At 38.5% G+C, this 288358-nt stretch overlaps 1 protein-coding gene across 1 annotated transcript; it reads left to right on the top strand.

The window, feature by feature from the left end:
• The first annotated feature begins 102361 nt into the window (after nt 1-102361).
• Nucleotides 102362-237417, top strand: LOC136858271 (nuclear protein AMMECR1). Its single transcript, XM_067137679.2, has 4 exons — nt 102362-102567; nt 110809-110919; nt 194354-194559; nt 233061-237417. Exons 1-4 carry the CDS (start codon nt 102362-102364, stop codon nt 233225-233227), a joined length of 690 nt encoding a protein of 229 aa, XP_066993780.2. The 3' UTR covers nt 233228-237417.
• The last annotated feature ends 50941 nt before the right edge of the window (nt 237418-288358 follow it).

Genomic DNA, 288358 nt, shown 5'->3' with positions numbered 1-288358 from the left:
AACCATCAACTTCAACGATTCAAAGACGACTGAGATCCGCAAAATTGAATGGGCGCATTGCGAGACAGGAGCCACATGTTTCAAAAGCTAATGTTCGGAAAAGGTTGGCCTTCGCCCGGAGAAATGAACACAAACCCAATATTTGATGGAGGAACATCCTTTGGTCCGATGAATCCAAGTATAATAGGTTTTCCTCAGACGGAAAAGTCTATGTGCGCCACCCACCAAACCACGAATTTAATCCCAAGTACACTTTAAAAACTGTGAAATACGGTGGCGGAAGTGTTACGGTATGGGGATGTTTTTCATGGTATGGCCTTGGTCCAATACACCGTATCAACGGCATAATGAACGCAGAAATGTACAACGACATCTTAGCAAATGTGATGCTGCCTTATGCTGAAGAGGAAATGCCGCTGAAATGGAAATTTCAGCACGATAACGATCCAAAGCATACTGCAAGGATCATAAGGCAGTTTTTTCAATATCACCATATCGAAGTATTAGAGTGGCCACCTCAATCCCCTGACGCATCATCCATCGAGAACTTATGGGAGATCGTAGACAAGAGAATTGACCGCTCAAAAGCTACGTCTTTAGATAAACTTTGGGAAGAAATCCAGAGAGCCTTGTATGCGATCAGCAGCGACGAATGCAGGCGTTTAGTCGACTCTATGGGTAAGAGGTGCAGGGAAATCCTCAAAAATAAGGGTTACACCACGAAGTACTAATGCACTCCTATGCAAAAAGACTGTTCCTGTAAATTTCATAAGACTTAGATCAAGTACAAAATATTTGTGTCAAGTGGCTCTATTTTTTTGACCCTGTGGTCTGGTATTATTTTGAATATTATTGATTAGTTTCAGTTGTGTTATCTATATAACTGACTGTGGTACAACGTGACTCTGTTGTAATGGTTCCTGTACAACGTAAAATTTTGTTTCCATCATAGTACAAACATGTCTAGTAATAAATTTGCACTTTATTCTAAACCTTTGCCAGGTGGCTCTATTATTTTGACCACCACTGTATATTACACTAAGCACTACGTATATTGCAAACTTTATTAAAGACTGGAAGGTGCTGCAGGAACCATCATTGGCAGACCACCAGCACATGCAATTTGCAATAGATGCAAGACTATGTAGGATTGAGATGTACAGAGACTCGAAAAGAACTAACTGGTACAGATACAGATACAGAGAAGTTCTAGGGAAGGCTGTCCAAAAAATTCCAACTAACGTGAGAGGACAGAAAGAATTGGAGGAGGTATTGAAACCATTAGAAGAGGCCATTATAGACTCATTCCATGAAAACTGTTCTTTCAAAGAAAAGAAAAGCACCAAAAAAGTAAGGCGGTGGAACAACAAACTAGCCAAAATGAAAAAAGAGTTTAGGGTAGTGTATAGAATATCATCTAGAAATAGTATGTGGGACATATATCATAGGAAACTCACTGAGTATAACCTAGAGATACGGATAGCAAAAAGAAAATCTTGGAGACTGTTTTGTGAGAAAGTGGAATCACACACTGAAACAGCAAGGCTCCAGAAGGTCCTGAAAGCAACCCATATAAATCAAGTGGGGACACTGGAGAAACCAGATGGGTAACTTACTCAGGGGGGAGGGACACACTGGAGATATTAATGGCGTGTCACTTTCCTGAGTCTGAGGAGATGACAGGTGAAGAAACGGTTGGAACAGAGGTCGGAGCTCGAAGAGCAGACTGGAACTGTGCCAACAGAATAATAAAACATAACCATGTAAAATGGGCAATCGACACGTTTCATCCTATAAAGGCTCCGGGGCCAGATGAGATACTTCCGATACTCCTACAGGAAGGACGGGAGATACTCGTCAATGCCCTGACGGACCTCTTCAGAACTAGTCTAGCATTACGGTACGTGCTGAAATCATGGTCTGAAGCTAAAGCACTATTCATACCTAAGCCTGGAAGGGCAAATTATGCCCAAGCCAAAGCATACAGACCATTATGTTTAACCGCCTTCATGCTGAAAGCAATGGAGTTAATTCTGTATCAATATATCAGAAGAACGGTGCAACTGAACTCAACATTACGTGAAAATCAGTTCGCATATAGACCTGGCAGATCCACTGAAGTAGCACACCACCAGTTGGTTTGTAAACACCAGTTGGTTTGTAAACTAGAGGAAAGCCTAGAATATAAAGAAATTGCACTGGCGGCATTTCTAGATATAGAAGGAGCCTTCAGTAATACAACCTATGACTCTATGATCAAGGCATTGGGAAAGAGCAAGGTGAGTAAAACCGTCGTCAAGTGGATTAAATCCATGTTAGACGGAAGGAAGATAAAAGCAACCCTGTTTGAAGAAACGCTGATGGTTAGTGCCACCCAAGGTTTTGCTCAGGGAAGAGTTCTTTCTCCTCTGCTGTGGAACCTCTTGGTGAACAAAATCATAGCTATGCTCAACGAACAAGGTTTTCATACACAAGGATACGCAGATGACCTAGTGATTGTGGCACGAGGTAAGGTGATGAGTGTCATCCAAGACCTCATGCAAAGATCACTTAACCTTGTGGGGAACTGGTGTCGGGAAGAACAACTATCAGTCAACCCGAACAAGATAACTCTGGTCCTTTTACAAGAAGGAGAAAATTAGAGGGAAAGAGATCACTGAAGCTCTTTGGGCAAGATATGTATATGGAGGAACAGGCACTGCACCTAGGTGTAGTGTCAGATAAAATTCTAACCTGGAATCCACATATAGAAAGGAACATAACCCGGGCCAAGAACTTGCTGTATGCATGTAAAAGAGCCGTCGGGAAGACATGGGGCCTAAGACCATCAATGGTAATGTGGATATATACAATGATCATTATACCGTTGATGGCCTATGCTGCAATCATCTGGTGGCAGAAAGTAAGCCAAGGATTGGATAGCCTACAGAGAATGGCATGCATAGCCATAACTGGGGCTATGAGAGCTACGCCAACAGAAGCCTTGAATACTTTACTAGACCTCCCATCACTATGCAGTTTTATAAAAGGATAGGCTAGAATGAGTTCATATAGATTGACACAATCAGTGCTGGAATGCACAAAGATCCAATATAGGACACTGTAAAATTAACATAGTAATAACAGAGGAAGTTCTACGCATGCCTTCTGATCATATGATAAAGTAAAAACTTTGAAAAACCGTTTCAGACTCAGATAATAAAAAAGAAGAAGACTGGGATATCAACAAGCGGAATACTGAAAAAGAATAGTGTGGTGGACTGGTGGCTCAAAGACTGGGGATGGCACAGGAGGAGGGATCAACGAGGAAAGACCTGAGAGATCAATCCAGATGAGCCTGGGCAAACACACTACAGTCTTTCAAGTGGAAGTGATAGCTATCACTACATGTCTTGAAGAAAATCTGAAAATGAACTATAGGAATGAGAACATTTTCATTTTTACGGACAGCCAAGCGGCCATTAAGGCACTAGAAGCAGTCCGGATAATATCCAGAATTGTCTGGTATTGCCATTCACTTCTCCTGAAGCTCTCAAAGTACAACATTGTCAAAATAATATGGGTACCAGGGCATGCAGGTATAGAAGGAAATGAAAAGGCAGATAAACGGGCCAGCAAAGGGGCAGAAACACATTCTGTAGGCCGATAGCCTGTATGCGGGATTTCCTATGGATAAGCCCGACACTACATAGGAAAATGGGTACAAAAAAAAAAATGGAGGACTGGAAACATTCTCCAGGATGCAGGCTTGCAAAGGAACTGATAAAAGGACCAAACAAGAAGCATACTAAAGAACTGTTGAAACTTAGCAGATAAAATATAAGATGGGTAGTAGGACTGTTGACAGGACACTGCCATCTGAAAAAACACCTACATAGAATTGGAGTAATAAGAGAAAACATATGTAGGAAATACAATGAAGCAGAGGAATCAGCTGAACACATACTTTTCGAATGTGAGGCGCTGGGTAGAATCAGACTCCCCGCTCTAGGACTACCAGGTGAAGAGAGATAAAAAAAATCCAAGAAGACCCAATAAGAACAACCTGCAGCTTTGTGAAGGGAGCATGCATATCTAGGTGGGAATGAAGGAAAAACATGGCAGCAAAAGATCTTAGATGTCGACGCTAATTAGGAACTAATATTTAGAGGCCATATGAAGAAAAGAATAAGAAGAAGAGGAATATGTACATTATATACGCAATATTAATAACTCAATAAAGACTGCGAAATTGTTTGGAATATACTTCGATGTAATGAAATGAAATGAAATGAAATGTCGTATGGCTTTTAGTGCCGGGATATCCCAGGACGGGTTCGGCTCGCCAGGTGCAGGTCTTCCTATTTGACTCCCGTAGGCGACCTGCGCGTCATGATGATGATGATGATGATGATGATGATGATGATGATGATGAAATGATGACGAAGACAACACATACACCCAGCCCCCGTGCCGTTGGAATTAACCAATTAAGGTTACAATCCCCGACCCGGCCGGGAATCGAACCCGGAACCCTCTGATCCGAAGGCCAGTACGCTGATCGTTCATCCAACGAGTCGGACTACTTCAATGATACGGTAGAAATAGCACTTCTTATCCTCCGTTCACAATATATGCATAACCAGGGCGAACCGAACATTCCTTACGATCGCCTGCAAATCCCTTCATTTTCACGCCAATCGATAGTGGCATTAATGTCTGGGTTCGATAAATGTTCGCTGCCGGTCTCGAGACTGTCGGGCAAGAAGAATTTCCATCCCTACTTTTGACACCTTAGCGGAAGAGTGAAATGTATGTCGTTTGACACATTTTTCTTCCAGGACCTTTCATTATGTTATTATTATTTTTGTAACTTTTACAATATACCGTCAATACAGAGTTAAGTTTATAACCTGTTATTTTTGTAATGTCTGTCCTTTAACATATTTCTCATCCCGAGCCATTCATTGTTGTATCATTTATTTTCTCTTCTTCACTTTTTAGTATCTTTGATTTCAGTTCTTCTCAGTTATATAAACAATCACCTAAAATTAAACAAAACCTATTTATTCAATATTTATTCAAGTATAATTTTACGTTAACAAGGCTAAAAATTAGATTATTCAAGGAGTTAGATATTTTTCCCAACCTCAATCACATTTTCTGCGCAAAAATTTGACATTCGGTACATTACGATATTTAATAACGAAATATCTTCAAGTATATATTTTTCTAATCAGTGCCATGCTTAGTGACGGAGAGGAATATATGCATATCAAGAGCTGAGTAAACAGGAGTCTCATGACAAATAAAATGCCCCATAACGTGTTTACATGAATATGTAAATATTTTCGTAACGATAAACAAAACTTCCTCTGGTCAAGATCTCAACTGAAAGGTTTGCACTTCCTCTAACTTAGCCTCTATCCCGGACCACGTGTGAGCTAGGTGATAAAATATATTGGAAGTTGTAATTTCACAGGCATACTGTAGCCTATATTAAACCAAATATTAACGTTGCATTCACAGTATTTAAATTTAAGTATTATAATGTAGGGCCACTCCCGTGTTGCATGGATAACTTATCCGCTCCTTACTCGGAAGTTCTGGGATCGATTCTCGGTTCATGCAATTATTTTAATGCTGGGCTAAGGGCTGGAAAGAGATGGAGCGTGAAACTGTCTGGTATAAAAGGCAGTGGATCCGATCAAAGAGTTAACCAATAACAAGGGGATTTAATTTCGATTCCGCTGAACAGTTCTTCACTGAAATGAGACAAACTCCATGAGCAAAGGACATGCTGAACTGAACAACTGCTACTTTTAGTAAGAATAATATTATAACAGAGACTTTTTGAATCTGCCCTCTTCCACACACGTCTAAATCACAGAGAATACATTACCAGTATAGACTTCATAAGTAAGAGATTTCTGAAGCATTTTTACCGAATTTTACGTTACGTATCTTGATTGGCCTCCATGATATCCAGAGTATTTAGTAAAATAAATAATATGTTTAATTTCATTAAATTCCTTTTTCTTTAGCTGGAACATTTAGTGGAAATATTTCACGTGTTTCAGTTTCTACGCAGACTACCAGACAGTTACCTTCCCTGGCGTACGTAGGAGGTTTTGTGGTAAAGAAGGTCGTAGCTGAAGTATCCTGTGCTATTTGCAAAGGCAACTGCCATTCTGCTCTCGTGCATCTCATTTTTAAGTGCAAGAAGATTTCCATATTCCATTACCCAACCTCTAAGTTTATGGCACTTTTGTGTGTAATGTAGACGTCCATAGAACGTTCTGCCTCTAATTACCAAACACATACAAGAGAAAGAACTTGGAGAAATAATATTACCACCTGCTTTGAAAGTTAGTAACTTCCTCGTGCGCACTGCAAGTGAAATGCATTCCGCTTTACCCAGCTAACTGAACTGCTCGAATTTCACTCCAGTTATTTTGAGACGAACAGCTTCAGCAATAACGGAAGTGTTCGAGAAACAGGAGTACTTAAATAGCAAACCCCTAAGCCGCCAAGTTCTGCGTTTGTGACGTTGCTGCTTTGAGTAAAGATATGCTAAAGCTAGTGTTCAGGGGGCCTCTATCAGTGCCAAACGAAGAAATTACAAATACTTCCTATAACAAACCAGCAGGCACATTGCCGATGCTTAAAAGTCATGGCAGGCCGTGCTCTATATCAGCCCTGCGGAGAGGTTTGGAATCGAACCCAGGCTTTCGGCACGCAATCTAGTAATTACAAATACATATATAATACGCACAAAAAGTGCAGAGCTACATAATGCTACCTTGTGAGTTAGATGTTTCAGAATTCGATTAACGATCTGTCTCGTTTAACACGTCTTCTTTCTTGAAAGGGGTAGCAAGTGCACGGTTTGATTTTTACTTGTTCGGGTTATACACCTTGCTGGATCTCTCAAGATTCAAGATGCTGGCAAAATGTTCCTCCCGGGTAGTCATATCTATTTTCGCCGTTGTTTGAAGTATTCTCGGACGTAGTGCTACAAAAGGGTCTGATTCTGCTTATCTTACAATTTTAGCAGCATCTGATTCAATGTAATCGTTCCGTTCCTGTTTTAGGAGAGCTTTGTATTTCTTCCTGACAGTGCCATATATCGTTAGGCCTGCTACTGTATGTTATTACTTGTCTTTGCTTTATGCAGGGCTTTTAGGACCCGCTTCTTCTCTTTATATCGTTTGGAATCAAACCATTCCTTAGCTTTCCGTTTTGTTTTGGAAATGGTTGCAGTTTTAATTATCTCCTCTAGAATTTCAGCAATAAAATTTAGATTGCATTCTCTTATACAATCTTCCAATATTTCTGTTTTCCTTGCTTGTAGATCAGCATTACACTATCCATTTTTCGTGATGGTTTTGCAGCTTTTCAGGGCATTTCTCGACGAGTGGATGTGCCAGAGTGAGGAATACTATGACGGGGCAGTGTTTCTTAAGGGCTGATTCAGCTGCAGAACAACATACGCTCTAGGTTGTAAAATAAATTCCAGGATCCTTAAAGAAAATTAAATCTGTTGTGCTACTGCCATTGAACGCAAACTATGTTCGATTTTTCTAACTTGTTGGTGAGTGTAAAACTTTCTTCACTCCATGATCGATGAAGTCTATTCTGCTATTGATATCTTTCACTACGGCTATGTTATCTGGACTCTCTTGTACAAGTAATGTCATGATATCCATTATTAAATCTTCTATTGGGTACAAAGTTTCAAAGTAAAATCCTACTAAGGTAACGCCTTCGACGTTGAGCACTAGCGTGTTTTTATCCTGGTGCATACCCGTTATTTTTCCCATTGATGGCTTGTAGTAGCATTGGACGTCCTCTTGGTCCTTGCATAGCCAGTAAATATAAGGAGTAGAATCGTCGTACCTCCCATCGGGTGTGTAGAGAAGGATGAAAATTCAAAGGAACTGCATTTATTAAACAATTAAGAATAGTAAGTGTCTTCTCAATTACAAAATAAACCCTGTTTTACTGAAATTGAAAATTAATTATCCTTGAAAATAGCAAAACTAAATAATTTCCTAAACATATTAATCTTCAGGGAAGTATTTCCTTAAGGAAACGCTGCCATCAAGTTACACCATATCATCAATCCTCCATAAAACCACTGTCATTTTCATCTTCTGAAATATTTTCCTTATCTTGCACAGTATTTGACAGAAGGAGGGTTTTGTATAAGTGGAGTGTTGAAAGTTTTTTCCCATGTAGGACTAAAGTGGAGCTGAAGTAGCTTCCTTACATCGCCTCTCTTGGGCTGCTTCAGTGGCACACCAGATGTAATAATAGCTGTCTGAATATCTCTATCATTTCTCCCTGGGTGAAAAACATCCCTATATACACCAGTATAAGTGTTGTAGGATACCTTGCCACGTGCAAGCACCGAAGACAGCAAATATTCCAACAGATTAATTACTGTAGCAGTAAAGATGCCGAATATTGATTGATTGCACTAGAATACTATTATAATTACAGATACTCCAAATACAATAAAAATGTTGATTTCGTACCCGGTTTCTCATTTTACATCCCTTTCATTCATTAGACAATATAATTTACCTTCCAAACTAACCTTAATATTTTCTGCCTTCAAAAATGTAAACAAAAGTTCACACACTCTTGGAATGAACAAGGAAATAGACGAGGCCGATATACGCGTCAAAAATTCTAATGATTTGTAGCTATCTCAAGTAGCCAAAAATCTCAGAGTCACTGCCAGTTGTAACTCAGAACTAATACAACATCTTAACTGATTACTTTCTTTCGAAATGTGAGGAGCAACCTGAAAAGAATAAATTAGGCCTGCTAGTAATATTCCAGTATTTAGTATACTGGCATTATAAAAGTCGTTTCGTCCACTTAACAAATGATGCAACATTTCAAATGTACTAAAATTCATTTTTAGGAAGTTTCTATAACCATCTCCTCCCTCGTTTAGTAAATCAACTAGTAAATTTTCCTGTATTCCAAACACGAATCTTTTCTGTAGGGTTTCTTTAACCCAAACGCTTCTGACATTTTCGCTTCATTTTGTTGTCTTGAAATGTAAAGCCGACTTTAGACTTCAAAGACTTCGTGTCTTAACGATCATGGCCACCAGGATTATGAACGGTTACATTTATACATTCCTTAAACCAATCTACGTTTTGAAAGTTCACAAGCGTCGTCGCCAATGTTTCCATGGACTCGCAAAAAGAAAACGGCTGCGAATCCCAAACTCGACTGTCGCTGAAATTAATTTTCGTAGATGCCTAGTTGACAAAGCGATGTACATTATTCAAATTTAGAGAAACAAGCTCGCATAAATTAGTGGTAATTTTCAAACAACAAGATTATCAACACTTTGTTTGTTTTTTCTAGTGGTTTAATGTCAATGAACTCGGATACGTTTTCTTTGATGATGTCATAGGGAAGGTGAGGAAGCGGCCATGGCCTTAATTAAGATACAATCCCAGCATTCGTCTGGGAGAAAAAGGTGAAAAATTAGCTACGAGCGAGTAGCTTTTAGCTTGCATTCGGAAGATAGTGGGTTCGAAACCCCACTGTCGGCAGCCTTGAATGTTTTCCGTATTTTCCTATTTTCACGTCAGGCAAGCACTGGGGACTGAACCTTAATTAAGACTACGGTTGATTTCTTCCCATTCCCATATCTGTTCTATCGCATCGTCGACAACATAAGAACATTTTAAACAATGCGACGTGAAACAAATTAAAATTAAGATATGATAAAACTTGGTAAAACATCTTCAGGTTTGCCGATAGTGGGGTTCGAATCTACCATCTCCTGAATTCAAGCTTAGGCTGCATCTACATGGTTCGCACCGCGTAACCCCTTGGCACTACAGCCCTGAAGGGTCTTGGCCTACCAGGCCAGACTGCAATTCTAAAGGAGTAGATATAACTATTAAGGCTTAAAAATGTTCTGTCTTTATTTATAGCTTTGAAGGCTATTAGTTTCGTTAACTTGAAGCCTTAAAGCATAAAATAGATGACGGATGTAAAAGGTAACCCTAATGTTGAAAAGGAAAAAGAGTTTAACCCTTCGAGGAATGAAAATATCTGTGAAGTGATAGAAGAAGCTGTGAAAGACGTCTAATACCGTCTAATACCTCTTAATACCGCTATGGCTGAAGGAAGAAAAGTTGGCCCGTTGAGGACATATTATAAACTAGCAAGATACCCGTGCTTCGCTACGGTATTATACTGAAATTTATAATTGAATGCTTATTGTTTTAGATATATAATCCGCCGAAATTCGCGATCTGACTCGTTTTCTGCGAGAATCCTCCAAAATTCCCGATCTGACTCGTTTTCTATTATTTTACAGCACGTTTCCTCCCATTTTTCAATATTCCTTTCCAGCAATCGATTTCGTACTTCCCGGGCTAGGCTCAGGCATTCCTCCTGGTCAGTTGGGTCCGTAAATCTTTGCCATCTTTTCCTTTAATCATTTTTAATATGGATAAAATCCTTCAGGAGATCCGGCGTGGTGTCATATTGGGTGATTTGGCGGCACTGAACCCGCGGTCGGACTGCATTCTTAGTCATTACCCGTCCAGGAGCCGTTGCCAGCGCGGTCCGCACATTTGACGACGGTCCGGAACATTATTATTATTATTATTATTATTATTATTATTATTATTATTATTATTATTATTATTATTATTATTATTATTATTATTATTATGTGTTGCTGGAATGGCTGATGACAGGGAAAACCGGAGTATCCGGAGAAAAACCTGTCCCGCCTCCGTTTTGTCCAGCACGAATGTCACATGGAGTGACCGGGATTTGAACCACGGAACCCAGCTTTGAGAGGCCGGCGCGGTGCCGCCTGAGCAACGGAGGATCCTTATAAGTACATTATGAACAGTAAAATCAATTGGTCTCACCTCCTTCTACACCCCACCGCCGTTAAGTTTATTTACCGCCACCCCCCCCCCAAAAAAAATTAAAAGAAGGCTTGTTTCTTTATGTTTAAGGGAGATTCCAAACACCAATGTTCACGTCTATTACCTTCAGTTTTGAGATATAAGTATCCCCATAAAAGTAATTTACTTTTTTCACTTCATTTCACACTACTCCCCCCCCCCCCCTAAGTGAACTTTCCCGAAAAAAATACTTGTTTCTTTAATAGTAAAGGATCTTCTAAATACCAATCATCACGACTCTAACTTCTTCAGTTTTTGATTTATGTGTCCTCATGAAAGGAATTCAACTCCTTTACACTCCCGCCCTCCAAGATGGTTTCCCGCCCAAAACGCGTTTTTCTTTGTTTTTAAAGGAGATCCAAATACGAATTTTCACATCTGTAATAACTTTAGTTTTTATTAGATGTATGTATTCTCATACAATTAAGCCAATTAATTTTCAATTCTTTCACCCCCCCCCCCCCCGCTTCATTGGATTTTAAGAGAATACGTGTATTTTTACTTTTAAAGCAGATTGAAAATATCAAATTTCACGTCTGTAAAATCTTCATTTTTGATATATCAGTAGCCTAATTAAAATAATTCAACACCATTTTCAGTCACTTTTACCCCCCCCCCCTCAACCCAGGTGATATTTCCGAAAACTAAAAATACACGTTTCTTTATGTTTAATAGAGATAAAAAATACCATTTTTCACTTCTGTAACATGTTAAGTTTTTTAGATATACTGTAAAAATTCTCATTTCAAAATTTCACCCCTTTTGAGTTCCCCTTAAGTGGAGTTTCCAAAAACAAATCACCTATGTTTCTTCACATTTACAGGAGATTCCAAACACCCACTTGTACGTCTGTAACATTTTACGTTTCCAAGATATTCTGTAGATACAGTCTTTCAGAAATTCACCCCAATTTGTCACTCCTGTTTAACCGCCATTAACTGGATTTTCCGAAAACAAAATATACGTGTTTCTTTATTTTAAAGGAGATTCTAAATACCAATTTTCACATCTATAACCTTTAAAAGTTTTGAGAGATAGATACACTCATTTTAAAATATTACCCCCTTTTCACCCCCTCCCTTAATTGGATTTTCCAAAAACAAAAAAAAAATACGTGTTTCTTTATTTTTAAAGGAGATCCCAAACACCGATTTTCAGGTCTGTAATATCTTCAGTTTCTGAGATATAAGTAGCCTCATTAAAGGCATTCAACCCTTTTTCCACCCCTTTTCACTCCTCCTATTGCGATTTTCCGAAAACAAAATAATACGTGTTTCTTTATTTTTAGTGAAGATTCTAAATACCAGTTTTTACATCTGCAAACTTTAAAAGATTGGAGATAGAGATTCACTCATTTTAAAAATTCACCCCCTTTTCACCCTCCCATTAATTGGATTTTCCAAAAACAAAAAAAATACGTGTTTCTTTATTTTTAAAAGATCAAAAGTACCAATTTTCAGGTCTGTAATATCTTCAGTTTCTGAGATATAAGTACCTGTATCCTGATTGAAGGCATTCAACCCATTTTTCCCCATTTTCACCCTTTTTCACCCCTCCTATTGGGGTTTTCAGAAAACAAAAAAATACGTGTATCCTTATTTTAAAAGAAGATTCTAAATACCAATTTTTACATCTGTAAACGTTTAAAGTTTTGAGATATAGATACACTCTTTTTAAAATTTCACCCCCCTTTTCACCCCCTTAGCGACGGAATATCAAAAAATCCTCTCTTAGCGAGCACCTACATCTTAATATGAATATATCCCCAAAATTTCATTTCTTTATGTCCAGTAGTTTTGGCTCGGCGATGATGAATCAGTCAGTCAGTCAGTCAGTCAGTCAGTCAGTCAGTCAGTCAGTCAGTCAGTCAGTCAGTCAATCAGTCAGTCAGTCAGTCAGTCAGTCAGTCAGTCAGTCAGTCAGGACAAGTTATTTTATATATATAGATGTAGAAAGAAGCCTGGCACAAGTAAATAAAAGCAAAACCAGGCTCTACTGATAGCCACGCATTTTTCACAATTTATGCACTCCTCAGGCTTGTATATCATTGTAAGTTGTGTATCTCTGCATAAAAATTCTCACGGGGCCCCAAACGGGAATGATGGAGAGGAATATAAAAACCAAACTAAACGCTATGGCGCTACCAGGACCATACAGCAAGGGCTGGCCCACTTCTGCCTGGTATGTGTCGCTTCCCTGAAGAGGGAAGGAAGCGGCCGTGGCCTTAAGTTAGGTACCATCCCGGCATTCGCCTGGAGGAGAAGTGGGAAACCACGGAAAACCACTTCCAGGATGGCTGAGGTGGGAATCGAACCCACCTCTACTCAGTTGACCTCCCGAGGCTGAGTGGACCCCGTTCCAGCCCTCGTACCACTTTTCAAATTTCGTGGCAGAGCCGGGAATCGAACCCGGGCATCCGGGGGTGGCAGCTAATCACGCTAACCACTACACCACAGAGGCGGACAATAATAATAATAATAATAATAATAATAATAATAATAATAATAATAATAATAATAATAATGGTGCATGGCATCTGTGTAGGGTTGGTGGTCCCATAATGAGGATAAAATGAATGGCGAAGACGTCATAAATACCCAATCCCCAAGCCAGGGGAATTAACTGTATGAAGGAGTTTATTTTGAAAATTGATCCGGGGCCATAGGACCAAAGGCAAGTATTGTATCCATTTAGCCACAAAGCCGGACTTTAATTTGCTAAACCTTCGGCTACCATCTCCACTGATCAGGGGTTGAGTATTGGCAGCAGCAGAGGCCAGGGCAGTAGCTTGTGAAGCAGATTTCACAACACAAGGCTTCTCCGTTGGATATTGGCTGCAGCTTAAAACGCTGAAGGCTTGACGTTCAGTAAACCTACCATCGAAAAGGGTAACCTAAGTCTACTGGTAGCCCACGTCTTGATCCCAGCATAAGCCATTGATCAATCAATCAATCAATCAATCAATCAACTGATCGATCTCCTGGGTGGGTGCAGTAGAATCTCCAGTCTGTCAATCAATCAATCAATCAATCAATCAACACGGATCTGCATTTAGAGTAGTCGTCCAGGTGGCACATTCCCTAGTCTTTTCTTCAATAATTGCAAAGAATTTGGAAATATATTGAACTTATCTCTGGGTAAATTATTCCAATCCCTAACTCCTCTTCCTATAAACGAATATTTGCCCCAATATCCCCTTGAATTACAACTTTATCTTCATACTTCTTTCCTACTTTTAAAGCACCACTCAAGCCTATTCGTCTACTTATATCATTCCACGCGAACTCACCACTGACAGCTCGAAACATACGACATAGTAGAGCATCTCGCCTCCTTACTCCCAAGTCTTCCCAGCCCAAAGTTTGTAACATTTTCGTAACACTACACCTTTATCGGAAAACACCCAGAACAAATCGTGTTGCTTTCCTTTGAATTTTTTCCAGTTCACGTATCAAGTAGTTCTGGTGAGGATCCCATGCCAGAGACTTATACGCCCTCTCCTTCGCATCCTTACTACACCCCCTAAATACCCTCATAACCGTGTGGAAAAAACTATAACCTTTCTTGACAACCTCCTTAATATGATTTCCGTAATATACCTGGCCCTGTACTATTCCTTAGTATCTAGTCAAACAATCAGTAGTAACAACGTTAATATTACGGGGAATTACCTCCACATGACCAGAGATGAATGCTAGTCGAGATGTGATGCTCGCCATGTCAGTTATTTCTCCTCGACCAGACGTAAAGTTTATGGGAGAGCTTTAATATACTTTAACTTGCCTTGTGGGTGGGGGCAGTAGAATAACACCCACGATATCTCCCGCCTGTCGTAAGAGGCGACAAAAAGGGGCTCCAGGGACTCTCAACTTGGGAGCTGGGTTGGCGACCACGGGGTCTTTAGCTGATCCCTGGCATTGCTTGTGCCACGCTCCTCACTTTCATCTGTCCTACCCCACCTCAGTTGATCAACTCTTGTTCATTTCAGACCCCGGCGGTACAGTATTAGGTCACGAGGCCAAGAGAGTCTTTCATGTTCATGCCCGTAGTGAACTTCGTCTTTCTTTGGCCGATACCTACCTTCATTTTTCTAATTATCGGATCCCCTTTAATCACCCCCTCCCCTTCTGATTAGTGTTATCGGAGGATGATTACCCAGTTGTACGTCCTCTTAAAACAATATTCAGCACCACCACCAGCGCTGTGAAAACAGTGCGGCACCACATTCTCTGTGCAGTCCGTCCTTAATGTTATAAGTGGTGGCTGCAATAATATCGTAATTTGAAGGGGGTATGCGAAGTAGCTCCTTTGGGAAAAGCTTTCGCATTACTGGCCATCCGCATGGTCATTTGCAAGACTATTTTTTATTTATTTATTCTCTCTCGACCGCGCGTTAAAATTTCTTTTTTTATTATTTTATTTTATTATCGTCTCCATTTTCTACCTTGAAAGCCTTGCAGGCGGCCATGGACCGGGGGTGACAGTGGCTCTTGAGCGGCAGTGGTCTAGCGCTGGGGATGTCTTGGTATGACCGCGACAGGGTAACCAGTGCCGAAAGGAGATATGGGATTGCCTGGTGGGTTTAGGGAGGTTTCTCATAACTTCTCCTTTACGGAGGGGTGGAAGTAGCTGGCAGAAGACTAGCCTTTGCACCTCAAGTTATTCTGTACTCTTGTACTAGGCTATGTTCCTGCGTTAGTACTCGCTTGTCGGTCATTTGTCCAAACAGGTAGGTCACCACGGGCTGTGAGGCGGGGCGGAGCCTCACGGCACCCCCCCCCCCCCAAAGACACATACTAACAGAGCTCTATACTCTTTATCTCACATAGAAAAAGCCTGGCTCCATGGTTAAATGGTTAGCGTGCTGGCCTTTGGTCACAGGGGTCTCGAGTTCGATTCCCGGCAGGATCGGGAATTTTAACCATAATTGGTTAATTTCGCTGGCACAGGGGCTGGGTGTATGTGTCGTCTTCCTCATAATTTCATCCTCATAACGTCGCGCAGGTCGCCTACGGGAGTCAAATCAAAAGACCTGCATCTGGCGAGCCGAACTTGTCCTCGGACACTCCCGGCACTGAAAGCCATACGTCATTCTTTTTACCTAGGAAAAGGCAAACCTTGTCGAGCTGGGCTGAGCGATGACCAGGCCTCCAGTGATTTCCATCTCTTCGGATAGTTGATGAAGCACGAGGATGGACGTCATCACGCGGCTTCAGAAACTGTAAGCAGATTTATGTCTTAACCAACATCGATGTCTTGATGTAGAAGAAGAACTTGGATAAGAATAGTGAGTACGTTGAATAACAATGTGCACTACTATGTATTCTTTTATCTGCCTGTAAAATAAAGTTTCTCCGCGCAAGATCTTGTTTCCTTATATTTTTAAAGGTACATAGTACTTATAACACATGGTGCCCGTCATCGTTGAAGGGTCTGCCTTACAAAGGCTGCACCACTCTTAGTAATAAGTAATAAGCCATACAAAATACACCCTGGGGTGTACAAAATTCCCTGTACTTGCGGCAAGGTATACATTGGCCAAACATTCCGGTTCCATTGGCACTCGTTTCAAGGAACACCAACGTAATATTCGTCTCAACCAGCCAGACAAATCAGCAATAGCTGAGCACGCCCTATGTCGCGTCCCAAGATGTTCGACTACTACTAACATGTTGTCATTCCTTCCTTGAAGGGGAGGTGAGCCTCTCAGACGGTGACGCCTTCTCTCAGACCAGGAGATGCTTGGAGAAAGGGTGGGCGTTCGTAGCCTATACTAGGAACTGTCTCGGCATTCACCTTAGTGCCGGAGAATGGAAAACCACGCAAAACAATTTTCAAGACAACCGAAGGTGAGGACCAGCCCCTCTCCGTCTCCCGAATTCAGAGGCGTAGAGCCGTGGCCATCACTCATCTGCTCGGTTGGCCGGTCAGAGTGCAGAGCTGTTGGACCACGAATCAGCCGTGACCACTTGTAGACCCAGACTCACCCTGCATCCGCCGACCCGATGTTCGAGCTCTTGCCCACACTAAACACTACAGGTCTGCGATTCTACGGGAAGCTCTGGAAATACGTATTTCATCAGGGACACTCTTTGTCACTTAAGTAATACGTGATTGCCAGCCATTAAGGATTTATATAGGTGTCTTTTCACTATTATTATTTCTTTCCGATTTTTCCAAATTCGTATTCTCCTCATCACGAGATGGTTCGCCCTGAGCAGAGGGAGCCATCTAGTGGCGAACGAGAGTACCACTTACTATAGACAACGGTAACCTTCATTCATTTTTAGAGGTCTTACTCGTGAACAGACGAGATTATCTTTTGAAGACGCAGAGCAAAGTTTTCTGTGAAAAAAAAAGCCCTAAAGCCTATTATCGTATCTACATACAAACTATTATTATCTATGTAATGTCATCATCATCATCATTCATTATGCAAAATTTGAATCATCAGTATACTGTATTTCAAGGAAATTGTGTGTTTGGTGGTTACTTACACTAATGCCTGTACACTTCATGTACATCGTCCTTTAATTGGTCAGTTTCATTTGTAAATGGACTGAAGAAATGCAGTTTATCAAGTTTCTATAGACTCAAGGGGAAGTATAATTGGGCAACCATCCTAAGCAAAATTTGAAAAGTTCCAACAATGCTTGGAATGAATGTATCATCCAAAGAAATACAAGCACCATAAAGGGCTTGAAAATGAAAGACTTCCTAGGCCTCGGAAACCTAACACCGTCGGAACAGAAAAAGAGCAACAGTTGACCAAGGGAGGTCGGATAAGAAATGTGAAAGCGAGTAGCCTGACACAAATAACTGGAAGCAAATTCAGGCTCAAAAATGCTACAAAAATGAAAGCCTCTGGGACCCCTTTTAGTCACTTTTTACGACAGGCCAGAGATACTGTGAGTGTATTCTACCGGCCCCATCTATAGTGGGAAAGTAGCATTATTATTTCTGTTTTATTACTAAATTCATTAGTCAGCCCGTAACCATACTTAGGTCTATTTTTACGGCTGAATATCCTTCCTTAACGCCAACGCTGTGTGGTGGGACGTCATCAGTATTACGTGTTTCTGTGGTGGATGGTAGTGTGATGTGTTTGGTGTGTATGAGGTGTATGAAGATAATAATAATAATAATAATAATAATAATAATAATAATAATAATAATAATAATAATAATAATAATAATAATAATAATAATAATAATACCAGCGGTTCCCCGGCTATTTAAATTGCGTGCCTTCTCTATGCTCATCTATGCCAACGGACTTGAACTTATAAACTTCCAAAGAATTTCGTCTTCTACAGTCAGATGGCTCTAACATCGATTTGCTAGATCACTCTCACGAATCAAAAACAAACCTAGAACTTAGGACATTTCATTTTTGTTATAGGTAACTTTTTTCTGAAGACTGTTGTTTTAATGTACCGAAGTAGTCAACACTTCAGCTTGTTTCTCCTCTTCTGTAATCTAAATATCAGATGCTTGTAAATATGTTCTCTAGCCGATCAAAACCGGGGTTGTGTATAGGAATCGAGCCTATCAGCAAAGTATGGTTCAATTTAATCGGGATGCTTCCCCTTACAGAACTACATAAGGGCACTTTAGGGCCGTCTTGTCTGAACTGCTCCAGTGCCTAGGAGTGTGACTTGACGGAGGCCTAGGAGGCAGGGGCGCAGCCTGCTTGAAGAATATCCAGCGATACAAGCTAATGGCAGAATTTTCCTAAACATGTGACAGCGCCTGCGGGTAGTTTGAGGGGAAGGTTTTAGCCATTTCCTTTTAATATAATTTCGTAAACTGGTGGTTTAAATGTAGGATTTTCGGCGAAGTCTGAGGACTCTGTTTCTTTTCCTTACCGGGAAATATGTAATGTAAGGGAAAGAAGAGAGGTGACCCTCTGCCGTCTCCCATTCAACCTTGCAAATGGGTGACTAAAGTTTTCAAACTCTAAATGTTGTAAATCTCGTCTTGGCTTTAAAGGTTCCTCCGTTAGTCACACTCTTGTAGTATGGGATTAACCTTTGTATCTTTGGGCCGTAAGCCCACCTAGGTTTTTAGTAATTTCTGTAAGGAGTGTTGGAGTTTCCGCCCGTGTGGTGTAGTGCTTAGTATAAATTAGCTGGGTTCGATTCCCGGCTCTGCCACGAAATTTGAAAAGTAGTACGAGGGCTGGAACGGGGTCCACTCAGCCTCGGGAGGTCAAGTGAGTAGAGGTGGGTTCGATTCCCACCTCAGCCATACTGGAAGTGGTTTTCCGTGGTTTCCCACTTCTACTCAAGGAAAATGCAGGGATGGTACCTAAGTTAAGGCCACGGTCGCTTCCTTACCTCTTCCTTATCTATCCCTTCCAATATTCCCATCCCTCCACAAGGCCCCTGTTCAGCATAGCAGGTGAGACCGCCTCGGCGAGATACTGGTCATCCTCCCCAGTTGTATACCCGACCCAGAGTCTGAAGCTCCAGGACACTACCCTTGAGACGGTAGAGGTGGGATCCCTCGCTGAATCCGGGGGGAATAACCGACCCTGGAGGATAAGCAGATAAAGAAGAAGTGTTGGAGTTTCGCCTCCTTGCCTTTTGTTAATGGTCGGTTATGTGCAACCGTTTCTCTTTTCTCTTTTACTCTTAAGGTCATGTAGCATGGGTAATTATGCCCCTGTTTACCCTGTATTATCCATAAGGCAACTGTTCTTCGTTTCAGCTCAAAACGCTTAAAAAGCTTGTCATTCACTAAACCAACCATCGCAAAGGGGTAACCTAAGTCTAGTGGTAGCCCACATTTTGGAATTAGCATACGCCACTGCTGTACACTCAGCCTCTGTGAAATCGGAATAAACCAATAATGGTTAAAATTCCCGACCCTGCCGGGAATCGAACTCGGGAACCCTGCGGCAAAGGCCAGCACGCTAACCATCTAGCTATGGAGCCGGACTGCAGAATTAATCAAATATGTGTTCTGTGTTGATATTTCGAGTTACTTCCACAGTGCCCCGCAGCCTCCTAAATCAGGAACAGTGGCTAAAACTTCAATTCCTGAAGAGTCTACAGCGGTGATGATCTTGAAAAGTAATGATCGATCCTAGTCTTATCGAATCAAAATACATAGGCTGTTTCCACTGAGCGCAGTCCTCTGATTAGTGCTACCTGAACTTTCGAATTGGGACCAATAATTTAATCCATTCCAACGTCATGAACGACCTTGCTCTTTTTGTACATTTCATCAGAGTTCAGAACACAAAGTTTATCTGCCGTGAGTAAATTTTCACTGCATTTTGACAACAGCTTTAGTACATTATCAAGAATACCAGGACAAGTAAACTTCGCGCACCACCTACTTAAAGTTGTTGATGAGGGCAAAGGCAATCCGAGCTTATCGTTCCAGAAGTCGTAGGCTTTAGAAGATAAGGCCTTTATCATTACTGACTAAGAAATGTCTTCGCTTGTCCATCGAGTAATTTTCCCTCCACGTACCAGAGACCACTTCTGCATAGGTGTGAACAGTCGGGTGAGCCAGTTCGGTAAACGAGAGTTTTCTTCGTTTTCGCATTGAACGACGCATGGTTACCAGTACAACTGTACTTCCGAATGCGTTTGGAATTATTCCGATTTTCATCAATAATTATTTTACATAATAAAGTTGCCTATTTCTTTTTTTGTCCACTAACTACTTTTTACGGTTTTCTGAGTCACCGACGTGCCGGAATTTAGTCCCACAGGAGATCTTTTGCATGCCAGTACATCTGCCGACACGAGGCTGACATATTTGAGCACCTTCAAATACCGCTGGACTAAACCAGGATCGAACTTGCGAAGTTGGGGTCAGAAGGCCTGTGCCTCGACCGTCCGAGCCACTCAGCCCGGCTTATCAGTTTACAATGTTTCCTTGTTCTTTCGAAACATTACTTTTGTTTTCAAAGCATGAATGGTTTATTTTAAAGATTCATTTTCTTTGAGTAATTGGTCGTAATGAAAGCAGTGAACATAGCCCTCATTCACTTCGTGAGTGGAGATATCCGTAAACGTTTCTTCTATTTCTGTGCGTGGTTTCTTTGGGTTTATATTTTCCAGTATTTCTAAGCCAGCTAAACGAGTTTTCCTTACTTTAAGTTGCAAAGCCGAATTTGAATTTTATCCTGTTGTTCCGCATTACCTCGTAGTCTCAGAGATGGGATAGCACATGACTTCAGTATTTTCCTTACAGGTAATCCTAACAAACTACTTTTCAAGCCATCTTCACAATCAGAGGTAAAAATGTTCGTTGCATATATATGCAACGATATAAGTGGTGCTTTTGACAATACATGGTGGCCGAAAATTTTGTCCCAGTTAAAGGAGAAACGATACCCATAAAAGTCAACTGATTAAGTCTTACTTTTGTAAACGAAGAGTGAAGCTTTAGACTCGAACAGCAGTCTCCACAAAATATGTTTCCAAAGGCTGTACGCAAGGATCAACATGGTTTCTGAAATATTATTTATGACGACCTGTTCCAGTTAATTCTTCCAACGGGATGTATGTATGTATGTACACTGACTGACAGAGCAAATGCAACACCAAGAAGGAGTGGTCAGAACTTTATGCCAATTGCAGGGTAGACTGACGTCACTGAAGTAGGCTCATGATGTGAAATGCGCCGCTGTGCTGCGCACGTAGCGAACGATAAATGGGACACGGCGTTGGCGAATGGCCCACTTCGTACCGTGATTTCTCAGCCGACAGTCATTGTAGAACGTGTTGTCGTGTGCCACAGGACACGTGTATAGCTAAGAATGCCAGGCCGCCGTCAACGGAGGCATTTCCAGCAGACAGACGACTTTACGAGGGGTATGGTGATCGGGCTGAGAAGGGCAGGTTGGTCGCTTCGTCAAATCGCAGCCGATACCCATAGGGATGTGTCCACGGTGCAGCGCCTGTGGCGAAGATGGTTGGCGCAGGGACATGTGGCACGTGCGAGGGTCCAGGCGCAGCCCGAGTGACGTCAGCACGCGAGGATCGGCGCATCCGCCGCCAAGCGGTGGCAGCCCCGCACGCCACGTCAACCGCCATTCTTCAGCATGTGCAAGACACCCTGGCTGTTCCAATATCGACCAGAACAATTTCCCGTCGATTGGTTGAAGGAGGCCTGCACTCCCGGCGGCCGCTCAGAAGACTACCATTGACTCCACAGCATAGACGTGCACGCCTGGCATAGTGCCGGGCTAGAGCGACTTGGCTGAGGGAATGGCGGAACGTCGTGTTCTCCGATGAGTCACGCTTCTGTTCTGTCAGTGATAGTCACCGCAGACGAGTGTGGCGTCGGCGTGGAGAAAGGTCAAATCCGGCAGTAACTGTGGAGCGCCCTACCGCTAGACAACGCGGCATCATGGTTTGGGGCGCTACTGCGTATGATTCCACGTCACCTCTAGTGCGTATTCAAGGCACGTTAAATGCCCACCGCTACGTGCAGCATGTGCTGCGGCCGGTGGCACTCCCGTACCTTCAGGGGCTGCCCAATGCTCTGTTTCAGCAGGATAATGCCCGCCCACACACTGCTCGCATCTCCCAACAGGCTCTACGAGGTGTACAGATGCTTCCGTGACCAGCGTACTCTCCGGATCTCTCACCAATCGAACACGTGTGGGATCTCATTGGACGCCGTTTGCAAACTCTGCCCCAGCCTCGTACGGACGACCAACTGTGGCAAATGGTTGACAGAGAATGGAGAACCATCCCTCAGGACACCATCCGCACTCTTATTGACTCTGTACCTCGACGTGTTTCTGCGTGCATCGCCGCTCGCGGTGGTCCTACATCCTACTGAGTCGATGCCGTGCGCATTGTGTAACCTGCATATCGGTTTGAAATAAATATCAATTATTCATCCGTGCCGTCTCTGTTTTTTCCCCAACTTTCATCCCTTTCGAACCACTCCTCCTTGGTGTTGCATTGTCACTGTCAGTCAGTGTATGTATGTATGTATGTATGTATGTATGTATGTATGTATGTATGTATGTATGTGTGTATGTATGTATGTATGTTTCAACTATGACCCTAAAATACTTTGTAAAATAGGATTCATTTGAATTGGATAATAATAATAATAATAATAATAATAATAATAATAATAATAATAATAATAATAATAATAATAATAATCATCATCATCATCATCATCATCATCATAATCATAAGCGAAAGGCGAAAGATGAACAAATGCCAGAATGTAAAGTGAGGCTTATCGTGGTCCCTAGTTGGCCGATTAGCGAAGTTGAATGAATGAATAATAATAATAATAATAATAATAATAATAATAATAATAATAATAATAATAATAATAATATGCAGAGCCTCCGTGACTCAGGCGGCAGCGCGCCGGCCTCTCACCGATGGGTTCCGTGGTTCAAATCCCGGTCACACCATGTGAGATTTGTGCTGGACAAAGCGGAGGCGGGACAGGTTTTTCTCCGGGTACTCCGGTTTTCCCTGTCATATGTTATTCCAGCAGCACTCTCCAATATAATTTAATTTCACATACCATTAATTAATCATTGCCCCAGAGGAGTGTGACAGGCTTCGGCAGCCGGCACAATTCCTATCCTCGCCGCTAGATGGGGCTTCATTCATTTCATTCCTGACCCGGTCGAATGGCTGAGAACAGGCTGTGGATTTTCAATATTAATATGCATTTTTACAATTAACCGAGCTGGATTGTTTACATTTAGTCAACCAAAGTTTGCGAGTCACAGAATCCTTTGGGTACTTGAGATAAACCGGGTCAGTTCCCAGGTTTTTTTTTTTTTTTTTTTTTTTTCAGAATAATTTTTACATGTAGCTGCCGCACAAATCATTCTACCTCTCGGAACGAATTAATGACAGCAACACTTGTACGTGAAACTAAGTCACAGTTAATACTTCATAAATAACTACATAAAGATCCTCCGTGGCTTACGCGGCTGCGCGCCGGCCTCTCGCCGCTGGGTTTCGCGGTTCAAATCCCGGTCACTCCATGTGAGATTTGTGCTGGACAAAGCGGAGGCGGGACAGGTTTTTCTCCGGGTACTCCTGTTTCCCTGTCAGATTTCATTCCAGCAACACTCTCCAATATCATTTCATTTCACATGTCATTCATTAATCATTGCCCCAGAGGAGTGCGACAGGCTTCGGCAGCCGGCACAATTCCTATCCTCGCCGCTAGATGGGGGCTTCATTCATTCCATTCCTCACCCGGTCGAATGACTGGAAACAGGCTGTGGATTTTCAAATAACTACATGCATATACATTATAGACCGTTATGCCTTTTAGCGTTCAGTCTGTAAGCCTCCATGAATTTACTAAACGTTGCCACAATCCTCTATTTGCAACTAGTGCTGTGACCTCCTATCTTTAAATCGTTATAAACTGAATCTAACCATCGTCGTTTTGGTCTCCCTCCACTTCTTTTACCCTCCATAATAGAGTCCATTATTCTCCAATATGACCTTTCATTGACGTATAATTATATGTCAGGGAGTCATTGAAGGTCATAAGTTAAATAGATGCATGTGGACGGCATGGAAGTAAGATAAATTGTCGACGCACGGCAAATTTATATGTTCATAATATATGAGTCGACACAACTCGCAAATTTATGGTAGATCTTATGGACGAGAATCGGAAGATCAAGCTCAGAACCCCGTGGTATACAGCGGACCACATGAAAAACAGCTTAGTCACAAGGGGGTATCAATAAATAATTACGGTAACAACTGAAAAGAAGAAAGGCCAGACATCATATCTAGTCTTAGAGACGTTAAGGAGGCCATGGAGTGACTGGGAATTATATGCAGCTAACCATCTAACAGGCGTATGGTGTGACGTACTTCATGTGGAGAAGAATAAACAATAGTAGCGTGTGTTCCTTTGTGAATCTCTGTGATAACGAGTTCCTCAAATGTCAAAATCACATGTAATGAGGTTAAGATAGTGGCTCTCTGGTCCATGGAAAGCAACCTTGTTATTATTATTGTAAATAATGAAGTTAGAATTTTGTTTTTTATGGTCAATCTTTGAATAAGAAAAAAGATCGAGAAGCAAATAGTGAACACAGCTCTTGTATACGTATTTAAACACCCAAGATTGGTAAAGTTGAGGGCTAAGTAATATTTAACAAGATTAAATAGCTCTAAACGACGTTAATTTATACAGGCCAGTATTAATCTATGAAAGTGGACTTGTAAATCTGTATGAATTCGTTCTAATTGCTTCTGTACGAGTTTCAGGTTGAAGCCAAAGATGTTACATTTGTGAACCAGGAAAGCTATATGGAGAAAATGTTCGAGTAAACTGATAGGATCCTGGTGGATCCGTGCTCTGACGAAGTGGATGAGATGGCTGGGAAAATAACCTGACTACCAATACCCTTACGATGAAGTGAAGACCAGATGAGTAGACGAACCTTGACCTTTTTGCTTTACTAGTAACTGCTTATAGTGGACGTAGATTTTTTTTAATATCACACAGGTGATATAAAGTGAAATAACTTGAATATTCTAACGTGTTAACGGTGTTAGTTTAACGTTGTATTATACGTCTGCGTATGTTAGAATATCGTTCACCGTCGGAAAATATTTGAGTTAGGCGATCTTCCCTGCGTTGTTTCCGTATTATAGAATAACTGTGAAGTGAATGAGTGATCATGAATGTTACAGGTAAGTTTTAATGTACCAGTGTGTGAGATAACAGATGTGGTGATCCTTTGATATAAATAATTCCGCGGAGTGTTGTGATGTGTTTATTTAATCAGATTCAGTGTTGGTTGTATGAATAATAGTGAAGCCCTTCAATGACGTTTGCTCGTTTATTTAGGGAATGATGATTGTTTTCATTATGCGGGGTATATTGTGTAGCGTAAATATGTAGGTTCATCTAAGGGTATAGTTGACGGTATAATTAGTGAATGATTTACTGAATTGTGTATTGCGGTAATAGATTAATTCTTCGAGATGACCAGTAGGTTAGGATTGTGTTATTGAAAGGTATTTCCGCCGCGTATATTTGAGTATGATAAATGAGCGATTTATTTAGCATTGATCGAATGCGTACGAAGAGATTGGTTAGGCATACGAGCTGACATGAGTTAAGTTTAATATCACATAAATAGCGGAGTGTTTTGAGTGAACAAATAAGTAGGATCTTCAACAAGCTATTCGAACGTTAGTTGGATTTTGAGATTATTGACACCTATACTGTATATCAACACTTGTAGCATTGCTTGAGGTAGTAAGTTGGTGCTGTAGAGTTGTTTTTCAGCAGGTTGGAGAGATGCAGATGCAACGCAGACCTTCTGGCATTTGATCATTTCCTTGTATATGTCAGTAGTTAATACGTGATTTCAGGTGCAGCCATGCGATGCCGTATTGTTATGTATTTGGAATGTTTTTCGGTGTTTATCAAAGAGCCGTTAGGAAATTCAAGTTTTTATTTAGTTAGTTAGGTGGCTGTAATGAAGCAAAAGGAAAGGAAAAGGTAGAGCAGGGAGGACAGATTCGGCTAATAAATGTGAGTGAATGAACAAACAAGATGAAGGAAAAGAGACTTAAACTGCTGATTTCCATTATATTTCATAATTATTTAAATGAATCAAAGTGTTGTGCGATGATGAGATTTGAATTTAATGATTGACAATTTTCAAGAAGGACTTGATTTTCCAGTGCAGTGCGATTGATAATGCACGAGTATATTTGTTATTACGTTGCTTATGCAGTCGTCTGATTATAGTTAGTTAATTTTATTTTAATTAAAGTTATTATCCTTCCAATTTCTCATTGCAATTCTCATTTTATGCCTAATTTAAGTGAACTTAGTGTATTGGAACAGATGTTGGATCATTATCGGATTAACTGTTGATAGGATGTGACCGCTTTCTCTGCCATGCCCTGAGTGGAGGATCATGTAAACCACTGAATTCTAGCTGAGCACATTATGAAATTTATTAATATCTTCGAACCAGGCGTCCCACACGAACGGTCACACCAAGGTAACCTATACTCCTCCATTCGCCGCATTGTCCCCACCACCGAAGCCTGTTTTTGCGTACAGCTTCATCCATCGAGTATATTCCTAACTTAGCCTTTATCTCCTCATTCCGAGTACCCACCTGCCATTGTTCCCACCTGTGTATACCAGCAATCATTCTCGCTACTTCCATGTCTGTTACTTCTAACTTATGAATAACTAGCAGATGTACCTGTTCTTTGCTACGGAATTCTCAGAAAGACTGCCTTTGTAGTTTTATAAACTGAAGTCAACATAGGTCATTATAATGACGTCAGTAGGAATGTAGCGATTAAAAGCAATATTATCATATAAAATACTTGATCAAATGAAAAATCGCTCATTTTCTTACGTTTAACGAACAGTACTACAGTGCCTATCTAACAGGCCACCTTTCAGTGCTGGAATGACCAGACCGCAGACAGCCGCGAAGACACATCTGCCATTATTCCGTTAAATGTGTACACTGCTCATTCCAATCAGTGCCTCAGAGTAGGGATTGAATAGCTGGAATGCTATGATGAATCAGTGTGTTACGTGCCAGTAGTATCCGAAATTTTATGAACCAGAGGAATGGCATGCGAAAGAAGAGAGATCTAACTCCCCAGCTACTTCCCGCCAATATTCATGCAGGCTGTTATACTTGGTATGCAGCAGAAGACACAAAGCACATCACAACAAACAATGGTCAACGTCATGTTATTGTTGATCAGTTTTATGACCTTTCTATATTGTAGGCCTTCATATTAAAGTTTCTTCCGACTATGTGATATGCGGGCAATTTATAACATTATTTATAGCGTAGACTGTAGTTCCTTATTCCCCGACATTACATGCCGATTTGCATTAAAATCTCTTTACCCATTTTCTTGTGACTCGGCGCTGGTATGGACTTAGCAAAAAAATCCAAATGAATGAATATTTCTGTTATCATAGCCGGTACGGTAAGAATGTGTATGTATGTATGTTCAGTCGTCAGCCCTAAGGCTGGTTGGATCCTCAACAGCTCCGCCACCAGCTGTCATAGATGGCATAGGCATCACTGAAGAGACGTACTAGGGAAATGAGGAGTGAGGTAGTTTCCCGTTGCTTTCCTCGCCGAGCCTGAAGTTGCTATTACATATCAGTCTGCCAAGCCCACTGAAATGCATGCATCAACCGACTCTATGAGCAACATTTTCACACTCATAACAGGGACTGGCTGCATAAGGAATAGCATTACTAGCAGACAGAATACTCTCTGAAAACAGATCGATGTAAAAATAGTTCCGTCTGGGAGCTGACTTCTTTCTTACAGAATACGTTCATATTGTCAAAGCCAAGGATAAGACTGAGACAGGTCAATGAAAATAACAATTGCTCTAGCCTGTACCAGAAGACATAGTGCACTGTAAACACAAGGTATAAGACATAAATGATCGGAAATCTAATACTATATAACTTTAGTTATGCAGTATTTACCGACAGGACCAACAGTAACATAAATATTTGAGAATTAAATTTTAGGCCTTCCCCTAAACTACCATTTCACTCAGTGCGAATAAAATAATGTATAGCCTAGATTGTAGCGACTTATTCCCCGACTTCAAATACCGATTTTCATTAAATTATCTCCAGCCGCTTTCTCGTGATGCGCGTACATATAGACAGACAGACAGACAGAAATTACGGAAAATTAAAAAGTGCGCTTCCTTGTTACTATGGACACGAATGATACAGGAATACAATTCCTTTTAAATTCTGAGCATTGTACAGACAAAACTCTTAAAATATATACCATATATACTAGCTGATGTACCCGTGCTTCGCTACGGAATTCTACAATGAATACAAAATTCTACGTTACGTAGTGTATATGTTGTGAGCAAGATTGTATTAAATTACATAGCACTTAACGTTACCCTAGAAACGCGACGGGTCAGTCACCAAACATCTATTCTCATATGAAAACTGGGTTATGGAATTTTAATTGTAATGGTAGGCCCTCTTGCCTACCATCAGTCACAATCAGGTTGGAGAGTTTTCATTATAACGGCAGACATTCACTCTCCACCTGCCTCTTTACATCCTCCGTCTTAATAGTTTGCCAATTGAAATGAACATAGGTCATTACAATGACGTCAGTAGGAATGGCGCGATTAAAAGCAATGCTTTCATATGAAATACGCGATCAATTGAAAAACAACACATGTTCTCACTTTTAATGAGCCGTACTACGCTGCCGATCTAACAGTCCAAAGTTCCAGAGCTGGAATGACCAGCCCAGACAGCCGTGATCAGTGAACACACTTCGTCTTATTTCGGCCGGCTGGGGGTGTCGAATAGTGGAGACTCCCAGGGCAAAAACTATGCCCTTTTACTAATCTCTTTCCTAGGAGTACCCGATGAGTCGTGAAATCTCAGTTCACTACACGGGCGGTGGAGAAATCTATCAGATTGGAGGTAAATTTTTCCTCCAAGCCAGAGGAGAAATCCCCTCTTCACTGCTAGTTTGGAATAAAATGAATATAGAATTTAATTAAAGTGAAGAGGAAGAAGTTTTTCTTAAGAAACGGCTCTTTTCAGGGTTGAATTTTGAGTTTAGTGAATTGTGGTGCTACAATTTGGAACAGGCCTAAATTGTTATTCTAGACCAGGTCATACTACTATTACTACTACTAAGTGAGCCGCTGCCTTAAGTATGCACACTGCTCATTCAAACCAACGCGTCAGAGTAGGGATCGAATAGCGATTAAAAGCAATGCTTTCATATGAAATACTCGATCAATTGAAAAACCACACATTTTCTCACTTTTAACGAACAGTACTACGCTGCCGATCTAACAGTCCAAAGTTCCAGAGCTGGAATGACCAGCCCAGACAGCCGTGATCAGTGAACACACTTCGTCTCATTTCGGCCGGGTGGGGGTGTCGAATAGTGGAGACTCCCAGGGCAAAAACCACACCCTTTTACTAATATGTTTCCTAGGAGTACCTGATGAGTCGGAAAATCTCAGTTCACTACACTATGATGAACCAGTGTGTTACGTACCGGCAGTATCAGAAAATGTATGAACCAGAGGAATGGCATGCTAAAGAAGAAAGTTTTGCAACTCCCCAGCTATTTCCCGCCAATATTCAGTCAGGCTGTTATACTCGGTACGCATCAGTATACTAATCCTATCTGAATTGAGCTGCAGCATAAGAGACAAAGAACAACACAACAAACAATGGTCAATGTAATGTTATTGTTGATAACAATGTTATGCGCTTTCAATATTGTAGGCCTGCACATTTAGTTTTCTTCCGACTCTGAAATACCACTCTTATCATCGTCGCTACGGTATAACTGAATAAAACATAAATGGTAGGAAATTGTATTCTCTATAACTTTTGTTATGTAGTACTTTTCTACAGGACCAGGTATTTAAAAATTAAATTTTAGCCGCCTTCCCCTAAACTACAATTTCATCCAGGGTGAATAAAATTATTTACAACTTAGACTGTATTTTCTTATTCTCCGACTCTATATACCGACTTTCATTAAATTCTGTTAACCCATTTTCTCGTGGCTCGGCGTTGATATGGACTTAGCAACAAAAATACAAATTCATGAATATCTGTGTTATCAAAGCCGGTACGGTAACGACGTATGACATAAATGATCAGAAATTTAATTTTATATAACTTCCGTTATGCAGTATTTATCGATAGGACCACTAATAATATAAATATTTGAGAATAAAATTTCAGGCCTTCCCCTAAACTACCATTTCACTCAGCGTGAATAAAATTATTTATAGCATAGATTGTAGAGGCTCATCCCCCGACTTCACATACCGATTTTCATTAAATTCTCTTCAGCCGTTTTCTCGTGATGTGTGTACATACAGACAGACAGACAGACAGACAGACAGACAGACAGACAGACAGACAGACAGACAGACAGACAGAAATTACGGAAAAGTAAAAATTGCATTTCCTTGTTACTATGGACATGACCGATACAGAAATACCATTCTTTTCAAATTCTGAGCAATGTACAGACAAAACTCTTATTTTATATATATAGATATATATCCTGTGTCCACCCAGCTATCACTCCCGTAAAACAAAGTTGGTTAGTTTCGTCCGGGAGCTAACTTCTTTCTTACAGAATACTGTTGATCCCAACCGCGAGCTCACTACGTTAGCTTTACTGCACCTTGATTCAATCTCTCTCACTATACTATCATCCTGGGAGAACACACATCCCAAATAATTAATATTATCTACCTTTTCCAGCTTTTTATCACAAATCTGACATTCAGTTCTCTCGGATTTCTTACCTGCGGACATACATTTAGTCTAATCTACAAACAAGAGACTGATAAACAGAACAGAGGAAGTCGCAGCTAGCTACTATAGTGACTATATCAATATTAGTTAGTCAGTGTACTATCTGCTGTAAATGCTGGGACCGTAACTTGTCTGGCACTTGTCTACCTAGTGACGTCACAGCATCCGACTGGTAGCCACAAGACAGCAGTGCTCGCTTCAAAGAAACGGACTAGCCCTAATGGTCCTGTGGCGCTACAGCTCTGATGGCCCGTGGCCTACCAAGTGACCGATACTCAGACTGAAGGCCTACAGGTGACACGTGGTCAGCGCGATGAAATCATTTGGCCGTTATTCTTGTCTTTCTAGACGAGGGGCGCTATATCATCGTCAGATAGCTCCTCAAGAGTTCTCACGTAGGCTGAGTGACCTCGCACCAAGCCACAGATCCAGGTAAGAAATACCTGACTTGGCCGGGAATCGAACCTGGGGCCTCCGGGTAAGAGAGATGTTTGCTAATCCTATAATGTATTAGCTTAAAAGACAGTATTTTCCTCTTTTTAAATGCTCAGCAATTAGGTGGCACAATGTATATAAAAGCATGGCGCGAGTAATTGGAATCGATGTTAGTCTCAGTTTAGTCCCCGTGATCGTCACACATCGCTTTTTTCCTTTCGCTAAGAAGTATACAGTAACCATACAACAAGAGACATCTCTCATATCCATGTTCTTAGTGTGACCAGGAAACGATCGAAGCTGTTAGCTGCATGAAGTTCATCTCCTTTACTACAGATGACAGCAGAATGTTGGCTGGTTCTTACAATTCTCCAGTGGCACAGATTCCAGCCGCCAGAGTAATTTAATCGGGGGACTAATCTTCTCTCGACTCTCTTTTAAGAAGAATGGAGTTAGAGAAGAACGAGATGGTTACGTATTTCGAGACGTATAGATGAAAGCTTTAATTCAAATTTAGTTGGAATTTAATTAAGTTCAAAACCCACCGTCGGCAACCCTTAAGATGGTTTTCCGTAGTTTCCCACTTACACGCCAGACAAATAGCGGTCTAAACCTTAATTAAGATGGCGGTTGTTTCTTTTCAACTCCTAGGTCTCTCCTAACCTAACGTTGTAGACAATGTGTATTAGCGTAAAAGACTGTATTTTCTCTTTTCCCGATGCTCAACAATTAGGTGGCATGGTGTAGCCTATATTAAAAGCCAAAGACGTTGCGAAACAGTGGCAGTTGTATAGTTCGTTATGTAATGGTTCAAAATGAACTATATACCTATTCAAAGCCATGTTAGTTCTATAGCTCTAACATCCAGGTCGTTACAGACCTCTGAAAGGTTTTATAGTGTGTACAATTTAACTTGGTGTTTGATATCATTTAATAACATGTTATATGTGTATATATTTCACCCATCTGATCGAGTCTGATTGAAATAAAATATTGGTTTCAATAAAATATATTAAATGTGATTGCAGCCAGTACAGCAGATTTCAGTTCGAACTCAGCGCTAAAACTTCAAAGACCTCCGGAGTAGAGCTTTTAAGCCAGCCAAGTATCCAAATATCACGTTTGTTATGATCACAAAAGTATTATCTTTGAGAAGAAAGCATTCGACATCAGGTGCAACTGCGAGTGAAAGTTAGGACAATGAAGCAAACGTTGAAACATCCCCCAGGACGGTTGACAAAGAAGCGGGATTTAGACAGAGAAAGAAGATCAAAGCAGCCTACTCAACGCCCCTTATTTACCTTGGAATCATCCAGACAGAGGAAAGTCGAACACCTCTCAGCCAATGAAAGCTCGCCATTTTTCCAATTTTAAAACTAGCGAGCAGGAATATTCAGTTGATCTGTGATATGTGACCGAAATTAAACAAGCATTCGTGCGGCCCTAACATCAGGTTAAAATGTGACAATTTAGGAGCAAGTGGCAACGTTCATTGTGTAACGAGGAATTAATAGTTAGAAAGTGCGTAGTAGCAATGCATGGGTTGAAGGCTAACGCCGCACCTTGGCGAAGGATACGCGATATCAACAATTGCGCCAAGAAACATATCGCCAGCCTAGCCATCAAAGTCATTTAAAAATAGACGATCGATTTCTGAATCAAGACATATCAATCGAAGAGCAGTGATTATTTGAGTTACGCAAGACAAAAATGTGAAGTGATATGACTTTTGGTACGGAAAATGAATACTCTGAGTAGCTCAATCCACAACGTACAGTAGTATCCTTCCGCCATAAGTCGAGGGTGAAGTCGAGACAGGACTGCGTCCTGACCGGCAGTTGTACTCCGAGTTGTCACTCTGTTAAGACGTCAATAGTCAATAGTGAAATACCGTGGATTTAGAGACAGGACAAGGTCCAGTAGCTTTGACTTTGGTACAGCACTGTCTATTTTAAACCAATGATCTTAAGAATATAACGGAAGATTTCGAGTATGCTGAATCGGAGATTTTGTGGGAGGTACTGACACTTAAAGTTGTATTTCAGTATTCAGCTATGTTATCGTCTCGCACAATAAACTTTTCTCAGCAGACGGGACGTTTATGTCCAATACTAACCAGCCTGTAAAGGTAAAGAGTTTCTATTTCATTCATTTGAGAAAGAAACGAGGCGTGGAATGTCAGGCTAACAATCGTACAAGCTGTTTCCAACATTTGTCAATGGAACTGAAGTAAACCTGCAGGAGAAGAATTCCCAGAAGCGAGGGAAACGACCGGACACCCAACATAAACATTACGAGTCGACCAAGCAGTAGAAGCAAGCTAATTAGGACATTCAGACTCACAATTCTGGGAGGAACTTAAAGTAAGTCACCTGACCAAAAACAGCAACTCACAAAGAACATATTCGAGTTAACAACTTAAGAATTTGAAGGATATACGAGTGTAGATTTAAATGTGTTAAAAAATGTAGGTTTATAGTATCGTGTATCATAGGATGTGTTTAGAATTAAGGCTTCAAGACATGTGTAGCGAGTGCATTATCAATTCAATGAAGGTAATTTGTGGACACAGCAACATTATTGAAATGTCCAGCCTCCAGGTCAACATGTTTTAAGCAAGCAGGACGGAAGCCGACGGACCATGGGATGAACAAGATTGCAGCTTATGAGTAAATAATGTAAAATCTAAGATGTAGTTTACACTAAATGTACATTATCACCACGCGAGTTGTCGGTAGTAATGATCAATCAGTCCTTTATTTGTGTCATAGTTAGGAGCGCAGTCAATGTCTTTGTGTAGTAATGTTTCTCTATTCACCAACAATAATAGTATTAATAATCATCATCATATTAACAACACTCATTTAGAATTTAATATATAGGCCTGCATTTAAGTCTAAATAATGTGCCGTAAATGTTTAATTGACATGGTTGTAGAGATGAATAACGTTTGATTTGAAATTAAATAATAAATCTGATGCAGAGGGTTAAACCAAGTGAGTCGGGTCATAGAAATAATAATAATAATAATAATAATTATTATTATTATTAGAGACAATTTTTCCACATTAGTGTGTTCAAGGAGATCAACTAAGCGATGTAGATAGGCAACTGTAGCTAAGTGATGGTTATAATAATACTGGATCGCCGGTAACAGTCATGATTATACCGCGATTAAATATTGCATAATTTAAATAATAATGATAACTAGTCAGATGCTTAAAATAGTATGGAACAGTCCGAGAGGATGACGATTCATAATCCCACCAGAAGGACCGTATAACAGTAGAATACCTAATAAATATTTTATGGGGATTATCTTTGAAGACATATGCGGAAAAACCAATTTGGAGTTAGTAAATGTTATAAAAAGGAGGAGTCATTTAATCTGCTTATAGGTGCGGTATTGAGTGGCAAGGTTTAGTGAATGTAGAAGATGTCCAGACAAGTTGATTTACAGATACATTCTAATGAAGTCTTCTCGATGAAAATAAATTACAGAAGAGCGATGAATTTCTATGCCAGCGGATAAGTTGATGGAAGTAAAATATTAAATGAGAGAAGAAAGATGAACAAGCAAGAAAATAAAGTAAGTGCTCACCGACAAGTATAAAGACCATATGATCAAGGACAAAACCGATGCAACGCAACAGCACAGGTTAGTGTGATTGCACACCTAGTCCGACGATCGCGGTAACATTGTTGAGTTATTCCGAATATCCAATTGAGTGTACTAGGATATTTTGATAAGGAATGTTTGATGATAATAATGTAATTATGCAAATTCAGAGAACAACCATGAAACAAAATTCCTAATCATGGCAGTCGTTAAGTTCAGTGATAAGAACTCCATGGACACTGAAATTAACAAGCGTCGTAGAATCAAACATTTAAACAATGCGGTACTAGAGTGTTTATGTACAGACAAGTGTGTGAATGACCTGTATGTAAATAAAATACAGTAGTTTAGCATTAGAAATAGGATGTATTTTTATTTCAGCTGTGCTTTTGTATTTTTAGTAGCTAGTGTAGAAGATGTTTGACTGTGACTCTCAGTGTAATATAGTTTGTTCTTTTTGTGGGAAAGTTGTCCATATTACTTCATTTAGTGTTAGGAAAGAAGACAGCTCACGTAAAATTAGGTAAACAACTGCTTAGATTTATTTATGATACTCAAGCAGCAATAACCACAACAGTAAACGTGTTACTGAACAGGAACTTTATAATTAAATTTATAAGGTAGAATGATAGGGCCTATTTATGTCACTTAACAATGTCAATCATAGCTGTTCAGTTAACCGACGGATAAAATTAAAATATGAGACGAGTTGAAATCTACGCGCATTGGGTTTATTCAGTGAAGAGAGTGTTTAAACGAAAATGTTTAAATAATGTTTAATGTAATAAAAATCATAATAGGAGCAATGACTCCATCACCTTGAATGTTCTGAGGTATTATAGCACCCACATCATACCAAGTTACGTGGATTTAATTGACGAATTACTACAATTATTATTATCATTATGTTATCCATTTTGAAACTATGTTGGTTATCAATTCATGGCATGTGGAACACATCGAATGGGCAGTAATCGTCATGTTAGTGTAGAAACCGTGTATGTAAATCCATGTCTTGGCATGTAATTAAGTAGCGAAATAAGTAAAATTGTTAGTGAGTTATTACTTATTATGTAATTTTTATGGAGTTTAGTTTAGTTTAGAAGGTATCAGTACATTTGCATAATTGGATTATGTTGCTACACTGTCACTATAGATAACTATTTTCCAGTTTATTTTCTATTCCATATTTTGGTGAAGTAATGTTTAATTTCGTTAACAAAATTTATATAAGGAAACTGTCAGTCTGTGTCAGATCATTATTATTAGTAGAATAGCATGGCCCTCATCAATCTAATCTCTAAAACTTGCACTCAAGACGATGACGGACTGATCGCGCCTGAGGTGGGAGTCATTACGCGGTAAGTATTTCATTGAAGCCGAGGCAGGAACCACTACCTGATACCGCTAGCTCTACATCTTTGAAGGGTGCATATATTTATAGGGTTATTTGATCATTTCATATGGTAGGTAAATGTGAGCGAGAGCTGAAAAGAAAGCTTTCATACAGGTAGTATATTGCAACATACATGCTAAAATTTTAACGATTTACTTGAGCACTCACGACAACAGCAAGTGTTATTTACTCACCCCAGACGGAGGCCAGCTTATTCCTAGAATTTCAAGAGAGTAGCTAGTAAAGGCAAACGGTTATTACTTTGCCGCACGAAGCGGCAAAGCTCGACCTATTTAGAAGAAGCTACTAGAATGGATTTGATGGAGGGATTGATTGGTGTTGGAAAGGAAGAGTAAATTTCAATATGTTTGGAACATGGGGTATATCAACGGAGGAGTCCAGTAAGTTGATAAATACGAGAGAATAAGGCCCCTCTGTCTGAGTTTGCATTAGTATTTTGAGAGTCTTACTTGGTATTGTAACTTAGGTAGAGCCACATGCTATTAGATCAGTGGAGAGAGACTTACTTCTGAATTGCGGTAGCATTGACTTATTGCAGTACAGTGTCAGAGCTGTTATACATTTATTTCTTGTACTTTGTACATTAACTCATGGCGAGTTACTTCATTCGACAACTTGTAGTAATATTTTCCAGTCCGGAAAGGACCAGAGACTTATTGCGTCTCAATCAGGCTTAGATACATGTTTATATGTAGAGAAGAATATTTTTTATTTGGAAAAATCCGATCTTGGAATATTCTCCACTCTAAAGTACCCGTTGTGGTCTGTTTCAGGAGGACTGATATCTGCTTTATAGATCTTGGTGTAATAGAGAGTGGTAATATTAGAGAAGACGTCTTTCAACTCTGGATTGACGCACACAACAGGCAGGCCAATACTAAGATGACGAGATGAGCAGCCCACATGAAGGAAGGAAACAACCGCGGAACCAGCCCCTATCAAAAGGATGTACAAATGATTGAATCTACAATCAGTGAGCGTTTGATTAAATTGCAGCAAGCAATCGCAGAGTCAATTAAAGTTAATGAGTCACTTTTCAATCAGTAAGATTTCAGTTCTTGGTACATTACCAGCATTTCACTTTCACCTAAATAAATTGTATTTGCTTTTTAATTAATTCAGATTACATGAATTATCCTTGTTCCTCAAGATAGTAATTAATGGTTAGTGTCCTATCACCCTACCACTGGGATTATCTTGTCTCTCCTTTTAAATGTAAATTTTGACCTAGAGCCTTCAGTTTTGGTCTGGCGCCCGATCACCTTACAAGAGAGACCTAACATTAATTTTGGATGGGTAAACACGGAACTATTTTAATTAAAAGTAATAATATGAAGTATCAGAATCTATGTTATATAGTGTGGCGATATATGGGCACGTCACAATTAGTCAGGTCCTTCAAGGTAGGAATTGGTAATATGCATATTGTTGCTCGTCCGTGGTGCAAGAGCGGGATCACCACACAGCCATTATTCTAATAATTACAGCAGAGATAGTTTCTTCCTTTTTTATTTACATTTGGGACCTTGAGACTACATGTTAATTTCCTTCCTAAGCTTTCTGGTAGAGAAATATCGTCCGATAAATAATATTATGGTAGCGCATTTAGTTGAAAATAATTACGATTACAGTTGGTATAAATACATAAAGACTTTGAATTACCATCCCTATAACGTGATAAAAAGGAAATCGCACTATATTGAGAGCAGAAGAACGGCTGTTTGTGTAAAGTAAGTGATCAAACGATCTCCGTTTGAGTTCATGGTTGTAGCTTGTATGCTGGAAAGATCTGCGCATATTAAGGAGTGCCTGTATCATATAGTGCAATAGTTTTGGCAGTGACCTTGGCTGTCGATGATACTGCATTTGTTGACAACGCTCCAGCAGACCCGAGCGGGATGCAACGCAGTTAAAGTAAAGGTTGGGGGAAGTGGTCGATCAGTAGCTTAGGAACGTTTTTAGTGGAATGGATTTTCCGGGAAAATGACAAATACATGCACACAGTGAAAATATTTTGAGAATGGTACCCCAACTCATCTCTACCACATCGATATACTGTGCGAGGTTTAATAAATAAATTTCGTAGCTGTGGTGACGTATTGGATGCTCCGAAGAGCGGAAGATCACCAATTTTAACGGAATAGAAACTGCTGGATATTTCCATAAGCTCCTTAGAAGTCCGTCTAAATCCATGCTAAAATTGGCACAGCAGACTGGAGTATCCGTCGTCACAGCGCATAGAGCAGCAAGAAAGAAGCTAAATCTTTATCCATATACATTTTCTGTCGCTCGGGAGTAGAAGTTGGCGGAAGCAGAGAAGAGGATTTGTTTGTTTGTTAATCATCCTGGAAAGGAAGTGTTAGACAGAACATTTTTTTTACCGCTGAAGCTTGGTTTCATTACACTGGTTTCAAAAACAGTCAAAATATCTGACTCTGGATATCCGAAAATCCGCAAGCAATTAGTGAACACAACTTCGTTCTCAAAAGATTGGCGAGTGGATTGCAATCTCACGTTCATGAATTATTGAGAATATCTTCATAGGAACATGTACACGCTGCCTTTGCAGTGCAACGACCTTGAATTGGCATTCGCCGCTAAGCCGCCATACAACAAATCATTTAAATATTGTATCCTTATGAACGAGGAATTCATTCCACTTCGAGATTGGGAAAGCACAATGTCATCGATATCGTCGAAAACTCCCACACAACGTCAATCAATCATCTTTTGTCGGAAATCACCCAGAACAAATCGAGCTGCTTTTCTTTGGATTTGTTCCAGTTCTTGAATCAGGTAATCCTGGTGAGGGTCCCATACACTGGAACCATACTCTAGTTGGGGCCTTACCAGAGACTTATACCCACTCTCCTTTACATCCTTACTACAACCCCTAAACACCCTCATAACCATGTGCAGAGATCTGTACCCTTTATTTACAATCCCATTTATGTGATTACCCCAATGAAGATCTTTCCTTATATTAACACCTAGATGCTTACAATGATCCCCAAAAGGAACTTTCACCCCATCAGCGCAGCAATTAAAACTGAGAGGACTTTTCCTATTTGTGAAACTCACAACCTGACTTTTAACCCCGTTTATCAACATACCATTACCTGCTGTCCATCTCACAACATTTTCGAGGTCACGTTGCAGTTGCTCACAATCTTGTAACATTTATCACTCTATAGAGAATAATATCATCCGCAAAAAGCCTTACCTCCGATTCCACTCCTTTACTCATATCATTTATATATATAAGAAAACATAAAGGTCCGATAATACTGCCTTGAGGAATTCCCCTCTTAATTATTACAGGGTCAGATAAACCTTCACCTACTCTAATTCTCTGAGATCTATTTTCTAGAAATATAGCAACCTATTCAGTCACTCTTTTGTCTAGTCCAATTGCACTCAATTTTGCCAGAAGTCTCCCATGATCCACCCTATCAAATGCTTTAGACAGGTTAATCGCGATACAGTCCATTTGACCTCCAGAATCCAAGATATCTGCTATATCTTGCTGGAATTCTACAAGTTAAGCTTCAGTGGAATAAACTTTCCTAAAACCGAATTGCCTTCTATCGAACCAGTTATTAATTTCACAAACATGTCTAATATAATCAGAAAGAATGCCTTCCCAAAGCTTACATACAATGCATGTCAAACTTACTGGCCTGTAATTTTCAGCTTTATGTCTATCACTCTTTCCTTTATACACAGGGGCTACTATAGCAACTCTCCATTCATCTGGTATAGCTCCTCCGACCAAACAATAATCAAATAAGTACTTCAGATATTGTACTATATCCCAACCCATTGTCTTTCATATATCCCCAGAAATATGATCAATTCCAGCCGCTTTTCTAGTTTTAAAATTTTGTATCTAATTTTAAATCTCATTGTTATCATATGTTAATTGTATTACTTATTTGGCCTTAGTCTCCTCCTCTATCTCAACATCATCCTTGTAACCAACAATCTTTACATACTACTGACTGAATACTTCTGCCTTTTGAAGATCCTCACATACACACTCCCCTTGTTCATTAATTATTCCTGGAATGTCCTTCTTGGAACCTGTTTCTGCCTTAAAATACCTATACATAACCTTCCATTTTTCACTAAAATTTGTATGACTGCCAATTATGCTTGACATCATGTTATCCTTAGCTGCCTTCTTTGCTAGATTCAATTTTCTAGTAAGTTCCTTCAATTTCTCCTTACTTCAACAGCCATTTCTAACTCTATTTCTTTCCAGTCTGCACCTCCTTAGTCTCTTTATTTCTCTATATAATAAGGTGGGTCTTTACCATTCCTTACCACCCTTAAAGGTACAAACCTGTTTTCGCATTCCTCAACAATTTCTTTAAACCCATCCCAGAGTCTGTTTACATTTTTATTTACTGTTTTCCACCGATCATAGTTACTTTTTAGAAACTGCCTCATGCCTGCTTTATCAGCCATATGGTACTGCCTAACAGTCCTACTTTTAAGACCTTCCTTTCTATCACATTTATTTTGAACTACGACAAAAACAGCTTCATGATCACTAATACCATCTATTACTTCAGTTTCCTTATAGAGCTCATCTGGTTTTATCAGCACGACATCCAGGATATTTTTCCCTCTGGTTGGTTCCATCACTTTTTGAATCAGCTGTCCTTCCCATATTAACTTATTTGCCATTTGTTGGTCATGCTTCCTGTCGTTCGCATTTCCTTCCCAATTGACATATGGCAAATTCAGATCTCCCGCTACAATCACATTTCTTTCCATGTCGTTTCCCACATAGCTGACTATCCTTTCAAATAATTCCGAATCCGCGTCAGTGCTACCCTTTCCCGATCTGTACACTCCAAATATATCAAGTTGCCTATTATCTTTAGAAATGGGCCTTACACCTAGAATTTCATGTGTCTCATTTTTAACTTTTTCGTAGCTTACAAATTCTTCTTTCACCAGAATGAGTACTCCCCCCTTCCACCATTCCTATCCTATCTCTACGATACACACTCCAGTGCCTTGAGAAAATTTCTGCATCCATTATATCATTTCTCAGCCATGATTCAACTCCTATTACAATATCTGGTAAATATATAAATATTAAATTACTTAATTCTATTCCTTTCTTTACAATACTTCTACAGTTCAACACTAACAATTTTATGTCATCCCTACTTGATTTCCAGTTCCCTGTTCCCTTATCACCGCTCCCTAGGCCATCCCGTTTCCCTGAATGTACCTCCCTATTACCCTTCCAAACAAATTTCCTAACTTATACGTACCACTGCGGTTTAAATGAAGGCCATCCGAGCGCAGATCCCTATCTCCTACCCACCCATTAGGATCTAGAAATTTCACTCCCAGTTTCCCACATACCCACTCCATAGTCTCATTTAAATCCCCAATCACCCTCCAGTCAATATCCCTCCTACACAGTATTCCACTAATAACAATCTCCGCTTTCTTAAACTTCACCCGTGCTGCATTTACCAGATCCCACACATCTCCAACTATGTTGGTACTTATATCAGCTTGCCTTACGTTGTTGGTACCAACGTGAAACACTACCACCTTCTCCTTCCCCTCCTCCCTCTCTTCTACTTTCCTCAACATCTGCCTCAACCTAATTCCTGGATAACATTCTACCCTGGTTCCTTTTCCTCCACACACTTTCCCCACGTGTCTAACGATGGAATCCCCCATGACCAGACCACTCAACCCTATCCACCTCATTTGATCCCCTCCCCTCCTGGTCAGCCCTATCTTTCCTGATAGCTGCAGAAGCTACTTCCTCTCCTCCTCTTTCTCCTTCCCATGACCCTGTTCCACCTGTCTTTCCTATCCTCTACTTTACATTTCTCTTTCCTACCTTTTCCCTTCCTCCTACTTCCACACATCTCAGCAACAGTTCCCAGTCCCTCATCTTCCCTCTGTTTTTCTACCTGGAGTGACTCGTACCGATTTCGCACAGACACCTGTCCTGAATTCTGATCCTGAATAGAGCCCTTAGCCTGCAATCTCCTTCCCCTTAGAACATTAGACCACCTGTCTTCTACAACTCCCCCCTTTTCGTCCCCTCCCTCTTGTACACCTACTGTAACCTGTACATTGTTTGAGGGAGTCCTATCTTTCTTCTTGTCTTCTGTGAGAATCCTAATTATCTCCCTCAAACTTTCCAACTCCTCCCTCATACCCCTCAATGCATCGCTACACCCACAGTAAGTACATTCGCGCTCCTTAGCCATTCTTTACAGGGGGGAAAATTTTAAATTAAAAAATAAAGTAACTTATTTGCAAAAAAAATAAATGAACGGAGGGATATATTGTCTGGGATAGTACACAACAATAAGGTAATTAATATACGACTACACTACAATACTACTTAGTCGTGCTCTATTTTTTTTTATCCTACAACCCCTAACAGGTACAAACTGCTGTTAATTACTGAATATCGAAAGTAATACACAAGAACTACACAATTCCAAACTGCAATTAAGCCTATCCTAATTACAACAACAGTATTTTAGTAAGAGTTTCTACGGATACCTCTACTACACTAGTACTACACAAATATTTTACAATAACAAAATAAGCACACTAAATTCTAAGAGGATATTACTCGTATACTACTGTACAGTACACTACAGTAATTTTAAACTACTTTCAGACGTATCCTAATTACGATACCAGTACCGTACCGTATGTCACAACTATGCACAACAGAAATGAAATTTGCAAGAACTACTGTACTCAAAGATTACCAACGAAGCTAAATGCTTAGACAAATTATTATTTGTATTACGGTCTAATAGATACACACGAAAGATAACACACGAATATAGCAGGCAAGATACGGCACTATCTAAATGTACTGTAGGTATACTACAATGTATCTACACTACACTGCACTGCGTTTGGTTAAATGCTTAAGTATCGAATGGATTGCCGTACACGAAGAAAAACACGAATATAACGGGCAAGATAGTGTCTAATATATTATACCTTATCTTCACTACAATTCTACTGAAATGTGGTTATGTGATTATTACAGCTGGTGGATTACTATTATTTTCCCTTCTCCACGGGACGGAGAATAAAAGTGTCCTTAATTAGGCCTACTGAAAAATACAAGGTTGTCTACAATAATTTCTCAAATATATCTATCAAAAGTACTACTACTACTCCAGGGACTTGAACTGCAATTACTGGGATATATGAACTTTATTATTATTAGCTAACCGCTCATAAATACTGAAAGATCGAGGGAGCGAAATATAAATTACGGATACTTTAACTACCTACTCAGAAGTACAAATGAATGGAATACAAGGTCAGCTGATTTTTATTTATATTTACTTGACTACACTACACCCTTTGTTCACGACTGTAGCCAACAATGCAATATTTGAATATGAGGAGCGATAATAATCAATAACAATACAACGACTGTTAACTATTACCGTGTAATCTCTTTAACTTCTTTTTAAATAGAAGTTTACAGGCGTATCGTGTTTTTTAATGTAGTAAATTATTACCTTCGCGATAGTTTGAACGGATATCTGTACGAAATACCGGAGAAGTTGCTGCAGAAATTACGGTACTATTTCTTATGATAATCTGCCTTCGTAAGTATAACCAACGAACCTACAGATATTTACAAATATTTTTAAAGTTAATATTATTACCTAAAGTATTTCCTAAACCTAAATTCGAAACAAGGTACACCTAGCTAGCCTACGTAACCTAGAAAACGTAATTTACTGAAGAGCAACTGAATTACTTGTTACAAAATTTAAACGTCTGCTTTGCATACTCAGTACTGCTTGACCTCAGGAGAAGGTCGCAATATTTATCTTTGGGTGGTGTGAATATCATGTGCCTCTGAATTTGAAGATGATCTCAAGAAGACGAGTGATCATCGTCAGAGTTTACAAAGCGATCAAAACAGACTTTCACTAACATGAGCAGTTAATAAAGAATGAGTCGCTCCATTTATCGCCAAAGATCACTCCACATGAAACAAAAGCCAATTTCGTCGGTGTAGCAAACCATTCACGACGATCATAATTTTACAGTGTGGTTATCAATGTACGTTCTTTAGCAATCGCGACATATCTGCATGGCTTGCCGTACGGTATAAATTTGCTGTTATGCAGTATATATCGTATGGTTAAAGGGTACATTAACCTGCATAATCACTTACACTGCAATGAACAAAATTAACACTTGACTCTATCAGAACTCAATGTTCAGATGTGTCAACGTCCTCAGCGGGTACATGTTGAATGGTATAAGGGGTGTTACCACAGTTACAGGTACAAGATGGGCTTTCAGAATCCGCATCAGCTGTGATTAGTTTACACTCAGTTCTTTCTTGGTAAAGTGAAGCCAGGGGTTCTCTGCAAGGGTCAGAGGTTAATCATATTTGGTCAGGGTTCTATGCAGCTCATCCCTCATGCCAAGCTTGATCGATGCTGAACTGGGATTCAAGCAACGTTTTACTTAGCTTCCATGAGGAATTTCTCGATTTTAATCTCACTCGATAGTGCTCCGTATAGTCCTGGTGTATCGAAAGACATGGATTTTGCAGCCTTTTTTTCTATTCACTTTGCAGTGCTGATTGCTTTCGAAGATGAGGAAGATCGATGTTGGATAGAATAGGAAGCCAGCCCATTGATGTGGATTTGGTGGTGTCAGAACTCTCCTCATTGTATCGTTCAGATGGGTGTCAAACCTTTTCTTTTCGTGTGCACTCCCAAGCCCTACTGCGCTTTAATATTCTGCAATAGGATTAATTAAGGCAAGGGCTATTGTTCTCACTGTTGCATTTGATTTGCAGCCCGCACCACTAAGCTTGAGGGATGGGTGTTTGTAACGTCTTCAACATTAGAATTCATCTTAGGTAGGGTCCAATCTTCACAAACACGCGGGTCGCCTATACGGCGTTAACTCGAAAGAACTTCACCAGGCCTCTTCGGAGGCCACACGCCATTATTGTTATCACAAGGTTCAGTTCTTGCTCTACTTCTTTTTAACCACTACTTCTCACTTTTATCGGATACGGTTTCTAGATACAATGAGGAGAGTTCTGGCACCACTAAATCCACATCAATGAACTGGCTTCCTGTTCTATCCAACATCGATACGCTGATGGGATAGCTCTGATATTTCAGCCAAGCCATTTCAAACCAACTGAAGACAAGCTTATTTAAGATCTCCCTAAACTGAACAACTACTTCAATATCTGGTGGCGTAAACCTAACACAAATAAAATTGAGATCACAAGTAGGCTTCCCCAAGCACTGAGCAAAGATGGAAGTGATGAGAAAATTCAGAATCATTCCTCGTCCCCAGACTGTGTCATATGCTGATGTTAGTTCTTGGAACCCGCCCAAGGTCTTCCTTTTATCCTGAAAATCCTTCTTGATGCAACTGGTTAGTACCAGCTCTTGATCGTAATAGATTCAATTAGGTCTGAATCTTGCATGGTCTTCTGGTATGTGTTCGAAGACTGTAGCTAAAATTCTGTTGTACGTAGACCATTCTCTCTAACAGCTTTTAGATTTGTAATATATGTTTAGCAGCGCAGTTAGTCTGTAGTCCTCTGCACTGCTACCAATTGTTCCAGGCTTTAAAACAGGAGCTATGTTTGTTCTCTTTAAAAGAGTTGGCACTTTACAGGATATCAATGAAAAATCTGACAAAGCCGTCGTAGAATTCATGGACCACAAGGTTTCAGAAACTATGGGAATTATCCATCCAAACCTGCTTATTTCCCAGTCTTTGTTTCTTCCAAAGCAGCTGCACAATTTGCAATAGAAACCTCTTCCGAAATTTGAGAATTTGGTTCAACTTTCGATAGTCTGTTCTTCAGTTCAATTTTGGATTTTCCTCGCTTCTCCGTTGTTGGTGTCTACGAGCATCGTGGTTTTACTTTTCAGCACTTACTAGTACAGTATGGAGAGTTACCACCCAGTTTCCTTAAAAGTGAACATGCTTTTCTACTGGAATGTTGGAAGTTCATGCTAGCTTTCAGTGAATATGATCTCTCTTTTATGGCTCCATCTAAGCAGTGCAGTAATTCATCTGCAACCTCTGTGTATTGGTGAGTTGGTGCTCCGCATATTTATTCATCACATCTGTAGTTCCAGCCAGAAATAAATTGTTTTCGAAATCCCCTAGGGATGTGTTTCTTTGCTGTGAAACATGCAACTCCATCAGATCAGTTGCAATTTTCGATCTTTGCAGGGATCTATTCAGTATTATGTTCCATCTCTTTAGTGAAAACTTCCGAATAACAGGGATGTCAATATCAACTGGTCTATGCTGGTAACAAGGAAACCTGTTTAGTACCTACCTGGTGCAGTTTGAAGGTCTTCCTTGATGACCCTTTGAAACAAAGCAGAGATCCGAATTGTAATACTGATTCCATCTGCCTGAAACGAATCTTTCTCTTTGACATTATAAATTAGGAAGACGTCCTCAACCTCAACCCATTCTAACAACCTACAAGCATCTGTATTCTTGTCCCTGCAACAGCAAACGGTGCTCCTGCTGTTGAAATATCCGAGGACGACTGTTGGACGATTTATATTCTTGATGACTGCACTAAACAAGGTTGCAATGGATGTGTTTTTATATTTATTATTTCTAAGCAAGCGTTTTAATTCTGGACCTGAAGATGTTATCTGTGCAGATGCCAAGAGAATGTGGATGTTCGATGTCATTTTTGACGTACGTTGCCATCCCGTATCTTTTATGGAATGTAACCGCAGCAAGGCTGTAACCTGATAACTTCCATCAGATGAAAAGTTGACTTTGGTCTTCACAGAGTGTTTCACGAAGCAGAACTACGTCTACTTGATTGTCGTTAAGCGTTCTTACAAGGTAGTCGTTTTCGCTTTTATATTTGCTTTTACCCTCTATATTAAGCAGTGATACTCACGCAGTGTCCTAGGTTCTTTTTTTGGCTGGCTCTGAAAGGAGCCGTTTGCAAACGTAAACTAGCACCGTGGGCATTGTAGCATAGCTGCGGCTGAATAGTCTGTACATTAGGCTGCTGGACCAAAAGGCTCTGTTTGAGGATGTCTCAATAATTAGAGGATACATTTTAGTTCGCTATTGATTTAGATGGAATGTGAAACTGTTTGATATGAGAGGCAGCGGATGCGACCAACAGGACCGAGTAATACGACTCAGAAAGCCTGAACACTGACTACGAGACACTCGTATATCTGCAGGACGTCTGGGTAGGCAGCGGTCCTCATAGTACGCCAAGGCCCTTTAAAGGTCTGCACGTAGCAGGAGTTTGTATTATTACTATTTCTCAACGGTGTCCCAAAGAGTAGCGCGAATGCATTTATTTAGCAGATGAATTTGCTTTCTTCTCTTCTAACAATCTCTTCATCCTCTCGCTATGATTTTTCATCCGTTCTTCCGTCCATGCAGTGTTGATTCTCATTTTGGTTTCCTCAGCAAAATGATTCTTGTTCACCAACTTACTAAAGCTAGACCTGTTCCAAATAATTTAGTCTGTTATGTTGATTTCTTGAAGATCTTTTTCAACTTCGATTACCGCATTATTCTTGACCTTTAATGAGGAGTCATGATTAAATATCAATTTAGTATTGCACCCGCCCCCTACCCATATGGGTCTCCAGCGATATATCTACAGGGTCATAAACAGGGTTTTAATCTATTGGGCATAATATATAAATGTATCTTAGCGGCTTAAAGGGTAGGAGAATACGTGTTTCATCTAACTAAAAACAAATGAGAACATTATTTAAAATGTGTAAATAAAAGGCGTGTATTATACTCTTGATGATTATGAAACGTGATGAAAATAACAATGTTGAATACACATGAATAACTAGAAATTTCGCAGCTAACATGTTGAGAATCGTTTAAATGTGTTGAGAACGAGAGTAAGTACAACCATCATATCCTGTTTTCTATCATGATCTCGCATATATGTATAAACAGATAAACTCACTCAAACTATCCCCACTTACACTGGGGTGCCGTACAAATTACAAACAAGTCTGAGTGAATCCTAACCTAGATCTAACCCGTTACCCTACAAAATGGCTTACATCGTCCTAAATAAATAACGATTATCATAAAAAATGCCACGGGAGAGAAATCAACCCACGACTCTGGACACATAAGATAAATTGACTGTTGGGTCAGAACCAACGTCATTCCAGAACACAATCAATAAATATAACATAGAATACAACCAATGCGCAAAGAAAAGCAATATACTGAATACATCTGGTTGCCGTGGAAACAATCCGCTATTTGCGGATGCCAGTGAGATCCGAATTCTTTTCCTGCGACGATTGAAGATCGGGCTGAAATCCCTACTACTACCCTACTACTACTACTACTACTACTACTACTACTACTACTAATAATAATAATAATAATAATAATAATAATGTATTTCTAAAGGGGTGTACTGGCCTCTGTCGGCAATTAACTTAAGCTGAGATAGATGGGTGGTTTATATTCCACAATGAAATAATTCTAATACGTCGCAGTGTTACTCAATAAATGGGACACTACATCCTCGCCATGTGGGCCGAAACAAAAACAACAATATTCACCCCCTCCTAGAGAGAGAAAAAGAAGACATGTAAGTGGACCTCTTTCTCGTTTTCAGGGGGCGTTCCCAGCCACGTATTTCACAGTTCCTTGGAAAGTCTCTGCTCTTCTCTTAACAACTCGCCTCTTTAATCAAAAATGACCCTTTATCCTGCCGTTCACATAATTTAATTCGCTCATTCATTTCAGTGTGACAATACATAGATCATCAAATCACTTATCTCTTTTATACGGCCCTGAATACCTCGATTCACCATATGTATTTCGTATCCTCCACCCGAAGTCCCGGCTTCATTGCCTTCTATAATCATGGACTAACTCATTTCTCACCTGACTACATGGTTTTTTTTCCTTCAGGTCTCACAAAGCAAGGCAACTGGGTAACCCAAGAAGAACAAAATATACGATAGCAAACTACCATCTTGCTATTTGTTATTTAAAAGGGGCCTAACATCTAGGTCATCGGCCAGCATGATACCACTCCTACGTGATAATTCTTGACAAATACGGAATCAAATAGTATTACACAGACAAACACAAATGTGTGGTCACCTCTAAAATTCAAAGAATCAGGACCCTAGGTATTATTCAATGGAGGGCGTTGGTTCAGATCTCCGAAGATTCACTACAGCACTTCTTTCATCTGGGATGATTAATCTACATCAAATATAACTCGCATGCATGATAATACACCCGGTTGAGTACCAATCCTCTTAAATAAACATTCCCATGGAAACTAATGGCACTCACCATTTTACACGAAGTCAACTACGAAAATAGATCCAAGAAAATCTCCGAGAATAAAATAAAAGAATAAATTCCCAAAACAAATCTTTCCATATTTATAAAAATCTAAATCACTCAGACTTGATGCTAACTGAACACTGTACCCTTAATTTAGCACATTTACATTTTAAACAAAAGAAACCCCATAAATTATTATTTACAAATTAATGAATTTAAATGGAAATAGAAATTCCTTTACCATACGAGTCATGCTGATAAAAATGGATGTACTCAGCCTCACACCACATGACACCTTGGCTCACTCCCGGAAATCCATTGGTCGGTTTACTCCTCCATCGTCTCCACGTAGACTGCTATGGTGATCAGGTGCGAACTGAAACTCCTAGGTAGGTCAGTCGCGATACAGTCCATTTGATCTCCTGAATCCAGGATATCTGCTATACCTTGCTAGAATCCTACAACTTGATCTTCAGGTGCATAACCTTTCCTAAACCCGAACTGTCTTCTATCGAACCAGTTATTAATTTCGCAAACATGTCTAATATAATCAGACAGAATGCTTTCCCAAAGCTTACATGCATTGCATGTCAAAGCTGAATGGCCTGTAAATTTTAGCTTTATGTCTATCACCCTTTCCTTCATACACAGGGGCTACTATAGCAACTCTTCATTCATTTGGTACAGCTCCTTCATGCAAACAATAATCCATTAAGTACGTTCTTCATATACTGTACCATATCCCAACCCATTGTCTTTAGCACATCCCCCGAAACCTTATCAATTCCAGCTGCTTTTCTAGTTTTCAACTTTTGTATTTAACTTTAAATGTCATTGTTGTCATATGTAAACTTTAATACTTCTTTAGTATTAGTCACCTCCTCTATCTGGACATTATCCTTGTAACCAACAATCTTTACATACTGCTGACTGAATACTTCTGCATTTTGAAGATCCTCGCATACACACTTCCCTTGTCCATTAATGAATCCTGGAATGTCCTTCTTAGAACCGGTTTCTGCCTTAAAGTACCTATACATGCACTTCCTTTTGACTAAAATTTGTATGATGGCCAATTATGCTTGTCATCATATTATCCTTAGCCGACTTCTTTGCCAGATTCAATTTCCTAGTAAGTTCCTTCAATTTCTCCTTACTCCCGTAGCCATTTCTAACTCTATTTCTTTCCAACCTGCACCTCCTTCTTAGTCTCTGTACTTCTCTGGACCTTCACCACTCCTTACCACCTTTAAATATACAAACCTGTTTTCACATTCCTAAACAATTGCTTTAAACCCATCCCAGAGTCTGTTTACATTTTAATTACCACTTTCCACCGATCATAGTTACTTTTTAAAACCTCTCTCATGCCTGTTTTACTAGCCATGAAATTCTAGGTGTAGGCTCATCTCTAAAGTTAATAGGCAACTTGATGTATTTGGAGTGTCTAGGATAGTACACATTTTACTTCATCCTCCTCATCATCATCATAATTGTTTTTATTTGTTTATGCCAATTTTATATCCTTTTTAGCTGAAGATGTTCCATATTAGGAATGAAACATGTACTTTTTAATATTGTAATTAGATTGTAAGCTGGATTATGTTACATAAATACATAGACTAGCAATAAAAAATAAGTAATGGAAGGTGGGATCCTCCATTCAACCTAACCTTAGTTGAGGCGTTGCCAATACGGGACAAATATGAGATTTATAAGTTGCAATAATCTCCGCTTCCTTACACTTCATCTGTGTTGCATTTACCAGATCCCACACATCCAATTATGTTGGTACGTATACCTGCTTGACTTGGTACCAACGTGAAACACTACCACTTTCTCCTTTCCTTCGTCCTGCTCTTCTACTTTCCTCAACATCTGCCTTAACCTAATTCCTGGATAGCACTCTACCCTGGTTCCCTTTCCTCCACACACTTTCCCCACGTGTGTAACAATGGAATCCCCCATGACCAGAGCCTCAACCCTACCCACCTCATTTGATCCCCTCCCCTCCTGGTCAGCCCTACCTTTCCTCACTGCTGCAGAAGCTACTTCCTCCTCCCTTTTCTCCCACCCATGACCCTGTTCTACCTGTCTTTTCCTATCCTCTCTTCTACATTTCCCTTTCCTAACTTTTCCTTTCCTCCTACTTCCATACTTCTCAGCAACAGTTCCCTGTTGCTCATTTTCACTTTGTTCTACCTGCAGCGACTCGTACCAATATCTCACAAAAACCTGTCCTAAATTCTGATCCTCAATAGAGCCCGTAGCCTACAATCTCCTTCCCCTTAAAAAGTTAAACCATCTGTCTTCTACAATTTTCCCCTTTCCTTCCCATCCCCCTTTAACACCTACTGTATCCTGTACATTGTTTGAAGGTGGCCTACTTTCCTTCCTGTCCCCTGAGAAAATCCTAATTATCTCCCTCAAACTCTCCAACTCCTCCCTCATACTCCTAAATGCCTGGCCACACCCACAGTCCCTACATTTGCACTCCTTAGCCATTCTTTACTGAATAATGAAAATAAAAGAAAAAACAAAACAACTTATTCTGTGCAAATTAAAATGAAAGAAAAGAAATATTGTCTAGGATAGTACACAAAGATCACACGACAAAAAAGGTAATAACATAGGCTGCTATTACACTAAAATACTACAATACTATTTTTTTATCCTACACATTGAATTACTGAAAACCGAAAGGAATACACAAGAATTGTACAATTCTAAACTGCAGTTAAGTCTACCCTAATTACTACAACAGTATTCTAGTAAGAGAGTTACTACAGATATTATACTACACAAATATTTCACAGTAATAAAATAAGCACACAAATTTCTAATAAGATACTACAATACACTACCGGTACAATAATTTTAAACTACGTTCATACGTATCCTAATTACAACAGGTTATTACTAATGTAAAGTAGAAGTTCTCTCTTTGTTTGCTGCACGATTTAATCCAGACGTTTGGTTGATTTCCTCTAAGTATTTGAAATTATTTACCTGAGGGATTTTAACTGAGTTACAAGTGTTTGTCTTATCAAGGATGGCCTTCCATGTATCGGGTTTTCTCATGAAATTTGGAGTCCAGTATTATTATGCAGTGCAAGATGCAGCGCGGAATGTAATGTGGGTTACCTCGAATTAGAGAATTATAATTGGCATATGCAGTGTAAGGTATATTATTATTATTATTATTATTATTATTATTATTATTATTATTATTATTATTATTATTATTATTATTATTATTATTATTATTATTATTATTATTATTATTATTATACGACAAAACGTAAATAAGGTAAATAAAAGTGTTAGGGCGGCCGCATATATGCGATTTTTAACTGTTCGACAGTTTAGTCATATCTCAAAATTCCACAGCCTGAAATCAGAGTGCGCATACAACCAACACTACTCTAGATCGAAACAACAGTCATAAACCAGTCGAGGATGATTTATGATTATTCATTCGAACAACTATCGTGTCGAAGCGCTTTATCCATGGCTTTTCATCAGCGTACGCATACAATCGACACAACAATCGAGCAGAAACAACTGTCTATATAGTAGATTATCTATGATTACGATTGAATTTCACTATGGCGAGTATTATAACGGAGGTTACTGAAAACTTCATTGAAGATGTGGAGAAGAGGCCTGCTCTGCATATAAAATCTCTAAAGGTGTGTTGTTGTTTGTTTGTTTTTGTTTTTTTTTTTTTGTTTTTTTTTTTTACAATTTGCTTTACGTCTCACCGACACCGACAGGGATAGGTCTCACGACGACGATGGGATATGAAAGGCCTAGGAGTGGGAAGGAAGCGGCCGTGGCCTTAAAGAAGGTACAACCCCAGCATTTGCCTGGTGTGAAAATGGGAAACCATGGAAAACTATCTGCAGAGCTATGGTTCGAACCCACTATCTCCCAAATGTAAGCTCACAGCTGCGCGTCCCTAACCGTACGGCCAACTCGCCCGGTTAGTTAAGTACCATTATGTGTTTTAATTATCTTAATGTAACACTCAGCCTCTCTTGTCTGTAAACAGAATTCTTCCATTCAGTGTCCTGACGTGAATGTAGACCAATTAATAAGACAAGCTCATCGTAACTACTTCAATCATTCGAAATGAAATGGCGTATGGCTTTTAGTGCCGAGAGTGTCCAAGGACAAGTTCGACTCGCCAGATGCAGGTCTTTTGATTTGACGCCCGTAGTCGACCTGTGCGTCGTGATGAGGATGAAATGATGATGAAGACGATACATACACCCAGCCCCTCTGCCAGCGAAATTAACCAATTATGGTTAAAATACCCGACCCTCCCGAGAATCGAAGCCGGGACCCCTGTGACCAAAGGCCACCACGCTAACCATTCAGCCATGGAGCCGGACCATCTCGATAGCATATGAAAAAAATTCTGAGTACTGTTGCAGCTCCGAATGCAATGTATGAAATTTTCCTCTCCATAATCTGGTACTGAATAATGGATGAACAGAAAATTCTCCCTTTATTTTCTTTTTAACGTCAAGGTACATTAGTGGTGGTGGTGGTGGTGGTGGTGGTGGTGGTGGTGGTGGTGGTGGTTATTGTTTTAAGAGGAAGTACAACTATGCAACCACCCTCTATATAACACTAATCAGAGGGAAAAAATGGAAGGGGCCCAACTCTTCGAAAATGAAGATATAGGCCAAGAAAGACAAGGGCTACGAAGAGAGTGAAAATGAAAGACTCCCTAGGTCTCGAGTACGCTAATACCGTCGGGGTCGGAAAAGAGCAAGAGTTAACCAAGGGAGGTCAGATAGGATAGATGAAAAAGAGGAGCCTGGCACAAGTGGAAGCGATACCAGGACTCAGCTGAGGGCCCCGTAGTCACCAATCCACGCTCCCAAGTTAAGAGCCCCCAGGAACCCTTTTAGTCGCCTCTTACGGCAGGCAAAGGATACAGTGGATGTTATTCTACCGCCCCCACTTACTGGGGGAAGATATAGTAGTGCACATGCGAGAGCGTTTCTTGTTATTTGTTGTACGACGACTGCTACTCGATTGTCGTGTGTATGCGCACATCAACGACTACCCAGTTTAGTTGTAATAAAATGTGGAACGTGAACGACACGACTAAACTATTGAGTTGTATCAAGAATCGCTTGTATGCGGCCACCCTAACTGATCCCCTACGCTCACTTACGCGGGCGACTTAAAATGTTGCTCTCGCAGGAGGCTTTACCACCGCACATAATGGTGATAATCCCTACGTAAATCACGGCGATATGGCTCATAACAATGTGATAAATAGCACTTGATTATATTAGAGCTTCTACAAAAGACCTTCTATTTCAAGAATTAAAGCTAATGTATGACTATGAGCAGTGGTATTCTTCAAGCGTAAATTTAAATTAATTTATGGATTATAGCACTAGTTCTTCTTGCTAGGGGCTTTACGTCGCACCGACACAGATAGGTCTTATGGCGACGATGGGATAGGAAAGGCCTAGGAGTTGGAAGGAAGCGGCCGTGGCCTTAATTAAGGTACAGCCCCAGCATTTGCCTGGTGTGAAAATGGGAAACCACGGAAAACCATCTTCAGGGCTGCCGATAGTGGGATTCGAACCTACTATCTCCCGGATGCAAGCTCACAGCCACGCGCCTCTACGCGCACGGCCAACTCGCCCGGTATAGCACTAGTTAGTAAAGATGAAATCCAGCCATACACTCCCTCTGTATTGCTGTATAAAAGTACCTTTTTCAACACCTATTACATAACTCAACTCTATGACGATCTATGTCCAGAAGGCGAGTACCCTAATGTGAGATGATGATTTTTTGCTCCACAAGGAAATTCATTCCTCGCAGACTTCTCCTAGCATTCCCGTCTACGTCTGCAGAAATAAGACAAGATAACCAAATATTAAACTATCTCTTTGTACCATACCTCACTCTTGTCGTGGCTGAACAAAATTATTTCAATGGAACTCCAGAAATTCTGTATAGTGTACCCGCTCAAAGCCTGAGTCCCAACCAGCATTTATCTCAGGGAGTGTTACGGTCCGAATCTATCGCAACTCATAAACAATAAAAAAAATATTTTGAGATATAAGATCTCAAACTAAATGAAAGGGCGCCATCCAATCAGTACTACAGGGTTGAACGGGACACTCTAATCTTTAACTTTAAGGCTCATCATGAAACACACAAATATATATATATCCAGATCAAAGGGAAATTATGAAGGCTCCGTCCTAGGAATGGGGACGGATATTTAAACGGTCACCAAGGGTTTACTATTCTACAAGAACAAGAACCTGGAGCTGTTTCCTTGCAAATGCTAAAGGAGCATTTTATTTAAGTAAACAAATGAAATTTTACACACAATCAAAATCTGTTGACCCTTGATTTGCCGGTAATTTGGCAAATTATTCCTGAAAAATGATTACATAATATTTGTCACCTTTGACCACCCTTCCATTTGGGTGGTGGAACCGTTGATATCTGAAGGTATCAGATTTACCTTCGTTAACACCATGACAATATTTGATCATGGACCAATTACCTGTTGGCTAAGTAGGCGCGATCACATGGACCATGTTATCGCCTCCACTTTGATTGAGATGAGACCAACCCGGGAAACTACAAACTCTCCCCGGGTTCCTAACCAAGATATGCTAATCGTTAGTTGAAGGAATACGACAAAGGGACTCTAACCTAATGGTCCAGATGTAGGGATTTGCCTTCATTGTACACATATTAACTTAACTTATTATTTACAACCAATTGACATTATTACGTTAATTCGCCAGCTGACTTCCCTAGTATCATCCATCATCATCATCCGAAATAATAAGAAAAATAAATTTAAAAAATATTTTATTATTATTATTATTATTATTATTATTATTATTATTATTATTATTATTATTATTATTATTATTATTATTATTATTATTATTATTATTATTATTATTATTATTTGTGGAGATCATGATTATCGTAACCCGTAATCATCCTCGGACTAATATTTCAACTTTTCGCGATTTTTTTTATTTTCATCTGAAATAAATAAAAGTAGCTTCTTTGATTATTCTTCTTCTCCTTCTTCAAATATTCTAATAATTATTATTATTATTAGTTAAAATCTCAAATTTTTCATTTCAACTCCCAACATCATTATTATGTCCAAATTTAAAAAAAAAGTAAATTCTTCTTCAAAAAAAAAGTAGTTTTTTTATTATTTATTATTATTATTATTAATTTAAAAAATTTAATTTCGCCTGTTACACGGTAGTCCACTCTTAATGTTTAACGCATAACCCCTTTTACAATTCCGATTTATTTTGGCACTAATCAATCCAGATATGATTTACTTGGAATATTATTATTATTATTATTATTAATAGTATTATTATTCTTTCGAGAATCTTTATTTTTATTCCCCATCTTTATAATTTAGTCACATACGTTCTCTCCCAAACAGAAATCACCAAGATCCGAATTCACATCGGTCGGGACATACTAGTGTTCGAATCCGCAACCTTATTTTCGTACTGCCGTTAATTCATGGAGACCATATGCTCCTAAGACAATTCTCAAATCCCATAACACCTCGCAGTTGGGCAAATACCTCCAATCTCTGCAAGTGTTAAATTATTCCTTCCTTTTCCATTTTGAAGTCCATTTATCCATTGGAACTCTTCAAAACATTTTCACAAATTAACCCTCGGTGTGTGGACTCTATTCTGCCACTCAATACACCGGTATATAAATACAACCTCTATGTGGGCCTTAAGATCCATCTATTTTTTCATCAACATCAGTACAATTTACTTTCATTTCGGGCCGGATTTCTGTCCCACAAAACTCCAAATCTCAACTTTTGGCTCAAATCCCTCTGGATCTCAAACATAGCGTGACCATATTATAAAAGTGCCTATCTCGTTTCTACCAAATTTATTTATGATTATTATGGAGTCCAAAAACGTTAAATCAAAAATTAGTGTTAAAACCGGATTCACTGCACAAATTATAATTATTCACGGCACATGTGATCTCCACATTTAAATTACTTTAATTTGCAATCATTCTATCCAACTAAGCCCGTGCCTTTATTCTCAAAGATTATTATTAAACACGCCTTTACACATTACCAAATTTTAATGTATTACTTCGACACTTGTACATATTATTATTATTTTGTCCACTGGCGAACTTCGCGATATTTACAAACAAATCAATGGACTTCATTCCGTCCCACAACAATTTAAATCACTTGGCAATCCTACCTCTGGATTATCTTAACAACATGCCTTAATATCTATAAAAGTTCCGATAACGGAAAACACTTTGGAAACACTCCTAAATGAATATTTACATTATCTTTACGTGAAACGTGCTCCATATCATAGCAAACAACTCAAGCACTTGAATGAACAACTCAACCCTACTATACTCTATTTAATAATCAAAATTATGATGAGTGCTCGATCTAATCTACATATTAATTTGTCCCTTTGTCTATCTATCCTTGAATTTATACGAGCCGAAAACGGCTCGTTTCACAATCAAGTTACCATGATAAAATAATATGATTTCCTCCCCCTAACGATAGCAATCTACAAGTATGTTAAAAGGTACTCAACTCTGCCATTGTAGTCTGCTAAAACCGGACGAGAAGCCATAGCCCCTCCGGTTTTTAGCAATGCATTCCACTGGTATTCATGCCAGCTTGAAGAATTAATCCTTGACCCTTTTCAACTTTACACATTTTGAATAAAAACAAATAAATTAACTGTTGCACTTTGGAATAATTTCCACCCTAAATTCTATTCACAAATTTTACACTCTCGGCCTTGTATCTAGCCCACTTAATGTAGATATACATTCTTCATTCCTTTCCCGAACACTAGGAACATGGGATACCTCGGGCTTCCCTTTACAACGGCCCGTGCGCGCACTTGAATTTCCCGTCTCACGTTCGTGTAGCTGACCAGGTATCAGTTTAGAATGGACTGTTTACTAGGTGACATAAACACTCGTGACCGTTCTCATGTAACGCACTTCCTAATCGGTTGGTAGAACCTTACACTCCGTAAGTTATACTGTACTGAGTCCTGTCTATTTGAAACACTTCATACTAGTATACTGCTCAAGACTGTAATATGAGCCACATCACGTCATGAATCACTGTACTATGTCACAATATAATACTTCGAACCCTACCCCACGAGTAAGTACACACACGCACCTCTGGCGTAATCACGGCTCGAACACTTTGTCAGAAGTACTTACGCACCACTGGCGTGGTGACCGCTCGAACACAATATCAGAAGTACTTTTTAGTCCTTGTCTACGACCTCATATTTATACTTGTATCCCCTCTCTTCCGAGTTCAACGGAGGTCATCTTGGGGCGCACAGTCCCGATATCTTCATACGACCCTTTGCGGTTTGGCCCGTGGCTTTAATATATGATCCAATGATGTAATTATGTTCTCAAATGCTCTATACCAATTCTCAACTATTATCGTTCGCTGGTAATGGATATATTCGCGAATTTAGCTGCCGTATCCCGGCTCGGGGTTTCGCGCTCTTTTGTGGCTTCCTTTGACTTCAGCCAATCAGCAAATAGCGTCCATGAATTCTCAGAATTACACCATGCAATCTCCCGCAATTATTAACTTTATATGAGTTTTATGTATAGTAAGGCTCCTAAATTCCACTTTATTCTGAATCGATATTTCACTTCTTTCTATCGGTTTAATCCACGGAGTTAGCCTCGCTAGTGCTTCTTACAATACGAAGTTGTCGCCTTGCTTTGGTCAAGTGAATTTTTCCATTGGTCCACCTTAACCACGTGACCGGGAAGGCTCATATTTTTTTCTTCCATTGCCAACCCCGCTTTCAACTCCCGCTAGTTACATGGAGATACCCCTACGTCATTTCTCAGAAATTTGCACTCGGCTCTCTGCGCTGTTGCTACTACCAAGACTGCCCGGGGCTAGGAAAACTTTGGCAACAAGTTATCCTCTCTCTTTCCTCGTTGTTACAATTTCTGAGAAACCTAATTCTGTCACTCATTGTGTTTGTTAATCTCACTGGAGACAGCAGTCTGTGGTATGGTGAAACCTGCCCTCTCGGCCTGGCCTGTTCTTACTGTATGTACAGTAAGATACTATTTATTCTGACAATATATTCCTCAATAATTCATCATAATTACAATTGCATGACGCTTATCACACCCCCACCAGGGTGCAATAGTGAGTTTGCTTCCTGCAGGATGTAATGTGGCTTACCCAGAATTTTGAAAATTATAATTGGCATAAAGGTACACATATATGCAGTGTAAGATATGTCATTATTTAAATTTGCTTATACGTTTTGTTAAACCTCCCCTTCTTTTCTGAGTAATACAGAGGAAATAATAATAATAATAATTGTACCGGGCGGTACACCTCTACACCGTTTATTTAAAAGTTGCGCCAGTTGAAACTCCTCTTCTGGAGGAAGGTTGAACTTTATCTACTCTATTAATTCTCTACCTTCTCAGAAGATGTCACCACGTGGAAAATTTTGAGTTTTTGAACTGTGTCACTTTTGATGTGTTTTTGTTTCGCTTGAAGTAAGAAGTGTGAACTTTCTCTTCTAGAGGACACTACTGAAGATCAACAATAGTGCAACCTAGTGCGGAGTCAAAGAACTATTTTGTTGGAGAAATTTTTATTTCAAAAGTTTGTTTCTTGTTAAATTTCTTTCTGTTATGGTTTAAGTTGGCTGTATACCCCTCTTTTTCCCCTTGTTTTAGATTTATCCAATCCCGAATTTCTTTTAGTAATTTCTGACCAATCTGGTGTATCTTCCCCCAACTTGTATCTGTTGCGGGGTCCTATCCAATAAAAACATTGTGGGCGGGTGTTTTCTTTCCCCTAACGCCTAGAAACTTCCGCGAGAGTATTTAAACTGCTGATTTTTGGGTCTCTGAGCCACTTCTGTTCCATCTTTCAGTGTGTTAAGTACCTAGCAGGAGGCGGGAGGCGCCTCCTTCTTCGGCAGCGGTCAACAATAAGGTAATGGCCGATTAATAAATTATTTTTTTTCTTGCTCAGCAGTTTAACTCTCGGGGCGGGTGCGAAGCGTTCCACCATGTAACCTTTTCCTAAAATGTAACTAGTCTTTTCTTCTATTCTCTTGAAAAGTTACATACTGGGATAGAGAGTGCTAACCCTCTCGAGCTCCCACTCATAATGTTTTGAGGTGAACTTATTGTTTCTCAACCTATTCTTCGATAACGTAAAACAAATTGTTCTTTTCTAAGTCACCTCTGTAGTATGGGATTAGCCCTTGCATCAGTGGCCTAAGAGCCAAAGTAGGTTTTAAAATCCAAGTGTATTAGAAGTGCAAGTTCGCCTCCTCTCAAATTGTTTTAGAGGTCATTTAATTAACCTGCTTTTCATTTAATAGACCTCAGTAGATTGGGTATTTTACCCCTGGGTTTGTGTCCGTTGTGGACAACTTGAAGGTGGAGTTTGGTGTGGCCTGGGAGAGGCTTAAATTAAAGAGCGTGTGGCTCTTTTGGAAACGGAGTGTTGTGTGCCTCGAGGAGGCTTAACTGTGTAATTTGGAGCAAGTGCTCCAGGGTTTGATTGGGGTCTTCTGCCCCTTTGTTAAAATTTGTATATCGGAAAGTTGGGCTAGTTGCTCAAGAATTGTGAACTCAGGGCTCGAAGCCCAAACTCTGTAACCCCTGTAATTGTACATTTCAAATTGTGTTTCGGCTACTATGTACCTGTTCTTTGTTATTACTTAATATTGAAAAGAAAATATAACCTCGTTAAATTTTACATTAACTCTGATTCCGTAGTTTGAAACCCATTCACGCCCGCACCTTCTTTCATGCATAACTACCACAAAAACACGGTAACAAGTGGTAGCAGAGCGTGGTTGAATGGGTCTCAATTTAGCTCCTTTTGACGGCTAAACATTGTTTGTTCCGAACTCTAACTATTTTCCCAGTTGCTGGAATTTTTTGAGTTTTTCAAAATTGTTCTGTCACCATGCCCGGCCCTCGCGATGTTCTCCTTCTTAACTATTTGCGCAAGGAGGAGTTGATCTATGAATTAACTATCAGAAATGTGCAATCTGGAGGCACGGTTGCAATAGACACTAACAAGCTTAGAGAGTCCCTTGATTTGCCCATTTCCATCCCCAATTTGGGAGAGAAAGAAATTGACGACTCTCTTTCCACGATCACGGAGAATATTACTGGGCTAGCTTCTGTAGTTAGTTTTTTTGATGAAAATGATCCGTCTCCTAATCAAATTAAGCGTGTGCAAGGCAGGCTATATCATTTTTCGAATAGGGTTAACGATCTGTTGTCTCTAAAACTGAATGACGTTCAGAGGAAGGAAGCTAGTACGCTCCTGGAAAATATTTCTGAATTATCTAGTAAGGTCACTCAATTGTTAACTGGGGAAGTTCCTCCCAAATCTGATCAACCCACCATAGTGAATGCAGGTAGTGAGGAAGCGCCTCCCAAGGGAGAAGTTAATAGGATAACCGTTGCTGCTCAAACTATCCCTGCCCCATTGGACAACGAATCTGAACGTCGTGCATCATTGAGTAACATCCGTTCTGAATTGACTTCCTTGCCATTGAAACCTTTACCTACTATGTCACCCGGATTTAGTAGCTTGCCTCATCCATTGGCAATGTTGCTCAGATGTGATGAACCCGAGTGACTTAGGCCCATAATCAATCATGATTTGATCGGTAAAATAATATGATACATTTATTGAAATACAGAGGAGTGTATTTGAAAATATTTCGTTTAGGTAATGTCGAAATCAGAGCGAAGGAAGGACGACAGACTGGAGCCTGACGGATTAGCTCAACCCGACAACTTTTAGCTACTTCACAGCAGGGAATATCATTAGTTGGCGTACAAGGAAATACAGAGTCCACAAATAAGTCTTGGTCAGAAAGAGGAAGGGGGAGAATCATACAAAGAAAACTCACCACATGAGTAAGACCTTGGGATATTTTTGGTAGGACGGAAATTCCATGACCTCATGGAAAATTACAGCGGCTGAGTGTACGCTCGCTAGCCTAAGTTCGAGCAGGTGGAGATTTAAATCACGTGACCGCTTGCCGGCCAATAGTAAAAATTTGATGGGAGACTCAGTGATACCATCTTAAGGAATGATGGATGAGATATTTTCGTAACTACAAAAGTATTCAGTAATAAATTAATATGAGTACGCGGATGAATGTAATGAATTTATTAGGGGTCATGCATGGAAAAATAATCAATACTTATTGGCAAATTAAATAAATTGAAGGCTGGATTTCTTGGAAACCGGACAGCTTGAATCTCATTGGCTGAAAGGAGACCACGTTGTCAGGGACGCTTACGAAGGCGCGAAATGTGAGGAGCGAAATCCACCCATATCTCCTAAATCTGTGATCACCAGGAGTTCATATTTTATCCAGCAGATATGCTAGCGGAGTGGATTAATTTGATGTAAATTTTAACTTCCAATTCGGAGTGCAAGTACCGATATTAAAAATCCACCCCCTCCCTAAGGGGCATGACGTCAACAAATCCGCGGGAAAAAGGCTTCATCCATATATACGGAGCTGAATTGACGGTCGCCAGCCACTAGTCTTGAATCGTCGGAGCTGAATTGACGGTCGCCAGCCACTTGTCTTGAATCGTTGGAGCTGAATTGACGGTCGCCAGCCACTAGTCTTGAATCGTTGGAGCTGAATTGACGGTCGCCAGCACACGTGAATTGAATATCGGGAGCTGAACTGTTGGTCGCCGGTAACTTAGAATTCTACGGACGTACAGTCATTTAATGGCGCGAGCATCCGCCGGTGTTTGTAAAATGTGATCGCGCTCAAGCATCAGGAATTAGAAAATGTTAACGTAGGACAGTGTTTGTCCTTTGTGAATATCAGTGATGTCAAGTAATTATCCTGCAAGAGAGTAGTATAAAATATATCACCATAAGTACGTACATAATAGACTGTGTGACGAACAGTACTTTAAGGAAGTAGTAGCCTGTACTTAGCTATACCGAACCGATGTAATGAACACGTCAAGAATGCCGTATAAATCGGGCGTATCGCGGCGGGCGTAATAGTTGACACCACGTCGTACGTGTCCAGGTCCATTGTGCGGTAGGTGGACGAAGATTAAATAGTGTAAATATATTAAATTCTTGGGTCTAGGATAGAAATTTGTTGTATCCAAATTAAAGTATACAGTGTTAACGTAGTAAATGGTGAAGGTTTGTGGTAATCAAGATATGAGTGTAAAATAATAATAATGTGCCAGGAAATCTTTTGTGAAACTACGCCATCAAGGATGGAGGAGTAAAACGCAGAGAGGGGCTGGATGAAGCCTCTCGTCTGCAAAGCTGCAATGGAATACCGATAACTAAGATGAGTACTAAACTGTAAAATATATTTGGGAAATGTTATCGTGATGGGAAAAATGGGAATAATTTGGTCATACTTGGTTACCTTCTGTAACAAGATGGGTCGCTTAACGACCCCATCCTAAATTTGTAGCACGGACAGTAGTAAATCATAATAATGTAAATAATCGGGTCTTTTATGTATTCAGTTTGTTGGAGATGTAAATTTGTATATATAGTGTAGTACGTTAAGTCATGCATGCATTCATAGTTTCTTTGTAGTCGATAATTTTCTTTACATTTGATTTTGATTATGCTAGTTAAATAAGACCCGATATGTGCTTTTATGTTTTGTCATTTTAACGAGCCATTTAATGACATGGAAGGAAAATCCAGCTTCGCCATACCAAGTGTGTTTTGTTGAAATTAATATGGTCATATTTTCAAAGTGAAGTTGTTAAATTTGTGAGATGCGAATAATATAATATTTCCAAGTAAATCATATCTGGAGTGATTAGTGCCAGAATAAATTGAATTTGTAAAAGGGGTTATGCGTTAAACATATTACGAGGGGACTACCGAGTTACAGGCGAAAATATTATTTTTTTTATAATAATAATAATAAATAAATAATATAACTACTTTTTTTTGTGAAGATATATATTTTTTTTTAAATATGATTCGGGGATAATAATAATTTATGTGATCAAGTGTTGAGTTTATTGGGAATCATTTAATGACGGGAGGTCGTTTTAATTTGGAATTAAAGTGCGTGATAACTTAATTTGATCGATTAATAATATTCAAATGTAGATCGGTGTTAATAATCCGTACATGTTAATGAACGTGTGGTTTAAATTACGGTCCAATATTTTTTTACGTATAAATGTCGCGTTTTGAAGTTGCGATTCATTAGCCGGAACATGTAGTGCTAATATTACGAGACCATGATTGTCAAATTTTGGTAAATATAATTTCAAGATGTTACGATTATTTGTGGAGAATGAACTAAGGCATAGATCCAAATGAGATAGAAAATGTGAAAGAATTTGCAGTCAGATAATAAAAGGTCGTACGATGTCCGAAATGAATAAATAAGTCAGTTGATAATTCTGTGAGGAATAAATAAATGAATCGAGGAATATTGAGATAGAGAGAAAAATAAATTCCGTACGAGAGACACTTAGGATATTGATATGAGTGTAAAATGTACGGGCAGTGTCACAGAGAAATACTGAGTTACGCAGCGGGTAGAATTCGAACCCGTGACAGCATGTACGAAATAAATAGACTGCACAGTTATTCGTTGAGATACAACGGATCTAAGGATAATGAGAGTTCAGATTCCACAGAAATGGTCGTATATTGTATTCATTGTAATAACGAGTGAGGATAATCATGATGTCGTGATAATAATAATAATAAATATTGCAGATAAAGGATTGGACCGCCTTAATTAATTGAGCGTTGATAACGATGTTAAACGGGAATCTAATTGAGAATATGCAACCGATAATAATAATAATAATGTAAGGACGATGTTAAATCACCGCGGTCGGATTAATAATAATTGTCATAATAATAACTGTAATGAGGTCGTTGGTCGATCAGTGAATTAAATTGTAATTGCGACCGATATCTTAATATATAATTTGGCGGAAGTGACCGGTTCATTAATGATAATAACCTTTTTAAGTGACGTGAATAATAATAATATCTTGAGTCACCTATTCATTAATAATAATAATAACCACGAGGGGATATAATAATAATAATAACAGTAATAACCATTTGTGTTTGCATCCCGCATAATAATGATGATATTAATCAACGTGACAGTGCCAGGAACCGTTGAATAATAATAATAATAATAATAATAATAATAATAATAATAATAATAATAATAATAATAATAATAATAATAATTTCGAGGATGATAATTTTGTGGATTAAATTATTTGGTGACGATATCCCTCTATTCGTATGTTGAATAATGAGAGTGATAATATTAGAATCATTTGGTTGCCTCGTTTTTGTATGGTTTCGTATGGGACGATGTGACAGTCATACTTGCGTGTTTGTTTACTTCGCTCGCGATGCGAGGGGGGCCATGGCCACGGTATTTCCCACCGCTTCTCGTTATCTCATCTGTGTCAGTAGTCTACTGAGGCTAACTGGTGACAATTCAGATCACATGTAAATAAAATGTAAATGCTAATTCATTGGTATGGCATCAGCTGGATATCGTAAGATAGGGACTGTCCGTGGAATCCAGTTTTCGCACTTCACGAGAAACATTACCCAGTCCGAGTACCGGTCTCGGAAAAATGTACATAGCCGGAGTACATCATCTTAGTTAAATCGGGAAGCCGACCGTAACATGGGTTATGCTCGGGCTCCCGATAGAAGGAAGCTATATCCTTGAGTAACGGTTCGATTCAAATGGAATCGATCCGTAAATTATACCTCCAAAATGTCATTTTATTTCAGAAGCAACACAGCAAGATATTGATACCACTTGCGGTATGGCAAGTGATTTATATATGTAACATGTGTGTAAATTCAAATATTGTTGCCACGTGTATCAAAGTTTTATACGTCAAATGGCGTAATAAACCGCTCCTTCTGGCAAATTATTTCAAAGGAAACCACTCTCATAATCTTTTTATTGTAGTTAGATGATGCCCTTTTTAAAGTAACAGTCACTTCCTAGTCCTATCATGGAGTCCTTAAATTCAAGTTACAATCGAGCCTTCCCCCTTTTAATTTTAAGTTGCTCCGTTCATCCCCGTGTTCTATTATGCCGTTATATTTATATTTGATGATTTAAATAATGAACCGACACCCCTGAGATAAATGCTAGTCTGGGACTCGGGAGGTGGACGGGTGCAAAATGGCTGGCCCAAAGTGGGGCTTTAAGAACGGCAAAGTGTTGCTTTAAGAACGGCAGAGAGGCCAATTTTATTGCTAATCAATTTTTATATTTTTATACTTTTTTTCAAAATTTTATATTTTTAAATTTTTGATTTTTATTAATTGATGACCGCATCACGGTCAAGTGTGTGTTCACTTGTAACGTAGTATCATGCTAGAGTAAGGTTAGTTTCGAACGGAGCTAGATTTGACTAGTTTATTAATATAATCCATTGCTAATCTCTTCAAGTTTGGCAATGATTTAAAATTCAATAAGCTCGAAGATTTGATGTTTCTCTTTTTCCCATATGGAATTTAATATTATTTTGGTAATTCAGGACTCCATTTAAATGTCATTGGACATGAGATGAATATTATAAACAGTTGTTTAGGAAGGCTTGAAATGGTAAAAATATTACTGAGCACCAGTTCAAGTTGTTATTTAAAAAGAGGTTGAGATGGTATAAATTAAAATTAACGTATTTCAGGGCAGGAGATTTCCAACTTCATCGTTGTTTTTAATGTTGTTGTTGTTGTTATATTGGAGCGGTTTATTGTGAAATCTTAGGCGCAAGCCAGCATTCAAGTTGAATGACCGGCAAATGTAAACAAGTTTTATAGTCGAAATTTTTTTTTGTTAAATGAAAGTTAGTGTAGGGGTATAATGTCATAGGATAGGGCCTAGACCCAGTAGCGTATTCCTTCGTGTGCAGCAAGGCGAGAGGCCGATCGGCCCTTTTGCTTTCTCAAGAAAAGTTATAATGTCTGACGACGGTGGGGAGCAATCCCAGGACATATTGGTAGAAGGACAGGGAGAGGTGAAAGCTCTCACGTTAGAGGACTTAATGCAAGCGTTGGCTTTGAATAATGTTGCAATGGAACGTAGGTTCGATCAAGTACAGGCTAATAGTGTTTCATTAGAAAATAAAGTTGATCAAATGCAGGCCGATAATGTTTCAGCCAAACATGAACTTGCAGAACAAATGAAGGTTAATAGTGTTTCATTAGAAAACAAAATAGACCAAGTACAGGCTGCGTGCGAAGTTAATAAAACAGAACTCAAGGCACAAATAGATGCAGTTCAGGCCGCGAGCGTAGCGATGGGACAGGAACTTAGGGACAAATTAACTCAAGTCCAGGAAGCATGTCACTTCGCGAAGGATGAATTAAAGGTGCACATGGATGCGTACATTACCATCGTTAACGAAAAGGTTGACCGCGTTAGAGATGAGGCTCAAATGGAACGCGCAGAAATTAAGGAAAAATTGAACGCTAGTGTCAAGGAACTCGCCGCCCTGCGATTAACTGATAAAAAAGACATAGAATCACACATAGAGGAAATTCGGGATGAATGTCGGAAGGAGAATGACATCGTCCGGGGACAAGTAGAAGAAAAATGCGCGCAGATAGCTGGCACCTTGGACAAGCATGACAAGGGCATGAACGAGTTACGTGGGGAAGCCGCACGTACACTTGTCATCGTAGCAGGACTGAAAAACAAAGTCGAAGAACTAACTATAAATTTAGAAGACCGTAGCCAGAGAATAACCAAGTGCGAAGACGCAAACCTAGCGTTATTCCAGCGGACGGAAGACTTAATTGAACAGGGCCAATCATTTGCCGACACGGAAGTTCGCCTATTAGAACAATGCAAGGCGTATAATGGGCAAAATTCCGGCACAAAAGAAATAGCCAGTTGTAATCCCGACGGAATGGATGACATGCGAAAAGACTTGGAGATGTTGAAGGCTAGGTTGGAACCATCAGCGTCTAGCCAAGATTTTAACCTCCAATATCGCGAATACGAACCCCATGATAACCAGGGGATTCATAAGAAAGGAGGCCTATCCCATGCTGATACACACGGTTTCAAGTTTGAAAACAGAGATGGGTCGTCTACGTCATCAAGTGCTATCCCGACATCGGTGGTACACGTCATTAAGATGTCTGATGACAAGCCACCAAAGTTCGATGCCCGTGGGCATATCACCCCGAAAGGTTTCATCCGGGAAATCGCCGGTTATATAAGTGAGAATAAAATACCAGTAGAGCGACAACTGCGAACAGTCGAGAAATTCCTAGACGGAGCACCAGCTGTATGGTTCAGGGCTTTCTTGTATACTTTTGAAGATTTTGAAGGATTTCGGCGGGCTTTTCTCCAAAAGTTCTGGAGTATTCAGGAACAGCAGGAGTTAAGGCTGGAAGTATACTCCAGACGATATGCAACATCTTCACCAACGAAATTCTCTGATTACTTTGTGGCACAATTTCACAAGCTACGGGAGCTTGATAATCCAATGAGCGAAACAGAATTGATTAGCGCCATTGGAAAACAATTGCAAATTCGAGGTCCAACGAATGATGATAGCGTCAAATGTCCAGACAGCTGTCGATGCGGAGGCTTTATTACGTCAATTAGACCTCACAACGCATCATTCGAACCCAAGACAAATTAGGAGCAGGGACCAACAGGTGAATAATATCGAACGGACAATCGAACCGAAGACCACTAGTACGAAGAACCAGGGAACTAGTACTGATCCAGAACCTCGTCGAGCATATAATACGGAGTGGAAGCCGCGACAATGGACGAGACCAAGGAATTTTGCGGAAGGCAACCGGCAAACAAACCAAGGAAATTTTCGAGCCGACAGGGGATACCGTGGATGCCAGAGAAGTAATTACAGGCCGTATCCAGCTAGGAATCAAGGGAACCCGAGATATTACCAGGGAGGATCTCGTCAAGAGAAGGATGACAGATACCAAGAGTCTAGGCGGTACATAGAAGAGCTGAACAAGAGAAAATGGAAGGAGGCGATCCATGATCGGGGCCGTGATGAGGAAGCGACAGGAGCGGAGAGCTTGCAATTCCAAAGAGCAAGGAAAGGGGGCGGCGACTTGAACCCAAATGCACCGACGTTCGATTCGGGACAAGGAAACAAAGAGATGTGACTGGAAGCAGAGGATGAACGAGAGGAAGCAGATGACGAGCCGGAAGAAGATGATGTCGAAGAAGAGGATGAAGAAGATGACGGAAGGGAAGAAGAAGTCCAAGTAATCCATACACCAATTGAAGCAAGGCCATGTCCAGAGTGTGGAGAGATAGACAGAGACGTGCAGGAATTTGTCAATACGATCCATGAAATCGAAAGACAGAACGAGGAGTTAAGGGTCAGGAACCAGATGTTGAGAGACGAAATCAATAGCCGTCGCAGAACAGAGGATCCAATGTCAAATCATGATAGTGATGATAAGGACACATCATAAAAAAAAATCTCATGATGCCCACTAGATTTTTTTTTACCTGGGCAAGAGGAAGATGAACCCGAGTGACTTAGGCCCATAATCAATCATGATTTGATCGGTAAAATAATATGATACATTTATTGAAATACAGAGGAGTGTATTTGAAAATATTTCGTTTAGGTAATGTCGAAATCAGAGCGAAGGAAGGACGACAGACTGGAGCCTGACGGATTAGCTCAACCCGACAACTTTTAGCTACTTCACAGCAGGGAATATCATTAGTTGGCGTACAAGGAAATACAGAGTCCACAAATAAGTCTTGGTCAGAAAGAGGAAGGGGGAGAATCATACAAAGAAAACTCACCACATGAGTAAGACCTTGGGATATTTTTGGTAGGACGGAAATTCCATGACCTCATGGAAAATTACAGCGGCTGAGTGTACGCTCGCTAGCCTAAGTTCGAGCAGGTGGAGATTTAAATCACGTGACCGCTTGCCGGCCAATAGTAAAAATTTGATGGGAGACTCAGTGATACCATCTTAAGGAATGATGGATGAGATATTTTCGTAACTACAAAAGTATTCAGTAATAAATTAATATGAGTACGCGGATGAATGTAATGAATTTATTAGGGGTCATGCATGGAAAAATAATCAATACTTATTGGCAAATTAAATAAATTGAAGGCTGGATTTCTTGGAAACCGGACAGCTTGAATCTCATTGGCTGAAAGGAGACCACGTTGTCAGGGACGCTTACGAAGGCGCGAAATGTGAGGAGCGAAATCCACCCATATCTCCTAAATCTGTGATCACCAGGAGTTCATATTTTATCCAGCAGATATGCTAGCGGAGTGGATTAATTTGATGTAAATTTTAACTTCCAATTCGGAGTGCAAGTACCGATATTAAAAATCCACCCCCTCCCTAAGGGGCATGACGTCAACAAATCCGCGGGAAAAAGGCTTCATCCATATATACGGAGCTGAATTGACGGTCGCCAGCCACTAGTCTTGAATCGTCGGAGCTGAATTGACGGTCGCCAGCCACTTGTCTTGAATCGTTGGAGCTGAATTGACGGTCGCCAGCCACTAGTCTTGAATCGTTGGAGCTGAATTGACGGTCGCCAGCACACGTGAATTGAATATCGGGAGCTGAACTGTTGGTCGCCGGTAACTTAGAATTCTACGGACGTACAGTCATTTAATGGCGCGAGCATCCGCCGGTGTTTGTAAAATGTGATCGCGCTCAAGCATCAGGAATTAGAAAATGTTAACGTAGGACAGTGTTTGTCCTTTGTGAATATCAGTGATGTCAAGTAATTATCCTGCAAGAGAGTAGTATAAAATATATCACCATAAGTACGTACATAATAGACTGTGTGACGAACAGTACTTTAAGGAAGTAGTAGCCTGTACTTAGCTATACCGAACCGATGTAATGAACACGTCAAGAATGCCGTATAAATCGGGCGTATCGCGGCGGGCGTAATAGTTGACACCACGTCGTACGTGTCCAGGTCCATTGTGCGGTAGGTGGACGAAGATTAAATAGTGTAAATATATTAAATTCTTGGGTCTAGGATAGAAATTTGTTGTATCCAAATTAAAGTATACAGTGTTAACGTAGTAAATGGTGAAGGTTTGTGGTAATCAAGATATGAGTGTAAAATAATAATAATGTGCCAGGAAATCTTTTGTGAAACTACGCCATCAAGGATGGAGGAGTAAAACGCAGAGAGGGGCTGGATGAAGCCTCTCGTCTGCAAAGCTGCAATGGAATACCGATAACTAAGATGAGTACTAAACTGTAAAATATATTTGGGAAATGTTATCGTGATGGGAAAAATGGGAATAATTTGGTCATACTTGGTTACCTTCTGTAACAAGATGGGTCGCTTAACGACCCCATCCTAAATTTGTAGCACGGACAGTAGTAAATCATAATAATGTAAATAATCGGGTCTTTTATGTATTCAGTTTGTTGGAGATGTAAATTTGTATATATAGTGTAGTACGTTAAGTCATGCATGCATTCATAGTTTCTTTGTAGTCGATAATTTTCTTTACATTTGATTTTGATTATGCTAGTTAAATAAGACCCGATATGTGCTTTTATGTTTTGTCATTTTAACGAGCCATTTAATGACATGGAAGGAAAATCCAGCTTCGCCATACCAAGTGTGTTTTGTTGAAATTAATATGGTCATATTTTCAAAGTGAAGTTGTTAAATTTGTGAGATGCGAATAATATAATATTTCCAAGTAAATCATATCTGGAGTGATTAGTGCCAGAATAAATTGAATTTGTAAAAGGGGTTATGCGTTAAACATATTACGAGGGGACTACCGAGTTACAGGCGAAAATATTATTTTTTTTAATAATAATAATAATAAATAAATAATATAACTACTTTTTTTGTGAAGATATATATTTTTTTTTAAATATGATTCGGGGATAATAATAATTTATGTGATCAAGTGTTGAGTTTATTGGGAATCATTTAATGACGGGAGGTCGTTTTAATTTGGAATTAAAGTGCGTGATAACTTAATTTGATCGATTAATAATATTCAAATGTAGATCGGTGTTAATAATCCGTACATGTTAATGAACGTGTGGTTTAAATTACGGTCCAATATTTTTTTACGTATAAATGTCGCGTTTTGAAGTTGCGATTCATTAGCCGGAACATGTAGTGCTAATATTACGAGACCATGATTGTCAAATTTTGGTAAATATAATTTCAAGATGTTACGATTATTTGTGGAGAATGAACTAAGGCATAGATCCAAATGAGATAGAAAATGTGAAAGAATTTGCAGTCAGATAATAAAAGGTCGTACGATGTCCGAAATGAATAAATAAGTCAGTTGATAATTCTGTGAGGAATAAATAAATGAATCGAGGAATATTGAGATAGAGAGAAAAATAAATTCCGTACGAGAGACACTTAGGATATTGATATGAGTGTAAAATGTACGGGCAGTGTCACAGAGAAATACTGAGTTACGCAGCGGGTAGAATTCGAACCCGTGACAGCATGTACGAAATAAATAGACTGCACAGTTATTCGTTGAGATACAACGGATCTAAGGATAATGAGAGTTCAGATTCCACAGAAATGGTCGTATATTGTATTCATTGTAATAACGAGTGAGGATAATCATGATGTCGTGATAATAATAATAATAAATATTGCAGATAAAGGATTGGACCGCCTTAATTAATTGAGCGTTGATAACGATGTTAAACGGGAATCTAATTGAGAATATGCAACCGATAATAATAATAATAATGTAAGGACGATGTTAAATCACCGCGGTCGGATTAATAATAATTGTCATAATAATAACTGTAATGAGGTCGTTGGTCGATCAGTGAATTAAATTGTAATTGCGACCGATATCTTAATATATAATTTGGCGGAAGTGACCGGTTCATTAATGATAATAACCTTTTTAAGTGACGTGAATAATAATAATATCTTGAGTCACCTATTCATTAATAATAATAATAACCACGAGGGGATATAATAATAATAATAACAGTAATAACCATTTGTGTTTGCATCCCGCATAATAATGATGATATTAATCAACGTGACAGTGCCAGGAACCGTTGAATAATAATAATAATAATAATAATAATAATAATAATAATAATAATAATAATAATAATAATTTCGAGGATGATAATTTTGTGGATTAAATTATTTGGTGACGATATCCCTCTATTCGTATGTTGAATAATGAGAGTGATAATATTAGAATCATTTGGTTGCCTCGTTTTTGTACGGTTTCGTATGGGACGATGTGACAGTCATACTTGCGTGTTTGTTTACTTCGCTCGCGATGCGAGGGGGGCCATGGCCACGGTATTTCCCACCGCTTCTCGTTATCTCATCTGTGTCAGTAGTCTACTGAGGCTAACTGGTGACAATTCAGATCACATGTAAATAAAATGTAAATGCTAATTCATTGGTATGGCATCAGCTGGATATCGTAAGATAGGGACTGTCCGTGGAATCCAGTTTTCGCACTTCACGAGAAACATTACCCAGTCCGAGTACCGGTCTCGGAAAAATGTACATAGCCGGAGTACATCATCTTAGTTAAATCGGGAAGCCGACCGTAACATGGGTTATGCTCGGGCTCCCGATAGAAGGAAGCTATATCCTTGAGTAACGGTTCGATTCAAATGGAATCGATCCGTAAATTATACCTCCAAAATGTCATTTTATTTCAGAAGCAACACAGCAAGATATTGATACCACTTGCGGTATGGCAAGTGATTTATATATGTAACATGTGTGTAAATTCAAATATTGTTGCCACGTGTATCAAAGTTTTATACGTCAAATGGCGTAATAAACCGCTCCTTCTGGCAAATTATTTCAAAGGAAACCACTCTCATAATCTTTTTATTGTAGTTAGATGATGCCCTTTTTAAAGTAACAGTCACTTCCTAGTCCTATCATGGAGTCCTTAAATTCAAGTTACAATCGAGCCTTCCCCCTTTTAATTTTAAGTTGCTCCGTTCATCCCCGTGTTCTATTATGCCGTTATATTGATATTTGATGATTTAAATAATGAACCGACACCCCTGAGATAAATGCTAGTCTGGGACTCGGGAGGTGGACGGGTGCAGTATATCCAAGTTTTCTGTTAATACCACCAGTGACGTAATTTCATTTTTAAGATTTCTAGTGGAATTTCAGGATCATGCCCTTGTTTTTTCTCTGTCTCCATGTCAAATCTTGCAAATTATCTATCCGTATGCTATTGGTATTCTCTCCGACAAAATAGTAAGAGCCATAGCTGAACAGTCATCCATCGAAGATTTTCATGCACATCTACTTGCTAATTTTATTCCTGCCCGCGCAAGGTCATCTCTGATTCAGAAATACTATTATCGAGTACAGAGGTTGGATGAAAACTTGGCTGATTTCATACAAGACATTAAGTTTTATACCAGGGTGTTTGCTCTTCACTTCCCTGAGGACCAAATTGTACAAGCTATTGTGGAAGGCATTTCACCATCTTATAGGTCATACTTGTGTTTTGCGGCGTGCCCGTAAACTTTTTCTGAACTTGAAGCGTTGGCCGTCTCAGCGGAAGGAGTTAGATACGCCGATTCTTTGCGTGTAGCGAAAGAACCCCCGCCTTCCTTTAGTAACACTCGGCCTCCACCTCGCCGACCAGTCACACCCCGTAAATGTTATGCTTGCGGGTCGCCTGACCATCTTCGCAATAAATGTCCATTGGTCAAAAGTAGTAGGGCAAATAATGGAGCTGGTTCAGCACAAGGCTGTTTTAAATGTGGGGCCTTCTCACATATCGCCAAGAATTGTCCGAACTCAAATAGCACCCCCTCCTGCTCAACTTCTGGTGCAAATTCCATCTATGCCAATAATAAAAAGTGACTAGTGGCTTCGGTTGAGTCGACTAATCCATCTTCCCGAGACTCAGCCCCTAGTAAACAGATTGTAAATGCAGAGAACGATCAGCCTTCAAATTCATCTTTTGAATGCCCTAAAGAATGTCTTAGGATTGCGGCGGATACCCCCGCACCGGTTCCTTTTCTTAAGATTGAGTTAAATAACGAGCCTATAACAGCTCTCTTAGATTCAGGTAGTGTTTGTTCGATTATTGCGGCTGAATGGTATTCTAAATTGAAATCGGTTTGTAAACTTCCTGACTATGTCTCTTCTCCTGTTCAATACGTTTCGGCTAATTCATCTCCATTAGAAATTCTAGGTTCCTTACTGGTCAAAATTCGTGTTTTTAAGTTTACATGGAAAATTAAATTGTTTGTGGCCAAGCAATTGTCTTGCCCCATTATATTGGGAGCTGACTTTATTTCTCACACTGGTCTTGTGCTCGATCTCCAGTCTAGGTCGTGCATATTCAAATTTGCTTCTAATTGTAAAATCCCACTATTAAAGTGTAATTCTGTGTCATGTTCTTCTATTTCGCCTACCCAGGATGAGATGTTGTTAGACCTTAGACATCTACCTGAGGAGCAGGCTGATAGTATTCGCAAATTGTGTCAGTCGTTTCCCGAGGTGTTCTCTGATACTCTTGGTGTTACTGACCTGATCGAATACAAAATTGAGGTCACGGATTCGATTCCTGTCCGCTTTCCACCGTATAGGCTATCTCCACCTAAAATGAAGGCTCTGAAAGAAATTATCGATCAGATGTTGAAGGATGGTATTATTAGGCCCTCTAAGTCGGCGTATTCTTCGCCTATTTTTCTAGTTCCGAAACCCCAAGGAGGCTTCAGGCCTGTCATTGATTATAGGGCTCTCAATCGGAAGGTGGTGTTGCAATCTGTGCCCCTTCCTGACCTTCATTCTTGTTTTTCATGGTTTCGTAAGGCCAAGTTCTTTACTATCTTGGACTTAAATCAGGCCTATAATCAAATTCCCCTTGCCGAAGAGTCTAAACATCTTACAGCGTTTGCCACGGACTGGAATTTATATGAATACAACCGCGTGCCTTTCGGGCTCCCCGCGGGAGCAGCTGTACTCACTAGGCTACTAGATAGGGTCTTCTCCGACATCAAATTTGAGTACTTATATCACTACTTGGATGATGTCGTCGTATTTTCAGAGACTTTTGAAGAGCATCTAGATCATCTGCGAGAAGTTCTCGATCGCCTTCGTAAGGCTGGGTTAACTGTTAAGTTGTCCAAGGTTGCCTTCGCTAAGCCCTCTATGTCTTTCCTTGGGCATATTGTGTCACCTGATGGTGTAGCAGTCGATCATTCTAGAACACAGGCCATTCGTGATTTTAAACCTCCCAAGGACATTAAAGGTATCGCTAGGTTCATTGGTATGGTGAATTTCTTCAGGAAGTTTATTCCTAACTTCGCTAATAGAGCGGCGCCCTTAAACCTTCTTCGTAGGAAAGGCATCAAATTCGAGTGGGGACCTTCTCAACAAGCCGCTTTTGAAGATCTGAAATTAGCTCTCTGTAATGCCCCTGTCCTTGCTATGCCTGATTTCTCAAAGAAATTCATCGTCCAAACGGACGCGTCATCGTCAGCTGTAGCTGCAGTCCTTCTTCAAGAGACTGAACTAGGGAGGCGCCCCATCGCCTATGCATCTAGGACTTTGTCGGCTCAAGAAGCCAAGTACTCCATCTATGAGCTCGAAGGTTTGGCAGTCTTATTCGCCTTAGAGAAGTTCCGTCTCTATCTGGAACATGTTAAATTCGACCTGGAGACAGATAATCAAGCCTTAAGCTGGGTCTTAGGTAGGCCGCGTCGTACTGGTCGTATAGCCCGTTGGGCCATCCGTATTTCTGCCTTCCAATTCGATGTCAGGCATATCAGAGGTACTGAAAATGTTGTTGCTGATGGGCTCAGTCTTATGTTTTCAAACGACGTTGAGAACCATGAACCGGTCGACCGTTCATCACCTCCCGAGTCCACACTATTTGATGTTAGTGCCATTTTAACTGATGCCCCCATGCTCTTTAGGGATATCGAGAAATACCAACATGAAGATCCGACGCTGGCTCCGATAATGGAAACCCTTTCTTCTGGGGAACATGTTGTCCCTTATGTTCTGAGGAATGGTGTTCTATGTTGCCCATCGAGGCATGATAAGATGATGAAAGTTGTCGTTCCAGCTGTTCTTGTGCCTATGATCTTCAAGTATTATCATGAAACCCCATTAGGGGGGCATCTTGGAATCTTTAAAACTCGTGAAAAGATTCGTGAAATGTTCATCTGGAAAGGTATGGACGGTGAAATCCGTGAACTAGTAAAGGCTTGTAAATCCTGTTTGATTAGTAAACCAACCATGTCCACCAAGGTAGGCCTTTTGTCTTCGCATCAAGCATCGCGCCCCATGGAACGCCTGTATATTGATTATGTAGGACCCTTCCCCCAGTCGAAGGGAAATGCCAACAAATTCATCTTTGTATGTGTAGATGGTTTTACCAGATTTTCCTGGTTATTTCCGACTAAGCTGGCTACCGCTCAGTCCACCATTACCTGTCTAAATTCTATTTTTGCTTCTTTTGGTCCGTGCCAATATATTGTATCTGATAATGCTAAGGCGTTCACATCAAATCTTTTTCGTAAATTCTGTTTTGACTTGTCCATCTCTCATGTAACCACTTCTGCTTATTACCCTCAACCATCTCTGGCTGAACGGGTTAACCGTAATCTCAGGTCCGCACTTATTGCCTATCATCATGAAGATCATTCTAGGTGGGACACGTCCCTGCATTGGTTAGCTTTTGCTTTGAATTCGGCGGTTCATGAATCACACAAGTTTACTCCAGCTTCTTTGATGTTTAAGTTTGTTCCCAACACGCCGCTCTCTAACCTCTGGTCTCTGAGTGACATTCTGCCCGAGACAATAGATCCGGATAATATTAAAGATCTTTGGAAGAAGGCTAAAGCCAATCTTAAGGTATCTCATGAAAAGGTTAGGGAAAGGTATGATCGTGGACGGAGACCCACCCCTTTAAAGGTAGGTGACCAAGTAATGGTCAAAAATTTTGTTCCCGCGGGCAAGCTTGCCCCCAGATTTCAGGGGCCTTGTATCATTCTCGATTTTCTTACGCCGGTTACCTTATTGTTAAGTAATCCAGCCACCGAGAGGATATTTAGAGTTCACCTGTCCCAGGTGAAGCCGGTGTAATTTCTGTGTTAACTTGCTTTATATTATTTTGAAAGGATATGAAGGTTATATTTTTTTTGAGTTTCACTTTTAAGGCATTCTGCACTACCTATAATATTTCGTTTCAGATGTAAGCATTTTTGTAAAACCTGTCCCGACCCGTTAAACTGCCATTCTGTCCTTTCCACGGCCATTACCACGCTCCCGTCTCCTGCTCCACCTTACACTGTGGCTTCATAATATTTAATGCCATGGATATCTACACGCCGCTGGCCCCTCAACATTTCCATAATGCCTGTACCCTCAATGAAGACGATGGTCCAACACAATTCTGCCGCCTAGCTTTAATGTTTCAGTGCCCCCGCAGCCGCGCAGCGCCGTGCAGCAACTGGGGAGGGGGATGGGCCCCCTCCTCTCCAGCGAGGCCGACATGTGCACGGCGAGCCGGAGCTCTCCTCCCGGCCAAAGCGGATGTGCGGCGCACGACCTGCTACTGGCCCGCAGCCTGTATATGTTCACCGCGGGCGCGGCGTGTTTCAACACCTCTGCTCCCCTCATAGTGCGGGCGAGCGGTATCTCAGGGTACTTAAGGGGTCCGAGCGGCCTACTTTTGGACGCAAGCTGCAACGGCCGGTTCGGCCATCCAACTTCATCAACATCAACTACATGGACAGTTACTATAAGAGATAACTACACTTGGGAATTCAACAGCAATATTTGGTGGACATTGCAAATTTTTCCTTCACTTTTAAGTATTAAAAGCTTGTCTTCAGGAATTCAACTTCTATAAACATAAAGACTTTACTTCACCTGCAACAACAAAATTTTGGAACCGAATTAAGAAATTTCTCAAATACTTCCGCAAGTTATCTTAATCTCAACATCAAAACTTGGAACTTATTTTCAAACAAAAGTTTATGTTCTTCTGTGTTACCCCTTGGAGGAACTTTTGGGGGGGGAGGTCTGTACCGGGCGGTACACCTCTACACCGTTTATTTAAAAGTTGCGCCAGTTGAAACTCCTCTTCTGGAGGAAGGTTGAACTTTATCTACTCTATTAATTCTCTACCTTCTCAGAAGATGTCACCACGTGGAAAATTTTGAGTTTTTGAACTGTGTCACTTTTGATGTGTTTTTGTTTCGCTTGAAGTAAGAAGTGTGAACTTTCTCTTCTAGAGGACACTACTGAAGATCAACAATAGTGCAACCTAGTGCGGAGTCAAAGAACTATTTTGTTGGAGAAATTTTTATTTCAAAAGTTTGTTTCTTGTTAAATTTCTTTCTGTTATGGTTTAAGTTGGCTGTATACCCCTCTTTTTCCCCTTGTTTTAGATTTATCCAATCCCGAATTTCTTTTAGTAATTTCTGACCAATCTGGTGTATCTTCCCCCAACTTGTATCTGTTGCGGGGTCCTATCCAATAAAAACATTGTGGGCGGGTGTTTTCTTTCCCCTAACGCCTAGAAACTTCCGCGAGAGTATTTAAACTGCTGATTTTTGGGTCTCTGAGCCACTTCTGTTCCATCTTTCAGTGTGTTAAGTACCTAGCAGGAGGCGGGAGGCGCCTCCTTCTTCGGCAGCGGTCAACAATAAGGTAATGGCCGATTAATAAATTATTTTTTTTCTTGCTCAGCAGTTTAACTCTCGGGGCGGGTGCGAAGCGTTCCACCATGTAACCTTTTCCTAAAATGTAACTAGTCTTTTCTTCTATTCTCTTGAAAAGTTACATACTGGGATAGAGAGTGCTAACCCTCTCGAGCTCCCACTCATAATGTTTTGAGGTGAACTTATTGTTTCTCAACCTATTCTTCGATAACGTAAAACAAATTGTTCTTTTCTAAGTCACCTCTGTAGTATGGGATTAGCCCTTGCATCAGTGGCCTAAGAGCCAAAGTAGGTTTTAAAATCCAAGTGTATTAGAAGTGCAAGTTCGCCTCCTCTCAAATTGTTTTAGAGGTCATTTAATTAACCTGCTTTTCATTTAATAGACCTCAGTAGATTGGGTATTTTACCCCTGGGTTTGTGTCCGTTGTGGACAACTTGAAAGTGGAGTTTGGTGTGGCCTGGGAGAGGCTTAAATTAAAGAGCGTGTGGCTCTTTTGGAAACGGAGTGTTGTGTGCCTCGAGGAGGCTTAACTGTGTAATTTGGAGCAAGTGCTCCAGGGTTTGATTGGGGTCTTCTGCCCCTTTGTTAAAATTTGTATATCGGAAAGTTGGGCTAGTTGCTCAAGAATTGTGAACTCAGGGCTCGAAGCCCAAACTCTGTAACCCCTGTAATTGTACATTTCAAATTGTGTTTCGGCTACTATGTACCTGTTCTTTGTTATTACTTAATATTGAAAAGAAAATATAACCTCGTTAAATTTTACATTAACTCTGATTCCGTAGTTTGAAACCCATTCACGCCCGCACCTTCTTACACCTCTACCTACCGCTAAAACACGGTAACAAGAATAATAATAATAATAATAATAATAATAATAATAATAATAATAATAATAATAATAATAATGTCCGCCTCTGTGGTGTAGTGGTTAGCGTGATTAGCTGCCACCCCCGGAGGTCCGGGTTCGATTCCCGGCTCTGCCACGAAATTTGAAAAGTGGTACGAGGGCTGGAACGGGGTCCACTCAGCCTCGGGAGGTCAACTGAGTAGAGGTGGGTTCGATTCCCACCTCAGCCATCCTGGAAGTGGTTTTCCGTGGTTTCCCACTTCTCCTCCAGGCGAATGCCGGGATGGTACCTAACTTAAGGCCACGGCAGCTTCCTTCCCTCTTCCTTGTATATCCTTTCCAATCTTCCCATCCCTCCACAAGGCCCCTGTTCAGCATAGCAAGTTAGGCCGTCTGGGTGAGGTACTGGTCATACTCCCCAGTTGTATCCCCGACCAAGAGTCTGAAGCTCCAGGACACTGCCCTTGAGTCCGAGGGAAAAACCGAACCTGGAGGGTAAACAGATGATGGTGATGATGATGATAATAATAATAATAATAATAATAATAATAATAATAATAATAATAATAATAATAATAATAATAATAAATATGCTGCTAAACATGAGCTTCAAGAGCCAAGCAGACTAAAGAAAGTGTGGTACTCCAAATGAAACTGTTGGGAAAATACATTGTTATTGATATCGCCATATAACGTCTAGTATTCACAATGCGGCCAGTGTATAAATGCTATGGGCTTTACGTCGCACCGACACAGATAGGTCTTATGGCGACGATGGGATAGGAAAGGCCTAGGATTTGGAAGGAAGCGGCCGTGGCCTTAATTAAGGTACAGCCCCAGCATTTGCCTGGTGTGAAAATGGGAAACCACGGAAAACCATTTTCAGGGCTGCCGATAGTGGGATTCGGACCTACTATCTCTCGGATGCAAGCTCACAGCCGCGCGCCTCTACGCGCACGGCCAACTCGCCCGGTAGTGTATAAATGGATGCTGTAAATGGTATTAGGCATAACAACAACACTTGCTGGTTCGAAGAGGAAAACAATGGGAAATTACCTCTCTCTTCATCTTACTCAGTATGCCATCATAGCTTTCACTCAGATTTTTCCCGGTCATTCAATGTGAGATTTGTGCTGGACAAAGCGGACAGGTTTTTCTCCGAGTACTCCGGTTTTCCCTGTCATATTTCATTCCAGCAAAACTCTCCAATGTCATTTCATTTCATCTGTCGTTCATTAATGATTGCCCCAGAGGAGTGCGTCAGGCTTCGGCAGCCGGCACAATTACTATCCTCGCCACTAGTGGGGGCTTCATTCATTCCATTCCTGACCCGGTCGAACGACTGGAAACAGGCTGAGGATTTTCATTCATTCACTTATAACCACATATACGGTCAGATCAAAAGTTCCTGCAGTGCGCCAACAGATGGTAGCACAGCTAGGAGCTATTGTGGGAGTGGCGGTGGTGATAGTGGTGATTATTGTTTGTTTGTTTTTTTCTGCTATTTGCTTTACGTCGCACCGACACAGATAGGTCTTATGGCGACGATGGTATAGGAAAGGCCTAGGAATGGGAAGGAAGCGGCCGTGGCCTTAATTAAGATACAGCCCCAGCATTTGCCTGGTGTGAAAACGGGAAACCATGGAAAACCATCTTCAGAGCTGCCGACAGTGGGACTCGAACCCACTATCTCCCGGATGCAAGCTCACAGCTGCGTGCCCCTAACCGCATGGCCAACTCGTCCAGTGATTATTGTTTTAAGAGGAAGTACATCTGGGCAAACGTCTCTATTAAAACTGATCAGAGAGAAAAATTGGAAAGGGTCCGACACTTCGAAAAATGAAGGTATTGGCCAAAGAAAGACAAGGGCCATGAAGGGCGTGAACATGAAAGACTCCCTACGCGTCGGAAACCTAATAGTGGCCGTGGCCTTCATTAAGGTACAGCCCCAGCATTTGCCTGGTGTGAAAATGGGAAACCACGGAAAACCATCTTCAGGGCTGCCGACAGTGGGGTTCGAACCCACTATCTCCCGAATGCAAGCTCACACCTGCGCGACCCTAACCGCACGGCCACTTGCTCGGTAATTAGCATTTCTACAATGTGCGAACTATGATAAGGATTTCTATACAAGTTAGCAATGTCTATTTAGAACCAACTGAAAGGTGATATGTCATCAAAAATCCTAGCTCTGGTAATCACGGTGGTGAATTTAGATGCAATTTATAAGTAACTGTTAATTTTATAAATGCCGGCTACATGGTGTAGAAGTAGCGTGCCTGCCTCTTACCCGGAAGCCCCGGATTCGATTCCCGGCCAGGTCAGGAATTTTTACCTGAATCTGAGGGCTGGTTCAACGTGATTAGATTAGAACTGAGGAGCTATCTGATGGCGAGATAGCGGCGCTGGTGTATAGAGCCAAGGATAACTACCGTGAGGATTCGTCGTGCTGACCACACGTCACCTCGTAATCTGCAGGCCTTCGGACTGAGCAGCGATCACTTGGTAGACCAAGGCCCTTCAAGGGCTGTTGCGCCATAGGGTTTGTTTTTCTGGTTAATTTTATACATTGTAAGAGACATTTAGCCGACTTAGCGCCGTTTCCAGGGAACACCAAGGGGAGGTAGTCTCTTTGCGTTCCTCATAGATATATTTTTTCACTTTATGCAAGTTCGTCAAGTTTTGTATTTCTTAAGTGCTGATTCAAGATATTTGCATGGTTATGCCGTGATATTCCATTGTCACGTTTTCTCTTTAAGTATGATTCAGAATATTTATATATTTAAAATATTTACATGATTTACAAATCCTGTAATATTCCAGGGTAGCTTCACTGCAGATTCTGAGCGTAAGCAACACAAACTAGGAATGATCTTAATTTGCCATCAACTTCAAGTATTTTTAAGACCTTTGAAATACTCTCATCGATCTTCACTGCTGATTTCTTTCTTCTCTTCCCATCGATATTCAAAACTATCATGTCAAATTGGTGACCGTAGTACTCTGTGTCATCTCGAAGAGTCTTGATCAGCGAATATACATTCGGGTGCGCTCTCGAAATTAAACTGTTTATTCTTTGTTTCCAGCCTTCAGAAACGTTATTGGTCCGATGCCGCCTTCCACAACAGTTCCACATATTCCTTGGCATGTGCTCGTTATCCAGCCATTGATCGACGACACAGTCGTAAAACACCTGTAGATTCTGATTTTCAGGCGAGCTCTCCTGAATACATAGCCAAACATCATCAATCATTTCTAGGGAAATGTGCGCTAGTGCTGAACACATTCGAATATGAAGTCTAATTTCTTCATTTTCCCTGTACGCAGTAACAAGGCCACAATCTTGTACTTTCCTCCATAGACATTGATTAAAATGATAGTTGCAACCATAAATCTCAGCTTGAGGAAACAGCGTTTTAGCTGATTGGTCGATGGCGATTTCGAAGTCCATAATAAGTGTCACAGGGTTCCATCCTAGTACGTTGCTTTTAACAGCTTCGAACAAACGAGCATAATGTTTCCCGTTTCTTGTTTGGTAACAGCGCGTAGACAGCTGGTATCGTGTTAGCTTCTTCCCAAGAACTTCCAAGATCGGCGTGGATGTTAAGTAACTGCCCAAACTGCTTGCTTGAACTTTTGAAGCTCCCGTCGACAAAGAAGGAAGAGCAACTTGATAAAGCAGATTTTCCTTTCTCGCTGGCAAACACTAATATCCTGTCTTTAAGCCCCCTGTTGTCTTCAAGTAGGAATTTTCCACCGTCGTTCATTGATATGTGTCTTTCTTGTATTATTACACCTCCAGAATCGATCGGGTCTTTTGTAGGTCCCATTCTTTTCCGTCGGATGCGATGTAATGATTGTTTGGCACTTCTATGTGATGGCAGAGATGTCACAAGGTCATAGCCTCTATTGAAGAGCTGGCCTACTTCTTCGGTGTAAACTGTTGAAATCATACTGTCTGTTTCCCTTGCACGTTTTTTTTTTACTACACTTTTTTTACTTCATTCGCCGCGTCATCCGGAATGCAAACATGACTTGTCTCTCCTAAAACTGTATTATCTTTCGTTGTTATTCTTCCTTTACATTTACTTTTCTTGAAATATACGCACCGCCAATAAGTCATTTGATCTTCATTGGTATAGTCCACAATATACTGATGAAAATGAAAACCTACAACCTGTTTTCCAGTCATTGACCGGGTCAGTAATGTAATGAATGAAGCATATATAGGCTGTTAGTACGATGGGGTTGCCACTCCCAAAGTGATATATTAATGACTGATAGATGCTATGAAATGAGAATGGAGAGTGTTGCTGCAATGAAAGATGACAGGGAAAACCGGAGTACCCGGAGAAAAACCTGTCCCGCCTACGCTTTGTCCAGTACAAATCTCACATGGAGTCACAATATACTGATGTCCGTCGTAAATCAATAAAGTCGGTCTCAGTGAACTCCATAGCTGCAGAGCAATTATCACCAGTTCCACACGGAACACTAGTTGTCACACAGGTATCAACTGTAGCAATGAATTCCACTTACCGAGTGGGCCTTCCCCTCCCCTGTTTCTGGTTCTCCAACCCCCCTTGGACCTCCGTGCAGGTGTCACTGTTTGAAATAGCCATGCTTAGTAATTTCCGGGAATTTTTGGCTTTCCGTGCAAGTGTCAACACATTCCATCTCCGTGCAAGTGTCACTCCGTGCAAGTGTCACAACTTCTTTTCATTCTCACAAGAACAACTGAGAAGACAAGTGGGTTAAAATTCCACACTACGCCCAGGAGGTATTTATCCTTGTTTCCATTAGAATACCGGGATGGTACCTAACGTATAAGCTCCCGTTGTGGACACTGGAACAAGAGTGTCGGTCTCGGGGTATCAAGATCACGGGTTTAAACTCATGTACCCTGTTCACATTGTTTCCGACCACCTGTATAAACCTCTGAAACTGAATACCATCGGGGTCTGAAAAGAACAAAATATGACCCAGAAAGGTCAGATAGGAAAGGTGAAAGTGAGGTGTCTGGTATCAGGAAGTGGAAGCAAACTCAGTTAGGGGGTTCGTGGTCACCAACCAACACTCTCCTGGGTATCACATGGTAGCTGAGGCCATAGTTTATTATTATTATTATTATTATTATTATTATTATTATTATTATTATTATTATTATTATTATTATCTAACATACAGGCCACGACATGTTCCTTTATATAAATAAATGGTAGTGAAGTAACTTGCACATTCCGCGTGTGTACACAACAGGGGTCTACCTAATAAATTGCTATTTGCTTTACGTCGCACCGACACAGATATGTCTTATGGCGACAATGGGATAGGAAAGGCCTAGGAAGAGGATGGAAGCGGCCGTGGCCTTAATTAAGGTACAGCCCCGGCATTTGCCTGATGTGAAAATGGGAAACCACGGAAAACCATCTTCAGGGCTGCCGACAGTGGGGCTCGAACCCACTATCTCCCGATCACTGGATACTGGCCGCACTTAAGCGACTGCAGCTATCGAGCTCGGTCCTAATAAATTGATGATGATGCTTGTTGTTTTAAGGGGCCTAACATCGAAGGTCATCGGCCCACCTAATAAATTGACGTCTCGATACATAAAACGAGTGCTATTCTTAATTCCGCAGGAATAGTCCAACGATCATTTCAGATCATCTCTAAACTATATTTAAAAGCACACAGAACAATGTTTCACAACAGAGTAGTACTGGTTCAAATATTACGAAACACCTACTTCTCCTAAGATAAACAATTTGAATTTAAGCCTCGTCTCACCTCCTGCTTCTCACTGAACTTTACCAAAGCCTGGGAGGGTAAGTTTGGTTTATGTTACTCTAACTCCTCAGCACACACAGCCTGTTGTCAGCTACAAACTAAAGATACTTGGAGTAAGGTAACTTTGAAGCTCTCTCTTTAACACGTTATGCTTTTCTCTTTCATAGGACTTGATCAAACTTCTCGTAACTAGTTACCTGCGTGCCGTTAATACTGTGCACACACGGTAAGATGTCTGGTGAGCCTTCCTAATTTATGTACAAAAAAATTAAAATATCACAGTTTATTACGCATTATTCGTAAAGATGCCCTCAAATCATCCGAAGTTGGTTGAAAAGTATAGTCCTATTTATGTTAAATTATTTTGTATTTGAGTTAAAGGCAACAATAATGTGTTTATATTTATTGATGGTGGGGATTGCTTTTTATGGGGAGATGATCGCAGAAAATTTGGAAAAATGCATTTTTAAAATATATCGTCATACGAAAGGTGTATGCATTAGGAATATATTCTCAATAGGTCGTGCCTAACATAACATGATTAATGGGTTAAATAATCTAAATTTTGAGGTCTTGCAGGAGACACGCCCCTTTTCTGTGAAACGTTATTTCCTACTTTCAGTTTACGCATTTTGATAGGTGATCTATTATGTAGCAGTCTGAAGATGGCTGTAATGTTTGCTTCTTGGATAAGCGTGCTTCTGTCTGTGTAATATAAGTCAGTGGCTGTTTTGTTGGCTGTTCAACATATTTTTGGATGTTTGATGATCATTTCACTCGAAAATACTGACAAACTCTTCATTTAACTAAGATTCAGATAAGGGCTCCGTGGTTGCCAACCCCCGATCCCAAGTTAAGAGCCCCTGGGACCCCTTTCAGTCGCCTCTTACGACAGGCAGAGGATACGGTGGGTATTATTCTACTGCCCCCACCTACTAGGGGACTGAGCCGCGGTCTGTCGAAGGTTGAGAAGCGATGTTGCGTCGTTTGACTTGATTTGTTCCAGCCCATTATGGCGTCATCTCTTCCAGTAGGACGGCCTGATAATGTTCTTCTAGATTATAATCATACACCTGTTTTGATTTCTGCACCTTCAAGTCCAGTGAGTGGTATTGTCAACAAATCCGAATACAGAGAGAAAGAGGCGGGTGAAAGTAGTTGAAAATAATGGCCTTTATTTTGAACTAGCTCCACTGCTCGTCGCTGACGGGTTATTGAATATTTCCATGTCAGCGATGCTTGTCATTGATGAATTTGAAAATAATTATCCAAGTTCGTGATGGTGGTGGTGATTACTGTTTAAAAAGGAATTATAACTGGGCAAGCATCTTCTCTTAACACTAATTAGCAGGGAAAATGGAAGAGATCCTATCCCTCGAAGAATGACGGTATCGGAGAAAGAAAGGAAAAGACCACGAAGGGCGTAAGAATGAAAGACATCTTAGGCCTCGCAAACCCAACATCACTGGGACCGGAAAAGAACCAGAACTGATGAAGAGAGGTCATATAGGAAACGCAAAAGTTAGGAGTTGGGCACAAGTAAGTGGAAATCATGTCAGCTTTAGCTAGGGACCCAGTGGTCGCCAAGCCACTCTCCAAATATGAGAGCTCCCACTGCTCCCCACCTTTTGGGAGAAATCTAAGTTCCTCAGTATCTCATTCATCATAGCTCATACGATAAAAGTATATGAGACTAGCTGATGTACCCGTGCTTCGCTACGGGATTCTCAGAAAGACTGACTTTGTGGTTTTCCTAACCTGAAATCAACATAGGTCATTACAAAAACGTAAGTATGAATGTAGCGATTAAAAGCAATGCTATCATATAAAATACTCGATCAAATGGAAAGCCGCACGTTTTATCACTTTTAACGAACAGAGCTGCGGTTAGATTGCGGTGCCAAACTAATAGTCCAAAGTTCCAGAGCTGGGATGACCAGGCCGCAGATTGCCATGAACACTCATCTGCCATTATTCCGCTAAATATGCACACTGTTCATTCCAATCAGTGCCTCAGAGTAGGGATTGAATAGCCCGAATGCTATGATGATCCAGTGTGTTACGTACCAGTTGTATCAGAAAATTTATAAACCAGGGGAATGGCATGCTAAAGAAGAAAGTTATCTAACTCCCTAGCTACTTCCCATCAATATTCAGACAGGCTGTTACACTCTGTACGACTGGGCGAGTTTACCGTGTGGTTAGCGGTGCGCAGCTGTGAGCTTGCATCCGAGAGATAGTGGATTCGAACCCCATTGTCGGCAGCGCTGAACATGGTATTCCGTAGTTTCCCACTTTCACACCAGTCAAATGCTGGGCCTGTACCTTAATTAAGGCCTAAGGCACTCCTAGCCCTTTCCTATCCCATCGTCGCCATAAAACCTATCTATGTCGGTGTAACGTAAATCAAATAAAAATACTCTGTACGCAGCAGTAATCCTATCTACCGGAGATGAGGGGCAACAGAAGACACAAAGCACATCACGACAAACAATGGTCAATGTAATGTTATTGTTGATCAATGTTATGAGCTTTCTATATTGTAGGCCTTCACATTCAGTTTTCTTTCGACTCTGTGATTTGTAAACCATAAATTGTAGTTTCTTATTCTCCGACTTTACATACCGATTTTCATTAAATGCTGTTTACCTATTTTCTCGTTACTCGGCGCTGATATGGACTTAGTAACAAAAATTCAAATTCATGAATATCTTTGTGATCATAGCCAGTACGGTAACAATGTATAAGACATGAATAATAGGAAATTTGATGCTATATAACCTTAGTTATGTAGCATTCATCGATTACACCTCTAATAAGAAATATTTCAGAATTACATTTTAGGCCTTCCCCTAAATTACCATTTCACTCAGCGTGAATAAAATAATTTACAGCCTTGACTATAGCGACTTATTTCCTGACTTTGCATACCGATTTTCATCAAGATAGGACTACTAATAACAACAATATTTGGGAATTAAATTTTAGGCCTTCCACTAAACTACCATTTTTCTCAGCGTGAATACAATTATTGATAGCCTAGATTGTAGCAACTTATTCCCCAACTTTGCATACCCATTTTGTTTAAAATACGACCACTAATAACATAAATAGTTGAGAATTCAATTTTAGGCCTTCCCCTAAACTACCATTCACTCAGCGTGAGTAAAATGATTTATAGCCTAGATTGTAGAGGCTCATCCCCTGACTTCACATACCGATTTTAATTAGACCACTAATAACATTAATAGTTGAGAATTTTTTTAGGCCTTCCCCTAAACTACCATTTCACTCAGCGTGAGCAAAATGATTTATAGCCTAGATGGTAGAGGCTCATCCCCTGACTTCACATACCGATTTTCATTAAATTCTCTTCAACCGTTTTCTCGTGATGCGTGTACATACATACATACAGACAGACAGACAGACAGACAGACAGACAGACAGACAGACAGAAATTACGGAAAAGTAAAAAGTGCATTTTCTTGTTACTATGGACATGACCGATACAGAAATACCATTATTTTCAAATTCTGAGCAATGTACAGCCAAAACTCTTATTTTATATATATATATATAGATTTAAAAGTTATTAGAAATTGCACTTCTTACAACTTTTGTCATACAGATGTTAGATAGAACTGATATTTGCGGAGGTATTTGAACGATAGCTAAGACTGTAATTATTACTATTATCTCCACTATCATTCGTAGTGAAGAAAAACGCATGAAACATAAAAGATAGGAAATTATATGTTGCACAACTATATCGTACAAATGTCGATACAATTAATATTAACGGAGAATTTGCCATTTACTATTTTGGCTCCCCTAATATTGCTATGCCAAGGTATACTAATCAAATAATATATAGCCTAATATACAACATAACTTTCCTAGAATTTAAACACAAGTTTTGAGAAATTCTGTTAAAACATTTTTCCGAGATGTAACATACAAACAGAAAAGATAGAAAGACCAAAGTTAAACTTGCTTTTAACTTTCGCATACCTATTTCGCGACAAAATCAAAATATGAGGCAATATCCTGAAGCGTACAGAAATACAATTTTATTTTATAGATAATAATAATAAAATAAGAATAATAATAATTTAGTTATTGCACTTGATACATTTCATCTTAGATTCCATCATTCATCATCAGCCGTTTTGCTCATTGCTGAGCATCGAGACCTCATAACTCTTTATCATTTCTGCGTAGCAGCCTTGACGAGATGTCTCCATCCACAGCGGTTTTCAGCATTTCTTAACATGATCTGAAGAGGTAGGCCAGAGATCGCCTGCGCCTGATCTAACCATCTACTTGCTGTTCTTCCCCGTGGTATATACTGCCTTCAACTTTGCCTTGCAAAATGGTCTTTTCTAAGTTCTCTTCTGAAAATGTGGCGGGGGAACTGAAGGTAACATTCACGCACGCGGAAAGATAGACGTTTCTTGATGTTCAATTCGTTCAGAATGGAAACATTGGTTCTTCTTTCCGTCCAGGATATACGCAGCATTCTCCGTCAACACCACATCTCAAAAGCATCAATTTGACTTTTATCTCTAGCATTCACGATCCAGGTCTCACAGCAGTACAAACAGACTGAGAACACTAGTGATTCCACCAAGCGCATCTTCGTAGCTTTTAATATTGCCCGGTTCTGCCAGATCTTAGTAAGTTTAACCACTGCAGCATGACCTAGAACAATACGTCTTTTGATCTCTATTTCACAGCTTCCTGTGCTATTGATGTCTGATCCAAGGTATACAAATTGCTTTACTATCTCCAGGTCTTTTAGACATCCTGTAAGTTGGATATGACCTTGCCTATCCACTACCATTTGGTCTTTTTCATGTTTATCTCTAGACCATAGTGAAGGCTAATATTCTCACTCTTGTAAACAGGTCAGTGAGTTCCTCTTCACTTCCAGCTATAAGGGAGATGTCATCTGCAAATCGAAGGTTGCTAATTTTTCTGCCGCCAATCGAGATTCCACTATTCCAGCCATCGAAAGCTCTCTTCAAGACACACCCTGTTTAGATGTTGTAGAGTTGAGGTGATAATATGCAACCTTGCCTTACTCCACTTGTCACATTGAAAATGCCCAAGAGATCATCATCCACCTTTATGGTCGCTGCATGACTAAAATATAGTTAAAAATTCTAAGCAAGAATCAATCAACACAATGAAATATACCACTTAAATTGAATTGTTTGTAAAAAGATATCGAAAGGGCATGTTTCGACCTATGTTAAGCTCATCTTCAGCTTATGATACAAGATATAAGACATACACATTAAAAACAGTACGAACATATGAATAAAACTAACGAGAAAGACCTTTTCTTTACAATTGGCTTTACTTCGCATCGACACAGATAGGTCTTATGGCAACGATAGGATAGGAAACGGATAAAGGTGGGAAGGAAGCGGTCGTGGCCTTCATTAAGGTACAGCGTAGCATTTTCCTGATGGGAAATCACGGAAAACCCTGTTCAGGGCTGCCGACAGGGGGGGTTCGAACCCACTATCTTCCAAATGCAAGCTCCCAGTTGCGCGCCCCTAACCGTACGGCCAACTCGCTCGGTACGAGAAAGAAATAATTTTCCGGTATAAAGCTCAGTTTTATTACGTTTAAAATATTTAATATTGTTTTACAAATTTGCTGCTATTAATATTGGTGATGGTTTTACTAGAAATAACAGTCTAAAGTAGAATAAAAAGTGCTTGGCTGTAGGAGTATCGTTCGTATCAAAAGACTATTTACAATAGAAATGTCTAATGTGATCAATCGTCACTGTCGGAACAATGTGTGAAATTTAACTCCGTTTTTCTTCAATGAGGATTAAATAAGTTCAGCAGGCATCTGAAGGGAAAACAAAAATACCAAGTGTGAGAACGAGAAAATTGAAAAAGGGTGAATAAATAAAATGCCCGAGAATCGAGGTGGCAGTGAATGAATACAGACGTGTTATTGATGTGTGCTAGTTTTTATCTAAATAAACACACTTCAAGTCCTTTATCAACACAAATAGTGGACTAAATGTGAGTATTACGAATCAGTGTAAACTTCAAGGACTGGACTCCACATAATTTTATTCACTTAGAGTGAATATTATTTTCTGTTCTACGTGTAGAAAACCGTTATGATATCAATAACCAACAGTTGCACATCGTAATTCAGGGAGGCGTCAAAGCCTCCTACACTCAAAGAAATGGCTCCTTGGCAAGGAAATCAGTCTGTACGTAACCTTACCGACAGTTCTACCCATAATGTACCTAAGCAGTCTCAGATAAGTTATGCTTAGCACTGACTGGGGACTGCTCAGAGATAATATTCACTGAACTTTTCTCTTCCGATAAGAGTGGTTTTATAGTAAATGAAGATCCTACCAATGGACTTCAAAAGAACCTTAAGGAAATATTGGACAATTCTTTAACCATTTTAATACATACATACATCTTCATTATAAACAGTTGCCAATCAGCGTTGTCTGCAACCTCTGTGAATTTATTAACCACTGCCACAGTTCTATCTGTAACTAGTTCTGTGGCTTTAAATCGCTAGAAACTGGGTCTGACCATCGTCGTCTTGGTCTCTCTCTATTCCTCTTACCCACCATAACAGAAACCATTAGTTTCCTAGGTAACCTATGCTCCTCCATTCGCCTCATATGACCCACCACCGAAACCAGTTTATGCGTGCAGCTTTATCTATCGAGCTCATTCCTGACTTAGCCTTTATCTCCTCATTCCGAATACCCTCCTGCCATTGTTCCCACCTGTTTGTGTCAGCAATCATTCTCGCTGCTTTCATGGCTGTTACTTCTAACTTATGAATAAGATATCCTTAGTCAATCCAGCTTTTACTCCCATAAGGCAAAGTTGGTCTGAAAACAGACCGATGTAAAGATAGTTTCGTCCGGGAGCTGACTTCCGTCTTCAGAATACTGTTGATCGCAACTGCGAGCTCAGCTCACTGCCTTAGCTTTACTGTACCTTGATTCTATTTCACTTGCTTATACTACCATCCTGGGAGAACTTAAAATAAATGCTTGAACTGATCTCCCTGTTCCAACTTTGTATCCCCAATCCGACATTCAGTTCTCTTGGATTTCTTACCAACTGACATCAATTTAGTCTTTGAAAGACTGGTTTTCATACCGTACTCATTGTTTTCGGCACAATCTACCATTAAGAGCAAGTCGTCAGCACAGCCCAGATTGCTTACTAAATTATCGCCTAACTGAATCCCTCTCTGTCACTTAATACCTTTCAGCAGATGGTTCATGTAAACTGTGAACAACAAAGGTGAACGATTACAGCCTTGTCTAACCCCTGTAAATATCTTGAAGAACCAAGAACTCATTCTACCATCAATTATTCTCACTGCAGCCCAACTGTCAACATACACGTCTTTGATTTTAATAATCTACCCTGAAAGTTGAACCAGCGGAGTGATTGTAAACAGATTTTGTCGATGGAATGAAAATATATCTAGCGTAAGATCCGATCCTTTGTTATTGTTTTAAGAGGATAATATACAGCATGGCAACCATCTCTTCCTAACACTAACCGGAAAAGGAAAAGGTAGAGGTCTAATCCATCGAAGAATGAAATTTTCTAGGTGTGTGTGTGTGTGTGTGTGTGTGTGTGTGTGTGTGTGTGTGTGTGTGTGTGTGTGTGTGTGTGTGTGTGTGTGTGTGTGTGTGTGTGTGTGTGTGTGTGTGTCGGGGGAGGGGCAGAAGACAAGAACGAACTAAAGGAGAACGATAGGATACAAGGCGTTCGGGGTGATCATTGTTATTTTGAAAGGGAGTACAACGAGATAACTATCCTGTCTTAAATCTAATCAAAGGAACAAAATGGAAGATGTCCGACACTTTGAAGAATGAGAGCGTCGGTAGAAGAAAGGCAGAGCCACGGAGGGCGAGAACGTGAAAGACTCCTTCGGCCTCGCAAATCCAATACCATCGGGGTCGGAAGAGATCAAGAATTGATCGATGGAGGTCGGACAGGAAAGATGACCGCGAGGTGACTGACATTAAGTACCTAGGTAGAAACAATGCCATACTCAGTTAGGGTACCGTGGTAGCCAACCCACTTTCCTAAATTGAGATTCCCCCGCCCCTCTTTTAGTCGCCTCTTACGACAGGCAGGGGATACTGTGAATGTATTCTACCGCTCCCATTCACAGCGGCGTTCAGGAAATGTCGAACAAGAAAGCCGAAAGACAGCCTACTAAAGGCAAACACAATAAAAGTGAACTCGGGGCCTCATGATCTCATATCACCTGTGGTGGGCTTTTGAACGAATTGTTTGAAATTACTTGAACAAAAAGATACAGTAGGTATTTCGTAACAAGAAATCATGATGCAGGACAACTTATGATGGAAGCATGTATTCATCTTATCTCCATCAGACAGTGTAAGACCCTTGCTCTTTCACAGGCAGAATCTGCTTTAATAAGTAGAGACCTGTCTCCTAAACCTACGTACAGTACTAGAAATAAAATATAATGGCACACATGATGTGTCGAAGTTCCAGACAGTGGACAGTGTGCACGCGTAAGGTCGCAAAGCACTGTTCACACGTTGGCGCAGACCGCGAGACTGGTATTCGCTTAATTCGACCGTTGTCGTATATCATTTACATCCATAAACCGGTTACGCTCATAAATATCTGGATATTTTGGAGAATGCGTTGCTTCTTTTCGCCGCAGAACGTTATCCCCGGAGATTCGTTTTCCAGCAGGATAACTATCTGATGCACCAAGTCGAAGTTGTTCAGGCATGGTTTCGAACGACGCCTGTGATCACACTTTAGATTAGCCTGCGAAGTCACCAGACCTGAACGTCATAGAGGCCGTATAGAAGCGATGTTCTTGTTCTTACAAGTTGCTTTACGTCGCACCGACACAGATTGGTCTTATGGCGGCGTTGGGACAGGAAAGGGCTAGGAATGGGAAGGAAGCGACCGTGGTCTTAATTTAAAGTACAGCACCAGCATTTGCCTGGTGTGAAAAGTAGCGTCTCTTTTTTAGTAGCCTCTTACGATAGGGAAGGGATGCCGTGGATGTATTCTACCGTCCCGTTCGAAAAATGAAAGAATGAAGTTATCGGCAAAAGAAAGGGAAGGGTCGTGAAGAGCGTGAGAATCTAAGACTCCCTAGGTCTCGCAAACCTAATACCATCGGGGTCGGAAGAGAATACGAGTTGACCAAAGGAGGTCAGAAAGAAATATGATAGGGAAGATTCGGGTAAAAGCAAATGGAACCAATGCCAGACTCAGCTAGGGCGATGTGGTCGCCAACCAACTCTCCGATGTTGAGAGATACCGAAGCCCCCTTCGGGTGGCCTTTCACGGCAGGCAGGGCATACCGTGGATATCTACATTGAGTGTATACCAGACGATACAGAAATTGAAATTATGTGCATTCTATTGGCCTTCCTGACGCCAACCCTATGTGGAGGGATGCTCATATGGAGTGAGGGCATATGACGCTGTTGATGGTGATTCGTCCGTCGGATGGAGACGTTAAGCCTTGAGCAGACCCCTTGGTGCTATTCGACAGGAGCAGGCTATGTGCCGGCACCGGGTTCCACCCTCTCCCTACTATCATATATCACGTCATTCACTTCATCTCATTAACTCCTCTGATGAGGTTGACGTCAGGAAGGGCATCCGGTCATAAAAATCCGCCACGATAGATTCATCTCACCTCACACCCGACCCCGTAGGGAAACGGGACAAGGGTTGGACAAACACATATTTTGTCGTAAGGTAGTTAACAAAATTATGTAATGACCGAGCGAACTGCCCGTGCGGTTAGGGTCGTGTAGCTTTGAGCTTTCATTCAAGAGATGGTGGGTTCAAATGCCACCGTCGGTAGCAATGAAGATGGTTTCCCGTGGTTTCTTATTTTCACACCAGACAAATGCTGGCGCTGTACATTAAATAAGGCCAAGGCTGCTACCTCACCAGCCCTAGCCTTTTCCCATCCCTGCGTCGCCAAAAACCTTGGATGTGTTAGTGCGACATTAAACCACTGGCCAAAATAATAATAATAATAATAATAATAATAATAATAATAATAATAATAATAATAATAATAATAATAATAATAATAATAATAATAATAATAAGTGAGATAATGATCATTTTTTCTTTAAGATCAGAAGTTCTTTTCAGCTACTTTTAACATTTATCATCCAACCTATTCCCAATTCTTGAATACGAACCTTCCACGTTGAGTATGTGGGTTTACCGAGCTCGATAGCTGCAGTCGTTTAAGTGCGGCCAGTATCCAGTATTCGGGAGATAGTAGGTTCGAACCCCACTGTCGGCAGCCCTGAAGATGGTTATCCGTGGTTTCCCATTTTCACACCAGGCAAATGCTGGGGGCTGTACCTTAATCAAGGCCACGGCCGCTTCCTTCCCACTCCTAGTCCTTCACTGTCCCCTCGTCGCCATAAGACCTATCTGCGCCGGTGCGACGTAAAGTAACTAGCAAAAAAAAAAAAAAAGAGAGTATGTGAGTTTAGTAGTTAAGATTTTACGCCAAGTATAAGTTAATCCTCGAGAGCCTCCGTGGCTCCCGTGGCGGCAGCGCTCCGGCCTCCCGCCGCTGGGTTCCGTGGTTCATATTCCGGTCACTCCATGTGAGATTTGTGATGGACAAAGCGGAGGTGGGACAGGATTTTCTCCGGGTACTCCGGTTTTCCCTATCATCATTCATTCCAGCAACATCATTTCATCTCTCAGTCATTAATCATTGCCTCGAGGAGTGCGACAGGCTTCGACAGTCGGCACAATTCCCATCCTCGCCGCTAGCTGGGGGCTTCATTCATTCCAGTCGAATGACTGGGAGAAGGCTGTGTATTTTCATAAGCTAATCCTCCTTCAGACCAGAAATTGCAATATTTCCATTAGATCAAGAAGAAAGGAAAGGGTACTTCCCTATAACCTTTAATGAGTTGTGGTGGTATTTATTGTTTTTTGTTGTTGTTGTTTTTTTTTTGCTAGTTGCTTTACGTCGCACCGACACAGATAGGTCTTATGGCGACGATGGGACAGGAAAGTGCTAGGAGTGGGAAGGAAGCGGCCGTGGCCTTACTTAAGGTACAGCCCCAGCATTTGCCTGGTGTGAAAATGGGAAACCACGGAAAACCATCTTCAGGGCTGCCGACAGTGGGGTTCGAACCTACTATCTCCCGAATACTGGATACTGGCCGCACTTAAGTGACTGCAGCTATCGAGCTCGGTGTTTATTGTTTTAAGGGGAAGTACAGCTAGGTGACCGTTCCCTGTTAACTTGAATCAGAAATGAAAAGAGATCCGACCTTTCGAAGACTGAGGTATTGAGATTCAAAGATTGAGGGATGCCGTGGATGTATTCTACCGACCCCATCTAGAGGAGAGTAATGAAAGGGATAACCTTTTGAAGAATGGAGGTATCGGTAGAATAAAGTGAAGGCCAGGAAAGGAGTGAAATTGAAAGACACCCAGGTCTCGCAAACCTAAAGCCGCGTATACACTTGAGCATTCGCCCCGAATGGGCATGCGTTGCCGATGCGGGAGCGCACAAGCACGACTCGCATGCCAATCTGTTGAGCAAGTTTCCACTGTATTCGGACCTCGTGCGATCCGAGAACACCGTCTGTGTTTAGGTGTAGTATAGTATTTTGCCTGACCTGAGGCTACAATGGTGAATCGAAAATTGATCGTCGCCAGTTATTGTTATATGTATTTATTGGATGCCTTGAAAACAAAAAGGAGAAAGCGGTGGTGGCAAAGAAAACTGTATAAAGAGGGACGATCTTAAGGTATTGTAATAGAACTCGTCCTTGGAGTTCCACAGAACGGGATACTTGTGGTAGTACCCCAGGAGGATAAGAGAATTATCCTGGGACAATTCCATTTCAACTTGAAATTACTTTCACACTCTTCCTTCACTTCACTTGCACGAGCGAGATCGCGTATGCATAGGCGGAAGCAGTTGGCTCATACTCTTCGGGCTACCCCACTCGTCATCAACCGTCCACACTGAGCACGAACACAGCACGTGCTCACTTTGAGGTACCGACAACATTCGGATCGGGCTGAGGCAAGCGGATCCATTCGGTTCGCTCTGTACTCATCTGAGCAAAACTGGGCAAACGCATGCTCATTCGGGGCGAATGCTCAAGTGTATACGCGGCTTAATACCGTCGGGTTTGGAGAAAACAAGAGTTGACCATGCGAGGTAGGAAAGGGAACGTAATAGTGAGGAGGCTGGTATAATTATGTGGAAACAATGACAGTCTCAGCTAGGGATCCCGTGGGTTACCCATTCTAGTTGTCTGTTAGGACAGGCGAAAAAAAAAAAAAAAAAAGAGTTGACTAAGGGCGGTCGGACATAATAGATGGATGCGAGGAGCCTGGTACAAGTAAGTGGAAGCAATGCCAGGACTCGGCTAAGGGCCCCTTGGTCGTCAACCCATGCTCCCAACTTGAGAGCCCCTGGGGCACCTTTTCGTAACCTCTTACGACAGGCAGGTGATACCGCGGGTGTTATTCTACCACCCCCATCCACATGGGAAGAAATTCTTTAAGAAAACTAGACAAACAACTGATAAATCTGCCACCTGGGCGACTGCCCTAAATGCAGATCAGCGGTGATTGACTGATTGACAGACATTACATTGAATCTATAACTAGTCTAATTTGAAAACACTGTAATAAAAATATTGTCAAACCTTCAGATCACATGTGCTGTTTTCATTAATATAGCATGTATTCTGAAAATGTACAGTATATTGTCCTGCTTTTTGAAACTCCAGTCCTGCTTTGATTAATATCTTATTCTGGTGACCCTATCCTTACAACATTTCTCAGACCTGTTCTTGACAACTACCTACCAAGCAGTGGCGAATATAGAATATATTTGGGGGGGGGGGGGGCAAGATTGATGTAAGGTTAGATTAAGTAATTTTAAGAGGTCAGACGATTTCAAACACTTTAGAAAGGAAAACGGAAACATTGATTTGGGCTGATACATACATACATACATACATACATACATACATACAGTACACTAATGGTTACAAAACGAAGTCCAGGTTTCTTGTTACACTTGCAAACTTATCAAGAACTTCTTCATCACTAACTATAATGTCTCTGTGGATAGAGAGTAAAGCAAGCCCGTTAAGCCTACTTTCAGATGTGCTGTTCCTTAAGTAAGTCTTCAGTCTCCTTAGGCTAGAGAAAGTTCTTTCTACGGTTGCGATAGAAACAGGAAGAACGGGGAGTAATTTGAGAAGGGTATAAATGTTGGGGAAGAAAGTCTTGTCGCATTTTTCTAGAGAACTTACAGCCATTTTGGGAAGATTTGAAGGATTTTCCTGACTCCACTTTTCTTTCCACCACATAAACTCACTTTGCACAATCTCTTTATGTGACAGATTTCCTTCGTAGAAACTAAAAGCAGCCTCCAATGAACCAAAATCTGTTACGATACACAATTGTGGAAGGATGTTTTGTAAGGATGCAACTATTTCCTTGTGAGATTCAAATCATTCTTTTAGTGAGTTACAAAAATCGTCCAGGTATGGCACATAAACTGCTAACTGTTGGCTCGGAATCTCAACAACGATCGAAAATTCCCATCATTTTGGTCCGGTTCTTCAAGGCTTATACATTTTTTCGGGGGGGGGGGGGGCAGGCCCCCTGCCCCCCCCCCCCTTATATACGCCCCTGCTACCAAGCAAAGAAAGCTACTAATTATTGTGATTTATTGAAGGAATACAACAGCAAGCCTCTGAGCAGTAGTGTTGACATTATAGTATGTTGGGCATTCAGCCCAAAGGCTGGTTGAAACCAAATACAGTCTCTACTGTATTTGTTGAAACACAATAAAACAATTGGGCGAGTACGGTACTTTTTCATTTATTTCCTTTTTTTCTATCACGATAAAACATGCAAAATAAAACTCCATCATCTGTAGTGTATTTTAAGTTTGTTTTATAGATTTATATCTGATTTATACAGAACGTAAAGCTAATAAAACTGTTTTGTATTATAATATAAAATGAATGAATCTTCAATATAATATAGGGTCAGGACACGTGAACAGAAAGAATAGAACATTAATGCGATCCAAGCGCTCATTGACAAAACTACTTGGTTCGCCCTGAAATGTATCCGTTTGTCAAGGTCTTCTATTATCTTAAAGGATTTGGTTCAGCTAAACTTGAAACAAAAACTGGTGTCTTTGTGTCCCTGTTACTTACGGAAGTAATGCATGAAGTAGAGTTTACGTTATTTAGCTATGGCATAAGAGGAAATATCTCAGATAAAATGAAAGAGCAGAGCTTGAGAAAACAGAAAGCAATATCAGAAACAACCGAGCCCCGTTAATTTCACACATCTCGTAAGTTTTTAGTCGTTTGAATTAAGAGTGATATTAAAGGAAATCCATGTGCTCAACTACAGCTTCTAAAACTGTGTTGCCTAATTTGACGGTCTTAACTAAAGATGCCTTTGTAACAGCACATATTGTTAAGTGCATCGATGAACCTCATCACTGTGTGGAATCAATGATGCAAACTACATTTCTTTAGTCACGGCCGTGCTTTAATTAAATGTCACCTGGTATGCATTACTGTTCCTTGGATACCGATCAGCTGTGTGGCGGGGGCAAGCCATGAGCCATAACACGAAACAGCTGAACTTTCACTATTCCACTAGTGCCATCTATTGAGGAGTGGGAGTAAATGTCCCTTCGTACCTTCCATTGTTATTCCTGTGGATAAAGATGGCCGCTGGATGTTGTGGAACGAAGAAGCAGAAGCTGAACAATTCCACAAGTATAACGTGCAATGGGACCTCACTTATACCAAATGGAGTGCGAAATGGAATGGTCGCACATCCAGAAATGTGCTTCTTCTGTTTTGATGTGTTATACTGTCACCTGCATAGCTTGGAACCGCCAAAAACTCCAAACTTCTGCAACGATCCATAGTGAGTAGTTGTTTTCAATCTCGTATTTCATTGCGAGTGCGTGGTATGAATGCATTGATTTCATCGCAATTGAGCTTCAGAGAGAAGGTAGATGCCGTAAGAAAAAAAATATTGAAAATTTTATAGACCTGTTGTAAGTTATTATTCCTGTTTGGCACATCATTGTCCTGATGACTAAAATATGGCATTTTTTCCTTTTGGAAAGTGGGTCATTGAGGCTTTTCAAGGCTAAAACAAAATAGATTCCCTGATTTTCTGTTCTTGGTCTTGTATCTTATTTTACGTTACTATTCTTTGGGGCTATCGGTCGTGCCGTATAACGTTGGCTGAAAAATAAATAATTTTCTCCTTTTTAATTCAAAAGACTTTAAGTGAAAATTTCATAAATTCATGGAGCTAAATAAAATACCTTTAAAATAATTACTTTGTAGTGATTTGTGCTAATGAGTTTCGCATTTACTTCAATAGAAATTATATTCCTACATATTCAATATAGGGTGGTATAAGCTTCTGAGACAATAAATAAAGGATCCTCATTTTATCTCTGTAGAGATCCCAGTTAACTACAGTATATTATAATAAAGTTTTATTGCAGCCAATGGCCATATTCAAATTGTTCTGCTCTTTACTATATTCAAGTAAGGTCTTATCTCTTTTGCTACACTTATTGAAGTGGTATCGTTCACATATTTTCCCACATAATTTGCACACACATTCGTCGCTTGGTTCGTGATATATCTCTTTTACACATAGCTTATGATTAAATCCGTGTACAGCCAGCCTGTTGATAGCACTGCGCATGTTCTTATTTGGGCCCATCCAGTCTACTTGTCATAGCATCCGTCACGTAAAACTCCGGCCAGATTTCTTCTCTTTTGCTTAACCTCAGATTTATGTGAGCAATGGCTTGAGGTGTCGATGGTACAGAAAGATATCTAAGATCCTCGATAAGGAAAGACTCTGAGCTAACTCATAAGCTAGTCTAGATGGAGATGTCTTAGAAATACCTAATATTCTTCAGAAAGGTAGCTTTCACTTTTTCGAGGGTAGTTAGGTCTGATGTTGATAATTTGTCCCAGATTATATCTATGCCGTATGTCAGAATGGTTAGTATCTTTGCATGAAAAACATTGCCAAGCCTATTGATATTTTGGTTGGGTCTTGTATATCGTAAATTCTTCTTATTGGTGCTGCTTGTATATCGTAAATTCCTCTTATTGGTGCTGCTGCTCTTTCCCTCACGTGTATTTTGAACGAAGATCCTGACGTTTGTAGAGTGATGCCGAGATAGCAAAACTTATTTACTGTAGTCAAATCTACACCTGCAAATGAAATTCTGTCTGTCACTGCTATTCTTCCTCCTTTTCTGAAAACCATACAGACCGTCTTGTTCTTGTTAACCTGGAAGTCATTTGTTTCGGCCCATTCCTGTAATCTATCTACCGCGATCTGAAGGTCTTCTCTGTTTCTGGATCCTATTATCATGTCTTATCATGTCATCTGCATAGGCATACAGCACTGTCGATAGATTATCTGTTATTCTTGCCTTGTCTCTTGTAGCTACGTTAAAAAGCATAGGGCTAATGGGGTCTCCGTGTAACACACAGTTTGTTTGAGTGATGGGAGAAGAGAATGATACCCCATCATCTATTCTCACACTATTGTATGCTAGAAGATTATTTATTACAATCTTAAGTTCATTGTCTGCTCCAATCATACCGTCTAATTTTCCCATTAGCGTTGATCTGTTGAGCAAGTCTAACTACAGTATTATTAGGCTATACTACAGTATTATTATACCCCATAAGGATGGAGTTCTAATGGTATTATAATAATCTAATTCAGGTGTGAATTGACATAATTATACACTAATTAAAATTTTGTATGATCATAGTTGTTGGCAATTTAATGAGACTTCTTTTTCTGCTCTCCATCATTTTCTTTGTTTAGGCCCTACATTTAAGTAATACAAAGTATTTTATTGGGCATATAAACCAAACTCTATTATTGAGGTTATTTTATTGCTGAACACTAGGAAATTTATTTATCCAGGTTCTGTATTCCCGTAATGGACCTGTATGCTCTTGTTATTCTGCACCTTTGATCTCTCCTGTATGTTTAAACAGTTATTTCCAATGTAAACAAATTAATTTTGCATATTATGATAATGAAAGCTGTTTTGCACTTGTTCTTATCATAGACTAAAACTGGACCATCCAGGGCGAAGTATATGAGAAACCTGATGAAAGGAAATTGGTACTGTATCATGTAGAGAGCTTTTTCAATAACCTAAACCATCCTTAGAGCGTACAACTAATTTTAAGAGAAGTAGAGCACTCGCCCGGCTCCCTGAGCTGCGAGTCTGACTCCCGCCAAGCATTTTGCCATAATGTGGGCAGCGCTTGCCCGGCACCGAGTCATAGTGTGTTTTCGCACAAGATTTCTTGTACTTTATGAAGGAATTATGTTTATACACATGTTCAGGTGGCACTGAAGCAACACACTGAACACTAAATACATGAACACCTGACTAAACTGAACCTTATGCTGATAAAGCTCTCAGCAGACTGCAAAGGAGGGGAACTTTGGTGCCGAGAAGCACATCACGGCAAAGTGCTTGGCGGGAGACAACCTCTCAGCGCTGGCAACCGTGTGACTGACAATCCCCTGCATAGATAAGTATTTCTTGTCAAATACATAAACAATTATAATTTGAGTAGGGTTTATGTATGTTCTGATTATCACCATTTAAAATATAGGCTATTCACGTTTACAAACAAATGTATGCTTTTTGTAGAAGTGTATTGATATGAAGTGATTGCCTTTCATTGTTGGTGCTGATGGTACAGTCTGCTAGGTTTATTATTGGTGAGCTGTTATACATCCCAGCTGAAGATATTTGAAATGAATTATACTTTCTTTTATTTGTTAGCCCGCCTGGTGGCTATTATCGTTACGGTGTCAAGTGACTGTGGTCTGACACCGTGATTAGCCGAATCAAGGCCCATACGTGGAAAAAAGAAACTTCCACCGTCAGAATGTTGGTTGATAGGGTAGAGAGGTAGTGGTATACAATTTCGATCACTAGATTGTATACCAAAAGCCTGGATTCTGTTCCAAACTTCTCTGCATTGTTTATATGGAATGAGGGCATATGATTCTGTTGATTGTGATTTGTCCATCGGATGGGGATGTTAAGCCTTGAGTAGACCCTCTGCTGTAATTGAACTAGAGTAGGCTATATGCCGGCATCCTCTCCCTTCTTTCATATATTGCATCATAAATTTAATCCCATTAACTCCCCTGATGAGGTTGACATCAGGAAGGGTACCTGGTCGTCAAAACTTGCTGCAAAGATTCATCTCGCTTTATATCTGACCTTGTAGAGAAACAGGACAAGGGTTGAACATTATACACTGTACTATATTTGTTGGAGAATGTTTGCACCAAATTGGCGTACCTGCTGACCTTCCACTATTATGAGAACTGAAGACCACAGTGACTATTGGGTAAAATTTTAACCTACAAAATTGTGTGATGTCTGGAAGGGTAACTGGCCAGTCCATTACCAGAATCCAAATGAAAGCAGGGTGGCACCACCAATCTCAGCAATTTCTTGAACTAAAATACACAATAATGCTTACTGTTCGTATCATTGAATAGAGAATCAATAGGTAGTAAATTGTAGTTGGTTAGTTTTAATGACAGTTTGTATTTTATTACTTTGAATTTATAATCAATATTTTATTATCTGGAAAAGATAAAAAAAGCCTATTTATAAATTTATTTTTTAATAAATTGTAGGTTTTAGTCATTTCATTATGGTGTATGTGCATACACACATTATGCACCAGTTCGAAGCAGTTAATAATACTGATTTTTTATTTATTGCATCTTCTGGTATCCCAGTGCAGCTTTGACAGATTTTTCCCAATAGTGCAGTCTAATTCAACTCATCTTCTGGTTCCTGCCATTTTCTTTTGAGAACACAGCTGGCCACATTCAAAGGCAAGGTGCACAGAGGGTTAACTTCATTCTGTGAGCCTGTTTTTCAGACAGGAGCCAAATGAAAATGAAGGATCAGACAAAGAGGGGGATAAAGAGAGTGGACATATATCAGGAGATTATACAATTTCACTGTTTGTGTGGTGTGCAGTAACTGCAATTGAAAATGTTTATTCAATGAAGATGTGTTGCGAGACTATCATTACTGAAGATAATCATGATCAGTATTAAGTTGAAAAGTTGCTATGGTAGTTTTCCTTGATTTAGGCTACATTTCTTGATTTCCCAAGTGGATTGTATATTTTGCCATTGTTTGAGGAAGAGCATTGGTGTCTTGGTTGAATTTTTTTTCAGATTTTAGCTTGCAGTCTTTTGACATGACGGAGTTTGGAGGTGTTGCATGGTCTGATACATGGCACCTTTCTTTGCCATCCCCCTGTGGGTTGAGGGTGGTAGAAAACAACCACAGTATCCTCTGCCTGTCGTCAGGCTCTGAACTTGGTAGCATGGTTTAGTGACCATGGTTCCCTTATCTGAGTTTGGCATTGGTTCCTCTTACTTGTGCCAGGCTCCTTGCATTCATCTTTCCCATCTGACCTCACTTGGTCAACTCTTGTTTTCTTTTGACCCTACCAGTATTAGGTTTGTGAGGTCTAGAGAGTATTTTCATGCAGTTTGTACTGCTTCCCTTTCTTTTGCTGTTGCCTTCATTCTTCAAAAGATCAAGCCACTTCCTTTCTTCTTCTGATTAGTGTTAAAGAGACAATAGTTGCCCAGTTATATTTCCTCTTAAAACAATGATCACTACCATCTTTCTTTACCAGCAGGTCAGCTGTTTTATTTCCAATCAGTTCTACTTGAGAGGGTTCCCAATGGAACTGTCTTGCCTTGTTTTGTCTTGTTTGTTTCTTTTATTTTCTTTTTTTAATGCATAAAATGCAAATTTTGTTTCTATCAGTCAGTAGAAGTAAGAATTTTGGTGCTTATCTTGCTACCATAATTAAGTTGTCATTTGGTTTAATCTATAACTGTGAGGTTCATTCTGTCAAAACCAATTCAGGAGAAATAAAATGAGAAAATTTTGGAAAAAAAGAAAACATATAATTACAGTTTAATAACAGATGCCTTCTTTTTCAGGCAATGTTATTCGTCCTGAATTAATTTCAACAGATTGAAGAACCTCACAGTTATAGATCAATTAAGTCGAAAACCGAAAAGAAATGGTTTCCGTTATAACAAATTTCATTTGATCTCAAAAGTTACAGGTACCTAAGAACATTGAGAAAACTCCTTCCTTTTAATTTGTTAGATAGGAACAGTTAAATTTTGTCATGTCAGCAACTGTTGTATACCAGTGTGTCAGTAGAGAATAGCTAATATTTTTTATCTTACATTTCATTTATTCTCATCTAAATAGCATGATGGACGAGAGTGATTGCATTGTATTATAGTTCACACAGGTTTCTGTTTAGTACTGATTTGATAGGTTCTTTTTATCTGTGTAGGACTGATCATTGAAACATTTAGATTTCAAAGTTGAGAACTAGAACTTAACAGGGAAGATACAGTCTTACTTCATGCTTCAAGCTGTCTCCTTTTTTTAGTCACATTCTCAGAGTTGGTGAAATTTCCAGCAGTGAATTTTGATGACTTATTTTACGTCATACCGGCCTACCGAGGACCCGATGCTGCCTTTAGTTACTATCGGTTCGGGTCACTGGAGACGTGAAGAATATGACTTTGGTTAGTCCCTGCTATGAAATCCAAAACAATGCTGGAGCACTTGTGTGCATTATTGTTGAGGAGACATTCCGTTGTAATTACCTCTGTGACAGTTTTCTGATTCAAGAAGTGCGTGACCCAGAAATGACCCCGGAAGTAAATGTTAGTTTCTCGTTCACTGATCTGTTTTTATGGGAATATTATAGCCGTGTGTTAATTATTTTCATATTATGCTTAGTACCAGTAACAAAATAATATCACAAAAGACGAGGCTATACGTATTGTCATCATCAGATGCTGGAGAGAAATCACCGCCCCTGCCATCACTTTGTTTCAGATCATGAGCAATTCGTCTGGGGTCCAGTGCCGTCCTAAACCTCTTTCTTTTCTGTACCATCAGTGTCAGAATATGAAGGCACCATGCCTAAAAAAAAAAAAAAAAAAAAAAAAGTCTTGAACTTGCTTGTAAATATTACCTGCGGAAGTTAATGAACATATCAATAACTACCCCAATAAATAAAAATCTGAAAACTTATAACCGCTTACCTGAGAGCAATGTAGAAAAGAATAGGTTACACGAGATGTCAGAAGGGTGGTACTCCTCGTATTAAATAACAATCTGCCATCTGAAGGTAGCAACATTGTAGGCTTCATTCGCTGTAATCGTGCAAGTGATTCCCACATAAAAATATAGGTTAGACAACAATCTGAACAGAGGGTGACCCGAAGACCTATCTGTGCTGCTGCGACGTCAAGCAACTAACAAAAAAAAAACTAGTACAAGAAACTGTACCGGCCTTTATTAGGCTTTCTTCAGCCATAGAAATGAATAATCATTTGGTTTGCTCAGTTGGAAATACAAGCTCTTTAAAAGTGTTGTACAGAGGAGTGACACTGTACTTCTCCTGCTGGAATTCTCAGAGTTCTGTTTTTGAGAAATGTAGTCACCAATTCAGTCATTCTTTTGTCTAGTCCAGTTGCACTCATTTTTTACTGTGGTGTCCCTCGCCTAACTGTTCATTACATTAATTTCCTATAAAAGAATACAATGAGAAGGTTCCACCTTAGTCAATACACATTAGGTCTTAAAGCACTTTAAGAACTAGTACACAGGATTCGGGAGATAGTAGGTTCGAACCCCACTGTCGGCAGCCCTGAAAATGGTTTTCCGTGGTTTCCCGTTTTCACACCAGGCAAATGCTGCGGCTGTACCTTAATTAAGGCCACGACCGCTTCCTTCCCACTCCCAGACCTTTCCTGTCCCATAGTCGCCATAAGACCTATCTGTGCCAGTGTGACGTAAAGCAACTAACAAAAACAAAAAACAAAAAAAAGAACTAGTACAAGAATTGGTACATGTTCTGGCCTTTATTTGGCCTTCTTCAGCCATAGAAATAAATTACGATGATAAAACCAATATACAAATATCACTGATATTGCTTCCTTCCCACTCCTAGCCCTTTCCTGTCCCATCGTTGCCATAAGACATATCTGTGCCAGTGCGACGTAAAGCAACTAACAAAAAAAAACAAAAAAAACTAGTACAAGAATCGGTACATGTTCTGGCCTTTATTTGGCCTTCTTCAGCCACAGAAATAAATTACGATGTTAAAACCAATATACAAATATCACTGATATTACAACATAACACTGAAAAGAACTTTTATGAAAGGTAGTCATATTAAAGCTGGTCCCGCAGTGTAGGGGTAGCATGCCTGCCTCATACCGGGAGGCCCTGGGTTTGATTCCCGGCCAGATCAGGGATTTTTACCTGCATCTGAGGGCTGGTTCGAGGTCCACTCAGCCTACATGATTAGAATTGAGGAGCTGTCTGACGGTGAGATAGCGGCCCCGGTCTAGAAAGCCGAGATGGCTGAGAGGATCTGTCGTGCTGACCACATGACACCTCATAATCTGTAGGCCTTCGGACTGAGCAGTGGTCGCTTGGTAGGCCATGGGGTTTGGTTTTTTTTAGTCATATTCAAACTTTTGTTGTCTTCATTGTAAAAAGTTCCATTAAAAATAAGCAATCAGCCACATACAAAAATCATGAGAAGCACTCATTCATAAAAGTTTCATTCCTAAAAAGTTTTCATTCATATCCTGTCCTGACGAGGAGGAGTATGTAGTCATACTATATTGAATCTGTTAGATCAGAGAATTGTTCATTGGTATAGAAGTGCTTGAAGAACGCAATTAATGCAAAAAGAAAGATGTAGCCTAATTGATTAAAATACAATGTCAACACAGAACAAAGATTGGTTACGACAACTAATTAAGACCTTGGCTCCTTCCTTCCCACTCTTAGATCTTAACTATCCTATCGTTGCTACAAGACCCATCTGTGTCAGTGCAACGTAAAGCAAAATTGTAAAATATACTGTATATATCTTTCACTCCTTTTGAGTAACTACTTGGCTCGATGCTGTTGTATTGTATTTTATTGTTCAGATGTGTTAGATATGCATCATATTACTGCACATATATTAATTATACAAATTATTTATATTTCAGCCCCCTGTTCGTGACATGGAAGATTGGGAAGGATAGGCGGTTGCGAGGCTGTATAGGCACTTTTAATGCTATGAACCTCCACTGTGGATTGCGCGAGTATGCTGTTGCCAGGTGAGCAGAGCTCTTCAGCTGGTTTCCTTCTGGCCTTTGGGACACGACTCTGCTTTCCTTTTTTTTTTTTTTTTTTTTTATCCTATTAAAGCATGCCCAGTGTTTTCTACTGTGTACTGATTAACTAAGTTGCCTGTTTATTTTTTCTGTGCTTTGTGCTTGTTTAAATTTACATGATGAATTGCATACAGTTTTTCAGTGCTTTATGATGGTTATCGGGAACCTTTGAAAAAATTTGGAATAAGTTTATAAATAACTCTCTCTCTTCGATATGTGTGTGATCTATTGAAACTTTGTTGTCATGAAACAATGAAAATTTCCTATTGCTTTGGTAGTTTATATCAGGCTACACCTGTCCAAAAGCTTACACTAAAGAATGTCTCTTTGGTTAGGTTACTGACAAAATAAATGTTTGCTTGTTTAGAAATCAGGAAATCCATTGCAATGCCATTATATAATTTCTAACTTCAAAAAGAATTCATACTATTCATACTTGTGCTTTGTTCAGGTTGGAGCTCAAAAATAATTTTAATTACTTCCTTGATAGCGTGTGGCTAGTAATTCTGAAGGGTAATTAGAACTATTCATCTCGTAGGCCAATAACTTCAAAGTTAAGCTTCTTAAAACCATCATCATCTTCATCCGTATGTTCAATCTTGAGGTTCTTATGCTGAAGAAACTTACTTCAGCTAAATTAGTTGCACTAAATTACTCACCTACTCTTGGAAGTCCTGAACCTATTGAGTAAATCAACCAGGGCAGCACAGTGGGCGATAAGAATAAACAAGAGTATTTTGTGTATACTCAGCTTTTATGAGCACTTACTTGGCATGTAGGAATAAAGTTCTGTGACGTACCCACTCTGCCCACAGATGTGTGACAAAATTATGATGTGGCGGGTCACCTTAATGTTAATATAAATAAGTAATATATCCTTGTTTCTCCGTAAACAATATCCCATGGGCGCCAGCCTTCAAGCGTATGACTTGAAAACGATAGTTGATAATTATTAATAATAATAATACGTAATGAGACTCAAAAAACTCCCAGGGGTGGGGTGACGGAACACAAACCATTAAGTACACTAACTTGGAAGTTAAGGATCATTAATAATACTTGCAGAAAATACAAATTGAAACAGCTATTTATTAAGATGAAAAAGTGACGTAACGGCGTATTAACGAAATCTGAACTTATGGAAAAAAATGAAAAATTGAATGAAATAAACTGTTGCCCGAAGACTTGCAGTCATTTATGCCATTAGTTCACCATTTGTAGACTCTGTTATGTAGAAGCTGATGATTGATGGATCTCTCGTACAGGCAGCATCATCTCTTGTTGATTCCAGTCCTACTTCTGCTTTTGTGCATGGTACACTAGCTGTACTATGACTTTCCTGCCTTTAACACTTCCTACTGTACTCCTTACATAAAGTCATAACGAGTCCTAATTTTAATAGCAAAACCACCATGGGTTATGTTCATGGAGAGAATACACTTGTATTTTTCCGTATTACGGAACAGTAGCATAACTAAATTCATAACAAAAGCTCTCCTGCCCTATACTAGTCAAAACCGGTCTCCCATTGACTTTACCTCTCGTCATTGAGATAACAGGTCCCAATGAGAGTAAATTTTGAGTAGTGTACTGCTCAGATGCAAAGTGAACTAAGTTAAGATCTTCTCTGATGTGCAGACGTAGAATCGTCGTAAGAGTGTCTTCCAAGAGTACAAGTACAGGTGTGAATGTGAATCTCAGTTTGAGTGTGAATACAAGAGTCCTCTCCAGCTCTTGTCGCCGAGTATATAGCCGTCAAAATCTCCCTCCATCAACCAAATCACATGGTCCAGTAAGATTCAAGGTCTCATCCCTCCTCCTATGTATTGCTGTGAATCCATCATCTTGCTTCATTATGTCCATTAACATAGGCTGAACTTTCCCGTGGAAATGAAGCGTCAGGTAGCGAACTTTGAAAAGTAGGCGTTCATACGGTTTCAACTGTCTCTTCAGAAGGTGGAGAAGGTAAGGTCTCTCGTAAGCTTGATGATGTACATTTCCTGGTAATGGGCTGAAATTAGCCTGCTGACTCTGGTCACCTCACAACGGCTATTGGAAAATTTACTGGAAGCTATTAATACGACTGATGTTGAAATACTTTACACAATAAGTTGTTCGTTCAGAATAAGTTATAGCCGTGATACAAAGAAATGAAATGATGATGTGAAATGGATAATTAAAACCCTATATATATGTATAATATAAAAATGACCTACCAGTGATTAAATATATACATCTTATCAATTAATTATATAGTTCAATAATGTAATACATGCAGTGATGTCCCAAACATCACAGTTCTTGAGATTGTAATCTACTTTTTAGCCAGGTATTTACTCCTGTTATGGAAGTGGTATACACTCACATTGTGATATTAATAAAATATCTGCCCTACTGTTGGGTGACAATTGTAATATAAATACCATAGAATATGAATTAATGAATGGGTCGTACATTCTGAAAATGGTATTAGTTTTTGCACAACAGCTCTCCTTCTCATGTTATATTAGGTTATGAAATTAAGCCTACAGCATAGACAGCAGTACTTCATTAATATAACAAGTATTTTTGTGACAAAGTTTCTTAATTTTAAATTAGTTTTTATCCATTCCTTGTTCACTAATGACATCATTGAATTCAGTCTGACTGAAACCTTTCGAAGAAGAAGAAGAAGAAGAAGAAGAAGAAGAAGAAGAAGAAGAAGAAGAAGAAGAAGAAGAAGAAGAAGAAGAAGAAGAAGAAGAAGAAGAAGAAGAAGAAGAAGAAGAAGAAGAAGAAGAAGAAGAAGAAGAAGAAGAAGAAGAAGAAGAAGAAGAAGAAGAAGAAGAAGAAGAAGAAGAAGAAGAAGAAGAAGAAGAAGAAGAAGAAGAAGAAGAAGAAGAAGAAGAAGAAGAAGAAGAAGAAGAAGAAGAAGATCCTTTGATAATCACTATCATGTTGCCCATCACAAGCTTCTATCTCATTGTTCGATTCATCTGTTGCTTCACAAAGCTCAGGAAGGCTAGAGTAAGTTGGGCATGGTTACTCTTCTGAATATGCCCTAGGGCGTCTCGCAGAGGCTAAATCAGGATACTTTCACTGACTCCGCTTTTCCCCGTTTATTTACTATTATTTATTTACTAAACAAAGATAACAGTCATCAGTGTGGTTGCTCTATTCATGCCATACTGTCAGAATACCAAATTTCATGCTCATTGTTCTCTGCAGAAATTTTTGTCAGCCGGGTGGCAAGAATGAGTGGTGGGCGGGGAATACTACGTAAAACTTGAACATGAAAAGAATTTCAATTCATTTCCCTCAAGGCGTTAACAAAAATATCAGACAGGTAAACATTAACTGCAAAATTGAACTAGTTTAGTGTTATTATCACAAACAAGACATAACAGAGTATTTTGAACTTCTAGTGTTCTATTGCTCCTTCCGAATCATGTAACAGCGGACTTGGCCTACCACTCGGTTGCTGTGGACATGTGGACTGCCATACTGGTTTGTGACGTCATGCGGAATAGAGGGCTCACATGCGAATCCACGGTAATCCAGACCCCCGTTCGTGACTACGTAGTGGTCAAGCTGAACATTTGATCTCCGGTGCAATTCATGCAATTATGCTAATAATAAATTATAATTTAAATTAACAGTTTTACAGTATTTACATGTTAATTTGGAGCACACGACTCAGATATGTACCTATTAATATTATGAAATTAGCACATATCTAGGTTATATTAGCCGGGCGGTCTCTAAAAATGGCAGGGCGGTGGGCCCATTAAAAAGGTTGTAGGGAGAACACTGATGCTCTTCCTTTGCCCCTATGTCCACTGTCACAGGTGCTCTGTACACATATTGCGCTTGAAATGTGGCGCACATTACTTATCTTGGTCCCCCAGTTTCAGTTTGAAGTAAGCTAAATAGGCTCTTTCCACAAAGTCTGATAACTTGTCTGCACTGAGAGAACGCGCACTCCCCACAAATGTAACAATAAACATCAGGGTTGTTGATGAATTTTCTTCATTATGAAGCCATTTATATACAGTACATCTACAAAGAAATCAAACATTCCAGACAGGTAATTTACACATGCAGATGTACAATGTGTAGAAACAATAAACGAAAGTTGGTGAGAAATAAATTAATACTTTATCACAAAATTTACAATATCTAAAAAAAACAGAGCTGCTTGAACAGAATGGACAGCAGATTTGGAATCAGCAGCACAAATACCATATTTACGCATTTTAAAAAAAAATTGAGGCACAAAATTGGGGTGCGGATTTTATTTGCGTCAATGTTGGCATTTCTTTTTTTTCAAAATCAGCCTTCCTAAAGTTAGGGTGCAGGGATTATTCACGTAAATACGGTATAACTAGAATCAGTTTTAAAATTCCAGACACCATTGAGAAAACCATTTTTATTCCCCAGTGTAATTTTATAATTTGACAAAAAAAAAAAAAAAAAAAAAAAAAAGCAGGTGAATGGGTGCCAGAGGTCACAATAGGATGGATCCTTCATTTCAGATTATTAAGAACAAGAGCAGTAATAATAATTAAAAAGTATAAAAGATTCCACTTAGATAATGTTCATACAGCTGCAAAACTGGTACTCAGCTGATTAGGCCTCACCTAACCCCCTGAAAACGATTAACCCTTAGTCCCCCTTTTTTTATTCTACGAACACTCCTGCCTCTCCAGCTCCATTTAATAATCTGCTTGCAGAGGGATAAGAGATAGCACAAACATATGGACAGCATATTTATAAAAATCAAATAAAGCAAACACAAAATAACATACATTGTCATTATAGACCATTATGCCTTTCAGCGTTCAGTCTGCAAGCCTCTGTGAATTTACTAAACATTGCAATAATCCTCTATTTGCAACTAGTTTTGTGGCCTCATTTAGTTCTATAGCTCTTATCTTTAAATTGTTAGAAACTGAGTCTGACCATTGTCGTGTAGGTCTCCCTCTACGCTCTTACCCTCCACATGACCCTACCACCGAAGCTGGTTTATGCGTACAGCTTCATCCATCGAGTTCATTCCTAAATTAGCCTTTATCTCCTCATTCTGAATACCCTCCTGCCATTGTTCCCACCTGTTTGTACCAGTAATCATTCTTGCCACTTTCATGTCTGTTACTTCTAACTTATAAATAAGATATCCTGAGTCCACCCAGCGTTCGTTCCCGTAAAGTGAAGTTGGTCTGAAAACAGACCAATGTAAAGATATTTTCATCCGGGAACTTACTTCTTTCTTACAGAACACTGTTGATCTCAACCGTGAGCTCAATGCAGTATCTTTACTACACCTTGATTCAATCTCACTTACTATATTACCATCCTAGGCAAACACACATCCTAAATACTTAAAATTATCTAGCTGTTCCAGCTTTGTATCACCAATCTAACATTCAATTCTGTTGAATTTCTTACCTACTGACATCAATTTAGTCTTCGAAAGGCTAATTTTCATACCATACTCATTGCACCTATTTTCAAGTTGCAAGATATTAAACTGCAGGCTTCCGGCACAATCGGCCATTAAGACCAAGTCGCCAGCATAGGCCAGACTGCTTACTACATTTCCACCTAACTGAATCGCCCCCTGCCACTTTATACCTTTCAGCAGATGATCCAAGTAAACTATGAACAGCAAAGGTGAAGATTACAGCCTTGTCTAACACCTATAAGTACCATGAACCAAAAACTCATTCTGCCATCACGTCTCACTGCAGCCCAATTGTCAACATAAATGCCTTTGATTGATTTTAATAATCTACCTTTAATTCCATAGTCCCCCAATATGGCGAACATCTTTCCCCTCGGTGCCTTGTCATAGGCTTTCTCTAGATCTACGAAACATAAACACAACTGTCTATTCCTCTCGTAACATTTTTCAATTACCTGGCGCATACTGAAAATCGGATCCTGACAGCCCCTCTGTGGTCTGAAACCACGCTGGTTTTCATCCAACTTCCTCTCAACCAGTGATCGCACCCTCCCTTCCAAGATGCCAGTGAGTACTTTGCCTGGTATACTAATCCATGAGATACCTCGATAGTTGTTGCAATCCTTCTTGTTCCCTTGCTTAGAGATAGGTGCAATTACTGCTTTTGTCCAATCTGAAGGGACCTTACCATCACTCAATGCTAATCTTACTACTCTATGAAGCCATTTCATCCCTGCCTTCCCACTATACTTCACCATTTCAGGTCTAATTTCTCCTATTCTTGCTGCTTTATGGCAATGGAGTTTATTTACCATCCTTTCCACTTCGTCAAGAGTAATTTCACCAACATCATTTTCTTCCTCCCCTTGAGCTTGGTTGTTCGCGACACCACCAGGAAGATTTCCTTTTACGTTGAGAAGATGTTCAAAATATTCCCTCCACCTGTCCAGTGATTCCCTGGGATCTATTATGAGTTCACCTGAATTACCCAAAATAGAGTTCCTTCCCTTCCTAAGATTCTTTATTACTGTCCAGAAAGGTTTCCCTGCTGCTTGACCTAGGCTTTCCAGGTTATTACCAAAAGCTTACAGATGATGAAAAATTAAAATTTATTGAGTAAGTGGATGCTAAACCACACATGAAACGTGTGCAAATCGCCCAGATGGTGGAATTTCCATTGACAACTTTAAACATAACTGTAAGCGACGTGTATAGTTCGCATTTCTAAGAACTTTTTCTTCGAAGTTTTACTATGTTGGTGTTCTTAAAATGTATTATTTCTCTATTTATTTCATTAATTATATTGTAAACATTTGTTTCTGTTTTTATCATAATTATTTTTATGTTCAAACCTAACCTTAAATTTAATAGCGAAATTGTTTTTAATTTTTCAGCACGTTGCCTTTTTATTATGTTAATTTTTTTTGGTCCCCACAAAAACTTCCTAACCAGTTTTGGCTGTATAAGATAGCAACACACACAGTAAATATTTACAACTGCTGGAAGACTCCCTATATACATTCAATAATCCTAGGACAAAAAAAAAAAAACAGTGGAAATGACAGTGAGGATTGCACTACCATTTGTGGTGAGCCCAGTGACCAATTACAGTATTACAATACGTGTACAGTATGAGTTATTTTGCCCTTCATTGTTTTTGTGTATCAACATAAATTGTTGGCCCTCATCATCAACACAGGATATATCACTTTGATATTGTATCTCTTTTTTCACTAATACCAACACTTGGTTTCAGAGACACTTTTGCTTGCAAAAGCACATGCTGTTAGTCCATGCCTTGAAACCGGGCCATAGGCTACCGAAAGTTGCCATGAGATTTAGAAGACCAAGATCAGTACCTTAGCACAAGAGTTGTATAAGTATTAACAAGCAAACAACAACACTACTTCATTTGTCCATAATCAAACGTACACTGGTTAATGTTCACAGTCATGTTCAAGAGTAATCATAATGTTTGCTGGGTCATGTTCTCCCAAAGTATATCTAGACTATTCCTCCCCATCACCTTCTCAATATCTTCAAACTTCTGTCAGCCTGTCTGTTCAGTCAAGAGCACTATGGCAACATGTGGCTATATCCCTACCTCATCTGCCGAGGCCGACTTCAGGATGTGCATATGCCAGGCTGGACTATCTGCATGGCTCACAGAAGATTCTCTTGGATGTTTTTCCAAGCCTGGAAATAGCTGTGTGTTTCTCAACTGCCTGTACAAAACAAATTACTAATATATAACACCTTCCAACTTCAATTTTTTTTAACTTAATCCACCAATAAAATAATTTAAATAATAAAATGGTATAATAATAGTAGTAGTAGTAATTCCAGTGTGGGGATGTGATATGTACCATCACAACATATTGAACAGTCTGGGAGTAGATTCTCATTTGAATGAATAAAAGAGGCTCCCTTCTCGGATTGATTATATGCTCACTTTGTTTTGGGTATGGCTGATAGTTATCTCAGGCATGAGTGTGTACTGATATATAGCTGTTAAGAGTGAGATATTAAAAATGAATAGCGGAGTTTATTAATAATATGGTGCTTTATGGAGAGTTTTTCCCAAGATGCGTGAATATCATTATCATCATCATCATCATCTGCAGTTGCAGCTGTTGGCCGGGTCTGCTTATGCGTGAATATGTGAATTCTAAAATTTTTTAAAGTCTATACCATTAATCAAAATTGAATTTATTTGGACCAAAGAAACTGGAAACAAGAGGAGGTGCTATTAAGAACATAATTAAATCAAGAGCTGAAGACCAATGTGGCATTGTGGACTTGACATTCACTAAACAACTGGGTCTAAAAGTCTTGAGGTTATGTACCTCACCGTGGCTACAGTTTTATTGTGAATTAAATTTCATTAAACTTGATACAGAATTTGATATAAAAATAAGAGTTGCAGGTGAAGTACAATTTTCCAGCAAAATGACTGTGCTCATGTTGTGGTGATAAGCATGTGCTGTAACTGGAAAGATTATGAAAATATTAACTTAGGCTACATGTTTGCTCTTTACTTCACAGTTTTATTTTGCTCTCATTTTCATCTTTTTTATCTTTTTCTTTATTGTACATATGTTCCTGTAGTCTTCATGCACGTGGTTTGTAATTTGGTTTGAATTAGGTCTCATTATTCTCATTATTTCGTAAAGAATGGCTAAGGAGTGTAAGTGTAGAAACTGTGGGTGTGGCCAGGCATTAAGGAGTATGAGGGAGGAGTTGGAGAGATGGAGGGAGATAATTAGGGTTCTCTCAGAGGACAGGAATGAAAGTAGGATTCCCTAAAACAATGTACAGGATACAGTAGGTGTAAAAGAGGGATGGGAAGGAATGGAGGAAACTGTAGAAGACAGATGGTCTAATGTTTTAAGGAGAAGGAGATTGCAGGCTAAGGGCTCTATTCAGGATCAGAATTCAGGACAGGTGTCTGTGAGAAATCTGTACGAGTCACTGCATGTAGAACTACAAAGGGAAAATGAGCAACAGGGAACTGTTCCTGAGAAGTATGGAAGTAGGAGGAAAGGAAAAGGTAGTAGAGGGAAATGTAGAACAGAGGGTAGGAAATGAGTACCAACATAGTTGGGAATGTGTGGGATCTGGTAAATGCAGCAGGGGTGAAGTTTAAGGAAGCGTAGATTGTGAACAGGGGAATACTGTGTAGGAGGGATACTGACTAGAAGGTGATTGGGGATTTAAATGAGACTATGGAGTGGGTATGTGGGAAACTGGGAGTGAGATTTCTAGATCCTATCAGGTGGGTTGGAGGTAGGGATCTGTGCTGAGGTGGCCTTCACTTAAACCGCAGTGGTACATGTAAGTTAGCAAATTTGTTTAGAAGGGTTGTAGGGAGGTATATTCACAGAAACAGGGTGGCCTAGGGAGTGGTGATAGGGGAACAGGAAGTCAAGTGGGGGGGGGGGGGGGGCATAAAAATATTAGTGCTCAACTGTAGAAGTATTGTAAAGAAAGGAATAGAATTAAGTAATTTAATAGATATATACTTACGAGTGTGTATCGTAGAGATAGGAGAGGGAGTATTCATTCTGGTGAAAGAAGAATTTGTAAGCTACAAAAAACTTAGATGACAAACATGAAATTCTAGGTGTAACGCTCATCTCTAAAGATAATAGGCAACTTGATATCCTTGGAGTGTACAGACCGGTAAAGGGTAGCGCTGATGCTGATTTGGAATTGAACTATTTTAGTGTCATCTTGACAAGCAAGACAAAACAGAATATTTTGAATTTCTAGCGTTTTATTGCTCGTTCATAATCGTGTAACAATGGAGCTGTGGAGGAGTGCCATATGTTTTTGAGACATCAGGTGGGTTCACAACTTTATTTTCCAGCTTGTCGATACATTTGTTGCTTATGGCAACTTATTGGTTAAAAGTGGTACATGTTTTGTATATTATTAACATCTTCAGCCACATAGCACTGTTTAGATGAAAAATTCATATATTGTATGCTATTTTTAAGGACACTTTCTCTCAAATCATTGATACTTTTTCAATATATATGAATTTTTCATCTAAACAGTGTTATGTGGCTAAAGATGTTAATAATATACAAAACATGTACCATTTTTAACTAATAAGTTGCCATAAGCAACAAATGTATCAACAAGGTGGAAAATAAAAAAATACTTAGTTGTGTATCTGTTAAAGTGCAATACGGACCATGAAGTTGATTTTATGTAACATCAGGTGGAATAGAGTAGTCACATGTGATTCCATGCAAAACATTTAGAACCCGATGCAATTGTTGCAATTATGCTGACAATAATGATTTTTTATCATTTAAATAAACAGTTTTGCAGTATTCAAATTTTGATTTTGAACACCAAATGACTCAAATATGTATCAACATTATGTAACTAGCACATGTCTAGGTTATGTTAGCCAGGTGGTCCGTAAAAATAGCAGGGCATTGCACCCGTTGAAAAGGTCCTGGGAAGAACACTGGACAGACAGATAAAGTAGGTGTGCGCAGTAGAGAAGGAGAGTAAAAGGAAGACATAGACATACTTGTGCTAACTGCTCGAAGATAGCAGTACACAATGCATGTGACATTAGTTTGAATGTGATGTAGTGTGGCTTACAATTCATTCTTAACAGTAATGTAATTCCAGGTGTTTACTTTGATAGTAAAATTAATTGTTCCATAGACAATAACTTTCCCCCAGTAATTTGTAACTGCCTTGTTCTTTTTAAACCAAAACTTATATTACAATAATACTGTAAATTAAAAATCCAGTAACTCTTATCTTCTTAACATTCCTTTTAAAATGCGTAATGTTTTAAATGCTATCCATGTAGAGGTGCTAATTATTGTGAATTTCCTGTAATTATTATGGATTTCGCATCACTATTAAGGAGAAATTACAGTATTATGGAAAAGCGAAATGATCACTGAAAAGAATTCTACAAAGAATGGAACGTGTCAGTGGTGTTTGTTTCTATGCACACTAGATGGACAGCATATGTATTCGAACAACACTTCTATTTGCTACAGGAACTGGGATCTTATTCCTGAGTTTCTTAACGCTAACTTATATGTTTCTGTTATGAGCATGTTTAGAAACTGGTGCGCTCACCCATGTCAGTTTCAAGAAATAAGGTCCATGATGACCACAGGCGTTAGTTTGAAGAGTGATAGATGGCTTGATTGTTTGAGTTATGCTACGTTTATTTCAAGTTCTTTTTGCCATTGTAAGTGTTAGTGCAAAATATGTTTCAAGATTGTATTCCGGAGTATTATAAACATACTCGAGCATCACTCTTATGTACGATGTCCTCCTCTTAAAACCACCACCATCAAATTTATTGCAGGGAAAATACTGGGAAAACAGAATTGCTGTTAGTGACAGGCAACAAACCAAAGACCATATGACTATTGACCTACCAAACCAAACATTATGGTGCAACAACCCCTAAGTACTATGGCCTACCAAGCGACCGCTGCTCAGCCCTAAGGCCTACAGATTATGAAGTGTCATGTGGTCAGCACAGCGAATACTCTTGGCCTTTATGTTTTGCTTTCTGGACCAGGGCCACTATCTCACTGTCAGATAGCTCCTTAATTGTAATCATGTAGTTTGAGTGGACCTGAAACCAGCCCTCGGATTAAAGTAAAACTCCCTGACCTGGCCAGGAATCGAACTTGGGGCCTTCAGGTAAGAGGCAGGCATGCTACCCCTACACCGCGGGGCCAGCCTATCGATCAACCCCCTGAGTTAGATTAATCGTTTTTCTACTATTTTTCCATCAGTTCTGAAGTAATGTTTCTTACGCCCATGATTGGGAACCTTGTTCACAAGTATTCTCACAGTTTTATGATCCAGCCTTAAAATTGAGCAGAGGTCCATTATTTATATGTTGGCATAGATTTAGTACAGTAGAACGGGCAGCACCATACAGTTGGTAATTATGCTGATTTCAAATATTTTGTTAAGAAGGAAGCCATTTTTTTCCAGTGTCAGCACAGTTAATAGAACTTTTCGTCGAAACTCGAAATGCAACAGATAGAACACTATATAATATATCGGTGAAAATGGACAATTTAAGTCTTAATTATATGTTTCGTTCTACAAGAACATCATCAGACTTTATCAAAATCGCCCTTAATCATGCATATAATTATACAATACTGTTTATGTTGTATATGTAAATGATTGTGAATGATTGTAAATCGTTGTGGAATGATTTATATTATGAACAAGTGAGTTAAATTATGAATAGAAGTCTACTGTTAGCACTTTAGTATCTTTGACAATGATGTCACAAGTGTACAGCATTTATTAAACACATTAAATTCCCTACACAGTCCAATCACATTCACAATGGAACCAGCAACTAACAATAATATTGATTTTTTTAGACATCACATTCAGAAAAGATGACAATCTGTTTTACAAATTATATAGGAAACTCATTCGTACTACACACAATAGACAGTGAATCCAACCACCTGAATGCACACAGAGCAATATCCATACCAATGAACACAACAGATTTCAAAAACAAAATATAATTTAAAAAATTGCAAAGGAAAACAACCAGCCTCCCAGACATTTTGATTAATAAAGAAACAAACAAAACATACCTGAAAACACAAATGCATAGTCCTCAATTATGTGAACATGAACACATACCAAATACCTACTATTTTCAAAAAGCAGGGTCTGTAAATAGCCTTTAGAATGAACGGCACAATACAAAGACACGTCAGCAAATGCAACCTAAAAAAAAAAACCCTTTCTCGAAATCAGGAGTTTGTGGTCTAAAATGTCAGGAACTAAACTGCAATGCCATGTATATAGGCAAAACACAATTTTCACACCAAATACAAAGAACACAAAAGTGTAGTTAGGTACAACAGGCATTCGGCATTTGGAGAGCACATATGCGACAGCTCACACAGCTTGACTGACATCAAAATAGATATAAACCTTTTTCACGTCAAAAATAAAAGCAAATTGTTGAACATAAAAGCTTTTGAAATTCACATTGCGAAAGAGACCAACCAAACCAACCTCAATAATTACAAAGAAAATTCCTCTTCTTTGCACTACTAAATTAATTCAAATGTAAGTAAAATAGTAGTCCGCAGTATTTTCATTAGCTCTTCAGGAGTCCCACTGGGTGTTACTCTGATGCAAAGTAGGTCAGGTTATCCGTACTAGGCAGTGGCTCAAAACCATGACAATTTTGTAGATTACATTTTATCACTTAAAATAAAATCTCACAAGATACTCTTTAATTCTTTACTGCACTAATTGCATTCCATCCAAAGCTATTATCGTACATTACAATACATGGCAGGACAATTAAAGACAGTTAGGAGAGTGCCCTATGTCCCTGCAGAACAAAGAACATATCCTTTCCTTGTACCCCTCACTGAAAAGTGTTAGAAAACCACTAATAGAAGCAGTTAACATTGACTCAGCACCACAGATGCTGGTCAGAAAAATACAGAAACTTTCTCAAAGTTACTCAAGTGCTAACAGCAGACTCCTATTCAAAATTTATCTCACTTGTTTATAAAGAAGCAAATGATAAAACATTAAGAAAGTGTTAGAAATTAACATTGTAAAAGAAAAATCAATCAAACCAACCCCAATGATCACACATTAGAAAATTCCCCCTCTTCACACTACAAAATTTTTGAAAAACAGCAGCCCCCATTATATTTCATTTGCTCGTAAGAAATGCAGGCCTAAACCGGATTGGAGCTCCGGCATTTTCGTTCCACTGGCGGTTACTCTGATACAAATTACATTTGGAATATGAGTCAGGTTATATTTATTTGTACTAAATGGAATGAATTTAGTACAAGGCCCTCTTTAATTTATTACTACATATTTATTACACTTCCAAAGCAGTTACCATGTATCCATTCCAGCACACGGTAGAACAGTTAACGAGTCAAGAGAGTGCTCCCATGTCTCCTCAGAACAAAGAAGGCATTCCCTGCATCCCTCTTAGCCAAATAAGAAACTACAAATAGAAGCAACTAAACTGAACTCAGTTCAGTACTTAGAACTGCAGAGGCTAGTCAGATAAGCAGAGGAAACTTTCCCCATGTTAGTAAAGTAACAACGGACTTCTATTCATAGTTTAGCTCACTTGTTCATAATATCACCATTTCACAATCATTTACTGTCATTCACAGTTGTGTATACTATATTGTATATATTGTCATGTCTAGGGACACGAACCTGTGTTAAGTAGCATTACATAATAAAAGTAGTACATAGTATAGAGTGGTTCCTTTGGAAACTCAATCCGTGGGCCTGTGCTAACTAAGCAGTCATGTGTTGGGGTGAAAAGGAATGAAGTAAAAAAACAGAGTCATGTGAGGTCAGAAGTAAGTCACTACACACAATCTAAATAGTCATTCTCCAATGTTTGGAAATAGCAAGCAAAGGGATACTTTGAAGTGACCTATAACTTAAAGTAATGGGCCATCCCAGTCAAGTATTACGAGATGGAGAGTCATGTTTATGACGACAAGTATTAGAAAAGGGGAGTGAGGTTATGAAGATAAGTGTTAAGAGGCGGGTAGTCATGTTTATGAAAATGAGAGTAACTATACATGGGGGAGGTGATGGAGCCAATAGAGAGCCAGAAAAGCCTTAGCTGAGAGTAGGGGATATTTTCATATTAATTACTCATTTCTTTAAATACGAATGTAAATGAAGGAACAAGCGTCTTATTGCCGTAATCTTCACCTTGGGAGCTTTGCCTTCAGCTCATGTCAGGGAATCACTATTGATTCCAGAAGTGGTATTACTACTTAGAATATTTCTTAGTAGATGAAGTTTGGAGGGTGTTGTTAACACTTGGTATTAATCATCCATACTTTGATTCTCAACATAAAGCCCTAGTTCTTCTGGGTTTATCGTAGTTGGCAACTTAAAGCTTGAGAAATCTCCGTGAGACTCCATGATACTCTGTTTTTACATTGCTTTATCATTTCAGTGATACTCTAATGTTTTAAAGTCCTCTTGTATTTATTTGGAGTAGCTATTCTGAGGAAGGCTAGTTCCAGTATGTCACACCAAGTGACCGACTTCAATTGTACAGGTATATTCTTTGTATATCATCTGTTTAATATACGCACATATATAGGAAATCATATGAGCTTCAACTTGTAACAAACAGCTTACCTAATGCCTATAAATTACCATCTTCAATCCCATTATTACTGTTGGTAGCCATCAGATTATTCCACCCACCGCTCGGCGTTTCACCTGTTGACGGGTATACGACAATATGCATGGTTAAGGGTGATATGATAGATTCTGTGGACGTTCTTGCAGAGCGAAACATTACAATTAGGCGTCGATGACCTAGCTGGTAGGCCCTGTTAAACAAGCATCATCATGTTTTTATAGAATGAAACATGTCGTTCCACTTACAATTTTTTTTTTTTTTTTTTAACAAGTACTGTATGTTAGTGTTCTAAGTGTTACATTATTTTGTGTTTCAACAAACTGAAGAGCTTATAAAACTGTATGTTCGATCTAAAATGTGCTAAACTCGTAATAGAGCTTGACTACAAAGCTACAAATACTGAAGCCCTTTGGGTGAAGCAAAATGATTTAGTTGCATTTATGAATTCTTACAGTGACTTGATGCATACCATTGAGTGTAATTAACATGTGGCAATGGATTCTGTACTGGCTACTTTCAAAAATTAAGCACTAACAATTACTACTGAGTGACAGATAGTGAGAGGTAACATAACGTCATTGAAGAAATCATACCTCGTATGTCACAATCCATTATTTTCCATAAGACTGGTCACGCCTCCCAACCACCGTACTGTCGGAATGAATGTTTGCATGATGACCTTACTCCCTGCTACAGTATATTGTGTTTAAGGTTCCTTTACCCTTTCGCATAGGAAAATGAACACAATGAACATTGTTCTGATGGACTGTGTATCCATATGTGGCTGGGAGGGGTGAGGAGTTACGGAACATAATGTATAGGAAGAGTATTGTGCCTGATATTCAAGGTTTGGTTTCTTTACCGACGGTAATGTCTCCTAAAGGAAAGTAGTAATAGAGAATAGATGTATAAGGAATTCAACTAATTTAGATGAGATGGTTGTATATAAGGATATGGTACCAAAAAAGAGAGAGAGAAAGAGAGAATTTACTTCAGAAATAGGCCTTTAATTTCCTGTTTCATGTTGGATTATTTCATCATTGGAGCTGCCTTTTCACTTTACTTTTCTTATGTTGGCCAAGGTACTCAGGACATTACAGCCATCATTGAAACATGCAGTACTGTATATCCAGGTTCATTTCAAGTTTGCTGGGATGAGTAGCTCTGACAGTAGAATGCTGGTCTTCTGAGGTCAAGTTAGGGCCAGGTTCGATCTTGGCTCAATCCATTGGTATTTGAAGGTGCTCAAGTACATCAGCCTTGTGTGTGTAGTTTTACAGACTCGTAAAAGAACTTCAGTAGAACCTAATGTCTCCAAAAACTGTAAAAGTATTTAGTGGAATATATAAAACCAATGGCATTATTATTATTATTATTATTATTATTATTATTATTATTATTATTATTATTATTATTATTATTATTATTGTTGTTGTTGTTGTTATCAGTTCAAGTCTAGCCTCTCCTGTTTTCCTCTTTAATATTTAATTTGTTAATAAAGTGATCCTGTGATCTTGTTCTAGTGTACCATGAAAATATTATACTATATATTTTACTGAAACACCAATCAGTTATCATGAACTGAATTAAGTCTTCCATTGCTCTTAATATCAGACAACAAAGTCTTTGGGTTTCATATGTGTGATAGCCAAACAGGATCATCACTGTTTTCCTATCAGAGCAGCTGAGGTTTGCGTCCAGGCCAGTGTATATGTGACTGTTAAAATGAAAATATATGTTCCTATGGTTCGTATTCCATGTAAAACTGGAGCTCCAATAGCTACCATCTATCAGCAGTTGCATAAAACTATTTTTGATAGCTTTGGTTCCTAAGCATGAATTTTCAGATGTGATAGTCCAGTTACATCATCACTGGTGTGTCACCATGTGGATCATTGTTTAAATCCTGGTCAATACCTATGGAATTTTTGAAATGGAAAACCACATCCCTGTATTTCAGATTCCACATAAAACTGGAGATCCCATTGCTATGATCATGGTATGGTCAGTCATGTAAAACTGCAAGCGTGTTTACATTTTTGAATCCAAAAGAGAGTCACAGTATATGTCAAGTCACAGCCTACTTGAACAATTAGAAAATTTTATGAAAAGAGAAAAGTCTTGGACTTAGATGGTGTGTATGTGCAGATGTGAGTAAAAAGTGCTCTGCAATCCACCTGCCGAAACAGCAAGTTAAACTTCATCTGCTGACTGTGAGTGTGTTACAATTTACTGTTAAAAATATACTGTAAAGTGCCATGTTACAAAAGAGACCCTAAAGGCTGTCAGCACACCAGGCAAATGCTGGGGTTGTAGATTAATTAAGGGCACAGTCTCTTCCTTCCCATCTTTGTGTCGCCGAACCACTTGATGTGTTAAAACACTAGTAGAAAAAAGAAAAGCTGTCAACAACAGGGTTTTGGGGTTTGGAAAGCACATGTTGCAGTTCCAAGCTTGCTTGGATGAAGCTCTGACTGCTACTATCAACAGTGCTGCCAACCCAAAGGATATGCTGTCTGTCTTCAGTTCAGAGTACCAAGACTTCTGATCTCTGCAGAGCTAAATGATATCAAATTGAATTTTGTAAAAATTGAACACCGAATTTCTAGGCAAGAGGATCAGATCGATGAGGTATCCCAGTGTAGCAGGCAAAGCTGCCTCCTAATTCATAGTGAGTGAAAGCCCAGATGAGAATGTGTATGGAAAGACCCTGGCTACAATAAAAGACAGGCTCTGTATGGACAGTATAGTCTGATGCCACAGACTAGGATGCCAACGCAGATCTTCTACTGATGTTATAGCTGTTGGCTGTTGGTAACAGGCCTATCATTACAAAATTTTTAAAATATCACCATAGCAACCTAGTCTAGAGAGCTGAAAGGAACGAAGCTCTTCATCACCGAATCCTTGACCGCTACTAGAAAAGACATCCTCAGCAAAGTTAGATAATATTTTAACATGCAGAATACCTACACCTACAGTCGAGCCGCTGGCTGTCCGGCCCTGACGTTTCTCAGACAGTGTTGCCGATTTTGAACCATACGATATAAACAAACACACACACACCTAAAATATTTCACGTATACGTAGATCAGATTGTGTGTTAATGCGACGGAAATGCGTACGGAAAGGTGCGAATATTACCTCTAATATATTGAAAACCAACACTAGTGTAATCATAACAATAAAACGTTCCAATTAAAATTAAGTGCACTCAATAACAGCGTAAATATAACAAAACATTCCAGTCGAAGTTACCATTCCAAGAACAGCGTAAAGATAATAACAAAACACTGCAGTCGAAGTTAAGCACGGTCAGGGAATAGAATAACCGTAACTCAAAAACAGTAGGCTATAGACGTAATATAAAATAACATTAAAACCGAACTGTGTGAATAGTATCACCGTAATTTTAATAAGTCAGAATAAAAAACCCTGAAAATAGTATCAACGTGGCAATAAAAACGTCGCGTTTCACGGTTGTCCTACCTACTTTTAAAGCGTCACAAACTCGATCCACCACTTTTGTAACAGGAAGAAGAGGCACACCGTTATCACGCCCTTTATCAAAATATTCACGTAGCCGGTATATAAATTCACGGCTTTGGCTTTTATAACAACTGGGTTTTTTTCTTAATTGTTTCCGATGATCCACTGGCCATATCACAATAACAAAAACAAACGGCTTACACACACAGTGAATGTATGCACTTCATGCAGGCTAGTGAGCAACTGAGGTCACGTGTTTCTCTTCAAAGAAGTGGCATCACCGCACTAGCAGTACAAGAGAGTCATGGCGACATGAACGGTGATTGGTGCTTGCTGTAAAATCTTAAATCTGGCGCGCCAGTGACGTCAGGCATTGCAAACCGTGACGATTATTCTACCACTAGCAGAACTCTTAGTATTCTTTGTGGTAAAATACCTTTAATTAAAACAATAATATAAAATCGACAAGGGGTGTAGGTTTCAATGATTTAATATTAAAAACATACGGCACATTGTAAATTCATAACAGTGTTTTCAAGGTTATATGTATAGTTTCAAATCTCCGCAGGTTGGCAATACTCTTCTCTACTCTTATTTTTTCTTTTCATCACAATCTGTCAGGGCCGGACAGCCAGTGGCTGGACTGTAGGACAGTTGATTAATTGTACATACACCTGACTGCAAGAGAAATCATTTCTACACACCTACAGATCTGAATGCTCGAATCAGGCAGTGCAAGGCAAATAAATGTTAAGTCATTACTGAACTAGCAGTAAACAATTTTTTGTGTTTTAGGTTTAAGTGAGAAGCCTCCGTGGCTCAGGCGGCAGCTCGCTGGCCTCTCACCGCTGGATACCGTGGTTCAAATCCCAGTCACTCCATGTGAGATTTGTGCTGGACAAAGCTGAGGCAGGGCAGGTTTTTCTCCAGGTACTCTGGTTTTCCCTGTCATCTTTCATTCCAGCAACACTCTCCATTAAGGGCCCTTTCACACGAAGCGACTAGTGGCGGCCACCGGCTACGGCAACTTACACCAGAGCATTATTTTAAATGAGAGCTTTCATACGTGGCAACTGCAGTTGCGGGAGCTGGAAACAGTCACCTACAGACACTCACTCGCGCAGCTAGCGGCTGCCACTTGGAGTCGCCGCCACTCGAGGTAAAGCAGTATTTTAAATGAGAGCTTTCACACTGTGCCATTAGTTGCCGCTACTTCTCACTGTCCACTCCAGTTTGATCCAGTCCGTGTAATTTAGGAAGTCCTGAATAACGAGCATACTGCGTTCATTGTCAGATATGAGTGTAAACGTGGAAAGAAGTAGCCTTATTAGATTAACAGATGAACAAGTGAAATGGAAGACCTGATATATGGAGTTGAAAAATATTCCACGATTTGGAATGCTTCAGTTGATGAGTATGGAAAAGTGAACGAAGAAATGCATGGCATAGCATTATATTGAGGTTCTTCCCAAGTTTGATGACAAAACACCAACAGAGGGAAACGAGATAAGTAAGCGTTTTCCTTATATTTTACGTACCACCTTTTGTTATTTGTTACAAGAAAACTCAATTTAGCAAAACAATTCTGTAAATTACAGAGTATATTCAGAAAAGAGTATTTCATGCATTATTTGCTTCAGTTATTTTTACTGTAGTGAAAAGTTTCAATCATGCAGGAGATTTACATGGTAAGCAAGATAGCAATAGAATGAAAGATAAACGATTATCACTACTTAACTAATGTTATTAAAAAGATCCCATTGGCAAATAGAAAATTACTAAATGCATGTAAAGTACAATTGTGTTTTTGGTGTCCATCTATGATCTGTACAGTACTCTAGACACAATACTTATGTCTAAATACAATCCATTTGCCATGAAACTGCACCTTCCTCACTGATAAAGTAGTTGGCAAACTTGTCTCGTAAATTTCTGGCAAGCCTTGATGTAGGTCCTGAAGCAGAGCCCATTTTAAACAATCCATCTACTGTCAAAGTATTTTCGATTTGAACACCATACCTCTCTCGTACAAAATTATGCAAAACACAACACACTTTCACTATGTCCTCTGCTAGTGCGGTGTCAACATTCACTGGTCTATGGAAAATACGCCATTTGTTTGCAAGTATTCCAAAGGTACATTCAATGTACCTGCGTGCCGTTGAAAGTCTGTAATTAAAAGACGCGTTTCTTTACACTCAGAAAAGTGCCCGCATAATGGTCGCAGTATATGACGGAAAAGACCAAATCCCTCATCAGCTACAAATACAAAGGGCATTGACTCGTCAAATCCTGTGTACGACCTCTGTGGTGGAGGATGCACCTTCATTGCTCTTACCCTGCGTTTATTTACATTTTCTTTTGGATTAGCAAAGCAAGCAGAAGCAGTTCTTCACTCATAGATACCATTTTATAAATGGGGAGTGCCGGGCTGAGTGGCTCAGACGGTTAAGGCGCTGGCCTTCTAACCCCAACTTGGCAGGTTCGATCCTGGCTCAGTCCGGTGGTATTTGAAGGTGCTCAAATACGACGGCCCTGTGTCGGTAGATTTACTTGCACGTTAAAGAACTCCTGCGAGACTAAATTCCGGCACCTCGGCGTCTCCGAAGACCTTAAAAAGTAGTTAGTGTGACGTAAAGCAAATAACATTATTATTATTATTATTATTATTATTATTATTATTATTATTATTATTATTATTATTATTATTATTATTATTATTATTATAAATGGGGAGTAGACCTGTTTTCCATACAGGCGATCGGCTGCCGCCACTAGTTGTCTCGTATGAAAGGGGCCTAACATTTCATTTCATCTGTCATTCACTTATTATTGCCCCAGATGAATGAGACAGGCTTCGGCAACCGGCCATTTCCTATCCTCGCCGCTAATGTCAGCTTCATTCATTCCGTTCCTTACCCAGTCAAATGACTGGAAACAGGTTGTAGATTTTTTATTTTAAGATTAAAATGAATTGAGATGGTGTGTTTGTGTGGATCAGCTGGCTGTCACATATACTAGGAAGTCCAGGTAAGCTGCATGAAATTTTCTCTTTCCCTGTGCCTGAGCTCCTTCAAATAATGATCTGCACCCAGACAATAATAGCCCTCCTCTCTCCGTCCCCTCAGATGCTGCACCCTTGCTCTCACCACACCCTATTGTCCCAAATGCGTGTTTTACTAGTAAAAATATTAGAAAATAAATTTGAGGCTTTGCCACGGGCACTACGTTGTGCCCATGTAAATATCCAGTCTGTTCTGGATCTCCTAGAAGAATATTTTTGAAGGCATTGAAATGCATGTTGCTGCTGTAAGCAATAGTTGGCTACGAAAGTTCATCTCTTCTATTATTTTAATTCATTGCCATGACCAGAATCAACAGCAGGATGAGGAGGTGGCTTTGTTTTGTAGGTCAGATTTAAAGAGCAAGATAATACATACGTTAGCTTCAACCATAAACTACGATCCTGAATTTATGTTCATAGAAATTGTTATTAACACAGGGTTCTCATTGCAGTGTTATACAGATCTCCTTGGGTAGGGGTGGGAAGTATGGGAGACTTAAGAGGACAGCCTAATGAGATTTACACCACTTTATGAACATGTACTTGCTTTTAGCAACTTTGACATTAACCTTCTAACACAGGCTGTTCATAAAATAAAATTAATCAATACTTTCAAATCTTGTGATTTGACTGAATTGCCTCTTGAACCATCTAATAATGTTTGTACCTCAACTATAACCTCAGATATTTTGATTGACCTTGTTGTAATGAATAATCCACAAAATGTCCTCAGACATGACCAAGTACCAGTCCCTGACATTTCTATGCATGACCTTATTTATTGAGCTTATTCACTTACGTGTACCTAAATTCCAACCAAAATACGTAACTTAAGATTTTTAAAAAACATTGACTGGCAGCAACTGAACCACTATGTATTTGACAGTGAGTGGAATAATGTAATTCTGACAGATAATTTAGAAGAGAATAGATTTGTTTCATTCTGTTATCCATTGATTTTATGACAAACATGTGCCTAGGAGAAGATGGAAGGTCTCCCAGCCAGCCTGCCCATGATTGACAGTTGAACTAAAATCTATGATTGCAGATAGTAATGCTTTGTATCAACATAAGCAGAACTCATTGCCAGATACCAAAATCTCAGAAACAGAATCAAACAGATCCAGATTGCTTATTTAGGCATGCAAGTTATTTTAACATCAAAAACATAGAATAAACTTAAGCAATATTCAATACGTATTAATGCAACCAATGACCAGATTAACATGATAATTTTAAGTGTATATGTTAAAAGATTTTATGTATAGGCTAATTAGTTTTAACGTAGTTTATGGTTATACAGCTGAAGATGGTCCAAGATTGTAGGACGGAAACTAGTACCGTGTATAGGCCTATAATAATATATGTACCAGCTTGACTTGTATTGATTAGGAGGAAGACTCACTAGTGCTGTATTAATTTATAAACAGTGGAATTGCTTGGAAACAACTCCAATTATTAGGTATTGGTTAATCCCATGAGCATCACGATGGTTTCGAAAACCCTCTTGATGAGGTAAACAATCACTTTGCTAGGCAAGTCCCGAACACAGAACAACAATCATTGCAAAATACCATCAATTGTTTGCCAAGGCAGCAGCCACCAGATTGCCCAACATGCCAGCTCTGAATAGTTTCATAGTACAAAGTAATGAAGGAGATACTCTCGATTAAGTCTCCAGCTAGGAGAGCAAATTACATTTCTAGCTCCTACATCACCTATAATTGATATAATTTTGCCAATATTAACAACCACTGGTTATTTTCCTGCTAAATGGAAACATGCACTTATACTTCTAGTGCCAGTGAAGTCTCAGATATTTGCCCAGTATCTATACTTTCAGTTCTCCCTAAAGTCCTAGAAAAACTAATTTAATTTACATAATTGTTCCTGCCACCTCTATGCAGATGTTCTAGAGTTCTATAGCCACTTCAGAATTCAAGGTATTGATATCACCATTCAGCAAATGAATACTAATATTAACCTATGCCAGTGAAAACTTTCTCTTAATTAATCCAGTTAAGACACTCATGATCAACGTGGTAATACCATAGCAGAAATCTGTGAAAAGCCTTGGGGTCTTTCTAGATTGGAATGAAACAAATAACTGATAGTTGTAGGAAAGTAGGTATATGCTTTGCTTCATCCACTTGGAATTCACCAGTTGCATCTTTCACACAATATGAAAATAAATTTACAGTAATTCAAATGCTTGTGTTGCTCATCCTCAACTAACAGTATTGTGTTGTATTAGTTGACTCTACTGAGCAACTCAAAGAAACTACATATGACTTCTTGCATCTGTTTTATTTTTGCATTAAAACTGGAAGGACCAGCCTGTCATTTTGATGGGTCGTAATCTTTTATTTGCCTGTAACTTTCATAAATTAGATTTTATTTTATTGTATAAATATTGTATAAACACTGAAAGTTTGAGGTTTTATGTTTTTTAAAAGGATATACAAGCAATTTTTACTAATAGGACTGGAATCTGTCGTTTTGATGGGTGCAGGTTTAATTGCGAGTTTAACCATTGTTTTCTAAGTTGTGAGTTCTAAGATTCACTGGCAAGGAGACATCAGAGGATGCAAAAACTATGGCCCTCTTTTGCTGCTGAAGTCTTCTTAACATATGTAAAGTTGTACTCCATCCATAGGTTCATCCTGAATCAAGCTGTGTTGTGGTAAAGAAAATTTGCTTCTGTGCCGCTTTGAGAATCTTAGTGGATTTTGAAGAGTGTTTGAATCTCCCAACTAGTTTCCTGCATGACAAAATGAGACTTTCAATATTTTTTGAAGTGAAAAAGTCCATGCTTCAAAATGAGTTGGAATGTATGAACTAAACACGACAGGTGGATAAAGTTTCCTAACTTCATAGCATTTACAACATTGGGACCGTTATTATGAATCACGATCGTTAATTTATCAATTGAACCCCCCCAAGTTTCTAAAGTTTTCATTAAAAAATTGGCTATATTTTCACCAGTGTGGCTCACTTCTTCAAATGGTATCACTTCAATGTATATATGTTTTAGTTGAACAGTGACGCTTAAATAATCATTAGGGCTCGGATGTTTAGGAAAAGTCATATTTTTTCTTTGTCTGTATTGTCATGCATGATTGTATTTTGGTGCAAATCAGGTGATTATCGTCACAATTAAGTGATTTTTATTTGCATATAAATGCATATTTTGGCTATTTTTTTGTCATAAGGTCATATTTTGAGCTATTTTCGTAGAAACGTCATATTTCGGCGTTTTTTTATGACAGCTGTAGCTGTGCAAAATTACCTTCAACTTACCAAATACAAACTAGTATTCACAAAACTGTTTCTCGGTATCATGTCTGCAGCTGATACAAGTGGAATACTCTGCCTCTTCTATCAAGATTGCGCAGGAATTGTTTTCTATCAGTTTGTCAGGAAGTTTGGCATATATTAAGTCTAATTTTGGAATTATATCGAGTGCAGTTCCTCATTTAGAAGCTGCTACCTTAGAAATTCATGCACGTATTGAAATTGTGAGAAGTGCTGAACTTTCAGTACATCAATCACATTGAATAGTTGGCAACAGTGAAAAACGGAAAATTCAAAACGTTCTTAATGGAAATGACACTTTTCGCTGTGTGTGCAAGATAAATGTTCTTCACCAGTACATTTCAAGACGAGTGCATACTCGACAGCAGTGATTTAACATTGTTTAAATATGCACTAATAACATCTTATGTCGTAGAAAGGAGCTTCTCTTCTTACAATAATGTGTTAAGTGATAATCGGAGGTCTTTTGCGCCGTATGTTTTGAATATGAATCTTGTCATACACTCAATTCCATCCGCGGAGAAGAATGAAAAAGTTATACGAGTTTGCACTATGTGCCCTGCCGCCCTACCATAATGTATTGAAAGACATCTACTTAATTCATTTCGTGGTACTCAATTTAAACGTTAACGCATTTGAGTAATCTTAATGAAATCTGGACTTACAAGTTTCAAAATATTTAAAAGTAGATTGATTTCTAGTTTTCTCGTATTTCAAACCACCAATGTAGGGTACAAACATGTCTTGACTTTTAAAATATTGTGTGATCTGATAATCTTAGCAAACTTAGAATATCAGTGTTCTCCCTAGGACTTTTCTAATGGGTGCACTGCCCAGCCATTTTCACTGACCACCTGGCTAGCATAAGCTAGATATCCGCTTGTTACATAATATTTAAAGTTGCATTACGTCGCACCGACACAGATAGGTCTTATGGAGACGAAAGGAAAGTGCTAGAAGTGGGAAGAAAGCGGCCGTGGACATAATTAAGGTACCACGGAAACCATCTTCAGTGCTGCCGACAGTATGGTTCAAACCCACTATTTACCAAATGCAAGCTCACAGCTGCGCGCTCCTAACTCACTCGGTTTACGTGATATTAATACATATTTCAGTCATTGAAATCTTACAATTTGTTTTCCTGTCAGTGACCGAGTCAGGGATGGAATGAATGAAGTCCCATCTTGCGGCGAGGATAGGAATTGTGCCGGCTGCCGAAGCCTGTCTCACTCCTCTGGGGCAATGATTAATGACTGACAAATGAAATGAAATGATAGTCGAGAGTTTGGCTGGAATGAAAGATGACAGGGAAAACTGGAGTACCCGGAGAAAAACCTGCCCCGCCTCCGCTTTGTCCAGCACAAATCTCACATGGAGTGACCAGTATTTGAACCACGGAACCCAGCGGTGAGAGGCCGGTGCACTGCCACCTGAGCTACGGAGGCTACACATATTTCAGTCATTGTGTGTTCCAAATTAAAATATAAACACTGTAAAATGTTTATTTAAATGATAAATCTTCATTATTGTCAGCACAATTGCGCGATTTATTTACACATAGGAATTTCATTTTGTCCGTATTGAACTGAGAAAGGATGTTAGGAAAAACTTAAAACGGTCCACCTTTTCAATACAAAAATGTTATATTTATTTATAACATGTATTTGCACTTGGAACTAGTTTCGACGCTGTGTTTGCGTCATCATCAGCCAAAATGTGGGAAATAGGCAAGATGTAGGCATTTATATTACACAAGGCGTTACATTAAACAATACACATCTTATAAGGAGATAAAAACAGGGACGAATATAGAAACAAATGAATCGTTGAGAAAACAAAAGTTATACATATTAAAAATAACCTTAACCACATATCTTGCAGTGCGAAAGTGTTCTTCTTGAATGATTCCTGAATATAAAAAATATAAAAAAAACACACGCGCACACATTTCTGGAGAGCCAGCAGGCAGGACAAAGTAAAGTGAAACCTTAAGAGTTCTTCTGAGAAGAGTTCCTCATTTTTTCTATGTTCCGACTAACTAATGAAGTCTCCCTTGAGTTCCTGATAAACATACACAACAGGAAATTCTCCTTCACTCTCAACAATAGCTCTAAAGACCAACGGTAAAATTTTTATTTTAAATATTGTGCAGAGACGTGAAAGCATGATTTTTGAACATGATATAACTCCTTCATATAACCCAGTTTTTTAATACAAGGTGTTGCATTAAATAATACACATCTTACGAGGAGATAAAAACAGGGACGAATGTAGAAACACATGCATCGTTGAGAAGGCAAGTTATACATATTAAAAATAAGCTTAACCACATAACTTGCAGTGCGAAAATATTTGCCTTGAATGATTCCTGAATACAAAACGCGCGCGCTCACACTTCTAAAGAGCCAGCAGGCAGGAAAAAGTAAGGTGAAACCTTAAGAGTTCTTCTGAGAAGAGATCATCATTCTTTCTATGATCTGACTAACTAATGAAGTCTCCCTTGAGTTCCTGATAAACATACACAACAGGAAATTAAACAATACACATCTTACAAGGAGATGAAAACAGGGAAAGTTATACATATTAAAAATAACCTTAACCACACATCTTGTAGTGCGAAAATATTCGTCTTGAATGATTCATGAATACAAAACACACGCACATACATTTCTGAAGAGCCAGCAGGCAGGAATCATTCAAGGCAAATATTTTCGCACTGCAAGTTGTGTGGTTAAACTTATTTTTAATATGTAAAATTTTGGCTTTCTCAACGATGCATTTGTTTCTACATTCGTCCCTGCTTTTATCTCCTCGTAAGATGTGCATTGTTTAATGTAACACCTTGTGTAAAAAATTGGGTTAAATGAAGGAGTTATATTATATTCAAGATCATGCTTTCACGTCTCTGCACAATATTTAAAAATGAAATTTACCGTGGTCTTTATAGCTATTGTTGGAAGTGAAGGAGGATTTCCTGTTGTGCATGTTTATCAAGAACTCAAGGGAGACTTCATTAGTTAGTTGGAACATAAAAAATGATGAACTCTTCTCAGAAGAACTCTTAAGGTTTCACATTACTTTTTCCTGCCTGCTGGCTCTTCAGAAATGTATGCGCGTGTGTTTTGTATTCATGAATCATTCAAGACGAATATTTTCGCACTACAAGATGTGTGGTTAAGGTTATTTTTAATATGTATAACTTTCCCTGTTTTCATCTCCTTGTAAGATGTGTATTGTTTAATTTCCTGTTGTGTATGTTTATCAGGAACTCAAGGGAGACTTCATTAGTTAGTCAGATCATAGAAAGAATGATGATCTCTTCTCAGAAGAACTCTTAAGGTTTCACCTTACTTTTTCCTGCCTGCTGGCTCTTTAGAAGTGTGTGTGCGCGCGCGTTTTGTATTCAGGAATCATTCAAGGCAAATATTTTTGCACTGCAAGTTATGTGGTTAAGCTTATTTTTAATATGTATAACTTGCCTTCTCAACGATGCATGTGTTTCTACATTCGTCCCTGTTTTTATCTCCTCGTAAGATGTGTATTATTTAATGCAACACCTTGTATTAAAAAACTGGGTTATATGAAGGAGTTATATCATGTTCAAACTCATTTTTTCATGTCTCTGCACAATATTTAAAATAAAAATTTTACCGTTGGTCTTTAGAGCTATTGTTGAGAGTGAAGGAGAATTTCCTGTTGTGTATGTTTATCAGGAACTCAAGGGAGACTTCATTAGTTAGTCGGAACATAGAAAAAATGAGGAACTCTTTTCAGAAGAACTCTTAAGGTTTCACTTTACTTTGTCCTGCCTGCTGGCTCTCCAGAAATGTGTGCGCGTGTGTTTTTTTTTTTTTTTAATATCCAGGAATCATTCAAGAAGAACACTTTCGCACTGCAAGATATGTGGTTAAGGTTATTTTTAATATGTATAACTTTTGTTTTCTCAGCGATTCATTTGTTTCTATATTCGTCCCTGTTTTTATCTCCTTATAAGATGTGTATTGTTTAATATAACGCCTTGTGTAATATAAATGCCTACATCTTGCCTATTTCCCACATTTTGGCTGATGATGACGCAAACACAGCGTCGAAACTAGTTCCAAGTGCAAATACATGTTATAAATAAATATAACATTTTTGTATTGAAAAGGTGGACCGTTTTAAGTTTTTCCTAACATCCTTGCGCGATTTATATCGAAGATCAGCTTATCACGTAGTGACGTGCACGAGCGGTGTCTGGATTAGCGTGGAATTGCATGCTGGCTCTCCACAGCAACCGAGTGAATATGAACGAGCTGTAGAACACTAGAAGTTCAAACTACTCTGTTACGTCTTTTTCGTGATAACACTAAAATAGTTCATTTTTGCAGTTAATGTTTACCTGTCCAATATTATTGTTAATGGCCTTAGGGGAAGAAGTTGAAATTGTATCATAATTAATTTTGTACGCAGTATTGCCCGCCCGGCTACTAATTCCTGCCACGCAGCTAACGAAAATTTCTGGGGAGAACACTGAATATTATAGGTATATATTCACAAATGCTTGATAAGTGAAAGAAGGACAATACACTGTGAATAACTGCTAAACATGTATACTCAGATATTTTTTGCTAGTGGCTTTACGTCGCACCGACACAGATACGTCTTATGGCGACTCAGAAAATGAATATGAAAGTAAGAATAAAGAATTTAGTTAACAAATATGTATCAAAGGAATTACCATTTCGATTGATAACTTATTTTAAAATGACCATATGTAGATTAATCATTTTTGGGTTTATTTTGTCATTTTACGTCATATTTCGTCACTTTTTAGGTCATATTTTGCCACTTTTGAGGTCATATTTGCTTGCTTATTTGGCATATTTTTAGGTCTTAAACATCTGAGCCCTAATAATTATCGTAGGCTGTCAATGTCCACATATCTGTCATATCAGCTATGCTGTTCGCATTTTGGAGCTCTTTTCATACTCATCTTTCCACTTCTTCGTAAAGTTCTGGAATTATTTGATAATATATTTGCTTACAAGAAGGCATAGCATATCTAGGTTCAAGATAATCAACTCTTTAAATCCTTCATCCTCAACAATGCTGAATGGTTGGTTATCTTTGCATACCATTGTATCGATTTTTCTGGCAATTGTCTTCGACTGACTATAATCTGGTTTAAATGCAGATTTCTTGTCCATAAATAATTGAAGTGTAGGTTAAGACTGTTGAGAGAGTGATGATGATATGATGCCGATGTCATTGATGACCGTGAAAGAAAATTCACAGGCTCATCTACTATTACTTCTTCAGAAGTTAAATTTCCACTTTTGCAGAATTTTTTATTAAGATGTTCTGAAAAAGCAATTTTCTGCATTGATGTGACAAGTTATTTTAGGTTACTAGTGTTGTGAGAGTTTCCACCACGCAAAAAACTCTTTTTACAAATACTACAAATAGCGCGATCATCACAATGAGAGTCTATTTGAAAATAGTTCCACACTTCACTCATATTGAACGGAAGAGAATACAGATGGTACAGTACCACGAAACGAAACACACAATCTTCTGTCACGTAGAGGTAGCAACTGAAGAATGAATAATCATTTTGGCGAGTGGTCGGCGGGGGCTCATGCTCGTAGCAGGCGGTCAACCTCATTAGGCCTTACCTTACAGTTGGTTTTCCCGAAGAAGTTGTCTGTTTACCTGCATTGACATTTCTGGTTATCTCCAGACAAACAAGTGTTAAAATCCAGAAATTAAGGTAATGAGGACCAACCCCTGCCGTGGGGAAATTCCTAGCAGCTGCAGCAGAGCTCCTGCAGGTGATGTTCCCCCTCTATTGACAGTGCTGGCATTCAAACATGATCATTAAGAACATACCAAAATAGATCGCTTTATGATTTGATATTATAATCAACTGATGTACTTTCACCAGAAAGCTCTAACTGTAAGTTGATCTGTCAAATATTTCTTTTAGGAGGAGTTTCATTTTTTCCCACAACACAATGAAGGTAATTTCTTTATTGTTAGAAAATCACAAAGAAGCACTTCCTATAAAATTCAACTCGACGTGTAATTAGTCAGGTTCTTGTTTGACTTGCAGTGAGGTAATTAGATATTTCGGTTTGCTTTGAATAAGCAGGAATTGAAGGAAGGGTCTTCCTGACTGTGTCTTCGTCTCTACTGTTTACAAGATTATTGTGACACTTTAAAATGTTCTGCTTGTGGCAATATTATTTTGTATTTTAAAATAGCAGAATTACCACCGAAGTATCGAGGAAATTTTATGAAGTATAGTTCGATGTTGATACCATGCAAATATCATATCGAAAGTATCGAGGACCCATCCGTATTGTTAACACAAACATTTTTGTATGGGCAATAGGGAAGCGGAGAGGAGAAAGATGTGCTTCATGGCTGTAGTCTATCTGTGCTGACGTGTATTAGAAAATGAATGCATGATCATGATTGTAGAAAAAAATATGCATTTTGCAAGAATATTTTCTATTTTGATATAATAGTCCATGGATTCTCAATTGTCAGGTGAATTCAGGGCCCACTATAACTGCTGAATACCAAGATCTGAGAGACACTGTTGAACAACCCTTGCCTGGTGACATCTGGCATTGTCATCTTGGAAAATTAATTGTCCTAGGTTTACACCACTAAGATGGTCCCTAACTGTTGTCAAAACTTTCTTTTAACTATCTCACTATATGCCAACCCATTGATTGATCAGTGCAAACATAAATTATTCAATTATTCCCACCTCTTATAAACATATTGCTTGCTACAGCATGACACTTTCACTAAACTTTTTAGTTACCACAACACATCCTTTTTTCAGCTCTTCTCTGGGCTACATCCACTTTGAATACCAAACACATTAAATTTCTATTCATCTGAGAAAATAACTTTGTTCCAATCCTGAGTTGTCTAACATTCATACATCTCAACAGAACTTTTTCTGTGATCGGTGTGCTTCTTTGTCAAAACTGGCTTCTTTGCAGGCTATTTATTTTTCATTTTCAGTTCTTGGAGGCATCTTAACACTGTGTGATGTAAAATTGAATGACCTAAATCCTCTTGAATTTTGAATCTAGTAATCTTTCTTGCTTTGCCACCAGTTTCATTACTCTGTACAATCTGAGGCAGGTATTCATTTTGCAACCACATTTATATGTCAGACTTGACATTCTTGTTTCTGATTGTCTTTCAAAATTATTTCCACCAAGCGAGTTGGCCATGCGGTTAGAGGTGCGCAGCTGTGAGCTTACATTCGTGAGACACTTGGTTTGAACCCCTCTGTCCTGAAAATGGTTCATTACCAAAAATTGATGCCTGCCTGGCCATCAGATGATATAGATGTTGATAATGTCCAGTAATGGACTATTTATATTGGTATTATAAATTTACTCATTCAGGACAAATATTTCAGGATCTATATGGGAATCAACATCTAACTTTTTTTTTTTTAATGCCGTATGAAGATCTTTTGCCCCTACTTGCAACCATATGTGAGGAACCTGCATGTAGTATGTGAATGGCGGAAGTATAAAGTGTTGAACGTGAGGAAAGGAGCGTTAAGGACGACACAAACATCCAGTCCCCAGGCCAGGAATATTAATCATTTACAATTAAAAACCCCCTGGCCCGGCCAGGAATCAAACCCAGGGCCACCGGGTGACAGGTGGACACTTTGCCCCCTACAGCGCAGGGCCGGACAACCTATTGTTACTATAATGAATGTGTATTGAATAAATGGGGCGCTCTCTTCATTTGAATTTATGCTGCAACTCGTCCAGCAGCATCCATCAGCAACATCAGTGGACATGTTGTGGGTAAAGAAATGGAGGGATGCATCTGGAAAATCAAGATTGTCTGATTTGAAACAAAAGTTTGTTACAGATATTTTCAAGCAACATTTTTGTAAATTAATTTTGATATAGTTTTAAGACAGATGAATTTCAAACATAAATAACTCAGCAACACTACAAGCCATCCACAAATTTACTGCGCAGTTTAAAAGAGTATTGTTTGCCATTTATGTCACATAAAGTAGATTGGAGTGAACTAACACCCATACTGGCCACAGCTCTTAAGCAGGTGTTATTGTCACGGCGCGCACACTGCCTTGTCTTAAGAGAACACATGCACTGCATTGCCTCGTCCTTTCTAGTCGGTCAGTTGCTAACATGGTGTGGAGTGGTGAGCATTGAGGTTTCGTGATTGAGACTTATTTAAAAAATGCTGACACTGTTTCCACAACACAGCGTTTATTTCATAGACGCTTTGGGTTAGGTCGATATGGGAAAGTTCCGAGCATGAATACCATTCTGTTATGGGTAAATAGTTTGAGAAAAAGTGGTTCGAGTGTTAAAACGAAGCCACCTGGTAGGCCTCATAGTGCCCATCCGTGAAGCGTGATGCTGTTACACAACCTCCTCAATGTTCAGTCCGTAGGCATGAAAGTGCTATAGGACTCCCAGATCGCACCCTAAGGAGGATTTCACACGCAGAGATGTTCCATCCATACAAAATGGTGGGTGTTCAAAAACTTGGTGGACATGATTGGGCGAACCACAGAGTGTGTTGTGAGACTATCCTAGAAGCTGTGGCAGCTGACTCCAGTGTCCTGGCAAGTGATGAAGTGCACTTTCATTTGTCAGGTTGTGTTAATAAAAAACATTTTTGTTACTGATCCGCAACCAGTCCTAGACAGATCCATTAGCGAGCTCTCCACAGCGAACGTGCTACTGTTTGGTGCGCTGACGCTGATTTCGTATTTGTAGGTCCTTGCTGTTTTGAAGAAGAGGACATATGAGACAGTAACATCTGATCGTTACATACAGCTGTTACGCAACTTCCTGCAGCCGACACTTAATGACTTAGGGAATCCTGCTGTGTGGTTCCAATAAAATGGTGCCACTGCACACACAGACAGGTAATCGATGGGCCTCCTCGGAGAAATGTTTCCAGGATGTGTTGTAACTGTTCCCTCTCGTCATAACACTTGAGGAGATGAAAGTTATTATCTTGGGACACATGAATATTAAATAAACTATTTGTGGCTTGCCCGCAAATTGCCACGCAAATAGAAACAATTAACATTCCATGGTTCCCCATTTCTCTATGTAATGTTTGGGCACCATGGTTACAGTTTTAAATAAAACTGTAAACCAAAATTTATATTTACTAGCATAGAGACTTATACTTAAATGACAGGGGTAGGATTTTAAATAATTCCATTAAGTATCGCTTAAGAAAGAAAATTAACGCAATATAAAATACAAATGAATTTATTATACAAAAAAAAATGAGACGAATTGGAGAAGTTTCCTTAAAGCGTGGAGGAATTTATAATTTACTAAATTTACTATTGCTTGCGTTATCTAATTGAAGCTCACCAATTGCAGCTTCCGTTGAAGTCATCTGGTTTCCGTGGTTGCTCGTTCTCTTCTTCTCGATGTAGACTTTGCTCCATGGACATCCTTCCTTCCTTCTCTGATATGGTACGGGCTATCTGTACTAACACTCCCTACTTGCCTAGTCTTTAAAATAGACATTGGTCCTATACTTGTAAAAACTGATCAGCGTTGATCGTATGAGGAGAAAATTCAGAGATATGAATTTTTCCATATTAGTAGAAATCTCAATCCAACTGAGCTATACTATTTATACGGTACAGACTTGTACCAAATTCCGTAGACTTGAACTAAACATAGTTCTTCGTCCACAATATTTACTGAATATCACACAAGCCATAAGCTTGTTTCGTTTCTCGTAGATCCGATAACATAACCGAAGCGACAACACATTGTACAAAAATAACTCTGTCGTGGAGCGACCACACACTGTTTCAAATATCAAATCACGTCGTTCAAAGTAGATGTTCACAGTTGAAGTAGTAGTGATGGAATATCCGTAGTAAGGTTGGAAGGTCCCGTTCTCTTGTTGAGAATCAGTATATATCCGGGCTCACCCCCACTCTTGGTAACAGTTCAATCTCAAAACTCATATACAACGAAGTATCTGATTCGATAGATCGAAGCATCAACTCCCCTTTTCTTCTTCCTCGACAAGTCCAGAAGGCATGGCGATGATATAGCTGACCAGCTTGCAAGCCTCGCGCACAGGCCGCTGTTTACTAGCCTTGGTCATAAAATAAACCCATGACTCACGCAAAATCCGAAGCTTCAAGAATAACCCTCCGTATACACAAACATGAGATGAAATGAAAACAACTATGTCTCAACATATTGACCGTATTTACAACATAATGAATTCTTATCCTACATAATATAATAATTTAAATAATAAAACTATGTTATCATATATACAATATGATTCCAAAATGCCTTGATTACAAATGATTGACGTTGAATAAATATGTTATTACAAATAAGTGCCGATGGCGGATAAACTTGATATCAAATGATATCGCGTAAAATGATATTATATTAAATTAGTAGGGCTGGAGAAGCCTGGACGGTTACAGTGTGATCTCCTTGCGGGGTAACGTTTCTTGGCCAGCCCGTTGCCCTGATCTTGTGCCTTGTGATTTCTTTCTCTGGGGATACCTGAAGGATCGCCTCTTCTGACGGAAGCCGTGAACTCTACACAACCTGAAAGCTACCATCCGTGAAGAAATTGAGGCAGTACTACAAGACATGCTCAAACAAGTCATTTGGAACTTCAGGGAGAGGCTTCAGAGGTGCATCGAAAAGGATGTTTGGCACTTGGATCACATTATTTTCAAAACCTAGTGTGTATATGTATGTTACATAAGTGGCAAACACTATTCCTTTAAACTTCGCAATAAATTTGTGAATGGCTTGTTGCGTTGCTGAATTATTTACGTTTGAAATTCGTTAGCAATTTCTGCCGCACCCTGTATTTTGTCAAGCATAGTGTACAGACCAGTAGGCCAATAGGACTGTACTATTTTTTTCGTGTTCATCTCATCTCATGAAACTCATGAAAGAATATTTTTGAAATACATTTTTAACTGTACTGTTATTACAGTAACATTTACTGTAAAACCTTTTTACTTTCTGTTTTATAATGAATTTATAATCTTTATATGTCTTAGTACTGATGACCTTTTGGTTTTTCTACTGTAAATTGTTTTTATTACCATTCTGTCGCCATTGTGTCAATTGTTGGCTATTGGCAAACTATTCGAGCAACATGTAGACTTAAGTTTGGGCTGCCAGATGTTCCAGACTTCTGGGATCGGTTCTCATTAGGATAACATCATCTCCAGTTCTCAGTTTCTTTTATTCATTATATTTTGCATGTAGTACTTCTTCATTTCCAGTTTCCAGTCTTCTGGGTTGGGTAGTGAATGAATGACATCCATAGTTTTCTTTCTCTCCTCCATTCCCTTCCTTCCTCCAATATTTCTTCTACTTCTACTCCTTTCTTCTCTATACTCTCCTTTAGCATATCTGTCCACCTCTTTCTGGGCCTTCCCCATTTTCTTCCTCCTATTATTTTCTCCATAAATACTCGCTTTGGAACTCTTGTCTTCTTCCATTCTCATCATGTGTCCATACCATTTCAGCTTACTGGTCTCGTCTTGTCTTGCAGTTTAGGGAATCCAGTTTTCGCTCAGATTTCTATGTTTCTGATTTTATCCCTTTGTGTCTTCCCAATTATTTCTCTAAGTAATTTCATCTCGGCTACTTGGATTCTGCTTTCATCACGGTTTTTTGTTGCCCATGTGCCCGCCGTGTATGTCAAAATTGTGTGTAATACATTGAGTACAGAATTTTTCTGGGACATCCTGTTCCACACTGTACCTCTCACTCATTAGTAAATCCCATTGGCTTATAGGATTCCCTTTCCAATTTCTTCATTTATTTTCCTATGTTCTGCAAGTATACTCCCCAATTATTTGAAGCTTTTCATGACTTGTAATCGTTTTCCCTCTACTTCAGTATTCCCTCTTCCTTCTCTGTTTAGCTCTCATCATCACTATTGTCTTATTTTTCTCCACACTTAGTTTCATTCTCTATTCCTCTGTCTCCAAATTCCATACAGTAACTTATTCTTGTACTTCCTTTTCATCTTCTTCCCATATTACTATGTCATCTGCAGAGTTCCTTCCCTTTTTTTGTTGTACACTTGTGTATTTCATCCATGACTGTGATGAAGAGTAGAGGGGATAATATACTTCCTTGTCGAAGTCCTGTTTCTACATTGAACCAGTTTGTCCTGTCTTAGTCTTCACACTACTTACACGCTTTTCATACATGGGCTTTGATCATGTACTTCAGCTCTGCCTACCTTCTTTATTTATCATTGCTTCCCAGACTAGTTCCCATGGTACACTGTTATATGCCTTCTCAATATCTATAAATGAATGAAAATGCACAGCCTGTTTCCAGTCACTCGACTGGGTCAGGAATGGAATGAATGAAGCCCCTACTAGCAGCAAGGATAAGAATTGTGCCGGCTGCCGAAGTCTGTCGCACTTCTCTGGGGCAATGATTAATGATGGACAAATGAAGTGATATTGGAGAATGTTGCTGGAATGAAAGATTACAGGGAAGCCAGAGTACCCGGAGAAAATCTTTTCCCACCTTCAATTTGTCCAGCATAAATCTCACATGGAGTGACCAGGATTTGAACCATAGAACCCAGGGGTGAGAGGCCAGTGTCTGCTGCCTGAGCCATGGAGGCTTACCTCAGTATCTGTAAATGTTATCAGTAAGTCCTTCCTGAACTTCCCATCTTTCCTCCATCGTGTTCCTTAATGCAGAAATTAGATCAAAAGTTGATCTATCTCTTCTAAATCCATATTGTTCTTCCATCATTTCCGTTTCTACTTACCTCAGCTACATGTGAAATGAGGGTGATTCCCCTACAGTTGCGACATTCTTTCTTATCCTTCTTGAATACTGGGATTATCTGTCTCTTCCTTTAATCTTCTGGGTACTTCCTTTTCCTTCCATATTACGAGAAATAATCTACATATCAAATGTAACCCTGCTGGTCCTGCTGCGTTTATCATCTCTGTAGTCATCTTATCCACACCTTATGCTTTGGTACTTTTCATCTTCTTTATAGCTCCTTGTATTTCAAACATTGTTGTATCTTCATTTTGGTTTTCTTCTTCTTCTTCTTCTTCCTCTTCTTCTTCATGTTCCTCTTCTTCCCCCAGTTCTTTAAATTTGAAATTAAGTTAGCAAAATACTCTTCCCATCTCTGGAGAATATCCTCTCTTTGTGTCAGAATTTGTATCTTCTTTGTATCTTCTTTCTTGTTTACTTTGCTTTTAATCAATCCATACAACGCTTTCTTACTTCCTTTTACATCCTCTTGCAATATTTTTTTGAAATTTTCCCAGCTCTTCTGATTTCCTTCCTGTACAGTCTTCTGATGTACTTTCTTTGCTTCATGATACTTTTGCCTACTCTGTGCATTTCTGCCTCCCATCCAGCTCCTCCATGCTTTATGTTTTACTTTCACTGCCTCCCTTACTTTGTTATTCCACCAGGGTGTCTCCTTTTCCTCCTTTTTCCCTGATACTCTACCACATATTATATCTTCTGCACATTTCACCATTCCTTGTTTGAACTTGGTCCATTCCTCTTCAACACTGCCAACTTCTCCTTTAGGAATTTGATTTTCAATTCTTCGTGGGACTTCTCTTGTGCTCCCTGTTCCTTTAATTTCCATACCTTTCTTTTTTCTTGTCTCTCTTAATTTCACTGTTTTGAAAATGAAAATCCAAAGCCTGTTTCCAGTCATTCAACCGGGTCAGGAATGGAATGAATGAAGCCCCCATCTAGCAGCGAGGATAGGAATTGTGCCGGCTGCCGAAGCCTGTCGCACTTCTCTGGGGCAATGATTAACGAATGACAGATGAAATGAAATGATATTGGAGAGTGTTACTGGAATGAAATGTGACAGGGAAAACCGGAGTGCCTGGAGGAAAACCTATTCTGCCTCCGCTTTGTCCAGCACAAATCTCACATGGAGTGACCAGGATTTGAACTACGGAACCCAGTGGTGAGGCCGGCACGCTGCCGCCTGAGCCACAGAGGATGTTTGTACCAGGTCTTCTCTCACAATTAAACCTACTACATTCTTGCAGTTTGCACATCCACCCCAAAACAACTGAAACTCCTTCCTCAATCTCTTCTGTCCCTTTCCTATCCACTTGGTTTCACTCAATCCCAACAGTGCAATGTCCTCTCTTTTCTTTTCTTTTCATGTATTCTCTTAATTCTTTTGTCTTGCCATTAAGGGTCAAGACATTTATGGTTGCATGTAGTACGTAATTCAGTCAGTACTTCATACAGATCTTAACCTATAGTATCGTAACCTGCATCCTCACTAAGGACTCGTCAAGATCACACAGGCATCTGAAATGGAGTTCCTGAGGTCCACAAGTCAAAAAACAAAACTGGGCAAGTTAGGGAATGACATGGTTAGAAAGGAAGCTGAGATTGAGATATCATTGTTAGATCTGGTCAGCATGTCCAGATTGTGAGGGGTTTGGGCATGGAATGAGGATGGAGGAAGACGAAGAATTCACTGGAAGGACATCGCATATCAAGGAAGGACACTGGAGGATTTCATCAACAGAACATATCTCAATAAGACAGAGTGGAAGAGGCTTGCCAACAGTACCCAGGAAATTGGAACTGTAATATAATGATAATGAGTATATAAAGAAAATTCTTGCTTCCGACCATGATGGATTTTTAAAAATATAGCTATGAAAGAGCTTTCCCTCTGATCACACTACACAAAAAGTAACAAATTATGAATTTAAATAATTACAATCTAAGAAGAATTACAAATCATTTAAGGATATAAGTGAAAATGTTTAAACATAAGTAATCAATAAATGAAAGAGGTGGAACAGCTCTTCATGAAAATTAAATGAGATTAAACATATAAATAATATGATATAATATGCACACATGTATTAAAAAGACTACTGGATTATTCACAATTTGATCAGATCCCACCTTCTATTAATTTTAAACATTAAGATGCAGATCAAGTAAAACAAAAATGACTACAAATTAGATATTGAAATTTAAGATGATTGGGATACCAGAACAGGTTGCAAAGAATTGAAATTTAAAAAATTAGAACAATGCATTTTTAAATTGTGATGATGGTTAAGGAGAGTATGGAAAACTAAAGAGAAGGTAGGAAAGAACAAAAACGGCACCTCCTCTAGGTCTTAGAAAATGTTACACAGTCCCAACCTGAACACATCAGGTGTATAATGTATTTTATGCACCAGCTTCATGATAGTACAGGACAGTACTTTAGGCTGAACCTTATGGGCAGAATGCTTGCATCTCTTAATTCGTAGAAGGAAAGGGATATGATACTTCATACACTATGTGATCAAAAGTATCCGGATACCCCCAAAAACATACGTTTTTCATCTTAGGTGCATTATGTTGCCACCTACTGCCAGGTACTCCATAGCAGCGACCTCAGTAGTCATTCGACATCGTGAGAGGGCAGAATGGGACACTCAGCGGAACTCACGGACTTCGAACGTGGTCATGTGATTGGGTGTCACTTGTGTCAGAAGTCTGTACACGAGATTTCCTCACTCCTAAACATCCTAGGTCCACTGTTTCTGATGTGATAGTGAAGTGGAAACGTGAAGGGACACGTACAGCACGAAAGCGTACAGGCCGACCTCGTCTGTTGACTGACAGAGACCGCCGACTGTTGAAGAGGGTCGTCAAGTGTAATAGGCAGGCATCTATCTAGACCATCACACAGGAATTCCAAACTGCATTAGGATCCACTCCAAGTACTATGGTAGTTCAGCGGGAGGTAAGAAAACTTGGATTTCATGGTCAAGCAGCGGTCCATAAGCCACACATCACGCTGGTCAATACCAAACGACGCCTCGCTTGGTGTAAGGAGCATAAACATTGGACGATTGAACCGTAGAAAAACGTTGTGTGGAGTGACGAATCACAGTACACAATGTGGCGATCCGATAGCAGGGTGTGGGTATGGCGAATGCCCAGTGAACGTCGTCTGCCAGCGTGTGTAGTGCCAACAGTAAAATTCGGAGGCGGTAGTGTTATGGTGTGGTCGTGCTTTTCATGGAGAGAGCTTGCACCCCTTGTTTTGCGTGGCATTATCACAGCACAGGCCTACATGGATGTTTTAAGCACCTTCTTGCTTCCCACTGTTGAAGAGCATTGCATCTTTCAACACGATCGAGCACTTGTTCATAATGCACGGCTTCTGGCGGAGTGGTTACATGACAATAACATCCTTGTAATGGACTGGCCTGCACAGAGTCCCGACCTGAATCCTATAGAACACCTTTGGAATGTTTTGGAACGCCAACTTCTTGCCAGGCCTCACCAGCCGACATCACTACCTCTCCACAGTTCAGCACTCCGTGAAGAATAGGCTGCTATTCCCAAAGCAACCTTCCAGCACCTGATTGAACGTATGCCTGCAAGCGTGGAAACTGTCATCAAGGCTAAGGATGGGCCAACAACATACTGAATTCCAGCATTACCGATGGAGGGCGCCACGAACTTGTACGTCATGTTCAGCCAGGTGTCCAGATACTTTTGATCACATAGTGTATCTTTTCAACTTTATGATCATTCATAGTAAGAAGTACCACCATGTAATAATGTGATAATGATAACTGTATATCTTTCTGGAAGGTCAGACTGTTTTAGTGAATAAGTTTATTTGTGTTTTGTGCTTGCATTTGTACCCAGGTAAAGTTACATGATAAATCTTGCTATGAAATGTTTCATTTGAGTATTGCCAGAATGTTTATAAAAAGTTTGGTTACCATAACTTTAGGTCAGGGTTTCCCAAACTTTTTCTGACCATCAACCACTTTCGAGATTTATAAAAAAAATTCGCCCACCTGATTTCAAAAAACACACAAATCTTAAAATTACTAACACATACATTCAAATACCTACATATTAGTTGAGAAGAGGATTTTTACGGACATTTTTCTCTTAGTAGGCACATCATGTTTATTATGTACGTTAAAAATTTGCAAATAATAGGTCTAAAAAAGGAATAACAATCAATGGAACGAATTAAAGAAAAAATTAAAATTAAAACTACATGACTTCTTATATCTAATTAATTAAACAACATGTCTAATTAATGTGAGGGGTGGATTTGATGAGTTTCAATCAATTTGTTGATGTCAGGAGCCATTTTTGTTAGAAAAATTCTAAGATATCCTTGCTTTTCAATTTCTAACCTAGTCTTCATGGCAAGATTGTTTACTGCACTAAACCCTCTCTCAACTATGTAAGAAGGAAAGGCTACAAACAACTTTTCTGTGATGCACCACAATCCAGGATAGAGATGACAAATTTCATTTTGAAGCCAAAATGCTTCGTAGCACAGTTTGAACTTGGGCTTTAGTTCTTCATTTGCAACAAGCTTGATCAGCTCTTCTTCCAGGGTCGGGCTGAGATCACCTTTAGAAGGACAATATTGTTGAAAGGGTCAAGAATCCAATCAGGTATGTCCAAGGATAAAAAATCCTCAAACCTTGTACACATGTCTGAATGAAACATCTCCAAATGCTGGCAGTATGCAAGTAGGTCTTCTTTGGTCGGGGTTTCTAACTTGAGGCTAGGAAATTGGCTTAATTCATTTTGCTCAAGAGTTCTTTGCCAAAACATCAGCTTCGATACGAAAGTTGAGAGAATGCTCTTTGCTTTTATTAAATTGAGTTCATTCCCTTGCAGCTTCATATTTACTTCATTGAACTTACTGAATAGGTCTGCTAGATACGCAATGTCACCGATCGAATTCCTTGTGTCCGTGCAGAACAGTATCTTTCTCCTTTAAGAATTCCAATACGAAGTTTAGTAAAGAGTAGAATCTCTCCAAGCAAGCTCCTTTGGACAGCCACCTCACTTCAGTGTGAAGAAGTAAGCGCGTAAAATCATCTTCATTCTCCATGCAGAGTTGTTTAAATAGCCTGCTACTGAAGGCACTGGTTTTTATCTTATTTACCGCCGTAATGACAAACTGTAGAGATCTGTGCAGTCGCTCACTCAAATTTTTGGCCACAAGGTGTTGTCGATGAATGACACAATGAATTGTAAGTAAACCGGGTACACTTTTCTTCATGTATGCGATTAGCCCTTTGTAGCGACCAACCATTGCAGGAGCACCATCAATAGCTATAGTCAAAATATTGGTTAGGGGTATTTCTTTTTTTAGGACAAATTCTTCCAGTGTTTTAAAGATAGTTTCCCCTTTCATGTCAGTCTTAAATGTTCTGGAAAAAAAGCAATTCTTCTTGGCATTTTCCTTCTTTTATAAACCGTACATACGATAGCAAAAGAGACTCTTTTCCCTTGCAGTGTTGACTCGTCCAGCTGTAATGCGAATCTTGTCATTTTCAAGTGTTAACAGAGTGTCTTCAATGTTCTCAGACATCTCGTCAGTTCTTCTTTGTACTGTATTATTGCTCAAAGATAATTTCTTAGTAACATCAAAGGCAGGTGTATGGAGCATTGTTGTTAAAACTACTTTAATAGCCGGCAAAATCAACTCTTCCCCAATTGTGTGTGGTTTCCGTGTTTTAGCAACCATCAATGCAATATTGTAGGATGCACGCATGCCATTGTTATTCTGTTTTGAAACCACAGAAAACGTACTAGTCACAGTGGCCTCATGCAGATAACGAGCTTCCAGATTTTGAAAATAAGACAGGGGTTTGTCTTTCATGTTGTTATGAGTCCTGGTGAAATGGTCCACAATCCTTGATGGCTTCATAGCTTCATTCGTGAAGGTTTTTAGACACATTAGGCATATTGGTTTAGTTTTATCAGCTTTAAATGGAACAATTCCGTACTTTAAGTAATCCACTTTATACTATCGTACAGTGCATTTTCTTTTTGGCTCAGACTTCTTAGATTGCTTCCTGAAATCAGAAATAAAAATTACCTTTAGCATTTCTCTGAATTTTTGGAGTACGTTAAACAATTTATTAAAAGCCTAGGTTACATGGTTTATCTTGCACTGAGGGCCTGAAGCCTAAAAAGTGAAATGAAATGAAAAACCAATATTAGGCTACCACGTTTGGTACCCTTCATTTGTTTATTGTTTATATAATGTACCTTCAATCTTCAGAGGGTCAGCGGTTCAAGGCATAGTTGGGTACCTGAGTATTAGGAGACAAAACTATTGGGTATTGATATTTTATAAATAGAACTAAAGGACTTGGATTTTTTTTACCTTACCTTACCTGGTGACCTTTATAGATTAAAAACTAACAGTCTAAAACTTCACTTTTTTTCTTGCCTTACAAATAAAAAAAGGTTAGAGATTATACAAAATATTAGTACGCCTATTTACTATCACTATTAATATATACAGTAATTATAATTTATACTGTTAAACGTACGGTACATTAATATTCATCACTGTATACAATTGCAAACTTAACCCAAAAAAATAGTGTAAACAAATTTACCTTGTTGCTCAACCAAATCAACACACAAAGTTTAAATAGACATTATAATCACAACACTAAAACTTTAACCTAAAATGTCATAATTATTTGTGCACACTACACGCCACTTTTTAGTTGTAGACCTTACCGACACTAATAACAAACAACATAACTTTGCGAATGCTGGCAGGAGACTAACAGAACAGTAAAGTAAACTTACAAATTCTCGCAGGCGCAGACAGTACACAAGCCTTTATTTTTTCATAATATTGGGTCACGGTGCACAAAATGTGTACACAATCATTTAATAAACTACTGTAGTTGTAAATAGAATAAAAAGTAAACATAATTTGACATAATTAAATTACTCGTTTGCAATTTTATTTTATTCCTTGTTTTTATAGGCAAAAACTTCTTGGTCATACTGTATATATAGAAAACTGAATTATTGGCCCACCAATTTTTCAAATCTCCCATCGAATCCACATTATGTCAGTGTCGCCCACTGGCGTGCTAAAATCAGCCACTACTGGGCAAATTTGCCCAGTTTGGGAATCGCTGTTTTAGGTGATAGTGGTTGATAATATGAAATTGTGTGTTGTACATTGCAAATATGTTTTAATTTATGGGCATTTTTGTTGTTGTTGTTGTTGTTTTGGCTGTTCAGCTACTGATCATCGTTTATTATTATTATTATTATTATTATTATTATTATTATTATTATTATTATTATTATTATGTAGGTAGCAGTATTGAGCTTCAGCTTATAACAGCTTTGGATAGAAATGCTCTTAAAGTGTTTCTGTTAAGATCACACTCTTTACATTCTTCTGGCATGATTTTGTTCTTTCTTTCTTTCTTTCTTTCTTTCTTTCTTTCTTTCTTTCTTTCTTTCTTTCTTTCTTTCTGCTACTGATATCTTGTTCAAGCAATTTAATATCTGATGAGTGAGTATGTCTTAGTATGACCGTAGGTTTCTGTGCATGACTGGTTTTCTATTTGCAGTGTGTATGTGTGTGTTTGTTTTGTGACCCTTTTTTTCTTCCTAATTCCCGTGCCTCATCCTTTACTCATGAGGAAGGAAAGCAGCTTCTGGTCCTTATAATACCCCAGAGGCATAGATTGTTATGGAAACCAGATGGAGTTCTGTATTCTAATGCTTTCGGAGGGGAGGTAGTCTTAAAAGTGTTCCATGCAGCCTTGTAGCATGCCTGCACAGTACAACAAAGTGTCTGCTGCAGCAAGGCAGAATGGATATACTAGCAATAGGATGGTAAAATAGAGACTCTTTTATCCTGAAAATCATTTACTTAATTTCTCCTTGATTCATTAAACAGAAAATATCAATTCTTCATATTTAGTCTTTTCTCCTTCCTATTTTAAGCCATCATTAGTACACAGGGAAGAAATTTGAAACAATGTGTAGAAAATTAATTAGTGAAGTTGCTTATATGATCCAAATGCTTTGATAATTTAATGCTCATAAAAAAGGGTTTTGAAATATTGGTTTCAATATTGTTCCTTATGTATATGTACGGTAGTTTAATTAGTTAACTTCTTTCTTTTCAACACTTTCTTTACTGTGGTACACTCACGAAGTTGAAATTGTGTGTTGTTTGTGCATATAAATAACAAACATGTTATCCAAACTTGTCAATAGGTAAGACTGATAGAACAGTTATGATGCCATTTTTTTCAGTTTAAATTTATTTATGTATTTATTAATTTAGTTTAATTGTTCTTAACATTTAAATATGGTGTGATTCTCCTCTGTCAAATAATAATAATGAATAATATTTTGTAAATCCTGATATTCTTCATATATGCAGGAAGAGTCAAAATCCAGCTATCATATTTTTCAATTGTTAAATAGGGTCTATTTCACTTCTATTTTGGTGGTGCTCCTCAGGCTAGAAGAGAGATTTTGTTCACACTATCCAAAGTTTACAATAAGTACCATTAAATCTCAGATTTTCTGATGTTTGAAAACATAAATTCTGCTGTAATTAATGTTTGCTTTTTAGCAATAAATTCACTGGTGTGCAAATTTAAGGGACAAAGGTAAAGCAGAGGTTTTTTCTGCAAGTACTGTATGTGTTGCGAAGCTATTTAATACAAAATAAACATGTTTGCAGCAGTAAAACATACAAAAAGACCAAAGGAAATGCAGAATTTATGGAGAAAGTGAAGAAACAATGGGACACTTTTTATACAGATTTACTCAGGCAAGGAGGGAAGAAGAATGAACGCATCAAGAGGACGTCATGAATGAAAATGGGGTGGAGAAATGTGGATGAGAGACATTCTGAACTAATAAAAATGTTGATATATACAGTATATTTAAAGGGTTTCCTAAAACAGCTTTATCCAGTCCATCCAGCCATTCTACTGGACCGATTTTCTTCATTCGTTCTTTCTTTATTCTCTGTGGAATTACCTGCCGGTGAATTATCAGGGATTTATAGATCTCTAAGTTCAGTCCGTAAAATCAAGTCACTAAATGATTGTACTTAGCAGGTTGCGTACGGCACAGGAGCAATATCTTTATGTAAAGATATCGGAGAAGCTAAACTATTAAAAATGGCAGACATCTGTAAGCAAACCTGCAATTTCAACCAAACTTAGTGCACATATGACTTAATACTATCTGGAGAGAAATACTGTGGGGGTAAGACACCCCTAGCAACCCTAGGGGTAGTGGGGAGGGAGTGAAATGTAAAAATAATCAAAAACAACTCGTGTTAGTGTTGAATCTGTTGTTTTGGGGGTCGCTGAGATGAATTCTGACACACTGGATGCCGTTTAAGTCCAAGTTCAGCCTCCATTGGCATGGGGGACAGAAGAGTTGAAAAACAAAATGTCCAAAATGACATAAATAAGTGTTGAATTCACAGTTCTCTGGTTCACTAGGCTAATTGATGGCAGTCCCAATGACAGTTGGAATTGTGTACATCATATCTGTAGCGTGATGCGTAAATACATACAATTATTACTTTTTGTATTTTCTCAAAGGATCATCTTTTAACCGAGACAATACGGGCTGCAACATGGACAAACTTCCATGTGAAACAATAATTCTAGAACTACAAAATAGTTTGTAAAATATGTCGTCACAATAACAAAATCTACAATAATTCACTTGAAGCACAGTTAGTAATAAAAGTAAACTTTCAAACAAGTACCCAGGCAACGCATGGAGCAATTTCAAATCAAAGCACGTTATAGGACCTATTTATAAGAAATGCTGCGGAGCAGCATAGGTCCTCTAGTTTTGTGTAAATAATCATATTGTAAATACAAAATTTTGTTCACTGTATACTAAGTTAAAACTAATTGGAAAATTTACAGTGCCAAAAGGCAAGAAATACTACTACTACTACTACTACTACTACTACTACTACAGAAAAGTGCACCTTTAGCATTAAACATGAATTTCTGTGGACAGCCACCAGTAGATCATAGTGTGAAAGCTACACTTAATTTTGGTATAATCTCCTAACGGCTGTATCTCTCTATAAAAAAATGAAATTATGTCCGTCTGCCTTCCAAACAACACGCCTAAACACTAGCCTGAAATTAATTAAATTGTGCAGAAACATTTTCAGAAGGAACTGTCAGAAGACTGCTTACTTTCAAAATATTGATTTGAAAATTTATTATTTATGAAAAATTGAAAGCTAACTTAGATCAGATTACCAGGACTCACTCCAACCGCATCAAAAATTGACTGTAATAAATCATTTTATTGGCCCTACACTGATATACCCCTTCCAGACTGTTTCGGTTGAGAAAATTCCCAAATCAAGTCTGTTAAAAGCCGACAACATGATCAGAAGCACACTTAAAGAAATTCTACAACTTCCGAGTGACACACCGACAAGTATGATCTATAATACCAATATAAATGGTCCGTTATTGGACATTATAAATTTTCCAGCTAGCTCATTCTTGGTTGCCAGCGTTTCGCCCTCGTGTGCTAGGGTGGGCTCATCAGTTGGTACCTAGCACACCTACCAATACGCTGGCTAGTGCATACCGTGGAGGCTCTTAGTGCATTGGCACTGCCGGTGGCTCCAGTTAGCCTACGCAGTGGCCTCCACGGTATGCACTAGCCAGCGTATTGGTAGGTGTGCTAGGTACCAACTGATGAGCCCACCCTAGCACACGAGGGCGAAACGCTGGCAACCAAGAATGAGCTAGCTGGAAAATTTATAATGTCCAATAACGGACCATTTATATTGGTATTATAAATTTGCTCATTCAGGACAAATATTTCAGATTCCCTATGGGAATCAACATCTATATCAAGTATGATCTATTCGAGCCACAAATATAAAGGGTTAGCACTAATGCGCGCTACTTGGGAAGCGTACCTTTAACAGCTGAACATCAATCTTAAGCTGGAAGCTGTGAATGATTTGCACGTAAATGCTGTTCGAAATTTCACAGCAATAAAAACTCGCTGCCTATCTGAACTTCAACTCAATGAAGAGACATCAACGAAATCTGTTAGACAACTGCGCGATATACTTAGAACACGCGAATTTGAAGCTTGGTGTGCATATCCACAAAAAGGAAGAGGTGTTGAGTTATTTGCTCAAGTTCCTGCTGCTAATTCTTGGGTTACCAGAAGAGATGGTTTAACTTGTTCGGAATGGAGGGAGATGTTGAAGATGACCGCGATGGTTGCACCGGTACGTACTCTGCCGGGACGTTCTACCAGCACAGGCCACTGCAGACACTGCAGTGAGTATGAAACCTTACCACATGTGCTGGGGAGTTGCCTTCAAGGAGAACTGCTTAGGATCAAATGCCATAACATCATCAGAAAGCTGATTGCTAATGCTCTTCGTCTCAAAAATCTAGAAGTGTACGAAGAAGTCCACTGCCTCGCCGAAGGAGGCAGCACTCGCAGGATTGATGTTATAGCGATTGACAGACGGAGGAACGAAGCAGAAATTATTGATCCTACGGTACGCTTTGAATCTTCAGCCTCTCAGCCGACTGACGTAGACAATGAGAAAAAGGATATCTATAATCCAACCATCCCTTTCTTTCTTGAGTCGTATAACCTTAAAAAAATTACGGTGACTGGACTTTTCTTTGGCGCGAGGGGAACAATTCCCAAATCTTTCGTCACATGGCGACAAAAATATAAACTAGCGAGAAGCCTACAGGATGAGATAGTCGTCTCACTCATCAAATACTCTGTTTCGATTCTTCGTCACCATTTATATGGAGTTCATGCCATTTAACATGGTTAATTGCAACCTGTCATTTTTTAAACATTAATCTTTTTATCTTCCCTCATAATTGTTATTGTGTATTATTCTGTGTCTTATGGCAAATCTAGGGTGTCCTGGATCAGACTAAATAAATTTAAAAAAAGCTTAAAATTAGATGCTGTCTCCAAATTTTTAATAATTAACCCTTTCAAAATGGCATCCAGTAATACGTAGGAAAGTACTGAATTTGTGCACGTTTTAACCACTGAAACCCAAAATAATATGCAAATGGTTAATGGTTAGTCCTGTAACAAAATAAAACGCACCAGGTGTACCTAAAAATTAAGATTTCTACAAAAAGAGTAATTTGCGTTTTCTTTGTAACACTGATGGTTCTCCTGGAAAGTTTTGTTAAAGCACGTTCTAAGGCTTCTGAGCAAAGTCCATCAATGGCAAACATTGCTGTCGTGGAAATTTTGTTCAGTATTCATGGTAGCAAATTAATTGGTGGTGATGGTGGTGGCAGCGGCGGCTTTAATAAGCTGCAAAACCACATGGTCTTAAGCCATTATTGATCTGGAAGATATGAAGGTGACTATGTATATAAGAAAAAACATGAGGAAACGATCACTTGAAGAATGGCTGGGAGAAATCATGAATTAGTTGGGTTTGAAAGCCTTGGCCTAGAATGCCCTGATACCACCCATGTTGGAAGAAAACAAAATGTTATTGCCTACGGTCCTAAGCTCCTAAAACTGGTTAAAAATAACATGACAGTAACCAAGTTGAGGTGCACCCTGTGTCTTCGGTAGCCATTCATCTCTCCCAGATGGCATTTCTTATGCATTTACAAGAACTAGCCCATAAACAACAGGTACATAACAGCTAGTAGGTCATAGAACTGTCGAACGACAGTTAGATCCTGCAATGTCGGCGGATTCTGTTGAGGTTGCTCGGGTGGATTCTGAGGCGGTTATTGTTGCGGCTGAGCTGCAGGCGGCGGGCCTGTTGGTTGCTGTGCACGGTCGGCGGACATAGTGCGTTTTAACACCAAAGGTGTCACTGTTAGTGGTACGTTGGAGGCTGCACTGCTGGTGCTGGGTTGCTGTCTCTTCTCTCTGTTGATCTTGGGAACCACTTGGTAGGACAATGTCGTCTGCTTAACGTTGCGGCCGTCTGACATCCTCCGATGATCCAGCGGTGTGGGGTGAGCCCGAGGTTCACACCGCTCTACTGACGTTAGTTGGTTCTGCCTGTGACGACGGCCCAGAAAATTATTATTATTATTATTATTATTATTATTATTAGGGTGGGTAATATTAGTTGAATTTAGTTTATTATTATTATTATTATTATTATTATTATTATTATTATTATTATTGCTATTTGCTTTACGTCGCACCGACACAGATAGGTCTTATGGCGACAATGGGAGAAGAAAGGCCTAGGAATTGGAAGGAAGCGGCCGTGGCCTTAATTAAGGTACAGCCCCCATCATTTGTCTGGTGTGAAAATGGGAAACCATGGAAGACCATATTCAGGGCTGCCGACAGTTGGGCTCGAACCCACTATCTCCCGATTACTGGATACTGGCCGCACTTAAGCGACTTCAGCTATCGAGCTCGGTATTATTATTATTATTATTATTATTATTATTATTATTATTATTATTATTATTATTATTCTGAATGCCGCAGCAAAGTGCAAGACCGCTACATGGCGTTATATTACATCTGCTGTCATTGTCATTGCTGACAATGTAACCAGCACCACTGTTGCGCGTAGGCAAGTGCGTGGGATTTCTGGCGATACGAATGATATACTTCCGAGCAGTATTGACCTTATTATAGAGGTGAACAATTTCACGATCAGTATCATTCCTATAGTTTATTTCAAATGTGTGAAAAGTTTTAGTTATGTGCCAGGAGAATCTACTGTAATCTAAGTTCTTCAATGGAAAAGATGGCTCTTGAAAACGAACCCAGGAAAAAATATCGGTTTATGATCAGAATCAAGTACATAATGATCAGTAAAATCAATTGTTCTCAACTCCTTTTCCAAACCACTGCAGTTAAGTTGATCCCCCTCCCCTCCCCCCAAAGAAAGAAGGCGTGTTTCTTTATTCTTAAAGGTGATTCAAAATACCAATGTTCATGTCTGTTACATTCAGTTTTAATATATACGTTACCTCATGAAAAGAATTCACTTTTTTCACTTCCTTTCACACTTCCCAACCACCCATTAAGTGAATTTTCCTGAAGAAATACTTGTTTCTTTATTAGTAAAGGATCTCCTAAATACCAATTATCATGACTGTAATATCTTCAGTGTTTGAGATATGTGTCCTCATAAAAGGGATTAAACTCCTTTTCACCCTTGCCCCCCAAGATGACTTTCCCCCCAAATGCATTTTTCTTTTTTTTTAAAGCAGATCCAAATACCAATTTTCACATCTGTAGCAACTATAATTTTTGTTAGATGTAAGTACCCTCATGCAATTAATTCAATTAATTTTTCAAATCCTTCACACCTTCCTTCATTGGATTTTCCAAAATGAAAGAATACTTGTTTCTTTACTTTTAAAGCCGATTCCAAATACCAATTTTCACGTCTGCAACATCTTTCGTTTTTGAGATAATAGTATCTTCATACAGATAATTCAAATCATTTTTCAATTCTACCCCTCCGCCCCCGTCTAAGTGGATTTGTGAAGACAAAAAATACGTATTTCTTTATTTTTAAAGGAATTCCAAATACCAAATTTCACATCTGTAACATCTTTCAGCCTACGTGATTAGAATTGAGGAGCTATCTGACGGTGAGATAACAGCCCCGGGCTAGAAAGCCAAGAATAACGGTCAAGAGGATTCGTAGTGTTGACCACACGACACCTCGTAATCTGCAGGCCTTTTGGCTGAGTAGCGGTCGTTTGGTAGGCCAAGGCCCTTCAAGGGCTGTAGTATCATGGGGTTTGGTGGGGGGGAGAATGTATTAAGCAGTTTGGCCTATGCTAGCGAATTGTACTTAATGGCAGATTGTGCTAAAATCCTGAAATCTAATATCTTGGAACATGAAAATAGGTTCCATTTTTTGAGATATCAGTTTCCTAATAAAAAGAATTCAATCCCATTTTTACCCCCCATCTAAGTGTTTTTTTTCAAAAACAAAAAATACATGTCTCTCTCAATTTTAATAGAGTTAAAAAAATACAATTTTTCACTTCTGCAACATGTTAAGTTTTTGAGATATACTGTAGACATGCTCATTTATAAATTTCTCCTTTTCAGTTCCCCTTAAGTGGAGTTTTCGAAAACAAATTACCTATGTTTCTTTACTTTTACAGGAGATTCCAAATACCAATTTTTATGTCTGTAGCCCCATTTGTCACTCCTGTTTAACCCCCATTAATTTGATTTTCCAAAAACAAATAATACACGTTTCTTTATTTTTAAAGGAGATTCCAAATACCAAGTTTCAGGTCTGTAATATCTTCAGTTTCTGATCTATAAATATCCTCATTAAAGGCATTCAACCCCTTTTTCACCCCTCCTAGTGGGAATTTCCGAAAACAAAAAAATACGTGTTTCTTTAATTTTAAAGGAGATTCCAAATACCAACCTTTTAAAGTTTTGAGATATAGATACACTCATTTTAAAAATTCACCCCCCCCTCCCTTTTCACCCCCTTAGCGACGGAATATCAAAAAATTCTGCCTTAGCGAGCACCTCAAAATTTCATTTCGTTATATCTAGTAGTTTTGTCTCGGCGATGATGAATCAGTCAGTCAGAAAGTCAGGACGGACATGTTATTTTATATATACTGTATATATATATACATACAGTAGATATCTGTCGATGAATGTCAAACTAAGACACTACAATGCAGTAATCAGACCGTCAGTCCTCTATGCAGCAGAGTGTCTATATTTAACTAAGAAGACCCCACTAAGAGCCCTTGAGGTACAAGAAAGAAAGTTCCTGAGACGGATAGTGGGACCAAGAATTTTACCAGATGGAAGCCGATGGTATCAACCAAATCGTGAGCTATATAAACACCAAGAAAATCTCATAGATGCCATCAGAAGAAGGCGACTGGCTTTTTACGGACACCTATCCAGAATGGACTCAAATAGATTATCTCATAGGATCTTCAAGGCTGCTAACAAGGGCAAAGCTACTGGGTTCGTGTGGATGAAGCAAGTGGAGAAGGACCTTTCGGAACTCCACATAAATCAAAACGACATAGCTGATCGGAGTAACTATCATACAACTCTTAAAACTAAATCCTTTGTAACATCCCTCACAGAAGTTACCCACAGACCAAAAGACGAGACCAGGAAATGGTCTGAGGAACGTAAGATTGAATTTAGCCGGAAAATGAAGGACTACTGGGCCATCAGGAAAGCTCGAGGTACCAACAAGAAAACAGCTGCCAAACCAGCCGCTAAGAACACCAATTGTGGCAAACAACGACGATGACTTCAAGAAACAGCTAAAACACAAGCACCGTGGTCCATAGATGGCCCTAACGAATTAAAAAAAAAACAGTAGATATATCATGCTTCCTGTCCAGCTATCACAGAATTTTTAAAGATTTCCCAAACTAATAAATTCTTGCTACTAACTATGAGTTACGCGCAAGCACCTCAACAGCAAGCTTCCTAGGTAGCCGTAGTCGTTGCGCCATGCAGTTATTTATGGGTTCGAGCCCCAAGAGTCCATACTTCTTTTACCTTCTAAATGGTAGTCCGTAGGGTGCTAGAAGTGATGGTACACAATTCCAAATCTATCCGCGACGCACGTATGAAGTAAAGGTTCATAGTGATTCGTCCGTCGAATGAGGACATTAAGGAGGTTATATTTCTTTGACTTCATAACAACTTGCAACTAAGTATTTACACTTAATTGAGATAAATGCTTGCCAGTTACTATTCTAACACTGTCTTGTGAAAGAAGGAACTAACCTGGCATACTTATTAAATAGCAACAATAAATCGAATTAATAATAAAATTAATGATCCTGCACCACATACAGTGACATTAATTACGAATATAAACTTTACTTTCGCCGTAACGCGCATCCTCGTAAATAGTATTAGAAAAAAACAAGATTATACCGTGTGGTAGGAATTATTTAAAATAAGATACATAACCTGAATCTTAACTTTTGGGTCCAGGTTACATTTTCTGTCAGTCTTTTTTTTTTCCCGCTACAACAATTTCTGAGTTTTGTTACATAGTTAATTTTAACATTTCTTCATATGTGTAGATTTCAGTCCTAATTGTGTGTTTGACCTGAACTTCCACATTATAGCTTAATAGAGTCTGATATTGGACTCTAGTAATACAATTTCAAAAGGAATAGTGCTAAACAAACGAAAACACCAGGGAACACGTATGCCACAACGCTAAATTTCATTATATTTTCGGTAACCTTATTACCAACGCAATAAAAATGTTACTACATCTTCCGCATAACAATAACGTCATTAAAATCCGTTGGTAGTACGCAAGAAAATATTTAACTTCTAGTTTGCAAAACTGCAGCCTACGTATCTGACTGTTTATCTGACAGTCGTAGTACAGGCCCTAAATCTGTGTTCATCAAATTGGTTTCATGAACTGTTTGTACTGTCAGTTAGAAAATGTCTTAAAGTGCCATAAAAAGCTTTGCTTATTTTGGACTGCTGCCCTGGTCACCCTGATCAAGAAGATTTGAATTCCAAAGACTGTTTTACCTCCCAACGTAACGCCTCTCTCCTCTCCCGTGGACCAGAATGTCATCCAAGCAATTAAAATGCAGTACATAAAGAGCCTTCTGTACACGGTTTTGTCTAAGGATGACAGTGTGATAAAAGTTTATTCACTTGCTGATGCATGAGTAAACTTCTGTGAAAAAAGTGGTTGTTTGCTCATGGGGAAATTTATGGCCTAATATGGAATTGTTAGAACAATACCAAAACACCAAAGAAAGCAAAACAAAACAGCCTTTGTTGATATCAATGAAATTGACTTAAATAAGCTGGGAGACATAGTTAACGAAAAGCTCATGAATGAACAGCTGATAATGTTTTGACAAGAGACATAAACAAGTGGCTGACTGGTGACAAAGAACAACCAGTTTCTGACAGACAATGACATAATAGAGGATGTGACCACATTGGAAGAAGTTGAAGAAGGGTTTGGGGGGTGGGGAATTCACACCAGCTTTTCAAACAATACCTCATAATGCCTCCCTTGATTCCTTTGCAACATCCATTACCTGGGCAGAAGAAGATGGGATCTCTGCTAGGGTTGCCAGGTTTTTGAAATGCCAGTAAGAGACAGATCATGTCTACATGACGTAACAACATTTGTCCAAGAAACCCCAGAAATATATAATAATATATAATTACATTGTTGGTGCAAATTTTATTACAGTATTTTGCTGTTTCATTTTCTACATAAAAGTTTAAACCCTGTATTTTTCATCAATTTTAGCCTTTTTCAATAAAGCTGAATCTCTCTTAATCAAGTCATGACATTTCTGACAATTGTGATCAAAATTAAGTGAGACTTGAATTTCTGACTTTATCAGGGTTGCTGAACGTCTATTCCGTTCATCATTCCATTTATTTTTAACAATTGAAAAACTCTTGCAGCATATGTATTCAAACTAGATACACTTAGAACATAAGATGCCAACATTAGTATATTTGGAATAGCATTTAAATTAACTTTAGAGAAAAAATCACCTGTTTTGAGTTTACAACTCTGGTCAGTATCAGTACAGGTATATCTAGCTCCAGCATCACATAATTCAATGTTATGGAAGGAAAATTCTTCATAAAAGTTATCCAAATTAAAAGCTGGACAAATTACAGTAAATTTCAAAGAATGAATCATTTCTTCAAACCCATAAAATGTAACATCTTTCTTTAAAATATCAACATCGTGAACTTTTTCCCAATAATTTATTGCAGCATTTATTGCAACCTCTTTAGGTTAAATTTCACTTCATTCATTCCGAAGGTTTGGAAGGATTGATCTATTAATGACTTAACTTCCCCACAAAAAAAAAAGAAAATGCGTATACTGTATACCATCTTTGCTACAGATTAACTTGGATGTCAGTTTTGACATTGTATCATAAAGTGCAACAATGGTAAGTTTTTTAAAGCTCAAGTACTGCTTCGTTAAAAACTACTGTAAACAGATAATTTTACCCATGGCAGAAGTGAGTTGTTTAAATATGGGAAAAAAGGGCATCCTGTATGCTGTTAAAACGGGCAGCACTTCAGTCCTTCAAATTCGGGAAATCCTGTATAATACGGAACACCTAGCAACCCTAGTCTCTGTTGAAGTAACTTCAAGAACGAGTGTTGAAAATGTCATTTAAAGTTTAAAAAAACAGAAAATAGAAAATTATTTTATGCCTTCTACTTCAATGAAATAATGTAGGCTACCAACACAGAAAAAAACAGTACTGTAATGTAAGTGTAATGAATGTTTACTGTAGTTATAGTTATTTTAATACAAAATATAGTTATTATTGATCTGACACTTTCATTGCATGTTCTTTATTTCATAGTACTGTACTGTATTTAAATTTTATACAGTGATACAGTACAGTCATAACTTTTGCTGTTTGTGTTGTTATTATTAGTAATTTCCAGTAATCCTGCATTTTTGGTAATCTGGCGGTGCTCTGGTGTGATATGACAGATTTTTTTTAAAAATAACTGTTAGGTTCTTCCGTCTGCCGAACCTAATTTTGAGTAATAAATTTAACAGTTATAAATTAACTGAATCTAAACTGGAAAGAGATGGCTTCAGATATTACTGTTACCATGTTTTCCGTGGGTCAGAGAGGAAAAGAAGCGTGAGGTGTAAATGGCTGGACAAAACATGAACCAAAGATGATTACATTTCAAAAAATATGTTTATCAATATGTAATAACTATTTTATTTTAAAATCTATTGAGAAAACAACAAAAGCAATAGATAATAAACAACAGAAAATAACAGACAAGCTTAGAAGCTTAGCTAATTTACAACCAGGAGAAAGGACTCTCATTTTCATACAAGACTTTGAGTAGAAACCAGACCAGTAAGTCTTAAACATATACAAATCTTTAGCATTTATTAGTGAGGCACTAGTCTTTACAAACAAAGTCCTCTCAACAGAGGGAATCAAGAACCTTACTTTGTTCGAAAAGGCACAGGAGCCGAAGCTCGTACTACATGGCCAAGAAATGGGAAACAGACAGAAATGACTGAAAATTAAAAAGTGCAGTTCCTTTTTCCTGCGGATACAACCAATACAGAAATACCATTCTGAGCAATGTACAGACAAAACTCTTAATTATATATATATTTCTCTTGTCTTATAGACCCAGTATTTATATGAATTGTCAGATTTAGACATACAGTTCCACTCTCATAACTCAGAAACCTGGCATGCTAGGATAAATCTGATTTCAGATTTGGAATCAGTGCACCAGTTTCAGTATAAGACAAACACTTTTTCTTTTTTGAGACTGGTGTAATCCCAACTCATTTTGTTTCATTTGCAGCTCATTGACTTCGAAATCCAGAAGAGAGGACATAACCTCATTCGTTTACCTAGCTTATTTTTGAGTCAAGTTGAAATGAAATGGCATATGGCTTTTAGTGCCGGGAGTGTCCGAGGACATGTTCAGCTCGTCAGGTGCATGTCTTTTGATTTGACACCCGTAGGCGACCTGCGTGTCTTGATGAGGGTGAAATGATGATGAAGATGGCACATACACCCAGCCCCCATGCCAGCGGAATTAACCAGTTATGGTTAAAATTCCTGACCCTGCCGGGAATCGAACCAGGTACCCTTGTGACCAAAGGCCAGCATGCCAACCATTTAGCCATGGAGGCGGACTGGTGTCAAGTTAGGAGACCAAGACAAAAGGTTGCTCCACATAATGTGTATGTTACGGGTTTAAGAAAATGGATCCAGGGGAAACAGAAGTTGATACCTTTTGGAATACTTATGATCTGGTGAGAGCAAACAAACTACATTGATGATTGATATTTTTGTGTGGTAAACGTTGAGGGCCACAACAAGAAAAATATTTTAAGCTTTGTACATCCAAAACTGAAATCAGCCTCCAGGCCTATACCACATGCACCTTTTCCTAAGCCGCCTGTAACCTACAATCATCGTCTGAGTCTGCATGCTGCAATGAATTTACGATGCATGCAGAAGGAATCATCTCAAATTTTGGGTTCTCGTTCGAAGGAGAAACAATTGCTAGTTCCTGGTACAACATTCTTCTGTTATCAGACAAGAGAAAAGGAGTAGTACCAAAATGTGGAATTCCTTACAACAAGAATGAATTAAAGTAATTTGTTGATAGAACTAAAAAATTATTAGACTACATATTACCAGTAAGTATGGTTCGATACCAGGAGCATATTCTTACACACTGAAGGAAGGAATTAATGGCATTTTAGTAATCCTATCATTTTATATTCAGAGTTCAAGTGAGTTGTGTGTAGTGATCTAAAAGTTATTTGAAGGAATAACTTCTTGGACAACAATCAGGCTTCCTTTGCCATGTACATGATTTACATTGGGTTAGAAAGTAATGTTTCATGAAACGAGAAAGTTATTCTGCCACTCGTCCATATTAAACTGGAGATTATGAAACAGTTTGTAAAGGGATTGAATAAAAATGTTGACTGCATTTTTTTTATTTTTTTATTTTTTTATTTTTTTTTTTTATTTTTTTTTTATTTTTATTATTTTTTTTTTTTTTGCTGATGACCATTTAAGCCCCTTTAAACAACAAACAAAGTGACTGTTTACTTTTAAGTATATGTCAGAAATTTTTCTGTTTGACTAAAGAATTTTTTTGGACCCTACATAATGAACCGTATGATAGACGAAGGATTTGAAGATTTCATGACGTGTGAGGAAAGACTGGCTTTGATAAGAACCAAGAGTGTGATAAACTGTTCTTTTGGGGAATATGAAGCACCGTGATTTCAGGAAATTCATAGAAGTTGTGTTGATGGCTGTGAAAAATTTAGGTTGTAATGAGAGTATCAGGCTCTATTTACTTCATAGCAATCTCAACTTTTTCCCTGAAAACTTGGGGGATTTTAGTGAAGAACATGGGGAGAAGTTTCACCAGGACCTGGTATCGGGGCAGATGGAATGCTGAGATGTTAGCTGCCTGTTGCTGGTCTATGAAGAGGGACAATCATAAACAGGAGGCAAAAATACATGAGAATCACCCATCAAGCTAAAACCCTTGATAAAAAAACTACAAATTTTAAACTCTGTGAAATTTGTTGTTGTTGTTGTTGTTGTTATTGTTGTTGTTGTTGTTGTTGAACATTGTTCTAAGTAATAGTTTAATTAAACTAATCATTGTACTATCAAAGAACCTAGTTTGTAGCTAATTTTCAGCTTTCCTCTCAACTTCATTTCAGGAATGGAATAATTCCTACTTTTTTGAAAGTCTTCCTTCAGTCTACACTTATTTTTCTTTTGTTATCATAAACATACCATCAGGATAGCTTTTGAACCATTGTAATATTATTGATTTCATGGCTTGTAAGAGTGCAATAAATTGTTGTGGAGAGTGGGGGTTATGAATTTTGTTAATGCCCTGACTAATATTTATGTACAATAGATTCACTTAATGAGTTTTCAGATATGTCATACTTCTACTACTTCTTTTTCTTCTGTTGTTGCGATCTCCTTACAGAAGGTTGGCAACTATCATGGAGTAAGTTTTCCTATTTTGTGAATATTGAATTTTCACGACCGCATTGTAATCGAAACAGACTTTCAACGTATTAGGTCGTGTTACATACATGTAGTATGTGTTGAAGAGATGTTAAGTACAGAACAAAAATGGCCAGCTGGACACCAGTGGGATCCGAACCCACTTAACTGTACTTAACATCTCTTCAACACATACTACATGTATGTAACACGACCTAATACGTTGAAAGTCTGTTTCGTTTCCTATTTTGTGTTTCCCATATCCAAGTTGCTGTATCATCATACATCTTCTGTTCCAGAACATCTTCCCATTTGAGACCTTACTCCTCCACATCTGATTTCACTGTGTCTATCCAGCATTTCCTTGGCCTCCCCCATGGTTTTTTACCTTGGTCAGTAAGGTCGAAGTATTTTCTGGCAGCTCTCTCACTCTTCATTATGTGCCCATACCATTGAAGTGTACACTTCTTTATTATGTTGGTATTAGGGACCTCAGTGCCAGTTACCTTCCTGTTTGTTTCATTCCTGATTTTGTCCTTTTGAGTAGTTTGATTCATAGTTCTAATGAAAATTTTTGTCTGAATTCTTCTGTAGTAGAATACATGCCTCTAAACCATATGTGAGAATTGGTATCAAGTAGGTGTGGTACGGGGTTGTTTTTACTTTTTATGGTATTTTGCAGTCCCAGAGTAGATTTCTGACTTGATCGTAAAAGTTTGATGCTTTCTGTGTCCTGCTGAGTATTTTCTGTTTGACAGTGTTGTCTTTGGAGATTGTGCTTCTGGTGTACTTGAAGTGAGAAACTGACTCTAGTTTTGCTCCTTCTAAAAATAGGTTGGAGTTGTTCCTTTCTTCTTGATGGTCATTTCTACAGTCTTCGTTTGCTTATCTTCATCTCAAATGTTTTGAACATATTGTTCCACTTGGTCAGGTGTGTTTCTCCCCATAGAAGCACATCATCAGCAAATACCAGGGCATTTGGTCTGCTGTCCATTTTGTTGATAGACTTTATGATCTTGTCTATTACTGTTATGAACAAGAGTGGTGATAGGGCACTTCCTTGTTGGACTCTTCTATTTGTCTCAAACCATTTTGCTCTTCCATTGCCTATCTGTAGCAGTTCTGGTATAGCATCTTCACTTTGTCAGTCAGGTCTTTGGCACCTTGAGGTCTTCCAGGCATTCCCAGATCTTGTTCCGAGGGACACTGTTATAGGCGTTTTCAATGTCCAGAAATGTAATAACAAGATTCTTTCCATGTTCCCAGTACTTTTGTGTAAGCATTTCTTACGGCAAAAATGAGACCCATAGTACTTCGATCTTTCTTGAATCCGTGTTGTTCTGCCTCAACCAAAGGTTCCACTATCATTCTAATTATCATTTCAGTAAAATGAAATGGCGTACGGCTTTTAGTGCTGGGAGATCCCAGGACGGGTTAGGCTCGCCAGGTGCAGGTCTTTTGATTTGACGCCCGTAGGCGACCTGAATGTCGTGATCTCATTTCAGTGATCTTTGCCAACAACTTCAGGGTGTCTGACAACAGTGTTATGCCCCTATAGTTTCCACATTTCCATCTGTTGCCTTTTTAAACAGTGGGATGATCATTCCTTTTCTCCAGTCTTCTGGGATTTTGTTCTCTCTCCAGATCACTGAGAGCACTCTGTATAGCCAATTTAAGCATGGTATTCCAGCTGCCTTTATCATATCTGGGATTAGATCATCGAAGCCCAAGGACTTCCCCTTTTGCATGTTCTTTAGTACTGTTTTGACTTAAAGCCATGTTAATGGGAGTTGGTTTTTCTGGATTTCATCTATTCTACTGGTGGTGGTGGTTGTGGTTGTGGTGGTGTCATCTCCATTTAACAACATGCAGAAGTAGTACTACATTTCTTCTCTGATCCCTTCTCTCTATTATCAAAACTACCCTAATTTGTTTCCAGCGCAACGATGTTTCCATATTCACTTCTTTTACTATTTATTACTTTATATAGTAGCTTCCTGCTTCCTTGGCATTCTTCCTCTACCCAGCACTTTCTCTTTTCTTCTTGGATTAGTTGTTTTACAGCCAACTTCTTGGTCCTATATTCCTGTGTTCGCTTTTCAATTTCTACCTCATTTTTTTCTATCACCCATTTTTTGTGTTACTTGATCTTTCTTTTAAGCATATTTCTTTCTTTTACTGCTGTCTTCACCTGGTCATTTCACTAAAGTGTTCTCTTCTTCATCAGTTTTGCACTTGTTTTCCCACAGATTTCCTCAGCTTCCTTTCAACAAGGTCCATTCTTCTTCTACCCCTCTTATCTCAATTTTGGGTAATTCTGTTATTATCCTTGCTTGGTATTTCTCTTTCTTCTGTGAGTCTTCGCCGTGTCATGGATGTCAAACCACATCTGAGTTTCCTCTTCCAAGATAATCTTCTCTGTCCATGTACTCATTTCCCTTCACTTTCCGTCTATAATCAGCTATATTTGTCATTTCAGAAGATGTAATTGAAATAGGCTGCTTTCCTGCATTTTGCGAGGGTTAAGACTTCAAATATTTCCCAGCTTGATGGAATACCTCCTCATTGGTGATGTGGTCCACCCATGATATATTGAACATTCTGTGATGCACCCGTATTTCTAAAGCCTGCAGTCGATCATCGACAAAGGCTTTGGTGTCCATCCTTCGACACTGTAAAGCAACATTGGTAACATTTCACGACACGCCGGCAAGTTTCGAATCATAGTTTGGGTTTGCCCATAAGATGTTTTAATAATGTTATTTGCTTTACATTCCACTAACTACTTTTATGGTGCCAGAATTTAGTCCTGCAGGAGTTCTTTTACTTGCCAGTAAATCTACCAACATGAGGCTGATTTTTTTTTTTTAGTACCTTCAAATACCACTGGACTGAGCCAGGATCAAACCTGCGAAGTTGTAGTCAGAAAGCCAGCGCCTCAATCGTCTGAGCCACTCAGCCCAGCATAAGATGTTTTAATTTTAGAAAAACACTCTTTGTGGTGCCAATTCTGGTTTTCATTTCTACATCTGGATCTCCTTTCCTGTGTTAATCCACATCGTAGATACCAGCAGTGGCACACTTCTAACGGCTTTTCTGTCCTATGTGATAACAGTGTAGGTGATTTTCTGCTTGCAAATTGCTGTGAATTTACTTCTGCACTTGTTTATTTTAAAGCCAGACTCCTTCGTTAATGCTGTTCGGAAAGAATTGAAGGTGTTCTAAATTGTCAGCAAGTATCACCGTGTCATCTGCATAGCGGATGGATTTTATTTGGTTTCCTTTTATGTTGATTCCTTTATAAATTTCAACAAGGCAATTTGAAAAATGGTTTCAGAATGTGTGTTAAAAAGGATTGGAGAGATGTTACAACCTTGTCTTACACCTTTTTGTATTGTGATCTCTTCAGTAACGTGGTCTTCAATTTTGACGTGATGTGCTCATTTGAATACAGTTTCTTGATGATGTTCACATCTTTATTGTCAAGCACAGTATGTTTCAGCTGATGTGGAAGGCACCTGTGCTGAATTATGTTGATGGTTCTGCGCTGTGACACCCAGTCCATTGCAGTAGGAGTAATGTACAAATCTAAATTTGCATTGGATATGGGCAGTGCCAACTGAGCTTGTGTACTACATCAGTCTTCTAACCCTGCAAAAAATGCCCACAGTGTCTCTCTCTCTCTCTCTCTCTCTCTCTCTCTCTCTCTCTCTCTCTCTATGTCTTATCAACTTTGAAGTTCCAAAAAAAAAAAAAAAAAATGAGAAAAAATACATGTAAATGTACACATCCCAGTTTGTGAGACTTCCTGATTTCAAGTGATTTTGGAGATATAAACAACTGACTTCTACGAAACTATGACAATTAAAATGTTACAGAAAATAAAGGAATTTCTTCCCCTTATTGAAAATAATGTTGATCTAGTGTCAGCACACTCGTATTATTGACAGAAGTTCGAGATCTATATACAGCCTTTTGAGCCTGCTTTCATAATGGAACGGGAATCATCATCTGATGATACTAACATTCCTATTTTCATTTTTACCTAACTTCGAAGAATTCGCCTTCGTGTGTACCATTACAGAGAAACATTTTCGTGATAACTTGTAGAATTTTACAATAGAAAAGCTTTTATTACTTCCTCCTATTCAATACATATTATATCTATCTTTGGATGGAATGATTTTTAACCAAACATGTTTCAGCTCATCTTTGAACCATCTTCAGTGAAATATATTAAAAAGTTACATGAATTAATGTTGAATAAATAATACTAAAAGACAATGTGAAGGAGCATGTAAAATCTGAGTAAAACATGATTAATATATCTAAAACAAGCAGGGTTATTGCAAGGTAGGAAACTTCTATGTCTAAACATTTTTTATATCACTCTAAAATGACTGTAAGATATCCATCATAAAGTTGGAACTGTCCATCTTCAGTATGTCCTGTAGGCATGTGATCTAGAGGACAACAGAAGCCATCGAACGTAGAATATGTGAAAAAAGGCCTAGCACACTGTTGTGTAGATCATTTAGTGGAAACCATCAGTATGTTGATCTTATAAAGTCCAGATGTAATCTGGAATGGAAAGTAGGTGAATGAATGTGTGTAGAAAGCTGAAGCTGAGAGACAGGAAGCAATAGTGAAATAAATATTTGACTTATTGGGTAATGAATAAGTATTTATATTTTAGACATAGAGGCTTCCAACCTTTCTATAACCATGCTTGCTTTAGATATGAGTATGTCAGTCATGTTTTACTCAGATTTTACATGCTCCTTCATATTGTTTTTAGTGTTACTATCCAACATTAATTCATGTAACTTTTTAATATGACTCAAAAATAAGCTGAAATATGTTTGGCTAAAAATAATTCCATCCAAAGGCAGATAAATGTATTGAATGGGAGGAAGTAATAAAAGCTTTCCAATTGTAAAGTGTAAACCGCCAATATGGAATGAGACTAATATCTTGTAATACTTGTAGAATGTTCATTCAGGTTGTGATGCAATTACGTTTACGACTTGTCTCGTCTTCCCAGCTGTATTATAAGGATAGAAAAGACCGAGCAAGTGGCCATGCAGTTAAGGTCATGCAGCTGTGAGCTTGCATTCGGGAATATAGTGGGTTTGAACCCTACTGTCGGCACCCCTGAATATGGTTTTCCATGGTTTCCCATTTTCATACCGTACATTAAGGCCACGGTCGCTTCCTTCCCACTATAGCCCTTTCCTATCTCATCGCCACCATAAGACCTATCTGTGTCGACGTAAAGTAACTAGCAAAAAAACTTTATCCTTTAATATATACAGGAAAACAATCCACACCATCAATACCATCCAACAAACTTCTGTGCACCGAGACATACATAAGAAAGCAGCTTACAATAGCATGGTACTCAGAGCATTACCTGTCCCTTTATCCAGCAAGAATTACAAAAAAGAAATTAATACTATTTACAATATCAAGAAGTTAGTATAAATAACCATGTAATCGATAATTTATTATTGCCTCAGGCAAAATTGTATATAAATTAACACTTAGAGGACATGTTTCGACCACTTAGTGGCCCTCTTCAGCTGTATAAAGAAAGAATTGAGAAGAAAAAACATTAGGACAATAAGCACAAATAATAAAAGTTTTTTGGAGACTCCTTTGTTAAAAAAATGGAGGTCATCAGATCAGGACATCTTGGCTCTCGTTCTTGTTTGGAAAAGATGTTTATTCTGCGCTGTCTAGAGGGTCTGTCTTTGAGCGCGACCTGGTGAAGTAACGATGTGACTGTCTGACAGTTCATGCAAAGCTCTGGAGAGAAGGGAATACAACGGTTTCAGTAGAACCTTCATCAGCAAAATCATCAACAGATATAAGAGCAGACTGAAGACTACCCAGAAAAAGATTCCGCTCCTAAAGAAAAGTTTTCCACATTCACTTTCAATAATAGTAGCATTTACCAAATTTCTAATACTTAAAAAAAAAACCACATCAAAAAAGCATTTAGAACCTCCCACACTAACTCCAGATTCATTTTCAATCCACACACTGTCAATAATAACATTAATAATAGATATTCGAACTCCGGAGTTTACAAATTAGAATGCCAATCCTGTAATTCCAGCTGTGTAGGTCAAACAGGCCGCAATTTTGTCATAAGATACGCCGAACATCGCAACGCTCTCAAATATAATTGTTTTTCAGCTATGAGTGAACATCATAAAGCATCCAGCCACGAATACACATCAATAGATAAAGATCTTGCATTATGAACAAAAAAGCACCTTGTTCAACGTTCTCGAGAGCATCCACATCGATTTAGATCAGTTTTTGAACCCTTCTCACAATTAAAATGAAATCAGACGGGCTGAGTGGCTCAGACGGTTGAGGCGCTGGCCTTCTGACCCCAACTTGGCAGGTTCGATCTTGGCTCAGTCCGGTGGTATTTGAAGGTCCTCAAATACGACAGCCTCGTGTCGGTAGATTTACTGGCACGTGAAAGAACTCCTGCGGGACTAAATTTCGGCACCTCGGCGTCTCTGAAAACCGTACAAAAAGTAGTAGGTGGGACGTAAAATAAATAACATTATTATAAAATGAAATCAACGAAAAAAGAACATTATACTTGAAACATTCATTCCACATATTTGTTAAAACTTCTGTAATAAAAACAAACCCCACCTCCATCTCTCCAACTCAACACCACTCCCCCCCTTTCCCCAGCAGCCCTGCATCCCCCCCTCCCCACCCTTTCCCCAGCAGCCCTGCACCCCCCCCTTCCCCTTCCACTCCTTCCATCCTCGCAAACACAGCTGATCCAGCAATAGACTTGATCGTACGAATAGGACCATTAACTTTGAGAAGGCCAGGCCAGTTCGAGTGGACAACCACCTTTTAAGTACCGTAAGTTTCAAAGAGTTCTTCACACCCGTTTCAAGTTTCTCACACAACCTCGTTTTTCCATTACAGATTGGAATTTCATTGATGGTTTCCACTATGGTCACTTACAGTTTAGCATGCACCCTTTACTTCTCTAACACAGCTTCTCAATCTTGTTGCTGCCCTCCCAACCATTTAAAATAAGGCAAACACACGTAGCCTCCGTAGTATAACAGTTAGTGTTATTAGCTGCCGTCCTCGGAGGCCTGAGTTCGATTTCCGGTACTGCCAGAAATTTAAGAATGGCAGGAGGGCTGGTATTTGGTTGAAATGGTACATGCAGCTCACCTCAATTGGGGGTGTGCCTAAAAAGAGCTGCACCACCTCGGGATGAGGAAACTAATTTACTTTACCTAGCCAACCTTGGAAACAATCTTCGAGAACAGGACCGCTAAATTGAGAAGAAATTGAGAATGCTGCTATTCTAAAACTTTAAATTCATCTGCGTTTTTGCATCATTTATCACATACATTTCACCTGGCACGTTGTCTCCTTTCAAACTTGGTTTTTCAAGTTTTTGCTCTCCTCCCAGCCATTCTTGATGATGGTGTTTCTAAAATTTTTAGACTAACAGGTCCACAACCTCACCATTAGCGCTTATTGTTTCGTTTCCATCGGTATCATTTATTTTATTTTCTTCTTAGGTTTAGCACATTCTTTGGATTCAATTATGTTTTATATTAACCTTTTTTCACTGAATTTGTCTCACAATCAGTGAGTTATTTATTGCTCCATCTAGTGATGTAAATATTGTATATTGTTATTGTTTTATTTCTGTCATGTCTCTTTTGATTTTCTTTTGTTCATTATGTTTTTAGCAAAATTTTAGCTTGTATTATGTCCCTTATTTCACTGAAGATGGCTCAAACAATTTGAAACATGTTTGAATTTTATTGCTCCATCTAATGATGGATTTATGTTTTGTATTGAATTAGGATACATTTAATTTTTCCTTTGTAAAATGGGTGTAACCGGTTCATTTGTATGAACTACTTCACTCATTCACACTCTTTACAGTGAATCGTTCAAATGAAGTATTTTGTTCATGAAGTAATGAGGCCTGATGAAGCTGCTCACTATATCATTCAGCAGAAAGCAGTGTCTCAGTCACTCAATAAAGCTTGATACACTTAATAATATTACCAATAGATAGCAGAGCTATGTAATAATGGAAAGCTTATGATTGCATCCATAGAGAATCTCTGTTTAAAATTTTAAGACACCTTGGACTACACCCCAAATTAATAAACATGATAAAATTGACTCTCACCAATACCAAGTCAAAAGTGAAGTTTAGGGGTGAAACATCAGAGACATTTGAAATTAAAACTGGACTACGGCAGGGAGATGGGCTCTCACCACTATTATTTAACTGTGCTCTAGAAATGGTAATGAGGGAATGGTTTAGAAAATGTCCCCCCAAAATAAAGATTGGCCGAAAAATCAAAACAAATTGCCTGGGTTTTGCTGACGATTTAGCATTACTAGCAAAAACCCAGATATCAGAACTTCAAAACATTGCAAATAAAATTGGCCTCAAAATATCATTTGAAAAAACAGAAATTATGCCCCAAAAACCAACACAGCTAAAAGAAGTCATCATAAATGGTAATAAAATCAAAATAGTAACTCAGTTTAAATATCTTGGAGAAGTAATAACACATAACTTAAATGAAAAAATCTCAATCCAAGTAAGAACAAATAGATTAGCTAAAGCACAAAAATTAACATGGGATATCTACAAAAAGAAATGTCTATCAATAAATACAAAAATAAAACACTACAACACAGTTATAAAACCGGAAGCTACATATGCAGCAGAAACACTCTTTTACCTGAATAAACAATCAAAGACTGACAGACTTCAGAAAATTGAAAGGAGGATTGGAAGAACCTGTATCAACAAAAAATATCGGAAAGATGGACAGTGGCGGTTAATACCTAACAAAGTCGTGTACAAAGAGCTAGAACCCATTACAGATACTATGCGTAAGAGGAGACTGGGATTCTTTGGACATATCATGAGGATGCAGGACTCGAGACTTCTGAAACAACTAGTACAACACAATCTCGTCTCAAAAAATACCACAACAGGATGTAAATGGATCAGAGAAGTAAGAGAGGATCTGAAGGAAATAGGCCTTACAACAGAAGACACCAAAAATAAGATAAAATTGAATACAAAACTCAAGAATACAAACCTCCGCTTTACCCTTACACAAAACAAACCAACAACACGCACATTTTCAACTGAGGAAAGAGCACGAAGATCGGAGCGTCTGAAGAAGTACTGGGAGGACCGCAAAGCCCGAACAATCCCTTCAAAGAGACCTGAACGACGGACTGACTAAAGTGATCCTATGTGGTCATAAAAGAAGAAGAAGAAGAAGAAGAAGAATGGACACTGAATGGCTGACCCACTTACAGTACAGCATCTAGATGATGGTTGATAGGGATAAGAAAAAGATAAACAGAGTAGTGATGGGACATTCAATTCATTTTACTGAATCGATTCATTTGATTCCGTTCACATTACTGAATCGATACAGTGATCCGATTCATGGCACATTAGTCACTGCTCCTACTGCATCTGTGTAGTATATACTGGTAAGACAGCAGCAACAGCATTCAGTGCTCGCAGCTGCCATCTTGTCTTCACTATGAACTCCTTTCTTAGAAAAAAAATGCTAGTCACTCTAATACATCAGAGGTTTCCAGCGACGCAGGATGGGAAAGATCTAGGATTAGGAAGGTAGCAGCCATGGCCTTAATTAAGGTACAGTCCCAGCATTTCCTGGTGTGAAAATGGGGAAAGTATGGAAAACCATCTTAACGGCTGCCGACAGTGGGATTCGAACCCACCATCCCCCGAATACAAGCGCATAGCTAAGCGATACTAACCGCACGTCCAACTCGCTCAGTCATTTTTTAAAATATGTATTTTTCTATCAGGTGAGGATTTTCTTAAATCATATTTTGTATAGGCTACCCGAGATGTACAGTAGTCCGCTGGTTATCTGATTCAACATACTGTTGGTTAAGTTATTGCGTCAGTCGGCTCACTTACTGCCCACATATTATTGAAGTCTTGTGCAACGATGTGACATACGAACTGAGAGAATACTGAGCTGTTCTTTGCAATATAAAACGGATATTTTGAGTGGTCATGAACATGGCTCATAGTCATAGGGCAGGCTAGAGTCGGGTTTAATTGTCAAATGTCAACTAAGTTATAATACTAAGATTCATTAAACTAATAAATAGAATAACCTAATAGCCTACCTGCTTACTAGCTACTTCAGAATTATGTTTTGACTACCTTTTTAACACTGCAAATAAATCCATCTATTATTTAAACCTCCCTATAAGAAGAGGACAGTGAATGCAAGTGGGTATTATTTTCAAATGAGCTGAGCTTGAGAGTCCATTATAGCATACGATTCTTTCAGTGTACTATGGCTCACTGTATGTCTTGCTGCAGCGGAAGCTTGGCTCTCCACCAGTGTCCAGTGCGCTGATAAGGAGCCGTGTGTATCTTGTGTCTCACTGAGCTGTGCTCGTTCACGATTCTTTCGATGTGCCATGTTCACTGTCTCGCTGCAGCGGAAGCTCAGCTCCCCATCAATGTCCAGCACTGTCCGCTGGGAGTAAGCTGAATCGTGTGCCGTGAGCTCGCCGTTCCTGTGAATTGATTCACTCGGACACTTGAATTAATCGATACACTGCTTCGAATCATGTATTCAGTAGCCAACACTAATAAAGAAGGAAATATGTGTAAGAACACACTTCACAGGTAGGATGAGGTAATGAATGACGCAGGTAGTGGAAGGGGGAAGAGAGCGAGTGAGCGACAGACGAATCAAATTGTGAATGTTATGAAGTGTCAGAACTGTGAAGTGTTTGAACTACCAGTTCATTGAAATTGAGTGGTTAATTCACACTTCATAGCAGTGAAGCATTCATTCTGAACAACTCATTCACAAGCTACCCATACTACTCGCGACATTTGACCCATCATAAAAATGAGCAAGTGAATAACTTTTCTGAAGAAATTATTAGAGCAACTTCATCTAATATTTTTTGAGAGAGTGTTTTAGCATCAGAATCAGGTCTCAAAAGAAATCCACTGAAACACTTAACCAGACAACCATTTACAACATACTGGCAAACCAAAACTGTCTGACACTGTTTAGCACAGTCAGTAGTTTCATCTCTCATTATAGCAGTGAAGGACATACATATGTACATTATCATTATAGAACGTCATGCTTTTCAGCGTTCAGTTTGCTAGCCTGAATTTACTAAACGTCGCCACAATCCTCTGTTTGCAACTAGTGCTGTGGCCTCATTTAGTTCTGTACATCTTATCTTTAAATCATTAGAAACTGAGTCTAACCATCATTGTCATGGTCTCCCTCTACTCCTCTTACCCTCCATAACAGAGTCTATTATTATCCTAGGTAACCTATCGTCCTCCATTCGCCTCACATGACCCCACCACGGAAGCTGGTTTATGCATACAGCTTCATCCATAGAGTTCATTCCTAACTTAGTCTTTATCTCCTCATTCCAGGTACCCTCCTGCCGCTGTTCCCACCTGTTTGTACCAGCAATCATTCTCGCTACCTTCATGTCTGTTACTTTTAACTTTCGCTCTCGTAAAGCAAAGTTGGTCTGAAAACAGACCGATGTAAAGATACCTCATAAATACAAACTACTACCAACGGAAAATCTGATCGTAAAAACAAGACTAGTTCGATGAAACTAACTAATTCAACATTTTACTGCCCAAAACTATTAAATTACAGTAGCAAGCCTCAAAATTAAAACAAGAAGCTGAATTCCAAACGGATCCAAGATTTTAATGTTAAGACACCAATAAGTTTTAACTATAATTACGACTCAAGTTTTAACATAGAAGTCAAATTACAATTGAACCAGCTTTTGGGTGGTTAGGCCGTGTGCATAATGCAGAGTTTCGTCCAGACGTGCCACTTGGACTCATCAGCCGGAATGGCACGCCCCTCCAGGACTCTGCATAGCAGTGGCAGACCAAACTGTGTGGCCCCGCCGAGTTAGCAAATCAAGTTTGCTAACCTGCTAAAGGAGAAAAGATTTCTCCGTTCAAAAAATGCTCCCCCATTGGAGATACAACATCAAAAAAGGCTTCCACGGCCGCAGATCTCACAATCACAGCAACAGAACCAGCCTTTGGGTGGCTAGGCCGTGCGCATAATGCAGAGCCCCGCCCAGGCGTGCCGTTCCGGCTGATGGGTCCGGGTGGCGCGTCTGGGCGGGGCTCTGCATTATGCGCACGGCCTAGCCACCCAAAGGCTGGTTCTGTTGCTGTGATTGTGAGATCTGCGGCCGTGGAAGCCTTTCTTGATGTTGTATCTCCAATGGGGGAGCATTTTTTGAACGGAGAAATCTTTTCTCCTTTAGCAGGTTAGCAAACTTGATTTGCTAACTCGGCGGGGCCACACAGTTTGGTCTGCCACTGCTATGCAGAGTCCTGGAGGGGCGTGCCATTCCGGCTGATGAGTCCAAGTGGCACGTCTGGACGAAACTCTGCATTATGCACACGGCCTAACCACCCAAAAGCTGGTTCTATTGCTGTGATTATAAGATCTGCGGCCGTGAAAGCCTTTTTTGATGTTGTATCTCCAATGGGGGAGCATTTTTTGAACGGAGAAATCTTTTCTCCTTTAGCAGGTTGGCAGACTTGGTTTGCTGGCTCGGCGGGGCCACACGGTTTGGTCTGTCGCTGCTGTGCGGAGTCCTGGGGGGGCGTGCCGTTCCGGCTGATGGGTCCGGGTGGCGCGTCTGGGCGGGGCTCTGCATTATGCGCACGGCCTAGCCACCCAAAGGCTGGTTCTGTTGCTGTGATTGTGAGATCTGCGGCCGTGGAAGCCTTTTTTGATGTTGTATCTCCAATGGGGGAGCATTTTTTGAACGGAGAAATCTTTTCTCCTTTAGCAGGTTAGCAAACTTGATTTGCTAACTCGGCGGGGCCACACAGTTTGGTCTGCCACTGCTATGCAGAGTCCTGGAGGGGCGTGCCATTCCGGCTGATGAGTCCAAGTGGCACGTCTGGACGAAACTCTGCATTATACACACGGCCTAACCACCCAAAAGCTGGTTCTATTGCTGTGATTATAAGATCTGCGGCCGTGAAAGCCTTTTTCAAATTACAATTGTTTTTAATAAACTGGAACTTTGAGAAAACAATTTTAGCCAAATTTTCAACATTTGAAGACACTGTGTTTTGGATGTCAATATCTTTAGAATTAATGGTTATTCCAATTTTAGTATAGTCATTCATATTGTTAAACTATTAATGTGTTCATAAATTCCTATGTTTATATATTTTATTACTTTATTGTTAGAATTATAATTAAGCACAAATTTGTCAAAACTAATCAAATACGACAGGTCTTAATCTTGAGATGATTATGTAGGCTGAGGTTGCTTGAAATTCAAGCGAAACATGTCCCTATAAAACAGTGTTGTAGCGTTATGATCTAACAACATAAAACCAATTGTATTGTAAAGGTGGGATGTAAAAAATCACAATATTGTAAGCATATTAACACAAGTTATTCTTGCTGCTGCTGAGGAGTCCGTTCCATCTTCAGGGACTCCTCGCCGAAAATTCATTTTTGGTGGAACGAAGAAATGGCAGCAGCTATCAAGGAACGCTGTCGCGCTCAAACGCCATCGTAGGCAGCCTGCTGTGGCCAGTTCGGTAACATTCAACCCTGACAATTACAGCATACGATTTTCTGACGTGTCGTGCGAATGAATGCCATCTAATCCTCATAAGGAGGGAGAGTTATCCCCTCCACCACCTCTATTCCTTGTTCATTCCGTCTGATAACTTTAACATAACTTTAAATAATAGGCTTTGAGTGGTACGTCTTCGAGGCGTGTGGTGTAACTAAAGCGATATTTACAGACGTGTTACTGTCAGGGTTAATAAACTCCGTGCTAAGGTGCAAGTTCTTATTCGACAGAGTAAGAAATAACAAATAACGTAGTTCAACCTATTCAGTACAAGTAAATAAGAAATGTAGTGTTACATTCTTATTTAATTATAAGCAGAAGCGGTACTGGTTTAGACACCAATCTGGGTCATCATCAGCCGGATAAAAATTCAAAAACAATGCATAGGTAGATAAGAAATTAAAGGACGAGTCTTTCACCAAAACAGTTGAAGAAGCAATATAAGATAATGGGGATTAGCACTGCGCGATTTTGGAGGATGCAATCAGTAATTGAGAGAAAGTACAATGAATACCAGTGTGGTTTCAGACCACAGAGGAGCTGTCAAGATCACTTTTTCAGTATGTGCCAGGTGTTGAATAATGCTACGAGAGGAATATAGAGTTGTATGTTTCGTAGATCTAGATCTGGCAGGGAGTGAAAACTGGATGGACTCAGGATATCTTATTCATAAGGTAAGAGACATGATAGTAGCGAGAATGATCACTGGTACAAACAGGTGGGAACAATGGCAAGAAGGTACTCGTAATGAGGAGATAAAAGCTAAGTTAGTGATGAACTCAATTGATGAAGCTGGCATAAACTGGCTTTAGTAGTAGTAGTGGGGTCATCTGAGGGAATTGGAGGAAGATAGGTTATCTAGGGGAGTAAAGGATTCAGTCGTGAAGGGTAAGAGAAGTAGTGAGAGACCAAGTTGACGATGGTTACTCAATTTCTAATGATGTAAAGATCAGTGAAATACAACAAAACGAGGCCACTGAGTTAGTTATAAACAGAAGATTTTGGCCGAGTTTAGTAAAATCACAGGCTTTCAGACTGAATGCTGAAAGGCATATCAGTATATGGTGGTGGTGGTGGTGCTGGTTGTGGTGGTGATGATTTACCATCCCAAAACAATCCCAGGGGCTGTTTTCATTCTTATTTACCACTTTCTACTGATCATAATTACTTTTTTTTTTAACTCCCTCATGCCTTTCTTAACAGTATGGTACTGCCTAATAATCTTACTTTTACAACCTGCCTTTCTACCACTTTTGTTAACTACGACAAAAATAGCTTCATGGTTACTTATACCATCCATCACTTCAGTTTCCCTATAGAACTCATCTGATTTTATCAGCACCAAATCTAGAATATTCTTCCCTCTACATGGTTCCATCACTTTGTGATTCAGCTATACTTCCCAGGTGAACTTATGTTTATTTTGTCATGCTTTCTGTCATTCACATGAACTTCCCAGTTAAAGTTCAGTAAATTGAGATCATCCGCTACAATAATGTTCCTTTTTGTGTCATTTACCACATGGTTTGTCATATAATTATGCATCAGTGTCACCTCTTCCAGGTCTGTATATTCCAAAAACATCAAGTTGCTTATTATCTTTGGAGATAAGCGTTACACCTAGAATTTCATATTTCTCATCCTTAATTTTTTCATAGCTTACAAATTCTTTCATCAGTGTGAATACTTCTGCTTTTATCGAATCTGTCCTGCTCTACAAAAAATACACCAGTTCCAGGAAAAAAATTCTGCATCCTTAACATCATGTATTAGGCATGATTCAACTCCTTTTTACACTCTTCTTCTTTTGGTACCGCTTTTTCCCACACCTGTGGGGTCATGGGTGCGAACTGCGTCACATGTGGATTTGGCCCTGTTTTATGGCCAGATGCCATTCCTGATGCCAACCCTATATGGAGAGATGTAATCACTATTGTGTGTTTCTGTGGTGGTTGGTAGTGTGGTATGTTGTCTGAATATGATGAGGAGAGTGTTGGGACAGACAAATACACCCAGTCCCCAAGCCAGAAGAATTAATCAGAAGCGATTAAAATCCCCAACCTGGCCAGGAATCGAACTTGGGACACTGAACCGAAGGCCATTACGCTCACCATTCAGCCAACAAGTCGCACTCAACTCCTTTTTAAATATCTGGTAAAGATATTAAATTAATTTTATTCCTTACAATACTTACAACAGTTTAACACAAACAACTTTCTTGTCCTTGTTTGAATTTCAGCTCCCTATGCTCACATCACAGCTCCCTAGTCCACTCCATTTCCTTAAGAGATCTATGATGTACGTAGTTCTTCCATACTTCCTCTTCCCTATCCACAACAGGTTTGTTTTTACTGTCAAGTAATTTCGTATTCATTTATTTCCAGCTAGTAAATGTTCTCTCTCTCACTCTCTTATGCAGATTGAAACTGTCCTGTTTGTTTTCAAGATCTTCAATTTCTTTATAGTGTTTATTAATGCACATACTTCATTTGCTCCACTCTTTCTCTTTCTCATAATAGTTCTGTGAGTGTTCACATAAACCATCTCATATGTTCTCATCTTTCCATTGTTCTATTAGCTGAAGAATCTCTTTTATCCAATCTTTTTTTTTTTTTCTGGAGTTAAAATTCCTATTTCATCAATTGCAGTTTCTTGCAGTGAGCTGCAACATAGTGAACACAAAATATTGTACTCCCTCCACGAATGCACTGAGTTTGTGATTACTGCAAGAGCTACTGGATATTTCCAATGAATTATGAAGGAACATAACTAACGAAAGCTCAGGTCATAGGAGAGTGATCGGTGCTGGTTGATTGTTCTTCTCTTAGTAGTAGATAAACTGTATCTCTAACCAATATTCCTATACTAATTAACCGTCAAGATGAATATTGATGATGGTACAACATTGTCGATCTTAGGTAGAAGCATAAGAATGAAAGACACAGTTTTAAAATTATGTGCTGAAAATAAAGTTTAATCATGGGAGTTTATAGTAGCTTTAAAAAAAAATTAAAAGCTGTACTTGTTGCAAGTTATAAATCTCATTCCTTATTGATGGTTGTCACTTTACAAATAAAAGTATTTATAAAATCCTCCTTATCAATACAAATCAACTCATCTGTTTGATGAAACAAAGTCTATACATGTTTCAGCCTATTCTCAAGGCCATCTTCAGTAGCAGAACAATCATTACATAACACAAATTAAAAATTTTGATGAAGTGAAATGACAGTGATCTCCTATTTACAGCTACAGCTACAGTTTTATGAATTTGGAATGTATAAGCCAGTGAGTAGAAGTAGGTCTTTTATGTCGAGGTAGCTAAGTGCATAGAATTGTTCTTCTCAACTTTGAGTGTGAATAATTTCCAATCATAGATTGTTTCATCAGCTCACTCGATTTTCCTCTGAACAACAAGATATTTAGATTGCTCAGTAGTAATTAGTACAGAACAATCGTTCCTGCCTGTACTTAAATAATCTGACTCGGTCACAGCTCTGGCCAAGTCTTAATTGAGAGGTCTCATCTATTGAACTAGTCTTATATATACTTAGGTCCATTCCTGAAGATTACATCACTATTGACTCATTCTGATGGGTACATACAAGTTTGCTTGTACAATGTAATTATTAAATTAATGTAGTAATGGTCCACCTTTCAATACTATAATATGTAATATTCTAAATTACATTAATTACATTACATTACATTAATTTAATAATTACATTGTACTTGCAATTCAATACGGATCAGAACCATGAAGTTTATAACCTATGAAGTTTGCTTGTGTTGAAATGCCCTGGTTAGCGCTACTTGCCAGAAGGTAGATGTGGCATTCAATGATTTTAAGGTGCAACCGAATTGAAAGTACTGTAAATCTTTGACTATTGCAAAAGCTTTTATTGACCTCCTCCTGCAGGAGTACAATAATACAGTGATGAGCAATTATAGGTATGAAAAGGAAGAAACAAGTGCAAATCAAGTCATATAAAGAAAGATAGGAACTATTAAAGGAATACACAAGAGCAAAAACACAATGCCAGGTCAGTGGGGGAAGAAGGTAACATAGAAAGAAAACACCAAAGGACAGGGACAATCTCCAAATCTTCATAATCTTCAGATAGATTGGCTCCCTCCATCAGTCCCAGTTCTTCTCACTAGAAACAAGCTTGTTGGGGACTGAAACAAAGAACCAGCAATTTCTGAACTAAATTTCTTCATCCTTATTGAGGGCACTAGCATTGAATTTGTAACCCAAAATGTTAGTAGTAACTACCCTCCCTTCCCTTCCCTTCCCCTTCCTCCCTCCCACCTTTCCCTTCTCCTGTCGTTCTCTGAATGTTTCAGCAACCATTCTAAAAGTATATTAGTAAGATGGTAAAATTCTGATCCATTTAACAACAGGGTTGAGTAAGTCATTGTAATAATAATAGAAATAATAATCAAATTTACATGGGGTTGTGATTGGCTCGGTGGCTTAGCTGCTGGCTTCCCACCTCAAAGGCTGAGGTTTGAATCTCGGTTTTTCCTGAGTTGAGATTTTTATCTCAAAAATCATTTGCTGTCAGGAGGAAGAGCATTTGGCCTTACCCACTACCAAAAGCAAAATAAGCTTGGGTGGCTCCAGTGATCCCAGAAATAGCTGTGATATGCTGAAGAAAGTTTAGAAGTTGAATTTAAATGAATTTTGTGAACTACATACAAAGTGGTGTTATGTAAGGGCATTTGAAATCTAGTAAACGTTTCTTTGTATCCTGTACTGGCATTCTATTTTTAAAGAACATTGTAAATTTAAGTATTCTGTATTGTAAAGTATGGCCAAATGCAAGATCTAGTGTGGTGTAAGAGCATCAAATATCTATATATAAAGGGAACTGTGCTTTGTTAGGGGCTTCCTGGCAGTATTTATGACACTGTGGCATGTATTTACTGTGTGTGAGTGTTGTCTAGTGAATTTGTGATCATTTGATATTGATTTTTGATTTTTAACGTAAGTCTACTGTGTTTTTATGCCATAGGCGATAGTCATCTTGTTTTGCCCTCAATCCATAGACAACATTACTAAGAGAGACACTCGATATAATTATTTACTATATATGCATTGCCCTAAGTGTCAGCCATTTTGTTCTATCTGCCATTAATGCCATGGAAACTATGACAGAGACGGAAACTATGCATGCTCTTATCGACGTTGCCAAGGAACTAGAGTCTACACCTGTTGACACGATTACAACGGACGTATTTTTTACGGCGTGTAGTAGACCGTACAGCCAGCGACTCCACACGGAGTGTTAGGCGGCGAGAAATAACCTGACACCCTCAGGGAGCAAACGGCTTCGGTCGGATGAGCTCCTTGAGGAAGGGCGGTGGTCCCTCAGTGGAGGAAATGCCACTGGAATCCACTGAAAACCTGATGTCGGGCAGCAGTGCCATAAGTATCGACTTGATGCACAGAGCAGTTCATGCTCGAGATGGGTCAAGAGCGGGGAGCCTCAAGCGTCACCAGAATGACCCGTTTTTCGGTTGTGGTACTGCGGTGTGGAAGAGAGAGGGACCTCACTACACTATTATTCTCATGAACACTATCATGATAGCTGCTTTAAATGGATCTAATTCGTCATGCAACCCAGCTGACAGTCGGCGCTTTTGCGGTTCCAGGCTGCAAAGTGTGAAATGTGCTACTGGGCATGTGCATGTAAGCAACCAGGCTGCATATGCGAAATTTGCGACTGGAATGACAAAGCAGAATGTGGATACTTGGAATGTGAGAGGACTTTTAGCTTCAGGAAAACTTCTCCTTATAATACAAGATCTGAAAAGGTATAATATAGGAGTGGCTGGGCTAAGTGAAACTCACTGGAAAAACAATGGCCATTTTAGAAGTGGTAATCATTGGGTCTACTTTTCTGGAAATGAAGAAAAAAGCAGTAACGGGGTTGGAATTGTGATCAGTGACAAACTGAATGGCCTAGTGAAAGGATATAAACCTGTTAATGATCGCATTATAACACTTAAGTCTCAAATGCAAGCCACTTTCAATCAACATCATTCAGGTTTATGCCCCAACAGCGCATGCGTCTGATGAAATAATCGACCGCTTGTATCAAGATCTTGATGCTACTGTTTCAGCTTTTTCAAGCAGAGAAATAACTATTGTTATGGGAGACTTCAATGCCAAAATTGGTTCAATACAACATGATGAGCATGTCAGAACATCGATAGGAAGATACGGAATTGGAGAAAGAAATGAATGGGGAACAGGCTTCTTGAGTTTGCAATTCAAAACAGGTTCACTATAATACAGTCTTCAAGCATCACATACGGCACATGTACACATGGACTTCGCCTGATGGTCAATATAAAAATCAGATTGACTACATCTTGATCAGTTCAAGATGGAGGTCTTCTGTAATGGACACCAAAACCTGTCCAGGCGCAGTATGTGGCAGTGATCATCAGCTTCTTAGAACAGAAATAAGAATAAAACTTCAAACACCAGTTAAAAGATCACACAGGATACCACAAGTAGTTAATATGTCGTCATTCAAGGAAACATTGGCGCGAAGAGCCTCCATATTACAGGATCCAGTAACAACTGCAGAAGGGCTGTAGAATGCGACTAAAAATTGGATAGTGTCCTCTTTGAATGAATCTCGAGTACCAAATACAAGAAGGCAACAGTGGATCTCTGACTTGAGCCTTCAGCTTGTAGAAGAAAGAAGGTGCCTTCAAAAATCTGGCATTAACACTAAAGAAAAAAGAGAGCAAATGTCTGATCTTGATAGAAGGATTCAATCTTCTTATAGAAGAGATAAAAATAATAATTTCCTTAGTAACATTTGTTTTGAGATTGAAGACCATGCAAATCAAAATCACAGCAAGGATCTTTTTAACAAAATTAGAATAATCACTCGAGAATTCAAGCCATATTCCTGGAATATACAGAACTCACAGGGTGATGATGTTGCGGATATAGAGAATGTTCTGGAAACATGGAGATTGTACTGCCAGGATCTGTACAGTGAACAATGTAATGCACAAGACCAAGTGAAGGTAGACAAACAGTCAGATTCTGAATCTGACATCCTCAGAGATGAAGTAGAAATGGCTTTGAAAATGCTGAGAACTGGAAAAGCGTGTGGACCTGATGGAATAAGTGCAGAAGTCTTGAGAGCTACAGACGATGCTGGAATTGAAATGCTGTTGAAAATCTGTCAAGCAATATGGAATTATAGAAGATGGCTCGAGGAATGGGTACAATCAATCTTTGTCCCAATCCACAAGAAAGGATCGAGGAAAAAATGTGAAAATTATCGCTTAATTGCTTTGATTTCACATGCCAGTAAAGTTATGCTTCATATCCTGCACAAAAGACTCCGGGCATTCCTAGAGTATCAAATTCCGGAAGTCCAGACTGGATTCATGAAAGGAAAAGGCACTCGAGAACAGATCTTAAGCCTAGGACAAATCATAGAAAAGGCCAGAGAATTCAATGTTCCGGTATACCTATGCTTTATTGATTACCAAAAGGCCTTCGATACTGTCAAATTGAACCATTTTTGGAAAATTTTGGATGACATGGGTTTGCCACTCCATTTGATTGATCTCCTCAAGTCCTTGTATAAGGAAAATACAGCCACTGTGAAGATTCAAAACAAACAGTCTCAGCAGTTTTGTACAAGGGCTGGAGTTCGCCAGGGATGTATCCTGTCACCGTTACTTTTTAATCTCTATGGTGAATATGCAATGAGAACTGCCTTAGATGGCTGGGACAAAGGGTTTTCCATTGGGGGATGCAAGATCAACAACTTCAGATTTGCTGATGACACCACATTGATAGCATCATCTGAAGAGAAGTTGACAGAGCTGATCAAGAGAGTAGAGGAAGCAAGCCTAGAAATTGGATTATGCCTAAATCGACAGAAAACCAAAGTCATGATTGTTGATTGTAAGAACAACAGTCCACATATCAAACAGATTGGAGGGTGTGAAGTTGTACATCAGTATGTATATCTAGGCTCCTTACTATCTAATTCTGGTGGTTCCAAAGATGAAATAAAGCGAAGAATTGAAATAGCAAAGGTAGCGATGATCCGTCTGCGGAAGACCTGGAAATACCACCACCACCACCAATACAAAAAAGAAGCTCGTTGAATCTCTCGTCTTCTCAGTCTTCTTGTATGGTGCAGAGACGTGGACCATCCTCAAGCGTGATCGTGAACGGATACAAAGCTTTGAAATGTTGTTCTGGAGGAAAATGTTAAGGATTCCTTGGACAGCTCATCTCACGAACACATCAATCCTGAACCAACTTCAGATAAAAGTTTGTCTATCGTGTAAGGTCTCTCAGCGGATTGTACGCTACTTTGGACATATAATGCGCCGAGATGGTAGTCTTCAAAAGCTGATTGTTGAGGGCAAAGTCCAGGGAACCAGACAAAGAGGACGAGTACCAACCCGCTGGATTGACATGGTGAACGGCCCCTTACAGAATTCTCTCAGAGCAACCACATTGAAAGCTTTAGATAGGGAAGAGTGGCGGAGTATGTTTCATCGGCTAGAGGGCTGAATATTATGGTAGTCACGACACCTCAGTCATGAGGCAAAACGAAGAAGAATTGTAAAGTATCATAATAAACTGTTACATTAGTTTCTCTATCAACAAAATTATTTGTATAGTAATTCAGATGTGTGTACAATTATCATTTTGCCTTCCTCATTCCTGATTTTTAATACTCTCTCTGGAGCTAAATATTAACTCTTCTCTGTTCATAAGGTGATTGACTTTTGTATTGTAGGCTATTCTACCTAACTAGTGCCAAATTTATTTGACATATTTCCTTTCTTGTATAAGTTGGTTAAAGTACTGTAATGCAAAAAAAAAATGGGCTTGTGTTTTCACTGAAGGTAACATTAAACATTCGTTTACACCTCTAATAATACCCATCTGTATTGTGCAAGTATATATCCTGCTCCTTCACCAAGTTGTATTTCCTCCTGAAACAAAAATCACCACCACCTCCTCCTAATCTGATTATAGGTAAGCTACTATCATTTACAGATGTTAACTATGTTAACTACTTGATCAACTTGCATGCCATCTTCATGTTTTTAAAGGTGTAACTTACTGCTCATGTAGTGCCTATAGTGAATGCCAAAGAGTAATTTTTGTGAACTTTAATTAATTTTGTTTGTTGACTCTATATTACTTTGTTTATATGGAAGTGCTTTCAAGGACTCCCGCTTCAGCCCTATAACTCGCGACGAGTTTTCCAAACTCCACGTATCTGTTTCCATCCTTCGGCACTTTGAAGATGGCTCGGACTACTTGGACTGGGAAGTTGGTGTCCATGGGATTCGGATAGAATTTCACAACGAGAAGGGTAGCAAACGGACAGCTACCTATTTACCAGAGGTTGCACCAGAACAAGGTACTAATTCTGTTAACTTGTTAGAAGTAGGTATCATTGGATAGGATGACATATCAGTTGTGACTTTTTAAAAATTTTGTTGCCAATCATATGAAGCTGAAATATTATATATCAATTCAAAACTATTCAAACAACAGAGCAAGCTTGTATATGTTGCCATTTTTCAAGTACTGTAACAGGACTTTTTAGCTCACTTTGTAATTTCTGTCATAATAAGGTGACAAGTTCAAGTCAAGCGTGAGATCCAAACTGTATTTGTTGTTGTTGTTGATGATGATGACATTTTTTTACATGGCATAGCTCCGGCTATGAAGCCTGCTGCTATGGCAAACAATATTATACACACTACATTGTACAACTAGAGTCTTAAGGTTCTTAATTCTATATCAAAATCTCTTTATTTGCAAATGAGGTGTCTACCTCGGTGGCAAAATGGTACACTAAAATACATTATTGTCAAGCACTAAATATTAAATTAACAAGAGAAGAAAATTTTTCCTATAATACAATATTATACAATTTACGCTAACAATGTTTTCTATTAAACACACAGCTCATCCTTAATAAATTTATATTGTTTACAAAATTCTAATTATAATATCTCCTGTACTACTTACAAATATAGTCAACTGATATACAGTATGTGGAATTGCTTCAAATGATACTATAAAACTGGTATAACATTAATATTTACATTGCATTTATTTATTTACTATTTTTTTTACCCGTTCTGGATCCTAAGTAGCATAACAACCTGCTGCGTCTTAACCAGAGCCCCTTTTGCCACCACTTTTCAGAGTTCCTGAAGGGCCTTCACAGCTACCGTAGCGGTCCCAGGGCCCTCGAAGTCCCCACTGTACTTCACCCCTACAGGCAGTCCCCTACTTTGGCTGTCCAAACTCCTTAGACCAGGGGATGGAATTAATTTATTCACACACATTTTTTTATTTACAATAACCTGCACCGGTCGAATGCCCTCTAACACTTCATTTATTTTCTCTGTTGCTGTTTATTCTCTTCTTGAATATCTGTACAGATTTTGGAAAAGGATCAAACACTACCCCTGGTAAACTGTTCCACTCCTTCACACCCTTCCCAATGAATGAAAATTTACCCCAATCGCTTCTGTTAAAATTCCTTCTAATTTTATATTTGTGGTCAGTCCTGCCGATATAATTATTTTCCAACTGAAGCCTCTCACGGATATCTCCCCATGCTTCTTCTCCTGTATAGGCTCTATATAATCCTGTAAGTCTAGTTTTCTCCCTTCTCTTACTTAAAGTTTCCCACCCAAGTTCCTTTAACATTTCTGATACACTACTCTTTCTCCTGAAATCCCCTGTTACAAATCTTGCTGCTTTCCTCTGCACACTGTCTATTTCTTTTATTAGGTATTCTTGGTGAGGATCCCAAACACTGTTTGCATATTCCAATAATGGACGAACCATACTCAAGTAACTTTTTTCTTTTAATTCTTTGTTGCATCCTTTAAGTAGCCTCATTATGACATGTAATGATCTGTATGCTTTCCCAACAATGTCATCAATATGACCCTTCCAGTGCAAATTACTTTCAAATCTCACACCTAAGTATTTGCACTTGCCATCCTTTGGGATAACTACCTCATCCAAAGTATATTCAAATTCAGTTTTAAAGCTCCTGTTTGTAAAAGTTGTAACAGTTGATTTGCCTCCATTAACCTTCATATTATTTTCTTCAACCCATTGTTGGATACTTTCAAGGTCCCTTTGTAATTCTGAACAATCCTCAATGTTGTTTATTTCTCTATAAACAATTATATCATCTGCATACAATCTTATTTTTGATGTTATATTGTTCCCTAAATCATTTGCGTATATTAAGAAAAGTAACGGACCGATTATACTACCCTGTGCAATTCCTTCCAAACTTTCTCTTCCTGAGATACATTATTTCCTACTTTGACTTTCTGAACCCTTGAATTTAGAAATGCTTTTATCCAACGTGTAACCCTTACGTCCAATCCTATTCCCTCCAATTTCTTTAATAATATTCCATGTTCCACTCTATCAAAGGCTTTGGAAAGATCTATGGCTATGCAATCTAACTGACCTCCTGAATCCAACTGATCTGATATGTCCTGCTGAAATCCCACCAGTTGTGCCTCACAAGAAAATTTCTTTCTAAATCCATACTGGCTCCTCATGAACCAATTTTTATCATCATATATATTATTAGGTAAAAGCTAAAAAAGATAATCCAAGCAAAAGATATATTCTTGATAAATAATATTACATTACTGCAAGTTAAATTATGTTTTAACTAGGGTCGAGCGAATTGGCTGTGCGGTTAGGGGCGTGCAGCTTTGAGCTTGCTTTCGGAAGATAGTTTTCAAACCCCACTGTCGACAGCCCTGAAGGAGGTTTTCCATGGTTTCCCATTTTCACACCAGGTATATGCTGGTGGCTGTACCTTCACACGTTCGCTGCTATTGTTACACTGTTGATGTTAAGCGCGAGTGCGTCACGAGTCACCGATGTCTCGTACCGTACTTCGCTGGTGTGCGTCACGAGGCACGTGTGACTCGTCCTACGAAAGTAGTTCTGCAGGATGCCGGTGGATGACGAAAGTATATTACTTCAAAATAATTAGATTGACAGCTGTAAGTCATGTCAAGTACTGACATTCCACAACTGTAGGATCCACCAGCGCTCAGTTTAGTGGCAATAATTATTAAAGTCCACAAGTCACCCGTGCCTCGCGTAGCACAAGACAGAGCGTTAACATCCCTTTCTACATGTTGGTAAAGGTTGATTTACATGAGCGTAAATGCATTTTTACGCAAACAATAAATGATCATATTTATTTGCTTTATATTAAAGGCACTGCATATCAAATTTAAAATTATTATTATTTTTTTTTTTTTTAAATAACACTGTTCTCTATTTGAACTCAATTGTCTATTTCTTTTCACTGATCTCGAAACTCCCAAACTATTTACACTCATGATCACACTAATTTTGTTGTTATACAACGGCAGTTTTTATTTTGAACACAGTAAGTTCAATTTCAGCATTCCTGAAACTTACTAAAACATCCAATGCACATGAATGGTTTGTTTGGGCATTCCTCACAGTACGTTGTCACTTGCTTTGTTTTCTTGTTAGCGTCTTTCGATGTGCCACATTCTCGCTGAGTTTTATAGCAAACCACGCATCGCCTTCGAAATTTTCTGGCTGGTCTTTCCATCTCAGAGAGAGTGTGCGCACGTCTCCTCCCAGGACTGATGACAGGTTCTGTCTGTGGTCCAACCAGACTTCTTTGCGACCTTCTCTTGAAATTGTAGTAGTGGAATTTTTTTCGCAGACGTTGTGGTGTGAAGTATCCAAGCATTAACCAAAACCGTTCCAGTGATAACTTCTAGGGCTACTTTCCTGTACCATTTTAAACCTTTCCGTAGACCTGAATAATAGGAAGACATCCGATCGCTGAAATCGACCCCCTTTTTAGCTCCATTGTAATCAAGAACAGAGAGAGGCTTCCTGATAGGTTCACTCTGTCTGTTTTCCTTTCCAGAGTCTACCAGACAGTCACTATGGCTCGGCAGTGTTGAAAGCATTAGAACAGGTCGCTTGTCAACCCAATTGATAACTCGAGTACCGTGCTGACACATCTTACCCACCACCTCTCTTTTCTTCATTTTCATTTTCTGTTTCACTATCATTGGTAGTCGACGTCTGTAGCTACAAAGGGTCCCACACACAAATGTTTCGTTCCTCAGAAGCTCTTCTGCCAGAGGTTCTCTGGTGCTGAACCATCATTTCTGATAGGCTGTCATCCACGAAGTGAGAGTATATATCAATGAGCTGTCCCTCTTCTAACTGTACCTAAAACTTTGCTTCCCCAGGAAAAACGGTGAAGCCTAAATCATTCCTCGTTATATCACTCCAACTGCAGTCTGATTTAACTGATTGCATTTTAACTATTCACTGTCACTTTCACTGTGGCTATCATGTACATCTGTGTCGGTTCCAGAGGACACTGGTGAAGATGATGAAATTGACAATGAAAAATTGGGATCCTCAGTATCAGTACATTGGATATCTTCATCTCCTAAAAGATCCTCAATATCCGACTCCTCTAATGGTTTCTCTAATCGAGATCTCCTGGCTCGTTGTGAAGAGTCCGAACCGGAGCACTCTTTGGGTAGCTGGAAGTCTGCTAATTTACGTTTCATCTGAAACAATTCACACACATTCTTTAGCTTTCTGTGCTTATAGTTGAGAATAAGATCATGAAATCTGTATACAAACAACGTTCTTACCGTGATACTGCATAGAAAAGATGCCCAAATGTATATCCTGTAGTTACTTCACACGATGACAAGGGTATTCACATGCTGTCACAACATATGCCCACCAGCCTACAATGACGGCTACAGTATGATAATACTCGATCAACAATGTATAGCTCCTATCATCCACCGCAGTTGAGTGTGATGTCAAGTAAAAATATGAGTCACTGGTGACTCGTATAGCAAATAGTAAAAGCTGTATTACATCCTTGGAGTCCGTGGTGTAAGGTAATTGTTAAACATACACCTATGCCATAGAACAACAGATACTACTTGTGACTTGCTGTCGTACTGTTACGCAAAGTTATCATCATAGCATAGGAATAAAATGTGTATTTTGTCCAGCACCCCATTTTAGTGCTGTACGAGTCACATGTAACTTGCAAAACAGGGAACGTGTTAATTAAGGCCACGGCCGCTTCCTTTCCACTCATATCCCATTATTTAATGTCAAGAATTTCATTTTTTGGTCCATATTGCATCAAAATTTACAGTTACAGAAAAGTATGAAGGTTTCCACCTGTTCAATACAATAAAATAATGAAATTATTAGAATATCACATATTTATTATCTGTCATTTTGGGACGGGTTTCAGCACCTTCCTGTGCCATCATCAGCCTAGGAAATTGTTGCAAGGCTTTTTTTTTTAAATAGCTACAGGAAATACTTGTACCAGTGTGAGAACATGAACAGAGCTTTCTATGCTAAGTCGTAAATTTTACAATTACGTATGTGACTTAAAATCTATGTAATTAAAATACAGAGACTAGATTAATCCTTGTGGGATATGTCATAAAACATTTATATACATTTTTAAAGCTCTTTGCATTATCAGTTTGTTGTAACTATTATAAAACTAACTGTAACACCCAGTTTTGATAAAATCTTTCTTGTAGGGCAAAACTCATACAGCTGTGAAGTATGTATGACTAGCCTTAAAGAGTAATAAGAGCATTCCTTTAAAAAATTTATGTCTTTAGTCACTTTCTAAAATGCTAGACTAACAGATGATTTCTAGAATAATGTTCTTTTTACATGGGTAAAATAACTTACCATGGTCCATTTTTTTAACATGGAACAGTTCCTCGTAATATGTAATCTAAGAACCATCTATAATGTACAGATTTTCTTCCGTTAGAATAAAAGATCTAATGTCACAATCATTGTACAGATGCTCTAAAACAGCTTAATTTGATGATGTCGGCATAAGACCTATATATTTCAGTGCGACGTAAAGCAGGTTGTACTAATTACTGTAGTATGAAAGCTTGTCTTCGACTACAAAAGTTGCTGTTTTGAAAAATAATTTAAAATGAACATGTTAATTTACTGTATCTTAGAAATAAAAGTTGTACTTCATACGTTACTTACATGTCAATTCTATAGAATCAGAACAGGTATTATAACATTTATTTATAAACAGTTTACCGGGCGAGTTGGCCATGCAGCTGTGAGCTTGCATCTGGGAGATAGTGGATTTCAATCCCACTGTCGTCAGCCCTGAAGATGGTTTTCCGTGGTTTCCTATTTCAATTAAGACCACGGCCGCTTCCTTCTCACTCCTATCCCATTGTCTCCGTATGACCTATCTGTGTTGGTGCGGCGTAAAACAGATTCTAAAAATATATATAAAACCATTTAGAGTATAATTGTAGATGGGAGATGTTCTTTGACATCTCTGGATATAGCTTTCCCAAAAATATGCAGGTGGGCACAATTTCTGCGTGAACAGTAGGGCCTACTCTTGTCTACCTTCTGCACCGTCAGTCTCATTGCACAACCAGCTTTGGTGTTTTAATAGCAAAGGAAAATTACAGCGTATCCAACTTTTAAGTGTAACTTCTGAGGTGGCGTGCCTGAAGGATGAAGAAAGTTAAAAAATTCAACAGGATAATATACTACTTCATTAATATCATTGCCTGTTGCAGAAAATCTGTTATAATACACATTGCTTTGTCACCTTTCAAATGTTCAGAGCTGTTGGTTGATGACATTAATGTTGGGCATAAAATTGCTACTTTCAAAAGAAAAAAATTGAATTCTCACTTGAATCCAAAGAAGAACCAAATAAATCTTGTACAGTTTAAAATCTGACTTTGTGAAATCTTGTTAGGATCATTTTGCCATAGATCTCCATTGCCAGGTTAAGAAGCCTTTCACTTTAGTTCAATCCTGGCTCAGTCCGGTAGTCAAGCCTCATGTTGGTAGATTTACTAACATGTAAAAGAACTCAGTCAGACAAAATTCCAGCACTTCTATATCTCCAAAATCCATAGAAGTAGTTGGTGGGACATAGAGCCAATAACATTATTATTGTTTTAATGTGCAATTATCTTGAACATGAACCACATTACTCAGCAGACGGAGGTGATTCAGATGCAAGCACAATGAAAATGCAGCAGTGTTTTTAAAAATTTGCTATTACTACAATATAGACCAGATTATTTTCAAATATTTACAGTAGAGACTCGAAAGAACATATTTTACGATCGTGAATTTTATTCCTTGCACTAATGGAGATGACATGTCACATTTTAGACAGAAACACATTCTTGTATTTGCAAGGGTTGTTTGAGGATTCAATGGAAACTTGTGTAATAGGTACCTTGGAAACTTTGTGCAGAAAAATGGAAGACCCTAGTTCAATGATGCATTTATCATAAATCCTAGGTTAATGGAACAATTAGTTTGTGAGAAATGAGTCTTGTATTTTGAAGTGTTTGTCCACCACTTAGTCTCATGCACCATGCACTTACTCTCATTCCTTCTACTATAAGTCAGATCTTGCTTGGCTTAGAGAAGGTAAGCATGATCTTATCTTACCAGTTCAGTTTGGTGTGCTGCTGCTATTATTTGATTTATTCAAGCATTGCTGGCAGGACGTTGTGTTTACGGTGCACTATGTCTTCTGGTATGGGATAGAGCAATATTGTTACTTTCATTGATCTGTCTCAGCTTTATCCTTGGCTTTGACAAGATGAAAGTGACTGAGGTATGAGTGATGCTAGTAATGCCATTCCTTATGCAGCCAGTCCCTGCTATGAATGGTGTGAAAATGTTGCTCATAGGGTCAGTTGGTGCATGCATTTCAGTGGGCTTGGCAGACTGATATGTAATAGCAACGGCTGGCTCGGTGAGGAAAGCAACGGGAAACTACCTCACTCCTCATTTCCCTAGTACGCCTCTTCAGTGATGCCTAGGCCATTTATGACAGCTGATGGCGGAGCTGTTGAGGATCCAACCAGCCTTCGGGCTGAGGACTAAACATACAACATACATACAATTATTTCACTTTCATTCAAACTGTGCCTTGCCATACTTGCACACCATACAGTGGCACATCTCAGAGGGAGAGTGAGCCAGGTAATTATGAGTCCTAAGAGGTTTCAAGGCATTGAAAGAAGTATATGGATACCCAAAAAAAGTAAAAAATATATATTGACTAGCAAATATACTCGTGCTTTGCTATGTTATTCTACATTGTGTACGGATTTCTATGTAAGTTACTGTACACGCAGTGAGTAAGATTTTATTAAATTGCATGTCTCTTAACGTTATGCAGAAGAAAACACCACATGGAGGTCCCCATACATTGTTTCCAATGTAAAGTGCACAATGGGAAGTTTTGATGATAATATGGCAGCATACCTGCCAACTTTCCCGATTTAGGCGGGAGACTCCCGATTTTCGACATTGTTTCCCGCCTCCCGATTATTCTACTGTTTCTCCCGATTTTAGCTCATGTTTGGTGAACTTCAAAAATTTGTTTTCAAGTCCCACCATTTCAGCTTTGAACGCAAGTGGCCGGAAGTCCTTCGCTGATTGGCCGCTTTCAAATGAAATATCGACGTTCATTAACGAGAAACATGTGCGAATGTGCAATGTTTAATGAAACCTGTATATCGGTCTTGATCGTGACGCGTATATCGATTGTCAATCTCTCGTTCTTGCGTGCTATATGTTCGCTCAAATCAGTCTAGTCGATTCTAGTCGCCAGATTTGGAGTCTTTTTTAGTAATTTCGTGACAGAATGTCAAAGATAGCGACTAGTGACTTTTCTAGAGATTTTAGGAGCCATTTGGAGACATTTCTGGCGAATTTAATTTTATTACTTGACAAAAATAGCATTGCGCTTCGCATATTCGCGCGGCCGCGTGATGCAATGTATTAATCTACGAATTAATGGCATCTAATTGCATGACTGATTCACAAGTGTGGAGCATGAGTTCATACTATTTTCGGAAGACTTATCAGAGATCAATCATCTCCCTCACATACTTTCTGTGAGGGAATAGAGAGTGTAATTTTTAGCCTTCTAGCCTTGTATAGCAACAGTCGGGTTTTGAGACAATAAGTGTTATAACCCCTGTATTGCGCAAGACATGGAGAGTAAGCCATTTTTACGAATTGTATCTCCTGATTCCTCCCGATTTTTCCTGATTTTCATTTCTAAATCTCCTGATTTTTGGTTTTGTAAAGTTGGCAGGTATGTGGCAGCCACACTTGCCTACCGCTCCGTCACAATCAAGATAGGAAGTTTTTATTACAATGGCAGACCGCCTTACATACTATATAATATACGTGAGTACGTGAGAAAATTACAAACATTACCTACAAACGAGAAACGCAGCCTGTTTTGTGATACGACTTACCTTTTTTTTTTGCTAGGGGCTTTACGTCGCACCGACACAGATAGGTCTTATGGCGACGATGGGATAGGAAAGGCCTAGGAGTTGGAAGGAAGCGGCCGTGGCCTTAATTAAGGTACAGCCCCAGCATTTGCCTGGTGTGAAAATGGGAAACCACGGAAAACCATCTTCAGGGCTGCCGATAGTGGGATTCGAACCTACTATCTCCCGGATGCAAGCTCACAGCCGCGCGCCTCTACGCGCACGGCCAACTCGCCCGGTCGACTTACCTTTTAGCCACCAACTATCCAGAAATGAAGGTCTGCACTGTCATTAAAATTGCCTCCATATTTCAATACTTTTCGGGGCCAAAATGTTACACTGTAGACATCTTGGAATTTTGCTGTCAGTTACAGGCTAAAAGTTACAATTTTGCTATATTTCAATTTTCTAGCTCGTCTGACAAATTGTGTTCACCATCTTGATTTGGGAGTGGGGTGGGTGAAAAATTAGGACTTTCAGGAAACTGTTAAGCCCATGAAAACTATAGGTCGTTGCTTTGGAAAAATATAGCCCACAGGGTGAAAGAAATGTTTCCACTTGCTTTCTTATGTTGAACCCCAAATTTAAAAACCGGAAGTGGGTTTGATCCTGCCTCAATTCGAGGTGTTGCTGCTGGGAAGCTGGAAATCTGCAAAGCTTGTGTCGCACAAAATGCCCAACTCCTAGGTATCTTCAGATAAGTAACATTATTAAAAGCAGTCTCAGATGCCCTAGATTTTCAATGACGTTCTCTCTGCGAGCTGAACCTGGCCTGCTATAAGCATCGTTCGTAAAATATCTTCCTCAATCTGAGCAAATTCATCCTGGCCTCACATTCAGAAGCATTCTCCGACACCCTAGACATGGACTGGTGTTTTTAGACTTTGAACGAAGTTTCTCTATTGGCAGCTTGGTTCTTAGGTGCCTAGAAAGAGGCATCAACTCTCAAAAATGCACAATGTACCTACTGACTCTAAATAAGTTCCAGATAATGGCACGTTGCCGGCCCTGTGGTGTAGGGATAGTGTGCCTTCCTCTTACCCGGAGACCCTGGGTTCGATTCCTGGCCAGGTCAGGGATTTTTACCTGGATCTGAAGGCTGGTTCGAGTTCCACTCAGCCTACGTGATTAGAATTGAGGAGCTATCTGTTGGTGAGATAGCGGCCCCGGTCTAGAAAGCCAAGAATAACAGCCAAGAGGATTCATCATGATTGACCACATGACCTCGTAATCTTCAGGCCTTTGGACTGAGCAGAAGTCGCTTGGTAGGCCAAGGCCCTTGAAGGGCTGTAGTGCAATGGGGTTAGTTAGGTTAATGGTGCGTTATGAGACTTAATCAGCAAAATCATAGACTTAGGTAAGGGTGTATTCTGCCCCAAGGCAGGTCCGAACCTCCGCAGAGGTGTTCCTGAGCTGGAGTTTACGTGCGGTATGGTGGCCCTTTCCTTTCTGCTCCTCCATTCCTTACCCTCCACCAACAGCGCGTGGCAACCCATCCAACTCCTGACCACGCCCAATGTTGCTTAACTTCGGAGATCTCACAGGATCCTGTGTTTCAACACGGCTATGGCCGTTGGCAATCGTAGACTGCAGGGGGGGGGGGGAATGCACAAAAGAAATACTGCATAGTATCACTCAAAGGAAAGAGAGTCCAGGTTTCAGGATTAGCACTTGCGTACATACAGCATAATTAAGAAAGAAAGTAATTCAGTTAAGAAAGATGCTATTAATTGAAGATAGGATAATAACTGAGAAGACCCAGATAGGACAAATATGTAAATACCATGTGAATATATTGGAAAAATGAAATGTCCCTCACTAAATTATGATGATACGAGCTACGGATTTAAGAAAGTGGAAACAGAGGAGAAATTCAGGCGCAGGGATTCTTGGTTAAGATGATGACTTTGTGTTATTACTTAAGCCTGAGGAAGCAAGGCAGAGACAATAAATTAAAGCAGAAAATGGAAGTAGAAGAGAGATACAGTAAAAATTAGAGCAAATGCCATAAAACACCTTACGGTGTAAAATATTGGGCTACTCTCTGCGGTACTGATGAAATATTAACAGCCACCCTTTCTGCTATTCGAAGACAGTTATAACTTCCAACGGTATTCCGCAAATATCCTGCAGAATGGGAGCTTCACATCTCTCTCGCCTTCTACCCAACGTACAACCATGAGTTTAAAGAAATAATGACGAAAATGGCATTACATTACTTCCCTGCTGGCAAGCAGCCAAAGACGTTGCCATGGTAACCTGCAGGTTCATTGTCGGCATGCGCAGGTGTCCATCACTCAGTGCACATCATGAAGACCTCCAGAAAGTAGTCAGTCATTTGAAGAGTAAGCAAAACTATCTGCATAACAAAAGTTGTTAAAAATGAAGGGACGTTTCACATATAGTCTACAGATTTTACAGAAAATCAATGGTGTATGAGAAAATCATAGACTTGGGTCTTCTTATAAACCCTAGTCTGTTCAGTGGTTTTTAAATCATATGCATATCTAAACCTCTCCCGGATGAGTATACTCTAAATATGAAGTTTGGTCAAGATCTATCCAGCCGTTCCGCTGTGATGGTGAAACAGACGGATAAGACAAGCAGACACGAAAGCTAAAAACCATTGATACGGTCTTGAGTTGACCTAAAATGGATAAATATCTGAGAAATTGGCAAAATAAATTAAATATAGACAGCAGACCCCCTACAATTTTATATAGACTAGCATTTGTACCTATTCTTTGCATGGGAATTTGCAGTGGATTGCATGTTTCCTTCATGAATTTTTGCAAAGTAATTTGGATCTATTTACACATTTAATACGACATGTTAAAGAGGTATTTTTCTCCGAAAACACGTGCAGTAACACGAAGTACGGTAAAGCTGAACAAAGTCAAGACAGAATGAGGACAATTTCCAAATTTATTCTATAGTACAGTTCCTGCTCTATAGTTGTGGAAAATTCTCCCTGCTTCTGAGTTGCATATTGTTTGTGGCTTGGCACTGTGACTGAAGGCTCATGAAACCCGTATTTGATGATACCTCTCTTATTATGTGTTGTATCTTAAAAGAGTAAAATGGCTCTTGTCCTTTCCGTAAACCCACCTAGAAGTGACACACACCAAGTGTCCCACAGGACTTGGCCTAAAAAACGAAGTTTATATAAACACTAGCTGTTACCTGCGGCTTCGCTCGCGAGGATTTTGTAATTTGATAAAAATTATCTCTTCCTCGGTACTGCACTAATGTAAATTCCTAAAATATAAAAACTCACCAAAAAGTTGCATGTAATTTACCCCAGAACCTCTTTGTAAACCACGCTTGTGGCATTGCCTTTTGTGGCTAAGATGACCAGGCTACTGGCAGACCTAAATCTGGAACACGGGACATGGAACTCTCCATGTGAGAAACAGTCCTCTTTTATGTCGAAAAAGAGTTTTCTTTATTTCTAAAGGAGATTTCAAATACCAAATTTCACGTCTGTAACGTCTTAGTTTTTGAGATATAAGTATCTTCATAAAAAGAATTCAACTCGTTCTTCACTTATTTACAATCTCCAGCTAAAGTTGATTTTCCGAAAACAAAAGGTACGTGTTTATTTTTAAAGGAGACTACAAATACCAATTTTCACATCTGTAACATGTTACGCTTATGAGATACAATGTAGATATACTCATTATAAAACTGCCCCACTCCTTGGCTGAGTGGTGAGCGTTGTGGTCTTCGGTTCACAGGGTTCCAGCTTCTATTCCGGGATTTCGGTCGGAGTTTTTAATCGCGTGTGATTAATTCTTCAGGCTCAGGGACAGGTTGTTTGTGTTTGTCCCAACATTATCCTCTTCATATTCTCTCAATACACGACATTACCAACCACAACAGGAACACGCAATAGCATCCCTAAACATGTTCGCACCCGCAACCCGACAGGTGTGGGTAAAGCGGTTGAAGAAGAATATACTCATTTTATACATTCACCCGCTTTTTTATTCTTTTCACTCCCTTAAGTGGATTTAAAAAAAAAAGTGTTCATTTTTAAAGGATTCCAAGTACATCTGTGACATCTTCATTTTCATTTATTTTCATGTATCCTCATACAAATAATTCAGTTCCTTCGTCACTACTTTTCACCCCTCTCCCCCTTAAGTGGATTTTCTGAAAACGAACATTTGTGTTTTTATTTTTAAAGGGAATTCCAAATACCAATTTTCATGTCTGTAACATGTTAGGTTTTTGTGATATATTGTAAATAATTCCGCTGCTGAAGAATCCTGGAGCCTACGTTGCCATGGTTACGGCAGTTCATTGCTTTATCCGATTCCTAGAGCAGAGGTAGTGTGGTGCCAATATCTCCGTAATGGTTGGTTTTAGGGCCTTAAGATATGGTTTTCAGGCCCATAGGGCTTACCGAGTTTTGTTCTTTGCATTAAGGGGATTAAATTGAGCTTTGTCTCGTCCTTGTACGACAAATTCGATATTTTGCCTATATTAGCCTACTTGCCCCTCCCCTGTGCCCCCCCACCACAAATTATTTTGAAAATAAAATACAGCCTATGTTACCCACTGGCAATGTAGCTTTCTATAGGTGAAGTAATTTTTAAAATCGGTTCAGTAGTTTTTGAGTCTATCCGTTACAAACAAATATACAAATATTTCCTTTTTATAATATTATATAGATATCTGTTATTATCTATGTTAAAAACTACAAAGCTGTACAAAATATCCAGCTCCTCAGCGTCTTCAGAAACTTTGGGACATCAAACAACATTATTAAAATCAGCCTCAGATACCCTAGATTTACAATAACGTTTTCTCTGCGAGCCGAACCTGGCCTGCCATCAGCATCGCTCTCTAAATATTATTGTAAATCTGCCCGTATTAAAACAGTCTTCAAGTTCTGAAGCATTCTCAGATACCCTAGATGTTGGTGGGTGTTTTTCAGCTTTGGGCGATGATTTTTCTTGAGCAGCTCGATGTTAGTGGTCATAGTAAAAGGATCCAACTCTCAAAAGTATCACAACGGTACCTTATGTGAATCAGGAAAATCATAGAGTGCGAAGGGAAAAAAATAAATAAATAAATAATGAAATAAATGGTGCATAATACGAATATCACTCTAAGAAGGAGAGTCCAGGTTTCGAGATTAGCACTCCCATACATACGAAGTAATTAAGTCAGTTAAGAAAGTTGACAATAACCGAAGACAGAATAATATTAGAGGACAGGACTAATGGGACAAATATGTAAATAGCATGTGGAAAAATTAAGGGTCCCTCACCAAATTCTGATCATATTTGTTATGGAATTTTGAAAGCGGTGACAAAGGAGAAATTTAGATGCAGGACATGTTAAGTATTCAGATAAGAAAATGACATATGGTGTTATCTTTTAAGCCTAAAGATGCAAGGCATAGGTGAGCAATTATATCAAATGCCAGAAAACACCTTACAGTGTGAAATAATGGGCTACACTCTGCGGCACTGTTCTTATATGAACAACCATGCTTAGCACTATTTGAAGCCGATTGTAACCTCCAACGGTATTCCGAAATTAACCTTCAGACTGGCAGCTTGACACTTCTCTCGTCTTCTACCCAACGAACAACCACGAGTTTACAGGAATTATGACGAAAATGGCACTACGTTACATCCCTGATGGCAACTAGACTGAGACGTTGCCATGGAAACCGGTAGATTCGCTGTCGTCTGCAAGGTTGTCTGTCACTGATTGCAGAACATGAAGCCTGTAGAAAATAGTAATTTTCTCGGTCATTTGAAGAATACAGTAGTATTTAAATATTTTTAAATAAATTCTATGAGCTGTGCATACAGTTTTTTAAGACCTTTGTTTCTATACATTGTTTATTTTCTTCGATATATTTGTGTGATTTGCTTTAAGGCTGATGATGACTTACAGTTAGGTCGAAACTAGTCCCTAAATGTAAATGTAATGTGAAACATTGTACGGTTTGTATTGAAAAGGTGGACCTTAATAATAAAATATTTAAATACTATTGTAATTATAGTTCAGTACGGATCAATCATAATGAAATATATATCCTTCATTTGAAGAATAAGATAAATTATGTACATATCAAAAATTGTTTAAAATGAATGGTCGTTTCACAAATAGTCTACGGATTTTACAGAAAATCAATAGTATAAGAGAAAATTGAAAAGAACTGTTCTGTCTTCTTATAAACCCCCAGACTATTCAGTGATTTTTGAATCATATGCATATCTAAACCTGCTCCTGGATGAGTACACTCTAAATATGAAGTTTGGTCGAGATCTATACAGCCGTTTCACCATGCAGCCCATCTGTGAACAAACAGATATTATTTATCTAGATTGAAAAGTCTACCATTCTTTCTGCTGTATATAAACTTGAAAATTCAGTTAGTCATACGTCTACTAAAATGCATTCGAAAGCTGCGCACTCCAGTTGTGATAGCAGAGACTTGATGAAATTTGATCAGAGAAAACTGTTACTGGATAATGTCAACATGTATGTCAGTGGGAGGATTTATACTATTAGTATTCATAAGGACATGTGTAGTGTACCACACATCCACTAGAATGCAGCAGAAAGAGATAAGACTGTTCCAGTCTCTATAAAAAGAAAAAAGAAACACTGATTTGGACTGATTATGCATAAGAGTTCTTCAGCTTCAAAGATACACTGTTCGTATTTTGACAGCATTAAAACTTTACAAGCCAGAACAAAATGAAGTTAGGTCAACAGAGGCCTATGCTGCACATTGGAATATCTTTTGTAAATAGGGCCAATAGAAATGCAGAAATTTTGTGTTCCCTAGTGGAATTATCGCAATTATCAGGAAAATTTCTTAGGTATTTCTTCAAACCTACCATTAAGAAATAATGCAGGGTCTGATAATATTGTTGCTTTGCTTCCTAAAACAACCTCGGCCAGAAGTAATGCTTTGCCCATATATATGTTCTTCAAGCCCTCTCGTATTTCTCAGAAAACAACTTTATTAATGTACTGACAGTCTTTGTATTTGTATTGTACTCTCCACTGCTTCATTGTACTGTTGCCTTAAAAATCTGAATAAGTGATGATGATATGCAGGCTTTTCCACAATACTCGTTTTCCCAGGGATGGAGTGTAAATCAGGTTTATTTTATTTATTCTATCTTTGTAGTGCTAAATTCTGGCAAGCTTACTCTAAATGTTCTCATATTTTCCTCAGGTTCCATCTACGATTCATGAATGGAAGAAAATAGCTGAAGGATGTGATCATTTGTGGAACCTCTTGCATTGCATGGGGGCTATATATGGATGACAGATATGTACTAATTAAACAACCACCAAGAAGTGGGAGCAAGTATTATAATCATAAAGAGATATTGAGCATTGTACTGTTGAGCATGTTTGATGCCCTCTTTAGTTTTGTGTACAATGTATTCAGAGGAGGGAACGTACATATGAATATGGATAAATCTTCTATTTTTGCAACTTCTCAGCCTGTACTGTAACTAGTGGACACAAAGACATCCTGTATTTTCTAATGTAGGGCAAGTCAAAATGATGCTCAAGATTCTTAAATGTTAATTGCTCCACTTTTAATGACTCATTCCAATTCAGTTGGTACTGATCAAGATGAAAACTCATTCAACTTTTTAGGCGTGTTAGGAATGTTTGCCGTGTGCTGTACGTGTCACATAGCATACATCAGGCTGATGATCAATCTGTTCCCAAACTTTGTGGAGCATGGCAAGGTTATGATGTGTGCCTTGATGTGTATGTCCAAATCAAGTAGCATCGTTACAAGTAGTAACAAGACAAAATCACAACAAGAGAGATCTGTGAATATTAAGCGAGTTGGTTACAGTTTGAGACGTGTAGCTGTTAGCTTGCATATGGGAGATTATGCATTTGAACCCAACTGTTGGCAGCCCTGTAGATGGTTTTCCATGGTTTCCCATTTTCACACTAGGCAAATACTGGGACTGTACCTTGGTAAAGGACAATGTTGCTTCCTTTCCAGTCCTAACCCATCATAGCTGAAGGATGTGATTGCATTGCATTGCATGGGGGCTATATATGGATGACAGATATGTACTAATTAAACAGCCATCAAGAAGTGGGAGCAAGTATTATAATCATAAAGAGACATTAAGCATTGTACTGTTGAGCATATTTGATATCCTCTTTAGTTTTGTGTACATTGTATTCAGAGGATGGAACGTACATATGAATCTGGATAAATCTTCAATTTTTACAACTTCTATGTAAAACAAATAGGAAAAAATTTGGGAACATGAGTTGTCTTGAATGTCTTGATTGTAATTCTGCTACTGAACGTTAGTGTGAAGAAACAATTGTTCCAACATGTCAAGATGTGCAAATCCTTATAGAGAGCAACTCTTTAGAACTACTATACAATAACAAAGATCCAGCAACATTCATTCACCACTCTGGTTCCACAACTAACCCAGACCTCATATTAGTGTTAACAGATCTTGCAAACCACAGTCATTGATCAGTAGGCTACTTGAAGATCCAAGCAGTGGATATAGAATGTCCTTCCTTACTGTTGCATCATACAGTGAACCTGCTCAATGTGCATACCAGAAGATCTGGTAGAACTTCAAGAAGGCAGACTGGGAAACTGTCAGAAACAACCTGTAAACTAAAATGTCGGAAATTGATCTTGATGCACCTCCTAACATCATCCTGAATAAATTCACTACAGCCATAAAATACATAGCCAAACTCTGCATACCTGGAGGTACTCAAACAAAATATAAACCTTTATGGTCAGATGAATTGAACAATCTTAAGTCCGACAGAGACAAAGTAAGAAGAATAGCTGTACTCACTCAGGATCAAAATTATGTACGGAAATGGCGACGAGCAACAGCAAAATTAAAACAAGCCATAACAATATTAAAAAGGGGATCTTGGAACACTTTCTTAACAACTGTTGACTATAGGACAGCCCACAAACTTATCAGTTCTCTAAACAACAAACATGTAGTCACTCCTTTGAATACTATTATGATAAATAAGGAAATTACAGATTGTCACAAAATAGCAAACTACTTCTATAAACATTACATTTCAAATAGGTTATCAAGACAGAAAAAGAAAGAGGACAAGACCCTCACACAGTTAGTGAAAAAATTCATAAATAATAATGCAGAAGACATCTTTAACAATAAATTTTCCATAGAAGAGTTAATGTTAGCAATAAAAGAACACACAAGTCAGAAAACAACCAGGACCCAACGAGATATTCCCAGAATTCATAACAAACCTTGGACCATCTGCTCTTAACATGTATGTCTGTCTGTCTGTCCATCTCGGTCCCTCAATCCTGAGGATCGTGATCTCGGAAGATATTTCTTTGTACCCGTTTCCATCATCCACAGTCTTCTGCTATACGGATAGATTGTATGAACGATGTCTTTGTTGCATGTTTTATGCCATCTGTCCAGCGTATAGGTGCTTGCCCACGCTCCCTCTTTCCAGGCACATTTCCCAAGATTATGTCCTTTTCAAGGCTTCCTTTTCCCCGAAGCATAATATGATCAAGGAATTGGAGAATCCTCTATTGACATTTTGCCGATAACCTGGTACTGATGTTCAGCTCCTTGAGGATGGATTTGTTGGTTCAAAATGCTGTCCAAGGAATGCGAAACATTCTTCTCCAGCACCACATCTCGAATAAGTTGATTTTATTCCAATCTGAAGCTCGTAAAATCCACGTTTCAGCACCATAGAGGAAGATAGAGAATACCAGTGTCTGTACTAGTCTCATCTTTAACTTTACAGAAATGGAGCGATCCTTCCAAATATGAGATAACTGAGACATGATGTTCTTGGCCATGGCAGTCCTTCTCCTGATCTCTATTTCACAGCTGTTTTTGCTAGTTATAATGGCACCCAGGTACAACATTTCTGAAACAATTTCCATTTCGCTGAAGGCACTCCTGTACATATTCAACAAATTTTGGACATCAATTGAAAACCTACCAAACGACTGGACAAAAGAAACTATCATTCCAATTCTAAAACCGAGCAACCCAAAAAACCAAGTCCCCTCATACCGACCTATAGCACTTACCTCCATTCTGGTAAAAATTCTAGAAAGGATGATTACAAATAGACCCAATTGGTACTTGGAAACAAAATCTCTCCTATCAGAATAACAAGTAGGATTCAGACAAAACAGGTCCACCTCCCATCAAATAATGAGATTTACACAAGCTGTGAATTGGTTTTCAAGATTCCTTTCCCAAAGAATGATCAGTGTTTGTTACAACAACAAAACTTCAGGGTGCAAGCAGTCAAAACTAGGCCTCCCACAAGGAGCTGTATCAAGCACAACACTATTCAATGTGTACATCAACGATCTTCCAACAGCAATAAAGGAAGTAAGTGATGTGAATATCAGCATATTTGTAGATGAAATGAAGTGGCATATGGCTTTTAGTGCCAGGGGTGTCCGAAGACATGTTCGGCTCGCCAGGTGCAGGTCTTTTGATTTGACACCCACAGGCAACCTGCGCGTCTTGATAAGGATAAAATGAAGATGGAGACGACACATACACCCAGCCCCCGTGCCAGAGAAATTAACCAATGATGGTTAAAATTCCCGACCCTGCCAGGAATCGAACACAGGGCCAGCACGCTAACCATTTAGCCATGAAACTGAACTGTTTGCAGATGATGTTATCATTTGAACCACAACACAACAGCCCAAATCAGCAAATGCTTCTTGAACACAGAATGAACCAGGCACTTATAAAACTTAAAAACTGGACTGAAAATAACAATATGTAAATCAATACTATTAAAACAGTATATCACTTTTTCTCCCTGAGACATCACAGTCCTACTTTCAGTCTAAAATTCAGTGATCAGGAACTTCCAAAAAGTGAAAAACACGAAGTACCAGATATCATCATGGACAAGAAGCTTGGAGGAAAAAGTAAACAAACAGATGAAATTGCTGAAGAGACTAGCAGGAACTACTTGGGGGAACACTCAAGACACATTCAACAGAACCTACAACACTTACATAAAAACCTATTATAAAATATGCCAATGAAGTACTTACTACAGCACCCTAATCAAACATTGATTGCCTTGAGAGGTGTCAGAATCATGCCCTACGAATCATAACAAGCGCAATAACAACTATGCCTGTAACTGCCTTACAGTTGTATACCCACAATTTACCAATAGAAGAAGAGATGAAACAACGAACAACCATCGCATATCTGAGCTTACAAAGACTACCCCAAATGACCTGGGCCAAACAGAGTAGTTACTAGCCCCAATCTTAAAACCCAAAAAGATCCTTTCTTGCCAAAGAATATATTAAAAAGAGCAATCTGCAAAACTGTATCCACTCTGTATGCCAGTCACCCCATTGAATATATGCTAGTGAGTGCAGATCTTACTTTGCTAGAAGATGCCTGCAAGGAAGACTGTTCACCATATGATCTAAAACAGCTGGCCCTCTGTACAATAGAAGAAAGATATCCGTCTAATCAATGGCTAAAATATATACAGATGGCTCACTCATAGAGTTAGTAAATAATACACTAGAGGTAGCATTGGCGCCACCGTCTACGAGAGAATCGCTGTAGCCAGCGGAGCATGTTGAAATCACAGCTGTTTGGCAAAAAGCTCGCTCTGCTATGCTCATCAATGTAAATAGGGGACTTTTAAAACTGTGTGGATATAGAAATGGTTTAAAATTCTTACATGTAAACATTCTCAGATATTATAGTATACTTGCAACGCTTCTCTCCAGTAAAAAAAGAAAGCCCTAAAAGCATAAATACAGGAGAAATGCATAATAAAAGAGGTCGGTGTTCAGGTGCAGTTAAGTAATACAAAATCAATTTACTGTTCATGTTAAGTCTTCTAACAACATATGTTTAGAAGGAGGGGACGTATATTTCGCTATCTTTTGTGTAAATGACGAGGACTTGGTATATTTCTGCCCAACAACCGAAAATGTCCTCCCTCGTACGAAGGGGATGAGCCCCGAGCGAGTTTTTAGGCCTAAAAGCGTTGGCAAGATTTGGGGGTAAAGTAGACAAAGTATTGTTATTGCTGGTTTAGACGCTGGCTTTCTAAGCCCAAGTTGGAAGGTTCGAGCTTGGCTCAGCCCGATGATACTTGAAGATGCTCAAATATGTCAGCCTCTTGTAGATAGATTTACCGGCACATGAAAGAACTCCCGTGGGAAAAAATTCTGACACCTCAGCGTCTCTGAAAACCGTGTAAGTAGGTACTGGGACGTCAAGTTGTTATTATTATTATTATTATTATTATTATTATTATTATTATTATTATTATTATTATTATTATATAATTCGCTGGGGCCATCCATGACCACGTTAAGTCTTGTTGCATTTGACACTGAACTTGGCCTTCTTTAGAGCCCAAATTTCTCTCATTCTTTGTGAATGGGCCTGCTTACGCTCCTCTGTCCAAGGGGCACCGTGTCCTCTCTTCGGTTGCTCGTCTCGGTTTAGCCCGTTCGTCAAAATTTTCTTGCGGAAGAGATCTCTGTTAAGGGCGTCTTCAGCTGAGATATGTAGCATTTGCAGGTCTTCTTTGGTATTTCTAAACCAGGGAATTGTGGTTTTGGGGTTTGAATAAAAAAAGTGAAAGATTTCTTTAGTTAACTTTCTTCCGTCCATTCTTTTCAGATGACCGTAAAATCGTGCCCGTCTTTTTCTGATTGTGTCAGAAATTTTCTCTATTTTGCTGTAGACTTCCTTGTTGGATCTCTTTTGATGGATTCCATTTCTGTACTGTGATCCCAAGATTCCTCTCACAATTTTGCGTTCTCTTTTCTCCAGTTCTTCAAGGAGTCCTTTGTTGGCATTTAGAGACAGGGTTTCGGCTGCATATAGAACTACTGGCTTCAGAACTGTTTCATAGTCACGTATTTTGGTGTTTTGAGAAAGGCATTTTTTGTTGTAGATTGTGCGGGATGTTTGGTAGGCTATTTCCAGTTTGCGTACTCGCTCCTGAAGTGGAGGCAAATGCTGGGGCTGTACCTTAATTAAGGCCACGGCCGCTTCCTTCCAACTTCTAGGCCTTTTCTATCCCATCGTCGCCATAAGACCTATCTGTGTCGGTGCGACGTAAAGCCCCTAGCAAAAAAAAAAAAAAAAAAAAACGCCTCATTTGGGCTCTGTCATTGGTTTTTGTGGTTTTCCTATAACTGCATAGCCTTTGGTGGTGCTATCTGAGGATCCAACCAGCCTCTGGGCTGATGACCTAACAGACAGACATGAATAGGTACTGCTATACGTATTATACGAAGGGAAAGCAACAACTGTATATGCAGAAAATATATTCAATAGCTTTTAAAGCTATAAATACACACAGAAAGTGAAAAGTGGAGCACAATTCAAGGGTATCATGCACATCTTTTCTTAATTTTCTTTTTTGTACCAATTTGCTTTATGTCGCAACGACACACACAGGTCTTACGGCGACTATGGGACAGGAAATGGCTAGGAGTGGGAAGAAAATGACTGTGGCCTTAATTAGGGTACAGGCCCAGCATTTGTCTCGTTTAAAAATTGGAAACCATTTTCAGGGCTCCTGACAGTGTGGTTCAAATCCACTATCTCCTGAATGAAAGCTGACAGCTATGTGACCTAAAGCCTACAGCCATTTGCTTGGTATCATGCACATGATTTTTCTGGATATTCGCTTTCACTGAAAGGAAAATGTCATCCCTTATATTTCCTAAAACATTAATTTCAATCTTTAAGGAAAGATCCAAAGAATGTCATTCACGCCGACAGGGGAATCAGTCGCGAAGTCTGCCCAAGTAGGCCAGTCACGCAAAGTATTATTTAAACGTACGGAAATGAATTTCAAGGAAACGTACATGTAAATAATACGCCACTGCCCTTTATGAACCTCTCTATGCAGCCATAAGCTGCATAAGGAGACCAGCATTGTCCTTCAGGGAAGTATGTACTTCAATTTATCGGGAAGCTCCAGTAGTACAGTAAAATGAAAATGTTAAAATGTTAAAGGTCCACCTTTTCAATACCATGAATGTTTATTGATGTGAATATATATCACATAACGTTTAGAGAAGGTTGGTACTAGTTTCGACGCTCATTGCGCGTCATCATCGGCCAACAAATCAATTGAGCAAACATAACATTTTTACGGTTTTACGGTCAGACACACCACATCATTTCAACTGGTTATAATCTAACAGTGACTTTATATGTGCTGTCATATGTTTTAGATGGTTATATGCACCATACCTCATCATTTTAATGTTACATTTAAAATTTGCCTTAGTAGGTGCATTTAAATGTTGTATATAGATACACCTCATTTTCTACAAACCTCAAGCTGGACTACTTTCTCGTGTATCATACCCTAACTATTGTTACCTTCTCTGTTTTGCTTTCATTGTTTTAACTTTTGACAATTTAGCTTTCAACATTAATCCTTGTATTTGCTGTTAATCCTTGTATTTGCTGTCATGTGTTTTATATTTCAACTAGTCATAGTTTAACATTTGTCTTGTAGGTGCTATCATGTGTTACATATTGCTATTCGATAAGTTGCATTTTGCTCAATTGATTTGTTGGCTGATGATGACGCGCAATGAGCGTCAAAACTAGTACCAACCTTCTCTAAACCTTATGTGATATATATTCACATCAATAAACATTCATGGTATTGAAAAGGTGGACCTTTAACATTTTCATTTTACTGTAATCCCAGTTCAATACGGAACAAAATGAAGTTTCTAACTTTCAAGCTCCAGTAGTGACAGTGCCAAACAATCCAGCTTTTGCCAAACAGCATGCTCATTCAACTTTGCACGCGACTGCAACGCCAATGCTACCTCTAGTGTATTATTTACTAACTCTATGGGCTCACTGGACAAGGAAAACAGAACTGGGGCAGGAATATATTCATCTCTCTTCTTACTCTACTTGCCAGTAGGCCAAAACAAAACAAATTTTGATGCAAAGATAAAAGCAATTTCCCATCCACTACAACAGTTATTAGGCAGAAACAATGATTACCAAAAATTTGTTATCCTTACAAATTCAAAAGCAACCATCTAAACCATCTCATCAAATAATAAGTTTCAAAATAAAGAACTGAAAGAAATTCTATGTATGATAAAAACCCTCCAAAAACTCCACAAACAGATCTCATTTCAGTGGATTCCTTCTCGTGTTGGAATAATAGATAATGAAGAGGCAGACAGATTAGCCAAAAAAGGTACCACACTACAACATCTTGTCAGTCGACTGATTTTATGTCAGCAAAAAGGATTCTGAAAAAATACTATTTAAAACAGGCATAAAGAAATGGCAAAGAAAACTGCAGAAACTAAATTATGGAAGGATATTGATGCTAAATGGGATCAGTATAAAATAAAACCAAGAAGAGAAGCTGTAGTCTTCTTCAGACTTAATATTGGCCACGACTGTCTTGCAGCTCATCTGAAACGAATCAATATCCTGAGATCTGAAAAATGTACACTTTGCCATGACCCTGAAAGCAAAATGGATAAGGAACACCTGCTACATTGCAGCAAACTTGATGTGAGACAGCCAGAACTTCAGAAAATCTCACTCAACTATATTGGAACGCAAGAAAGCTGATGGATTGTAAACCAGGCTAGCCATGAGGTACAACAATATTAGGGTAAATACAATGTAGAAGTCAGTTTGGAAATATGGAGCAGCAGAAAGATCAGACAAAGACAAACATGAAAACACAAAAGGACATGGACAGTCTCCACATCGTCATAGGCTGCCATCACATAAGTGGGTTTTCTCGTCGTCAACCCATTTCTTCTACATCTATTTCTTCTTAGTCCTTAGCTTGTTTCTATTTCTCAGCTTCATCAGGAGGATGGGCTTCAACACCTATTGCCTTATTGAGGGGCCATCTCGACAGATCTTCAGTCTTGATGTGATGAGTCAGGATAAGGGATTTCCTATTGTTGTGTGTCTTCACCTTCCTGAAATGTGGGGTGTTGCTTGGTTACCTGAAATGTGGGGTGTTGCTTGGTTACTTAAAACAAACTTTTCGAAGGCACCCTCCCATTCTGTTAGCTTGTTAACATCCCACAGGAAGATGCTCACAGGTCTGTCAGTGTTGTTTGTTGGTAGTTGGACAGACAACATTCCACTGCCTACTTTACTTTTGCTTGCAAATGCAGATCGATTTTGAAATTGTATATGCCACTTCAGCACTGACTACTGGGTGGGTTTATGCCAGATTTAGTCCAGAAATACTGTAGAACGACTGACTTGTTTGAAGTGAAAAATCAGGAGTGTAGAATTCTTTATGTTCTCTGTTCATCACCATTTTCTTGAGCTCACCACCATTGTTGCTATTACTACCTGCTGGGTATGGATAGTACCAATGCACCCTGGATTGAAACTTTGAGAAATTACCTTACAACATTACTGACAACCATGCACATTCATTATATTTTGCATAGTAAATTAGTGAAATTGGGAACATCATTTTGACCTGCCTCATATGTCTTTCAACAATCTTAAGTTTTGATAAACCTCTTTTAGAATAGTATAAAGGTGATTACAGTTAAATTATTTTTGGCATTCTGACAGATAAAACTTCAATTCTTTGACAATATGAAGCTCTAGCTTTAGAAATCCACACTAATTACAGTAAAGTAACAGCCATGAATCTGAAAATTGACTGTAGTAAAATAAGATAAATGTATCTGCATACTCTGTATTTAATACTTTCTTTCAGAAGAACGTAGTAACTATCAATACTAGACCAGGAATAAGGAGAACTAAGGGTACTGAAAAGATGGTAGCTTTCATTGCAGTTTCTTAAAGGCCATCGTTGGATGTCGGAAATGTGAGGGCCATACAATATTAACGAACTGGTTCATGAGTGAGAATGTATATCTGCTATAGCATAAGAAGTATGCTTTTAGATTTAAAACAAATGCTTTTTATATCTTTGATTTCCTTACCTCTGCTGTATGCGCATTTTTGCAAGTAGCCACAATTTTCCGCTCACATCAAGTAGTGTGGTCACTACTTCCGCACCTCTTTCCTTGAAATTATATAACACTGTTTCTTTCCATCTCCTAGATCATCCATACTGTTATACCCTCATGACAAGCCTGTTAGTCTCCTAAAGCAAAAATGTTGGTGACATTTCTCCTAAACTTTATTTCTTTGTGCACCTCATATTAAACAGCATTGTTAAGTGATATTTTGTGGGTTGTTCCTTACAATTTCTATGAACCATCACATGGATCTAGCTTTGATTGCAGGTTTCAAAATGCTTTTCCTTGACTTACGGTTACCATTCCATCGTAGCAAATTCTGGCTAAGATGCTTGTTTACCCCTTTTAAAGTCTATTTAATATCTTTGTTTTAGTAGTAGATACTTCATGCTTTCCTCTCAAGGACAAAATGGAAACCATTACAATTTTAATATATCCTTAAACCTACCCCAAGCTGATATGCTAGCCTCTGAAAACAAACTTCATATTCCAACGCCAAATTCAAGAAATATGTTAAAATGGTGACTACTATAATTACGTGCAGGAGTGCTCTCTCTATATCTTGCAGAAGCCACATAGCTAGAAGCATATTTAACCTGCAAGGGTGTGCTAAGTGTATTTATACAACTATGTTTCGAGTTTGAACATAAATATCATCAGCTAGGTCCATCCAGAAGGTAAATAAGCACATTAATGTCTTTGAAACAACGGTGAATGATGAGGTGCATCTTCAGTTGTTAACCAGCTATGCCAACCCCAGACGAGTCCTTAAACTCACTTAGTCAGGACATCAGTGACTTCCAAGATGCCATCTCCTCCTAACTTACCATGGTGAAAGAAGAGCTGTGCAAGTTAGCACACCGGCTTGACCATCAAGAAGAGCATTGATGAAGGAGAGCGGTACAGCCGTAGGAACTGCCTCCGAATCCATGGACTCACCTAGGAATCATGGGAGGATATCTGTGAGAAAGTGAGGGACACTTTCTGAACCAAGTTCAACGTGGACTTCCCGATGGAGAGATTCAACAGGTCCCATAGGATTAGGTAGCCTCAGTGCTCAGCTGCTGAAGTGGTAACTACAGGGAATCGCCCCATAATAGTTAAATTCACCCAATATCACGAACATGACATCACTTGGAGGGCAAAGTAGCTCCTGAAGGCACAAAGATGCTCATTAACAAGTCTTTCACCAAGACCATATTAAACCTGGCGAGGGATCACTTCGGTCCATCCCGGGTCTGGACCCAAGATGGACGCATCGTGATCCACCTTCCCAATGGTACGAAAAGATCCGTCACCACTGTCATGGAACTGGAGAGCATAAAAAAATCTGCAGGATAACGGCGACAATTGAGGTGAACTAATACTGATTAATATTGCATTTGTTTGTTATTCGTAAGTGTATGATGTGCATGTTAGTGATAGTCACCAGTAGCATTTATCAGGAGCCTGAGGTAAATTTCTGCTATGCTATTATGTTAACATCATGTTATACAGCATCCAAAAGAGAAATTAAATCTGCTCTAGTATGAAAATTAGCCTCTCGAAGACTAAATTGATTGGAAATTCTAAGTTCCCACGGAGGGAATTAGATATTTTTCCACCAATGGAGCATTGATGTCAGTAGGTAAGAAATTCAACAGAATTGAATGTCAGATTGGTGACACAAAGCTAGAACAGGTCGATAATTTCAAGTATTTAGGTTGTGTGTTCTCCCAGGATGGTAATATAGTACGCAAGATTGAATCAAGGTGTAGGAAAGCTAATGCAGTGAGCTCGCAGTTGGGATCAACAGTATTCAGTAAGAAGGAAGTCAGCTCCCAGACGAAACTATCTTTACATCGGTCTGTTTTCAGACCAACTTTGCTTTACGGGAGCGAAAGCTGGGTGGACTCAGGATATCTTATTCCTAAGTTAGAAGTAACAGACATGAAAGTAGCAAGAATGATTGCTGGTACAAACAGGTGGGAACAATGGCAGGAGGGTACTCAGAATGAGGAGATAAAGGCTAATTTAGGAATTAACTCGATGGATGAAGCTGTATGCATAAACCGGCTTCGGTGGTGGGGTCATGTGAGGCGAATGGAGGAGGATAGGTTACCTAGGAGAATAATGTACTCTGCTATGGAGGGTAAGAGAAGTAGAGGGAGACCAAGACGTCGATGGTTCTCGGTTTCTAACGATTTAAAGATAAGAGGTATAGAACTAAACGAGGCCACAACACTAGTTGCAAATCGAGGATTGTGGCGCCGTTGAGTAAATTCTCAGAGGTTTGCAGACTGAATGCTGAAAGGCATAACAGTCTATAATGATTATGTATGCATGCATGTATGTATGTAATATAATCTCCTGACACTACAATACTTCACCAACAGGAAGTGAGAAATGGATATAATTGAACGACATAATTTTACGGAGATGAAATACGAGATTGACACACCTTCGAAATTAAACATAGGTAGTCGGTGGACTAATTACACACATGACAAAGCAAAATCTGTTTTGAAACCATCTAAAAGATCAATCTTTCACCATAATAAAATACCACACTGGTAATACCAAATAACATTATTACAATTTAGATGTGACTGAACCCAAAAAACGGATAATAGTGGAAAACATCCATACCTCTTTTACGTAAAGGATAACCCATAAAAAAGAATTACATGCAATAATTTTTAAAATTATTAAGGGATAAGACCTAAAGTTTAACTCATTAAACTTCAAGTACAGATACGCCAATCAACAGTCATTGTCAGTGAAAATTACTACACTTTGTTTGTAAATGATAAATTTTCCAAAGAAACAGAATTTTCATACATGTTTTCAAACTCCTAATAATGTTCAGATTTCAGTAATGTTCTGGGTCACATTATTACTGGACGAAATACAAGACCTGCATGGCCTCAGCCATGCAGCTTAACAACACCTAGTTTACTGTGATGCCAAGTTCATCATGACAAGTCTAAGGACTCACTTCACAGATAGTCAAAAAATACAGTGATAATGTTCATTACACAAGGTTCATGCAGAGAAATGTAGTATAGTTAATTACTTAATTCTTCATTCTTACTACCACACTCTGGGTGAGCCCAATGTGGTTAAAAATTTACCATTTCAGAAGTCTGTTGGAGTAGATTGTAGAAGATGATGTTCAGCACATAAGTTTCAAGTTTTCTTCATCCTGGTTTGAGTGAAGGAACCATGGATGATCCCAGTTTCATTTTAACAGTCAGACGATGTGCCACGGCGGAACCAGGCAGCGACATATGCCGCGTTATTTGAGAGCAGCTCCGCAAAGACAATACCGGAAGTGTGAAGCACACTCACACGAATTAGTTGCGTGGTTTAAACTTGGGGAGCTAAATAGCATTGCCATGTTCCTTAGGTAATGTTGTTACAGTCATTTCAGTTCTCACATTCACATAAGCTCTTTACAAATACCATAAGTGACCCATGGTCGAGTTCAAGTATATTCCAGGGTAAAGTGACTCATGGTCATACATATGCGAAGCAAACTTCTATGTAATAAATTGTTTGAAAGTCCGAAACCAACAAAATCCATCATAATTGTTACGCTTCAACCTTCAGACAAATTAAGATCAACATACGGACAATGGGATGGGTGATTTTAGACTAAATTGACTAAAGTTGTCCAATGAAGGCCATAAAATGTAAATAAACAAATTCCCCATATAATTGGCTCGAATGCAACTTGCAAGACCGTCGCATCCGTACAATGTTAATGTATGTGATTATACATTCTTGAAGAATTATGAAAAGGTTTCTTCAAATCTGGTGTCACTTTGATCTGGAAAACAAGCTGGAAATCTGGTTGTGTTCGACGTAAGGACTCTCCCAAATGCTGAAATCCTTTTTTAGGAATGATCATTCTGCTCTCTATGAACCATTGCCCCAAGAGAAAAGGTCCTCCGGTGTTTTCTGTGATGCTCGAGACTTATACAATGTACCACTTCCTACAGTGAATCCAAATGTAGATGTTTTCAAGGAATGAAAGAAATTATAGAAAAGGATCATTCTGCTTGGTGTTGACCTCCCCCTCAAGCCAGATAAGAAATTTAAGTAGAAACTTGAAATAACAAATCAGTGAGTTAATATTACAGTAAGTCTGTCATTATACTTTCAAAATTGATTGTATGTTATTAGGAAAGGTAAATTTGAATTTGGATGTTAAGAAGGCTGCTGTTGAAAGCATGTTGATTCCCTTCTGTGTTACCTATTGAAATTAAGAAAGGAAATTTTTATAGCAAATGATTAGCAATATTATTATGGCCTAGTTTTAAAAGTTTGTATGTCTTAAATAATGTTGAAAGATTAGAGCTTTTCTGAAAATAAGTTTTATCAAAAATGATTAAAAGTCATTGTAAAAGTTGGAAAATATTCGTAACGTTTAGTGAATGAAAAAAATTAAAAATGTAAAATTCTAGTGAAATTACATCCTAACATGATGTAAAGTAACATTGGAACATAGGGCAAAAAGTACTAAAGTCATATTTTGGAGGAAATATTTTGATTAGATAAAATGCACACTTGCAGTGTATACATAACTGTTCAAAATGTAAAATTTTATTTTAAAATAAGAACATTTTGGTAGGTTTACAGAAACAAGTGTTACCAAACCTTTAGCAAAAGCTCCTATGTATATATAACAGTTAAAATGTAAAATTTGATATTAAAATAAGAGTACATTTTGGTAGGTTTACAGAAACAAGTGTTACCAGACCTTTTGCAAAAGCTCCTATGTATAAAATCAAATTTATTATCTTAATACCAGTTATATGTGTAATGCAATTTAATTGACTGTGTATTTTTGCATTGTGCAGTGTCACTGATCAATAAATTCAATATTATCATGGTTCGTTTGCACTCAGATAGTTTTTCCTCCTCCTGAAAAATTATGATTTTCACACATTGGAGGTTTCATAAAATAAAAAAAAGAAGCAACAAATTATTCCATATTAAAAGCAACTCTTCAGAGACGTTCATTGAAAGTTTTTTATATGAAGCATTAATGGACCATTTCAAAATAATATATTCAATCAATCAATACTGATCTGCAATTAGGGCAGTCACTCAGGTGGCAGATTCCCTATCTGTTGTTTTCCTAGCCTTTTCCTAAATGATTTCTAAGAAATTGGAAATTTATTGAACATCTCCCTTGGTAAGTTATTCCAATCCCTATCTCCCCTTCCAAAAAATGAATATTTGCCCCAGTTTGTCCTCTTGAATTCTAACTTTATCTTCATATTGTGATCTTTCCTACTTTTATAAACGCCACTCAAACTTATTCATCTACTAATATCATTCCACGCCATCTCTCCGCTGATAGCTCGGAACATACCACTTATAAATGTTGAACATTAATTTATTGAAACCAACTATTCAATACTGGTTAAGTCTTTATGACTATAACAATGTCATTACATTAACTTTGAGTATGGTCATTCAATGTTAATGTAATGACATTGTTATAGTCATAAAGACTTAACCAGTATTGAATAGGTGGTTTCAATAAATTAATGTTCAACATTTATAATTGATTTCAATATGGTCAAAATGAAAATAATCACTTGTAACATACCACTTAGTCGAGCAGCTCGTCGTCTTTCTGCCAGTTCTTCCCAGCCCAAACTTTGCAACATTTTTGTAACGCTACTCTTTTGTCGGAAATCACCCAGAACAAATCTAGCTGCTTTTCCTTGGATTTTTTCCAGTTCTTGAATCAAGTAATCCTGGTGAGGGTCCCGTACACTGGAACCATACTCTAGTTGGGGTCTCATCAGAGACTTACATGCCCTCTCCTTTACATCCTTACTACAACCCTTGAACACTCTCATAACCATGTGCAGAGATCTGTACCCTTTATTTACAATCCCATTTATGTGATTACCCCAATGAAGATCTTTCCTTATATTAACACCTAGATACTTACAATGATCCCCAAAAGGAATTTTCACCCCATCAACGTAGTAATTAAAACTCAGAGGACTTTTCCTATTTGTGAAACTCACAACCTGACTTTTAACCCCGTTTATCAACATACCATTGCCTGCTATCCATCTCACAACATTATCGAGGTCATGTTGCAGTTGCTCACAATCTTGTAACTTATTTATTACTCTATACAGAATAACATCATCCGCAAAAAGCCTTACCTCTGATTCCACTCCTTTACTCATATCATTTATATATATATAAGACAACATAAAGGTCCGATAATACTGCCTTGAGGAATTCCCCTCTTAATTATTACAGCGTCAGATAAAGCTTCACCTACTCTAATTCTCTGAGATCTATTTTCTAGAAATATAGCAACCCATTCAGTCTCTCTTTTGTCTAGTCCAATTGCACTCATTTTTGCCAGTAGTCTCCCATGATCCACCCTATCAAATGCTTTAGACAGGTCAATCGCGATACAGTCCATTTGACCTCCTGAATCCAAGATATCTGCTATATCTTGCCGGAATCCTACAAGTTGAGCTTCAATGGAATAACCTTTCCTAAAACCGAACTGCCTTCTATCGAACCAGTTATTAATTTCGCAAACATGTCTAATATAATCAGAAAGAATGCCTTCCCAAAGCTTACATACAATGCATGTCAAACTTACTGGCCTGTAGTTTTTAGCTTTATGTCTATCACCCTTTCCTTTATACACAGGGGCTACTATAGCAACTCTCTATTCATCTGGTATAACTCCTTCGACCAAACGATAATCAAATAAGTACTTCAGATATGGTACTATATCCCAACCCATTGTCTGTAGTATATCCCCAGAAATCTTATCATTTCCAGCTGCTTTTCTAGTTTTCAGCTTTTGTATGTTATTGTAAATGTCATTGTTATCATATGTAAATTTTAATACTTCTTTAGCATAGGTCTCCTCCTCTATCTGGACATTTTCCTTGTAACCAACAATCTTTACATACTGCTGACTGAATACTTCTGCCTTTTGAAGATCCTCACATACACACTCCCATTGTTCGTTAATTATTCCTGGAATGTCCTTCTTGGAACCTGTTTCTGGCTTAAAATACCTATACATACCCTTCCATTTTTCACTAAAATTTGTATGACTGCCAATTATGCTTGCCCATCATCTTATCCTTAGCTGCCTTCTTTGCTAGATTCAATTTTCTAGTAAGTTCCTTCAATTTCTCCTTACTGCCACAGCCATTTCTAACTCTATTTCTTTCCAGTCTGCATCTCCGTCTTAGTCTCCTTACTTCTCTATTATAATAAGGTGCGTCTTTACCATTCCTTACCACCCTTAAAGGTACAAACCTGTTTTCACATTCCTCAACAATTGCTTTAAACCCATCCCAGAGTCTGTTTACATTTTTATTTACCTTTTTCCACTTATCATAGTTACTGTTACGGAGTTATCCGTGGAAGGCAGAGGTGAAAGAAGGTGCGGGCTGGAATAGGTCTCAACTACAAAATTAAAGTTAATTTAAAACTTTAACAAAGGTTATATTTTCTTTTCAAAATCAACAGATAACAACAACAGAGTATCAGGTACCAAGTAACAGGAAAACAAGTTAAGAAATTACAGTGTTACAAGATTTGGGCTTCGAACCCCAAGATTAATTTCTGAGCTCTCAGCTCACCACCATAATTGCTAAAGGGCAGAAAACCCCTAAGTACGAGGAGCACTTGCTCCTAATTACAATGTTAAGAAAAAGAGCAAACCCGCTCTCAATTTTACAAGCCTATCGAAGGCTACAACAAACCTTCACTTCAGACTGCCCTCAAGGCACACCAAGAAACAGGGGTATTAGATACCCAACCTACAGGGCCTTTACACGAGGAAAACAAACATCAAGTTAAGTTACTGGCCCATAGTGCAAAATAGAATGGAGGCGATGACTTGCACTCCAACACAACGTTTGTGTAAAAAAAACCTATGTGGCGCTAGGCCGATAATACAGGGGCTAATCCCAATCTAGGAAGGTGACACCTATGAGAAAACTTACTATATTAAAGAAGAGAAGAACGGTTATGAAAACGTAGTCACCTCCTTTTTCAAAAATGAAGGAGAGTTCGAGAGGGTGAAGCACTCTCTATCCCTGCTTTACAGATTTGTAATTTTTAGATAGACAGAAAAGAATTTACATTTTAAAAAGGTAGGCTACATACTAAAGGTTTCGAACCCTCCCCGAGAGTTAAACTGCTGAGCTAGCACGAAATGAAGATGTTAACAGTCCATTACCTTGTAGATGAACTGCTGCTTGAAGAAAGAGGCGCTTCCCGCCCCCCGCTATATATTCACACACTGAGAAAGATGTTACTGAAGTGGCACCGAGACAAGAAAATCAGCAGTTTATATACCCTCGTGGAACATTCGAGACCTTTCATGAATGATAACAACCCGCCCACAAACTTTTATTGGCAACCAGCAAAAACTAATACACAAGACGATGAAGAAACACCTTATTGGTGGGAAATTAATTACAGAAATTTATGATTGGCTAATTTCAAAACTGGCGGAAGGAAAGGATTTATATTGCCAACCCACAAACCACAGAATAAAATTTAGTAAAAATAAAACTTAGGAATACAATATTTCTTCAAGAAGGTTCATTCCATTGCACCAGAGTGTGCTACCATAGTTTTGGGTAGCGACATCTGTTAGAGAATGTTCAAACTTCTTGATACGGAGCAAACAAACACAAATCAAAATAGACACAGTTCAGAACACTTCCAAATTACCAAATTTACAGTAGTGACATCTTCCGAGAAACCATTGAGTTAATACAGTTTGTTAAAGTTCAGGCTTCCTCCTGTAGAGGGGTTTCAACTGGCGCAATATTTGAATTTGCGGCGTGGAGGTGTACCGCCCGGTACAGTTACCTTTTAGAAACTGCCTCGTGCCTGCTTTATCAGCCGTATGGTTCTGCCTAGTAGTCCTACTTTTAAGACCTTCCTTTTTATCACATTTATTTTTAACTATGACAAAAACCGCTTCGTGATCACTAATACCATCTATTACTTTGATTTCTCTATAGAGCTCATCTGGTTTTACCAGCACCAATCCAGGATAGTTTTCCCTCTCATTGGTTCCATCACTTTCTGAATCAGCTGTCCTTCCCATAATAACTTATTTGCCATTTGTTGGTCATGCTTCCTGTCGTTCGCATTTCCTTCCCAATTGACATCTGGCAAATTCATACCCCCGCTACAATCACATTTCTTTCCATGTCGTTTTCCACATTGCTGATTATCTTATCAAATAATTCTGAATCCGTGTCAGTGCTACCCTTACCCGGTCTGTACACTCCAAATATATCAAGTTGCCTATTATCTTTAGAAATGAGCCTTACACCGAGAATTTCATGTTTCTCATCTTTGACTTTTTCGTAGCTTACAAATTCTTCTTTCACCAGAATGAATACTCCCCCTCCCACCATTCCTATCCTATCTCTTGGATACACACTCCAGTTCCATGAGAAAATTTATGCCTTACGTCTGATATGTTTTTGACGTGCTCTATTGGTGAAAAATATCTATTTCCCTTTATGGGAATTTAGAATTTTCCATTCATAATTTCTGCATCCATTATATCATTTCTCAGCCAGGAATCAACTCCTATTACAATATCTGGTAAATATATATCTATTAAGTTAATTCTATTTAACATTTTTGTCATCCCTACTTGATTTCCAGTTCCCTGTTCCCTTATCACCGCTCCCTAGGCCATCCCATTTCCCTGAATGTACCTCCCCATTACCCTTCCAAACAAATTTCCTAACTTATACGTACGACTGCGGTTTAAGTGAAGGCCATCTGAGCGCAGATCGCTATTTTGTGTTTCATCAGGCTCATTAGTAAAGTCACTACAGGATTGGGGAATAAATAACACTAAGAAATTAGCAGTGTGTAAAGTAGCATTAGAACATAGTATACAATAAAAACACAAATCACCACCTGAATTGCTTTTACTAAATTTATTTTAAGATAAAAATTTAAATTGCCCTCAAATAGAAGAGTAACTCAGAGGATAAACATCAGTTCAAAATATGCATTTTCAGCAGAAATAAAGCTCTAAATTATTACAAAATAGAGTTTTTTAACAATTTATTTACTATTTGCTTTACATTGCACCGACCAGATAGGTCTTATGGTGACAGTGGGATAAGAAAGGACTAGGGGCAGGAAGGAAGTGACCGTGGCCTTAATTAAGGTACAGGCCCGGTATTTGTCTAGTGTGAAAATGGGAGACAACGGAAAACCATTTTCAAGGTTGCCGACAGCGGGTATCGAACCCACTCTCTTCTGAATGCAAGCTGATAGCTACGTGACTCAAACCCCAGTCACCTGTTCAGTACATAATTGAGTACCAGAGGTAAGTCAGGTATGGACTCATTTCAATGACTCAGAGAAGATAAACCATCTTACAGCATTTAATAGACATAGTCTAAGCCATTTTGAAAGATAAACATTATTCAAACTCAGGAAGTTCTGCAAGAATTTAACTGGGGGTGAAAGGACAATAAACTGGTATTGGAGAAAATCAAAGTGGATTAGTACTCTGCTTCAGTTTTTCTGTACATGATGATGGATAGTTTTACTGGCCATATTAACTGAAGATGTCGTCCGGCTCCATGGCTAAATGGTTAGTGCGCTGGCCTTTGGTCACAGGGGTCACGGGTTTGATTCCTGGCAGGGTCGGGAATTTTAACCTTAATTGGTTAATTTCGCTGGCATGGGGGCTGGGTGTATGTGCCATCTTCATCATCATTTCATCCTCATCATGACGCGCAGGTCGCCTACGGGAGTCAAATTAAAAGACCTGCATCTGGCGAGCCGAACTTGTCCTCAGACACATGCCATTTCATTTTCAACTGAAGATGTTAAACCATGACAGTATGAAGATTCTAATCTATTACTAATTGTAGGGAGATACCATTCATACAGCTTTTATTGTCTGTGCTTAAGAATTCTGTGCAAATTAATACACTGAAAAATTTATGGACCAAACTTGTGACTTTGAGTCCTGATTTCTATTTGTTAGAAAATATTCCATTAACTCCTAAATCGGGGAATCCTCGGCCTTTGGAGAACTAAAAGGACAAAAGCTAAATGAAGAACTGGAGCAAAACGTCAGAAATGGTTTGGACATCAAGCAGATGCGTGAAGAAAGATTTACCAAGACAAGCACTGGAAGGACAGATTACAGGGAAGAGAGGGTAAAGAAGACAAAGATTATAATGGATGGACTTAGAGAGAAGAATAGTGTAAGACAATGGAACCTGGACTGGAACACAGTATTGGTCGAGAAATAGTGGACAGGAATTGTATTTGCTCCTACCTGGATTCTGTTGAAAAATGGGAAATGATTATTATCAACCATGATGATGATTGACTACACGATTTCTAATTCAGGTGATGGCAGCAGTTCTCAAAATCCTTTGGGTGGGGGGATACGATTTTTTTCTGGATTGATGATACCATCTGAAATGAAAATGAAAAGCAAGTGATTTTCATAATTTAAATGATTTTGAAATGTTCATTACTGTGGGAGTAAAACTCTTTCTCTTAATTTAAAAAAAATGTTTGTTGCAGGTGCCCATTCGATATTTTACTAGGAAATTGTTGTGGTTTCTACCTCTGATGGTCATCCATTTGGTATGATGTGCAGAAAATTGTGTGATATAATTCACTGGACATTTACGTGCATTAGTATACATACTTCTTGTTTTAGTTATTAAACTTTCAGTGAAATAGTTGTTGTTAATTTTCCCCATGTGCATTCTAAAAGTATGGTGCTCTGTTTACATGTAAACACTACCTACACAAATACTAAATACTCATAGTACTGGGTGGATTTCCCAATCTGTCCTAAATAACCACCATTACAGGAAGTGATGTGATCCTGTATTTTAAAGAATGGTTTCCATTACTCTACCCTTCTATCATTGCAGTATATTTGAAATGTTAATCTTGATGCATGTGCTAAACTTTCTTTACAACCTGTTAATTTCATATAAATTGTGAGTATCACGTGACAATTTATACTGTTCTTGAGCAAAGAGGTGGTACCTGTGAGAGTTACTAGTTCAAATGGAGACATGGGGGAAATCTGACATAGCAACTGGATTTTTGATCATGTAATAACCAGAAGTAGAAACATCTGTCTCATCTGCATGAGGTGAAAGCCAGATGGAGCATGGACAGCTATGCCCCGCATTACTAGGCGGCCTAAATCCAGGGACTTTATCTTGACTCGGGAACAGTATATAATCTGCTTGATAAGAATAATTTAACTCGATTTCTTACATTATTATTTCGGATTGAGTATTTTCAGATGCAACTTACCTATTTTTCACCTGTCTTGACTCTCATGGTATATGAATTTACTTTTTATTTTGCTTTTTATTTAAAAAAATTTAAAGGCACTGTGTATAAAATTATAAATGTTTGTACTAGGCTGGGACCAGATCCAAACAATTGACTCGTTGCTGCGCAAAGGTGGTTACAAAGGTTCGGTGACACCAGATATCCGTCGTGCAATCAAGTTGACTCGTTACCAGAGTGAGAAGATATCTGTGAGTTATCAAGATTATTTGAACCATTGGCGTAATCGGCGCTGCTAGCAGATACTGTGGGGCCCGCCTGGCCCCAGCAGTGGTGCAGTAGTGTGGAATGCACCACCACAAACTATGACTCTGCACCATCAGACTCAAACACAGACTCCATTGGTTTTGTCGCAACAACCAATGTTGCATCCGCAATTTCCAGCGCCATCGACGTCGTACGTGCCACAGTCGTATATATTGAACCACCATCAACCTCCACTTCATCAGGTCCCTCCCCCATCATCCGTAGTGCATTGGTGGGACCAGGCAGCGCCAGGACCCTCAACATTGTACCACCTGCCACCGTGCCAAAACAACCAGGATGCTTCGAACGCTTCTGTCAGTTTTGGTGGACACTACAGTCATCATCAAATTAGGAAACGCAAATGATGACATTTCTTCATTATTTTAGAAGAATTTAAGTTTTCCCTTCCCTTCCCTTCCCTTCCCTGCCTTACTAATACTTCATTGCTGTTGGATGTTGTCTTGAGCTGGTAAAATCCTATCAGTTTGACTAGTAACAGCTTGCAGGGTAACTGCCTTAATTCATATGGCCCAGGTTACATGTTATAACTTGTCCATAGTTTTAGTTGAAATATTTCTCTTTTTTCTTCCCTCTTTAGAAAGATTTCTAGTTGTTAATTATTTATTGTTATTTGAATTGGCCCATAATTAATGGTGAATTGTCTTGAGACATGCCCTGTGATTTTGTGCTGTGGAAAGTCAGTTCACATCTATCAAAGTCTAGAAATATATCAAACCCTACAATAATCCACAAGGTACTGTTCTTTTCAAGGAAGGTTTACAGTGTCTCTCTTCTCTTCGGGTTTGTTGTATGGATTCCCATTAGAGTTAAAGAAGTTAACATAACCATAAATACAGCATTCTTTAAAGGTTTTCCTTGAAGCTGTATGAAAGCGGCCTTAGAAATGAGTAAATATGAGCTGTGCGAAACAAAACTGTTTGATGCTTCAAGAATGTTTCAGTCATGATAAATATTACTCAGTGGTGGGGTATGATGATTTTGCTATTGAAGTGATCCTGTGAATTATAAAGTGTGTCCAAAGAAGAACGATATATTGTGAAAAATACTAAAATCCAAGTTCACTGCCATTGATTGAAAGTGTACGTAGAATGGTATCAAGTCATTTTAGTGAAGTGTACAAGTTGTTCCTCAAGATCTCTTCTACACTTGGGCAAGAATTTTGTGTCCAAGATGTGATTCTACAAAAGAGGGTTATTGCATAACAATTTCACCTTTGAAAGATCATTATTGTGATGGTTTAAAGATTGTAGGTATTTTATAAAAAGTGCAGTTTATTCTTTGGATATAAGTTAACTTAAAATAACATGAATTTAGGAAAACTAATGAATTTGGTAGTCTAAAGTTTTCAGACTTTGAAAACTTATTTTTAGTCCCGAGCCAATCTACTTTTGAAAACTATTGTGAACAAAAAAAATGAATGTCTACTTTGCACGTCTTTCAGTCACGTGACTTGCTCAAGAATATGGGCTGTTTCGTTGCCATCTCTTAACATCATTGCTTGTGTTGTGACTGACAATTGAGCTCTTTATTACTGAAGACGGGGCAAGGTAAAGGACGAAATCAAGAATTCAATTTATGCTACTTTTTCTGCTACCACATTTTCTTCTCTTCCCCCCTCCCTACATTTTTTAATACCCTCTCCCACACTTATTATAGGGCTGTACATTATGCTGTACACTCTGTAGCTGTCGTTTCCAGAAATACAGTATAATAAATAGTACTTTAGCCAGGAAATGATCTGTGGTAGCAGTTAAAGTTGTTGTTTAAAATGTTCAAGATAAACGTTTTCCTTAGTGTATTCTGTTTTTCTTCTTATAAGAATATGTGAATTAAAATGAGTGAACACACTGCCTATGTGATTTTAATTCCACTTTAATGACATAATGGAGAAGTGTAGTGATTTGTTAGCTTCTTCACATTCTGAAATATATGTTTGGTGCTTAATTACCTGTCAAATACAATGAAAGTAACTTAATTGCAGTTGGTTCACTCATTGATTGGTAGGTCGCATTATGTTGAAAGGAAAAGGAGTGATAGAAAAGCTTTCTAAATATTTGAGTAATAACGCTTGTTAAAAAGAAAGAAAGAATTCATAAATGAAGAGATCTTTAATCACATATTTGTTTATGTTGATCCTTTTCAATAGTATCAGTTACTTTATATTTGTATAAGGATAATATGTTCTTTTATATGCATTTTAATGAAGTTGTTAAGGTAGTCTGACTTGATGTTTGTGATATTTAAGATGAGGGTGATGTTTGTTATGTTAATGTTTTATTTTGACAATTAGTGTGGTGAAAGTTAATCCTTTATCATCAGTAACATATATATTAAAAAGGATTTCAATCCTTTAAGTTGATTTGCTGATTAGAACATTGATTCATTGAAGTCTAGAGTTTGATATGAAATGGGAAAACAAATCCTGAGTTATTCAGCATATAAACATAGAATCTATTTTATATGTTATTGGTGACTTCAGTGAATTATTTACAGTACATTATCATTTTATGGAAGCTGTTTGTTGCTTTCCTTAATATCAGAGGTTCTGCCACTAAAATATGTCCAGACCCTGTCATTTTTCCAGATTTAATGCTTCTGTATACCTAAATTTTGTGTACATATGCTCATTCTGTGTTATTTCCATTATATGTGATGGTTGCTATTGAATAGGTGTTATTAACTTGGATATGTATGTTGTACTAGCACAATACAGGGAATTGTGGCCCCGCTATCAGTATTTAAAGAGTTCACTATCTGTGTAATAATATCCCAGACTTTTGCTTACTTCAACATTTCTGGAATAAATTTATTTGCACAGTCATATGAGATTTAGTTGTGGCAACTTACCTGTGTAGAAACTTTTGGATAACATAATATGAAACTATTAAGTTTTTCTGATCTGTTTACTGAATCTTGGGATTCATGATATAAAATGAATGTGACTCTTTTTTCGTAACTTGGCAAGAAGGGTAATTGCCCTATAGTGTTCAAATGTCTCTACATTGCTTACTGTGCTTTGAATGATCTAGCTGATTTCCTATGTGCTTCAATTTTTGTTGTACTGTAGCTCATGTTCTCTGTCACATTACTGGAGAATTTGAAAGATAGGTACACAGTCTAGTTGTATAGTATAGCTAAGGATAAACTCATCAACTTATTTTAAATTATCTGTGAAGTTTGGAATGGGGTATATAAATAAAGGGCTTTTTGCCACTTATTTTTGTATTTGCTAACTGTCCACTATGTAAGATTAAGATAATATCCAGATTAAATGTAAATAATGAAATCCTAAGACAAAGTGAACAGATTGCAGGTATATGATAGTATGTGTGTATGGTTTACATAAATATGTAGTGCAATGGATTGTACACTGTTTATTGGGGCTAGTTCATTTGTTTGTTTTTCTCATTCTTTTTGTTTTTCTTTATATTCAAGTGAGTCTGACACACAGAAGGCCTTACATGTAGTGCTTTTCTTAAATAAGTACCGTATACAGTATAGTGCTGTTACTGAGTTGCGCTAATTGAACTATCAAATGTATGTGAGGGGTTAATTTGGTACTATCCTGTAGATGTTCAAATCATTTGACCTGTAAATGAAGCTGTTATATTGTAGGGATCCAAACAAGATAGATTCTTGTCTAGAATTTTATACACATATTTCTTATTAACAAAAGGAGATATCTGCAGTATGTCCAGCAAATGGTGACTAATACAGCGTTTACATCCATCAGTATTCCAGTTGAAATGACCAGATGTAACTGAAAACCTTTGTACATAGTAAATTTCACTAGAATGCTGACAAGATGTTGAAGTTTGGAATTAGACGTATAAAAAATTGTAACATTATTATGGTTTTTATATTCCATCTCTCTCCTGAAATAATCCAGACAGTGTAGCTGCAAAACTTGTACATCATATGTATAATTTCTAACACCTTCATCTGTATAGTAAATAAATCCTCAGGTGAAATTCCTTAGGGATATTTGGTAATGTGTCACCAGTTGCTGGTTGAAATTCACAGCTAACAGTGTATTATATTTAAGAAATACAAAATACTTCTTAGTCATTAGATATTTCTTTTGAAGCATTGTTTCATTTGAGAAACGCTCACCATTTTTCTTAATCAGGAGAGTGAATAAATCAGCAGTTAAGGCAGTGCACTTCTTGTTCTAGTTATTTAATTTTTTCAGGTAATGAAGTTATGTTCATAAAATAAAGCATTGTAACCCCAAATTCCTAAAGCATTCATATTTTTCAGGATGAAGAGAGGGAGTGATGTTACTTGTGTCATTAAAGCAACTATTTTTGTATTCATATGAACATTTATAAATATTGATAATGGACATGCTGATGATTGGTAAGTGCATTGTTTTCTTATGAAAGACTTACTTAGGTCTTCCAAACATTTGAGAATCAACAGAAAGAGGTAAAGTAGTCGCATGTTGTATAATTGAAAGAATTAGAAGGAAAGTATTATCTTTCTATGTATGACTTTGAGTAGTTTTACCTGCAGCTTTGCACACATAAAATTCTTTCCCGTTTGATATGAATGTCAACCAATAGTAGATTGTGCCTGCTTTCCTGTGAGACTATTACAATGTTTCAGTGCTCCATGTTAATAGTATGTGAAGCTTATCAGTATGAGCTGGGTTGGTGGAAGCGACACGTATGGTAGTCCTTCCGCTAGGTTCAAAGAAATTCAAGGAAACCCAGACCTTGTGGTACTGGTTTACCTTTCCTCACTGTTTACCTCCATAACCAAGCAAATAGGAGATGATATTCTTCTGTTGCCCCTTGCCTCCTTACCCGCACACAAGTGAGCTGAATCTCCTATAGAAGAAGTGCATGTGATGTAAATACTTCCTAAAAGCGCTATTACTGATGACCATTTGGAGAGGGAGTTTAATTCTAAATTCTATATCTGCCTCTTCTGTAAGTATGCATGATTTAGCAGTTTACCTGTTATATTGATTTTCATCAGATAAAACCTGCACCAAAACACAGAAATGCTTTTTTTTTTTTTTTTTTGAGAACTTTGTTCATGAAGAAAATGCAAATGAACCTTTTTCTAGGAAATTCTATTCTACATACATTTTGGTAGGCTTCATTTAGGTAGTGTATTTTATTGATTTTTAAGGATCCCTTTACGTGAAAGAATCATGAACAGTCCAACATTCAGATTTACAATATTTTAGTAAGGATTAGACACTGTTAAGCTTCCCAGCATTCAGTCTGCAAGCCTCTGTGAAGGAGCGACTTAACAAAGCACCCTGATGATTCTGTTCACTGCTAGCCCTGTGAAATTTACTGCTACTTCTCATGTGAAGTTATTAAATACCAAGTCTGTATTATTATCCCTTTGCTACATTCTTCATTTATTAGCATTGGTTATTCCACCATATAACTCAACTCGTGACATAGCTTAACCATTGTGAATCTCCTCTGTCTTCATCATCATCATCCATCTCACGGATATCTCCCCATGCTTCTTCTCCTGTATAGGCTCTATATAATCCTATAAGTCTAGTTTTCTCCCTTCTGTTACTTAAAGTTTCCCACCCTATTTCCTTTAACATTTCTGATACACTACTCTTTCTCCTGAAATCCCTTGTTACAAATCTCGCTGCTTTCCTCTGCACACTATCTATTTCTTTTATTAGGTATTCTTGGTGAGGATCCAGACAGTGTAGCTGCAAAACTTGTACATCATATGTATAATTTCTAACACCTTCATCTGTATAGTAAATAAATCCTCAGGTGAAATTCCTTATGGATATTTGGTAATGTGTCACCAGTTGCTGGTTGAAATTCCAATTCCAATAATGGACGAACCATACTTAAGTAACTTTTCTCTTTTAATTCTTTGTTGCATCCTTTAAGTAGCCTCATTATGACATGTAACGATCTGTATGCTTTCCCAACAATGTCATCAACATGACCCTTCCAGTGCAAATTACTTTCAAATCTTACACCTAAGTATTTGCACTTGCCATCTTTTGGGATAACTACCCCATCCAAAGTATATTCAAATTCAGTTTTAAAACTCCTGTTTGTAAATGTTGTAACAGTTGATTTACCTCCATTAACCTTCATGTTATTCTCTTCAACTCATTGTTGGGTGGCCTTCTAGCGACAAAGAATTGAACTGATACATAGCACATACACAAAACATCTTCAATGTTTCAGATTTATGCCACGAGTTACCTGCATCGCTTTATCGTCAAACTCACCGAGGGTGGGGTTATTAGCCTTTAGTGCTGTAGTGAGAGTATGTTGCGCTTGGTATCTTTATTATTTGTCACTGTGACACAAAGGCAAATATGTTTTTCTTCTTTCCGCTACACTCCACAAGCATGGCTTTTATTTAACTGGTGAAGAGCCCTTTTAGTCTAGTCAAACTACAAAAAATGACCCATAAACCTGGGCAAAATTGATTGAAGTGGTATTCAACGCAACAAATGTTGCTTTTTAACATATCCAAAATCTGACCTAAAGATCAGAATCAAAATGGCTGCCCTTCTTCTAAATGATTGTATTTACTAGTATGAAATGTTTTCTAATGCGTAATTTTAATAGATGTAATATTAAAAGAGCATTTTCTTGTTTTGGTAAAATTTAATAAAAGTAGCTGCCACGGGATAACGTATTTTCAAAACCATTGTCAAAGATTGCCAGGAAGCAGTAACTTTAATGCAGAAGGACGGCGATGGCATAAACACAGCTATTAAATTCTGTGGAAGTGATCTGATCATAAGTGCTGGAAACAGAGTTCATATGTTACGCAGAAGAATGCACACTGGTAGTGATAAGAGCACAAACAACATTAACAAATAATACATGCATTGGAAAGAAATGTCTATTTAGCTGAAGGTCCCCTACTTTGCTCTGACTGCTTGTTTTGCAGAACTACTGTGGATCTTTCTGAAAAGTACAAACAAGTCAGAACAATGAAAAGTACAAACATCCAAATTTGCTGAGACAATAAAAAAATGCTGTGAGAAACGCTGCGATGAATGGTCTTTTGTGATAAATGGACGCATTGAATATTTCCTTTCAGATCTGCTTGCGTTACCACCACATACGTAGTGCAAACTTTCGTAGTGGCAAAAATATTTCTCAAGAATATGCACGTATCAAACATCAAGGAGACAGAAACATGGGCATCCAATCAATGAAGTGCAAAAAGACTCTTTCCTGAAGACCTGTACTGACCTTGAATCTAAGGATAAGGAACAATTACGGAAGATCTTTTATCTGAAATGGAAGAGTATCTTAAATTAAGTGATTGCAAAGCATATAGTCAAAAACACAAAAAGAATGCTTGAAGAACAATAGGGTGAAAGGGAACCTCATGAAAGTGGAAAGGCTGACATCGTAACATTAAAAGAGACTGCTGATCAAATTCTTAGATCCTACCATGCAATGTCAAAAGACTGTCATCCTGAATTACAAAAAATACATATGATAGAGGCAACTGTGGGACTATTCAAGAGTGATGTGAAAGCTTAAGGAATTAAATAAGTGATATCACAATTAGGCATCTGAATCACAGTCATTGTTTTCTATTACAACAATGCCATCCACTGATGTGGCACTCACCACACGAGGCTGAACAAGGCAGCCCGATCTGTTTTGCATCCACATTGGATTTTGTCTTACAGAACAATGGATAAATTTTCAGTAACCACTCTCGCGCTGGTGGCATATCGAACAATGTGAGTTTTCCTTAACAAACCAACCCTATTCTGTAGCACTTAAAAGTGTTTCTTTTGAATTCCAAACGCTGATCTGGTAGTACATATGAAAGCTATGGTACTTTGCTGCTGCCAACATGCAGTGCTACAAATGATGTAGCTGCTGGAAATTTTTCCACCAACATTCAATGATTAAGTGTTTGTAGAGAATCTGCATACCTACACCTATCTTCAGAGGGCATATAGCTTGCATAATATTCTGGCCAATTGCACCGACTTTCGAGACATCTTTCCCCACAAACAATTTTGCACAAAGAAACCTTACGCTGTCAGGAAGGTAATCCATAGTATTTTGTGTAGTGAGATCGTCTGTTGGTGGATATATACAGTATTTTTATTTTCCTGTTCATAAGCTTTTACATCACTCCTGATTAGTCTTGGAGCTGCCTGTATTATGTGTATTTTTTGTAATTCAGGATATCAGTCTTTTGATCTAAGAATTTGAGTTGAATACCACTTCAATTGCTTCTGAAGCAATTTTGTCTATGTCATATTATTATTTGATCAGATTATTTAAACCGTTTTCACAAAATGACAATAACTCTTATGTTGTATTCTGTGTCTTGATTTTTCGACTACCTTTGGTTTGATTTCAATCCATCTTTTCTGGAGTGTTGATTGACCTTTTTTTTCTTTTCTTGATCCTTCTTCATTCCTGCATTGAGGATCTGTTTTACGTCTTTAAAGAATACGTCTTCAATATAGGGGGAAGCTGCAAGTCTGATCACAGTATCAAATATTCTCTCATTAGGACTCCTCTTTGATGCTGGCATGCAGTGCTCAGTTGGGTTTTTTTTTTGAGTCCTCTAGTTCAGCTTCTCATTCTTGTCAGACAGCCAAGATACCAGCATGCCTTGAACATCTTAAGTGGATTTGATTGTGAATGTCGTGGCTTTCCATGCACGAATTTCATTCCTGACCATATTTCAGCCAAGTTTTTTATTGTATTATTTGCAAATTCCCAGCTGTTGTCATTCTACAGTATGAATAGAACACCTAACACATGTCCGTTGCCACCTCTATGGAAGTTTTGAATTTGAGAGGACAAGGAATTGTGAACTTTGTCTGCTGGTCTTGATATTTCATAATGAATCAGTAATTTCCATCTGATTTGGACTGTATATCAGTATACTTGGTACCAGGAGTTCATGTAATGCGAAATGATTCAACATACAATAATCCCCGTTTCATTGCCTTTTTCTTCAGCAGGCACTCCTCACAATGTATCTGAAAAAGATCTGTCAGTTGTCGAGTAACATTGCAGGTACTTCTTTTTCAGCTCAGCTTCCATGACTGAAACAAGGGAAAAAGAACAAAATGTAGGAAGAGATACAGATTATGTCCATTATCCCTGAAAAGTTTTAAGAGAGTTGTTAGTGATTAAAGCCCACTAGGGAGTGCTTATGACTAGTTCTTTTTTGGAAGCTTGCTTCTGTTCCCAATACTTTTTGAGCCCTGGTATTAGTTTTTCCTTCCTTTCCTGTGTAAGAGGTTTGCGAGATTTAACAACCTTTGGTAGAAGAGACCACAAGTTTCCCATTTTACAAAATTTGGGGCAGTCTGAGACATCAGCATCAGAAATCCCAGCAGATGCTAAGTCTTTTACTTCATTGAGCCACATGCTTCCAGTCTTGTAACTTTTGATGAGTGAGATCATCTTCATAAGCCTGCCATTGTCCATTCTCAGAAGGTGCCCGTAAAACTTCAGCCACCTACCTCGCATGCTAGTGTTAGCCGTTTTGGTACAGTTCAGAGTTCGCTTTCAGTTGGTAAGTTCCATGCGGGAGCAGTCTTGGCCCGTGAATTTTCCATAGAAATTAATTTAAAGAATTAAAACAAAAACTCGTAAAGATAACAGTAACATTAAGATAATAAATTTCTAAGAGTGACAAATACAAAAAAGTCTTCATGGATTAGTTATGAAAAATTACTTCAAAATACTATATGTTTAGTTTTTATTTTTGCCATTTTAATAACGAGATTTCTTAGTGTTCTTACGAACCACAAACAAGATAGTCCACTCTCTTGATCTTTTGTGCTTGTACTAATACGTGTTGTCTCCAGAACATCAAACAGCTCCTCCCTCCATCTTGCAGTAATAACGAATACTCAAATAATTATTTTTGTCAGATCCTGTTTCAGTAAGTTTCTCACCACTCTTCATGACGAGCTTTTTAAGACATCAGTATTGTTTACATTGAGAAGATTATTCTTTCTTATTGTCTAAGCTTCTTTAACTTCCTGTAAAATCATATCATAATACATATTTTCAAGAAATAAGCTCCCATCATTGCTTATGGCATTCATGCCATTCACCTTTGCATTATTGAGACACATGACTACAACATGGCTAACTGACGAGGACAACAAAGAACCATTTGACAAGTTCAAACTGCATGTCAAGTATTGTAGAAATATAATATCTGCTCAATATGGGTGTAAAATGTTATTGCTGATATTTTTATTCTAAAGAAATTTGCACATCTTCAAGACAAAGTCTATGTGTAAGGGGTCAATGATATGAAAAGTAACATACACATTGAGAAAGACTGACATAAGTATTACATATATGTACCACACAGTTGTTATTACATCATCTGATATCATACCAAGGTCAAACTGTCGTTGCTAGGTACGTTGGTTGTTCCTCTTTACAATGAGATATTGAGAGCCTTTATTGCATGTATTGTTTGGAAATTATTTTGATCCTTAAACATTCTTTTTTGTAACAGTCACTGGCTTAAATACAGTTTCAAAACTGTAGACATATTCTATGTGAAAAGGAAGTAACCACCATGCATTGCAGTCTTCTGACGATGCCGGGACGTGATGTGGTCATTTTCTTTTCAATTACAACAGAAAATTTGTATCAGGGAACTTTTCAAAATTCTGCAGCACACTGTGGCTATTAAAAATCTGTGCCAGGACCCAAAATGCATGTTGTAACTGTTTCTCAAGAGCCAAAATGTATGTTCTTTTCGCTCACTGAGCATTTTCGATCTTTGAGCCTAACGTATATTAAATAGCAAATATGGATCACATCTGTATCTTGCACCTTTTATTATTTTTGATTTCCAATTTCTGCTGTCCAGTTAATCTTATTAGGTTCTTGTGCTGCTAGCAAGTTGTTTTCCATTCTCTGTAGTCTACTTTTCTATAACAATGAAAGCAGGTAAGATATTCTTGCACACATTTAGAATTTTTTTCCATGACCATTCTGAGACAAGATTACTTCCTTAATCTCAAGTGACCTGAGAAATTTTCATAAACTCCTTTCTTTCTATGCAAATAATTCTTGTGATAATTTTGGTGCCGTCAGTCACCAGACATAATGTTATGTAATCTTAACCTCTCTGTGCAATATTTTTGGAAATAGGCATTAATCGAGTCTGCTTAAAATAGTTTGCGATTTCTGTAGTATAACTAGTTTCGTACTATAGTGCTTCTAGAATTTCTCCAGGGGCACCTGCAGATTTTCATTTCACTAGGGACAAAAAACTTCCTCAATAACAGTGGGTTACAATTGTCGAGGATAATAATTTATACTCATCCTCTCTCCCTTTAAGTGTTTGCAGTGCCTTTTTAATATGTGATAATGACTGACATATTAACAAACAGAATAATACAGTAAAATTCTATGCATTGGTAGTTTAAATGCATACATAGAACTTTCATAATAAATTGCAAATCCCTTTGCGCTACTGCAAGCTCTAAATTGTTAGTGTTATAAGGAATAATCAAGAATTATGCAAATCCTTTCTTGTAAAAAAAAAAAAAAAAAATTACCATAGTGTGAAATACTATATCATTTTTGGCATCAAACTTAAGGACTGGAACGCATGGGATTATGGAATTCGTTTTTAATGAAAATGTGTAAAAATTTTGTACTCGCATTTTGTGAGAGTTATTTAATCAATAACCGGATTCATCTGCCTACTTCCTATAATAGTCTACCACCTTTCCCATAAAAGAATCCTCCTCTGATTTTATTTTTTCTCGAACTGACACCTTAACATAAACTGCTGAGATGATTTATCTGGCATGTTTTCACGCATCTTTGAGTAGTACAACAAAAGTGAACTTAATATAATATTTTAAAATTATTCTATTGGATATCAGATTTGTGAACGACTCAGAGTATTAGTAAATAAATAAGGGGAAAAGTTTAGAAAATTAGATGTAAGTTACTGAATCAATTAAGTTCAAAATTTGCATAGGCATACCCATGCCTCACTAAATGCCAAAGTATTACAGTTTTTTTTAAATACAAGAAGATTATTGTATACCTGAATGATCTTTCCACTGAACAGGTGGTTGCTGGCAAACTAAGAACGATCTTCAAGGCAAAGCTGCAGCGGGCAGAAATGTAGTATTATCCAGATATTTTGTTAGGTTTAATTCATAATTCAAATACTTTGTTTCCACACACTAATCCATGTGCACACTACTTCTGGAAAATTATTTAGAAGATCACTTAACAATTTTATGTTTCTATAGTGTTTTAACATTTTAATTGTATGTGTTTAAGTGTAAAAGAGGGCCAAGAGCCCTAACTTTATTATTTATAAAGAGACAAAGATATAACATCATGCTAACACATCAAAGGTTTTTCGGTGATGCAAGGATGGGAAAGGGCTAGGATTGGGAAGGTAGTGGCCATGGCCTTGATAAAGGTTCAGCCCCAGCTGTTGTTCCTTTTTCTTTCTATCCGTATTTGTGACTCTTAGAGATTTCATTAACTTGTGGTGCAAATAAAAATTCTCTAAAGCTCCCTTGTTTTCTTCTGAAAATAATTTCTAGTTCTGAATTATGGAATCCAAATACAGAATAAGCAGATATTGTTTAGTAATATTATATATGGCAGAAACTGGTGAGTGATAGGAACAATACATTTGTCGTTCATCAGTTCTCGGTTGTTAAATGCCAAGAGCTGTAAAGACACTTTCAGCACTGTGCTTGTATTATTTCAGATTTTGCTTTCTCTCTTTCACATTTTTCCTAAAAATGTTCTGAAACTTCCAAAAGTGGAATAACCACTGATTATAGGATATTGGTGATGGGTTCTACTTTGACTGAATATTTAGCTATGATTTTTAACATAACCGTGAATGAAGAAGTTAGTGTGCAGTAAAGATCCCAGCTTTTTGTCTGGTTTTATGACTTCTTTCTGTAAAACAGAGTGCTTCTACAATTTTGAAAAATCTTCTTACAGACTTGTGCTTTTCAGACCAGTGTGTCTTGCATAATTTCTGAAGATTCCCAACCAAGACTTTCTTTTTATAGTTGCTTTACGTCGCACCGACACAGATAGGTCTTATGGTGATGAAAGACTTTCTTTTGACTATGGCTTGCGCAATGAAAGAAGTGAGCTTTGAGATATCTCTCTGATATTTTCTGAACTCTGCTTTCTCGGTCATTGTACTGGATCCTTGCCCTACCATTTTATCTAGATTTACTTCTCAGTTAGACATTATTCTGTTGGAAATGCATTCCATATCCAGTTTTGTTAACGGTGAAAATCGAAGAAAATCTTTTCTAAACGCTCCCACATGCAGATGCAATATTCAATTTAGGACGATGTTTAATTACATTGAGATAAACAGGAGCCCCCATACTGGCATGGTATTCCCAAGAGCGCGATATTATCACAGTCGGTATAATGCCTCAGCACTTTATTCTACCAAGCTCACTTGGTAAACCGTCTGATGCCACCTCAGTAAATGGTTATGGATCCATCTTTGGAGGAAGAAGTTTTACTTCGACAGTCGCTCTTGATGAAGATGAAGGTAAACCCCAGTAATTATTTTGGCTGCACTAAATTTGCATAGATAAGATTCAGTGTGCCATGTATGTTCAGACATATTTACAATTGCAGAAAGAGATTTTTAACAGCTCGGGACAATTTTATTCATTGATATCCCAACTCCTGAAAGATGAAAAACGATTTTATATATACTTCGGAATGAATACTGAATGTTTTAATGAAATTCTGGGAGCCATCGGAAACGGTATCCATTTTGCTTCACAGAAGTATAGATTCTAAATATCTTGAGTCACAACCAGATCTTTATCAAATATTAATGAGTGTCGCGTTAGTATCAGTGATCTGCTTGGTAAACAGGGATGACTGTCTCAAACCAATATCGTACTGCGTTGTCCCAAACTGAATATCATGTCTGTGGGTGGGACCCTTATTAATTTTGCTTGGACTATCAAAAGATGCCCTGTGCCTGAAATATCTATTGTTTAATCTGCTAAAATAAAAAATGATTCACTGTTGTTACGTTAATCAAATCATTTCTTAGTACTTCAGCGCCATGCATCAGTTAAATCATTCTGGGTCCCGTGAGAAATGTAGGTGGCATTTTTTGGGGCATTTTCACAATGTTTCATCATCTGACTGTACTAAACTGCAACAAATCTTTATAAACAGCATTTGAATTTGTTTATCATCTCGAAGAAAAATCATGTAAAACATAAGACAAAACTATTGATTTCAGTTTAGCACAATTCGTCTCTACTAATTTTGCAAGATTCTCATTGGCTAGTTCTTTTACACTTCCTGTTTTCTTTGACATGACATTTGGAATTTACTTGACTTTTCAACCATATTTTTATGCCAGTCTGAATGCTTATGCATTTTTGTAGACCCATGTAACTTTCTGAAGTGAGTGAAGGGATGGCTTATGGACACGCCATGGAAACTGCCATGAGTTTAACAAGGTCAAGAAACAGCATACATTCTTTACAAAATGCACCTTTAACTCTTTTAGAATAAACCAACCACCGATATAATGATAACCAATCCCATCTAAATGCTCTCTCTCTATGGTATCTATGTCTATCTTTGTTATAATTGTTGTCATGTTGTCATGGCATTAATAAAACGTTATATTTCAAAGCGTTTTCTTATTTCCAACATCGGAGATACTGATTCGTGTAGTATAGTAATTTCAGTTCTTTTATTTCATGTAACTCAAGTATTATCTGGTTGCGTGTAAGACAGGAGCACATGTTCCTAACTTTGCCAGTTCAAATAAATCATCCTGTCATCCTAAAACCATTGGAGCTGTTATAGAGTTGCTGGCTATACAGTATTGTCACATCATCATCATCATCCTAAACCATCTCCAGTTTCCCGGGTGTGGTATATGAGCCTCCTCCATCTCATCCTGTCCTTGTACCATTCTTCCTCCACCAACTTGTCCCAATGACCTCTCAGCAGTACATCGCTCTTAACTAAATCTATCCATTTCCTTCGTGGCCTTCCCACGGGTCGTCTTCCTTCTACCTTTCTGTCAAATTCCTTCCTTGCAGTTCTGTTTACTGGCATCCTCTTCATGTGACCAAACTACTTCAGTCTTGATATCTGAATCTTATTGAGGAGAGAATCATCTATTCCTACTTCTTCTCTAATTTTCTCATTCCTAATCTTGTCTTTCCTGGTTTTCTGGATCATAGTGCGTAGGAATTTCATTTCAGCTGCCTGAAGTTTGGAATTATCTCTATTGGTCAGTGTTGTGGTTTCGAGACTGTATGTAAGGATTGGTGTATAATAGGACTTGTACAATGTCATTTTTGTTTTCATGGGTATTTGCTCATCCCACAGCAGGTGTCTTACCTGGTGGTAAAATTGTGCTGCCTTATTGATTCGATTGTTCACCTCATGTTTTGCTAGGTTGTCATTTGATATAACGCTACCCAAGTATTTGAAAACTGGAACGCTGTCCAGTTGAGCTTCATTTAACATGACTATTGGTTCTGCTCCTTCCCCATACACTTTCATCACCACCGTCTTGGTCTTGCTGATGTTTAAACCATATTTCTTAAACTCCTCATTCCAGCTTTGTATTCTCTCTCCCAATTCATCTTCTGAGTCACTCCAGATCGCAACATCATCTGCAAATGTGAAGGCTTTGATATCTCCATGTTCTTTCCTTTTAATAGATTTCATTACTACATCCATTACAATAATAAATAGAAGTAGTGACAATGAGCTGCCCTGCTGCACTCCTCTCTTTGTTTCAAACCAGTCCGACAAACCACATCCTACTTGAATACAGCTTCTGTTCCCACTATACAACATTTTCACTTTGTCTATGAGGCTGTCTCGCACTTGAAGTTCTTTCGTGCATTGCCAAATTCTTTCCCTTGGTACACTATCGTATGCTTTCTCAATGTCCAAAAATATTAGAAATAAAGGCTTGCTCTTCTCCCAGTATTTTTCCATTAGCATCCTAATTGCAAATATAAGGTCTGTAGTTGACCTTCCTGGTCTGAAACCATACTGCTCTTCTTCTAAAATTGGTTCAACAATATCTCTGATTCTGGTCTCTCTTATTTTTTCCAATATTTTCAGGACATGAAACAGTAGTGTGATACCACGGTAATTAGTACATTTTCGTCGGCTTCCTTTCTTGAACAGAGGTACAATGATGCCCATCTTCCAGTCCTCAGGAATAGTATTTTCCTCCCATATCTTGTTGAGCAGTCTATAGAGCCATTGGATTCCTCGAACTCCCGCTGCTTTCAGCATATCTGCACTTAGTTCATCTATGCCCACTGCCTTTCCTTTCTTCATGCTCTTGAGCGCATTTTCAACCTCAAGCCATGTAATTGGTGGTTCAGTTGTGGTTCCTCGACTTGGCTCTCCTCTATCCGTTGTTATGTTTTCTGTATCTCCATTCAGCAGCTTTTCGAAATAGATCTTGAGTTCTTGTTTAATTTCTCCCTCTTCTTGTGCCAGAGTTCCATCATCACGTTCTATTGCTTTTATGGTCTCTTGATCCCTTCGCTTGTTTTTCACTACTCTGTATAGCAATTTCATATTTCCTCTACTGTCGTCTTCCAGTTTGTCTGCAAACTCATTCCATTTCTTCTCTTTTTCTTCCCTTACAATGTTCTTTACAGCAAGTTTCTTGTTCCTGTATACTCCTTGAAGCGTGTATTTCTTGTTCATTTCGTTCTTGTCCCTGTTTTTGTTTTGCCTTGTCCAGTGCCCTCTTTATTTGGTTTCTTTCTTTCACTGCTGTTTTCACTCTATCATTCCACCATGGTGTCTCCTTCTTTCTTTTGATAGAACTTGTAACTCCACATAGGTTTTTGGCTTCTCCCACAAAGGTGTCTTTGAAGGCCTTCCATTCTTCATTAACGCTGGTTACTTCAGACTTCGGCAAACTCTGTTGAATCCTTAGTTTGTATTCTTCCTTTATTTGGACTTCTTGCAACTTCCAAGTTTTAACCCTTGGTTTTTTCGTAATAAGTTTCTGCGTTTCATTTGCCTTATGTTTGAAGTCTACTACCAACAATCTGTGGTCACTGTCCATGCTTTCACTAGGGATGACCTTTACATCTGTGATATATCTGCCACCATCTTTATTTGTTATTCTGTGACTGTCTCTTTTTTTGAAGAATGTATTTTTGATTATAAGATCATTTCTTCTGCACAGATCTAATAGTTGTTCTCCTTCTGGGTATTGTCACAGTGATTGGGATTTTCAATAGGAATGTTTGGCTTCTCTCACTTTCGCGTTCATGTTTCATTCGTTTTTAGCTATACCTATGAATGCCAGTCATATTTATTTCAATATTGACCTTTTTTACATAGCACAAAATTCCAAGCAATTTGTAAGCCATCTACCATACAATTAAACTGTTGAACTTGACAATAGGAAATTTGAGAATAAAGAGTGCCTTCTCAGCTCTCTACTCTGATGAAGAAAACAATACCCTATTTTAGTAGCACGTGGTGATTGTTAATTGTAATTTGAATAGAAGTAGTGAGTGGAACTTGAAGTGTGACTCATAGCCAAGTTAAAGCTTTACAGTCTGAGTTATTCTGCTCAGCTTTTCAAAACTGCTTGTAAATTTATGGAAAAGCTCTCCGTCAGAGTATCATTTATTTATTTATTTGTATTTAGATTCAGCCAGTTCTTCCGTTACTACTTCTAGTTGGATTTTTTTTTTCCCTTAATTCCTTGAATTTGTCTTGGTTTCCATTTCTTTTGGCCAGATGCCATTCGGTCATTACTTTCAGATTTTTGTTTTTCCTAATCTTTAATCCAGGTTTGTATGCAACTTTTTTTTCAGTTATCTCTGTGTTGACATTTTCCCATTTCACTTTCTAGTCCTTCCGAAACAGTTTTGTCATCAGAGTCTTCTTAAAACTTCTCAATGGCTTGAGTGTCTGCTTTGTGTAAGTTACATTTTATTGATGAGTTTTGTAATTGCCTTTTCTTAAGCTTTTACTTTTTTATGGTAGTAATATCTGACAATTGTATCATGAAATTCAAACTACATGGATGCAAACTTGCTCCATTTGTATAACCCCACATGCGTTATTTGGAATTCGAACTGCAGCCACTTTGATGAGAAGCTAGTGTCACTGTCACTCAGCTATTACATCCCCTCCTCTGCCTTTAGTAAATGTAATTTGATAGTGAAAATCTTGTTTCATCCATTCTGTTTAGATGCCCTGCCCAATCTGTTCTATATTATTGAATTCTATTAAAGGAGGATATATTCAGTTCTTTTGTATTGCCTTCATTTCTCAGGTGGTCTTAATTCAATATATCCTTTTTTCTTGCAATTAAAAAAAATTATTTCTGGTGCTTGAACACTTCAGCGCCATGCATCAGTTAAATCATTTTGAGTCCCGTGAGAAATGTAGGTGGCATTTTTGGGGCATTTTCAAAATGTTTCATCATTTGACTGTACTCTAAACTGCAACAAATCATTATAAACAGCATCTGAACTCTGGTAAAGAATTGCCATGACTATAGAATTTCAGCCTAGTGCCTTTTTTTTAATGCTAGTGATTTAACATTGCACTAACACATTGATGGTGTTTGGCAATGCAAGGATGGGAAGGTATCGACCGTGACAATAAGGTACAGCCCCAGCACTTGCTTGGTGTGAAAACCAACTTCTGGGCTGCCAACGGTGGAATCAGAATCCACCATGCAGATTCACCGCTATGCAACCCCAACAGAACGGACAGCTTGCTTGGTTTTCCTCAGCTTTATGTCTTAAGAGTTCCTTGAATTGTGCTACATCATTTGAGGTTTACTCAGTTTCTTATCTGTGATATTGTAATTTCTCTAACTTACGTTAGAACCTTAAATAATGGAAATGAAAGGCCCTTTTTTGTTCCATCCATGTCATTCTATTAAGGAGAACGATTTTAAGATCTCTCCATGTTGAGCAATCCTTGACTACCAAGAAACTTTCTTATAGCTCGTGAATAAACCTGTCTTATATTGATGGTGCATTTTCTGAAATGCTACAATGTACAATCACATTTTGCTATTGGTTAAATAGCTGAGTGCAAATAGTCCCTCTTTTATATACAATCTTAGTCGTCGTTACTAAGATGGTGCTGTGATTTCAAGTGCCAGGATAAAATTGTTCTGTTTGGAATTAAGCTTAAAATTCCCCCCTCTTTGGAATTAAGCTTATAAAAGAGTTATTTACCGGGCGAGTTAGCCGTGCGCGTAGAGGCGCGCGGCTGTGAGCTTGCATCCGGGAGATAGTAGGTTCGAATCCCACTATCGGCAGCCCTGAAAATGGTTTTCCGTGGTTTTCCATTTTCACACCAGGCAAATGCTGGGGCTGTACCTTAATTAAGGCCACGGCCGCTTCCTTCCAACTCCTAGGCCTTTCCTATCCCATCGTCGCCATAAGACCTATCTGTGTCGGTGCGACGTAAAGCCCATAGCAAAAAAAAAAAGAGTTATTTGTGGACATTTTATTTCCTTTTGACTTTTCCTGAACTTTCCCACCACAAGCACTTTTTGGCAGCTGTTAGCTATTCTTTAATTTTTTTTACCTTTTTCAGTTGAAATTATTTTGCACATACTGATTGTGCCATAATACTTCAACTTATTTAATAGCAATTCTGAAGTAACCAAGACACTCCGTCCAATAAGTAACAAAACTACACTATAGTATAGTGGCTTTTAATCTCTCACCTGCCTCTTGAAAAATGCCCAATTGAATTGAGACTTTATTGCCAAAAAGCACTTACATTGTCGTGATGTCAGCATATCTTACAGGCATTAATATCCTACAATCTACCTGTACCAGCAAGTTACAGTACAGCCTCGCAAATTCTTTGGACAACTGCATCTGTTAACACCTTGCCATGACTTGAAGTAACACTGTCCATTCTATACTCGTGCAAGAATCATTATTCCACACTCCGGCCACAGTGATATAATCATCTCTATGCGGTAAAAGTACTTCCTACAAGTTAGGCTCCCACTAAAATATTACTTCATGTTTGAAATGAAATTGAAATTGTTTTTATTATTTGTCAGGAAATTAAATACCAAGTCCTTCCTCCTTATAAATTTGGTCATCAGAACACACGAGTTTAAAATGAACTATATTCTATCAAGTATTAATTTGTTTGTTTATTATATTTTACAGAAAAGTATGTTTTATACTATTCAGTACATTTCATATTACCACGTTGTAGACACACAAACACAAAATGATGCCCTGCGAGACTAATTGACAGACAGATAAATAGAATTGTTATAATGGTATTTAATGTTTAAATTATCTAACTCGTGATTGTAAGACTTGCTCTACAATCATATGCTGGTAAGGTTCTCCTGAAGATCACGTTAGCATTATGTTTGTTTTCTTCTAATAGGAAAAATTAGTGCTTCAGAAGATTCTTGTGATATCTTACCACAAAGAAACTCCATTCCAACATATGAACCATACTCTTCAGTTCTGAACAGTCCTATAGAATCAAGCATTTAAAATTTTTTTTTTTTTTGGAAATGAAGATATCATACAATGTGATACCATTTTATTATAAACACTGTGCTTTGAATGTTCATTGATGTTTACTTTATCATTTTAAATATTCTCACTCCTCTAAGCCTCCATGTATCTTCTATGGCTGTAGGAGCTGAAAATAGTACGGCATGAGACGGATAGAAGCAAGGAGTGAGTAACATCTGAACATCTGATAGGGATGTGTTATGCCAAACTTATTTGCTAGGCAGTGTAATGATAATAGATGGTATGCGCTTCCTGCTTTACATTTGTTTCAGTGTTATTTGTATGGAAGTTCCAGAAATTTGTGGTTTTCAAGCCAAACCTTTTATCAACATTGTTATAGATGTTACTCATACAATGAATTATTTAGAATTGTCTCTTAATCTTTTGTAATAAACATACAGATATGAATTTGTATACTTTGTCATAATAGGCAACCCACAATTATGGGAATTATAAATAGAAATTGAAGTTACTTTTTTTTACAATTTGCTTTACATTGCACCGAAACAGATAGGTCTACAACTAAGTATTTATTTATTCTCCACCTAGTCGATACAATGATTGCCTAAGGCAATTTTATGGTTAAAAGTGGTACACGTTTCATATATTATCAACATCTTCAGCCACATAACACTGTAAATTGACAAAGTAATATAATACTCTAATAAATAAGTAATATACTTTGTCAATTTATGTATTTTTCATCTAAACAGTGTTATGTGGCTGAAGATGTTAATAATATACGAAACATGTACCACTTTTAACCATAAAATTGCCTTAGGCAATCATTGTATCGACTACGTGGAAAATAAATAAATACTTAGTTGTGAATCTATTGAAGTGCGATACGGACCATGAAGCTAATTTTATGTAAACAGATAGGTCTTACGGTGATGATGGGATAGGAGTGGGAAGGAAGTGGCCGTGGCCTTAATTAAGGTAAAGCCCCAGCATTTCCGTGGTAAGTAAATGGGAAACCACAGAAAACCATTTTCGGGACTGCCGACAGTGGGGTTCAAACCCATTATCTCTCAAATGCAAGCTCACAGCTGCGTGACCCTAACCACACGGCCAACTCGCTCTGTGTAATATATAAGGAGAACAATACGTGTGATAACAATAGTAAATTGGGAAGCAGAATTGAAGAAAAGATGGAAAGAAGCAAAAGTCACTAGAATATAAACTTTTTTTATGTAGTTATTTTGATGAATGGTGAATTCTGTAAGCACAAATGGGCTTTTGAAAAACATGTCTGAACTTTATTATTTGTTTTGTTTTTTTGTTGGAAGCATACATAAAAAAGCATTAATAAGACTGCAGTATCAGTGGTTACTGCTAGTAGGTCAGAATGAAATTTCCCTTCAGCTCTTCAAGAATTCCAAGACCATGTTTCAGTTCATAAGATATAAGTAAATATATCAAAGTTGGAACTGATGAATTATTTCATTTTTCAAAAGTCGTCTGATGGCATTCCAGTTCCAAATTATAGGTCACTCTGTGATTTAGGATTCAGATGTATGTTGAGTTTATGAAGTGTTTGGTAAAAACCAATGCAGTATTTTAATAGGTCAGGTTCGAGCAGTATTGTGGGTCACACCTTTCTTAAATTTTTCCTGTCAATCACATGCAACCTCCGTTCCCATAAGGGTTCCTACGAAGAGACTTGGTGGTATGAATAGGCTGCAGTTCATGTGTATTTTGGCTCAATGGAATACAGTCGGGAATTGTAGTTTCTCTCATCTAACATGTTAATGTCATTTAAAACATGCACCCTTAGGTTCTCCACATGGATTTAGTGGCTGTAATTTGAAACCCTTATAGCTCCCTTGGTTTAATTCCAATCCCAATGGAACAAATGGTATTCTTCATAGCATAGTGATGACATTTTATGAAATAAGAACTTTCTGATTGAATTAATATTTGTAGATGTGACATTATCATAAAGACTACAAAAATAGTTTGTACAAAACTTTGAAATATTCTAACTTCTAAAATTGAAAATTGAGAAACAAATGAGAGCTTAAATTAAATGTCTCAGGACACTCTTTCAATGGAGGGAGAAATTAGTTACATTATATATTAAAAATTGAACAATGCACAGCTTCCATCTGTTGACAGAGACAGCACCATTAACAAATGCAATGAAACAAGAAGCGCAAACCATCTACTACTCTTCAGACCCGTGTCATAGTGTTTCAGTACATCCCTGTTGACCCAGGTGGGTAGAATTGTATTGCTTTTCATGTTTCAACTCACTGTATAGCCACAAGCTAGTCCAGGATGGCTAAGCAGTTGCTGTGATAAAAGATATTTTGTAATATCTTTCAAATAAAGTTGTTCTTTGTTATCTGTGTATAATTTTTTTTCAAAGAGTCTAGCCTATTTTCTTTAAAATGATACTTATTCTTGGCTCATTTATTATGATATCTTTATGTTAAGAAAAGGAATATATGTGCCAAGTAACAATGTTAGGAGAAGGAATATATGTGGTTAAGTAACAATGTTGAGAAAAGAAATATATGTGGTAAGTTTTGTGTATTTCAGAATTATTTCATGCACATTGGGACAAACTTTTATTTTATCTGGAAAATGTTTTTAAATTTTTTTTAATCTCCCAAATACTATTAATTCCCACATTATTTACCCTGAATCTCAATTAATCATAAGTTATCTCTGATCCGCATTTAGGGCTGTTGCCCAGGTGTCATATTTTAAAGAATTTGTAAATTCATCGAACATCTCCGTTGTTCAAATATTCCATTCCTGAATTCCTCTTCCTATAAACAAATATTTACCTCCATCTGTCTCTTTGAATTCCAACGTCATCTTCATATGATCTTTCGTGCTTTCTTAAAACTCCGTTCAAGCTTATTCGTTTACTACATAATTGCACGTCTCTCTCCACCGACAGCTTGGAACATACCACTTATGATTTACCAACTGATGAGTCCAGTTAGCACACTGGGGCGAAATGCTGGCAACCATGAATGAGTTAGCTGAAAAATTTATAATGTCCAATAACGGATCAATTATATTGCTATTACATACCACTTAGTCTAGTAGCTTGTCTCCTTACTCCCAAGTCTTCCCAGCTCAAAGTTTGAAATATTTTCGTAACACCACTATTTTATTTTACATGTTATATTTCTCATGTTTTGGTCCGTATTGAAATGTACAATGAAGTCAAATAAATATTAAAATGTATTTATTCCACCTATTCAATACATAAATAGAGATTTTAATTAAGATTAAATCGTGAATAAAATTATAGGGACATGTTTTGCCCTTTAATTAAGGGCATCTTCAGCCTTAATCTCAATCTGAAAGGTAATTAATCAGGTACCTGATTGTATTAAAATTACATATGAAAGTGAGGATGATGTTGGAAATGAGCTTCAAATGGTGAGCAAATGGTTAACAATAGTTATGATATTCTTAAAATGAAGCCTTAATAAAGTCTTAAAAAAGAGTCATAAATTTATACACTTTCTTGAATGTCCTTGTTTAAAAATTGGTAACAAATTGTATACTGGTAATTTTATATGAGGCGTGCGCGTAGAGGCGCGCGGCTGTGAGCTTGCATCCGGGAGATAGTAGGTTCGAATCCCACTATCGGCAGCCCTGAAAATGGTTTTCCGTGGTTTCCCATTTTCACACCAGGCAAATGCTGGGGCTGTACCTTAATTAAGGCCACGGCCGCTTCCTTCCAACTCCTAGGCCTTTCCTATCCCATCGTTGCCATAAGACCTATCTGTGTCGGTGCGACGTAAAGCCCATAGCAAAAAAAAAAAAAAAAAATTTTATAAGAACATAAATTTTTACGTTAAACCTTGTAAAGTGGTGCCCTGTGGAGATTGTGGGTGTTAGAATAATGATAAAAGAAAAAATGTAGTTGATAATTCCAAATGGAGTATTAAAACGTATTAAGGCTAGTAAAGAGACGTTCCTGTTGCTCACTTCAAGTGAAGTTTATAATAAAATTGTTACGTTGGAACAAGTAAAGCGGGGCATCGTGATAGTTGAGGGTGTTAGATAAAATTATCGGGTTTTTGAACAGTTCAAGCGTCAGGATAATGATGAATGTAGTTAATAACTCCGAGTGGTGTTTAAACACAATTTTTTTAAAAATTAGTAAAGAGACGTTTCTGCTGCTTAGAACAAGTGGGGTTTATAATAATATAAAAATGGTTAGACTGTTGTAACTCTCGTGCGAAGAGATAAAGCTGTAGTCTTCTAAAAGCACGAGTGAAGAAGAGTGCTTGATGGTAAGCAGCTGTGTTAAATATTAGCTGGAAGAAGCAATTGTAGTCTCCTGTATATAGTCAAAAGGAAAATTAGGTTTGAAGTCTGTAACAATAGGAGAATTACGTGTTAAAGAATGAATTTGAATGAAAGGAGAGTTCAAAGAGAAATCGGTGTGTAAAAACGCTTACCTCATTATTAATGTTGAAATTGCCTAACGTAAAGATGAGTTGGAGAGAAAACATGTGTAATTTCATTTATTTTTAATTGTAATAGTGTTAAATAGTTGCTATGGTAGCATTGAAATAACTGATATTTAAGTTACTGGTGTTACAGATGATGTGAGATTAATGGAGGAGAGGGTTGAAGCGGTGTGTCAAGTTTATAAGTTATTGGTTGTGGCGGGTAGCGAAAAGAGAGTTCAATTCTTAGAACAATATAAAGAGAAACGATATCATCAGTATCAAGTGGATTTCAAATAAAAGTTAATAATAATTTCGTGTGGCTATTTCTAGCAGAATGCAGCCCTTGTAAGGCAGACCCTCCGATGAGGGTGGGCAGCATCTGCCATGTGTAGGTAACTGCGTGTGATTGTGGTGGAGGATAGTGTTATGTGTGGTGTGTGAGTTGCAGGGATGTTGGGGACAGCACAAACACCCAGCCCCCGGGCCATTGGAATTAACCAATGCAGGTTAAAATCCCCGACCCGGCCGGGAATCGAACTCGGGACCCTCTGAACCGAAGGCCAGTACGCTGACCATTCAGCCAACAAGTCGGACAAATAAAAGTTAGACCCAGCCTATAGATAATCCTTTGTGAGGAGATAAATTAGCCTTCTTCTCGAACTACGATGCGGGAGCGAGGGAAAGTGTGACAGTTATCTATAATTATAAAGTTCTATAAGAACTCAGTTAATCACTTAAAGGTGTTCTGTAAAGAGCTGAGGGTATAAGAAATCAAATTGTAGTAATAATAGTTTGGCGAAACAAAGAATTTTTTGTGAAAAGGCAAGTTTACTTCTTACAAAGCAAGCAAGAGTGAGGAAGTGTATTTGATGGTAAGTAGCTTTTTCTTTTCTTTTCTTTTCTTTTCTTTTCTTTTCTTTTCTTTTCTTTTCTTTTCTTTTCTTTTTTTTCGTGAAAAGCTAAGTTTAGTCCTTTCAAAGCAAGTGAGAGTGAGGAAGTGTGTTTGATGGTAAGCAGCTTTTTTAAAAAATATATATGGAGATTTTGGTTTGAGGTCTGCAATAAGGAGGAGAATTATGTATTAAATGTATGAGATTGAGTTAATCAGCAGAAACATCTCTTTATTAATTTTTTAAAAAAACTGTGTTTAAACTCCACTCGGAGTTATTAACTACATTCATCGTTATCCTGACGCTTGAACTGTTCAAAACCCGATAATTTTACCTAACATCCTCAACCATCACAAGGCCCCACTTTACTTGTTCCAACATAACAATTTTATTATAAACTTCACTTGAAGTGAGCAACGGTAACGTCTCTTTACTAGCCTTAATATGTTTTAATACTCCATTTGGAATTATCAACTAAATTTTTTTCTTTTATCATTATTCTAACGCCCTCAACCTCCACAGGGCGCCACTTTACAAGGTTTAACGTAACAATTTACGTTCTTATAAAATTACCAGGATACAATTTGTTACCAATTTCTAAACAAGTTCATTCAAGAAAGTGTATAAATTTACGACTATTTGTTTTTTAAGACATTATTAAGGCTTCATTTTAAGAATATCATAACTATTTTTAACCATTTGCTCACCATTTGAAGCACATTTCCAACATCATCCTCACTTTCATATGTAATTTTAATACAATCAGGTACCTGATTAATTACCTTTCAGATTGAGATTAAGGCTGAAGATGCCCTTAATTAAAGGGCGAAACATGTCCCTATAATTTTATTCAAGATTTAAATCTCTATTTATGTATTGAATAGGTGGAATAAATAAATTTTAATATTTATTTGACTTCACACCACTATTTTATCGGAAATTGCCAAGAACAAATCGTGTTTCTTTCCTTTGGATCTTTTTCAGTTCTCATATAAAGTAATCTGGGTGTGGGGCCCATACACTGGGACCATACTATAATTGGGGTCTTACCAGAGACTTGCATGCCCTCTCTTTACATTCTTACTACAGTCCTTAAACCGAGCGAGTAGGTGCGCAGTTTGGGTAACGTAGCTGTAAGGTTGAATTCAGAAGATAGTGGGTTCGAACCCTCACTGTTGGCGGGCCTGAAGATAGTTTCCATTTTCACACCACCCAAATGCTGGGGCTGTACCTTAATTAAGGCCATGGCTGCTTCTTCCCACTCCTAGCCATTTCCTACCCATTGTTGCCAAAAGACCCATCCGTGTTTGTGCGACGTAAAGCAAATTGATACACAACCCTTAAATATCTTTGTAACCAGGCCGAAGACACAGATGTTAGGCCCCTTTAAACAACAAACATCATCTTTGTAACCATATAAAGAGATCTGTATCCTTTCTTTACAACCTAGCTACTTACAGTGATCTCCGAGAGATACTCTCACTCCATCAACACGGTAATTAAAAATCTTGGTGAAACTTACAACCTGACATCCCATTTAGCATCATACCATTGTCTCCTCTCCATCTCACAACATTGTTGAGATGTCGCTCACAATCCTGTAACTTCTTTACTACTATATACAGCATAACATCATCAATGATGATTGTTGTTTAAAGAGCATAACATAATCTGCAAATAGCATATCTGTGATTCCAGTACGTTATTCATATCATTTATTAATTTATTTGATTTGATTTGTTTATTTATCATCAACAGAGTTATTAATTCTCCAATTACAAATGATATAATACATTCAAATAACAACAATATTAACAGCACTTGCTACTACTACTAATTATAAGCAATATATAATATATACATATTTACAAAACACATAAGGAAGAAATGAAAACAGAAAAGTGTTTATACATTTGAAGTATAACTTTCAGTTACCAAATGCACAGAACAAGATACAAGGAATACACTGTCTATGAAGCGTCCATAAGATGTCTGCGAATTTCACTAGCGGACGAGTGAAATATATCCACCATCTCGCTAATTTCCTTCAGGAATCTTAGGGCCTGCATGAACCAAAAGTTCCTGTGTGATTCCGTTCTGCAGTTGGGTAAGTGAAAGGTGACAGCCTCTCGGGTGTTGCGGGAAGGAACGTGAACTGGTAGCAACTGGAGTAAATTGGGACAGTCGAGGAAATTACCGATACATTTGAGTATGAAACGTTCACATACTTGTGCCTAGTTCTAAGAGACTCTACACGTGTTTGTACAAAACAAATTATAATCTATCGATGACAGCTTGATACCCAAACACTTTTTACTGATCCATTTTGAGAATCTGATCTGTACTCGCTCTAAGGCATTAACTAAGTATTGCTGTGAGGGGATCCACACTTCAGAGCAGTACTCTAGACTACATTGTATAAGCGAGAAATACAGGGTTTTCAATGGGACAACTGATTTAAAACTCTTGCAATTTCTTTTGAGGAAGCCTAACATTTTAAATGCCTTGTAAACGATATTTAATACGTGCTCATTGAAAGATAGACCATTTTGATTGTTAAAAATAATACCGAGATCGTTAATTTTATTAACACGCTTCACTTCTTGATCCTTTATATGATAATTGAATACATTGACTTGCAAATTTTTCGTAAAGGATATTGCACTGCACTTTGAAATATTTGGGGTTAAATGCCACCTTTTGCACCAATCACTAATATCAGACTAACAGACTAACAGTTCACAGTCACTAATCTTTTCAATTACCGTGTAGAGTTTAAGGTCATCAGCATAGAGCAGATAGTTGCTCGAATGGATTTGTGATGGCAGATCATTAACATAATTTATTGATCATTTATTGATTGAAATAGAAGGAAACACAAAGGTCCCAGTAGTGAACCTTGTGGAACGCCAGACATGGGCTGATAAGGACGAGAAATGATACCCTCGTATTATTGAATACCACCTGTCATAAAGATAGCATTTAAACCATTCAAGCACACTTCCATGAATGCCATATGCTGACAACTTAGTCAGAAGAGCATTTTGCTGTACAGAGTCAAAAGCCTTGGAAAAGTCTGATGTACACGGCATCAACCTGCTTGCAATTATCCAGAGTGCTAGATATGAAGTGGGAGTACACTGCAAGATTAGTGGTAGTTGACCGTTTCTGCACCAAACCATGCTGGTTAATATTAATTAAACCACTGACTGCACTGTACAAGGCTTTGTACACGACTCTTTCTGCTACTTTGGAAATGAGTGAAAGAAGAACTACTGGTCTGTAATTGACAAAGATCTGTCACTTTTCTTAAAGACTGGAATAACATGTCCTTTCTTCCATTTGGACGGGAAATTGCCTGTATGAAGAAACCAGTTGATTATCAAGGCTAGTGGGGTTGCCAGCTCCTCAGCACACTCACATAACACAATTCCTGGAATGTGATCTGAACCACATGACGACTTTGTATCCATCAACTTTAAGATGTTGCAGACTTCCGATGCCGAAGTTACCACCATCACCACTGATGATGAGTTAATTTCCCCAAATTGTTCGGTGTGAGAATTACAGGAAACACTGGGTGGATGGAATTTTTTTGAAAGTGTCAGCAAAATTATCCAGAATTTCTTTCAGTGAGCTAATTTCCTTGTCTTCATTAATCATTATAGAGGGTAGCTGCCTAGATTTTGATTTGCAATTAATAAATTTCCAAAATCTTAGTGGATGTCTGATAATATCCTCTTCAACAGACCCGACATAATCCCTATACTTTCTGTGCTGCATTTGTTTGTATTCCTTTCTTAGCGTCACGAATTCGATGTAATCTGAGGAAAGTGAAGACCTTGCAGCTCGTTTCCTTGCTCTTTCCTTTGCCTGCATTTTGTCTGTAAGTTCAGAATCATACCAAGAGGGGAAGGGGTGGTTTTCACAACAACACATTCCCAGTTTCCTGCTAGGTCGGGCCGTTCCACTGGCCCGTAGGCAGAGTTCACTGTTATTAAAACCTCACCTCCCTCGTTCTTACTAGTAATGATATTTTGCTTATCTTGGCGGAAAATAACATAATTGTCGTGCAGTATTTCACTATTGCCGATTGAAGAGTCTAGCCAAGACTGTAATTATATATGTACTGTATAATTATAAGAAAAGAGAAAGGTCCAGTAATACTGCCCAATGGGATCTCCCTCTTAAACATTACAGGATCAGATAACACTTCACGTACACAAATTCTCCGAGTTCTTAGAAATTTAATCAACCACTCTTTTGTCTAGCCCATTAGACCTCATTTTCATCAGTAGTCTCCCGTGATCTACCCTATCAAAAGCTTTGGATATATTAATAGTTACATAGTCCATTTAACGTCCTGAATCTAAAATATAAGATAACAACCAGGAAATTACCTCAGATTAAGGTGTGGAAACTACAACAGATTGGTAGGAGGACCGTATAAGAAGACAATTGTGTACAGAAGAAGTGGAGAGTGGTGAGGTAGAGTGGACAAGATTTAAAAACACCTTGATAAAAGAAGCAATAGAGGTTTACGGGAAGACAAGTGCAAGAGTAAGGGGAAAATAGACACCCTGGTGGAATGAAAGAGTAAGATCCTCAATGAAGGAAAGGAAATATAGCACAAAAAGAAAGAGAGAAATCCAAGCCAAAACGGGTAAGAGATGAGGGGATGATCAGAGACCTCGAGCAAGTTTACCGGGACAAGAAATTAAGAGGTAAGAGAGTAGTAGAAGAGGAGAAGATAAGGTGCTGGGAGAAATGTATTAAAAAACTGGAGGAAGACAGCAGAGGCAACAATATGAAACTATTGTTCAGAGTGATCAAAAGGAACTCTGCTGAAACCATCAAAGCAATTGAGGATCCTAATGAAAACCTGGCCAGGAAAGAAGACATCAGAGAGGTTCTGAAGAATCATTTTGATAATCTAATCAACAGGACAGAAGCAGGAAATTTGTTTAGAAGGGTTATAGGGAGGTACATTCAGGAAAACAGGGTGCGCTAGGCAGCGGTGTTAAGGGAACAGGGAACTGGAAATCAAGTAGGGATGACATAAAACTATTAGTGCTCAACTGTAGAAGTATTGTAAAGAAAGGAATAGAATTAAGTAATTTAATAGATATATACTTACCAGATATTGTAATAGGAGTTGAATCATGGCTGAGAAATGATATAATAGATGCAGAAATTTTCTCACGGAACTGGAGGGTGTATCGTAGAGATAGGATAGGAAAGGTAGGAGGGGGAGTATTTATTCTCGTGAAAGAAGAATTTGTAAGCTACGAAAAAGTTAAAGATGACAAGCATGAAATTCTAGGGGTAAGGCTCATTTCTAAAGATAATAGGCAACTAGATGTCTTTGGAGTGTACAGACCAGGAAAGGGTAGCGCAGATGCTGATTCAGAATTATTTGATAAGATAATCAGCAATGTGGGAAACGATAAGGATAGGAACATGATCGTAGCGGGTGATCTCAATTTACCAAATGTCAATTGGAAAGGTAATGCGAACGACAGGAAGCATGACCAACAAATGGCAAATAAGTTAATACGGGAAGGGCACCTGATTCAGTAAGTGATGGAACCAACTAGAGGGAAGAATATTCTGGATATGGTGCTGGTAAAACCAGATGAGCTCTACAGAGAAACCGAAGTAATAGATGGTATTAGTGATCACGAAGCTGTTTTTGTGGTAATTAAAAATAAATGTGACAAAGGAAGAGATTAAAATTAGGACTGTTAGGCAGTACCATATGGCTGATAAAACAGGCATGAGGGAGTTTTTAATAAGCAACTATGATCGGTGGAAAATGGTAAATAAAAATGTAAACAGACTCTGGGATGGGTTTAAAGTAATTGTTGAGGAATGTGAAAATAGGTTTGTTCCTTTAAAGGTGGTAAGGAATGGTAAAGATCCACTATATTATAACAGGGAAGTAAAGAGACTAAGAAGGAGGTGCAGGTTGGAAAGAAATAGTTAGAAATGGCTGTGGAAGTAAGGAGAAATTGAAGGAACTTACTAGGAAATTGAATCTAGCAAAGAAGTCAGCTAAGGATAACATGATGGCAAGCATAATTGGTGGCAACACTAATTTTAGTGAAAAATGAAAGAGTATGTATAGGTACTTTAAGGCAGAAACAGGTTCCAAGAAGGACATTCCAGGAATAATTAATGAACAAGGGGAGTGGGTATGCGAGGATCTTCAAAAGGCAGAAGTATTCAGTCAGCAGTATGTAAAGATTTTTGGTTACAAGGATAATGTCCAGATAGAGGAGGTGACTAATGCCAAAGAAGTATTAAAATTTATTATGACAGCAATGACATTTACAGTAAGATACAAACGTTGAAAACTAGAAAAGCAGCCGGAATTGATAAGGTTTCGTGGGATATACTAAAGACAATGGGTTGGGATATAGTACCATATCTGAAGTACTTGTTTGATTTTTGTTTGCATGAAGGAACTTTACCAAATGAATGGAGAGTTGCTATAGTAGCCCCTGTATATAAAGGAAAGGGTGATAGGCATAAAGCTGAAAATTACAGGCCAGTCAGTTTGACATGCATTGTATGTAAGCTTTGGGAAAGCATTCTTTCTGATTATATAAGACATGTTTGCAAAGTTAATAAATGGTTTGACGGAAGGAAGTTTGGGTTTAGGAAAGATTATTCCACTGAAGCCTAACTTGTAGGATTCCAGCAAGATATAGCAGATATCCTTGATTCAGGAGGTTAATTGGACTGTATTGCGATTGACTTATCTAAGGCATTTGATAGGTTAGATCATGGGAGATTACTGGCAAAATTGAGTGCAATTGCACTTGACAAAAGAGTGACTGAATGGGTGGCTCTGTTTCTAGAAAATAGAACTCAGAGAATTAGAGTAGGTGAAGCTTTATCTGTCCCTGTAAAAATTAAGAGGGGAATTCCTCAAGGCAGTATTATTGGACCTTTATGTTTTCTTATATATATCAATGATACGTGTAAAGAAGTGGAATCAGAGATAAGGCTTTTCGCAGATGATGTTATTCTGTACAGAGTAGTAAATAAGTTACAAGATTGTGAGCAACTGCAAAATGACCTCGATAATGTTGTGAGATGGACAGTAGGCAATGGTATGATGATAAACGGGGATAAAAGTCAGGTTGTGAGTTTCACAAATAGGAAAAGTCCTCTCAGTTTTAATGACTGCGTTGATGGGGTGAAAGTTCCTTTTGGGGATCATTGTAAGTATCTAGGTGTTAATATAAGGAAAGATCTTCATTGGGGTAATCACATAATTATGATTGTAAATAAAGGGTACAGATCTCTGCACATGGTTATGAGAGTATTTAGGGGTTGTAGTAAGGATATAAAGGAGAGAGCATATTTGTCTCTGGTGAGACCTCAACTTGAGTATGGTTCCAGTGTATGGGACCCGGCAAAGATCTGTTTATGGTTTTCCTTGATATTGAGAAGGCATGTGACAGCATTGCAGGAGAGAAGCTATTGGAATGCCTGAGAAAAAGGAATGTGCCGGAGGGACTGGTGAGGAAAGTTCAGATCCTGTATGAGAACTGTACCAGCTGTGTGCGATTGGGTGACGGACATACATCCTGTTCCAGACCAAAAGTGGAGTCCAGCAAGGCAGTGCACTATCCCCACTATTGTTTATCACCATCATGGATGACATAATGAAGAACATTAAGAAAACCTCTGGTAAATCAAATGCAATGGCTTTCGCTGATGTTATGATCTTGGGAGAAACTGAGGAACAAGTACAATTGAGACTCAATGAATGGCAGGTTATGTTCCAGGAGTTCAATCTCAAGGTAAGCGAACCCAAAACAGTAGTGATAGCAATAAACAGAGAGGGTCGACCAGCAAACATCATGCTAGGAAACCATCCACTAGAAAGTGTAGAAAGCTTTACATACCTCGGCAGTGTAATATCTCGAGATACACTAGCCACAAAGGAGGTGGCAAATAGAGTGCTGAAGAGCTCTCACTTTTACCAGCAAGTACGAACACTCCTCTGGGATTCTGAAGTACCAACAATATCAAAGCTGGTGATGTTCAATCAGTACGTCATACCAATCTTAACCTATGGTATCGAAACCTGAACCCTCACTAAGAAAGACTGATCAAGGTTGCAGGCATCTGAGATGAAGTTCCTTAGGTCCACAATTCAAAAAACCGAACTGGACAAGTTAAGGAATGATGTGGTTAGGAAGGAAGCTGGGATTCTTACATCATTGTTAGATCAGGTCAACATGTTCAGATTGAGGTGGTTTGGGCATGTAATGAGGATGAAGCCAACAAGGACAGCGTATGTTAACTTGGAAGAGACATGTGGCAGGAAGACCAGGAACCTACTGGATGGTGTACCACACCCATACCTAATTGTCTTCATATTTTATTCTCTGATATCGATGTCATAAGTCAGTTAATTGAAAATGGTAAATGTTCTCTAATTTGATGTCTACTTCTTCCCGATGAGACTGATGGCACCACATGTAATTATGAAGTGCCAAAACATTTCTTTCAATCTAAAACTTGCTTTGTATGCTCTCTGACTATAAGATAAGAAGGAGGCTTGGGTAAAAAAAAAGATGGAGATGCAAGGCTACTAGATGATTCTTGTATCATTTAAATGGTACTACAAAAAGATTTATGATTTTCCCTATTTGGAGTCAACATACATGATTACTTAATATGTTTGGATTCTTATTCTTTGAACTCCAGGTATTTGTTTAAATTTCCTTTTCCTTGCCTTGCCACAGTTATGCTAGGTTAGTGTACTATGTGATCGCTGTTCTGTATTTTGTTCTTTATATTTATTGTGGCCCTATTTATGAGTCTTCCCTTTTTCTTTACATTTACTTGATGTATATTCGTTCCTACGTAGGGACAAAAGGTAACACTCAAGGTAACTACACTACTAGGTAGGCTACTCCGGCGGTTGAAGCTCCCATTGGCTGGAGCGCTATGACGTCACGCGATATGAACGATAGCGAGTAAGGTACACAGTCGCAGTACAACAAGCCTGTCAGTTCTCGCGCCTGTGAAACATCTTCCCAATCTTTCATCAAATAATAGTCTGGTTTAGTGACGGTACTTCCAATAGATTTTAAAATGTGAAAATGCGTTAAATTCCGTCACATGCTGATCAGGTAGAACATCAACTATCAAATATATGACATATAATACGATAAGAAAAAAAAATATTGCCATGCAACTCAAAATAATTAATTTATTTCCTGATGAAGTAAATATTAGATCAAATGGCATTTTTATGGAATTATATTAAAGTATTAAAATGTACATGTCAGGAGACTTAATTAGTTGATGAACCAGCCCAAAGCTTAGCCTTCTTATTGGCATATTTTCTCAGTGCTAGCTCTTTACCCTATGCATTTAAATGCCGTATCCTAATAAATGTCCTGGTCCTTACGTAGAGACAAATTATTTTGTCATGGAATACTGTAAATTTTGACTTAATAATAGAAATAATTGTTTTCATTACAGTTTTTCATCTGGATACAGTCTTACCGTGAAACACACCAAATGTAATTTCGAACTGGGCTATGTTTTTTAACCACTCATGACTGGGATGTGTGAGGCCCCCTTTTGAAATAACCGAGATGCAGTAACAGGTCTCTTCTCGCACAACATTTTAATCTCTTTCTTCGTATTTACTGTATATTGTATCACAGATACTGTATTATTTCACGAGCCTCGAAACATATTCAGAAATATAAGTTATTAGCACATAATGTTAATGTTATTGGATTTTACGTCCCACTAACTATGTATTTGAGCACCTTCACCACCGGACTGAGACAGGATCGAACCTGCCAAGTTGGGTTAAGAAGGCTAGCGCTCTACCATCTGAGCTGCTACTCAGCCCGGCTATTAGCACATAACAATAATTATAGAAAATACGATTTTCCTTCAGTCATTTATATATGACACCTTTTTACTGTATGAGCTGTAATAATGAAGATATTCAAGTGTTTATTACAAAGTGAATCAACAGCCAAGCATTGCTGACGAGGAAGTATTGTTATGCCATCACAGTAGCAAACTAACTGGCTATGATGGTTGTTGTCGTTACTGTCTTTATAATATGCAAAATAATAATAATGTTATTTGTGTTACGTCTCACTAACAACATTTACGGTTTTCTGAGACTCGAGGTTCCGTAATTTTGTCTCACAGGAGTTCTTTTACATGCCGACAATTTATAGCACCACACACGTTTCCATAATATGTTGACTGCATTTCAATCAGTACAGTGGTTCTACTTCAGATACTGACAACACGAACACTGTTCACGTAGTGAACCACTATAAAATGATTATGTGCTAATAGCCGGGCTGAGTAGCAACTCAGATGGTAGAGCGCTGGCCTTCTCAGCCCAACTTGGCAAGTTCGATCCTGTCTCAGTCCGGTAGTGAAGGTGTTCAAATTCACAGTTAGTGGGATGTAAAACCAATAACATTATTATGTGCTAATAATTTATATTTCTGAATACGTTTCGAAGCTCGTGAAATAATACAGTATCCATGATCCGATATACAGTAAATACATAGAAAGAGACAAAAATGTCGGTCGGTCACTTGCTTTCTTGGCTTACGCTGCGTGAACCATCAACGATAGACCCAAGTGTAAGCGTACGAATTGTAGAGCATAGAAACCTCTACAAAAAAGTCTGTGATGTGTGGCATATTTGTCAATGTGGGGTGCTAATAAATATTATGTTCATACAAATGGCTAAATGGACGAAAATCTTGGCATAGATAATGATAGGATGGTTGACCCACAACATCAAAGATCGTCAAACGGTAATCATTAGGACACCATAACGCTAAAAGCAAGCAAATGTTATTTCACTGGTGGTGACTTGTCGGACCACGGAAAGGCATGCGCTTGATGCCTCGTTGGGTCAAACCTAGTATATCAGACTTATTATTCATCAATCAGCAGAGCCAGTGGACGCCACGGCGGGCTAACCGAGAGGGCTGTCCGTGGTAAGTACAATGTTCAAAAAAAAAAAAAAAAAGGAGAAGGTAAAGAGTGAGAGAGAACGTACAACGAACCAAATGTAAGAAAAGTGAATTGATTTAAAACAAATTGTATTTAAACTTCAAATGACTAGAATAGGCAGTGTATAACAAACAAAGAATGGGAATTACAAACATTTAGCAAGGGCTCAGCCCGTTTGACAACCAAAATACAATCAATATGAATAATAATTAAGAATTCTTGGGAATAACGATTATGATTTTCAAGAAAAGTCCAAGACCAGAGTTTGACAGAAAAAAAAAAACAGAATTAGCACCTATTTAAATTTACTACTACCTTTAAAAAAAAAAAAAAAAAAAAAAAAGTTAAGAATTGGGGGGGGGGGGGGGGACATTAGTATATCTGAAAATAATGATTTAAGGCCAACCTTACAATCTTCATTTGAAACCCAAAAGAGGGCAAGAGAAATAAAGCACGTTGGGAGGCAAAATTTTTACCACTCAATACCGGAAAAGAAAAAAGGGAAAGAAAAAGAAAACTGAGTGAGAAGGGAAGAAAAGAGGAAAAGGAGGGGGGAAATCCTTCCAGGCTGCTTAAACGCTATCACATTGGCAATGTAAGCGACCACTCGGGCCTGTAGAAAAAGTCCAGGATGTGGCAACACTTCTATCACTTGTCCAAGCACAGTTTATTTTGGTGTATGAGATAGATAAAGGTATCAGTCTGAAGGACTCAGAATGGAGACCATGAAGCCACCAAATAATTTAACATTCAAAGTTCAAATCTTGATATAAACCACGAAAGATATAAAAAGTTGTAACATTTTGCTCACCCAGTCTGTTGATAAACAATGCAGCTATTCACAAATTAAAAGTAGGTAAAACGTCGCAACGGGCCAGCCGCTAGCGAACATTTCCGCTCTCTCCACTCGTGTTATTTTCCAACTCAATGTCTACGGAAACTAAGGAATAGCTTGCTCATATACGTGGTGAAGAGATTCGAGAAGTTACTCGATGAAAAATACGTAGGTGTGACGTCACAACGAGGGAGCAGCAACAGTGCCGGAGAACAGGCCAGTCAGTGAACAGCTGGGCGAGCAAGCAGATGGATGGTAGAATGCGACAGAAGGCAGAAGGTAAGATGTAGTAGAGCGGTCGTAACAGATGGTATATATCTATTTCCAACCAGTTGCCTTCTATAAGCGATTTTATGCTATAGTCAGCGGTAAAAAAGTATAACTCCTTAACATTAAATAAATATTTTGATATTATCCTCGAATTCCTCATCGAAATAAATTGTTGGACCTCCTCCAGTATTTTATAAAGATTACAATAACTTTGTCACAACATTATTTGCATGAATGGTTCAGAAGTTATGACCATTTTAGACTGTAGTGGTAATACGTGTCAGTAGGACGGGCGAGTGCTGTCCTCATATCACATGACGTCACGCAGAAGGCGGCCAGGGAGAGAAACAAGTGAGCGCGATGCGGGAAGACACCCCTCTGGGTAACACTGATCCTTTTTGATAGGTGTGTGTATGTGTGTGCGCGATGAGGTTGTTTGTGGATTCTTTTGAGACCTGTTCACATCCTCTTCGACTGCGATGTCTGGCTTGATCCCACGTTGTGTAATATGTTTGAAACGCTAATTCTGTACGATTCATGTTCGCCATTTCTTGCAATATGAATATGTTTCATAGCTTACATGTTGTTTGGTTATTGTGGTGACTGAGTGAGCCTTGCCTACATAGCGGCCACCCAGATAATCGGATCTGCACTCTCGGATCAAGCTCATAAACCACTGACTGACTTTTACCATGCTGTTACGTTCATTATCGTAACGTGCCTTGATACTACATTTTAATCTACTTCGCACATTTGGTCTCCATGTGTATATGTGCATGTGCGTTGTGTGATTGTCAGATCGGTGTCATTTTCTGGTGCCTTATGAATGTTTGCCTTTAGCTTTATTATTATTATTATTATTATTATTATTATTATTATTATTATTATTATTATTCGATTATCTTATCAATGCTCCTGGCTTACTCAGCCATTTTATTTACCTATTTCAGAATCTTATTTTCTATTCAACTTATTATCTTTGACTCATGTTTATTTTGCTTCGGTAATTATGGCAACGCCCTTTTATCCTCCTTATACTGTAACCTCCTGATGTTTTATAATTATTATTTTCTGCCCGCTTTGCTTCTACTATGTTCATTTCTGAGAGATTCAGACTCTTTGAAAATTGTTGGATGCTTTTTGAGAAAGTTTGACGGGTTGTTGGATTTTTTTTAAAATCTGGATTGGCGACAATATTTCTTTTTTTTTTTTTGCTAGGGGCTTTACGTCGCACCGACACAGATAGGTCTTATGGTGACGATGGGATAGGAAAGGCCTAGGAGTTGGAAGGAAGCGGCCGTGGCCTTAATTAAGGTACAGCCCCAGCATTTGCCTGGTGTGAAAATGGGAAACCACGGAAAACCATTTTCAGGGCTGCCGATAGTGGGATTCGAACCTACTATCTCCCGGATGCAAGCTCACAGCCGCGCGCCTCTACACGCACGGCCAACTCGCTCGGTTGACAATATTTCTTTCTTCTTTAAAAGCCGCTATATTATCTCTAATTGATACTTCATTCTAATGAAAGAAATGTTTTGCAACAAACCGTATGTACTACTGTCTGGTATTAACTGAACTAATTGGTATTGCCCTTCCCTATGCCTCTGTTGAATAAGATAAATGCAAGAATTGTATGAGATGTTATTAAAGAGGCAAAAGACTCGTATTGTAACGGTTCAAATCCCGTTACAAGATGATATCTGTATTTTTATTATTTTATCTGTATTGTTATTATTATTATTATTATTATTGTTGTTATTATTATTATTATTATTATTATTATTATTATTATTATTATTATTATTATGTCTGTATTATTATTATTTTATCTGTGAGATTACTATTATTTTGTTATAATTAATATCCAATTCCACTATGCAATGCTTATCGCTTGCGTATTTGTAATTGAGTGTATGCATATATACGTATATGTACATTAACATTAAATACCTGTACAGTGAGAGTTTCGATATATCAGATGTTGAGTGCGACATCCTTACATTGTGCAATATTGCTGGCATTTCTGCCAAGTCATCGCTACGTCATCGTATTTAGTTAGCACTGAGCTGACTTTCTTTGAGAAACCCAGCGAGCCGGCGGCGGTTTCACAACTGTATGTAATATTTGCCGCGTTGTGGGAGTATGTCATTGTTATTTCTGGAGATTACGTAGCTGTGTCAACCAACGTCTATAAAAGGTGGATGCGTATTGTAGCGTCAGTCATTACTTAAACGGAAGCAGTACAGTGAAGAAGTCTACTAGATGAAGAGGCCTCAGTCGGTCAGTCAACGAGTGTGAACGAGAGCTGGAGAAGACTCAGTGAGCCATTAATCATTGGTCATTGAGAGAGTGAGGCCAAAGTTAGTTGGTCACTTAGTTGAAGACACGGACGCAAGGGCTTACCATGGAGTCAGAGAGGGCAACCCTGGACCTGCCATGAGGTAATACCATATTGACTTACAAAGAAGTCAGATGATATGGAGAAGAAGCAGTCACAAGGATGTATCACCAAGTTAGGCGTGACACATCTACAGTAAACACCAGATCAAAGAATTACATCGTAATTACACTCAAAGTGTTGAAGGTACAGTCAAGTGAATCAATGAGGGAAATATTTCGTATAAATTGTTAAATGTCTGGTCAAGAAGAATTCAAATTCATGCCTAGTTTCTTTCAGTTGCAATGTCATAATTTCATATTCTCATCTGTTTTATCGCAACAAGACTCACTATTTTTTTATATATTATTTAAAGAATATATTTTGTTCTATCAAACGAATTCATAGTTTTATTTCAATGACAGTAAAATATCTTAACCTCAAATTAATGAGGAAACCGAACGCCAATCTCCTTTTCCCAGAATTTATATGGTATGTTGTCAAAAGTAAGCTTATTACCCCACACCCTAGAGATAGTCAAGAGTCTCATTCTATTATTGCTGCACTGAGTGGCAGCTGGCGCCCTTCAAATAACGTATGTGTAAGTAAGCAGGTAACAAGTAAGTGTGAGTACAAGGTCCGACGTGTGTGTATTTTATTTAATGAATACAAATATTCAGAATTTCCATTGTAAATGCAGATTTATATGTTTGTAAAATTAGTAAGAGAGTTGGGAAACTTACAATGTGTCGACGCAACGTGGGACTCGAATAAATTCAGAATTTGTTCTGAATGACAGCATATCATAGGTTCATTTTGGGAGGAGTATGCATATTTAAGCCAACGGAATTATAATCGGTAGATGTCAGGAGTGTAAGTTTGTGATATATATTTGGATTTTGGGGATATGTCGAGGGATTTGAAGAGGGAAATTAATTTGAGATCGCGTACTATCACTAGTGAACCAAAGATGGACAAGGAAGACAATAACAAGTCATGTGACGACGAGGTCATTGCTTCTGCGGACATCCAAGGTGAAATTCAGAGTAGGGAACAGGTGGATACGATGGAAGTTTCTGAGGTAATTCAGGAAGTGCAGAAATTGAAAAGCACACTGAAACTCAAAAGGAAATCGCGGGGGGGATGAGCCAGGATCTTTTTAATTTGCTGATGGCCAAAATGGACGAGTTCGAGGAAATAATGAATAGGAGTTTCGAGAAGTGTAAGAAAAAGATTGATAATGATAATAAAGAAATTAAAGAATTTTTTATTACTAGTAGTACTAGTGAAAATAATAAGAAACAAATGGAAGAAGTGACTGGTAGCTGTAGTAAGATGGAGAAAAAGATTGATACTAGTAGTGAAAATAATAAGAAAGAGATGAAGAATTAATTAGTAGTAGTGAAAATAATAATAATAAAGATATGGAAGAAATGATTAATGGTAGTATTGAAAATAGTAATAAACAGATGGAAGAAATGAGTAACTCTATATGTAGAAAAATCGATAAAATGATTAGTAGGAATAACGAAAGTATTAGTAAAATGGATCGAATAATTAGTAGTAATCATGAAAACTGTAAGAGACAAATTGATACAAGAGATAAACAAATAGAAGAAATATTCGATAGTAACAAGGCGATCAGTAGCAAAATAGATATTAAGATATTAGAGATAAATAATCAAACATTTAAGTTAGAAAGTAAATCAAATGAAGAGTGCGTAGAAATGGGTGGTGAAATGAAGTTGAATCGGAGCGATTTTCATATTCAGACCGACCAAGTCAAGGAAATATGTACAGGGGACAGTAATAATATCGTACTGTTAAGTAATAAAATTTCCAGTAATCGGGAAGAAATTCATGAGGTAGTCGAGGAAGGATTGGACAAGATTTGCAATACAGTTGGGGAAGAGATGGGGGAACAGATTAGTAGAAATGAGCAAGTTGAAAGCAAACTTGTGGAGGTCACTGAACTACGGAACGCACAGGAAACGCTATCACAGCAGGTAAGAGAAAGAGAGGAAGAATTGAAGGAAGAAGTGAGAATAGAGGAAGAGAATGCTGAGAGAGTAGTGATAGAAGAAATTTTGAGTTGCCAGGAAGTGATACAGCAAGAAGGTACAGGTGAGATGACAGGAGAAGTGATAGTAGCGAGTGGTTTGTTCAGTAGGGATCGTGATTTAACTGGGTTTTCTGGAGAACAGTTCAGTTCTATAGAATTTGTGAAAGTAGTTGAGAAAAGATTTGCTAGTAAGTTGAGGAATAATAATACTGAATGGGAATACGTACTGGAAATCTTGTCGAATGTTTTTATTGGTGAAAGTAGAATATGGTTTCAAGTGTACTGGGATAATATGTCTAATTTAGGAGAAATTAAAGGCTTCATTGATAGGCTTTGGAAGGAATGTGTGCAAGGGCGCGCGAGAGAGAGAGAGCGCATGATGTCTGGGGAAAGTAGTATAGTAGAGAGAGGGGGAAAAATGTTAGCCGTGTATCAGAGGAGAGGTAATGATCATGATGAGCAGAGGATTAAGAGTTATGTCGATGGTGAGAGGGGTCAGAGGAGTAACCAGAGAGAATCGGAAGATGGGAGGCGTATGTATTTAAGTTATGAGAGAGAAGGTCAGAAGAGTAATCAGAGAGAATCGGAAGATGGGAGGCGTATGGATTTGAGTTATCAGAAAGACTATGATAGTCTTAATATGAATGTTATCAAGGTGTCGTTATCGAGCCAGAGTATTTCAGATTCACAGGGAATCGGGTAAGTTATGTGGACAGGCTGAAGGTAGTAGATGAACAGGTATTTATTATAAGTAGTTATGTAGTGAAAGTAGATTTAAGAGAATAGTTTGATTGTGACCTAAGTAATGTTAAGTGAGATATTTAAGTAATGACGTAGTCATAAATAATGAAGTAATTAATAGTAGTAGTAAGGTAGACGTAAGAAGTGTTCTGTTAAGTGATGTAAGTACTTGTAATACTGAGAATATAATGTAAGTAGTGAGGTAGTAACTCCGATGATGGAAATTGTGAGATGAAGAAGGTAAATGAAGGTTCTATTAGATAATATAACAGCGGTTGGGTAAGTCACAGTGAGTAAATAAGATAGCGGTACCAGTCATTTGAAGATAACTGTAAGTTTCAGCAACGCCTTGTTGTACCAAATCGTGTGTATTCAATTATTTTAGGGGCTGACTTGGTTGCAAATCATGGAAGTAGAGTAGACTTTAATTTAGGTAGTGTGTGTTTGTTCTGCGAGAAAAACTAGCAAAGAAGTACGTGTTAATTATGATGGTCTGAGGTAAGTGTGTTGTAACGTGTGTTCTTTGAAATATATGAGAGGTAAGTGAAGTTGTTCCTAGTGAGAGGAAATGTTTTGTTGGGTGTGTTACGTGCCTGTACGACCAGTATCTGAGGGATAGTCGGTATGAGGCAGTGACGTGAGGTAATTTGAGTGAATTACAGGAGGAGCAATTGTGTTCGATGTTAGGTAAGCATCGAGATGTATTTAGTGGTAAGTGAGGAAGAACACGTATATGAACATAAATTTGTAGTATATGACCATTCGTCATTTGTGGGAGGTAAGTACCCCAGTCAACTTAAAAATGCTAGTGAAGTCTAAGAACAAATAAACATTATGCTGGATTACGGAATAATTGAACCATCTTGTAGCCATAGTATTGATTCTTTAATTATTGTTGCCAAGTAGGATGTGATTTTTTGAGATATGTAAGTTTACAAGGGCAAAATTGATTCAGTTTGAGTGACAGAGTGCTACTAAAAGTTCCATTTCATCATCGTCAGAGGCAGGAAAGATGTCATAAGTTAATTTTTTTTATCAGGGGTATTTCACTATTGTGAACCGTATCGGGGAGTGTGCATATTCTTATAAAGATCAGGAAGGGAAGATTGTCGGTACTTATAACATTAGGAATTTCAAGAAGTACTTTACGTGAGATTTGTTGAGATAATAATAAGATGATTAATTTTGTGAGAAACTGGCAAAATAAAACTGACATATGTGAATTTGCGTGTGAACCAAGTGTCGTATTGGTGTATTGGAAGAATAAGTGCTACATTGTCATGTGTTGTGTGGCAAAAGCGGAGAACAAGACATTGAACAGTTATCTGCGATAACAACATGCGAGAAAGTTCTCATATAAGTGATATTTCACAAAAAGTTTTGATATGTTAAAAAAAAAGAAAAAGAAGAATGTAGTGTAATCGTTTAAAATAATTTGTATGTGTTAAATTAAGTGCTATACTCTCGTGATTTGTATGAGAGAGACATAGAATGGGACACTGAACAGTTATCTACGATGGCAATGTGCGAGAAAAATTCTCATATTTGTGATATTTTATAAAATGTATGGATGTTGAAAAAGAAAATTCAAGAGAATTCAAATTCATGCCTAGTTTCTTTCAGTTGCAATGTCATAATTTCATATTCTCATTTAAAGTGTTTATCTGTGTCAGTGTTATATATATAATTTTGTTCATAAGTCAATCGATTCTTTGTTCTTCAATTTATTTATGAGGGAGGCGAATTGTAACGGTTCAAATCCCGTTACAAGATGATATCTGTATTTTTATTATTTTATCTGTATTATTATTATTATTATTATTATTATTATTATTATTATTATTATTATTATTATTATTATTATTATGTCCGTATTATTATTATTTTATCTGTGAGATTACTATTATTTTGTTATAATTATTATCCAATTCCACTATGCTATGCTTATCGCTTGCGTATTTGTAATTGAGTGTATGCATATATACGTATATGTACATTAACATTAAATACCTGTACAGTGAGAGTTTCGATATATTAGATGTTGAGTGCGACATCCTTACATTGTGCAATATTGCTGGCATTTCTGCCAAGTCATCGCTACGTCATCGTATTTAGTTAGCACTGAGCTGACTTTCTTTGAGAAACCCAGCGAGCCGGCGGCGGTTTCACAACTGTATGTAATATTTGCCGCGTTGTGGGAGTATGTCATTGTTATTTCTGGAGATTACGTAGCTGTGTCAACCAACGTCTATAAAAGGTGGATGCGTATTGTAGCGTCAGTCATTACTTAAACGGAAGCAGTACAGTGAAGAAGTCTACTAGATGAAGAGGCCTCAGTCGGTCAGTCAACGAGTGTGAACGAGAGCTGGAGAAGACTCAGTGAGCCATTAATCATTGGTCATTGAGAGAGTGAGGCCAAAGTTAGTTGGTCACTTAGTTGAAGACACGGACGCAAGGGCTTACCATGGAGTCAGAGAGGGCAACCCTGGACCTGCCATGAGGTAATACCATATTGACTTACAAAGAAGTCAGATGATATGGAGAAGAAGCAGTCACAAGGATGTATCACCAAGTTAGGCGTGACACATCTACAGTAAACACCAGATCAAAGGATTACGTCGTAATTACACTCAAAGTGTTGAAGGTACAGTCAAGTGAATCAATGAGGGAAATATTTCGTATAAATTGTTAAATGTCCGGTCAAGAAGAATTCAAATTCATGCCTAGTTTCTTTCAGTTGCAATGTCATAATTTCATATTCTCATCTGTTTTATCGCAACAAGACTCACTATTTTTTTATATATTATTTAAAGAATATATTTTGTTCTATCAAACAAATTCATAGTTTTATTTCAATGACAGTAAAATATCTTAACCTCAAAATTAATGAGGAAACCGAACGCCAATCTCCTTTTCCCAGAATTTATATGGTATGTTGTCAAAAGTAAGCTTATTACCCCACACTCTAGAGATAGTCAAGAGTCTCATTCTATTATTGCGGCACTGAGTGGCAGCTGGCGTCCTTCAAATAACGTATGTGTAAGTAAGCAGGTAACAAGTAAGTGTGAGTACAAGGTCCGACGAGTGTGTATTTTATTTAATGAATATTAATTTTCATAATTTTCATGTTAAATGCAGATATTCAGATTTTTCAAGTTTAATGCAGTTTTATAATATTTGTAAAATTAGTCAGACATTCAGGAAAGTAACAGTATGTATGGTAGAATACATCAAAGAATATGTACGTGAGTAACTGTTTCCCTTATGTCTCCTCTTTGTTTATTTTGTGCTCATCTTTTATTTGTTCGGGCAACCTCATGATAATAAATCCTATTTATCTTAACCTGATCTCTGCTTTGGGTTCACGCCTTTTATACTTTTTAGTCGTTAGTGTAAGAGGCCCGGATTCAGTTCCTGGCTGTCTATAGCCAGTTTCTACCGGTCCACGATATTTTGTTAGTAGCTGAGGTGAGTAGGTGGAATGGACATCGTAGAGATGGACATTGCAGACCAGGGAAGGGCACTGGAGGATTTCATTAACAACAGAATGTATACACTATAAATTGAGGATAGTTATGTCCACCTTTTCAATACAAAAACAATGTGACGTCATTAACACATCACATATTTATTACCTTTCAAACACTGGGACCGGTTTTGGCATTATTTGTATGCCATCATCAGCCATAGGAAACGTAGTGACAAGGCCTAAGTACAATATTAACATAACTTACAACAATACATACATATATATATATATAAAAATGAACATATTCTTACAATGACTATTAAATTTTTTTTTTTTTTTTTGGTGTACACCATAAAACCTTAGATTAAAATTGGTAGCATATTTTATGCGACATGTTATGACTTTATACAATTATTTGACTAAAGTTAAAGCTTTTTGTCAGTTTTTATAAATATTACAAAATGTTAATAGAGCATCCAGATAACAATTTTCAATCTTTAAAAAACTTTTATAACTACTCGGCGTTAAAGATAATAGTGCATTTGTTTGGTCGAAAATTGACATGCATTAAAATGAAATCGCCTACTGTCAGATTGGAAAACAGTGACCTATTTGTACTAGGTATGGGGATAAGTTACATTATAAGTCTGTAGTAATTCTATAACTTGCGTTAATATAGTTTGGTTATTTAATAACAAGTCGAATAAAATGATAAATTCGGCTGATATTTTAAACTTTAAAACATTAATTGTCCATTGTAGAGGTCCCTTTTTTCAGTGAAGATATATAGTGAGCAAAACAGTTCCTCTTAGAATTGATTGCAGGTTCACTCTATTTTAGGTGGATTTTGGATTGAATAAATTTCTTATTTCGTAATGTAATGTCGTTGAGCAATGTTCGTAATGTAATATTCCGTCTTTTATGCTAATGTTCATAAAATGTAGATCGACTTGATAGAAGTGGACTGGTGAACCAAAATTTCTTGGACCATTACATTCAAGGTCTTTGAGGTTCTAGAAATATCTCGATCCAAGACGGACCTAAGAAGAAAGATATATATACTATGTATTAGCGTAAGAATAACTAAGTTTAATAGGCATTATTTTCGTTTAAGTAGAAACTCACCCTAAGCACTATGTTGTCGAGAATGAAGCTGATGAGGAACTGTCTACCGGAAAGGCAGAAAGCAGACTACGAGTATTAGAAGAGGGGCGGAGCATGTTATGTAGGGGAAGGGGGATCGCGATAATGCGAGGTTATTGGTCGGGAGGGCGTGGATTACGGAGGGGATGGTAGATGAGCATATTGCGCACCATTTTGTGTACTGGTTGATTTATTGGTCTTTTTAGATTGTTGATCACTGAAATGAGCGTATCAAACAATATCGTGGGTTTTTCGGATACCTCATTCAGATTATAATTCGGGTTAAAATACTGATCTAATGATATGAAATATTGTTCCGTTATGTCAAGTAAGGGCCCTTTTTCCATTATTTCTACGACGTCAATATCATGGTTGATGTCATGAAAACTGTGTTTATAGTCATTGATGTGTTGTCCTATAGCTGAAAATCTCCTGTATTTAATGGCGTTGACGTGCTCATTGTACCTAACCTTAAAGGATCTCCCTGTTTGTCCAATGTATGTACTATTACAGCTGTTACAGTGAAATCTGTATATGCCCGATTTATCATATGGGTTTGGTGCGTTGACTAGTTTAGCGTTATGAAATATGTCAAGATTTCTGTTGTTGGTTTTAAACGAGATGTTGATCTTATTCTTCAAAATGTTTGTGATTCTATAGACAGAATTAAACAGAATGTATTTCAATAAGACATCTTGCTGGAATCCTACAAGTTTGTGTCTCAGTGGAATAAACTTTCCTAAACTTGAGCTGCCTTCTGTCAAACCAGTCAGTAATGTTGTAAGCATGACTAATTTAATCAGAAGGAATGCTTTCCCAGGGCTTACAAACAACACTTGTCAAGCTGACTGGCCTATAGTTATGCACTTCATGTTTTTCTCTCTTTCCCCTCTGCACTGGAGCTCCTATTGTAACTCTCCATTCATTTGGTATCGCTCCTTCATGCGCAAATTAGTATTTCAATATGGCAGTACATCCCAACCCATTGCCTTTAGTATATACCCAGAAATTTTGTCAACTGCAGTTGCTTTTCAACTTTGGTATTTTTTTTTTAAATATATTCATTATAATAGGTAAATTCCAGTAATATATTAATATTAGTCGTTGCCTCATCCTGAACACTATCTTTATATCCAACTAAATTTATATGCTCAACTGAATATTTCTGCCTTTCAAATCCTCACATATACACCCTCCTTGTTCATTAATGATCTCCGTAATCTCCCTCCTGGAACCTGTTTCTGCATTCAAGTATCTATACATGTCCTTCCATTATCCCTTAAAATTCATATGGCTCCAGCTATGTTTTCTGTCATGTTATCCTTAGCAGGCTTTTTTGCTAAATTCAATTTCCTAATAAGTTCCTTCAGTCTCTCTTTACTGCCATGACCAATCCATTTTTTTTTTTTTTTTTTTTTTTTTTTTTTTTTTTTTTTTTTCTAACCTGCATCTTCTCCTTTATTTCCCTGTTACAGTATAATGGGACCTTACCACTTTTAAAGGTACATATCTGTTTTCACACTCCTCAACAATTGCTTTAAATCCATCCCATAGACTCATCAAAATTTTTATTTTCCACTGATCATAATTTATAATGTCTCTCTTATCAAACATATGGTATTGCCTAATAGCTGTACTTTTACAACCTTTCTTTCCAACAGATTTATTTTTAACTATGACATAAACAGCTTCATGGTCATATACTATGTATCACTTCAGTTTCTCAGTAGAGCTCATCTGGTTTTATCAATGCCACGTCTGCAATATTTTGCTCTCTAGTAAATTCCATCATTCAGATTCAGCTGGCCTTCCCATATTAACTTATTCACCATTTGTTAGTCATGCTTTCTGTCCTTTCCATTCCCTTCCCAGTTAACATTTGATAAATTGAGATCACCCGTTACAATAATGTTCCTATCTGTATCGTTCCCCTCCTAGCCGATTATATTATCAAATAATTCCAAATCGGCATCAGCCTTGCCAGGTCTGTACACCTCAAAAACATCCAGATGGCTATTACATTTAGAGATAAGTCTTACACCAAGAATTTCATATTTCTCATCCATACCTTTTCTTTCAGCTTACAAATTCCTCTTTCACCAATATGAATACTCCCCCTTCTATCTTTCCTGACCTGTTTCTTTGATAAAAACTCCAGTTCCACGAGAAAATTTCTGCATTCATTATATCACATCTCAGCCACAGAGATAAGGAAGTGCGTAGGGTGAATGGCTGGACAGGGGACCACTTACGAGTAAACAAAAATTGGAAATGTTATTTATTTCCTTTTAAAATCCAAATAAAGTACTTTAACGATGTAACAAGAACCAGAAAAACATAGGAGTTGAATAATTACTTGAGAATAGTAACATAAAACAAAGAGCTTGTCAGCACCACCAAGACGAATGGCTAGTGCACACCGTGGAGGCCACTGCGTAGGCTATTTGGAGCCACCGGCAGTGCCAATGCACTATGACAGACTTTGTCTCATTAACAAAAATTGATACCTGCCTGGCCATCAGATGATATTATAGATGTTGATTCCCATAGGGAACCTGAAATATTTGTCCCGAATGAGTAAATTTATAATACCAATATAAATGGTCTGTTATTGGACATTATAAATTTTCCAGCTAACTTACTCCTGGTTGCCAGCATTCCCCCCCATGTGCTAAGTCGGGCTCATCAGTTGGTAAAAAGCACACCCACCAAGACGCATGTCTAGTGCATACCATGCAGGCCACTGCGTAGGCTATTTGGAGCCACTGGCAGTGCCAATGCCAGCGTTTCGCCCCCGTGTGCTAAGTCGGACTCATCAGTTGGTAAATAGCACACCCACCAAGACGTATGGCTAGTACATACCGTGGAGGCCCCTGTGTAGGCTATTTGGAGCCACCGGCAGTGCCAATGCACTATGACAGACTTTGTCTCATTACGAAAAATTGATACCTGCCTGGCCATCAGATGATATTATAGATGTTGATTCCCATAGGAAACCTGAAATATTTGTCCCGAATGAGTAAATTTATAATACCAATATAAATGGTCTGTTATTGGACATTATAAATTTTCCAGCTAACTTACTCCTGGTTGCCAGCATTCCCCCCCATGTGCTAAGTCGGGCTCATCAGTTGGTAAAAAGCACATCCACCAAGACGCATGTCTAGTGCATACCGTGGAGGCCACTGCGTAAACTATTTGAAGCCACCGGTAGTGCCAATGCCAGCGTTTCGCCCCCGTGTGCTAAGTCGGGCTCATCAGTTGGTAAATAGCACACCCACCAAGACGCATGGCTAGTGCATACCGTGGAGGCCACTGCATAGGCTATTTGGAGCCACTGGCGGTGCCAATGCACTACGAGAGGCTTTGTCTCATTACCAAAAATTGATGCCTGCCTGGCCATCAGAAGATATAGATGTTGATTCCCATTCTTCTTCTTCTTTGTTTTGCCTCATGACTGGGGTGTCGTGACTATCATAATATTCAGCCCTCTAGCCGTTGAACCATACTCCGCCGTTCTTCCCTATCTAAAGCTTTCAATGCGGTTGCTCTGAGAGAACACTGTAGGGGGCCGTTCACCATGTCAATCCATCGCGTTGGTACTCGTCTTCATTGTCTGGTTCCCTGGACTTTGCCCTCAACAATCAGCTTTTGAAGACTACCATCTTGGCGCATTATATGTCAAAAGTAGCGTACAATCCGCTGAGAGACCTTACACGGTAGACAAACTTTTATCTGAAGTTGATTCAGGATTGATGTGTTCGTGCGATGAGCTGTCCGTGGAAGCACCACATTTCAAAGCTTTCTATCCGTTCACGATCACGTTTGAGGATGGTCCATGTCTCTGCACCATACAAGAAGACTGAGAAAACTAGAGATTCAACGAGCTTCTTTTTTGTATTGATGGTGATGTTATTATCTTTCCAGATCTTCCACAGACGGATCATTGCTACCTTTGCTATTTCAATTCTTCGCTTTATTTCATCTTTGGAACCACCAGAATTGGATAGTAAGGAGCCTAGATATACATACTGATGTACAACTCACACCCTCCAATCTGCTTGATATGTGGACTGTTGTTGTTCTTACAATCAACAATCATGACTTTGTTTTTTTGTTGATTTAGGCATAATCCAATTTCTAGGCTTGCTTCCTCTACTCTCTTGATCAGCTCTGTCAAGTCCTCTTCAGATGATGCTATCACGGTGGTGTCATCAGCAAATCTCAAGTTGTTGATCTTGCATCCCCCAATGGAAAACCCTTTGTCCCAGCCATCTAATGCAGTTCTCATTGCATATTTACCATAGATATTGAAAAGTAACGGTGACAGGATACATCCCTGGCAAACTGATTCCCATAGGGAACCTGAAATACAAAGGGCACTAGGAAAGTTTTGCAATACGCAAAAACGGTTGGCTGGACAACCCTGTATGGTGGGGGATGAAAAGAGGGGTGAAAACCAGTCTAGAAGACAGCAAGGCGCTGTCATAGTGCATTCACACCAGTTGTTAGCAAGCAGTGGGACTGAAAGCAAGTTAAGATGTCAGTGTGGTCTAAAGGTGAATATTGCGCAATAATCCGCTACAATTTTGCACGTGGATTAACTGTTGACCAGTGCCTAGAGGAAATGACTCTTGTGCTGGGGAAAGACTGTCCACATCAGACAACAATTTTCCGCTGGTACAAAGAGTTCCAGAGGGGAAATTTTGGGGTTGAAGACGATCCTCGTTCTGGGCGACCGTCTGAATCAGTGACTGAGGAAAACAATGAAGCTGTGAGGAAAATGTTGCAGCAAGAGATGCGGTTGACATATCGGCAGGTAGAAGAGACCCTCCACATCCCTACACCAGGTATTCATTCAATTCTACACGACCATCTCCATGTTAGAAGGGTTTGTTCCCTTTGAGTGCCCCATTCACTTTCAGAGGAACGAAGGGCACATCGAGTGAAATGGTGCCAAAAAAATGCTAAAACAGTTCGAAAATGGGACTTCATGTAATGTCAATAGCATCATTGCAGGTGACGAAAGTTGGCTTTATTATGACAATGTCCCAACAAAATCCCAGAACAAGGTGTGCCTGTTTGAAGATGAGGGTACTCCTATGACTGTGCAAAAGTCAAGGTCAAGAAAATGATGATTGCAGTATTCTTCACTAAATGGGGCATCCTGACTCAGGTTGTGCTAGAAACACAAAGGACAGTTACTGCGAAGTGGTACAGTGAGACTTGTCTGCCTCAGGTCATCCAGGCTCTCTAGCAGCTCCATCCAAGGTCACGGCTCAACACTTGGCTCTTGCATCACGACAATGCTCCAGCACATCGTGCTAATGCAACAATGGATTTTCTTGCCAGATCAGGGTTGCATCCAACGAGGAGCTTCTGGCAGCATCGGATCAAGAGTGTGAAAACGTAACCGAAGAAAAGTGGCAGAGTTGGTTCAGTGACTGGTTTTGACGTATGGAGAAGTGTATTGAGTGTGGTGGAAATTATTTTGAAAAAGTCTAAGGCATTCACTCACATTGCTAAACTTTCCTAGTGCCCTTTGTATTTGTCCCGAATGAGTAAATTTATAATACCAATATAAATGGTCCATAATTGGGCATTATAAATTTTCCAGCTAACTCATTCCTGGCTAGTGCAACATCTATATCACATACCACTTAGTCGCGCAACTCGTCTCCTTTCTCCCAAGTCTTCCCAGCCCAAACTTTGCAACATTTTTGTAACGCTACTCTTTTGTCGGAAATTACCCAGAACAAATAGAGCTGCTTTTCTTTGAATTTTTTCCAGTTCGAATCAGGTAATCCTGGTGAGGGTCCCACACACTGGAACCATACTCTAGTTGGGGGTCTTATCAGAGGCATTGTCTAGATTACAATCCTGTAAGTAATTGACTACTCTATACAGTATAACATCATCCACAAATAGCCTTATCTGTGATTCCACTTCTTTACTCATATCATTGATAGTAAATATATAAGGAAACATAAAGATACAATAATACTGCCCTGTGTGACACCCCTCTTAATCATTACAGGATCAAATAACAGTTCACCTTCTCTATTTCCCAGAGTTCTTTTTTTCTAGAAATTTAGCCACCTATTCAACCACATTTTTGTCTAGTCCAATAGTCCTCAATATCGTCAGTAATTTCCCACGATCTACGGTATCAAAAGCCTTGGATAGGTCATTAGCGATACAGTCAATTTGACCTTCTGAATTTAAAATATCAGCTATTATCTTGCTTGAATCCTAGAAGTTGAGCTTCAATGGAATAACCTGTGATGTACATAATTTTGTGACAACCTATTATGATGTGCATACTTTTGTGACAACCTATAGAAAAGGGGCTACACATGATTGTGTGCCTGACCTTGCTTTGGCACTTCTAAGAGGGTGTTATAGCTTTCACAAGAGTCGTTTCCTGTGTTTACAAATACTGCTAACCGGTCAGTAAGAGATTGCTCCTTGCGGTGAGTGGATTTGTCGCATCAAAATGGCAAGTGGTTTACATGCAGGTATTGATGACGATAAATTAACGCAGTATTTGGAATAATGCGAAGTTAACGCGGATGATTTATCGCATAGTGATAGTGAATTAGATCAGAGAGTAGTGACGAAATTATCCCGGACATGGCCCCGGGTGTCACCACAGCTAAAGAAGAGACATTTAATTGTTTCTAATGGCACTAAAGCTATTGTGAATATGGTGGTAGATGCAACTAGTGATGACGAAGATTATGATGATGATGTATCTGGAGAACATTTTGTGGAAATTTGTCCCAATGAACCCGACAACATTCCTCAACCATCTGTCTCCTTCCTGGACCTAAACATGCCCCTCCATCTGATTCTCCGCTTATATCATACTTCAATTTACTTTTCACTTTCTCTCTGCTAAACCTTATAGTCACATATAGTCCTCTATCATTATGTAAATGCCAGTCTCTGTGGGCCAGTGTAGCGTAACTGCCTCTCACCTGGAGGTCATGGGTTCGATTCCCGGCCAGGTCAAGAATTTTCACCTGGTCCTGAGGGTTGGTTCGAGGTTCACTCAACCTAGGTGAGCCTTAGTGATTGCAATTGAGGAGATATCTGAGGGTGAGAGGGCGACCCCAGTCTAGAAAACCAAGAATAATGACCGAGAGTATTTGTCTCACTGACCATGCCTCATCTCATAAACTGCAGGTCTTGGAACTGAGCAGCAGTCGCTTGATAAGCCAATGCAAATCAGGGCTTTAGTGCTATAGATTTCTTAATTACGTATATTCTGTTGTATTGTAAAATTCTTTTTCAAATAGATACTA

Source organism: Anabrus simplex, chromosome 1 (genome assembly GCF_040414725.1).
Source record: "Anabrus simplex isolate iqAnaSimp1 chromosome 1, ASM4041472v1, whole genome shotgun sequence".
Lineage (NCBI taxonomy): Eukaryota > Metazoa > Arthropoda > Insecta > Orthoptera > Tettigoniidae > Anabrus > Anabrus simplex.
This window is presented reverse-complemented; position numbering and strand designations above follow the sequence as displayed.

Coding starts and splice junctions, on each gene's coding strand:
- LOC136858271 (XM_067137679.2), top strand. CDS start 102,362: ATGGCCGCTGGATGTTGTGGAACGAAGAAGCAGAAGCTGAACAATTCC. Junction 102,568..110,808: donor AACTTCTGCAACGATCCATA/GTGAGTAGTTGT, acceptor TTTATATTTCAG/CCCCCTGTTCGTGACATGGA. Junction 194,560..233,060: donor AGAGGTTGCACCAGAACAAG/GTACTAATTCTG, acceptor TGTTTGTACTAG/GCTGGGACCAGATCCAAACA.